At 38.2% G+C, this 253,201-nt stretch overlaps 8 protein-coding genes, 3 long non-coding RNA genes, 1 other non-coding gene and 2 pseudogenes across 15 annotated transcripts in view; 4 read left to right on the top strand and 10 right to left on the bottom strand.

The window, feature by feature from the left end:
- Positions 1-3,646, bottom strand: part of LOC139984366 (uncharacterized) — a 15,777-nt gene extending 12,131 nt beyond the window's left edge. The window contains exons 1-2 of the mRNA XM_071998255.1: positions 3,625-3,646; positions 542-865 (exon numbers count right to left, since the gene is read on the bottom strand). Of these exons, the coding sequence (XP_071854356.1) occupies positions 542-865; position 3,625 (325 nt within the window). The 5' untranslated portion in view covers positions 3,626-3,646. The remainder of the gene's footprint in view (positions 1-541; positions 866-3,624) is intronic.
- Positions 3,647-9,615: 5,969 nt separating this feature from the next.
- LOC139984266 (NXPE family member 3-like) lies at positions 9,616-50,141 on the bottom strand. The gene is made up of 4 exons (XM_071998100.1): positions 49,793-50,141; positions 29,592-30,122; positions 22,846-23,015; positions 9,616-11,954 (listed from the first exon to the last, which is right to left on the bottom strand). The coding sequence occupies exons 1-4, from the start codon at positions 49,946-49,948 to the stop codon at positions 11,147-11,149; spliced, it is 1,665 nt and encodes a 554-aa protein (XP_071854201.1). The 5' UTR covers positions 49,949-50,141; the 3' UTR covers positions 9,616-11,146.
- Positions 13,074-21,879, bottom strand: LOC139984267 (uncharacterized). Its single transcript, XR_011798994.1, has 3 exons — positions 17,867-21,879; positions 16,202-16,416; positions 13,074-14,926 (listed from the first exon to the last, which is right to left on the bottom strand). It is a non-coding gene; the product is annotated as an uncharacterized lncRNA (long non-coding RNA).
- On the bottom strand, positions 22,260-22,331 carry Trnan-auu (transfer RNA asparagine (anticodon AUU)). Its single transcript has one exon. It is a non-coding gene; the product is annotated as a tRNA-Asn (tRNA).
- On the top strand, positions 23,512-28,310 carry LOC139984268 (uncharacterized). The gene is made up of 3 exons (XR_011798995.1): positions 23,512-24,597; positions 25,400-25,616; positions 27,533-28,310. It is a non-coding gene; the product is annotated as an uncharacterized lncRNA (long non-coding RNA).
- Positions 50,142-56,066: 5,925 nt separating the features above from the next.
- On the bottom strand, positions 56,067-85,395 carry LOC139984264 (O-acyltransferase like protein-like). The gene is made up of 14 exons (XM_071998098.1): positions 83,090-85,395; positions 77,614-77,771; positions 76,297-76,369; positions 75,703-75,787; positions 73,233-73,540; positions 71,947-72,117; positions 70,323-70,419; positions 68,987-69,257; positions 68,250-68,329; positions 66,701-66,814; positions 65,290-65,437; positions 63,038-63,221; positions 60,721-60,863; positions 56,067-59,905 (listed from the first exon to the last, which is right to left on the bottom strand). The coding sequence occupies exons 1-14, from the start codon at positions 83,388-83,390 to the stop codon at positions 59,783-59,785; spliced, it is 2,256 nt and encodes a 751-aa protein (XP_071854199.1). The 5' UTR covers positions 83,391-85,395; the 3' UTR covers positions 56,067-59,782.
- Positions 85,396-90,162: 4,767 nt separating this feature from the next.
- On the bottom strand, positions 90,163-108,380 carry LOC139984265 (uncharacterized). The gene is made up of 12 exons (XM_071998099.1): positions 108,165-108,380; positions 107,257-107,459; positions 104,854-104,930; positions 104,471-104,532; positions 102,800-102,830; positions 101,446-101,769; positions 101,000-101,223; positions 99,459-99,599; positions 97,470-97,622; positions 94,431-94,580; positions 91,522-91,759; positions 90,163-90,987 (listed from the first exon to the last, which is right to left on the bottom strand). Exons 1-11 carry the CDS (start codon positions 108,378-108,380, stop codon positions 91,526-91,528), a joined length of 1,815 nt encoding a protein of 604 aa, XP_071854200.1. The 3' UTR covers positions 90,163-90,987; positions 91,522-91,525.
- A 33-nt stretch (positions 108,381-108,413) lies between these two features.
- On the bottom strand, positions 108,414-136,770 carry LOC139984262 (uncharacterized). 2 transcript variants are annotated; one of them, XM_071998094.1, is made up of 6 exons: positions 136,423-136,770; positions 135,893-135,989; positions 122,035-125,678; positions 121,513-121,650; positions 111,352-111,436; positions 108,414-109,954 (listed from the first exon to the last, which is right to left on the bottom strand). In XM_071998094.1, exons 3-6 carry the CDS (start codon positions 125,551-125,553, stop codon positions 108,414-108,416), a joined length of 5,283 nt encoding a protein of 1,760 aa, XP_071854195.1. In that variant the 5' UTR covers positions 125,554-125,678; positions 135,893-135,989; positions 136,423-136,770. The 2 variants fall into 2 exon arrangements, with proteins under 2 accessions (XP_071854195.1, XP_071854198.1); XM_071998097.1 differs by lacking the exon at positions 136,423-136,770 and adding an exon at positions 136,360-136,378.
- Positions 136,771-160,888: 24,118 nt separating this feature from the next.
- Positions 160,889-178,062, top strand: LOC139984744 (NXPE family member 3-like). Its single transcript, XM_071998770.1, has 4 exons — positions 160,889-161,294; positions 168,097-168,621; positions 175,326-175,495; positions 177,141-178,062. The coding sequence occupies exons 1-4, from the start codon at positions 161,049-161,051 to the stop codon at positions 177,955-177,957; spliced, it is 1,758 nt and encodes a 585-aa protein (XP_071854871.1). The 5' UTR covers positions 160,889-161,048; the 3' UTR covers positions 177,958-178,062.
- Positions 174,346-174,444, top strand: LOC139957838 (U2 spliceosomal RNA; annotated as a pseudogene).
- Positions 178,063-194,048: 15,986 nt separating the features above from the next.
- Positions 194,049-194,270, bottom strand: LOC139957875 (U2 spliceosomal RNA; annotated as a pseudogene).
- A 10,503-nt stretch (positions 194,271-204,773) lies between these two features.
- On the bottom strand, positions 204,774-232,490 carry LOC139984270 (tetratricopeptide repeat protein 39C-like). 3 transcript variants are annotated; one of them, XM_071998110.1, is made up of 13 exons: positions 232,356-232,490; positions 224,375-224,556; positions 222,307-222,355; positions 219,488-220,158; positions 218,544-218,712; positions 216,058-216,206; positions 215,770-215,822; positions 214,579-214,688; positions 213,102-213,225; positions 212,069-212,169; positions 211,095-211,208; positions 208,227-208,265; positions 204,774-206,494 (listed from the first exon to the last, which is right to left on the bottom strand). In XM_071998110.1, exons 2-13 carry the CDS (start codon positions 224,521-224,523, stop codon positions 206,414-206,416), a joined length of 1,809 nt encoding a protein of 602 aa, XP_071854211.1. In that variant the 5' UTR covers positions 224,524-224,556; positions 232,356-232,490; the 3' UTR covers positions 204,774-206,413. The 3 variants fall into 3 exon arrangements, with proteins under 3 accessions (XP_071854211.1, XP_071854209.1, XP_071854208.1); XM_071998108.1 differs by lacking the exon at positions 232,356-232,490 and adding an exon at positions 225,409-225,541; XM_071998107.1 differs by lacking the exon at positions 232,356-232,490 and adding an exon at positions 225,119-225,402.
- LOC139984271 (uncharacterized) lies at positions 225,579-228,871 on the top strand. The gene is made up of 2 exons (XR_011798996.1): positions 225,579-225,803; positions 227,696-228,871. It is a non-coding gene; the product is annotated as an uncharacterized lncRNA (long non-coding RNA).
- An 11,567-nt stretch (positions 232,491-244,057) lies between the features above and the next one.
- The window catches only part of LOC139984157 (uncharacterized), a 16,998-nt gene continuing 7,854 nt past the window's right edge, over positions 244,058-253,201 (bottom strand). The window contains exon 2 of the mRNA XM_071997912.1: positions 244,058-248,585. Coding sequence (XP_071854013.1) covers positions 247,104-248,585 — 1,482 coding nt within the window. The 3' untranslated portion in view covers positions 244,058-247,103. The remainder of the gene's footprint in view (positions 248,586-253,201) is intronic.

Raw genomic sequence — 253,201 nt, 5'->3', positions numbered from 1 at the left:
GTTTTTTCTGTAACATGAACAGTGGAAGAATTTTTACGGGGAAACCATTGCACTATATACCAACCTTTTGTTTTGATTTCGTAGTTTTGATTATTTTAATAATAATGATATTTTCAACTAGTTATAGAGTTCAATCGAAAATTTCAGTCTATTGTACTATAAAATAAATTTCCTACGTATTCTTCTGTGATCAGCAAACTTTTTAAATATAGCAATTTAAAGACTGTAAACCATTTCGCTCTATGAGTTAATTCCTGGTTAATTTAAATGGTTAGGTTAATTAGACTTTTCAATCTATTACATTATAATTGTGCATTTTTCTATGGCACCTATAAACCTAACTTATTCAATATTAATATCTAACACGCGATCTAACTGAGGAAACATCGCTATATAACAAAGTTTGTCAGACCAAATAACTTTATCAAAAATTTGTTTATAATTAAACATATCCTGCATCAGGTATGTATCAATAATTCGATGTATCATATCTTTTTTTATAAATATCCTGCAAATGAATTTCATAAGAATTTCCTATTACCATATGAATGGATAGATGCCGTCATTGAATAAACATGAGATGTCAGACCAATAGCAAGACAGGTAATGTTTTCCAACTCAAAGGTGTTTGGCCTTCGAGTCAATTTCGACGTTGTTGTATAACTTGACTGTCCATCTGAAGTTACGAGGAAAGGCCAATTGTCCACGGTTTGGTTATTGACTCTCCAAGATACGTTCACAGATGGTCGCGAGTCTGATGCAGTGCAAACGATGTCCAGAGATTCATCATGGCCGATCCAAAATGGCGCCGGGTCAGATTGGTTAAGTTCAACATCATTGATCTTCAAAGACATCGTAGGAGGCACTGTGAAGGATAGGATTTGGAGTGTTTACAAAAATCAGAACGAGTCCATAACATATGCTTTAATGACCGTGTTTATAGTATATAAAGGTGTTGCAGTGACGTCATATTTTGGGACATAGCGTGAATCATGCTCAGTGGTGACTGGAGGGAAAGAGAGCCTCTCTATATCATTACGTTCAATGGGCTAGTTTTCTTTATTTTGCTGGTGTTTCTTCATTTGCGAAAAAGATTCAAATTATATATATTTTTTGCGTTTGTTTGATTTTTGTAGAATAACATATGGCAAGGTTTACTCAAAATATTCACCAGTCATTTAGAAATCATCGTTTGAATTTAGGGCTACATAGTAAGTCAATGTGAGAAGGAGCGATTTTTCACGCCAGCAAAATTGATCACGTGGTGTGAAAACCAGTGAATGACATCAAGTGCAAGACCTCTATAGGCATAAACAGCTTCCTTGACAATAGGTATTTGGTCTTTGAAATTGTACAAGCAATTAATGTGTCACAGAGACTGACAGACTGTAAGACTGAAATATCTGCCCTTCTTCTTGTATATAGATAGCTCTTCCTCTACTTATCTGCTCCCCCTCCCTCCCACTCCTTCCTCCACCCACCCTTCAACCCCCCCCCCCTTCTTAGTTGAACTTTACAGATTGATTTAATTCATTTTTGCTCCTCTTACTGTTTTTCTATACTGTCTGTGTCATTTTTATTTGCGCAGATTTGAAAGATGTTAATGCATGCTGGCAAGAAAGAAACCAACAGCTGCATATTCATATTATTATAGATTTGCTATTCAACGTTACGCTGCAATCGATGTTTTTAATTTGTGGCATTTATAAGCTACCGTACCCTAAAATTTTAGTTATTGGAGCAACCTATTCATGAAGTTATAAGAATCAAGTCACCCACGCAGAGCGATGGCAATATCGAACATTGACATATTGTGTACTCTAATGATGGATGCCCTACCCCCTCCCACCCCACCCAGTCCCTTCACCTCCCCCCCCCCCCGTCTCTCTCATTCCACTGCCCCTGACCTTAAATGACATTAAATGGAAATGTTACAGTTTGTTGATGGTCTCTATTTCTGTCTTTTGTTGTTCGGCTTTACCTAACACTTTAAATAAAAAAAACTATAATTCGGGCCTATTTTTCGTTTTTTTTTTTATAAAACTATCTCTCGGAAGAGAACTGAAAGCTACTAATGAAGTTTAGTTTCATCAGAAAGGAAAAACCACACAGCCGTTGGAAATTGACAACGAAATCATAAAGGTTTTTTTTGTCAACGGATTCGACCATTGTCGGATCATGCTGATATTTTCATATGTCGAAAATCCCATCGACATGTCGAATATTAATATCCGACATATCAATATCGTGTACTCGACGAACATAGCTAGACATAAGAGGCAAAACAAAATGAGGGTTTGAATTGACGAAAGGTTGAGAACCTTGTGAAAGACATTTAACATAACAGCGGGAGGGGTCCACGATTTTGCAAAGGAGGGTTGTGGAACTGAGGTTGGTTGAAACCGGCCGCTGCTTATGTTTAGCTTTCGCAATGAAGACTTTTTGGTTAAGTTATGAATTTGCTCGTAATTTTATAAGCAGTGAGGAGAAAATGGAGATAATTTACGTATGAATTTTTACTTGAAATTGTTGGCTGTTTTGCCCTTTATTATAAGTGTAGTTTATTCCAGGTGATTCACAAGCCATATGCTGTCGAGAGGCGATGTTGTTTATCAAGGACTTGCAATGAGTCAGTTGTGTTAGTGTGAGGTCTTTGCAATGCAAATGTGATAGTGATTAATGTATTACAACTTTGTGTATGGCACGTTTGACTTTTAGGGAAGGTATCAGGTTACAATTAATTTTAATTATGATGTTTATATGTTTTCAGGGTAATTAGGCGTTGCTATTGTATTTTTTATTATCTTTTCCTTCCTTTGTTAAGGTTAAGAAATATATTAGTTTCGTTTATCTTTCAGTTAATCGTTGTCACCAGAGTGTCAGCGCATTATAAAGAGCAAAAACCAAACATTTCGTATCGATGCCTCTAATTCAAATGCAAGTACCCCTACAATGGCCTATACTCGTTAGGTTCTATGCAAATTGTATACCAAACATAAACAGTTGTATAAATACAATATCCTATTTGATGTCAATACATTTCCGGCAAATGCAAAGAATGTCATTGATTCCTCCCGGGATCCACCACGTGCAGTAACGACTAAAACAGTCACAACAAAAAACAAAACATCAAAGTAAGAAATGCGAACTATGCGGCTTTTATCAAAGAAAGTTTGAACTTGCATTTTCGACACCACCTGAATACTTTTGTGTAAATTTGTTTACAGTTTGGGGCGCAAAAATTTCAAGGAAAAATAAATGTTGAAGGCTTTCCGACTTACATATCCAACACACAGGAACTCTGTGACGAAGATTGTATTATATTTATCATGAATTCATCATTAAAAAAAATGAAAACATTTTTTGGAAAGTGCAATGACACTCCATGTCGAATTAAACCAAGGGCATGTCGAATTTAGTCCTACTATGTCGAATATAACTAATAACAGTCGAATATGGGTAAGATCGGGGTTGTCGAAACTTACACAATATGACGAATATAAGGTTTCAAAGACGCGGTGCTAGTACCCTCAGTGGGAGAGATAAAAGTGGTTTAACAAATGCTAAAATATTATAAAAAGATGTATGGTATGCATTTTTTCTGAGATAAAACTTTCGAATTACTTTTGTGAAGGAATTTGACCGATTCATAGGAAATAGTTTAAGAGTTCGTAAACCGCATTGGCGACCCTGCTGGATAAATTCGTCACTTGAACATGAAGAGAGAACTTGCTTGTTTTTGGTTTAAAAGTTTCTCGCAATTCTGTTAAATGATGAACATCACTAGAAAATGTTTTCTCGTAACTGTTAAAAGTGTGTCGTATATGTTTTCAGTTTTTCTGTTTTATTTCTCTTTATATCCTCAAATAGGTGTTTAGAGACTGGTAGCATATATTTACATCATTAACAAAAACAATATGATGGCGCTCTTTATGATAATGTTAAGTAAAATTGCCCCATTATACAGCTTAATGGATTACACTATATAATATGGATATGTCAAGCGTTTCACATGGTAAGCTGATTTCATCGCCTCACATTTGACGATTTATCAATTTTCCTTCTAAGCGAGCAGACATTGCGTTTAAGGTACCACCCCAAAGTGACGCCTGCATACCATTAATTGTGACCCTTATACGATACTCCAAACATGAACCAAACATACATTGCGCGAAAAACGTCTCGAATCTGGTACAATATTTAGCAAAAAGGGTGAACGTTTTCGTCAGCAAAATGGCTTAATTGTGCAACGATAAGCCACGCCTATAAACGCCGTATAAAGGCCACGTCGGGTTGCCTCAGTACTGCACAATACGTGTGAAACTTTCCGGATTACTGCCCGACCAGTGTGCGAACGATATATATATATATAGATATTTATACAATACAGTGCAAGATCTATAGTACTATACGAACGTTATAAAATGAGCTTGCATACCGTGTTGAAAATCTCATTATTAAGTAACACCTACCGGCTTCCCCATTAGAAACTTAAACCCTTTAAAATGTAATATGAACAACGAAACCATCATTAGTTTACGGGAAACTCAAGCTCAAAGTCAGCGATGACTGACGATGCTATGACCTATTTTCAATCACGAATCGGACAGAGACAGACAATGTGACAGAGAATACCCGCACACTGATTGGTCAATTTGAACAGCAAGTTAAATTGACATTTTGAGAATAGGTAGCGAAGTTTCCGGAAAGTCAAAACTAGAGTACTTTTTGTTGCACTAAAATCTGATATATCATATTATAATTTAGTAATGTACAAAAGTCGTACCTATCGACAAACTCTTTTCACGTTCCATACGCATATGTTGCCATATTAGTACCGTACCATGCATGCAGGGACGTCGCTAGAGGGGGGTGTGGGGGGTGTCTCACCCCCCAATCTTGGTAAAAATGACGATAGTTGGAAAATTTTAGTGCGACAGTCGGAATTTCCGACTGTCGGAATTTCCGACTATCGCCAGCTTCAATTCGGAATTTCCGACTGTCGCACTCTAATTTTTCTGACTGTCGCACTCTTAGTTTCATATGTTCTTGTAATTTGTGAGTGACATAAAATTTTCGATCAAAATTGAACTTTAATCAGTCATATTAACCACGTTTTCCTCGTCATTGAGAAATTGTATCTCGCGATCTTTATACTCCACCATACAAAACTTCGTATGATTTTGAATACTTTAAAAAAATATAAAAAGTTCACCAGCTTCAATTCGGATAATTAATGTATTAATTTTGCTAGTGGGTGGGTCGACCCTGTCCGCTAGCTTCAAGTAAGTTCAGGACATACCAGGGACGTAGCCAGGGGGAGCAGGGGCGACTGCTCCTCCCCCCTTTGAGTGTCGTTAAAAAATGTTTAAAAACTGTTGTTTTCTTAGCATGGTATTTTGTCAGTGCTCTCTTGATCTTAAATACTCGTCAGCTCCGTTAACTCGATTATAATCGTAATAACATTCAGGCCTACTGATTCAACTACTTACTTAGTTTGGCAGATGCAATTAGCTAAATTTAGCCTATAGCCTTTTTCAAACCTATACAGTTGGCCACTGCGTAATAAAATACATATTGCCTAGTGCCTACCTAACCTCACTCGATCGAATGTCACGAACCGTATGCACAACGACGACGACAACGTGCGTTCTCATCCCTTCTATGATTCTTCCTAAGTTGTTGCACGAACAGCATGTCATGAAGCTAAGCTAGCAATCGTACGTGATACGCACTTCCTATAAATAATTATTACACTGCTAATACACGGCGATAACGATATTTTTTTAGGCCACTGCAAATCTGGCTGTCTTACAAATTATGAAAGTTTATAATGTCCATCAGTTAAGTTCGTCAAATGTATTAAAGTCCAGACATTGGACAATAAACAAGAATCATCCTACTGGAAAAATTGTAAAAGAGCACTATGTTTGTCTTTCTGATATATTATGAAAAAGAACATGTAAAAGAATTCAAACAGGAAACAAAATCTGCTGATAATATGATATCATAGGATAATGATGAAACTGGCAACAAATTGCACCAGATCGCATATAAGGACCTTCAAAAATATCTCAAAGAGGAGGGGGACACCCGTCCCCTTAGACCCCTCCCCCATATCAATCGCAAAAAGTGCTCCCCTTTCAAGTTCCTGGCTACGCAGTTGGGATATACATTGTCTCTATGGTATACAATTAAAACACTCAATGCTAATCTACGGAAGTTTAAAAGTGCCATCAACATAAGCAAAAACTTTGCCCCAATAGGTACAAATGTATCGAAAAAAGTTCGGAACAAAAGTGCAGTCGCGAAAGATGGGATGTCTGACTGACACTGACCGTATCGTTGACGATAAGTGCGGGGGGGGGGGGGGGTACAAGGCAGCAGTCGGAATTTTCTGGCTCCAAAACCCATCCAGTTGGAATTTCAGCCACTACACCCCCAATCATCAGGCCTTAGCTACGTCCCTGCGTGCATGTGATAAATATATATCTGAATTATGAAACAGACACAGGCCGCATGACTTTGGTGAAGTTGGTGTGCGCATGACAGTACGTCGTGGAAGATAAAGAGATGAGAAGACATCTGAAAAGTTGGCCAAAGTAATTATTATTATTTGGAAATTTCAGATGACCTCCATTTTGGCCGACACAAAGCAAAGTTAGCATAAATTCATGCGTGAAAATTATAGTATAATAATGACTCAGATCGTGTCTCGAAAAGTTAGGGGTTCGTGGACATCTCTGACATCCACGGGGGTTCTTGGGTGGATAAAGTTAGGGAAACACTGCCTTATGTCTAAAGTGTAATTCTAATCTATTTATTTATTGTATTTATACGCCTTGTGTAAACAAATCACTAAACTTCAGAATGTCCAACGCACCTCTGCTCGCATCATTGTCAAGCGTAAGAAGTATGACTCTATCACATCGGAACTCATTGCTCTTCACTGGCTCCCTATACAACAGCGCATTAAATTCAAAGTTCTTCTTCTTGTGTACAAAGCTCACCATAAACAGTCGCCATCCTACATATCTGACTTACTACAGCTGCAAGCACCACGCAGACAGCTTAGATCATATATCTTCTCCTCACTTTATCGTGCCCAGAACCCGTGCTGTGTCATTTGCAGATCGCTCATTCTCCTGCTATGGACCAAAAGAGTGGAACACTCTTCCAAATCACATCAAGGATGCTCAGACTATTCATATTTTCAAGAAACTGCTCAAATGTTATCTTTTTCAAGAAGTGTATTGTAATTAATTTCATGTAACTGTCTTGAGCGCCTTTGAACAACTTTTGTTGATTTTGGCGCTATATAAATGTCTTCTGATTAATTGATTGATTGATTGCATTTGCCATAATTGATTCGTTTCACGAACGTGTAACACACCAACTAACATTACTCGTTACTAATACTCTAATATTATGTATAGGCTGCTAATAATATACTTATGATTTGCCCGCGTTAGGCTAGATAACGAAACTTTTATTTTTTGTTTTTATACGCCTTGCATTTGCCATAATTGATTCGTTTCACGAACGTGTACCACACCAACTAACATTACTCGTTACTAATACACTAATATTATGTATAGGCTGCTAATAATATACTTATGATTTGCCCGCGTTAGGCTAGATAACGAAAACCTTTATTTTTTGTTTTTATACGCCTTGCATTTGCTATGATTGATTCGTTTCATGAACGTCTAACACACCAACTAACATTACTCTTTACTGATACTATTAATATTATGTACAGGCTGCTAATAATATACTTATGTTTTGCCCGCGTTAGGCTAGCTAAACGAAAACTTTTTGGAGGTTTTGATTGGCAGTAATCGTTAAGTGTAAAGGAAATTGCTAAAACACATGGCTCATTTACATCAAATAGTATATAGGCAGAGTAAATCAATGTACGTATAAAATGAGTGAAACAGGTGGTTCGTTATTGTCTTACTTCACGTGATAGAGACGATTTGATTGGTTGATTTAATATATATAAAAGAAAGGTATGGTGTGCATGCAGGATTTTTTGGGGGGCCAACAAAATTGTCCATTCTTACAAAAAGGTTAATTACTCGTTAATTAGGGTTCGCCGTATAAACATTGTATCACAGTTATCGCTCTTCCATCAATCGCAAGTTGCTGATATGTACATTAATGTAATTAAGTGACATCGGAATGTTAAAAACAATCCAGATAAACGCAATATAGATGTTTAAGCTGCGGCGGCGTTTTTCAAATATGTTTTGTTCTGTGGTATTCAAAATGGGGTCGTCGTAACCCTTTTGTAATGTTCGCGAAAATATTTTAGAAGGTCGCCAAAATATCAGAAAGAAACGGAAACGGAGATTCCCAAAGCAGTCTTCCCATGTACAAAGGACGCTTGGTTTATACCTAACCGGGAGAGTGGCACTTTCTCCACTTCTACCAAAACTGGATTTTTTTTTTCATCAGGACCAAACAACTTCTTTCGTTCCACTGAGAGGTGTCAAAAACTAGTCGTACAAAGGTGGTGATCAGTACTAACTCTATTTTTGCTGTACAGTTATAGATGATATTTACCCTGATCTTTTAGTTTTTATTGATTGGTACCCACCCCCCCCCCAACCCACCCCTCCTTTAAATGGGGTAAATGACAACATATAACTAGACAACACTTTTCACCAGTTCAACAGAAAACAATGTCATCCCAAATATCGGGCATTTATACTAATCTCAAAAGAGGGAAAGTCTTGAACAAAGTTCGCTGGAAACGTTGTAAAGAGATAGGACCATATTGTTAGAAATATATACCATTAACGTGTACTATTTATATTACCATGCATCGTAACTTATTGTCCCTTTTGGCGTTCCATAGCAGTAGAGCGATCTTGTTAGAATTAAAACGCAAGAGAAAAATAGTAATTTCAATCGTGGGGGTATACAGTTTTGATGATTGAACTATTAAGTTGGATATATATATATATATATATATATATATATATATATATATATATATATATACATATATATATACATATATATATATATATACGATTTCCAAGTCTTTTTTATCTTGTTGATTCTACTGGGATATTCTGGTGACTGAAGTTGATGACTTAAAGGCATTGAAGACTCGCCCCAACTGCGTGCCGCCCTCTGAAAAAAGTTAACTTTCCGTTGTTTCAAGTTTTTTTTTCTTGTCGCTACAAAATGCCGACAGTAATGAAACGTGATACCTTGTTATCTTTAGCTGGACCTGAGATGTCCATCGCTGTATCGTTTGTACACTGTGCTGTAGGTATCGACCGCAGCTGTATGTACTGACTGTACACTAGTGTCTAATTACCGACGGTAGCGAGCTGTGTGTGTATTTTCGGAGATCGATGGTGGTGTCTAACACTTTTGTTACACCTCATTCGAAACTAGTTCAGATTACCGGCATCAGACGTTTATTTGTGCATGAGTCTTCGCTCCCTTTTCATGCTGATAATTTTGTTGCATCTTAAGGTCAACAAAACATCCTCATAGCAGTTTCTATCGCAAAGATTTGACTTGTTTTTGGTCTTCAAAATTGCTGGTAATTTGAGAATGTATGTCTGACAACAATAAAGGGACTAACGTCATCACGGCATTGTTATTCTTCATCATATTTAAATAACTCATCCACAGAGCAAAAAAAAAAAAAAAAGAGAAAAAAAAGAAGAATTCTACAAAAAAGGATAGTTAAATCAACAAGGAGAGATTATATTTAGATAAGTAAAGCTGTTGAAGACCATTTGTCGTTATGACGTCACATACCACATGCTTTGTTCCGGGAAATAACAATTGAAGGATTAGCCAATCAAAAACAGGTTACATCCAATCAGCCATATCTCAAAGTGCCCCATTGCGTCATATCGGAATATCCCTTTTAAAATAAATATTGCGTTTCTTAAGCTCATATTATGTGTTCATATTATATATATATATATATATATATATATATATATATATATATATATATATATATATATATATATATATATATATATATATATATATATATATATATATATATATATATATATATATATATATATATATATATATATATATATATACGACGTTTATCATCTCTCACCTCTTAAACTATTGAATTTAAACAGCAATTTTACAATATATTTCATATAAGTATAGGTGATATTCCAATCACGAACAATTTGTGTTAAACAAACATAAGCTTGTTTTTTGGCTGTCAGTCATACACTGATTCAATACAATTTCTGAATGATTAAAATATTCACGAACTTTTGTATTCAAACATATGCCATTGACAATAACTTGACAGAAACACTAGACGAGCCATTGAGTACACGGATGCTGTTTATACTAAATATTTGTATAATACCAAGATAAATATACTAAAGACATTAATTCATAGAGTTATTAATGTACATGCTGTACAACTGTTGTTTTCAAATGTTCTATCGAAGTGATTAATGTGGTCACGTGATTTTGGTTACTGCTCAACTTGTCACAATGGCTGACCAATTAATTTTTTTAGATGGTTCGGTAAATAAATATTGATGTTTTGAATAGTTTGTTGAAAATGACCTATAAAACTGAAGGCTTCATGATATATATATATATATATATATATATATATATATATATATATATATATATATATATATATATTTATACTGTGAACAGGTAACTTCATTTACAGGTAACTTCATTCTTTATTCCTGAATATCTATATTATTATTATGCCTATGTCTTATTTTCCTGATTTGCAATTTAGGCAAGGAAAAGATATGTAGGCCATTGAATCTGCCCGTATTTGTTAGGACATTTCATATATTTAATGTCCCAGTCTACACCAGACCATTTTGGTAATCTCATTCTTGCTTTAGTTGTAATTATTTTAAGATGCAAACTTTCCTCATGGTAGAATATATTTCATGTTTTTATAAAACTATACATTCAACGACAAAAAACTGTAGTGAAAGGAAAGTGATAATAAGGTATTTGTCCCATCCGAACAGTAACACATTCAAATAAGGTATTTATGAATTAATAAACTCTTTTATTGTTACTGTAGGAAGTGTAAATAATCTGAGAGATTTTAAAATATTGAAAACATATCATAGTAAAATGAGATAAAAAGTAATACATTTTAAAGACATATCATTGTGAGTAAATAATCCATTACTTGTACAATTGTTGGTTTCAGTGGATGAATAGCGTCCTTTGATTGCTGTACGAGAGTCATGTCCCACACGTCTAAGAATGAAAACCTTTTATCCTGGCTGAAAACATCTCTTAATGTCTTCTCTCCTTGTAAAGCTATCCAATCACTAGATATAAGGATAAACCCACCGATGGAATGTTCCCTGGTGTTAGCACTTCTGACTATCACCTTAGTCTCTGGACTTCTCTGCCAAAGTCTTCCAACAGCACCTTTAATAGCTTGTAGTCGGTCCCTGTAGAAGGTACCGTCTGGAACCCCAAAGTGGGCCCAGATAGAAAATATAATAATGACCTCAGGTCCACCTTCTAAGTCATCGATCTGTTCGGCTACGTAACGGAGCGTTTTGACCGGAATGACCTGTCGACCTCTAACAGGAGGTCCGTGGAATCGGAATTGCATGGATAGGTTATCCTTCTCGCAAGACTTCATATAAGGGTGATTCTGTGAAGATACACAACGGCTGCTGGCTTGCAAGTAATCATACATCTGCCGGCCAGTGGAATCTCCATAAATGTGAATAGATTTTCCTTGTAAGCAAGTTCCAATATCATCATCTTCGAAGTGATTGACTCGACAGTTGAGAGGTCGCCACGAGTTGTTATAAAAGTAGCCATTGGTTTGAATGGTCGGAGGTACCGCAGGAAGATTACAGTTGGGTAAATTGGTTTCATTAGGAGGGGTGCCTCGTACTTCGATGGACGGTAGCAGGGTCGTATTCAGATGGACCTTGGTCCTATACAGGAATGGACAAGATAGAAATACTTTGAATTAAAACTTTACGCAGTATCATTTATGAAGAGTATATAGGTTTGCATTATCAGGGTCGGATCCATGATTGTGAGTGGATATCACTCTGAGGTTATTGAAGCCGATTCCCAGGTAGGGGGGGGGGGAGGGGGCGTCTAGAACCCCGTGGTACACCCCAGAAAGAACTAAGACTGCCCTCAGTAAGTTGGTGCATTGTAAGGCATTTTAAAGCTATAAATAAGCGTAAACACGAAAGTTGTATATAGGCCTAACTATAGGCCTAACTTATAGGCCTAACTATACTTTTAGAATGATTATTTGGTGGTGGGTAGTGCGGGATTGTGTGGGATCATGAGGGGTTGTATCGATCAGCGCCTGATTATGTCGATGTTGTGTCACATTTGACTTATTACGAGGTATACTCTTATCAAAACGATTGTGTACAATTAGTTTGAGTATTGTTTTGCCTGCAGAAACTTCTTTAATATTCTGTGGCACCAATCAATATGAAGGAATGAAGATAGATTTTTGAATTAAACTGCGATACCGTACGTCTTGAGCACTGCGAAAACAGAGTACTGTATTGCATGTTAGTCTGTGACTATACTACACAGTACTACACAGTACTACACAGAACTACACAGTACTACACAGTACTTTATTACAAAGTACTATACAGAACTGTGATACTAAACAATACTATATTACACAGTACTACACAGTACTACACATACTATACTACACAGTACGACACATTACTATGCTACACAGTACTACACATTACTATACTACACAGTATATTAAACATGACTATACTACACAGTACTATATTACAAAGAACTATACAGAACTGCGATACTAAACAATACTATATTACACAGTACTACACAGTACTACACAATACTATACTACACAGTACGACACATTACTATACTACACAGTACTACACATTACTATACTACACAGTTCTAAACATTGCTATACTACACAGTACTATGTTAAAAAGTACTATACAGTACTGTGATACTAAACATACTATATTACACAGTACTACACATACTATACTACACAGTACGACAAATTACTATACTACACAGTACTACACATTAGTATACTACACAGTTCTAAACATGGCTATACTACACAGTACTATATTACAAAGTACTATTCAGTACTGTGATACAAAACAATACTATATTACACAGGACTACACATACTATACTACATAGTGCTATATTACACAGTATTACACAGTACTGTGATACTAAACAGTACTATACTACACAGTACTATTACACAGTACTACATACTGCTACACAGTAATACACAATACTACACATTAATATACTACACAGTACTATTACACAGTACTACACTGTACTGTGATACTACAAATTTACTATACTACACAGTACTGTGATACTAATCAACTGAATTCAAGAAAACGAAGGCCTATAGCGTTCTTGATTTGCTACATTAAACACTATCGCCTATACTTTCAAAGAGAGTAAGCCTTAAATGTTAACTAGGGCGCAACCACGTATAATTATCAGGAGGGTTAGTATTCGTCCCACCAGCCCCCCCCCCCCACCCCCATCCCCACTTGCAGACAATAAACATTACAGAAATTCTAGTGAACTGTGCACTGCTACGGTATATACTTTGTATGTGCGGTTCAACGTAAACATTCGAAAAAGTTTCAAGACCGTTTCAAATGTTGCACGTTATAGCACCAATTTTGCATCTAACCCCCCCCCCCAAAAAAAAAAATTCTCGAAGGGGAGGGACGCCCCAATAGACACCTCAATGGACGACTTAACATCTTATAAGCCTCAGCCACCCCTCCTACAAAAAAAAATGGTTGCGCCCCTGTTGTTAACATGTTCTTGTTACACACGACATCATCTCACAGCTGACATCTTGGTACGTATTTACCCGCATAGCAACGCCTATTATCATGGTACTTGTAGAAAGAAGGGGGTTACTAATTAGGCTATAATTTGGCAGAAACACGATCGTGGACATGGTCGATCTACGGCAACAGCCGATACTCATAGCTGGTACAGCAACTAGTGTTCAACTGTGTTAATATTGTTTATAGGTACGGTACTGCTTGATTCCAGTTAACACCTCTCTTTAAATTACGCCAATCCGTCGTGCCGAGAACGAGGAAAGGCATGTTCGGGTATATCCATACACTGAAAACTTAAATTGGTTCACCGACTAACATAACGTTAGTCCATCTGGTGCCTCTCCCGACTAACATAGCCTTAGTCAGTTGCTATACCGACTAATTTATTCCTTAGTCAGTTGGATTTCTTAGTGGGTCATCTTAGTCCGTCAAGTTAGTCGATCAACAATTTCTTAGTCGGTAAATGTATATTAGTCAGTTACATTAGTTGGTGACATTAGTCGGTCTTTACCGACTAATTTATATGAGCCACCGACTAGTTTATAGCAGGTTTTACATTAGTCAGGATGGTGCCTCTCCCGACTAACCTTTCTTAGTCGGTATCGACTGACTAGTTGCACTGACTAGAATCACTGAAAGAATTAAACCCGACTAGTTTCACTGACTAGCATCACTGAAAGAAAAGAGAGCAGAAGAAACACAAATAATGTGTACTTTGGCAGTATTTATTTCTGATAAAACTTCTGATGTCTACAAAGGCTGACTTTCGACAGATAGGGAAGAAATCACTGTAAACAAAAATTTGAAAATATGATTTTATTCCAACAAAGTTAAGACAAGTTAATGGATCAAACATGAATCGCAAAAGTATAGCACTGCACAATAATGCAAAGTTGAATCTTGGGCAAGGGTTCCTCATGACTTTCGTTTTAAAGTGGTACCCCAAATCGACGCCAGTTAAGTCTTCACGAACAAAGAGTGTTTCTCCTAACTACAAATGGCCTCCCACTTGTCTTCAGGAAGCCAAAATCTGCACCATAATTGACCTGTGAACAGAAAATATGATATACGTGTAAGCACAGATACAGATATAGCACATGATAACTCACATTATCATAAACATACATTTACATTAAAATTTTATAACATATTGGGAAGTATACATTTAAATCTAGGTCCCTCAAATTATAAGCCAGGAATAGCAGCTTTACCAAATAATTATTAGCTTTGCACAGCATAACACCAAGTTATTTTTCAAAGCTTAATAATTATGTTAATCATGTTAATAATGATCCCAATAGACCGGGAGTCCAGAGGGTTTGGTTAGCTGGGAAGGTAACCAATTGCCTTGTACATCACAATGTTCACAGTGCATTCCTGTATATGAAACCAGACGAATGGCAAACCGACTGTGGTGGGTGTGGCTGGGAGAGCAATTTTAAAGTCACCTGATAGCTAACCTAGATCAGTTTTCATGGTAACACATCAAAGTAAGTACAATGTGTCAGGTATGGCCCCAAGAGCAACAAATGGCCATCGCCAGTAATTATTGGTGGTGGGGTACCCCTGCCAGTGATCTATAATTGACCCCTCAAGGCTGACCTAGGTCAGCTCATGAGGAAACCACTTGAAACCTACTGGAAAATGTTGGTTAGGACTTCAGATACAACTGATGGGCATTGCCAGTAATTTTTATTGGTGGGGGGGTACCCCTGCCAGTAGACCCCCAAAATGCCCATCCCCCATTGACCTAGATGAGCTCATGATGTAACCAGTTGAAAACTACTGGAAAATGGTATCACTTCATATGTAAGGGATGGGCATTTCCAGTATTTTATATTAGTGGGGTACCCCTGCCAGTAGACCCCCAAAATGCCCCCCCCCCCTCATTGATCTAGGTCAGCTCATGATTTAACCAGTTGAAAACTACTGGAAAATGATTGACAGGATTCTATATGTAAGGGATTTGCGGACTCTGGCAGTGGTGGCCCACCAATATAAAATACTGGAAATGCCCATCCTTACATATGAAGTGATATCTATCATTTTCCTGTAGGTTTCAACTGGTCAAATCATGAGCTCACCTAGGTCAATGAGGGGATGGGCATATTGGGGGTCTACTGGCAGGGGTACCCCACCAATAAAAATTACCTTCCCAGCTAACCAAACCCTCTGGACTCCCGCTCTACAGATCTGTGAAAATTTGACCAAACTTATGAAGCTTGCACGTAAATGATATACTAGACTGTTTTTTTTTTAAAACAGGTTATGAAAAGTATCTTTAATATCATTAAACAGTTGGGTACAATAGTTAAACTCACTCTTCCATCTTTTTTCTCTATGGTACTTGTTCCTTTGCTTTTTGGACTCTTGGATAAACTCTTTTGTTCTGCGAAGGGTACCAATATATCATCTTAAAACATGTCTTTAAGCCATATATAAGACAGTTCTCCTCTTCTGTTGTTGCCTCCACACTGGTGTCGTACATCACAGGAAACCTCACCCTTGACTTAGATATTTGGCTTTTCAATTCCTGCTGGAAAAAAGAAACAGCAAAGTATTCATCATTTGAAAAAATAAATAAATAAAGTTGTCACCACAAAGTTATGTGAGAATTGCTTCCACTATAGTCTCAAAAAACAATCCCAAAGTTTGAAGCAGACTGTATAAAGCTGAAAATTTGAACGAGAGTGTCATCACCATTGCAACCAGAATCAAATGCCCAGAATACAGAGATAATAAAACATGGGCTAAATCTTTGTTTGTTTTTATGATCTTTAAAAATATAAAATTTTAGAAACAGAAATGCACTGAGCCAACTTATTTATAGGCATAATCGTTTTTAGTTGTTATTTTGCTTGCTCACATAACAAGCCTGTTTAGACCTAGGCTAGAGGAGAATCAATACTTTGTTACACTAAGTTTGTCTTTCGGTCGTTTTGATTTAGTCTTAGTAGTAGTACTAAAGTATATAATGGACCGGCGAAGACTAGAGAATACCCAGAGTTTTAGCAACTGCGTTAAACTGTATCATCTGATCTATTATTTACGTCAATGAGTTTCATTCAATCTAGGATCAAAAAGAGAAAACTAATTAATCTTAACCTTTAAACTTTGCTACTAAACAGATATGCTTGAATTACAAATAAATGTCAAAAAACATAATCTACGAATCGATGCATAAACATATACATAAACAGAATAATTTGAATTCGCGCAAGTGAACCCTGCACTACATTGGACAGAAAAAAAACGTGCAATTATAGACCAAACTAAACATACTAAATTTTCCGTTACTTCTACATAAAATATCAATACAAATACAACAACTTACTCTTTTGGCAGTATACTAAAAGCACATGTTATAATAACTTCAGACTATCAAGCTTTCCTGAGAAAAAACGGTTAATACTTCTTACAGTAAACAAGTCGACCGTGAAGGAATGTCGCAATTGTTTCCTGAGCGTGACCGGAAATTAAATACTAAAAAATGATAAATGAAAAGGTTAAATAGAACTGAAGCGTGCATCCTGACTGCTCGCAACATATAATACCGTTGACTAGCCAACATAATTTGTTCAGCCTACTATGACTGTACGTTTGAAGGTCTAGCCTTGCTTATTCAATATCACAAAGCCTACCCATTTAGATTCACATGGGATATTACAGGAAATCTTTACCAAATGAGTGTAGACTTCAAATAAACTATTGAGACTTATAGTTCCAGCATTTGTTTGGGAATAAATTAGAAGATTATGTGCCACTGTTCAGTCTAGCCCAATACACACATAACACATTTTTAATTGGTGTTTAGAATGCACACTTTAGTGTTGAGAATGCACTGCAGTACCCAGTAGAAGCCTATAGGCTACTCACTGTCATTGCACTTGTGTATTGCGAAACGCCAGCGTGACAACGGTAGCGTTACACTAACCATAATACATGAGTACTAGTGCCAGTGGCCTAACAATTAACTTTAATTTTACCTTCAAGTTAAAGGAATAACAGGTAGGCCGATGATGGCAGTTAATACCTCCATTCTTCTAAAGACCATCTTGGGTGATTTACGGTTGAAAGTTGCTTAGAGTGATCGTATGAAACTATGCCAAGTCCAGCAAGCTGCCGTTGCCTCTCGGTTTCCAAATTGAAGTGAATCGAATTGGGTTAAAATACATTAGTCCGTCGACACCGACTAAGCTACGATTATGGCGTAAATCGGGTGTCCGTATCGTTCTTAGTCCATGGGTTAAAATACCTTAGTCCGTCGCCACCGACTAAGCTGCGATTATATTTTCCTTAGTCAGTGTAAACTGACTAAGAAGAAGCGATGAAACGAAGATTTTTGCTAGTTCGTGTGCATTGACTAACGTTACAAACTAATTTAACGTTAGTCCGTGGCAATATTGACTAGTTTATTTTTTCAGTGTAGGCCTACTCGGAGCATAAAACGACTAGACACGACTTCATTTTAGAATCGCATATTGATGAACTCGTACTCAATGGTTGGTACAACAACTAGTGTTCATGCCCCACAACCGAGCATCAGTAATTATTACTTTGTGTTCGCAACACGTGTAACACGTGTTACAGGACATGAACAGTAGTTACTGTTCCAGATATGAGTATCGGGTGACAGTATGTGATCGAAGTTACCAGTGCAGTACATGCTTATGTAATATGTATATGCCAAACAATCCGAACTTTCTGTATACGTCATCCAATGTATTAATATAAGAAATATTTACATACTAGCGTACATAACCTCATTCTATTAGACCTTGCCAAACTTTTATAGTTCATTAAGGATAACCAGGTATTTGATTAACAAAGGATGGCCAGCTAATTCAAACTAAAAATAAATACTAAAATGTAGGTTTAGGATTTAACTGCCAATTTGGCACGCACTATATTCAAGTTATAACACATAAAAACAAACTCCATCTCGACCCAGCTGTGCAATCGTTACTGTTATTGATCAAATAGAATGTTGACGTTTAAGTTGGAAAGATCGTGAATCCAATTCGAAAAGTGGACATGCATTTGTGAGTCCTACTTACAGATGTACTAAAAAAAAACCAGTGGCGAACTAGAACAACTGTATTTGCATACAAAATACGTGTCATTATAGTACGCGGTGAAGGTGAAATTTAGTTAGTTGTTGATATTCAATTCGAAAAAGGTGTTTGTAACTGCAACCCTTTTGAATTTATTTCGGTCACTAATAAGGAAGTTCCGCGTTTGGTTCTTTAACGTGGACCAAAACTAGGCTTTATTTATGAACAGTACTCTAGCTAGCATGCGCCTGTAATATAAACGAAGAAATTTAGGCTAAAAGCGACACAGATTCACCGGTTGTCAATCACAACTCACGTCTGTTCCGGACGTGACAGAGAATACCCATAGTCCTGGACACTGATTGGTCAAAATGAACAACGAGTTTTTTTTTTAACGAATAAACGGTGGTTTACGAAGGTCTATTGCACGCTTAATCTAGCAAATACAAATGTAGGTCTATCATTGCACAAATGTAACACTCTCCTGTCCAGGCGCGGCGGAACGGAAAAATTATTGGGGGGGGGGGGCTAATGTGTGGAGACTATCTAAGCGGAGCGCCACCATCGGTTGGCGCGGAGCGTACAAGTAAATTTTGGGTTTTTTTCAAACCCCCAGATGGCCGGAAACGGCACTTCCCGAGTGTTTTATGCTGCGAATACCTGGCCCTAAAATATGGGTCTCAAGCCTGCAATTTCTCAGATTGCACGTAAAGTCTGTAAAAACATTGTAATTTGTATATTCGATGGTGTTTTAAGAGAATAGCTATTACTCGTAGCCTACTCGCAAAGACGTTTTTGAGTATAGTAAGGGCAGTGGCGGGGCTAGGGGTATTGGTCGGGGGGGGGCAAGAATGGTCTGTAGGGCGCTTTCGACACTATCTAAGCGGAGCGCCACCACAGGTCGGCGCGGAGCGTACAGAAAATTTTTGAGTAAAGATACTCCCGAGATTGCAGGAAATGACCCTTTCCGGGGCCTTGCTAATTTGCAGATAAACGGAGAATAAATAGGTGTCGTCGCCATTTTGTCGGAAAATACACCGACAGAATATGACAAATGTCAATAGGTATATGAGAGCGCAATAAAATAGTCCAAAATCGCGAATAAGTAAAAAGTAGTGAAAAGCTGAAAAGGGCGCCAGCAGTCCATTTGAGTCCGTCAGGGGGGGGGGGGCATCCGCCCCTGACTGTATATATGGACGCTCGATCCGCCACTAAGTAAGGGGATGTTGGAGAACTGGCTGAAATGAGGCAAGTCATTGGCCTAAGACGAAGTCGTGTTACGCTTACCGGTACTCACACTCACTGCTTCCACTTTTCACGGGGCGTGAAGACGCGGTTGGGATGACAATGTGGTCTATAGCCAAGGGACGGGCCGAGGGTCCCCCAGCAATTACTAAAATTATTACACCTATAGAGTATACGTGTGCATCGGACAGATCGACAAGTATGCATTGAAAAATGGGCAGATGTACGTTTCGGAGCCTTGGTAAATATTGGGGGGCTAATCAAGCATTTGCCCCCTCAACTTTTTTATTGGGGGGCTGAGCCCCCCCCAAGCCCCCCCGGTTCCGCCGCCACTGCTCCTGTCTATTAAAAACTGCTTGTTCGATTTCCTGGCCCTGGTGTATCTACATCCAAAACACATAATATACGCCATATAGGCTACCCACGGAGCTGCTAGCTTTGGAAACTAACTATGAATGTGTAGTATATAATGCCATGCCATTACGGGCTAGCTATTCTTGCCCGAGATCACCAAATAACACCGAGTCATTGCGGATAAATACGATTAACATTTGTTGCTTGCAACTATTTTGCAGGATGTTTTTAACTCAAATGCGTTCAAATGTTAACTGTCTTGTTTAATTGGAGAAGAACGAACCAAAGTAGAGAAAGTTACGTATTGTTTTGAAGAAGTTTGTTACACAAGGCGATTAATGCTCACGCGCACTACAATAATAAAAGCCGGCAGTGCTTTCGGCTTTCGACCAGTAATGAAATATGTTTTCCACCTTTTTGGTCACCGAATTCAAACGATTGTTTCAGATGTTACCATGGCCTTTCAGAGGATCAAGCTATGACCAAAGCAAAGAGGAGTTTTCATACCTATTAAATCGAATGAAATACATTTAGAAACTTTTTGAAATGACGAAGACTGGAAAAGAAAAGGTTGAATTGGTGGGCGGTTGGGAGGAGGTGGGGGGGGGAGGGGGAGTAGCAACTTTGAGGGGCAGTGGGACGTATGCCAAAAAGAGCCCCGTCAATTATCTGAAATTTCACTTTTGAAAGTATTTTGTCAGAATTGGGGTCGCATACAGCTTATGCCCCTGTCTCTTGTTGTCAGCAAATGGCCACTTGCAATTACCAAATGGAGAAAGTATCATACTTATAATTTACGAGAGAAAAAAAAAACACTTGTTAGTATTACAAAAATGAAAAGAGCTTACTTTTCATGAATAAAATAAATATTACTTTTTCAATCATAGAAAAGGACCCCTTCATTTTTTTCACGAAAATGTGAGCGGACAGTTTAAAATTTCAAAGAAAGGGGCGTGCACGTTTCAGATTTTAATCACAAATATGCAATATTTTAATTTATATTCCATTTTAGTATTAGCTTTAAATTGTATGTCTTTCTGTGCTACAAGTGTGCAAAACCACCATTGACGGTGACGGTGGTGTGAATATTTTCACTCACATCAGTTTGAACATGAAAGATATACCACATGGAGGTGACCAGACGCGAAGCCAACCTTCCTGCCATGGTCTGAGGTGGCAACGACAAATATTTATCCCTATTTTAATACTCAAATTGAACTTAAATTAATTAACGCTTGTGGTTGATATGCCATTTCATGACACCATGTAGACTCTATCCTCTGTTACGCTGATGAAGATAAAACCGGAAATGTACAATCACACACATCCCACACCCCTAGATATCAACTCGAAAAACCTTTCTATTATTTACAAAGGGCGATCGACTTTCTGTCTACAAATATTACATGTTAGCTTAACCAACATTCCAATTGTGTATACCACAGAAATTATAAATCACTTCTATTGGGTATCAACAGTACAAAACTACGGTAAAGCCTATAATCAGGAACGTAGGGAGGCACACATTTGGCTGACATCCGTCGCGGGGGGGGGGGGGGAGGGGGTTATCCTTCCTTTGTCCAATATACTATGTCTTATGAGACTGTTTGTACCGGTAAGGGAGCTTCGGTGGAAAATACCTCATTAACTTCATTTGTTTAATGAGAGTGTATGTGACTCTTCATGTGTGTGTTATACGGAAATCCAGAACAGTGAAAAAACTTCCAGCCTCCACCGGGATTCGAACCCGGGCCTCCCGCTTAATATGCGGACACCCTAACCACTAGGCTATGGACGCTGATTGTATGTCCAGAGGTTCGAAACCGGTAAGATAGGTCGTAACTCCACTGTAGGCACCTGCCACCCGTATCGAACAATGCCAGTTCTGTTTTGGTGACATATTTTTGCCTTACTCTAGAGATCAAAGATGATGGTAACCAACTCGAAATAATTTGATAGACCGAACATGTTTTTTTCAGACCGAAGTCCGTACTACTCGACCACAGTGGTTCTACTGGTATGTGAATGCGTATAAATTGGCTTTGTATAACGGTCATTGAGGGCGTATTACCTAAGTGTTATGATTGTACAGAGTGCACACCTGGTGCTTTGAATCTGACAATTCACACAGAATAACCACTCTTAATATATATATATATATATATATATATATCTGTCATATCACTTGCTACACATTCATTTAATTTTGACCTTCCCCGTTTCAACCCCAAAATTTATGTGGGGACTTTCCCCTGTCTCCCTCCGACATCTGCCTTCGCCACTGAAGGTGACGATAATCAATTCAATTTTACCTTCTAAACACTGCAAGCTCCTGTGTGCTTAAAGTACCTTGCAGCTGCTTCCCTGAATTTGGGTTCATAGAGATGGTCGTCCAGTCTTTACAGGAGAGCTTCTTATTTTTTGGATACATACAGAACCAAGGTCCGTGGGTTTGCGAAGCACTCACGTTACACATAGGTGGCTGAAAAGCAAATAACAATAAAAATGATACCACATTACAATAATGTACCCTCTGTTTGTAATAACTGTATGTACTTATATGTACCCATATATTTACCTATTCTGAAACAACACTTACGATCGTCGTTTTCTTTTGACAAGGTCTTTCGAGAGTCAGATCTAGCCAGGAGGAGTTTCTTGTTTTCATTCTTCCATAAGTATCATGAAAATGAGAAATATCCTTTATATCCATGTTCCCCTTAGCCAGGGCCGCAAGGCTGTACCCCCTGCCCTCCACCCCATCCCTCTCACCAGGCTTGTGTATCGCTACTTAATATCACCACATGAAGATGCATCGTGTGCTATGCCATTGCGTGTCTGGTTAGTTGCAATGTTTTTTTTTTTTTAAAGTTGATGTCTGTAAGTAACGAAGCTGCTATATGGATGAAAAAATCTTAAGAGTCCCCGTTTGGCCAGAAGAAGGACCGAAGACACCCCACCCACCCAAGTCAGCACACTGAAAAAATAAACTAGTCAATATTGCCACGGACTAACGTTAAATTAGTTTGTAACGTTAGTCAATGCACACGAACTAGCAAAAATCTTCGTTTCATCGCTTCTTCTTAGTCAGTTTACACTGACTAAGGAAAATATAATCGCAGCTTAGTCGGTGGCGACGGACTAAGGTATTTTAACCCATGGACTAAGAACGACACGGACACCCGATTTACGCCATAATCGTAGCTTAGTCGGTGTCGACGGACTAATGTATTTTAACCCAATTCGATTCACTTTAATTTGGAAACCGAGAGGCAACGGCAGCTTGCTGGACTTGGCATAGTTTCATACGATCACTCTAAGCAACTTTCAACCGTAAATCACCCAAGAAGGTCTTTAGAAGAATGGAGGTATTAACTGCATCATCGGCCTACCTGTTATTCCTTTAACTTGAAGGTAAAATTAAAGTTAATTGTTAGGCCACTGGCACTAGTACTGTATTATGGTTAGTGTAACGCTACCGTTGTCACGTTGGCGTTTCGCAATACACAAGTGCAATGACAGTGAGTAGCCTATAGGCTTCTACTGGGTACTGCAGTGCATTCTCAACACTAAAGTGTGCATTCTAAACACCAATTAACAATGTGTTATGTGTGTATTGGGCTAGATTGAACAGAGGCACATAATCTTCTAATTTATTCCCAAACAAATGCTGGAACTATAAGGCTCAATAGTTTATTTGAAGTCTACACTCATTTGGTAAAGATTTCCTGTAATTTCCCATGTGAATCTAAATGGGTAGGCTTTGTGATATTGAATAAGCAAGGCTAGACCTTCAAACGTACAGTCACAGTAGGCTGAACAAATTATGTTGGATAGTCAACGGTATTATATGTTGCGAGCAGTCAGGATGCACGCTTCAGTTGTATTTAACCTTTTCATTTATCATTTTTTAGTATTTAATTTCCGGTCACACGCAGGAAACAATTGCGACATTCCTTCACGGTCGACTTGCTTACTGTAAGAAGTATTAACCGTTTTTTTCTCAGGAAAGCTTGATAGTCTGAAGTTATTATAACATGTGCTTTTAGTATACTGCCAAAAGAGTAAGTTGTTGTACTTGTATGGATATTTTGTTATGTAGAAGTAACGGAAAATTTAGTATGTTTAGTTTGGTCTAATTGCACGTTTTTTTTTCTGTCCAATGTAGTGCAGGGTTCACTTGCGCGAATTCAAATTATTCTGTTTATGTATATGTATATGCATCGATTCTTAGATTATGATGTTTTTTCGACATTTATTTGTAATTCAAGCATATCTGTTTAGTAGCAAAGTTTAAAGGTTAAGATTAATTAGTTTTCTCTTTTTGATCCTAGATTGAATGAAACTCATTGACGTAAATAATAGATCAGATGATACAGTTTAACGCAGTTGCTAAACTCTGGGTATTCTCTAGTCTTCGCCGGTCCATTATATACTTTAGTACTACTAGTAAGACTAAATCAAAACGACCGAAAGACAAACTTAGTGTAACAAAGTACTGATTCTCCTCTAGCCTAGGTCTAAACAGGCTTGTTATGTGAGCAAGCAAAATAACAACTAAAAACGATTAGGCCTATAAATAAGTTGGCTCAGTGCATTTCTGTTTCTAAAATTTTATATTTTTAAAGATCATAAAACAAACAAAGATTTAGCCCATGTTTTATTATCTCTGTATTCTGGGCATTTGATTCTGGTTGCAATGGTGATGACACTCTCGTTCAAATTTTCAGCTTTATACAGTCTGCTTCAAACTTTGGGATTGTTTTTTGAGACTATAGTGGAAGCAAATCTCACATAACTTTGTGGTGACAACTTTATTTAATTTTTTTTTCAAATGATGAATACTTTGCTGTTTCTTGTTTCCAGCAGGAATTGAAAAGCCAAATATCTAAGTCAAGGGTGAGGTTTCCTGTGATGTACGACACCAGTGTGGAGGCAACAACAGAAGAGGAGAACTGTGTTATATATATGGCTTAAAGACATGTTTCAAGATGATATATTGGTACCCTTCGCAGAACAAAAGAGTTTATCCAAGAGTCCAAAAAGCAAAGGAACAAGTAGCATAGAGAAAAAAGATGGAAGAGTGAGTTTAACTATTGTACCCAACTTTTAATGATATTAAAGATACTTTTCATAACCTGTTTTACAAAAAAAACAGTCTAGTATATCATTTACGTGCAAGCTTCATAAGTTTGGTCAAATTTTCACTGATCTGTAGAGCGGGAGTCCAGAGGGTTTGGTTAGCTGGGAAGGTAACCAATTGCCTGGTACATCACAATGTTCACAATGCATTCCTGTATATGAAACCTGACGACTGGCAAACCGACTGTGGTGGGTGTGGCTGGGAGAGCAATTTTAAAGTCACCTAATAGCTAACCTAGATCAGCTTTCTTGGTAACCACATCAAAGTAAGAACAATGTGTCAGGTATAGCCCCAAGAGCAACAAATGGCCATCGCCAGTAATTATTGGTGGTGGGATACCCCTGCCAGTGATCTATAATTGACCCCTCATGGCTGACCTAGGTCAGCTCATGAGGTAACCACTTGAAACCTACTGGAAAATGTTGGTTAGGACTTCAGATACAAGGGATGGGCATTGCCAGTAATTTTTATTGGTGGGGTACCCCTGCCAGTAGACCCCCAATATGCCCATCCCCTCATTGACCTAGGTGCGCTCATGATTTGACCAGTTGAAACCTACAGGAAAATGATAGGTATCACTTCATATGTAAGGATGGGCATTTCCAGTATTTTATATTGGTGGGCCACCACTGCCAGAGTCCGCCCATCCCTTACATATAGAATCCTGTCAATAATTTTGCAGTAGTTTTCAACTGGTTGAATCATGAGCTGACCTAGATCAATGAGGGGGGGGGGGGCATTTTGGGGGTCTACTGGCAGGGGTACTCCACTAATATAAATTACTGGAAATGCCCATCCCTTACATATAGAGTCCTGCCAATCATTTTACAGTAGTTTTCAACTGGTTACCTCATGAGCTAATCTAGGTCAATGGGGGATGGGCATTTTGGGGGTCTACTGGCAGGGTTACCCCACCAATGTAAATGACTGGAAATGCCCATCCCTTACATATGAAGTGATACCTATCATTTTCCAGTAATTTTTCAACTAGTTATCTCATGAGCTGACCTAGGTCAATGAGGGAATGGGCATTTTGGGGGTCTACTGGCAGGGGTACCCCCCCTCAATATAAATTACTGGAAATGCCCATCCCTTACATATGAAGTGATACCATTTTCCAGTAGTTTTCAACTGGTTACATCATGAGCTCATCTAGGTCAATGGGGATGGGCATTTTGGGGGTCTACTGGCAGGGGTACCCCACCAATAAAAATTACTGGCAATGCCCATCAGTTGTATCTGAAGTCCTAACCAACATTTTCCAGTAGGTTTCAAGTGGTTACCTCATGAGCTGACCTAGGTCAGCCTTGAGGGGTCAATTATAGATCACTGGCAGGGGTACCCCACCACCAATAATTACTGGCAATGGCCATTTGTTGCTCGTGGGGCCATACCTGACACATTGTACTTACTTTGATGTGTTACCATGAAAACTGATCTAGGTTAGCTATCAGGTGACTTTAAAATTGCTCTCCCAGCCACACCCACCACAGTCGGTTTGCCAGTCGTCAGGTTTCATATACAGGAATGCACTGTGAACATTGTGATGTACAAGGCAATTGGTTACCTTCCCAGCTAACCAAACCCTCTGGGATCCCGGTCTATTGGGATCATTATTAACATGATTAACATAATTATTAAGCTTTGAGAAATAACTTGGTGTTATGCTGTGCAAAGCTAATAATTATTTGGTAAAGCTGCTATTCCTGGCTTATAATTTGAGGGACCTAGATTTAAATGTATACCTCCCAATATGTTATAAAATTTTAATGTAAATGTATGTTTATGATAATGTGAGTTATCATGTGCTATATCTGTATCTGTGCTTACACGTATATCATATTTTCTGTTCACAGGTCAATTATGGTGCAGATTTTGGCTTCCTGAAGACAAGTGGGAGGCCATTTGTAGTTAAGAGAAACACTCTTTGTTCGTGAAGACTTAACTGGTGTCGATTTGGGGTACCACTTTAAAACGAAAGTCATGAGGAACCCTTGCCCAAGATTCAACTTTGCATTATTGTGCAGTGCTATACTTTTGCGATTCATGTTTGATCCATTAACTTGTCTTAACTTTGTTGGAAAAAAAACAGATTTTCAGATTTTATTTACAGTGATTTCTTCTCTATCTGTCGAAAGTCAGCCTTTGTAGACATCAGAAGTTTTATCAGAAATAAATACTGCCAACGTACACATTATTTGTGTTTCTTCTGCTTTCTTTTCTTTCAGTGATGCTAGTCAGTAAAACTAGTCGGGTTTAATTCTTTCAGTGATTCTAGTCAGTGCAACTAGTCAGTCGATACCGACTCAGAAAGGTTAGTCGGGAGAGGCACCATCCTGACTAATGTAAAACCTGCTATAAACTAGTCGGTGGCTCATATAAATTAGTCGGTAAAGACCGACTAATGTCACCAACTAATGTAACTGACTAATATACATTTACCGACTACCAAATTGTTGATCGACTAAGCTGACGGACTAAGATGACCGACTAAGAAATCCAACTGACTAAGGAATGAATTAGTCGGTATAGCAACTGACTAAGGCTATGTTAGTCGGGAGAGGCACCAGATGGACTAACGTTATGTTAGTCGGTGAACCAATTTAAGTTTTCAGTGCAGGAATTGTCGAGCAGCTCAAATAAGTCCTAAGTTAGGTAACTAATATACGAGACGTAACGCTGTATGCTGGTACTATACAAAATGGCTTGGAAGCTCTTGATTGAGAAAGCACTCTGGCAGGAAAATACTCTTGGAAAGCAACTGCAATACGACGCCTAAGAGACACATGAGAACGTGCATGGGAGACGCCGGTAGGCTATCACTTAATCTTCACTACAACAACAAAGATGTACAATTTCAGATGGGAAAACGTCCGATCTCTTCTGGATGAAACCCCATCTTACGTTAGCCGGGAATTGCTTAAGTACGACCTCCCAGATGTAACATTGTATTGTTTGCAATGCCACAATCTCCATCTGCAAGTGAGTCATGAGATTAGGACATTGCTATACTACGTTTGTCAATGATTATCAACTTTTGTCAAGTCAAGTGAATCCAACATTTACGCCATCTATATTCATCCCACTTATGTCATCACTACCATCGCGTTGTTACGCACTGAAGAAACATAAACCACACAGTAACCAAAATAGTCAGGTGTGACGAAAGGGGATTATGGAGCTATATATCCCTGGGGACCGGGGTCAATTAGAGGGCCCTGGAATATATGGTGGGCCATGGTTTACAAGCAAAGTGTATTCTCATTTTCTTTTGTCGTATACTTAATGCAAAACTTTGGCCAAATCAGGTCCTACCTGACAATCGTCTCTTTTGTATGCGGTGACCGGGTAACACGTATCTATACATATAGAATACATTAAAAACAAGTACATCAAATAATTTTCCTGTTGTAAGACAATAGAATTTCAAGATACCATTGTCTTTGATTCATTTTATATTGTATTGTATTATATTATATTGTATTGTATTGAATTGTATTGTATTGTATTGTATTGTATTGTATTGTTTTGTATTGTATTATATTGTTTTGTTTTGAATTGCATTGTACTGTTCTGTGAATATTCGCCATTTGTCCTTTTGTATCCACTAAGTTCTTCTGTTGAGGTAAGCATTGCACTGTAATAACACGTTAGAGCATCTTGCAGTAACAACCCCTTATTGATAATGTTTGAAACTATTAACAGTCAAAAAGTTATATTCATACATTTTCCATCAGTACAAATTTTACAAGTGTGAATTACTTTTTTCGTTTTTTGTGTGGATATCGTACATTTTGAAAACTGTATTCTTTTGTTAATTTTAATGTATTTTTGATATATTTTAACAACTAAGATACTTTTGTGACACATGAAATATGAAAGTTGCTATACAGCGAGTCGCTTTGATTAGCTTACCTCGAAAGGAGCCACTCCGCAAATAACAATCTCCGAGTGGTTTTTACCATCACTTGCTTGGGTTTTGAATTCGCCATAGAAAGTGAAGACCTTAGATGCACTTCCTTCAGTGGTTCTATTGAGTATCTCCACAGCTTCACTGGGATGTACTAGCTTCGCATAAACCCGAACAGTGCCCGTCCATCTTAATGTGAATAGTGCTACGTATGTTCCATTTTCGTAATCGAAGAAATAATCGGGTCCTACGGCAGAGTATCCAGGTTTCTCAGTAAAGAGTTTGATTCTGAAATAATCCCCTCCGTAGGCCTTCATAGAACCATTCGCTCCTCTCGCCTGAATCCTTATTGCGATATTATCACAAATATTGTAATATTTCTGTGGGTTAATGATCTCGACCACCGATTTTTTATAATCAGTTGGAAAAGAAAGATGTCGCTCCTTTCTGTTGGTTTTTCCTTCTTTAATGTTGTCAGGAAGGAGGCTTTTATCCGGCATTCTTACTGTGCAACCGTATAAGTTATTTTGAATCACCTGGGAAAAGAAAAAAGAATGAAAAAATGGGGGTAAAATGGCTAAATCAAGGCAAGTCGTCTGATAAGGTTGTACATGGTGTACAAGTCGAGTCCATTCTGAAACAACTTCAAGTCAAGTCAAACATCTCAAAAAATCTTTATCCACTTAATTGCGACCGATATTTTTCACATTTGGTTGGAAGGTGACCATGGAAATGAAATTTTGTGCATTGAAGACTTTCAGAATAAAATGCCAGAAGTCAAAGATCTTAATTGCTGTATAAACATGGAACGTTGACAAGTTATTAAATATTATCAAATTGTATAGTTGAGGTCAAAGCTCACAGGTCAAAAGGGTAAAGGAGCAAATGACGTTAATGACTGTGTGAATTCTGTAATGGCAAAAACCAAAGTGCAACATTCGTTTCCGGTTGTTGTTTTCAGGAAGGTCTTCCGGCATAGGCTAAACGTTCGGGTCGGCCTATATAAGTGAACCTATAGTGGCAACTCGAGTTTCAGAGATAAACATGTCAACGTGTGACATTCCGAGAGGCCGTGAGTTGCTTTCTACATATCCTATACCTGTTTATCATACGGAAAAGATAATTGGTAAAGGTTAATGATTAATGAGAATGAAAGAATACGTCTAGAATCGGTTCAAACCGGGAGGCAGAAGCTGAAAATGTTTCTTATCATCTTCATTTGATAAAAGTCTTGAAGTTTACCTCAAGTTTGGAGTGAGATTTGAGATTGGGTTTGTGTTCGTTAACCGTAAGCCTTTAAGAAGTTGTATTTTGTGAATCTTATAACGGAAGAATACATTCTGTGTTCTTCTATAAACCTATTTCATGCTCCATTACTGTCTGCGCACGCCTCGTGCATGCTGGGACAACCCCATATTCCTATTGACATCAACACTTGAAGAAGCGCAACAAAATGGAACAATTTTAAACAATATATTATGTAGCCATAACTGTTCATGGATACACGATACACTAAAGAACACAAACGCTAATTACTTTAAATCTGAAGTGTTTTTAAGACAGAAAGAACTGGATCATATGCGGATAAATGGGTCGTATGTGCTATTATGATTACAGTAAGAACTAAGGATATGCGTAATCCCAACCAATGCATCAAGTACTATTAGAAGGTCGCCTACGACTGGTGAGAGTCTATGGAAAATGAGAGCAGACGACATATACACATGTTGCTAGGCCACCGGCGTTAGGATTGCGAGGTAAATGTTCCATATTCCTGATATGCTTAGTTGCCTATTCACTATAAGATGCAACAGTATCATGAACATGTATATAATATGTCAATACTACTGTATCAATTCCTCAATCAACTGGACACAAATTGAAGGATGTGACTTTTCAAGGAGTGAAGAGGTGCCAAGTAGGTCTCCAACATGAGACACAATAAGGCCAGGGCATAGGCTATCACTGTAGTACAGTTAGCCTAGGCTCTAATTGGTCGTTTGCTAACATACTGTACTTTCGGGTATATAACTTAGGCAATAAGCTAACACTTCAAAGGTTCCGGAGGTTAGGCCTATAGGCAGCTATACTGCAGGTATGATGTGCTGTATATGGGCCATGATTGAGGGCTATAGTATGCATGCTGTGTATGCAGTTAGTCTAGCCTATAGGGCCTATACATAGGCCTAGGCTACGTACCGTTTTATGATGGCTAGGCCTATATTTGGCCCCTATGTCCAGGATAGACCTTCTGAGTACTGGCACAGACTAGTATGATAATGAAAGTAGCTCTTTAGCAATTTTCTGAAGTGATTATACGTGTAGTTTCATTTAATTTTTAAGCCTAGCTAGTACTTGTTTGAGATGCCTAGCTACATCAACCTAATCGGGGACACTGCCAGTATATAGTGGTACATATGCAATTACTACAAGGGGGAGATCAACCTATTTGAAAATTGTTGCAGCTTGAATGTCTGTACTGTGTCATACACAAAAGTAATCACTAATTTACATACAATATATTTTCAAAAGTAAGTACTCATTAATATGAACATCATCAAAGCCTGTCACTGACTGATCAGTCTGATCTGAACAACAAATCGTGAAGTATTTTGTTGTCAACATTCCTGTTTATTTGCCCATTCCAACTGTTGACATACTGTATATGCTATGTACAACATATAGAAACATTAGTTATCTTTTTCGTTCCGCCAAATGGCAATTCAGGAACATTGGCCTGCTATAGGGAAATATCTTGATGATAAAACATCTGAAATACTGGTTCATGCTTTTGTGACCTCAAGGGTTCACAGAAAACACAAGTACTCACAAATGCGAGTAAACTTAGATCCCTGATTTTACTATCCGTGGTAGTATTTATACTTGCCGGTATTGAGTAAAGATACTGATTCGGAGCAGTTGATTTACTAGTTTAAATGTTTACAATTACTAGGCAGATAGTGAAAGTACTGCTTTCAGTGTTGTCCCTGATTTCACTAACCAAAGTAGTAACATTACATGGTCAGGCATGTAAACTTACTAATACATATTTATAGTACTGATATGGTAGTTAGTAGATATACACAGATGAGCGATGATAACAAACAGAAATTTAGAGTTTATTTCTCTTTTTATTGAACTTGTAAAGAACACTTTCATATTCCAACATCTCAAAACACAAATACCATGTTTTTGATAATGAAGTTCTTAAGATACATATGATAATAAACTGATGCTGTACTTCCCCATGACATACTAAACCTCTGACAATAATCAAGCAGCAAAATGCATGAGAAATTACGATTAACTTCGATAGAAACACAACTGCTACTGTGGTAAAGTCAGTTGACAAAATCCATCTTCTTAGGTTCTTATAAATATTGCAATAGGTCTCTAAAGTTTTTTGGCAACTTTTACTTAAAAACAGCTACTTTATACACTTAAACTCAATGAGACCTCACGGACACATTTGCAAGGACAAACCCTATAAACTGAATTAGGTGAAATACAAGAAACACAGATAAATGACTAACACAGATAAATAAACAACCATGAACAAAACACAGAGCAAAATGTTTAAAACACTGATTTCTTTAAGTATGCACATCCTGCAATGTGATACTGTTAGCTTTTGATTTAAACAAATGCAATAACAGAAAACTTACATGTATTTTGGAACTGTTGAATCAGTAATGCTAATCATTTGGTAATCAATCAAGCTTAAAAAATCAATTAATTCTGGCCTTGAATTATCTTTACTTTTGCGATCAAATCAGGCAAGCTCAGACTGAAACACTAATGCTGGTTTCTATGTAAACCAGCCCTTGCTTTATTTTGATGGTATAATTTAACCACCATGACAAATCACACAAATACCGACCTCTTCCTTTGCAATGAATCTCTGAACATGCTTTGAGCTTTCCATCCTGTTATCCCACAAAGAGATTTCTTCTGATTATCCAAAATTCAGAAAAAGTCCCCATTCTACGTCAAAACAAATAGAAATGTCTTCTCTCGACAAGTACATAAGTGATCTAATTAAGGCAAGAAATATTGCAACAGTGTGCAACAAAAATGTAAAAGTAACGAACATAAAAAGATAAAAATCCTCAGGTAGCAAAGCTTTGCATCATATAAACATTAAAAGTCTTTATATTTTGTTACGAAAGTTGCAACAGATCTTGGGATCTTTTTGGATTTAAAGCCCAATCACAAATCCAGGAAAAATAAATTCTTGTTACTTTTCTTTGGGAAGCTGATGTTGAATGTATAAAAGGCGGCAATCGAGCATTCACACCCTTCCATGATTGAGTCTACTTCAGAACTTCGTTCTCCGCCTTAATCTGAATGTGTTTTGCACTTAGGTGATTCGGTCCTGATCCAATGAGACATGGCGCTGAGGACAGAGGCCCGACGTTGTCAATCTTTCTGAACCACAGGTGTGGAGATAGTTCTTGCAATGTTTCCTTCTTATATGTTTTTTTTTAGAGAATTGACAATACTATATGAGGCTTCACAATGATTAATTCCACAGAAAACTCTGAAGTTCTGTTCTCCTGAGTGGACCATTTGAAGATGGTTAAGAAGGTTAATTCGAGTTCTGCTCTCATATCTACAATGGCAGCATCTGAAGATGCCTGAATGCTGTGTGTACACATTTTCTGAATCAGTAAGACTGAAAGAAGAAGAAGCCATTCTTAGTTGAAGACTTGAGAAAGTATATCAGTATTGTCACAATGGACTCTTCCAGCTAAAATTTTCAATCAAAGCAGGGAGGCCAATTAAGAATGTACCAACTTTAATGTGAAGAAATCTTGCTTGCCTTTGAAGTACAGCACCTGTTTGAAAATGAGAGGCATAAAAAAGTTTTGCATTAAACAAAGCAAAGGCACTATTATGGAAAGTTAAACTCTAATTCAAGTGCTTTCATAATGTGCAATTTAACAGAAACAGTTCATTAGTGTTGAACAGGAGGCCAGGTTTAGTTAGCAAGGAAATCCTCCTAAAGGAGACTTCGAAGTCAGTGACTCTTTAGTGAAATATATTTATCATGACAAGATAAGGACACAAATGATTGTCTGGATTTGCAAGAAAAGGCAAGCAGGTTTTTTTAAATTCAAAGTGGCTGTCAAATTAGGCACCTTGATGTGTAGTACACCATGTGCACCACATGTCTATGCCAATAATATAAAACAGCCACAATAATCTAGAAACACAGGCCTGTACATAGTACATGTATCTTACAGTACTCAATTACCCTTGAACACTGACCTGTATGTGTAACCTTATTTACTAGGTAAGTCTATGGTTAAAGCTGTACACTCATCAATCCAGATGATTCATATTCTCCCAACATAGTTAAGTTTAGCTCTTCCTCGCACCCCCCCCCCCCCAGATTAGTCTCATTCCCCCACAGCTATCTTTCTAACACAACAAGTAGCTTGCCAAAAATTTTCAAAGAATACTGTATCCTGAGTACCTTGCAGTAATTTGAGAATGCTGTACAATGTTTTGTGCAGTTTAATCTAGTAGCCTTGTTCACATTAAAGAACGCAAGAGCGGTTATTAAGTCCGGGAGGAGGATTATATCAGTTAACTTAGAACAAGACGCCTTAACATTTTAGAACGATTTAGTTTCATAAGTCCGCTTGCACGATTAACATACTGCGCAGGCTTGAAAAGGTTATATCAGCTGTTCAAATTTCCATGTGGTTTGCTGTTGTTACATGTGCTAGCTGTACTAATTATACTACTCCGTACACCACTGCACATAAAAAGTTTACTGTATCAAACCAGTCCGTACCACTACCAGTACATGTGCAGCACGCGTGCATGAAGAAAATGTGAGGAGCGGAACTGTGGGCTATTGTGTGAGTTTATGTACACACTATACGTACACTGCCTTACCGCGGATTGAGACGATAATCGTTTCTTGCAGTTAAATTTCGTCTGAATTAGTTGTAATTTTGTTGATTCTACAGTTGTTTTGTTATGGTTCTGAGCAATTATGACTTGAAATTTGTTAAAATAATCATAAAACTGTCTATCATATGAATAAGTGCAACTTGTGATGGAAGGTAATAGGCTACATTATATATGTTCATGAAAATCTATATCTAGCGTTTTCTGGGGTTTTACTTTTGCAAATCTAGCGTTTTTTGGGCATAAGCCGCTGGTAACGCTGACTACATTGTTCAATTCACAGTAGCTACCACACCAATCACATCATAATAATGTGTCTAATACTTTCACATACTACTTTTATAACTTGGGCTTATTACAGTATCACTTATAATATGCACTTGGATCCTACATAGTGCATTGCTGCAGTGCAAAGAAAACGTCAAACTAAACGTAAATTGCTTAGGCCTATGGAGATTGCTTCCATAGCATACAGTATGCCAGTAGTCATGTGATGATCATGTTGTTAGTAATATTTTTCCGCCATTACCTTTGACTATTTGGAAAGGCGAAATTCGGTCGTTGCCGTGTTTTTCCGCAATAATACTAACTTTGCTAAACTCATTGGGCAGTTTGCTGTAATCTGACTTTGTTTGGACGAAATGACTGGTTCCAAAATCAGGCATATCAATGCAAAAGCTTTGTGTTGGGTTAACAACGTTGTAGTTGAACCATGACTCAATACGTTAGGCTAACCGCAGAGTTTAACACGAGGCCTCTCCCGCTAATGATCAGTAAGATGTTCAGAATAATGTGATATAATTGCATCAAAATTAGAAAATATTTATTTTAACTACTTAAAAATAACATACATCATAGTACTAAACAAAACACATGACAACTTACCTTGATTTTCCAAAATATCAACAAATATGTCCATAAATTAGAAGGAGCAGTTGTGTCTTATCGTGCATGTCTTGGTCGTTGCGTAGCTCTGATACTACATAGTACTAACTGAATGGCATGGGCAGTACTTCTACGAGAGGCAGTTCGCACAATTACGAGGCGTGTAGTTTAATCGCTATGATCGCTATGTAGAGTTGTAGAATCACTAGTTGATCACTCTTAATACTTGGAAACAATCTGTAAATGTGCGTGTCACGTATAGTATTTCGACCAACTACAACATTCTTAATCTACTCACGATGAGTAACTTCGTTCACATCGTTTATTGTAAGCATTAAGGAAGTATCGCAACTCAATGCATGAGTAAGTTTACGAATTAGATCAATGAGTTGACTACCTAAGAATTCGGCGTCTAGCATCTGTACACATTGCCCCATGTATTTTCAGTACTGATTAAAATTTGCAAGTACATGTATGCGCATATTTTGTGAAATAAGAGTCGCACTACGAGTTGAGGTGCATCCCTACTCATTAAAGGTATAACATCTTACTAACAGACGAGTAGGCAGATTTTCTGTGTTGACTTCCTCAATTCTTTACTTTTAACCTGTCAGAAATATCAACAAACTTTAGAAATATCAACATTCTGCAGCACGGTGTTGTGAAAAGGAAGAGGAGAGATTGACATACATCCCCACTCTAAAAGGAACTTCACAGGCTTCCTGTGAGCGACCGTATTAAATCATTTTGAACTGCTTGTATGCATCTCTGAACTATACTCTCTACATATGCTCCTGCCCATTGCCTTTTCTCTTCCGTTAAGGCCAACCATTGACTCATAATCTATGGTTATAAAGATACGTCTAGCAATTTTTTGCCTACTCTGCTCCTAATATGTGGAATCATTAACCAGAACATATTAGATTTTCGCTTAACCTTTACGTTTAAAAGCTACTTTAAGACTCATTTCTGTACTTGTTTTGTTACAGATGTTATGTCGTCTCATTGAAATCCAACAATATTATACACCGGATTTTGCGTGACGTCACAGCTTTCCCTTCTGAAGTTCGATCGAGAGCGGATGCGTATAAAGTGGCCCTTCTATAACCTTTGCGTACCGCGCGAATAGGCCTACTGAACTGTATGTAATGTACACAATATAAAATGCAAACATGAAGACACATTTTAAACTTATCGATTAGTCTTACAAATCAACTCCCAGACTAATCGATAAGTTGCGATAAGTGCAAACGAACTGTAAGGCAGAGAAATAGAAAGCATCCGAAAGTCAGTTGAAAACGTGCATTGGCTCCAGTCTCCCAACACTGTCATCTTTGTATCATGAACAAAATATGACAGATTTTTGGGCTTCACTGTTATTTTGTGTGTGGTTGTGTATTTGTATACCTGAGCTTTCATAGGAGTGTGTTTGCAATTGAGTGTGTGTGTGATACATATAGCATGTTGAACCCATATCTGGAGAGTGTATTGTAGGCCTACTAAACGTTTTGTACTTCGTATGTAATTTCCAATGCTTTTAGAAAAGATGTTATGTAAAACTTAAGAGTAAAATTTAATTAGTTTTCAGTCAGAATGATCCTGACTGAAAGTAATGTTGGCAATGTCACTTGACATTGTTAAGAAAAGTGTTTAAAAAACTTTCAAAATAATTTTGCATTTTGAAACATGGAAGTTGGTGTAGCTTCTTTCATTTGCATTATTACTTTGATGGTTTGACCACACACAGATTCATCGACTTGGCAAAGTGTGGCAGTTTGAAAAATCAAGACTCGGGTCATACTGTCTACACTATTGAGATGGAGGTTAAAAAGTGCTAATGGACACATGTACGAAATTTCAATTTTCAATTTCTTTATTCCAGTATAAATTACAAAATTTATAAATAGGATACAATATAATGAAACATAAAAGACGTAAAAATGTACAATCATGAAAGCATGATCGAATAAGACATTATATGGAGGATTAGAAGTTTGAAAGATTAAAATGATTATAACAGAGATTCCATGAACCCATTTTGCATATTAATGGCTGCTCTGTAGATAAATTAGTTTTTAAAAAGCATAATTCTAAAAGTTGGCAAGATAGTAGGATTTCGTAGATTGTACTTGGTAACAAATTGGTAACAAATGCAATTGGTAACAAAAGCAATTGGTTACAAATGCAATTGGTAACAAATGGAGAAGCGATGTTGAGATTTCAAAATTTGGCATTCACATGTGGATATATAATTTTTTTAAATTAAAGTGTATTGTATCTTTTCGTGCTGTTGTACCCCTGTTCAATCTTCTTTTTGACTCCACAACCAACTATACTAGTCACTCTGAGAACTACCTTTTTTCATAGATTCATTTCTACTCTCAGTAATAAATTCTGAATTTCTCAGGAATAATCTTGAATATCTCTTTTAGAATATCACCCCAATTTCTTCATTAACCTACAAACGTAAATGCTCTTAAGTAAAACTGCACTGAATTTCTACTACCGACTAATTCAGTTCAGTTCAAAATATTTGCTCACATGTCAACTAACATCTTTATATATGAAGATGTATAAGATATTACAACAGGTACAAATAACTAACTTTGAAACTTTGCCTTCGATAAGTTCCCTATAGCTTAGTGTGTGATCTGCCACTATTAGTAATATGGTATTAAATATCGTTATATTTGATGTAATCGTATCGGTGTACATATACAATGGAAGCACACAACGTATGGTGTGTGTAATATATGTTTATCTTTCGATTTGCAACGTATACGTGTAATAATTTGCTGTTTATAACACGCAAGTCTTGAACGATCTAGGCCGATGTACAATCTACCAAAACACCACGACTGAATGAATAATTACAACATGATTTCTATGCCATTGTCTGTTACCCTGGGCGATGAATACCATGCAGTGCTGGTTTGTTGATCTAACCGATTTAAAAGTAACACATAATAGAATTGTCCATTAAAAGTTCCATGTATCCCTTAGCATTCACTATTATAAAACATCTGTCAAAGAGCAGCAGCATCTGGAACAGCAAAATAAATCTCCTTCGTGCAATCACTCTCTTCTTCTGTCACATCATGAATTTAATTGGTTTGAGACCATCCACGACTCTGTCTGGATCAGAGTACTATAGGCAGTTGCTAGAGTGTGTTGTGCATTCTTTTCTGCAATTACTCATTGGTCAAAGGTGAAACCATGATTGAGACAGATGAAGATAGCACTACTTAGATGAAACGAAAGGATGATCTTTTTTTCAGTTATTTAAAGAGTATGGCACCAACATTTGCTAAATTGTTACCATACTGTAGAGTATGATCTTAGTGCATAACATCTTTTTTTTCAGATTGCAGGAAATATCATTTTTATGAATTTGTTTTAGAAGTTAAATTGCTGTAAGTTAGGAGGTCATTTGTTGTCAACTCCACTAATATTGAATGTTGTGAAGATGTATTTCCTCTTTAAATACTCTCCATATACAGTTGCTCAGAATGAAATTTGACCTCAGCAAAAAATGAAAGCAGCCATAAACTCACTTTTGTTTCCTATCCACTTCAGTTGCAATCTTGAGTTATCATGGTTACAAGGTTTAAGGATTTGCCATTTTAGGGAGCTCAACTGACCAATGACCTCTACCCAAAATTGTACATGCTTGTTACTGATTGTATATATGGCACTCATACTGGAATTACACTTTATGGCGCTCAACTGACCTTAAATGCCCTTTGACCACAGCTTAAAAAAGGTAACATCTAAAAACACATTGACTCTACCCAAATCTGTAGCAAGTGAGAGGTCACTGTACATCTCATAGTTAAGAATAAACCAATGTTTATTTCCTGAGTTAGCCTGTCTACAAGATTCTCGGTTTTTGACATTTGCTCACCTTGTATGACATTTGGCTAAGCCGTCATGTTTGAAGTCCATCCAAGTTGACAATATTGAGTTATTTTGTTTACAAACCTGAACACATACATACCTACATACATACATACATACATACACACCCACACATACACACTTATATACATACACAAACACACCAACGCCATCATGACTGCAAAGTATTTACTGTATAAGCCATTCACGAGTAAGTCACTTCAATTTACTTTCCAAAAGTGAGTTCTGATATTTAAACTTAAACTTATCCTAAATATTTGTAATGGAAGGTAAAGTTCAAGTACTTGTAAGATCTTATCATTGCATTTTGATGAGTGGTTGATTTCTAGAAAGTGCAAGTAATTGTAAGATCTAATTAAATTATGATGGGTGGTTGATTTCTAGTTTCAATACAACAACAAACTAGTCTTCCATTTGGAAGTGAACAACCACAGTACAGTAGCTTCTGCATGAATGCTCATTGACCACTTTTATTTCAAAGTGAAACCAGTGTGTTATCACTGATACATGCGACAAAAATACTGTACGGTTTTTTTTTTCGATGCTTTGTAGGTAGAGTTGCTAGCTTGCCCAGAAATGCATAGGTTTTGAAGTAGAAATTTGACTCAAATTAATAGGAAAACAGAACATATTCATGTGATTGTGCATCGAAGGAACCACTCGTGTGTACCATACTGTACAGTAACTTAACTGTTGGTGCACATTATAGCTTCAATGACAAAATCCTAATTCCAAACGGAACAGAAATTTCACCACAATCAATATTTAATATGTAACATTTTACTGGAAAGATCTGCATTTTTTGTGTGCATTTTTGTATTTCTACATATTGCTATTTTGATCTCGTTTAACCAAATAGTGTGGTGAAGGATAAATAATCTGTTGGCATGTGCTTTACATGTAAATTGCTATTTTTTGATATTGGTAGACTTAAACGCAGTTGTATAAGGACAAAACATTTACAGTAACTGAAAACATTGTGCACCCCAAATTTCATTGCTTAACTACAAACTGCTTCTTTTCCTGTGAAAGTATGTAATTATTGTAGTAAATCTTTACTGCAGTGATTCATATGCATGGTTGTTGTTAAATGAGATGGTAACAAATACATAATTAGTGAGTATTCATCAATATTTCACAAGAAGACTATTTTACACATGTATGTATGTGTTTTGGGTAAAAATACAAGTGATAGCTGATTGCATGTTCCTTGTCATTCTCTCTCCAATTTGATTCAATTCAATTGGAGGTGGTGGTGGTGGTGGTGGAGGTGATAGTGAGCTATTCATCTTCATGTTGAGAAATTGTACACATTACAGAGACGTCAAAACATTTCATTTATTCACCACTGCTTTAAAATGCCTTTTTTGTCTTGTGTATGATTTCATTTACTATTATGTGTAAAATGCAATGTCCATCAGTAACATGTTACTACCAAATGTTTTCCTTATAAAGATGCCACTGACAAAACAAAAACAAATATTACCAAATGCCATCAGATAGGTTCTTCATTAATCCATCTTATAAAAATATTCTTACTGCTTGCAATATGTTATCTCCATTGTCAAATTATGTTTTGGTAAGACAAGATTTTTATGGTCAGGGCAAGAAAATCTTTCCTTATTTTTTTTGTTGCCAAGTTTATATTCAACAGATTACTAAATGAAGGAAATTGTTGTTGCATTGGTTAGATCAGAACAGATGTAATGGTATGGAACCTATATAAGGTACTCTGATTAGCTACTCTGGAAAAACTTCAAAGATTTTTGCATGTGTCAATGGGAAGTATTTACCAGTCTTGCATTCATGTATATATGATGAATGTTTGAAGACATTTTCAATGGGATCCTAAATGAACACTTCCAGAGTTATAAAATTGTAAATGTCAGACGTTCTTTTCTTGCCGAGCCCAATGATGATGGAGACTATACTTCCAAAGTTCTCACCTTCATGAGATTGATTCTTTGGAGCAACTTAACTGTGGGACTATTCCTATGGCTTTTGCATTGCTTACACAAAAAGAAGCACTTAAAAGAAGCATCACTTAAAGCAGTTTTGATTTTGTAACCACTAGAGATTCAAGTCAGACCTGACATAGTCATAACTGTATTTATTTCAATTTCCTGGTTAGTAACTTTCACTTGTGATATGAATTTTCCACGAAGTCAAATAAGGAGGAAATAATTGCAAAGTACACATGAACTGTTATCATATTTCATGCAGTGCCTCTTTTATTTGTAACATACTATGAATACAACTTAAGGGCAAGCTCTACTATAGGGCAACACTACAGTTCTCACTCAGATGCAGGGATTATTCAATGACAAGCATAATTCTTACATTGGTAGAGGTTACCTATTGACATGTACTTAGCCTTTAAGTAATCATGTGTACAGGTTATCCAAAGGATTGGCATAGGATATATGTCATATGATGACTTGAAAGAGATGTTAAAGTGGTGGTGTGGTCTGCTAGCCATTTTTCATGTATTAGAAATGGAAGGGATATGATTATTCCGACTGTTTTAAGTCATCTTTCTTTAACAGACATCAGAATGCATAAATACAACCAATAACATCTACTTAATTTTTAGTCTTTCGTCTTAAATTTGAGATGCTGCTCCAATTCCTAAGGTAGGTAGGTAGGTGTTTGTCATATAGCACACATTCAAGTGGCTGAAATTGTTGACGGGCCTTGAAACTACCTAATATGGAAGAAAGTAACCCCAAGTATAATTGTAAGTGGTAATAGTATTCAGTGTGTGTGTGTATTTTCTCTGTCTCCCTTTTTGTACTTTCCACAACAGTACATTGAAAACATAACCTACATACTTTGAGAAAACGAATTGTACTTGATGCTGAGCAAGTGGCATGCTAAATGAGTGGTACTAAATTGGTGAAAGACTGTCTACAAGGGTGTTCTCAATGGGTTCCGACAGAAGGTAGTGATCATATTTCCCCCCTCTTGTATTGGCATAACGTACTACATGTGACACTTGATTGGTCTTTTCATCATTTGACTAGATATCCACCTGTTGCTATGGAAATAACGCTTCCCACCCACCCACATGTGAATGTGGTTCAACCCCTTACCACCCACACAACCAGAATAGACTCTACTTCCAAAGTAAGTTTTTAGAAAGGTTAACATTTGTCTGGCCTCCATTTTGTGTGACGTATCGCTCGAGAAAAGGGAACCCTGACGCACGGTACTCGACCTCGTATGTTTAACATACACTCTTTTATTTTATTTGTTGTCACATGTTAATTGAATTTCGGGAGGACTCTGATTATCTACTTTGACATCACTCCAATCGCAAAACAAAGTTAATGTTAATGATATAAGAGCACGCTGCATACGATATTCTGGACTGTGTAGCCGTACAGCCTATAAATGTTGACGAGGTAACTAATATCTGTCATTGGATCTGTCACTGATATATAGTAACAACATGCATTGAAATGAAAATGATGCATTTAAATGAAACTTCCATTATACCAAAAAACAGACGGTACGTACACAAAGATATATATATATATATATATATATATATATATATATATATAAATACATATATATAAATACATATATATAAATAAATAAATACATATATATAAATACATATCCACAGCTGGATATATATATATATATATATATATATATATATATATATATATATATATATATATATGTATAAAAATCTTTCATTCGGGTTTCAATTATTTTATAAACAAAAATTTGGTAATACACGTAAATTTGTACATTTGCCGTACATGAACATAAATTGTTTGAGTGTGAAAGGACAGAATGGTGCAGTAGCTCGTACTTTTGAAAAATACATGACTCTGCCTAATGACGTAACATTCAGTGATCTGTCTACAAGGTGCGGTTTAAAATTAAATAAACTTCCTTGGTGGTAAAGCATATTATATAATTCATAACATAAAATATGGTGATAATTCATAACTGGGAAAAACAGGGGGAAAATACACTCAGGTACAGTACCTTGAACATAGGCCATGAAACTGGCTTTTCTCAGTGTGTTAGTTCCACTGTGCACTGTGCGCGCATCACTGCTGTTGAGGTGCAGTCATAACAGACTACATGTGATGAAGACATGTATTAAAACTTTGGCAACTCTCTGAAGAGGGAATAACAGACTCTAAGAGGGCAGAGTGGAGGTTTTGGTGGATTTTCTGCCATGCTGTGATTTCATCCTCTTTTTTTTTTGTTCTGTCCGGCTTTTCCTCGTTTACTGCAGTTGTGTTCATAATGATCACTGCTGTTGCTGCTTGGCATGATGGGATCCCATTTCCTTGAGACATTGGCACTTCCGCCTACCTTTTAAACCAGAAAAATTAAAATAATATATTGGCTCCCTGGTGACTGAGCCATCTGGCTCCAAAGTTGTATGTGAAGAAATACTATTCTTTCTCTTCACTGCTCATGGCTTAGGAGGCGTGATCTGTTAAAGAAAGAAATACGTTGTGCCTGTTAGACGTACCTTAGACTATTTGGACTTGGAAATGAGTGGATCTATGTCACTACTGTATAGGCCTACCTATGGCGGAAGCCTTCACTGCAAAAACTGTGGAAGTTGGTCTACACAGGGTGTATTAGACGGTTGCGGTATTTGGGTGGGATTTATTAAAGAAAGACATTCTATTTAACGATTTTACGCTAAATTACTGTAATGTGCTTCTCCCCAATTTGGATATGTAGCGTACCTTGGAATATTATTATCGCTGCGCGTCTAGCCTAGGCCCTAAATTGTTGACCAAACTTTGGGCAGGAGTCTGTGTGAATTTATGGTTGATAATGTGTTATTCTCAGCATTACTCTATTGGAACCATCATTTTACAACTTTTTAAAATAGCCTAGGGCTGCCAGTACAATACTACAGTATATTAGGCCTACTAGTCATGGACCATATAGGCTAAAGGCTTGACCTAGGCTAACAATATTTTTGGTAACTAGTATATACTCTGACTTGCCAATAGAAATTGACAAAATATGCTATGGGATACAGACTGGGACGATCAGCATTGACTTAAGTCGAGGTCCTGCCTTAGGCCAACCCCTAGGCCACAACTATCCTACGTGTTACGGTCTACCTAACACAAGTTATATGCTAGGCCTCACGTTAGGCTGGGTTTGGCAATGTTTGGCTGTTAGGCCTAGCCTACTGTAAGTTCGGCCTAGTCTGGATCCATCATCACTTTTAATTCCTTGTTATACTATTGCAGTTTAAAATGAATAACAACTTGCCTTGTTGCAACCCTGGGGTGGAGGGGGGGCTATGCCTGCAACTCTATAGCATAGTATTGACAATACGACTCAAACTTATCTTCCATCAAAGTTCCAATGGAATGAATAAACCACAATCCAGGTCGCAGGGCAGGAGCCAACGACGACCCGACAAGCAATTGGTACAAAATATAGCAAATATAAGTTCATATTCTGCTCTATGGTATGAAGGTTTAGACTAATTCGCCCAGTCGTAACTTACATTTTAGCTGTCGTTGATGCAGTATTTATATTACAGTGTTCCATATAGTTCTTACTGTAATCCTGATAGCACATGCGATCGATTTATCTTTATGATTCAGTTCTTCAGTACGAAGAGATATGCAACTCCGTGGATTCCCTCTTGATCAAATCTTACTAACATTTTCAACCTTTTCAACCATTATTTGTTTTCTTACAGACGGCCTTTACTAATAACCTCTCATATTTGTTCTTCAATAATACATGTATTTATATATATTATTAATAAATTAGTATGTATTATTGAGATACAGTTTTTCATTTCCTAAGATTTTTCTATTCACAGAAAATTTATATTGGGTTTCAACTGAAATTGAATGTTTGGTTGCGTTGTGCTGAAACTCTACATAACATATATAATATTAAAACATTTCTTTCTTCATTTCGTCTTTTTTTTGTAACTTCCCAATGAAATGAGGCATTTTTTAAATACCCAAACGAGGGCTTAGTCACAAAAATGTAAAAAGGTCACCTTTTATTGACACAAATCACAGCGACTTTTCATTTATGAACGATGAGACACTTTTTTCTTTGTTCCTCAAAACTATATGTAGAGATGAAAGGCGTCCTCCTTTACCTACTCGTTTCCGCCGCTCCCGATGTGACCAATCATACCCATTCGAAATCATTCATTTTATCACTAATTTAAAGATGAACTAACTTACTTTAAGATTGCAAAATGATCGCAATTTGACATTAACATGTATTTGTACAGCTGATAGAACATTGATTAAAACAAACAAGTTGTAAACATGACCAATTTATGATGTCAGTGAGGAGGTGTACTTTAACAGGACAGAACAATTGTTTTAGTGGTACCATATTTGTTCTGTCGGAATGTTTACTGGGACGGGGGGGGGTGGGGTGGGGTGGGAGGAGTAGAAACTGTTTGGTTATATTTATGCCATGTCCCGTTTGATTTGATTTATATTTCTGACTTACTCATTGATGTGTGTTATTTTAATAAATACTTGATTTGTTTTTAATTTCAATTTTTATTTTGAAAACTAACCTACTGTGTAAATTCAATTTTTAATATTTCGTTCTTATTTCTGACTTACTCATTAATGGTGTTATTTTAACAAAAATACTTGAATTTCCTTTGGGTTTATATTTTTTAAATTTTAGTTTTGAAAAAAAATAACCTATTTCGTATCATAATGCTAAATATAAATTCAAATTGGTATAGTTCGTATTAATTTATGCACATATATTTATAATTTGATACGTTATACTGGAATCAATCAATGGAACGAGATGCCAAACGCAGTCAATATTAATATTGGTTTATCGAACGACAGCGACTGCTGTCTATAGTAATAATGTACCAATGTTTCTTTCCTTAGTTTTTACTTTCTTAAAAAGAGTGATTATATATAAGCACAACTGTACATTTATTCGGATATATTGTAGACCGCTAACAGACTATGCTTCCATTCCAGTGCCTGGACTGCTAATTATTCTAGCTACACAGGTCCGGTGTCGTCGAGAAATATAAAACATAAGTAACAATTATGTCACCGGGTCATTTTTTTCATTCCTTACCCATTTTCCTTAAATATCATATCAAGATAAGAATACATTATTTTTGACTTGTTGCCCCTAACCTTCCCCAATCTCCAGGCTTGCCGCATAGACCAATTAGTTCAATGGCTTATTGACAAATCAGTTCCAATTTATCAAGGGCAGATGTTGATCATATATGGAGATTAAAGAATATATTTTGTTGACCTTGACGATTTATGAAACATTTGATTAACATTTTCATTTAGGACTACTAGAAGTAGCAAAAGCATTGTAATGAAGTTGCGGTGGCGTCATGGAGCCGGGGCCATCGTCAAACCGGGGAGGGGGGGGGGTTCAGTCGGTGGAGTTTTGCACTCAGCTAGGAAAAGAAAAGGACCTTTACTACCTGTGTCCCATCTTCCCTCCCTTCCCTCCCATTCCTTTATTCAACTTCAAGCAACCTTGCGTTTAGGGCGACTCCTATAGAGAGCTAACTAAAAGTCTAAATATGCCTCAAATTGCACCATTGAACTATACATTTTATTTTTTTACAGGGGAGGACCCCCCCCCCCGGTCTCCTACATAGGGGGCGGCTTAAATGATCCCAAAAACAACACCACTCCATTATAAAATGCTTCATTCGCCTCTGGCCCTCCCACCAAATTTCAGGTCCCAATCAGTCGGGGAAATTATGAATTTATTATTATTTATTAGCACAACCACGCTCTCCTTTATCAAATATTTAAGTCATACCCCCCCCCCCCCCCCAACAGAGAGTTATGTCACTAACCTAAATCAGTCGGGCAAGTTTGTAGCATAAATCTTGAATTTAGAGCTATACTTGTATGGACCTATATCTATGCTCATGAATGCAGCAGTTGACCTTTTAAACTTGGGGTTGGGAGGGGGTGGAATACCCTCCCCCACCAACATAGGAGTCGGCTACGATAACCCATGTACGGTACCCTCCCTTATAAAATCCATTATTCGCCTCCGGCTATATCTCAAAATTTCTGCCATATACCTTAATCAGTGAGGAATTTAAAGTCTGCAGGCCCCCCCCCCCCACCCTCACGGCCAGCTTTGACATACTGGCACGGACACGCCACTGTGAAGTGGTAAATCGTGTTTTAGATATCATTAATGCTCATTCATGTACCATCTAGGCCATATATGATATAGGTGTTCTTTTCTTAAATGATCCAGTAAAATTAGTGTAAGAAATGTGTCTTCAATGTATTGCTTTCCCAATAGTAATCATAGCGTACAAAGCAGCCCCTCCTCCCTTACAACAACAATAAGATATTTCCGTGACAATTCTGCCAATATGCTGATATTGTTTCGGGCAATGCCTATATAAAAAACACTAAAGTGCAATAATCTTGTTTGATCAGAGTCAGTAGTTCCTTAAAAAAAAAACTTAGGCTAACATTCTAAGCTTGCCCAACCGATCTGACATTGATGTTGTGGAATTTTGACACAGAGCGAAATCCATGCTTCCCTTCGCTGTCCCAAGATGATGTTATGATATGTATCAATGTTGGCATTACTTATAAAGAATTCGAATTTCAAAGGTGAGGTGGATTTCACAAGTACGCCTTCCATATTGGTTAAATTTTTCTTTACACACCCCCCTCCTCTCAAATTGGGCTCGTACGCACATGATAGTAATAGTTGTACGGAAATACCTTTCACTGGGCGGCAACAGTGGTAGAGGTGACCGAGGCTGTCTGACCATTAGCAGGACAGCCAAGCTTATTTGAATGTATAGTCACTCTAATGTTGCCAAGGATGTTAGCATCTGATCTTGCTCACTGTATGTCCGTGCTGACATTTGAGTCACGGTAATGTTACTGTTAATACCGTAACTAGTACACTGCAATGGCATTTTGATGCATAGCAAGATAATATCACAAGCGAATGACCCAATAACAGCATAAATGAGAGAGTTATGTAGTACCATATAAAGATGTATGCCATCATAATATTGCTGATATTGGAAAAATATAGAGTTTATTATAATATTATTATTACGTTCCAACACGACAAAATATTGAGCATGTGTTTTTGTTTTTGTCTTCTGTTTTTATTTGTGTGTTTTCTCACAATTTATATTGTTGTTCATCCGATAGTCACATTACGCCAATATATATATATATATATATATATATACATATATATATATATACATATATATATATATTTATATATATATATATATATAAACATATATATATATATAAACATATATATATATATATATATATATATATATATATATATAATATTAATAAAAAGGCAGGCTTACTGACAAATCTTTTTTGACCACGAAAATAACCCCTTATTTATGTGAAATGCAGCGCTGCAAACTCACTTTCGTATTTCTTTCTCGCAAAAAAAGAAAGAAAAAAAGAATAAATAAACTTACCGACTGAGTAGAGTATTTGGCTGTCACTTGACGAATTGGGAGAAATCCCTTGATTTTCCGATTACTGACACAATTGTAACCATCTTGTAACACAAAAAAGAAATACACAGAAGTAGCAGTGGCTAGAACGATAACGAATCGTGTCCCGTGATCCATGTTAATCGAAAATGGTTTGGAAGTAACAGAACATTGTTACGTATAGACATGCCGTGTAAACCACACTCTTATCTGTTTAGGCTGCGCCTTATAACAAGATATGAGCGATTACATATATAACCATAACTTATCGATATATGGGAGGCTGAGATCAATGTATAGTCGGTTGTTCAATGGAGCATATCAAGGTTAATTGTGTCAGTAATCATAACAACGGTTGTAAAGGTGTAAGTTATTGTTCCTGAGTAGCGAGTGTCGGGGTGGCGGGTCACACGAGGTGGGTGACAGAGGGTGACCGGAATTGACCAGAAGTGACCGGAGGGTTAAAAAGCGGTCCGTATGCGGGTGTGTGTATGTATGTGCGTGTCCATTAATGACAATGTTTGTGTGAAAAATTCATTCCAAACGACCGGGCCGATTATCTTCAAACTTGGTGAGAAGGTGCTTCAATGATCCTCACAACGAAAGGTCATAGGTCAAACTAGGTGAAAAGGGAATTTTCTCCAAGGGAAGAACATTGCGTGGACATGAAAGTTTACTCCAATGTAACTTTAAGTGGTATAATAGAAATGCCAAGCACTATCAAACTATGTGGTAACAGGTCACAATGCAAAGCTCAAATGTATATATTTAGCGCAAGGTTTCGTAAAAAGAATTCCTCTCAAACGCCTCGACCGATTTCTATCAAAGTACGTAGAACCATGTCCCGTGATGACCCTAATGTGAAAGGTCAGAGGTCGAAAAGGAATTTTTGCCAGAACTCCAAGACCGGAAGCCTTGAATTGACTTTGAACCTTCACATGCATAATGTATGTGCCTACATGAATGTAATACCGTGGTAACTGAGGTGAGAAGGGATTCCCAAGTCCAACCATATAATTGACTTGCAACGTTAACATGGTATAATCAAAGATGTTGTATAGCGAAGAAGACGCTAGATTCTGGACTCCTATCCTTTTCACAAACAAAAACCTGATGCGCCTCTACAAACATATGTTTTATTTATCTTTCCTTTTTTTTACAAAATGATTTTTGCAGCATGTATAATATATAATATAAAATGCAGCCAAATAGTTTGTATATCAAGATGGCGCTGTCCATGAATACGTGATTGATTAGTTATAAGCAATATCCCAGTTCAAAATTCCTCGGAAGTCACTCGGAAGTCCACTAAGTATAGTATGATCCACCGATAAAATGCAATAAGGCTTTGGTGAATTACGAGCCGGATTAGATTCAGATATAAAGAGGTATATTATCGCGAAGTAGTTAGCTACAGCTTTATAGATACCGTGTCTGCAGCGACTGAGCCCTTAGTTAAGTAGTTCAACACACGAGTGCGAATAGGCTTGTGTTGATATTCCTCGCTGGAAGATATGGAGTTGAAGGTCCAAACTAAAGTAGATTTCATGAATCCGGTAAGTTTGATCTAGAAAAACAAAACGACGATGTCTTCCAGTTATCGATGATACACATAAATACATTAACTGATGAAAACTAGTGTGGATGCTAAGATAATTATGATAAAGATATAGCTAGCAACCTATCGCTCGTGAAACATACTTCGGAAGAGTTCTCGGAAACAAGGGCACTAAATATAATAAGTGAGAAAAACCATCCCATATGCTGATTTAAGAACTAATGTAAGTCTTTAATTAGATGATATAAATATGCAGCCCTGCCGTATAAATCAGTTTTAATCAGGTTAATTTACTTAAAAGAACATTTGTTTACAGTCAATTACCATTACGCGACTGAAGGCCCGTATAGTCTTTATATGTAGTAACATTAAGCTATAATGTAGTAACTATTAATTATACAGTAGTAACTAGTACTATAGCCTAGATATAGTAGTATAGCCTATAGTAGCTTATTAGTAGTATAGCCTATATCGCCTGTTGCAGCAGTTCTTTATGTTAGGTGGACCCGGTCATTTCACAGAATAAAGGTCACGGGGTTAATTATATGTGAAATGACACGTTTAAGATAGGCACTGCTAGAGTAGCAGGGTTGGTAACATTAGCTGGGAAATTTCACGGCTGTAAACCGGCAGCACAGCAAATCATTTAGCAGGTCTACAGTATTGGCCATGATATCTCCGTTGCGAAGCTACTATAGGGACATTATAATAATCCTATGTAATTTCTAAGAAGAATAAAGACAATAACTCTTTAACTTTACGTATATGTTAATGCTTCGTTCCTTTGAGTAACTGTACTCGGTAATGTAACACAGATATCCTACTATAGACATGTGTTGCGCTTGCGGTGTTTCAACGTCATCATGCCCAGTCAAAGGAAACGACAGGCTAGTTACTAGTATTTGAGGGCGTTGTGGTTGTGGGGACACGTGATTGTGGTGCACTGTGGTGCCCCAGGAGAGATTGATTGAATTGGGCACACTTTGGTGTGTGGGTGTGACAAGTTACCAATGACCAGGGGTTAAGTTGTAAAGTCGCGTGAGGAGGCATTAGCCTCATACAAGACTGTAGACCTTCAACTTTTTTTTGTTTTTTGGACACTTCCTAGGCCCATCCATCCATTTATTTCGGACCAAGTAACCGAGGTGGATTTCAGGCGGTTACATATATAGGCGGCCTATATATGTAGTAACATTAGGCTATATATGTAGTAAAATTAGGATATATATGTAGTAACTATTACATATAGTAACTAGTAGTAACGAGTAGTAACTTTATGTAGTAAGTAGTAACTATATATGAAGTATAACATATATATATATATATATATATATGTACAGTGACATTAGGCTTGTGTTAAAGTATATAGGCAGAGTAGGGTGTTAGGTAGAAAACCTAATGGATCAGTCCCATCCCTAATTCCCAACCTCCCCGCCCACCAGTCATCAAAACAACAACATAACATGGACCTTTTTTAATAATCACTCTCACGCCGGAAAGAAAAAAAAATAGGGAAGGATGATTTGGCCGATTTAACTCCACTACCTAAATGTTTTATTAATTCACACGATCCATACTGCAATTGGTGTATAATAAGATTTCCAGAATAGTGACTCGAGACAAACAGGCACAGATGAACATCTAACCGATTCACTTTGCCCATGGAAACATATGTTGCCTGTGTTCAAAATACGTCACCATTTTAAAATCCTTCTAACACTTATACGACCACGGGAACCGCATATCTACTGCCACCAACTATCGTAAATTTCATATCGGATTAAAAAAAGATCATAATTACCCTGTATGACCGACATAACTTCCTGAACAATTTCGACATTCCCATAACGACGTCACTAAGGGGCAATTTACAACTGATACGTGTATAACATAATTACTGGGCTTCGATGTACTTACCTGCAAGTTCAGTTATGTCTAGTTCAACGGTTGGCAGTGGCGGAGATTTCTTGTCAGAAGTGGGGGGGTTGCAGGCCATTGATGAAATAAAAAGTCATACCTGCTGGCTCACTATCTAAGTTGAGCGCCACCATAAGTTGGCGCGAAGTGCACAAGAATTTTTTGGCAAATATTGCCTCCCAGATTGCAGTAAATGGCACTGCCCAGGCCTTGAAAAGCTGCATTTAACCAGGGGCGTATGCAGGATTTTCTAACCCGGGGAGGGGGGGGGGCGTATTAATATTTAAGCGGAGCGCCACCATTGGTTGGCGCGCAGCGTACAAGCAAATTTCTGGTTTTGGTACCCCCCGATCACCGGAAATGGCACCTCTCGGGCTTGAAACTGACCAACCATATGTACACTTTTGCCTGAGAACCAAGTTTTTTCCAAATACTTTTTTTCTCATCTATAACCTTTTTGAAGATTGTCACCAGTCACACATCATGTTGGACTTCAACACATATCCTGTGGATCATTGCTTTTGTAGGTGATTCTTCATCGCGGCCCACAATATCCGTCAGCCCCACTGTTCAGAATTTGAAAATTCACAATTCTCGTGAATAAATTCACTTCAAAACATACCCATAATGTTACACAAAATATCATCTATGGACAACCGATATAGAAAAACCTCCTTCAAACCCTAACAGACGGGTCAAAATTGCACGAGTATGATGAAGTATGATGAAGAATGTTGGTTAGGGAATTTTCGAAAATTCAGACGGTTACTAAAAAATTTCGTTGAAGGAAATAAAAATATACCAGATATTTCCAAAACCGAACACTACACACATCGACAGTTTTGAGCATGGGCGCAGATCAGTCTTGGATAATGGTGGGGACGCGTGTCTGTTCTATGACACTATCTAAGCGGAGCGCGACCATGGGTTCGCGCGTAGCGTACGATTTTTTTGGGCAAATATACCTCCCAGATCGCCGGAAATAACACTTCCCAGACCTAATGATGCTCCTAAACCTCCCTAAGTTTTAGATCTCATGGCTTAGAAATTTAGTTAAGAGAAATACATGGGCGTCCGCAGAAAGAAAATCAGGGGACAAATAATCCAAGTAGACTTTTGTATATACGATGGGTCTGGGTTCCTCTCCCAGAAAACAAATATAGACTGCCGCAAATGCGATTTCCGTCCTATATTTAACAACTGGATAAAATACAATAAAATGAGAACTGCTGCATGTCATTTGCACAATGCTGGATCAAACTGCGCCAAAGTTCAATACAGGGGAACTTGAAATGCAGCTATTGGTCAGGACAAATTGGTGGGGACACGGTATATCATGTCCCCACTACTGAAAAAGTTGGTGGGGACGCGTCCCGCTGTCCTCACCAGGATCTGCGCCCATGGTTTGGAGGCTGTTTATCGTGGAACGCCATTTTCATGCTCACTGATATGATGTGATATCTGCTGTTTGCTTTACAAATTCGAATAATGTTGTCACTGTTCCTCTTTCTCTTCCCGTTTTCTTGCCGTATTTTCTATACCATCCTTTTCTCCTTTTCTCTCTTTCTTCTTTTTCTTTTCCTTCCTTCACCTCGTTGAAGTTGGCAAGTGTATACAGTTCCAAAGCTATTCAACAGCAACAAAACGTTATTTTGTGTATGTCTGTTGTGGGGTGAAGTTAGCGCTATGAGCTACAAGTTCCAATGCGCAATGTGGGGGAAAGGGGCTAGAAATAATGTGTGGGTCAATTCCAACTCGGTTTTCGGTCGTTAATTGTTGATGTAGCCTACCAGGTAAAAGGTTGAAATGACTTTAACATTTTCAAATTTAATAATTTGATTTATTATGCCATTTGGAGCACATAACATAGGCTATAACAGAACATTACTGGCAAAAACTAGGGGGGGTTGATTGTGTGGGCCAACCCCCCCTCTTCAAAAAGTGGGGGGGTTAAAACCCCCCCAACCCCCCCTGTTTCTCCGCCACTGACGGTTGGGTTTGCGAATTGATAGGAAAAACCAAGGGCGTAGGAACCGGGGGGCTGGGGGGCGCCAGCCCCCCCCCCAGTGAAAAATATGGGGGGGCGGAAGTATCGTTCCGCCCCCCCCCCCGCTCCGCAAGTCAGAAAACCCCTTTTTCATTTCCAAATGAGAAAAAAATCTCATTTGAAGCACCAAATTGCATCTAAGGCCAGGTGAAAATGCAAAATTCTTTACAAAATGGAGTGGGTGTTGAAGTGTGCTATATTGCACCAAATTGCATCTGAGGCCACCTGAAAATGCAAAAAAATTCCAAAGGGGAGGGGGAACCCCCTCCCCTTAGACCCCTCCCCCAGGCCGGCCATCAGACTTCAGCCCCCCCCCACTCAAAAGTACCTTCCTACGCCACTGGGAAAAACCTAACATGCTTTGCAACCTCAAATACAGCCCCAGTCCCATTCAAAGGGTATAGTAGCAAATCACCAGATTTCTCAAACATTGCCAAACCTATTTGCACCTACATTATAGCCAATATAAAAGGGTTTTGCCATAACGTCAAGTTCAAGCCGGAAATACCCCCAGTGCAACGGCCATTGTGAAGGATTCCCTTTCGAAAAATGTATTGCATTAGTGATGAGAAACCATATATCTAATATTATCTATCATTGTGATGTTATTTTTTGATATGCTCAAGCTTATGTTTTTTGGCAAGTTCTATTTCATTATCATGCACAGTGGACGTGACTTAATGTGCAAATACTTTGTATCGACAATATCTCATACACTAGAAGTATGCATGTGTGTATGTATTTATGTATGTATGGGTGTATGTATGTATGTATGTATGTAATTTAGATCCTCCTGCAAGCAGGAATTCGCGAAGAAGCCTCATTGGCTTATCAAAGCCGTAAGCTGACCGAAGTCAGTCACTTAGATTCATATTTAACGTCCATGATTATGAATTGTCAATTTTCAACAACTCTGTAACTGGACGACATACATTAATCTTGGAGTGACTCGAACCGGGGACCTTATGATTGAAAGGCACCGGCGTTAACCACTGAGATAACACTCCACAGTGTATAATATATTGGTTATGATTGATCCCAATTGACAGCTAACTATTCTCATGCTAATACCTTAGTGTCTATACTACCCTCTCATAATATCATGCTTTGAAGCACTCGTATATCGATTATGCATAGCTATACCTTCACGACGCCTTAGATTTCATGCATCAAAATAATGTCAAAAAAATGTCAATAATTAATTCATGAAACTGGTGTTGGATATATCTTTGACTGGACATATATTAATTACCAACCTAGTTTAATATAATAAAGCAATATATTACTTAATAACCATTGTAGGACAAATTATAAAACAGATAAAATGCTACTGGAATATATTCTGGACATATGTGTATTACAGTAAATCTATATATGGATGAATGATTTTAGCATGCAAAGGAATCACTTGAAAACTAATTTCTGAGTTAAACCTAACGTACAATTATTCTGTTTTAACATTGAAAGCACATAGTAAAGCATTGAATGTCTCTCATCTGTTTATCATAAATGCAGCCAAAACAGATAAAACCAAACAAACTTGTGTATAAACTAATAAGTGTTCACCTGAGAAATGAGAGCTGTTATTATTCTTGTTACACCTTAATGACCTCACAAACAATTATCCAATTCCAACACAAACTATATAGATTATCACATACTATGTATATACTATATATACCGTTCACAATGTGTGCTGACTATGATGTGATATTAATTAAGACAATCAATGACGACTCGCCCCGCGTCAGAGAAATTCCTACAAATAACTCGAATCATGGGACTAAAGGGATTATATTACAGATTTGAGGTTAACAATAACATTATCACAGTTTTGATGTATACTGTCCAATATCGCAAAACTGAAATGTCAATAAATCCAGTCCATGATCTCTTTCACCCTGACCTAATGTTGTAAATAAAATAAACTAGCTTTGAAGCTGAGTCATTTACAAGTAATAGGTTTCTCACGTTAGTATATGCATGGATACTGCCTAAGCAGGAGAAAATGCGTGCTATAGATATAAAAGATGCTGCAGGGCAGAGAGAAAAGTTCAGCGCATTCAACAAACATAAATTGCACAAGAACCACACTCCTAAACAGCATTCTTTCCCTAGCCAGGCGCGTAGCCAAATGGGGGAGGGGTAGGGGGCGAAGGGGGCGACCGAGCATATTTTGTTTTGTATATTTTTATGATATCGTTAGTAATTTCAAAATAGAAAATGCTTAGATGCAACTTACAAGGCCTGGGAAGTGCCATTTCCAGCGATCTGGGAGGCATTTTCGGCCAAAATTTTCCTGTGCGCTTCGTGCCGACTTATGGTGGCGCTACGCTTAGATAGTTTGCAGAGCCATATATACGGCTCTGATATATACTGCCTACAGGTTCGCCCCTCCCTTGGCAAATTCCAAGCTTCGCGCCTGCCACCAGCAGCATTGAAGAAGCCTGGTTGGCTATTGTTGAAAGCCACTCGGTATGCATTATTTATAATAAACATTGTTTACTTGTGAACTGAGTAGTCAATAAATGCAAATTGGAAGTTATAAATAAAAGCAAGAAATCAATTCTTTATGCAAAAGGAGCCTAAATTAAAGATGAAGATGTACATTGTGCCAACCCAACTTTAGTATGCACACACAAACGTCTAGATAGCCTTTTTGAAGGCCCAAATTGTTCATTATTTTGTGTTTTACATTTAAAATTATGTATGGTAATGAATATTGTGATATTTTTTACTTAAAGAGGCTTTCGACATAACGAATTAAAAACACAAAAGTATATATATATATATTTATATATATATAAATGAAAATCGTAATATATATATATATATAGGAATAACGGAAAAACTGTTAAACAACTATGTTGCATTTAGAGAAAGGCTGGATTTCGAGTGAGATACAAGAATTAAATTAGGTGATTGGAAGTAAACAGCCAATGTTTGGTTTTTGCAGAGCTTTCGAGCAAAACTAGCTCTTCTTCAGTGCATGATCACCGAAAGTGACAAGGAGTAGCAGGAATTGAAACTATTTTATAGAGAAGATTGTCGGCATGGTTGTAAATGCAAAGCGACTTACTGATTTCTGCTGAATTGAGCAGAAGTTTTAGAAATTCGAATTATTTTAATCCGCGTCGGATTATTTTAATCCGATTCCGTCGTAATTGCGAAGGAATTGTTTTGGTTTATCTGGGACGGCAAATCGTTGTTTAAATCGATGTTTAAACCGAATGGTGCCGTGGTATTTAGTTTTGTTCCCAGAAATTGTCTTTTCCTTTCCTAGATTTATCTGTCCAAGAATCGTTCTGGTCAATGGCAATAACACGCAAATTCTCAATTGAATGAGTTTGGAGATTGAAGTGATTTGCAACAGGTTGGTTGATCTGTTTTGTGTTGATCGCCGATCTATGTTGTGTCACTCTTATTCTAAGAGTGTTTTTTTGACTCTCCAATGTATTGTAAGTTACAAATATTGCAGTAGATGAGGTAAATGACATTTTTGGATAGGCAGTTAATTTTGTGCCGAATTTGGAACGTGCGTTTGGTTGGTTGCTCTGAAAGGCCCCGGTCGAATCGACATGTAAGCACGTTTTGCAGTTTTGTGTACAGGGCGATGATCCTGTAGTTTATGTTTTGCTTTCCCCTAATGGGGTGTCATCCCGAAAGGATGCCCGAACTAAGATATCCCGTAGGTTGCTGGGTCTTTTAAAAGCGATGATAGATAATTCTGGGAAAACTGATTTCAGGCGTTCGGTGCCTTGAAGTAGGTAGAAATTCTTCTGAATGATATTAGCCAGTGGTGGGAGACCAGGGTGGAATTCAGTAACCAATGGTACCCTTTTGAAACTGGTTTGACGAGTTTTGTACGTCGATGTTTCGGTACGGGGTTTTCTTTTTGATGGCATTTTAATAGTACCCCGAAAATACTGTCTGTTTAGGAGGTGTGGTGACAGTTCTTTAATGCGTGAATCAAAATCGACTTCAGAGGAGCAAATGCGTCGAATGCGCAACGCTTGACTGTACGGAATATTTCTGGTACAGTGACGTGGATGGCAACTGCTTGGTAAGAGGTAGTTGTGCTTGTTCGTGGGTTTATTGAACAAGTCTGTTTTGAGTGAACCGGAAGTCTGACGGATGCGATTTACATCTGACGTAACGCAGGTATTAACATATGAAATATCTACCAGACGAAAAGTTACATACTTATTGATAACATTTTTAATACTGCCTTGGTGAAGTTGGAACTAACTACTCTACGATCTATAGTTTCAGCTAACATACGAGAAAGAATATTGTGTAAACCAATATAAAAATATATCAATTCATTTGTGACGTTTTACACATTTCTACCCATAATAAAAATAACAACAATAATAAAGAAAAAACAACAATAACGAAAAAATACAGATTTATCGATTGATGACGTCACGGAAATGGCACCATCCGATAATTACTTCTTCGAAAATCTCCCAAGCAACGCTTTCTCAATACCAATCGTCGGAACTTCAACTAGCAACGAAATGAACAAGGACAACATATAGGTAGTAACCAAGGCACCCCAAAAGAAGAAAAACTGCTGGTCAGAATGAAATGAAGTCATTATTGGTTAATTAGCATATGAATACTGTTAACAAGTTGAAAGGTATAACGAAGTCCCCGAACCATGAAGGGTGACATAGTACATGGAATACGCAAATGGAAAATATAGTGTAAGAATAACTGTTTTTCTGTTACTGGGATACACCCACTTACTTATTAAATTTAGTCATTTTACTGGCAAAAGGGGTAAAAACTAAAAGACAGTTTTATGGGGGATCATATAGCACAGCTCCCCATTGATATAAATATATATATATATATATATATATATATATATATATATATATATATATATATATATATATATATATATATATATAATTATTATTTTGCAAAATATAAACAGCGTCATAGGACAATCATGTAATTAAAACATAAATTCAAAGTTTCAGTTTATAAAATGTCACAACCGCGGTCCCTTTATACTAAAACTGCCAGCAGTCGCTGATACTGAACCTACTCCCGACCCCCACCCCTACCCTATCCCCCCCCCTCCCTCTTAAGAACTGTTTTCGTCCCTAAGAGTAAGACAATTATTCCCTACTTGGACATTCATTCTCAATTCAAGGAGAATACATTTGACGGACATAACGCCAGTGAAAGTATTATTGTATGCGTTTATTATTTGAAGGGTTTTAATTTTGAGATGAGTTCTGATGAAGTATAATCATGACTTTGGCCATATGCGCGCATATGGCCAAAAGTAATAACCTTTAGAGTACAAATAGAGGGCGTATGCCTATAATGAGTTGTTAAAACTAAACGGCGAAAAACGAAACGAATCCTTACATGTTCATATGGTGTGTAATGAAACAACGTCTTTTTGGTCAACAGGAAATGGAAAATAACCACAGGATGAAGGAGATAAGCACAATAGTTGAGACGAGCCAAAGGTAACCAGAGATTCCATGATAAGAATGTGTCAATCGGCCCTGAAATACAAATAAATATATATGTGTATATACCATTTTGACTTCATTTCCGACTTCTGAGACTAATCATTCAATAACCAACTGTTTTATTACGTTTTCAATAATATGACTATGGTACATTGTAAATAAAATTATATTATTGTAATATTATTTTTCATTTTTTTAATCCTCAACACGTTTTGAGCATGTCAAGTCGTATGCTACTTGTTAACATTATGTACACTTACTTCGGGATCATCACTTAGCTCTATGCCATAGAGTTTCTTTAAAGAGACTCAAACTTCCTTATACATTTGTTTGTCATTATCCTTACACACGCCAAAACAGGGTGGATTGCTTTCTCTGTCAATGAAGAAACCCTATTTATTAGGACTGCTGCAGTACCGTGTGTGTCAACCATTAAATCCACAAATACAGAAATAATGCTCTCAATAATACTGTCATTTCATGCTTACATTTATTAATACTCATTCATACTCTCGTTTCATGCTTTCATTTATGCTAGTCAATAGCCCTCTTGTTTCAAGCTTTCATTTATGATACTCATTAATACTCCCATTAACGGCTTTCATTTATAATACTCATTAATATTCTCATTTCAAGCTTACATTTATTAATACTCATTCATACTCTCGTTTCATGCTTTCCTTTTTTTGCTAGTCAATAGCACTCTTGTTTCATGCTTCCATTTATGATACTCATTAATACTCCCATTAACGACTTTCATTTATACTACTCATTAATATTCTCATTTCATGCTTACATTTATTAATACTCATTCATACTCTCGTTTCATGCTTTCATTTATGCTAGTCAATAGCACTCTTGTTTCATGCTTCCATTTATGATACTCATTAATACTCCCATTAACGGCTTTCATTTATTATTCTTATTTCATGCTTACATTTATTAATAATCATTCATACTCTCGTTTCATGCTTTCATTTATGCTAGTCAAAAGCACTCTTGTTTCATGCTTCCATTTATGATACTCATTAATACTCCCATTAACGGCTTTCATTTATAATACTCATTAATATTCTAATTTCATGCTAACATTTATTAAACTTCATTCATACTCTCGTTTCATGCTTTCATTCATACTATTCAATAGCACTCTTGTTTCATGCTTCCATTTATGATACTCATTAATACTCTCATTAACGGCTTTCATTTATAATACTCATTAATATTCCCATTTCATGCTTACATTTATTAATACTCATTCATACTCTCGTTTCATGCTTTCATTTATGCTAGTCAATAGTACTCTTGTTTCATGCTAACATTTATGATACTCATTAATACTCCCATTAATGGCTTTCATTTATAATACTCATTAATATTCTCATTTCAAGCTTACATTTATTAATACTCATTCATACTCTCGTTTCATGCTTACATTTATAGTAGTCAATGGCACCCTTTTTTCATGCTTCCATTTTTGACACTCATTAGTACTCCCATTAATGGCTTTCATTTATAATACTCATTAATATTCTCGTTTCATGCTTCTATTTTGTTTTACTCATTTTAATACTCTCGTTCATGCTTTCAGTTAAAATACCTATTAAATACTCTCACATAATGCTTTCAGTTAAAATACCTATTAAATACTCTCACATAATGCTTTCATTTTTTATACCAATTAATACCCTCAGTAAATTCTTTGAATTGTAATACTAATTCATATTCTCATTTAATGCTTGCATTTATAATGCTCTTTCGTAACACCTATGATTGCTCTCATATTTTATGTTTTCATTTATACTACCAATTAATATTGTCATTTAATGCTTTCAACTGTAATACCAATTCAAAGTCTCATTTAATGCTTTCATCTATTATACTAATTCATACTACTCATTGCTCTTAAAAATACTATATTTTTAATTTATAATACTAATTAATACTCTCATTTATATTTTCATTTATATATGCTTATTAATACTCCCATGTAGTACTTTCATTATCAATACTCAATGCTTGCATAAAAGACTTAATATTATAAGTTTACGTATTTACCACAGTCTAACTTTCCTCTTAGCCAATCACATTTCGACTGTACATTGATGTCATGTAAATTCACAGTGCGAGGCTAGGGAACTATACCCATCTGATCTGATCACGCACTTAGTACGTGGTAGTGCCCTATTCATACGTCATAGACATACCTCCATTTCCAGTCACACAGGCGAAAGCCACCCATCCAACACCCGAGGCGAAAAGGAATCGTCGTGTTCCCAACCAAATTGCAGCAAACCATTGTGGCAGTGGTTTTGTGTTAGATCCCTCCATTGCTAAAACGATGGTTAGCATCACCCCCAAAGCAAAAACCCAGCAAATTAAATTCCAGACCTAGAAAGAAGGAGGAAAAATGGCATTTGAAGAATAAAGATTTTTACCAACAAGGCCTCAACACGCCCCATCCCTCCACCACGCCTCACTCTCTACTCGAAATCCTACCACTCCCCCACCCCACGACACTCAATCACATAACGACTCCCTCACCCTACCCCATCCCCACCACACGACACTCAATCAATTAACGACTCCCGCACCCTACCCCACCCTTGGTGTGTTAGTTCGTTTTAGAATTTTCCAGACGATTAATGATGTTTCTTTATAAAGAATTTACTTGAAACTTTGTATCAAAGAGTGACGTCTTGACAGTTTAGCAATACATCATAGCCGGTATTCTCTTCGGAAGAATGGTCACTCGGAAGTTAAGGGTAGTCAGTAGAGGCCCCAAATGATAGCATACTATAATTGCCTGAAGTTTTCAAAAATGACATTCCTAGAGGTACTTACTCTCCAAATTGTTCACAGACATTTGTACGGAACACATAAGATAACTAAATGTCCCAGTGAGGAAATTTTCCTCGAAGGTTGTAATAAAAAACAGTTTAATAATTTAACCAAAGGTGACCATATTTGAATATCTAGCATATTTGGGGCCAATACAGCATACCTTTAAAGCCTAATTATGGCATTCCATTATAGGCACGGCACGAACACTACAAATCTGTTTTGTACTTTTGTGTAGTAAAATATTCACACACAACCACGACGATGTACTTTTCTGGCAAACATTTCGGCCCATATGCAGAAAAAAAGAGCGAGATAACACTTCAGACAATAACACTGCGTGTCCCATGCTGGTCAACACAACGGTCAGTTCAAAAATATAAGTCGGACGCATGCGCGAGTGACCGTAGCATCTAATATATAAACAAGAACAAATTCAGGCTACACATGTAAACCCTTTTTAGGTGGGGCAAAGGACAGTCACGGATTCGACTGTCAGCTATATAAACCAATGACTAGAGTGGATATGTTAAATGCGTCTTCCGAACGACTCGCTCAGCTATGGAAACGTTATTTGAGAGAGAGAGACAGACATTATTACGTAATGGTATACTAGACATAGTGACAAGTCAAAATACGTACAACAGCATATAGCTTAACGTGTTCAGTTATGAAAGGAATGGTCGATCAATACATCTGTATGCGAATGCGTCCGATTAATGTTAATGACCTTTGACCTCCACCAAAAACAAACGGCTTTTTGCACTCAATGTGGTACTCCTACACACTAAATATGAGGTCTGCCCATGATTCCCTTCTTGAGATATTGTGTTTACGAGGTTTTCACAATTTGACCCCTGGTGACCCCAGATGACCTTTGACCTCCGCCAAAAACAGCAGACTGTTTGTCTTTAATGTGGTACTTCTACGCACTAACTACGAAGTTGGTCCAACCTTCCCTTCTTGAGATATCGTGCTTACAAGGTTTTCACAATTTCACACCTGGTGACCCCAAATGACCTTTGACCTCCACTAATACAAAAGGCTTCTTTTACTTAATGTGGTACTTTTATACATAAAATATAAAGTTGGTCCGAACTTCTCTTCTTGAGATATCGTGTTTACAAGGTTTTCACAATTTGACCCCTGGTGACCCCAAAGGACCTTTGACCTCCACCAAAAACAATAGGCATCTTGTACTCATTGTGGTACTTCTGCACCCTAATTATAAAATTTGTCTGACCTTTCCTTCTTGAGATATCGTGTTTACAAGCACTCACACACACACATACACCACACACATACGCCATCATGAATGGATAGGTTACGATTATCATCGAAACCAAAAAAGGTTGTTTGACTTGAAGGCGTTAGGTGGTGCATTCTGGGGGATATTTGAACTTATAATTATAATTAGCTCAGAATGGAAGGGTGTGGGTGATAAATACCTTCCCCTATTTGTGGTTTTAAAGGGATGTCTAACAGGAGGTGTGGTCCAATTCTTCTTTCCCCGCTGAATGTAAAAAAAACCCGAATGGCCATGAAGGGTAGAAGAGGAGGGGGGGGGCCCCTTTCCATCAAGTCCAACCACAATAAACAAGCATCGAATAAATCTTACCAGAGGAATTTTGATTTTCGTGGCTCTGTATTTGAATATAATGAAGCCCACAAAGATCCCTACAGTGTAGGCCTGTACCCGACACCAGGGTTTGGCATATATACGATCAGCGTCCCGGGGGAACGCCTCGCTCCTGTTGTTGTATTTGCTGTGAATGGGAAACAGATAAAAAAGCATCTTAAACTTGAAACTCTGTTCTAATGCATATTCTTCTGCTGTTTCTTTCTGTACATCCTTAACCACTCCTAATTGTCTGATTTTTATACTACTAGGACCACAGGGAAACGTTGGTTGGAGCTAACACACCTTTGATGATTGTAGCATGCAAGTTAAACTCTTGTGATGACCTGTAGCATGCAAGTCAAGATCTTATGTTGACCTGTAGCATGCAAGTCAAGCTCTTGTGTTGACCTGTAGCATGCAAGTCAAGATCTTATGATGACCTGTAGCATGCAAGTCAAGCTCTTGTGTTGACCTGTAGCATGCAAGTCAAGCTCTTATGAATATCTGTAGCATACAAGTCAAGCTCTTTTGATGATTGACTGTAGCATGCAAGTCAAGCACTTTTGATGACATAGAGCATGCAAGTGAAGCTCTTGTGATGACTTGTAGCATGCAAGTGAAGCTCTTGTGATGACCTGTAGCATACAAGTCAAGCACTTTTGATGACCTAGAGCATGCAAGTGAAGCCCTTGTGATGACCTGTAGCATGCAAGTCAAGCTCTTGTGATGACCTGTATCATGCAAGTCAAGCTCTTATGATGACCTAGAGCATGCAAGTGAAGCCCTTGTGATGACCTGTAGCATGCAAGTCAAGCTCTTGTGATGACCTGTATCATGCAAGTTAGGCTCTTCTGATGACTTGTAACATGCAAGTCAAGCTCTTATGGTGTCCATTAGCATGCAAGTCGAGCTATTGTGATGACCTGTAGCTTGCAAGTCAAGCTCTTATGATGAGCTTTAGAATTTTGAAAGTCAAGCTCTAATGATGACCTGTAGCATGCAAATCAAGTTGTTGTTAGTTCCCAATACATTTACATGTTACAGTATCTTCAGTACAACGGCAGTGTGAGGATGTATTCCTGGACACATCACTGTTAGCACAACGCACTGGTTAAACTGTGCAAACAATGTGGTTATTTAGAATTTTAACCTTAAAAGTTAAGTTGGCAACTTTGAATGAATCATGGTACGATTCTGGCGAGCAGACAGAAGTAGATCAACTCGAATTCAGCAAAAAGAATCAAAAAGCAAATTCAGTTTATAACGAAAAACCAACATCCACATATATAAGCTGTTCCTTATGGATATATTGTATGATAATACAGTGCCATATAGCTACCGTTTAATAGTGAGATGTTAATAACTTGTGTACCTAGCCTGGTTTATCATATATGCTTGTACTACTTACACGTCGTAATATCTAGCGGTGAAGCCCCAATAAACAGACACGCTCGATGTGATTATGATTGACGCAACAGTGACCGAAACCAAAGCGATGACACCATATCGTCTCCAATGTTTCCTTAGTAAAGGTTGACAAAATCCAATATCACATAAGAAAAGAAAAGAGGGTATAATGAGGATGTGTTAGGGGAAATGACGATGGGGGGGGGGGGGGGGACAGGGTGTAGTGTGAGGTGTAGTGGGGTTAGGGAGTGATGAGGGTGAAGGTGTGGTGTCAGATGGAGAGTGCGGTGTGGGGTGAGGGTGTGAGGTGAAGTGGGCTTAGGAAGTGATGAGGGTGAAGGTGTGGTGGGGTGAATGGTGTGGTGAGGTAGAGGCCGGTCGGAAGGGCAGAGGATGTGACTGGGTGGGATGGCAGATGTGGGTGTGGTGAGCAGGGCGGTAGGTGTGGTGTGTTAGCGGTTGAGATGGGCGTGATTGGCAGGTGGTTTGTTGGGGTTTATGGTGTATTGGATGGGAGGGTGTGAGCATGAGGTGGGAGCAAAGTGTCATTAGAATGCTGCCGTATCGAATTATTGACCCTACCCAGGGCATACGATTTTTAACTGACCTTGCACATACTAAAGTGTAACACATACTGTTTCATACTTTGGTAAAGTAGGCCTCCTACTGTTACAGCATTATATCCGGCAGCCCGTTATTGTTAATATATATATATATATATATATATATATATATATATATATATATATATATATATATATATACATATATATATATATATATATATAAATTGAAAACACCACAGACTTTAACTTATACATCTATGTACCAAAATTAATACAAAAAGAACGACATGTTTCGAAATTAGCGACTTTCATCATCAGGTTACAGACGCAAAATGAACAAGTAATAGCAGACAATTTGTACACTAGCAATAACACACAAGGACAAGTAGATTAACTCATCAAAGATAACACTAGACAGTCAAGCTGTTTGTTGAGATTAGGTTTATCCCAATTGATATGTATATATATATATATATACATATATATATATATATATATATATATATATATATATATATATATATATATATATATACATATATATATATATATATATATATATATATATATATATATATATATATATATATATATATATATATATATGCCTCTGTCTAAGGTTGTGTGCAGTCACGCGTCTCCAGCTAGTAAGACCCTGTTGTTGGTAATTACACAACAACTCCCTGCAGTTACTACAAGGTGATGTGAACGGTTATTGAACGGGGTCTGACTGGAATGTAGGTTTATTGTTTCTGAGGCACTTGACAGCCTATTTGAAGAAAAGACACAAACACTTTTGACATTTCGTATCGTTCTGTCTTATGTTTATTAGCATTTAGTCTGTATAGCTTTTGTGCGTACAATTGCTATAACAACCTGCCTTAACTGCATGTACCCTAAACAACTTGAGATATCTAATATGCAATGAATGCTTTAATTTACACTTAAAATATATCCACACAGAGAGAGTGAGAAAACACTTACTTGTAGAAGAGTATAATGAAGATTGGTGTAAAGATGAAGAACTGCATATCGTTGGCCAAATACCAAGTCCAACCCATACACTGTCGGATGAAAGAAAGAAAAAATGATCATAATAATATTAACAACTATACGACCGCATTTACTCAAGTTGGTCGATCGTTAAATTACTCTATGTCAAATTAATTATATTCGGAAAAGACTAAAGGTTTGATCAGACTCCAAATTCTGTCTGCTGCAGCTGTGTTTTTGTTCTCTTCAGTATTGAAATTGGGAATTGGAAATGTTGACTGATTCTACTGTGATATTTGTGACCAATAAAAAACGATTGTGGGCTTCTCCTGAAGTTCATACGTAATATAACACACTGTTATCATTGTTTAGCCGCACATTGAACACACACAGATACGCAGGTGTGTTTAACATTCAGACTGAGGACCCATTGTTTTTTTTTTCCATTGTTAAAATCCACGTAACCTAACCTTAACAATACCCCTGAACAATTAAATTTTTCCGAGGACGTGATAATTCTTTTGAAATGACGTGTGAGGACATGGAGTTTCTTTGTTTAAGTCCTCAGTCAGAATAAACAACAAGTGCACCATGATAGCAACATCATTCATTGTAAAAGATGTTGTTGTTCCTCACTAAAGCAATGACAGTGTGCCAGGCTATGTAGAAAGAGATATAACTCTACCCACTTCCCCAAGGCCACCCCTTCCCCCACATTAAGTACTCACCTGACTCACGTTGCCAGGGTAGGGTACCAAATTATTAATGTATAACAGATTAGCCCACCAATATTGTTGGCAGATAGCTCGACCTCCAGCAAATGTTTCATATTTTCTGCTCCCTTCTCCAATCTGGATGACAATCGAAGTCCATATACCGAGACAGACCATGTAGACAGGAGTAAGTCGAATGTATCGATGAACATAGAACATGACCCAGTTCATTTTACCATCTGACTTGTCTAATTGCTTGAGGGTCAGGTAGGTTACAAGTAGACCACTGGTGAGGGGTGTTGAATTTAGACAGCAGCCCCCAAAAAATATGGGTGGAAAAGTAAGAAGTGTAAAGTCAACATGATTATAAATTCACGTATAGAGTTACTATAGTAACATACTAACCTGAGATGATTTTAGACTTGTTTGATGATATTCTCATATACGATGATGTTTTTACCCTTTCATCTATGAATAGGGTTGGGGTCTTTGCAATTGTTACTAGCAGACTGGGCCGTCGAGAGTGAGGGTTGGGCAACTGATCAGTTTTCTCGAGAAAATTATGTCAAGGCTTTTTATTTTTTTTCAAGTCTTCATGTTTCCCCCAGTACGTTATGAAAATGGCAACATATTATTTTATATTCCATATTTCCACAGGCCCCCAAATTCACCATCAGTATTTGGAGTGTGTGCCATACCCGACTGAAGCCCAACAAGTTCTCTTCATCTCACTATTCAAGCCTGCTCACATACAGTATACTATTTCAACATTATCTACTTTATAAGCATAAATGACGGTTTCGTTTCCAGTCGCAGTCGTGGTTGAGAAAAAGGTTACGAAAGTATACACAGTATTGTAACAGAAAGGAACAAAACTACTTGCTAGTAAAGTATCATTGCAAGTGACATAATTATATATGCAGGTCTCTCACACATAAAACAATTACTTTGTTCTGGCGTCTGCATCTTGGAAACATAACTTTCGTCAGATACGTTCGTCAGATATGGTGATGATGTACAGGTATATATATATATATATGTTCATATGCACCCTTTAACATCTACCATTTGCTTCATATTGGCTACAACTTGGCGGTGGCCATAGTAAACTTGCCCTGCATACCGTTAGCTACTACAGATGACCCGCCCTACGAGTTAACACAAGCTATAGCTCAAAGACCAAAAGCAATGCTTCAATTACAGGAAACAGCCTGTGTGGACAAACGTTTGAAACGGCGGCAGCCGTCAGGCTACCCACTAATCACCGCACCCATCGGTCCCTTCACGCCCCCCTCTCACCGCCCCCCGTCCAGTCCATTACCCGCACAGTTTAATATAATCAACCGTATACCTCAGAACAAGAAATGTATCCACTCCATAAGTTGCCTGCCAGTTGAATGCAAACCACGGCTTTGATCCGATTTCTCTGAATACGTAATTCGCATTATCTGTCCACAAATCAAAAAATGAAGGTAAAAATATGTTATCCATCAAATGTGCTAGATCAAACATTAATGCCGAAATCTGTATCACATTGCTGTTTCAAACCGCAAATTTTAAAATTCAAATTTCGTACTGAATGACTTACACGAAATTGTTTGCTTTATATTATTACATTTATTTTTTAACATATTTTTCTTTTCAATAATACTTACAATTTAACCAGACAGCAAAACTGCTGTGTGGTTTCGATGACGCTACATGAATAATCTTGTATGAATGTGACACATTAGGCTCTAGCGTATAGCCAGGATGAGCAACACAATTCAATTTAAGTAGTACAGCAAAAAGCATTGAGATATGACAAACACTATTCACATTGGCAGGTGATGAACGAGATGGAAACTATTCAGCATGTATTCAGCATGCAGATTAATCTCTACCAAAGACAAAAGGCTTCTTCCACTCAATGTGGTACACCTACAAGCCGTACATTTAGCAGGCGCGGGGGGATTTTTACCCCCTGGTCTCCAAGATTTTGCGTCTGGTTTGCCTCTAAAAAATCTAACTAGGTGACAGTTAATTTTCGTGAACGGCGCCTGGTCATTTCCCAACGTTACTACATCCAAACCTGAAGTTTTTATTTGGCACTGAAACTCAACATTTGCGAAATACAACGGAAAACTGCAACAACAGAAACAAAGATATAATACCGATGATTCACAATGATATCATCCATTCCAATAGCAACGACGTATATGTACCAACAATACAACGTTCATTATATACCTTTTTGTACAGGGATGTATGCAGCGACGTACATAGCAACACCAAAAGTTACCGAAACACTTAAGTCAATGGAGATTTGGTCGAGACTTCTGATGCTTATCTACGGATGCCCTTAAGCTAATTTCCCTTTTGCCAACAGCCTCTCATGTTCTTATGAGGCGAAGCGCACATGTTATCTAATAGGCTGGTCGGTGGGAGATACGGTAGGTTATTAACTCACATTGCTTGCAAGGGCTGAGCGAGTGTTCGTCCGACATTGCACTTACACATGCAAAGAATAATTGGAAAGCTTAAGAAACCAACATAAAGCTTATAATTACAATGTGAGCATTGAATATTTCTTCTGCCGATCCCCAAGAGCTGACATATTGTACTAAATGAACAAAAGCACGAAACAAAGAGGGTATTGCAAGATGCACAGTTTGTCCAAGCTTCCCTTCTTAAGATCACGTTTAGGCTTCCACAATTGGACCCCTGGTGACCCCTAATGAATTTTGACCTCCACCAAAAACCACATGATTCTTTTACTTAATGTGGTACTTTTTCACACCAAATATGAGTTTTTTCCAAGATTCCCTTCTTGAAATATCGTGTTTAAATATCAAGGCGTCACAAATACACACGCACGCACACCTACTATCCGCCTACATGACTAAAAATGTTAAGATTATCATTGAAACCAAAAACTGCGCATTCAACCTCAAATTATTTCTTTCATGCAACTCTCTCTCTAAAAATCAACCTACCCAAGCGCGTGCCACGGAGCAGACGAAGGCAGTGGTACCATATAATCCACCACATGCTCAAACAACGGAGACCGTTGAGGGCACCAAGGTTCGCTGCAGGTTTCTTGGCGTTTAATACTTGAGATCCGTTTGTGACGAACGAGAGAGACATCAATACCTTGTGAAGAATTACTGATAAAAGAAAGACAAAAAACACATCATTCTTTGAATTATAAGTTTAGTGGCCGCAGATAATATACCGATATATATAAATATAGGAATATATTAAAGAAATTCTAGATAAAAATTTAGTGTATCCACACAAAAAAAATCCTTTTGATATGTTTTGTTTTTTAAACCTGCAACCCAAGTAGTAAAATTACTCGCACAGTGTGTTATTATTATTATTTTCTTCGAATTTTCGATTTTAGCAATACGTGATCCTTACAAGGGATCCAACACTGACATTAATGTACATGTTTTATATATATATATATAAATCGTAATGAGAACAGTGAAAAAACTTCCAGCCTCCACCGGGATTCGAACCCGGGCCTCCCGCTCTGTACGCGGACACCCTAACCACTAGGCTATGGACACTGGTTGTATGTCCAGAGGTTCGAAACCGGTAAGGAAGGTTGTAATTCCACTGTAGGCGTTTGTCATCTGTATCGAACAATACTAGTTCTGTTTTTGGTGACATATTTTGCCTTACTCAAATCGAAAGAGACACTATATATACCATATATATCGACGACCGACAACGGTTGTTTTTTTTTTTAGATAAAAAAATATTAGCCCAATATTTCGTAAGATATCCGATGGTATCATTTCTTTTCTCATAGTGTATTATTATTTCATAAATTGCCTGTGGTATAGAGTTTCTGGTTATATTGATTCAATAACGTGACCAAAGTGGTTTAAAACTTTTATACAACAACATAAAGCATGCGACATATTGAGAGCTAGGTTCCAAACGAAAAATAATACAACCAAAGTCAGTATATGTATACATATGTACATGAACTGACTGTACTGTCTAATGGTGAGGTGATATCATTAATGGTTTCAAAGTAGCCTATACCTGTCATAACATGTGGACGAAACTTCAATACACTCTAAAAACAAAAGAGTGAATTTTCACTCGTTTGGAGTGAATTTGTTCACTCCTTTGTAAAGAGTGAATATTAAGAACTTTAGCTTTGAAATACGAAGATTTCTGTTGTCTAATGGAGTGAATTTCCGCTCCTTTGGAGTTAAATTTTTTTCGTATGTATTTTTTTTTTCATAACAGAATTCGAAATTACCATTTCCCGACGAAACCGCCTGACTTGTAGTAACTTCACCCCTTTCGATGTTTTCAGCAATTCGATCGTGTTCATTTGCAGAAGGGACAGACCCTGGGGTGGGGACTTCACTACCAGTTTGAGGGGCGCCCTCTTTAAGCGGCAACCTCCCTGCCTCATCTTCTCTCTGTGCTTCATCAATATTAGTTTCCTCTTGTGTAGTCGATACGTTAACAATAACAGCTGTCTCCGTGTTTTTACGACGCCGGAAGACAAGGTCATAGCTCGTACCGACTATGGCAGCAACACCAAAGAGACACAAAATGATCCTGAAATGTGTGAAATGATTTTATTGATTTATCTTCGTTCTTAATAATAACTTTATCTACATTCAAGTTTCCATTGGTCAAGTGCATGTTTATACAAAACAAATGACGAAAATGGCAATGAAAAAGTCCATATGAGGTCGACAAAACTGTCCTGCAATAATCTAGAAGAAGAAGGGGAAAAATAGTCACCCATGTTTTATTTCAAAAAGCATATCCACCGTATTTAACCCACATATACAACAAATTGTAATATTGTAACATTTTCATTTGCAATCATTGTTTCAGATTTTTAGTAAATGAATGAAAGTTGACTAATGATTGACAAGTTAACGACCATACATTGTTATGTATCATTGCTGAGCATCGAAACCGCTGTCGAAATCAAAACACAAAGCTTGGTTTGTCGATTTGTGAATGAAGGGAGTATACAAAGATTCGTCGCATGACATGAGGTGAATGAACTTGTATGTAATCATGTTAAAATAAATTGAAAACCTGCACAGTGTACCATACAAACAGCAGCATGCACACACCTATGAAGTTGTGTGTACTCATTGAACTTCTAAAAGCCCGACCACGCACTGTCCGACGTGATCACGACGTCACGTGACTCTACCCGACCATTGTAGTTAGTCGTATTGATAATCTGCCAGTACGGGTGTCTGTACACGACTGATCTAGATTTCGCAACTGTTAGGTAACGTAGGGGTTCTTTTCCCGGCTAGCAGTCTGCCATGTACTACGTTGATGCACGATTAAAACTGCGCAGTTATAAGTAATGTAAAGCACACTGTACGACTGACCCCCCCCCCCCTGACCCGAGACTCAAATCAGGCCGTCGTTAACGTGGAAAATCTGTTTCCTCAAAAAGACATAGTCCTACGACTGACGCTCACTGACCAGCGCCCACAACGACTGTTGTTGTAAACGACTGCGTCGGCGCTGATCAGTCGGTCAGTGTACGAGGGGTGAGGGGGTGAGGGGGGTGGGGTGGGGGGGGGCTAGAGGGAGAGGGAGAGGGGAGGGAGAGTCAGTGTACGGGGGGTGAGGGGGAGGGAGGGTCAGTTGTAAGTGTAATAGAGTTGTGCCGGATCGTGATCAGACGGGAAGTGTGCGGTGGGCTAATTAGTGGTGATTGTGATCCACGCTTAATTCCTCTCTATGCTCACATTCACTTTGTCCATGTCTTTGCGTGTGTCCTGGTTTATCTCACTGTAGAATGCTTGAGCGTTCACTCTTATCAATGAGTTGTTACAAGAAGAACTAAAGCGAAATTGATTTCACTGTTTAAAGAGTGATATTAGGCAGAATCTAATTGGTCGTGATATTTTAGTCTAACCGGTTTATGCTATAATTCTGGAATTTAGATAGATGATGATGATGTTGTCGGCTCCTCTGTGCGGACATGGTTACTTTGGTAAAAAAAAATTGGCATCAAAACTCCTTCCTCATGCTGAATCGAAGCATAAAATAGCAACTTTAGAGCTGCACCACTTGCAAATATATATTGCAACTATTATTTTGTATTGTTTGTACTAGAAATATAACATCTGAAAGAATATACCCTTAAGCAATGGTTTCAGGCAGGAGCAATTAATCACTAAAAATAGCACATTTTTTAATGAAAAGTACAAAATCCGAATATTTTGACACTTTTAAATTGACCTAACTCCACAAGACAATGTTTTTGTAGCCTTATTTGTTATTTCCTGTTCTATCGGATAGACTCTATAGGCTGAGAAATGAGACCTCAAAAGTCAAGAAAAGGCCGAAATGCCACGGTGGTGACATATTGCGGAATTTCAAAGTGTGATAAATCAACCGATTGTGAAGCAATGCAACTGACATTTTCAGAATATATAATAATTTCATGATGATCCACGGATTTGACACGGAATGACCCATTATTAAAAGTAAATTTGGGTCCAAAGTCATCCTTTAAGACTAAATTTACTTCAAGCAGCCTGAGGAGAAGACAGATATCATACTCTCAACATAATATATGCTCCCATGCCCTTTGGAATTCAGCATGTACCGGTAAAGTGGTAATATAGGGTCAATGTCTGTACCTATCATAGTGTTGAGTATGAAGATTGTATACAAGGGTTGAGAACGTTTGATGTTTCTATCGTTACCATAGTAACTACATGATTAAAACTCACATGACGAATATTGAATCCCAGGTCCATGGCCTGTCGATTACACAGGTGAAGTAAACTTCACGGTTCATATTATATTTCGCAAGAACTATGAACAAGAGGAAAAAAGGTAACATATCAGGTGAAATATTATATTCGAAGAGAGATAAGACATTTGTTCCCAGATTATTTATCCTAACTTCGTAACTATACGTTGTTTTGTACTATTAGGTACTACCCCCCCCCCCTCTCCCAGCCCCACCACCAACCTCGCCGATGCGCAGCGTACGTGTTCGGCACGTTTTATGTATATATGTACATATTTGTATGGGTAACAGTTTCAACAATTAGGCCTAGTAATTTGGGGGTCATTGCGCAACGGAAGGTAAGCTCTATAAATAGTTTGATAAACACATCTGACGAACCCGTTATGTCAAGTTGCATAGGCCTAGTATATAGTAGTAAGTTGGATCTCGTCTATCCGACATGCTTAGTGATTAACCTCCGCCACGTCACGTATCACGATCGTGTGCAAGGTTTATTACTTCCTCGAAATTGTTAATGTTAACAATATGTCAAGTTGCATACAATAAGGCAAACACAGTAATGACGTCATACCTGCGTTAACGAACAAGTTGAGATCCACGTCGGAACACGACTCCGGCACACAAAGGCCAATTTCAAACGGATACTAAAATAAAGAATGTAAATGATACAAATATCTGATAATAAATATGACAATTATCAATTCTTATTATTTTTAAGAAGCAGCGATTTCACGGGTTGGTCAATGCAATAGCACTGAATTATGTTGATATACTATAAAGAATGTTAACCCAAGTAACTATAAAACGCGGTAAATGTAAGTTTCCTTTTCATATAAAAAATTGTTACTATGGATTTGGTTCAACGCCTTTGAATATAAATAGATTGAACATGATGGTATAGGTGTAAATAATACCACAACTACATTAATGTACGTATGTCACTCTATAAAAGAAACTATTTTAAAGTGGGCTAATGTGGTGGTGATTGGTGTGGCATATTTTCAGATATTATCATCGTCGTCGCTTTGGCTTTCCTTTTTCTTTCCTTTTTTTGTAAGAAAGAGAATAAGTTAAAAGATAGATGGTGTCAAAATAATTAAAAAATTTCAAAGTTAGTGATCTTCAAGGACTTTAGAATGAGTCAGTTGTTTATATTACTCCCATCGACCAATCGGAAGAGTTGGGGCTCATTATCCTGTAACATTCGAATAAGTTAAAAAAAACTGAACTATTGTAGTACGGAACTGTTTAAGTGCCATTAGCTACATATATCATGAAGGTGTAGCAGGAAATGTCCGCTGAAAGCTGATACATAGCTACTGTTTATATGCTCTAATGGCCTCGGAAGGTGACGAATTCTCAGTGTGTAAGTCTATGCAGGTACCACATACAGTCTGGCGTTAAGAATGTCTCCATGGCAACGCAACTCTCCTCTAGTAGTCGGACAGGAAACCGGAAATAGACGGAAGTTTCACAAACCCACGCAAAAATATCGTCCGGGTTAATGAATTATGTCTATTATGTCACCCCGGGCCACATTTTCAAGCCTTCCTTTTGCCCTAAGTATGTCATAGCAACGAGAATAGGCTACATTATGCTCTTTAATATTGCTCGCACAGAGACGGTAGGACTGTATCACCTCCACTCCCTACCCCACCCTGGCTCCGCTTATCAGACCTTTTTCCGAAAGATACAATTGCCCCACACATTTCCATTCACAATTCATGCGGAACGGATACAAGGTTGATTTAACTTGGCCCATGCAATACTCCTCCCCACGCCCCACGTCCCACGCCCCACACCCACCTTTTCACTCTTCCTGCCTCCTCAGATGAACTCTCACTAATATTTTACGATTTTATCTTCTTTTTCTTTCGTTTTGTCTTACCGGAGGCACATTCATGTCGCAAACTTTGGCTGTCATAGGTATTTCTCGCAAAGGGTTTTCCTTAACGGCAACACATAATTCGAAGTTGGCCAGGTACTGCACGTTCCCTGTAAATGCCATGGTGATTGGTGTAGGTGGATTGGCATTAGACGCCCTTACTGGGGTGAGAAAATAACAAGGAATGTACAAAGTAAGCTACATATATGAAAATCGAAGAATTAATGATGATAATAATAATCATAATAATAATAATAATAATAATAATAATAATAATAATAATAATAATAATAATAATAATAATAATAATAATAATAATAATAATAATAATAATAATAATAATAATAATAATAATAATAATAATAATTATAATTATAATAATAATAATAATAATAATTATAATAATAATAATAATAATAATAAAATTAATAAATAAATATAATTTAAAATAATGATTAAAAATATTAATGATAATAATACTACTTAGAAATCATAATAATAATGATAATCTGCAGCAGCAGTTATTTTTACGACGCTTAAGCGACCAAAATTTTGGGAGAAGCCTGCAAGGGCTTATGCATTACAACTTTCACGGCGGTTGGCTTCCAATTCAATATTTTAACAAAAAATGTGGAATCTTTTCAATTTAAAAAGTCATTTCAGATGGGAAAACCGTACATTGCTCTTGGATGAAAAACCCACCTTATTGTGGTACCCGGCCGGCCACAACACCGGTTTAGGGCAAGGCAAGTGACTATTTCGTCGTGTTGCCAGTGTGCTAGTCTATGACACCCCCTTAAGAAGTGGTTCCATTCGGGGGATATTCTAAACTAGTACAGAGATCCACCACCCCCACCCCTCACCACCCCTTCCCCTCCCAGTATATGACCAGCGATAAGTCACGTAGAGTGGAATTTCATCTCCGATTGACACAATACGTAGATCTGATGGTATATTGCACTACGTGAGCTACAGTGTGGTTCATAGTATAAGATTATACTAGTAATATGAGTCTATTTGACTCTTTTCGGCCTATTTCTAATTAATGTGACGGTGGAACACAGCGAAGTAGTATATATACGAAATATTGATTGAAGTTCCAAAGTTGTATAAATCTTGCTTGTTTACAAACAGTATGTGGACATTCGGTGATTCAAACGTTGTGAGAGTAATGTGCTCTGTTTCTCTTCGCTGTTATCATAGAACAACAATATAGGGAAAGCAACAATTGCAGGCTATCCCTCAGATAAGAGATGGGAGCAGTGAGTGACTGTGGAAACTGTTATTGTACCTTCAATACTTTTAAATGTTTCTCTGTAATTATCAGCAAATTATTGAGATGAAAGATGACTTTAATGATGCGAGCGTAATTGATAATACTTTTGCATGATGTTGAATCGACGAGATTTATTCAATGATCACTTTGTCGTTTGGTTGCAAGATGTTGAATGACTCATTTATTAAATTTAAGGAATGTGTCCCTTTCTTGCAAGATGTTAAATGATTATCTGCACAATTAATCATTTTGGTGAAATTCTCTACTATAGTAACAAAATGATCTTAACGTGTTGACGGCATTTTAACAATTCCATATCCTTAAGAGTATTTCCATTTAAGTGTGATGAATCTAGGCCAGCTCCCCCTTCCTTCCTCAGACCTTCATTTCTCCTAAAGACCAGCTACCCCCCCCTTTTTTTCCCTCTCCCACCCTCAGTTACTCTACTGAAAAACGTTTAATAACAGTGCAGTGGCATGATGAAATTGGATAAGATAAATTAGGATTATCCATGCCAGTGGTACCATCGGACACTCGGAGTGCCCATCAGGTGTAACCATAGTCTTGGCCAAGTCGTTTTAATACTATTTTTCTCGCGTGCGAAATGTACATGCCTCAGAGTCCGTTTCCGCCTATCACGAATGTGCTTGCTCATTGTATTTTACATGCCCGAGGATCTGTCCGATACCAACGTCTTGGACATCCTAGTATCAAAAGTGTGGCTGGGCGTTCTCTGGGCTGTACAACAAATAGATGATGGAAAATAGCTTTGTGAAAAGAAAGGTACACTAGGCTGTTCATACTAGGATATTAACAAGGCTAGTGAAACCATTGCGTGGTAGAGATCTCTCGCTGTAGTCTTAATAAGTACATCGGTCGTGGAACATTTGGTTAAAAAAGCAAAATTGAGCAATCAACGTCCGGTCCTTTGCCTACTTTTCATCCGTTACCAATTACCGGTTACGCCTAAAGAGTACATTCATATTGATAATAGCCTACTTGACCCCGTTAGTTTCAGGAAGTCATTGTCAGAGGAAGGCTCAAAGACAACAATATTTATATCGTACCAGCTGTCGATTAGAAAGCTGCAATGTTTCATTGCGGAAGTCTTTAACTTTGACTGCTTTGGTATCAGGAATACCCCTTTTGAGGCATAGGTTGATGAAACGATGACAATATGCCGTAACTCTCATCAGCTTTCCGATGTTCCGTATCGGCTGACAATCAAATGGGGCTGATACCTCTCCACTTGTACTCATCAGATGGGCTTCTTGCCCTCGATAGGATTTTTCTTCGTGTTTGTTACCCTTATTCAGTACTAATGGCAAGTGTTTTTTTTTTTTTTTTGACCTGGTGACCATTTGGGCCAATAGGTCTTCTTTCGGATGGTCCAGTTAGGACCGGTCAACCAGTTTGACTCTGGATTCTCCTTTGTGTCCAGTTAGGTGAATGTAATGTTACCTTTACCGACAATCTCTTGGGTCCTTTTTGGATATATGCTAGAAGCTCCTTCTCGGAATGAATCCAATGTAGGGTGATATGTGAATCACTCCACAAACTGTTTTCACTCACTGGGTAGTGCAGCTCTTTCTCTACAAATCTCATAGCCCTAGATCCAATCATTGCTGCAGTGAGCTCCAGCTAGAGAAGAGTCATTTTTCGTTCAATAGGAGCAAAACGGGCTTTGGCAAATATCATATGCACTTCACGGTAGATGCTACCTTCTGCCTAACATAGACACAGGCATAATAAGCTCCCATCTCACCACTTAGGATCCATCTTGGGATTCTAAGTTTCTTTGCTCCTACAAGCTCCCTTTTAAGCGCCTCCACTTGACCACATAGACTTCTGGCAAGGGATCATCCCAATCGACTTTCTCTTTCCACATTTCTTGGTGGAGTATCTTTCCTCTGATTGTTATAGGACTTAGAAACCCCAGTGGATCAAATGTCAATAAATAAAAAATAAAAAAAATACCTCAATAAATAAGAGAGGATCTGTTTGTAATCTGAAGATTATCTACAAGCAACTTAGTTTGTATCCACTTGGATGTCCCAAAGCATCCCAAGCACGCTGACTTCCGTGTTATTTGCTCTTTCTTTCTCTGGCAGCATTATGTTGAATTCTTCGCTGTTGGAGAACCATTCTCTAAGATACAATGAATCATTGTTAAAAGGTTGTTTTGCCTCTCGGTATAGCTTTACAGCTTCCTGAACGCTGTTTGAGCCGATGATCACATTTTCAACGTACACATTGCTCTTGTTTTGATTGCTGACATCACCAGGATTTTTATCCAGATGGAAGTTGATCGTGCCCTCAACTAGTAGGGTGAAGCGACAACTCCAAAGGGAATTCTGGAGAAACGGTACACTTGTATATTGCCATCGATGATAGGCATTGTATGGTCTTTCAGCCACAGAAATTGTCTCGCATCTCTATCTTCCAATCGTAGGCTTCTCAATGTATGATACCTATGTAATCTTTGGTAATCGAAAACGTATCGTATTTTCATTTGTTGTTTGTGCACTGGCATCGTACACCACTCTTAGTTTGGTAGTTGCCTTGTCTTCCCTATTTAATTCTAAATGGGTAATGTAATGTACGCTAGGACCTCTGGTTGTATACATGTCGATGCATCAACTATACAAGCCTGCATTTGATCCTTAATGATTTGATTGTATTTCTGAAACCTACAAGTTGGTTCCCCAGATGGGCACAGACTCTTTAGTGTGGATGAAATTCGCCCTTTGGCAGTACTGGAATTGCTTGGCAGAACGATCTTATCATCTTTCCAAGAGAAACCCATGGTATATCGACCATTTTCATCTTAGACGGTATCTGTGAATCGTTGTAGGATTTCCTCATCTTTTGGTGCCTGACTGAGATCATCGGATTGGATTCCAATAGTTTCTAGATCGCATAATTGCTGTATGGGGTCTTCCCTCCTACTCAGGCATAACATTTGATTTACTTTCAATTGTTGCTTGTTGATAAATGGATCAACTTCTCTTTTATCAGATATTGGATCTGTCATCTTTTTAGCCGCTCCACAAAGGATATTTCCCAGTGGTGGGTGGTGGACTACTACGCTTTCTTGAATAGCTGTTATAGGCAAACCAGCACCCATGAGATCATACCGGTAATCGATCCCGATTATGATGTCGATTGGCATTGATTTGCTCGAGTTAGGTGGCATGTTGAGAGAATTTAAAGCCTAAATTTTCTTCCAGGTAGCTTTATCGAAACAAATTGCCTCTAATCCTATTGGTGGGGCTATTTAAGGAATACTGTGGGCCTTGATATTAAGCCTAAAACTCTAGGCCCATTTAATTCTAATTCCTCCATTATTGCCACTACTGTTTAATCCTGAACTGTGTTAAATTTTGAGGTTTCCAATTTACCGGCTTCTGTGATCTCAAATATAGTCTTTCAGCAGCCTCTGCACTAATACAGGTTACTTTTGCCCCTGTATCTAGAAAAAAAATTGCATATGTTTCTCTCTTTGGTCACTGGATTGGTGATTGGATATTTAAAAGCTGCCATGATAGTCCCATTTTCTTTTCGACTAGCTGTTTGGTAGCTGTCAATCTGCACCTTTTGCACATTAATGTTTGCTGGCTGCTCAAGTTCTTGCGGGGTTTATGACGGGTGGGGTGAGATCAGTTTGAATTATCGCAAAGATTGATATGCCTTGTAAATAAGATATAATTGTTTTAAAAGGGATATTCCAGGAGGCGAACTAAATTACTTGTTCACAATGCTGGAGATTATCTGCACCTTCAGGTCAACACCACATCCTCATACCATTTTATATGGCGACGTAATGTCATATTTTGTGAAAGCATCTGGCAACAGCTGTACAGTTAATGATGTAACGACAGAAACTCAGATGAAATGCTTGTTTCTTCACAGTATTTAATCACTTTATCACCGGTGGACAAATACATGTTTCTACAAGAAAGTTACATTTTGATGAAAACTGATTCCAAACCTTTCACAGGTTAGCAAACACTTCAGATATAATCACCTGGGTTTCCATCGGAATTATTCTTCACCTTTATCACGACCCCCTGAACCCCTCAATGGGGGTGTGTGAGTGGCTCGTGACTGCCAGCAATTTGATGAATCTCTATCAATGTAGCAGACTACTATTTACATAAATGAAGCAGGAATAAGGAGATGTGAAATAAGCACAGTTCTTACCTTGTAAGGCGTATTCCTTGAAGGTCAAAACATCTGACACTAGGGTCCATCCATCTTTCAAACATTCATCCGAGACATTTGAACTCAATTCGGCGAAGACACCGCTTAACCCGGACACAGTCGGTTCACCAAGCATTGTGTACATCAGATCCAGCTCGGTTACATTATCAAACGCGATCTCCAGAAATTCAAAGTAAGCTTCGCTTGGCAGGAATAAATCGTTTTGGCTTTGACATATTGGTGCAAAAATACCCAGTAGAATTACCAATGCACTGGCAATAGACAACCTCGGGTGCACCATGATTAAAGAGTCATCAAGTGTAGCTGGCAACACTTTTACCCGAATTGTTCACAATATGTGTATCTTTTCAACGATGATCAGCGCACAATACTAATATAGTACATAAACAACGTCTTTTCGAATTGTTTTTCAGATCAGACTTCCCGCAGAGCAATGTTTGTTCTCAATTAAGGTAAAACGGGGCAGTCTGAGTAAACTTGACGGTTGGAGTTTCTATTAGCATATATCACTAGAAATGTAAACACGTTCGTAGACAGCGATGGGCTTACAGTCAAACCGTACAGTATTGTAAGTAATCCTGAACTCGAACGCCAATTGCAATATAAACGAGTATATATGTAAACACTAGCTATATTCATATGGACGAGGCTAGATTCAAGGTGTTTCGAAAACAGATATGTTGACCCGTGACGTACTTCCGTTTCCAAGAGCCCCTTCTATTATTCATATGGCAGTTGCGCGAAATGAAAAGTGTAAATTACTTGTACATGTTGTTGATGACGGCTACTCAGGCTGAAGATTAACCTGAAGATGACGGCAACTAGGCAGCATGGGCGTCACTACTGTACGTAGTACTTAGACTTAGATGTATTCTCTCGACTTGAGATTTTTACGTTTGCGAAAATGGTTTGAGCCAGGCTTTGTTGCAGGTTGTAGCTGACGCAGCTTAGGCCCCATGACGAAGCCTAAGGTAGGCCTAACGGCATAACCGTTAGCCTTGGTAATGGTTGGTCAATTACTCTGTTGAACAGCTATGTTTAAACTAAATTGGGGGTCGATGGGGCAGGAATAAACTTTTATAAGGATTATATTTCTAGTGGAGGTGCTTATAAGCATTTTGAAAGCAGGAAAAGTGATATTCGTAGTTCTAACATTATCAGGAGGCATGCTAAGGTACATAGTTTAAGGAATAAGCTGAAAATTGTCTTTACCAATGCTAGAAGTATTCGTAAACATTTTTCTGAATATACTGTTCTTCTTGAGAATCTGAAACCTGATGTGTTTGGTATCACAACATTTGGTTAAGGGAGGACATTGATAGTGCTGAGGTGTCTTACCCGGGGTATATGTTGTGTATCGTCAGGACAGAAGGGATACTCCAAATGGAATTGGTGGGGGAGTTTACTGTATGTCAGGGATGATATTGTAAGTGTTGAGAAATCTCAGTTGCAATGTTCTTTTTTAAATGTCCTGTTATGTTCTAACTATTAGTGTTGTTTACCTTTCTCCTAACAGCAGCGAAGATAACGATGTCTTGCTGTTTGATTCGATTAGAAAGGCTGCTAAACGTGATGTTGTTGTAATAGGCGTCTTTAATTTTCCTCACATTATTTCACGTAAGAGTAATCCATGGGTCAATAATGACATTAAGAAGCTTTTGAATAAGAAGCGTTAACTTCTTCGTAAGGCTCAGTCCTCAAAATCGTCCGAGTACTGAATCAGCTACAAGAAAGTTAGAAATGTTGCCAAATCAGAGCTTGACAAGGCCTACTGGGCTTAAGTTAATGACCTGCTTTCCATCCTTGACAATAACAAGCGGATCTGGGCCTTTGTCAGGAATAGAAAAAAGGGAACCTCTCCCATCAAGGTTTGTTATTGGTGCTGTTACAGTTTTGAAACCTTCTGATGTTTCCAATTGTTTTAATTCTTATTTTACTAGTGTTTTTAGTGATCAATGTGAGCCACCATTGGTACAGCCTTCTTGTGAATTAAGCATTCCTCCCATGCATGATGTAACATTCACAGTGTTCGATATAAATCATACTATTAATAAATTACCTCTGAATAAATCACTTGATCCTGACGGTATTACTACTTAGTTATTACAGGAGTCTTCTAGTTTAATCTCTCCAGTACTACACAGAATAGTCTAATGTTCCCTAAATTGTGGCTGTCAACCAACTTTGTGGACTAACTCTAATGTCATTCCTATATATACACCTGGGAATAGTTCTGACATGACCAATTATAGGCCAATATCACTTACATCACTGGTTTTTAAAATACTGGAGAAGCTTTTATCTAGATCTATTTTATCACATGTGCAATAAAATAATAATATTCGGAATGATAATCAACATGGATTTGTTCCTCAGCTTTCCTGCAACACGCAGCCATGCAATATGACTTATAATTGGGCTAAGATGATAGATCTGTCTAATACTCCTTTTATTGATGCTATTTATTTTTATTTTACTAAGGCATTTGACAAAGTTGCTCATCATATATTACTGCATAAACTTGCCTCTCAGTCTAACATTTGTGGGTACACTTCGTACTGGAAGCTTTTGAATAGGACGCCACCAGCGTGTCCAGCATCAGGGCGAGCTTTCTTCTTGGGAATCGGTTAGATCAGGGTTGCCACAAGGTAGTGTTTTGGGACCATTAATATTTATTTTATTTATTATTGATATACCTTATAAGCTGGTGAATGATTCATCTGTTTCACTCTTTGCTGATGACGTTCTATTATACCGTAGAATTTATAGTGATGCGTATTACCAGAAAAAAATATTATCAATCCTCCAAATTACGTGCTACATGATAGTCAGTTGCAGTCTGTCTCATGCTTTAAATATTTAGGGCTGATTATATCCTGTAATCTACCCTGGGACGAGCACATTGCTTCAGTGTGTTTCGCGTTCACTCAAACTAATGGGATCCTTGCGCTCTATCTTTGCTGGCTTAGGCCATAAGCTCAGGCTTAATCTTTCTAAGTCTCCTATCCTTCCAATCATTGAGTATGTTGTCCCATCATGGGGTCTCCAAAACAAGGGTCAGACGGATAGACTGAAAAGCATTCAGAGACATGCTACACGTTTTATTTTGGGGGTAAGGCGACGCGACGTGTCCTATACCCAGAGGCTTACATGTTTAGACTGGTATTCCATCTCTAATCGTTTCAATATTTTTATTATTTCCTTCATTGTTCAATTCCTGTATCATTTGCGTGCAAGTTTCTTCTTATATCATTGTTAATTCCAGACACACTGACTAACTTCTGTTTAAACATATTTTTGCTAAAACAGAACTCTTAAGATCTCACCCCATTAATGTGTTTCCCAGACTTTGGTCTGGCCTTAGAGAGGAAATTAGAGACACATTATTGTGTGCTTCTTTGCAATCATTCTTGCATGGCAATGAAAACCCACTACCTTGACCACTCTATCACTGAGCAATAAACTTTTTTACATATTGTATACTGGATATTTGTATATTTATATCTTTTGGTATTTTTATACTTTTTCATTCTATTCCTACTCTTTAAATTTTACTATTTGATTGAGCAATGCAGACGTTCGGGTTACAGGAAGTTAGTTTCCTTTTGCTTGTCCTGATCCTCTTTCTGTTTCTACTTTGTGTTTGTTGTTGTATATTTGATGTTATTGGATCAGAAATATAATGAAATGAAAATATTGGATAGATGGTTCCAGTAGTAGGAAGGGTAGTAACTTTCTAGATGTTGTGCAAGATTGCTTTTTACATCAGCGTGTTACTTTCCCTACTGGGGGGATAACATCTTGGATCTTGTTTTGAGTTCTGATCCAAGCAATGTTGTTGATTTGACGGGCCTATGAAACTAGGAACAAGCGATCATGATACACTAACTGTTGATGTTGTCCCTGATTTTTCGAGATCAGATACAGAGGCAATTGAAACTTTACTAAAGGGTTTAGATTGGATTAATTCTTTAGAGATATGATTGCTTCTCAATCTTGGACTTGTTTAGCCGATAAGTTAAATTTAGGTCATTATGGCAAAACATGTACTATGGAAGAATCGTCGTCGTAAAAGCAGTATGCCTTCCTGTTTGAATAAGAAAGTTAGATGTGCAATTAGGCAAAAACGTAGAATGTGGAAGTTTTTTAGGAGGACTAATTCTGAATCCCTTTTGGTCAAGTTTAAAATTCATCAGCTGAAGGTAGAACGCTTAGTCTCTGATGCAAAATTGAATTTCGAAAATAACATTGCCATAAATATTAAGGATAACCCAAAGGCCTTATACTCTAATGTCAGGTCAAAGCAGAATGTTAAAGATGCTGTTGTTTCTCTTTTGGCACCACAGGCTGATAATATAGTTACTGATAGTCAGTATTTTGCAGATCTTTTGAACAACTATTTGTGTGGGTTTTTACAAGGGAAGATATTAGTAGTATTCCAGATTTTCAGGGGGGGGGGGGAAGTGATAGTCCTAAACTGCTTACGGTCTTATTTTTGGATGAGGTTGTCTTAAAGGAGCTGCTTTATCTAAATGTTTCTAAAGCTTCTGGACCTGATGCAACCCATACGTATTTGTTGAAGCCTTTTGCACACCATTTCTGCGTTCCACTCTCATTGTGTTCTTAGTAAATTTATGAATAAAAGTTATGTTCCTAAGGACTGGAGATGTGCTAATATTAACCCAATTTTCAAAAAGTGTAATAATTTTAAACCCTGTTATTATAGGCCCGTTAGTATCACAAGTATTGATTGTAAGGTCATGGAGACTATTTTTAAAAGGTCTTTGGTCAGTCACTTCGGCAGCCAGTCTTTGATCAGAGGGTCTCACATGGCTTGGTCAAAAAAGGTCTTGTCTTATTAAAATTCTTGAGTTTATGTAAAATGTAACAAGCTCACTAAATAGGCAGAAGTATATAGATGTTGTGTTCCTGGACTTCCAGAAGGCCTTTGATAAAGGTCCCCACCAGCGTCTTTTAGTTAGGCTGAAGAGTATGGGTGTCAATGGGAATTTACTGTCTTGGATCGAGAATTGCCTTGGTAATAGGAAACAGAGGGTGGTATTTAAAGGCTGTGCTTCTTCTTGGCAGGACGTTACTGTAGTGGGGTTCCACAAGGGTCTGTTTGGGTCCCTATTGTTTGTTGCTTATATAAATGACATTGGCGGCGATATTTTGTGTAGCTAAGAAGTTTGCTGATGACACCAAATTGTATTCTGAGGTCTCTTCCAAAAGCGATTCTGGGAAGTTTCAAACGGATTTGGATAAGGTTTTCTCCTGCTCTCAGGAATAGCAAATGCTTTTTAACAGTGATAAATGCAAGGTGATGCATATTGGTAGTAGTAACAAAAGTATACCTACAATCTTAATGGTGTGGAGTTACAGGAAGTCTTTGTTGAAAGAGACCTAGGCATCTTCATTGATTCATCATTGAAGCCTTCATTAACTTGAAGCTGCTAAAAGAGTTTTTAGGGTTTTAGGTATGGTCAAGAGGAACTTCAGTTTTCTGTAAGGGGACATAGTAGTTAGGCTTTATAAGCAGTTGGTTAGGCCTCATCTGGAGTATGCTATGCAAGCTTGTAACCCATATTTTGCTAAGGATTAGGAAGTACTTTAAAAGGTCCAGAGAAGGGCTACTAGTTAGTATTAGTTCCTTAAAGGGTGTTCCTTAATATAGGCGGACAAAACTGTTGAATCTAACCACACTGCGGTGACTTGATTCAGGTTTTCAAGATTGTGTATGGTTTTGACAACTTATGTTTTACTGACTTTTTCATGTTTGCTGATAGTAGTTGTACCAGAGGTCATAAACTCCAAAAGTCGCAAAGTAGGATTAATATTAGGCATAACGTTTTTCAAATATGGTTGTGATTGAGTGGAACGGTTTGCCTGATAAATTTGTATTTGCAAGTAGTGTAAAAGTGTTTAAGAATGCTTTGGACAAGTGCTGTAAGCATTGTAATCGGGTCTGAGTGTTTGGGTCTTCAGTTGTTTACCTCTATAGGTTCCTTGACATCTGGGGACTTGGGTGTCCCTCCTGATCCTTTTTATTCTACTAACCTACGAAGCTTAACTAATAATAACAATACATACCTTCAGATAGGCGCTACGTTAGATATAGAGACCAAAGATTAAAAGTCTGGTAGAAGCTAATTTAAGTATTCAAGGTGACAGTGAGCTGTCGTCCAAGTAGCTTATCTCTTCTTGGTAATTTTTTTGGTCATAATTTATTCAGCAGGTGGTTAAAGTCCACCATCAGATAATATTAAGCCACTCAGTTTCCAAGAAGAATTTGACCATTTGTGCATGTAATGATAAGACTTAAATGCTATAGTAAAAAGGTTGATCACATGATAGAAATTTTGTTTGGCAAATTGGCAAAGCAATTAATGAATATCATGACAATTCTAACAGAAAAGTTCTGTCTTTGAATGTGTGATATACCTTTTTTGTTCATCTTGGGTTACCATTCACTTGAAATTCCAGTACAAATGGGTCTCTCAATTTCCAGTAAGCTTGATACAACAATGTAACAATATTTGTGTACATTTGGTCAACATTTGATGAATTTTAAACAATATATAAAATTTTAACAAGAAAACTGGGAGCTGATGTTATTAAAGCTCATTACCAGCTGCTATGATTGGCAAGAAAACCTTGGCGGAGTGTGTACAGTTATTCTAAAGAAAATAGCAGCAGCTATGAAGTGAATGAATATACTTCTCCTATGGGCGGCCACGATGATTGTCACAACTCGTTCTGGGATAACCCCCTCAAATATTTTATTGATTGCTTTACGTGTTGAGTTGATTGGATGCTAATTATTTAGCCATGGTTTTGTGCATCCTTAAGCATTACGTAATCGTGTATTGTTAACGAGTATAACGAGAATACCGTCGGCATGAGGGTTTTAGTAGAACCGTAAAGCCACGTGCTCTCTCTTTTCATAAACAAAACCATGGCAAAAGAGGCAGGGAAGGAGATAAATTAAAGCTGAACGAGGAAGAAAGAAAGAGAACGTGAAACTAAGAAAGGAAAAGGCCGACGCTAGTATATAGACATGCCATGGAAAGAAAGAACATTCATTGTTTGTACCATAAACGTTGACAAAACCATCAACGAAACGCTGTTAAGATTGTTAACCGAGGTAACCTAACCACATTCATTTAATCATACAATGAATTCACTTAAGTAAACTAGTAAAATATAATAGCTCTGGATATCTGAAAAATCTATGAATATATAACATATCATACGAGATGCTGATGAACAGTATTAATGGCATATGTTCTCTATCACTGTATCGTTTTGTTTTGGATCTCTGATTTGGTCATACTGCCTGTATAACTATATCATTATTAATGATATTCTGTTTACCACGAGAACCAGAAAGCAGCACGAGTAGCATTGGCTACAATGGTAGTTGATTATACATGCAAGTCTATCATTTTAAATTGATGTATGTTATTAATACTACTTTAAAAGCTAAAATTGACAAAATCCAAAAAGGAAAAACAAACTTCTCTGCAACTATAAACTGATTTCATTGCTTTAAGACAATTCTGAGTTCTGCTTATTACTTGATATAGTTCATTCAAATATAATTTATGTTCATATCAATTGAAGAGAGCCACTCTCAGCTCACATATAGCTTCAGCCATTAGTTATTATGTACAGTTACAATGTTCAAAAACATATTTTCCATTCCACAAGAATCTGTCAATTTGTTGTCAAGAACACTACAAGTTGCCTCACTGACAGTCACTGTCACATTCGTTCCCCCAAGAACAGTTTGGCTGGAGATTTGCATTTCTACCTCTGTTAGTTGGCAAAGCACCTGCCTGGATCTAAACAATCATCGGTTATCATTTCGATAGTGGCTACAAAGGAAGAAAATATTTTAGTAAAATCAAAGTTGATGGCCATAAAGGTTCTATATGCAAATGGCCAAAAAAAATTCTTAATACAGATATTTTTATTTGCTACATAACAAACCTGATGAAGAAAGCTTTCTGGCACTGAAATTTAACCAAAAAAGTATATCCTACACAGAAATGACAAATAAAAAATAGTCACAACAATGAGTGTTATTTTTTGTTGAGGATGCTACTCGGTGTCTTACATGAACATAAGTGGCAGCTTAGTAAATTTACTGTAATGAGATATTATGGATATTTTACATAGAATACTGAAATTTGATTCCATCTGTCCACTGGCATTAATGGGAAAATTGTGAAACGGAGATTCTGCATTATACAGTTTATATGCTGTTATAATGTCGCAGAAGGACATCAAGTTTACTTTAAAGGGTCAAGTCGATATATGTATCAGAAAATAGTTTTATATATCATACAGTTCTATATCAAATTGCTAAGTTCCTTTGAGATATTTATAATATTACATTAAGTACTTACCTTGCTAATACAGCTTCTCCCGCAGGTCTCTGCGGCCAGCTGCTTCTAAAGCCTCACCCAGTACTCTGTATGTGGCTTGACTTCCATTTCTCTGTTTCCAAGTCAACAAACTCTGATAAACAATTTCCTTGTGTCCATGGTTGGTATAATCTCTCTCGTGGTTACAAAGCTCTGAGTCATCTAGTCCAAGTTTTCTACCAACATTTTTCCATTCTTTTGGAATTTTTTCGGAGAGATCCTGTAATATGATCAGATTTTATGTATATTGAGTGTTATCTGAGTTGAACATATACAAACTATATTAGTTCTCTATCAGGTTCCCATGTTTAAAGTATTTCATATTTTTTGTTAAATCGATACAGAGTGAAGAAACATTCACATTGATGGTGTTGCATAATTTGTTAAAAATATTTACAACTGGTGCACATCCTCATTTGGCAAAAAAAGCACAATGAGACTTATGTCCCCTTACTTTGGGTGCTGAAGTACAGACTTGCATATGGAATCACCTGATTGATTGAGCAACTTGGAAAAATATGTCCTAGAGACAAGCACTAGAAGAACAGAAAGGAAGATTCAGATACATTGTACATGCAAAGTCATTTCCTTCTGAAAGTTCACAACAGCAGTGTCAATATAAGTTAAAATAATGATATGAGAGTCATTTTGGTAAGAAGGTATTAGATCTGTCATATTGTTGCTCCTAATATCATTTTGGCAATTTGAGACTTAATGTTGTCACCAGTCTGTCAGATATTATAAGTGATGAATGTTTTGTCATTCTGAAATACAGAACTGGGACCTTACAGCAGATTTCAGAAAAGGTGACCACTATGGTAAAATTATCAAGAAATTGTGAAATTGACTGTCCACAGCCCATGTAAAATATGAAATTTCATATAAAAGCTGCAATCCCACCCTTCCTCAAAACAGGTTTACAGACCAACTCTTGGAAAATTTATGTGTAACCTTCTGGAGAGAGGTATGAAATCTGTAATTATTCGTTTTGGCTAAATGCAGGTAGTATACATTATGCGGCAACAATCACCCAACTACAACTTTCACCTACTCTGTCGTTGGTCAAGTTATATGCTGTAATTTTTCCAACTAACTACCTTAAATAACCTTGGACCTCTGAACAAGAAAAGAGTTATTGGACTCAATAAGTATATTCAAGCATTCCATTTTGAGTAGAGAGCTTACACAAGTTATTAGACTTAACCTCTGTGGACCTCAAATGGCATTTGAACTAAAAACAAAATGTTTCCTCCACTCAATAACATGCATCCTTGTGCTACATATGGAGTTTATCCAACTTCTACTTTGTGAGTTGTTTACAAGGTTTTTGGACTTTGACTTCGGCAAGGGCTCAAAGAATGAAATAACAATTTAAGTCAAATGGTGCATTCTTAGGCATATTTAGACTAAAATCAAATTCCTCATAAAGAACTCAAAGTGGAAGGTTGGGGTAACAGAAAATGATAAATTCAGATTTTTCCACCAATGTTTGTGGTAGGGGCCTGAACCTTTATGGGAGGGGCTGAGTCGAATGAAGGAATTTAAAATGGAAGTGGGTGCTGCCCTGACATAGCATACAGAAATCACACAGCCTATTGTATATCAAGACAATGTAGACATAACATAAAATGCAGCAAATAACTGAGTCTTTGTTGCAGGATATATTACAGAATTCCGAAAGAAATTAACTTACCATGTTAGTGCAATACATATTTCATTCTTGCTCTAGTACAAGGTGGTATAGATTAGACAGTAGGAGACCAATACTTGTGCAGTGTACACTTGTCAGAGTACAATAACACATTTTTAAATATATAGTTCAAGGTGTTATCCAATTAGAGACTAGTTTACGTGCATACACGTTAAGTTAGTAGCCCATAGTTTCTTACATGTTGAATTGCTAGATGCAAATTCAAAGCAAAAGAAAGTTTATTACTATTGTTAAGAGTGTGAACTTGGGTAGAGGTGATTATAGAAATCAGCAGAGTGTAAAAGAACTTGTATTGTAGGACAGGACAATGCCATAACCAGAATAGCAGATAGCAAGGGGAAAGGAAACTCCCGGGGTGGGGGATACATGCATGGCAATCGTTTGCATTGTGCATTTCCAATGAATGAAGTCTCTGAGGGAACAAAGGATCCAATGAACATGTTAATATCAATTAAGTACTTTATTTGATGAACATTAACACTTCATGAGGGAAAGAAATTTAATCATACAGCTGAACCCCCAAAACTTGTCAGTACAAATTGCGTGCTGCTACTCAGTTTGCACACTAACAGACCACTATAAGTCATTTTAACGTGATTGCATTGTAGTTGTACACTCACTTCCACAGTCCAAGAAACTGATGGTTGAAACTGTGAAAAGTTGTACTTAGCATAATTTTCAAACGTTGACTTGTGAACCAACATTGTGCTAGTTGTACCCTACTCGTGCACTAGTTGCAAACATGTGTGTCAGCTGTGAAATTGAATTTTTTGGCAAGAGGTGCAAAGTCATCATTTAATTGACGCACTCTAAATGGTTAAAGCTCATTTGCAAAACATGGCACGGTTTGTTATGGGCTTGGTTGTATGCTCTGTCAAAAATCGTTATACGTTCCTGCATTCACTATTGAAACATTTCAGTCTCATAAATCTAACTGCAGCAAGCACATACCTCATTAATATCAGTTATCATAAAACAGTATCAGTACTAGGTGGCAAGTATTTTAGTAGAAATAAATCATTATGTAATATAAATATACAAGCAAACCATAGAGTTTGAACCTCAAAGTTGGTATACGTTAAAGGCCAGTATGGAAAAACCTTTAAAACACTAATTTGTGTTATATGCTCTTAAAAGACTGTTTCCAGGACAACAAAATCTTGTATATGTAAATTATTACCCTGAGACTTTCTGTTCTGACTTCTAGATCAATGTTTTCTAGGGGTTGTTTGATAGTTAGACTTTCACCACAAGTCCTCTTCTGTGACTGAAATAGTCCTGCATCTACTATTTTTTCATAACTGATAGCTGCAGAATCTTCCCCTCCATCCTAATATCAGAAAACAAGAAAAATATAAATAAATGTTAAACTTGGACTTTAACTTTAAAGGGGAAATAACTCTAGACATTTCTACTTAGAGAACACTGTTTTGCAGTATGGTCTTTTCGACAGAAGCAACACGAATGCTTGAAAACATTTCTTTCAAGCTTACAAATTGATTTAATTGTCACCCATGGCATTCACCAGTTTGTTTGAATTCCAACGGTTTCCGCTTGTTTGGTAAGCGAGCCACGATAACTAAGGCAATATGTAGTAAAGTGTTTCTTCCCAACACTTTCAGGGCTCGGCAATTCTTTCAAACATGAGGTCATGGATGCATTTGGACTTGACTGCTATCAAATCCAGCCTGAATACACAGTGGAGGAATCGAGACGTGACCCAGAGCTTGTTGAGCAGATTGGAACTGTGGCCCACATTGGCAGTTACTATGATGCTATTACTGCTAACACTAGTAACAGTTCTGCGATGGAGGGGCCAGCCTGGTACTTTCCCTTTTCTCTGGAAACCGTTTCTCGTCAGAAATAACATAATATCGTTTCCCTTCCCTGCTCCTTCTTCAGCTCTCCTTTTTACACAACCAAATGCTCGGTACTCCAGCATTTTCGACCAGCTTCCAAACAATCTCTGAGATCAAGTGTTCAGTTCATATGCAGAGAGGAGTATTGTTTAACTTATGATGTGGCTGAAAGAAGTCATTTTTGAAGCGACCTCTTTAAATAATGCCCACAAACAGTAGGTTATTCGGGGAAAGGTAGTTTTGACTAGTTATTTTACAGAGGGTGTAAAAATAATAGTCTGTAATATGAGGTCACTGAAAAAAAACCTATGGTTTATTTCTCCTTTGAATCTTGTGATTTAGTGTTTTAACCAAGTAATTTTTTGGTCACATCAATACATCAGTCAATGTTTCTCAAATCAAGTCAAGTCAAAGGTAAAGTTTATTTCATCAGGTCAAGACTATAACAGGTCATTTGATTTTATCACAAGTCTAATCAAGTCAAAAATGTTTCTTAATTCAAGCCAAGTCACAAGTAAATTTGATTTCATCAGGTCAAATCTATCACAAGTCATTTGACTTGATTTAAATCAAACCAAGTCACAAGTAAATGTTTCTCAGTTCAAGGCACGTTAAAAGTCATGTATAAAAGCAACTTATATAGTCATACTATAGGTATAAGCATTACAACGCATCAATGGTTAGTTTTGTGAAGTGATGCAGCATCAATGAACTCCAGCTGCATTGGTTTTTTAACAAAGTGATAATCTTGCCATTAACTAAACAGGAACTGACCTTTATAGTAAAACAGGTACTTTACTACTGCCTTTTGTAGACGCTGGAGCAAGCCTGTCGTCTGCTATCGGGAGGGCGTTCCCCGTATGAAATTTGGAGTGAGTTAGTTGTTAGGTGTGGGCCGGGGTTTGTGTGGTCGTTACATAATATTGGTTGATGGGGGGTTTTTCTGTTTGTGGTTTGAAGTTTGATTTTTGGGGCTGGTTTGTAGTAATTTATTGTTTTGGTTCTGTTGGCCTTTGGGTCCGTGTCATTTTCACGTCACGTTAAACGCTGCGTTATATACATGTGTGGGTTAGTGAGAGATTTCTGTTTGTGGGTTGCAGTTGGGTTTGCTGGGATTGTTTTTGGTTCTGTTGACCTTTGGTCCGTGTCCGTTTTCTTTGCACGTAAAAAGCACTTCCCCCTCCCAATTATATAGACATATAATATATATATATATATATATATATATATATATATATATATATTTATATATATATATATATATTATATGTCTATGTAATTGGGAGGGGGAAGTGCTTTTTACGTGCAAAGAAAACGGACACGGACCAATATATATATATATATTATAGTGCTACTCTGAGATTCACGGGTACGGCTCGCGCACCGATCATCAGGCAACTGAACTGATCAACACAGACTGTCTCGGCTGCAGGCGTGTGTGTTAACCGTTGCCATGGCGACAGCGCGATAACAGCTCTGATCTTTTGTTAATGCGTCTGTCTTTCGACTGTATTATGGCCTGCTTCTCTTCCATGCATAGATTAGATGCTCCTGATTCGCGTTGGTGTGTCGGATTGCTTCAATATGTTCCATTCAATTGTTTAATCGATCTCCTTACTTTTCAGATATGCGCAGATATGCTTGGATAGTTCTGTCTCCCTTTTCATATTTCCTGTTGCGAAACGACTTCGTTTGGTCCGGTAGCTAGATTTAAAATCGCCCCCGGTGAGCCCAACGTATGACCTTGGATCGGAACCGGAAGTGACGGTGGCTTCGTACACAATTGAGTTGGCTAAGCACTCTCCATGCAGAGGGCAGGCTCCTTTATCTCTACAGATGCAAGTTTTGGTGGCATTTGCTGTCGGGTAGTTTTCCCGCATTATTTTAGCATTGTGGGACTTACTGATAGAATCCATGTTTTTCATACAGCTATAACTCACTTTGATTGTGTTTCTGTTGAAGATTTTCCTCAGCTTGCTCCCACGTGGGAAGTGCCTATCTATGGGATCTCACATCAAGTTTTTATCCAACCACATATTAAGGACAATAATGAAAACTATGGCACAACTGTAAATTAAAGTTAATGTCAACAAAGAGTTTTCTGTAAATACATTCAGTAATTTATTGTTAATTTAACAGATTTGTTAACTAATAGCCTTACTGCCTTCACCAAAAGGACCTCGCTTTCTTCTTACAGGCATATCACATATTCAATACAAATCAAGAGACTAGTTCCTTCTGGAAATCAAGGTCTGAGATATGAAATGAGTAGAAACATCTTTTATTATAGGAAGCAACTTTGGCCAGGAATGTTACAATTAACGTAACAGTTACTGTAAAATATACCCAACATTCTATACCTTTAGAATAAAGAATAATTCCACAAACGCTGATCCCTGCCCAGCCTTAAAGTGGCATGTACATTCGCGCCTCTCCTGTGTACCTTCCTTGATATTAAACACAAATATGCAGAATTGTCCCATGGTAATAGCAACCGTATTGAAAGGTATTTTCTGAAATGAGAAAGGTGATAGTTTTTAACATTTTGGTGTAATTACTTACAAGAATGATCACTATCCTATGATATAGTGCTTGATACACCAACCTAACGGTAGGGTAATGTTTCATGGGCAATTAGTACTAACGAGAATACCAAATCCTCCCAGTGGATATACACTTGCCATTTTAGGGAAACTGAAACCCAATGCTGCAAGCAGACGATTTGGAAGGGAATTGTACACAGTATACATATTGACATATATGTATGTATGTATGTATGTATGTATATTAGATCCTCCTGCAAGCAGGAACTCGCGAAAAAGCCTCATTGGCTTATCAAAACAGCAAACTGACAGAAGTCAGTCTCTTACATTCATATTTAACGTCCAAATGATTATGAATTGTCAAAAACTCTGTGACTGGACGACATACATTAATCTTGAAGTGACTCAAACTGGGGACCTTATGATTGGAAGCTGAAGAGAGCTGTTTAAAATCCTTTTGACATTGTATGTCAGATCTGCAGTTGCAGATAATTTCTTGACACTTTTCTTGGGGACTATATGCACTGAAACTAAGCAATAGTTGGTTTCACTTTGTCCGTTGTATTCAGAGAAATCAAAATTTGGCGGTGAAGAGGTGAAATAATTTTGGACTTCTTTTGCTAAAAAGAAACCAGCAGTGAGTGTAAAAATGATATTGAAAAGAATCGATCATCTCTGAAGAAATATTCATCAGAACCAGGTCTCAGTAGCTGTGTTCACAATCTGATATATGTCAGCTTAGATTTTAGAAGGCGGCTGGACTGATTATCTTTGGCCATTTATATGTAAAGATGTTACATGCAGAAACTATTCCATGTCTGTTCCAGCTGGCAAGATAAAATCCATGTGTGTAATGGTGAAGGGGTTGACTTGTTTTTGACTAAATGTAATAGCAAAGGAACCTCCAAATTGTTGTTGTGAAAGAACTATTAGACTTACGCTGAAGGATATAGCTTCTACTATGCACACTAACTGCATTCACCAATGTAAGCAATTTTAAATATTTACACATATTAATACAGCTTTCGGCACCTATTTTAGCTAACTGCAGACCTGTCAAACATCATCAAAGCAATCCACAATGCAAATAAAAAGTTGCCAAACTTCTAAATTTCTTAAAAGGACATTTGACTTCCACTAAATATTTAAAAATAATTGTTCTCACTGCTATGCTCAAACTGCATAGGTGGTATGATATTTACCATGATTTCCTTACTTGCAGATATTGCAGTTAAAAAGTTTTCAGGTTTGAAAATCTGTTCACCTTAGATAACCTTTAACCTACCGTAGAAACTTTATGTTTTGTTTTTTTTAAATTTAGTTGAAGTTAATTTTCTTGGTATACCAGGTGTTCAAGGTTGTTACATTTTGACCTCTGCTGATCTGTGGCCCTTTAAACCATTAAAAATCTCACAGTCTGAATGCGCAAGTCACATACCAATGGCCGTGAGAATGATATTTGCCACCAATCTCCATTCTGCAACATCATGTTTTACAAGATTTGTGGGTTTTGACCCCTAAGTACCTTTCAAACAATCAAAAGCTAAATACGCTTGATACACCTATTCTGCCAGATATAAATAACATTTTGCACACAAACAATACTTTTTTGGTAATATGTAAAGATGACTTAACATTACTTATTTTTAGTATTACCTTTTGCACTATTTCGAATGTTAAGAGCAGTTCACACTCGCACGACAGTTCTCATGGAACTGTCTAAATGATGTTAAGTTTTATAGTTTCCAATTCATGAATATTGTTGACAAAGTATTAACTTTTTTGTTAGATTAGAGTCCACCATACCTTTAGGTTTCCTCCTTCAGAGCCATAGGTCCAAGCTGGTGGATCTATTTTCACAAAATGACATTCCAGGGGCAATTGTCCTTTTTTTAAAAATACTGAAGACTGTTTAACCAACACAGAGACTTCATTTATGCTGACAATCTTCAAACATAGAAGGGAGAAAACAAGCAAAAATGATGTAAAGAAACCTTAAATGAACTCTGACCTACACCAAATTGTGTAAAATCTTAACACTGCATAAGGCTATCATACCATGCATATATGAGCTCATTTGATGTTCGAGTTCTGCAGATATATTGTTTTTGAGATTTCCGAATTTTGCATTCCCCTTACTCAAAAGGACCTTTGATCGCCACCAAAAACAAAAAAGGTTCTTGTATTAAATTATGGGGAACCCACATGCGAAATACGAGAATTGCAGAGGTTACTTAGCTTGAGATATCGTGTATACAAGCAAGGGCGTTACATACAAATGCCAAACTTGACTGCGCAAATTAATTGCCAGACTAAGGCAAGAAACCAACCAGAATGCAAAATTGCTTTGTGGTTTCGATAATGTAACAGGAACAGTTTTCTTCATGAATCTGACGTCATGTTTAGTGAGGGTGTACAACATACTTGATCTTAATAATGCAGTGACAAGCAGTGTGGTGTGACGAGCAATAAATTCACAATGACACAGGCTGTCCTGAAATGACCGTTGACCTCAACTAAAGGGTTCTTGTACCAGATGCGATACAGCAACATTCTAAATATGAGAGCAGTCCTTGTTCAAATATTAATGTAAGACAGTTTTCACACTGGTGAACTAAAACGACCATTGACCTCTGCCAACAACATTAGGCTTACTGTACTCAATGTGGTACAATAACATACCAAATATGCTTTCTGTCGAAGCTTCCCTTGCGATATAATGTTTAAGAAGGTGCGTTAGCGGAGTGAATGTTTGGCATGTGTTGACTTCATAGCTCTTTGACCTCCACAGAAAGCAATGATAGGCTATCCTTAAATGTGATATGGTACATCTATAAACCAAATATGAGATCTGTCCAAGGTTCCCTTCTTGCAAATATCATGTTTACAAGTTTTTCACAATTTGACCTTGGATGATTCCAAATGACATTTGACCTCCACCAATAACTATGGGCTTCTTGTACTTAATGTGGTTCTTCTACACACCTAAATATGAGGTCTGCCCAAGCTTCCCTTCTTGATATATCGTGTTTGCAGGGTTTTCAATATTTGACCCTGGTGACCCCAAATAACCTTCGACCTCCACATAAACAATAGGCTTCTTGCACTCAATATGTTACTTCTACACACCAAATATGAATTCGGACCGACTTTCCCTTCTCCAGATATCATGTTTACAAGCTGGGCGTCACAAACGCACACACACACACTTGAATCACTACAAAGGTTACGATTATCATCGAATCCAATCACATCTTAACTTCTTGATACAAATAATAGTAAATATCAACACAACCCCACCATCTTATCTCCTGAAAATCCAAATGACAACAAGTGAAGATTCTCACTTTTTCACACCCTGGCTTATCCCAGTAATAGCCAACATGAATATGTGTTACACTTTCAGAGGATGACAGAACTTTAGCTGCATATAACACGATACGTTTGCCTTTAACTTTTTTATCGTCGACTTCAAATTTCTTCCAGCTGAAACTTTTTAAATTGATCTCACAATTTCGCTCGGTTAGTACATGAGAAGTGTCCGGCTGTGGTCTCCACACAGGGTGGTTGCCTGCGGAATCCAGATGCAAGGAAAGGTATTTAACATTTCTTAATAATAAAAGTAAGTATTAACAGGTTGCATTTATATGACAGATAGATTGTATTATGCAGGAAATAGTCAATAACATGCAATGACGGAACACTGTAAGAGACTGTCTTCTATCATAACTAAACGTACCTATTAGTATAGGTGAAATAAATTTAGAAGCGATACACATGCATTTAAATATACCTTCTTCATGATGACTGCTATATATTTTTGCTTTCCATTCACACCCTTTCTTGAGAACCAAGCAGTGAGGCAATGTCAGTTTTGCTAGTTTCAGTAGCTTCAGGTAACTAGGCAGGAGCTCAACCACAACTGATGAATTACTACTGAATGAAAGATCAGAATCACTCTGGAAATTATATGGAATAATTCTCATCTGAATCAACTGATCCTTCTCCAGAGCACCAGGAGGTATTTCTAATCTGACACCGGTATCTGGAATCTCTAGCACTCCTCCATCCTTGTTGATCCAAAGCTCTATCTGTAGTTGGCTGGAAGGTAAGTTGCCTATAATATAAATAAACAGACAAGTTCAGTGACATTCAGCAGGAATATTTTACAATATCGTTTTCAGTGGAAAGTGGTCTCCTTAATGATCTTTTTCTTCGCTAGTATTTGTTGTATATGAGTACACAGGCATTGATTCATTATGCTAAACAAACGTAGAAAAAGCTAATATCTCATATTTGCTTATTTGTCAGAAGCTATTATTTCCTCCATTTATACAATTCTAATTTTTATATACATATATTTCCTCATATTTATTAAATTTTGATCTTCTTTCATTTATCAGTTTACAAGTTTATTTTGTTGTTACTAAAATAACCAAACACAGAAGTCTAAAAGCTAAACTATTACACAGAATTGATATTTTTCAAATACTCAAATTAAACTTGATCACAGAGGATTGATTTTTGTTGATAATGTTGTTCAAAGTGAGATTGTTGGAAGTATAACATAATGCTACCAAAATTGAGAATGTAATACTCAGCACTAATGTGAGAAAACCACAGTATTTGGAAAATAACTGTGAATGGCAAAGTTGACATGAAAATAAAGACACACCCTCCCACTTTCCGTTGAGTGACTAAGAGTAAGTAAAGTACATCATGCATGTTAGAAAGCCTTATGACAACGATATGGATATCATCATACATGCAGTATATAAAATATCATACACCAGCGCATCCACAAAACTCTCTAAAGTTTTTTTCTAACGTTTTCAAGAGATGACTGAAACTAAATAGTAAGTATCGTTTGTTCCAAGGCTGGTCAATAAGGACACAGGTAAATTATTGTGCAGTTGGTAACATTTAATGAAAGGACAGGGCTAGTAGGGTCATCAGAGCAAAGAACGTCAACAACAATACTTAAGATTAAGACCTTCACTTATCAGCTGAACTCCAGCTATGAGTGAACAACTACATATGTATGCCTGCTTTAACTGTGGTTACAGACGATTGTATGTACTTCAGCATTATTTTAGGTTACAGGGATTTCTTTTAAATGATTTTTCATATTAACACCAGAAACTCACCAGAGATTGTTGTCAGTGATGATGATTCCAGCTAAATGAAGATTACATCCAGTCAAGAAAAGAAAACAAGCAAAAAACATATGATGAAAAATCATACAAACCTGATAGAAACTACATCATGTGCCATAAATCCCAGAGGATTTACGATGCCTTGTCATAAACTTTTTATTTAGCAACCTTGCTGATGTAGGGCAGCTCAATCACATTTAATCAGAACTAGAAGACCACAAAAGCCAGGCTCAATTAGCCATTACATCAAAAAAAATTATAATCACTTATCACCAAAGGATCAAACAATATACACCAAAATTACCCCAAATCCAGACCAAACAGTTTTCCGATGTTGGCTAAAAAGTCAGATGGATGTTTTATACAATAAGGGATATTTTCCTGTTGGGCTTTAGAATATATTAGATCCATCATTAGCCCTTTAACAACTGTTATTAAGGAAGGAAGCTCATGGCATTATATTATCCATTGTGAAATATTTTGATAGTTTACTACCAAACCACTTTCCTTTAAAAAAACTTCTAGCACATATTTCAGAGAATTAGGTAAAATTCTGCAGACCAGCAAAGACAACATGTGTGACAAGATATAGGTTGTGAAAGTCCACCAGTACAAGAGCATCAATTCTCTGATATATATTTTATATTCTGACAACTGTATACAGTGTTCCAAAATATTTGAGACGTTTGTACAATATTGTGCTTCATCACAAAAGAAATGGCAACCAAAAAGTCACTATAAAGGAGTATCAGCATACTAAGTATGACACTCATCAAAGGTGAATTTCCTGAGTAAGGTTGTTACACAGTTTTCGAATTTAGCCCTTTGCTGACATTAAAATTTCATATGATCCCTGCCAAAACTACTACAAGGATAGTATTCATTAAGGGGTACCTACCTACTGAACCAAGCCAATATTGACCTTAAATTATCTTTATCTAGTTGGTTAGTTAACATGTTTACAATCAGGCATATCACACACACACAAGATTCACAATCACATATATACTTGTTTGTAATATGTTAAGAAATAAACCAGAAAGCCAAGAGGTTAAGGAATTCCTTGCCACATTTACAGTTTATCAGAACATATACTGACTTCAGTGTACAAACCGTTTTTATATTTAATAGGCTGCATATACATACCAAGTGTGAAGTTCATCCATGTTTTACTTTTGGAGCTAATATTGTCACCATGATTGACATTTGAGTACTCAATATGGTTGAGCCACATACCATGTGTAAAGTTCATCAAAGCTCTCATTTGACTTTCGGAGTTATCAAAATTACAACACTTTGAGATTTGACATCTACTGACCTGGACAACGGATTGTCCCCTATTGCTTTACAACTAGTGACAGGAATTTAATTTTCCATGTCACCACTTCTGAGGCTGAGACATGTACATACACGCCATCACCATGGCGTAGGTTCATTTAGCCTTGACGAAGGAATCAAAAACAACGCTAAACTCAGAAAGGAGTTTTTGCTGGTTAGGCAAAGGAATGTTAAAGATGGCCATATGTCAGACAAATCTTAAATATATGACATAAAATTAAGAAAGGAAAAAAAGATAATAAATCTCACCATCCATTCTGCAGTTGCCACATTTACCGTGTGACTAACTATTTAAAAAATATATATATATAAAATGCATCTCACCATCCATTCTCCAGTTGTCACATTTAACGAGTGAATTAAGTTTGCGTCAATGATCCATGCAACTGAAATGAGGAGACGTAGATGATATCAAAAGCCTCAGCCACTTCACATGGATTATATTTCTGATTTGAGGATAAAAATAACACTACAATGTTACTTAACTGTTGATACAATTAGTACTATTTTGCTGGGCAAAATCCCTTAAGTTACATTTTTGTCAACATTGTGGACAGAGCTATATCTCTTACCACTATGCAGAAGCCGGACTAGAATAAAACAGCTTAACAAAAATGTCAGGCTAAGATCTTGTATCCCATACAGAGGAATATATGTTGTATCTAATCATGAAGCTCTTGTTATTAATGACATAGAATGTATGTTACCTAAAATGTTTCGGGATTGTAAGTTATTCAGAACTTTTTCATCTTTCACAGCCACCGGTGGACTTGGAAATAGTAAGCTGAGAAAATAAAAGTAAAATGTATGATATATTATCTCCCACTGTACAGATTTCTATTGAGAAAATAAATAAATCTAATTGTTTAGATAACTTTACATGGAAAGCATCATGAAGAGGGCATAGGCCTATCATTTTCAGGAAAATGCTTAGTTTTCTACAATAACACATTACGATATTTACTGTATTTTGTTAAAGGAGAATTGAGACCAGCCATGTCCACCCACTCATCCAAGATACATACATATCAACTATTGGACTCACCAAAACTGATTTTTGTTTTGGAGTAAGCTCATTACACAAGGTTTTCCTATTCTGACCATTGCAGACCTCAAATCACATTAGATATAGAAGCCTCATGTTAACTAAGGGTGCCTATCAACCAAGTGTGCAATTTACAGATGCTATAACTGTTGAGTAGGCTTATAGTTTAGTTTAGTTAGTAGAAAATAGGTATCGGGAGGGACACTCAATTCCCCATTAAGGACCCTATGTGAGAGAAAACAACCCAAAGACACCAAAATATCAGACCCGATTACAATCTTACATACAACACTAATTAGACTAACAGGCCTGTAATTACATGGCTTAGACTTATCACCCTCCTTGAAAATTGGGGTAATATTAGCACATCTCCAGTCCTGATGAACAAAAGGTTGTTCCTTCATTCATTCTTAAATGTACTAAAAACCGATGACAGTGGAAAACAAAAGTAAAGAAGGCCTTTGGGTTATCCTAAATATGTACAGCAATGTCATTTTGAAATTCAATTTTACTTCAGAGACTAAGCGTTCTCCCTTCAGTCGATGAATCTTGAACTTTGCCAAAAGTGATTCAGAATTAGTCCTCCTAAACAACTTCCCATTCTGTTTTTGTCTAACTGCACATCTAACTTCCCTTAGTCATCCAATAATGCATACTGCTTTTACGACGACGCCTCTTCCAGGGAACATGATTTTCCATAATGACCTTGAACTTATCAGCTGAACTGATCCGAGACTGAGAGGCACTCATGTCTCTAAACAAATTAATCCAATCTGTTACCCTTAGGAAAGTTTCAATTGCCACTGTATCTGATTTCCAAAAATCAGGGACCTCTTTCTTGCTAACAGAATTTAAGACCTTGCAAACAACATCGAAAGCTAGTATATCATGATGGCTAGTTCGTAGTTTTCCTAAACCCATCAAATTAACAACAGAAATTGGATCAGAACTCAAGACAAGATCCAGGATGTTATCCCCCTAATAGGGAAAAGTAACATTCTGATGTAAAAATCAATCTTGCACAACATCTAGAAAGTTATTACCCTTCCTACCAGCTTACCCCTGTATTAGACTCTGTACCATAGCATTATTCCTAGAACTAATACTCTCATATTCCCTGTGATCAAAACACCCATAAGAACCTCCAATACACACACAATTCCAATCAGAATTATTGCTTGTCCCCCATTGACCCCAATTTAGATTAAACATAGCTGTTTAACAGTACAAGAAATGTGAAGGAGATTTCAGATCACAGTCTAGTCAAGGACTATTCAAACTTACCAACTTACGTGACAGACATTGTTGTCAAACGTAGGCAATTGACCACAGATAACAACTTAAGTAAGAGTTAAAGCTAAGCCAAATTCCCGATACCTGGCCCGAATTATGTCAAGTGACTCGTGCTGTATGTTATCGTCCACCTGGACTGCAACCACCTCCTAATATGACACAATTTTGTTAACCCTTTCACTAACATCCTAGATTTTGGCCCTTGGCTTGTTAAATTGTTTTCAGTTTTGGAACTGGTGAACCCAGATGACCAATAAACTCTCCTGCTCACCATTGAAGTGTAGAGTTTCAAGACAAAAAAAATACTGATATCATAATACTTTATCCTTAATAATACACAGATCAAAAAGAAAAATGATTCTTCTTCCACCTTAACACTTCTTAGGCATTATGTGTGGAAGAATGAGAAGGGTGGACTTTGACCAATGCCACTTGGTTATAGAGGGCATCCAGCGCTAAAATGGCTACCAGATGACCCTAGACATGGTCTTATAAGAGAGCTAAGGTTGTGGGTCATGTCAGCAAGGAGTGGAGTCAATTATGACTAAGCAATCTTGATGAAGCAGACTGACAGAAAAAGTAATGATGCATAGAGAAAGCAAAATTGTTTACATGCTTACCCGTTGTTCAAAGATATCAAATTCTTGGAGATATTTCTGCTGAATGTTCTTCTATTAGCTCTGTAAATCTCACATTCCAATATAACCTTATTTTCAATATCACATAGAAAGAAAGCTTTAGTTTGGTTTGCCAACTTTGAATTAGTCCTCACCGTGCTACTTCAACCTTTTCATTGTTGATACTGAATTTAATGAGATCTTCATAATCTTGTTCAATCAGCTTCTGGTCCCACCGATTCACTTCAATAGCCATCAGGGTATTCAGAACTCCCAGCGAGACATCAGCCTTCAAGATCAGGGCTTTCTCTGTAACTTTTTCCACAACATCCGAAAGCTTCAGACATTTGATTGGAATCTGGAATATAATCCACATATATTGTTTATGTCAACCTGAAAATCAGTACCCAACTATAACAAATGGAAACCACAAAACTGGAAACCTGAAGAGAGTCATTAAGATTAAATTTGTTTTCTAAAATTTTTTAATATGTCCAATGTCGTGAATAAAAATCAACTAAAGTTGTCTCATGCATTACAATATCCTAAAGCAACACTAAGGATTGATTAATAGCTAAACTTTATTAATACCATTGACGAAATGTGTACTTTACGATACACTGATCTTGTAAATTAAATAGATGGTTCAGCATATGATAATGTTGTATTGAAAATGATTCACACATCCCAGAATGATCTGCCACTGTATACTACCTGTAGATCAATTCATACTTTAGTCTGATATCCGTAGAATGAGTACATTAGGTCGATCCTGTACCAAAGATCAAATTTGTCTCTGGATTGAAACCTACATTTCAAGAAATAACATATTTAAAATAAACTCACACCATTAATATCTAAACATACTAGATTTACTGAATTTTTAGCACAAATTGGTGAAGTATAGACCTTGAATTTTGTATCCTATGGATTGATGCTGTACTCGACACTTGAAAATTGAGTGTAGTATTCATGCACACTTCAGATTATTTATTCCAGATATCGGGATATAAGCAGAGGTTTGCTGTGTATTTGAGCTAAGAAATTTGTATTTACACTTTACCTGTGATTTTGAAGCGAAGGTGAGCATAGAAAGCTTTGACCTCAGCAGCAGTCGACTATCTTCAGAGCTGAAGTTGACGGATTCTCTTCTACAGATCTCTGTGACAATGTCCTTGACCTTATGTCCTTTGTAACCATCATACTCAGCAAAACAAAGACTGATGCAGTTCATGATGTAATCAGGAATCTCACCATCTCCTGTTTTAAAGTCTCTCATTAGAAAACTGGCAATGAAATGAAAGCTGGGAGGTCAGATGTGACAAGTGAAGCGCAAGACATAATGGAGATCAGCTGGTTCTATTTTAGCCAAGTGTTCTCTGACCAATTGACACTTGTAATGGTGTTCAGTTGATTTGTGACCCCAGAAGAGGCGGGCTAAATACTTTGCTGCAAACCACTCTTGGATTAACTTATCAAAGAATCTAACCTGTAGCGAGACATATTTCACAGCTTTTCCTTTCTGTAAAGGTTCTGATTTCTTCTTTTTTGATTCCAATATTGGTTTATTTTTTGATTGATTGATAGATTCCAAGAAATCAGGATAAAGGGATACCCCTCTCTTCATCGCTGAAGTAACATTAGATGTGTTCAATGACTCATTACTGATGGAATCAGTCTGGGGACTTTCCCTGCCTAAGTCAGTCTGAAGATCTCTACTAGGGGAATTAAATGGAGTTCCTTCCTCAACAAGTATCCCAGCATCTATCCATGTTTTGCTATTACTGACACTTCTATCCACAAAGTCTTTCTCCCAAAACAATTGTTGGTTTCCTTTACAGAGGCCGTTAAAGGCAAGTTCCTCCAATGTAATATGGGGTAATATTGATACTTCACCCTCTGATCTGCTCTCATCCTCTTCAAAAATTGATTCCTGCTGCTGGTATGACAGATGACCCGAGGTTTCTTCCTCATCCTGCACAGAACACAGAATGTCTACAATGGCCTTCACAAAAGGAGTAACCCTGTCAAGCTGAGTCTTTTGTAACTTTCCTAATCTATCAATGTTATGTACTAAAAGCACAAAGAGTAGTGGAACATTACAAATATCAAGAATAAATGGAACATTATCAATCAATTCCTTGACTTCTTCTTTCTTTTTGAGATCTTCAGAGTAGACTTTTTCAATGTATTCATTCCTTTCGTCCTCACCGAAGCTTCCTATCTTCAACATTGGACCTCGAGGTAGATCCTTCGCATAGTCTGTCCTAGCTGTGATCATAACAATGCAGTTGGATAGTTTCTCCTTTGTCATTACTCTCATTACCTCTGAGGGAATCCCATCTTTGGTTCCACCATTGTATTCTTCTAACCCATCCAATATGAGTAATACTTCCTTCTCTGAACTGGTAAGCATAGACTCAATATCCTCTTCTGTAATGGGAATGCCTTTACTGATGTAGAACATCTTGACAGTTTGAATAATTGTCATGTTATCAACAATTTTCAAGGGCAGATAGATGACCATGGGGATATCCAGCTTCCCACAACACCAGTCATAGGCCAACTGAGAGGAGAGCATTGTCTTGCCGGAGCCTGGCTGTCCTTCCAGAATGATTCGAGTCTCTGCTTTTAGTCTTTCATCAGTAAAGATATCTAGGTAGTGTAGCTTACAATTTCGATCAACCTCTCTGCTAGATATTTTTGAACCAGAAGTTTTTAAGACTAGTTCGCTGGCAATAAAGAGATCATTTGATTTCCATTGACAAGACTTTTTCCAGGGGACAGGAGTCATGGTTTCAAACCAACTCTTCATCTTATGTCGCAGGCATTTGATGAATAAGTTCTCTTTACCTTTAAAACAAGAAATACAGAAACACAATTACCATTATGAGAAGGTGACATGTTTTCACAAGTCATGCTAGAAATGTAAAAAAAGTGTTAGGGAAATGTAATTTTATATTATAGTGTAGATAATCTAGTAACACTGTATCTTTGATAACATCTTTGATAATCTTCCAATGTAAAGGAAGCTCACTACAACACAAACTAAGATACTGACATCACTCAAACATGGTTAGTCAGTTTAACAACTACTGAAATGTTATTGACTTGGCTGGATTTATAAAACCAGAAAACAAAAATGCATTGTGGTTTCGATGATGTACCATGAGCAGTTTTCTCCATGAATCTGATGTAATGTATAGTGAGGGTGTACATGTTTACAAGGGTTTCACGGTTTGACCTCTGATAAACCCAAATGACCTTTGGCTTCGACCAAAAGCAATAGTCTTCGTTTACACAATGTGGTACTCCTACCATTAAATATGAGGTCCTTCCAAGCTTCCCTTCTTGAGATATCTGGTTTACGAGGTTTTAATAATTTGACCCCTGGTGACCTCAAATGACCTTTGACCTCCACTAAAATATAATAGGCTTCTTGAACTCAATGTGGTACTTCAACACACAAGATATGAAACTGGTCTGATCTTCCCTTCTTGAGATATCGTGTTTACAAGCTGGGCGTCACAAACGCACTCACACACACACGCTCTTACACACGCACGCATACACATGCCAACACCATAGTGTAGACGCTGGCCGGAGTTAAATTAAAGTTAGTATCGCGCACCTGCCACTGTCAGTCACACTTGGAAAACTATAAAGTAAACGAAATAATATAATAAAGACGACACGGTCCGTGCGTTACTTTAACAAAATATATATATATATATCAGTATGCTCTCGTGGTCTACAAAGAAGTCCTCACCTCAGTCTACAGAAGCAAGACTTTCACATAGTTCATTGCACATTGTGAATTGGGTATAAATAGTTGGCAAGCTTTTAAAGAAGTTAATCAAATTAGCTAGTTGCCTTTAACCCAGTCGTTTATAATTAAATGCAGTTTTCAGTCGTTATTTTACTTTCTACAATAGCATAAATTCCTTCTGCCTTCGGCAAGGACTAAACAAGATTTAACCTCTTTCCATGATACTCCTGGCTTTATCCACACCTCTGCAGAGTTCATTTGACTTTTAATATCTTAACATAATCGACAGTTTGACAATTCATCATACACTACTTAAATTCACTGAAGTTACCCCCCCCCCCCCCCTCTTCTACATCTCTGACAGCTTTCGAAAGCTTCGGGTAGGACTATTTAAGGATAAGCAGACTTTACATAAGGAAACATTATACTGTCTAGAAATTTACAACAAGCAGCAGCAATGATATTTTCATTGTGATCCTACCTGCCAAAGTTGATTCCTGTGATATGTCTAGAGTGTCACGTTCTTCAAGCAGGATTTCTTCATCCATAGCAGAAGCGGAGTTAGCCTGCAGCATAAACACAGTTGGAAAGATATCTTATTTGGTGTACTGACACATTTAAAAGAGAACTGTCACCTGTAAAGTTACAACAATTAAAGAGGTCATGAGACGGTCATATGTCGATCATTGAAATGAAATATTTGGACAATTTGATAGACAAATATAAAATTTTTGTTTGTTAAAAAACCGTTATTTTCGTGTAGAAAATATCAAATGAATAAATAACGTCCCACCGTTGCTCGAAAAATAAGCAGTTTAACCTTCAGACTCAATGACGTCATTGCATGAACGATGTTTAGTATGAAATGCACTGTCTGTACACGGCGTCGGGACGCGGTACATAAGCCTATACGTTCCGAGGTAAACAAGTGCTAGTCTTAACGAAACTGAATTTTGTTAAGTTATTCCAATTTTTCGAGCAAAACTGCCGGTTCGGTGTGTTGTTGGTGGTTGCAGCAACACCAAATCGGAAGGAATCAGTCTTCATAGATATCCGAAAGATTCGAAAATCAGTAGAATATGGACTCAGTTTGTGAACAACACTCGGTTTGATTTTGCGTGTTCAGGCTATAGCTATGTATGTAGTGACCGTTTTGAACCACTAAGAAGTAAGATTGTTTCGATTCAACGCATGAATTAAAGTCACGATTTGGACTTGGCGGGAGTAGGGGAAGGGTACTCCTGCCCGGAAAGTACCCCACAATCAAACGAATAAAAAAAACGACCGATCTCGGGGAGCCATCCGTAAGCACTACAAGTACAAGTACTATAGTAAGTATTGCGAAGTTCGGATACCCCTAAGAAATACACGATTTCACCATGACAACCTACTGCAAGAGCCAGTTTCACGAAAAAATACAAAGCTACAGTTATTTTCTCTTCAAAATCCTATTAGCAGTAGTACTAGGCCTAAACATGACGTTAGGCATATCCCTACAGCATGTAAAGTCGGTGTCAGCAAATCAACCAAGCAAGATGCTCTACAGAGGCAGAAGTCCAGGCTCAAGAAAACCAGTGAACAGTAGGGAAGGGTTGTTGATATGCATTTTTTCTACTTTTAATGTAAAATTTAAGTATGCCGTTGTATATAAATTTTGGTAACTGAGGTCACAATACTTTACAAGCAAGATACTGCATGTGTAACCATAGCAAAGCCTAGTTAATGATTTGTTGTTGTTTATGTTTATCACTTTCCTATTTTTGGATGTACTCTTTTAATTATGGGATGTATTTTAGGAATTATGGGATGGAATTAATAGGGTATCATAGTAGGGGACAAAGTTAAGGGAAGATACTATAAGCCAAGTTTGCATAGTAAGAGGAGAACAGAGGAAGGATAAGTTGAGATGGTTGTGCACAAGATCAACATAATTTCTTATAATAACAACAGTGTTAGAGGAGAGGACCCGTATTTTCCTATAAGTTCAGTGGATTTCTTATAAGACGTATAACAGCTCTTGTTTAAGTGACCTCATTGCTTTTAATGCACGATTCATGTGCATAGTAAACCCATTATTTTGCCTTAATATGTTTATTTTTGTGTGAGCATTCCGCCTTTTCAAGTTGTCCCCACGATCTCAGAGTAAACCGACCCTACCCTCATGGGAAGGTGCCACTTGAAATTTTCCAAACCTAAAAATATAGTTTTGCCTGGTCACTGTGTTTTTGGCCAGCTACACCTGCATATAGGTTTTTCAGCATCTAGTCTCAGGATGAATGGCTGTTTGGGATGTATTATGAAAATCACTTCAAACAACTCTTGTTGAAGATTGGAATGCGTGCTTTAGAAAGAGACTATTACCATCACCAGAAATGTAACAAAGTTTGAAAAAAAATGGATGTTTAATGTGTATGACTTTTATCAATCAAATAAGAAACATATGACAAAGAAATAATTCATTTTCTTCATTATTTTTAATTCATTCACTTTTTATGTAGTTTTTTGTATAATATACAGACATGGGGTTTCACCGATCAAGTTTTATACAAATGAAATACATCAATATTCCTTTTCATGGGAACATTGCAAACTTGAAGCCATCAAATCTGAATGCCATTTAAGCGATGCTTCATGCAGACGATATTTGTCCCTGTGTCGGCAAGCGGTAATTAGTCCAGTTCTGGGTACAGGAACCCCACATACTCAGCTGAAGGGAAGCACTCCCTAATCTTTGTAACTGCACAAGCAGGAATGGTCACTCTGTGTTTTTTTGCCAAGATACCCCCAACACCACCTGACTAGTTGCCTGTAAGCTACATATCTGTAACGCCTGTCAGAAAGAAAAAAAAGGAAATAATAAAATATAAGAAAATGCATCATAACAAAACACTGAATCAAGCCCATTGAATTGAATGTTTCCAATAGGCAACGAACCGAAATCTGCATATAAGATTTGGAAGCAAAACAATACATTGTGAAAAAAATTATCCACTAACTCAAAAAGGAGTGTTTCACTTTTTTACAGGATTTATTTCTAACTTCTTTGAAGAGTTTTTCAAACACTCCCCCACAAAGGTGCAGACACTGAAGAATGGGGAAATGAACCATTTTCTCTGCACTTACATGTATGCAAATGCTATTCCCTTTTCCAGGTACTGGTAGGAACTGTATTCAGTTGATGAGCCGGTCTTGCAAGCAAGAGGCTATGAGTTTTCTTCATTGTCTGAGTCATCTGTGTTCTGTCGTTGCACAAACAACATTATATCACTTGCGTCATTGAAACCAGGGAATAGCACCGGCTTTATGGGCCTAATAGTTTGATGGTATTCACCCTTTTTTTCATATTACATTACAAATTTGAAATAAATATGAAACAAATTATTTCCAATCTGATTTACAAACATATCTGGCAATTGTAGATTCTGTAAATCCTGCTAAAATGTTGTCTTGACATATTTTTTTCACCAAATCATTTAGTACCCTACTTTACTTAAAGGTTTTCTAATTATGTAGGTACACTACCTTATACTTACATGTGTAAATCTTATTCTTGCAGCTGTCCATATTGTTGCTGGTAGTCATAATATGCTGTTTCAATAACATAAATGTCCAGACATACACTTTGAAAGCCTGGGTGTTGGACTATGCACCGCAAACTATCATCTTCTACGCTGTCCACTTTGTTTTTCACTTCTTTAATTTCCCTGCAAAACTTGCATTCTATTGCTGATGGCATTGCAGTACAATTCTCACAGGTGCACCTGCAAATTGAAGTTGTAAACATAAATGGCATAGAAAAAATGGCTTTCATGTAGTTCACACGACACCAAATATGAGACCATTTTGTAACTGCATCAACAAGTTTTGAAAGACTGGTCAGGGATAGACAATAATTGACACTATGTAATATGTTTTTATTGGTTTGTACCACAATCCCATACCAAATGTAGGCCTTAGATTGGGAAAGAACTGAAAGTCATTATTTCAAAAAGACGTAATAAATTCAGTATTCCTATTTTCTGCTGGGAATGGTAAGCGCAACGTAAATAGATGATGTAGAAAATATTGAGTGCAGAAATTTCCAGTATGGGCCTAGCCTAGGCCTACTGTTAGATTAAATAATTTTGCATTGTCAAATTACTTGTTATATTTTACCTGAACTAATTTTCGTATCCGTTTATTTCCTACCACAATGATACTGCTTTGTCCTATGATAATTTCATTGAATATGCACTAAGCTACATCAAACAGAACTTGTACGGTAGTTGCATTACTAGATGTAGTACTAGTAGTAGTAGCCTCTAGTAGTTGCGCGAAATGAACGTAACGACTCGATAATAGGTTATCTTTTTTTATAAGAAACATATAAATGTGGAACATTTAAACAAAATACATTAATTCATGTACTGACCCTTCATTTACGTCAATTTGGAGTCTATCAACGTCAGGAACTGAAGGAGCTTAGTCTCCCAAATCTCCTGCACCAGCTCTCGCAACTGCCACTGGCTCGAATTGGTATGGTTGCAAACCAAATGCTTCTTCTTCTTCATCATCGCTATTTTCGCTTTCATCAAAACTCTACGAAGAGCAAGACAAGCGCAATTCTATTTCCTCTGAATTATCGTCGGAACTTTGAGACATTTCTGATCAATTTTGTGCTTCATTATGTAATTTATTTCAAGTTGATGAAAACGCGTTAACACACACTACACAGTGAAACACACAGTACACAATGATATCAGCGTAGCGTCGTTCATGCAATGACGTCACGAGGCTTATCGCTGCAAAATTTGTTTTTCTCACTTCCGGGTTCCGAATGCGTCATAGTTCGTTAATTTCATTTGATATTTTCTACACGAAAATAACGTTTTTCTAACAAAAAAGTTATATATTTGTCTAATCAAATTGTCCAAATATTTCATTTCAATGCGTGACATATGACCGTGTCATGACCTCTTTAAGTCTTTAGCATAATAAAGCAACTGATTTTAGCATAGGTGAATGTACTCATTACTTACTTCACACTTCTTGTAATCAAATGTAGCATGACTTTGAACATCAGTCTTTAAATCATTGGACTATGTCTGTACAGCTCAAAATTATGTTGATACCTTGTAACATCTTTAGCAGTGGAAGGTTTGATCATAAATTCAACACAGTAATGGTCTCGTCACAAAATTTTGGCTAACTTTATAAACACACACTTCGTTTGCTACTGATGGTAAACTGGCTACAGATACTAACTGTTTTGTATTCACAATTCACTTACTATACTTAAAAGCACACTCTCAGCTAGGAAATTTTTAGAGGGCGGGCCAATTTCATATGTTTCGATGGTTCACCGTTAATCACGTGACACGGTATTTGTAATATACTGCCAGTGTACAGTGTACCCTGTATGTAAATATACGTAATATATAGCACAGTTTCATGCAGTGGTAGCATAAAACACGTAACGTGTATATTGCGGCCGCGTCGCCGCGCTGTTGAGGTGGAAGGCACAGGTTGCTTTACTGTGGGTCCCAATGCAAAAAGCAGTGAGCGACGAAACGGACATGAAATGAAAAGTGTACTTGAGCTGGTGCTACGTACGTGGACTGGGTCTCCAAAAACGATCTACTGGAACAGAGATCGGGGATCGACAAAATGACCAATGCTACCTTCGCGGAGCATTTACTGGCATGGCAGATCATACGAGAAGGTAGGCAGCAAATTATTCTAACGACTAACGTTATATATTTACTATTTAGGCTACTGCATACTGTTTTCCGGTCGAAGTGTTTGGTCTGCCGTAGGCTTCATTGTTATATTGTTCAATAGATCATGCTAGCTACTGTAGGCCTTCTACTACGAGTACTACAAACTAAGGCAACTAATACACCGAGAGACATAGGCTAGTACAGTAGTAGTATAGTCAGTTTTGCGAAGTTTGGAACACTGCGAAGTTCGGACACCCCTAAGAAATACGCGATTTCACGATGAGACAACCTGCAGCAAGAGCCAATTGCACGAAAAACTACGAAGCTACAGTTATTTTCTCTCCAAAATGACCCAACCATATCAAGTATAGTTTCAGGTGATTTATACCATGAGATATAGTTTTGGGGTGTTTTAAAGCTTAGGTGTCCGAACTCCGCAGTGTCCATGCTACTGCAGTGCAGGCTGCTGTACAAACTGTAGCCTAGCCTAGGCCGAACATTTCATGAAGTGTTATTTATGCTTTTCTACTTATATTCGCCTAAGCATGATCAGTATGGAAGTGTGCGGTATCATGTGTTTGGTTTATGATTCGGTAGCTTTGCAAATATGAATAGGACTTAGCCTACATAAGTGTAATATGGATTTGGTAGGGAGATCTCCCCACAAGAAAATTAAACTCGAAAGAAATGCAACTTCTCATGAGCGGAGCAATAGCAAAAGTAGGACTACTGTAGCCTAGCTCCAGGCCCAGATTTGTAAAATTATGCACCATGGAGGGCCTGCCTCAATTTGATGGTTATTCCTGTCAGGAGCATTTTTGATATGGGCATATTTATTTTGTAACTGTAAGTCTAGTATGCAATGAGATACGTGAGGGACGGGCCTATACGCAATAAAGTAACTGTTTTCATTTCATACTCTACTTTACCAGCACAATTATAGAGTTCCTAGCAACAAATAAATTAGTCTGACAACTTGAAAATTTACTGCATATTTGCATGCATGGTCATTCTCAGTTATAGACTACTAATTTGTGTAGCCATTTCAGTTTTGTCTTTTTTTGTCTGAGAATGGGTTCTTAAGTGGTGAAATAACCTTGAATCTGCTGAGCAACTCCAAGATGAATTAAGTTACTAAGGCATTGGGTTCTTTTACTTTTTTAAGTCTAATATGCATAGGCTAGAATATTTACTTTGCTTCACTTGTTTGTCAATCCGCATAGCCACTTTAGCTGTGGATGATTCTCCACTTGCAAAGAAAAAATGTACGCATTAATTTAAAGGCCGTGGCTATGCTTATGACTAGTCGTAACAATTATTTATAAACTATTCTTACGACATCGGCGAATTCATGCGCAGTAAAGTAAATAAAGCAACTGCGCATGTAGTAGCCCGGGTAAACCTAACCCCTTACCCTAACCCAACCCTTAACCGGAAAATATTGTTACTCCTAGTCGTAAAAAGAGTACTCCTAGTCGTAAAAATAGCCACGTAAAAGCAACTGTGCATGCGTAAAAGGGAATTATTGTTACGACTAGTCGTAAGAATAGCCACTTTGTAATTTAAACTCTTTCACCCAAATTAGAGTTTGCCTATAATACTCCCAACTTGGTATAGTAACTTTAAAAAAACGGTAGCGGCTTTTCCTGTAACTGTAGTGTAAAGTGATAACTGATATTACTAAGTTTTCCAAATTAATTCAAAACTCAAAAGCCTTCTCAGAAAGAAGCTACACTAGCTCTACAGGCTCCTTTGTTGAATTAGTGAAGGATAGTAGATATTGTTCACATGTTTATGCATTCATAACATGATAGTTTGCTATCATCGTTGTTTAATCATACAATCAAGGACAACATAAACAAATCAATGTCACCAATAATTATGAATGCCACCATTTTATGTTCGACAAAATTTATCACATTTAATTTAAAGGATACACCATGCATGGCACATTGAGGGACACTGACGCACATATTGTAGTTGTAATAACGCACCAAATATGCGCTTCATCGGACATGACACACCATTCCGGGGATCGTTGAGTCCGTCTTACAATAATTGATAATTTCATCATGATATAGAAATTAAAGACATTTGCCAAAATATAACAACATCAAAGGCTTCATAGCTCTACACATAATCTGATCATGCAGCTCTAAAAATTATACAAAATGAAAATGATACAACTGATTTGTGAGAGAACTAGAATGGTCACCCATTATATACCATATCATGTTTCTATAGTATATATCTTTTAAACACTTCATTGTTTAGGGCACACCTGTAGAATATTCCGTAATTTTTAGTCTTGTAAATAAGCAAAGCCTAGCTATATTTTTGAAAGCAATTATGCATCCCTGAACATGATGAAATTTGGTGACATATTAGTGTATGAGCAAGCCTACTGGGACATTGCCATTGTAACATCAAACGTTATGATATTTAGTGTATGTAAGGTATTAGTAGATGAGTTATAATACTGCAGGTGTATACTACTAACATAGAAATAAGAAATATAATAGAAATTGTTGCACATCACTAGTTTAGGTTTGCACTATATTAGTAAATGGACCATTCTTGAATACTTGCAGAGTTGACACCATACGTACTGTAAATCATAAAGCAGATGTGATGAATTTATGCTGCCAATAGTAAAGTTCTGTATTAACTAGTAGTGTTATTACTGTTCTGTGTTTGCAAAATTGATTTGAATTTTTGACTATTTAGTGAAGGGCAAAACGTGGTATTCAGTAATTTATGTTGGAAGTTATATAATTCACTATGTCAGGGATTTGCTCACACTGGGCAGCTACTGTACGCCCAGCAGTTCTGAATGCCGCCCCGCACAAACAGTATTTAGCCTTTTTCGCCCAGCACTTTTTGATGATAATTTAATAAGTTTTACCATAACCAAAATCTGGGAGAATATATGGCACAGAATAGGAATATAGCACCACCTAAGCATACTTCATGTGCAAAATTTGTCCATTTGGGGGGGGTACCCCACCCATGAAATCCCTCTCCCAGGGTGTGGATCACACTACCGCCCAATCTGCCTGGCACTCAAATATTCATGAGCACTTCCCTGCTTTGCGTACAGTATGCATTCTGATATATTATTAACTTTGCACATCCCGGTATTATTTGTCTTTTTCAGTTGAAGGTGTGTGCCCAATTAAGAAACTCGAGAGGTTGGTATCCAAACTGATCAACCAGAAAAGATAACACCAGTTCCTCAATGAAAGGCCATGCCCAACAGAAGCTGATGCAGCAATGCACTCCAGCAGCTATACCCCAGTGGAGACTGGTAATTTTTTTATGTACATACTGTAACCATTCCATGCTGTAAATAAGTCTACATTTTAACTAGGTCTGCAGTCTACTACTGTAGGACTGTATATGACTAACCAGATTTAGGACATTGGACACATTTATTCATTTATTGTATTATGTTATATTAATGACATAGACATGTAGTGCTAAATATTGTGCTAATACAGCCACTGGAGGTCTGTAAATGTGAGGGACCCAAAAATGTTCAAACCCCACAAGTTAATGATAACAGTACCTGTAGTATTTGTCCTTATCTCTGAAAAATAAAGACATTTACCAATCTTGTAGAATGTGCTACCTACCTGTCTGAAGCAGTTTGTGTTCAAAAATTGCACATTTATTCTTTTCTCTTTATGTTTTCTTTTTATGTTTCATGATGATGTGGCATCATTCGTACATACAGTACAGTACTTGCACTGCTTAAAGATAGTTACTCTTAACTGCCTATACTGTAGTTGTCATCTGATCAGGTTGTCATGTGCATATAGTTTCATATCAGCAAAGACATTGACATTTTTGGCAAATTTTGAGTGTGAGCTATATTTCTAGTTTAACGTGTTAGGGGCATCATTAAGGGGTCTACTTTCACCCAGATTTGAACAATAATTTTTAGTTATTACAATGAGTGCAAGTTACAATCTCAGTGAATAAACAAACATAACATTTATCAGCAGAAAGAGGTTGTGGATGCTACGCCTTCGCACCATTCAACCTCATGGGCTCAACATTCAGGAAGGACATGACTAACTTTTCTTCATTCCCCCTCCTTCCCCACTTGCCCCCCTCCCCCATTACTCCTCTTCTCATAGCTTTTTCCACCCCTTTTTTCTCCACACTTTTCTGTCGTTGTCCTTCTCCAGTTTATTCCCTACCCCTTCCCTTAATCCTCTCTTTGTTCTTCCACTGTTTATCTCCTACCTATCCTCTTCCCCTGTTGGTTTTTATCTTTCTTTCTTCTCTCCATCCCTTGTCTACTAATCCCCTTACATCTATCTCTTTGTGTTCACCATGCTCATTAACCTGTCTGTATTATGTGCGTGTTTTTTTTCTACACAGGCTCTCTAGTAGATAAGCTGTTTGCTCACTGTTTTATTTTATTTTGAACTCAAGTATTGAAGAAGTCGTTTCGTCAAATAACAGTACATAAGCAGCACACATTCAGTCACATGTTTATAGAGAATTACACGACGAAACTATTCGCATTTTATTTCTTCAGCAATTTCTCCAACAAAAATCGGCAGCACGAGATCATACGGGCCCATATGACTTTCCATTACAACTACCTGCTGCTACGAGCTGGTATAGCGTTTCCCAGCAGTACAATATGCACTGTTCGATATAGCAAATCGAAAAATTGCGTAACTCGAATAGCACACAGTACAATTACACAGTGTGCCTATAGGTTACGCAACACTGAGAGGCAGATTAGAATCTCGGAAATCTGATACCTTCGCGGTAACGGTACCCATTTGCATATTAAAGAAATGAATATGTTGCCGCTGTGAGAAGAGGGCAGCATTGTTTTTATTTTTTAATCGGGGAATACGTTGAGACAAGATTTTTGATTTTAGCAATTTCCTAGCTGAGAGTGTGCCTTTAATCATACTTACCAATTCTTGCCGATTCAAGGCTTCCCTAGTCTGCTTCAGGACCTCTTGTAAGGCCATGGATTCTTTGGCATATTCCAGTTGAGACTTCACAAGTTCATCTTTTGTAGCTCTTAGACTTGATTTAGCCTCTTCATGCTCCTGTCATGTAAACAACACAATGAATGAGTCAAGAAGAATGCACCTTCCCAGTGGTTACTTGCCACAAATTAAAATGTATACCAACATTGAAGTAGCCTGTGTCTGAAGGGAAAACATTATTTAAGTTGATAAATTTCTTTACACTTATTTTTAGGCAGGCTGCAATGATAACCTTTTGACCTTTACTTGAGGGTGTGACTATCGCAAAGTTACTACTTTGCTCAGAGAAAATCACATGTTCACAATTATTTAGTGCTTAAAATTGTGACCCAACCTTCAAAGGAACTCCCAGGAACTGTGGAACTACTGTTCTAGAAGAAGGAATGTGGGCGTTTAACATTGAAGGACAGACGATCAATCATATCAATTAGATTTTTTAATTACATTTTTCAATGTCTTCAGCTTGTTTTCACTTGTATCCAATCTATCTCTGAAATGAAATCTTTCTTCCTCTGTTGTATTTAGTCTTCCAGTTAGCTGTTGTCTTTCTTCCTCTGTTGTCTTTAGTCTTCCAGTCAGTTGTTGTCTTTCTTCCTCTGCTGCCTTCAATGTAACTTTGAATTGTTGTCTTTCCTCCTCTGTTGACTTTAGTCTTCCTGTCAGCTGTTGTCTTTCTTCCTCTGTTGTTTTCAATGCATCTTTGAATTGTTGTCTTTCCTCCTCTGTTGTCTGTAGTCTTCCAGTCAGCTGTTGTCGTTCTTTCTCTGTTGCCTTCAATGTATCTCTGAATTGCTGTCTTTCCTCCTCTGTTGCCTTCAATGTATCTCTGAATTGCTGTCTTTCCTCCTCTGTTGTCTTAAGTCTTCCAGTCAGCTGTTGTCGTTCTTTCTCTGTTGCCATCAATATATCTCTGAAGTGTAATCTTTCTTCTTCTGTTGAATTTAGTCTTGAAGTCAGCTGTTGTGTTTCTTCCCTTATATTCGTCAATGCATCTCTGAAGTGAAATATTTCTTGCTCTGATAACATTAGTATTCGACTCAGCTGTTTTCTTACTTCTTCTGTTGCATTCAACGTATCTTTTAACTGCTGTCTTTCCTCCTTAGTTGTCTTTAGTCTTGAAGTCAGCTGTTGTGTTTCTTTCTCTCTAATCGTCAATGCATCTCTGAAGTGAAATATTTCTTCCTCTCTTGACATTAGTCTTCCAGTCAGCTCTTGTCTTTTTTCCTCTGTTGCCATCAATGTATCTTTGAATTGTTGTCTTTCCACCTCTCTTGAAGTTAGTCTTCCAGTCAACTCTTGTCTTTCTTCCTCTGTTGCCTTCAATGTATCTTTGATTTGTTGTCTTTCCTCCTCTGTTGACTTTAGTCTTCTAGTCAGCCGTTGTCTTTCTTCCTCTGTTGCCTTCAATGTATCTTTAAATTGTTGTCTTTCCTCCTCTGTTGTCTTTAGTCTTCTAGTCAGCTGTTGTCTTTCTTCCTCTGTTGCCTTCAATGTATCTTTAAATTGTTGTCTTTCCAACTCTGTTGTCTTTAGTCTTCCAGTCAGCTGTAGTCTTTCTTCCTCTGTGGCCTTCAATGTAACTTTGAATTGCTTTCTTTCCTCCTCTGTTGACTTTAGTCTTTCAGTCAGCTCTTGTATTTCTTCCTCTGTTGCCTTCAATGTATCTTTGAATTGTTGTCTTTCCTCCTCTGTTGACTTTAGTCTTTCAGTCAGCTCTTGTCTTTCTTCCTCTGTTGCCTTCAATGTATCTTTGATTTGTTGTCTTTCCTCCTCTGTTGACTTTAGTCTTCTAGTCAGCTGTTGTCTTTCTTCCTCTGTTGCCTTCAATGTATCTTTGAGTTGTTGTCTTTCCTCCTCTGTTGTCTTTAGTCTTCCAGTCAGCTGTTGTCTTTCTTCCTCTGCTGCCTTCAATGTAACTTTGAATTGTTGTCTTTCCTCCTCTGTTGACTTTAGTCTTCCTGTCAGCTGTTGTCTTTCTTCCTCTGTTGTTTTCAATGCATCTTTGAATTGTTGTCTTTCCTCCTCTGTTGTCTGTAGTCTTCCAGTCAGCTGTTGTCGTTCTTTCTCTGTTGCCTTCAATGTATCTCTGAATTGCTGTCTTTCCTCCTCTGTTGCCTTCAATGTATCTCTGAATTGCTGTCTTTCCTCCTCTGTTGTCTTAAGTCTTCCAGTCAGCTGTTGTCGTTCTTTCTCTGTTGCCATCAATATATCTCTGAAGTGTAATCTTTCTTCTTCTGTTGAATTTAGTCTTGAAGTCAGCTGTTGTGTTTCTTCCCTTATATTCGTCAATGCATCTCTGAAGTGAAATATTTCTTGCTCTGATAACATTAGTATTCGACTCAGCTGTTTTCTTACTTCTTCTGTTGCATTCAACGTATCTTTTAACTGCTGTCTTTCCTCCTTAGTTGTCTTTAGTCTTGAAGTCAGCTGTTGTGTTTCTTTCTCTCTAATCGTCAATGCATCTCTGAAGTGAAATATTTCTTCCTCTCTTGACATTAGTCTTCCAGTCAGCTCTTGTCTTTTTTCCTCTGTTGCCATCAATGTATCTTTGAATTGTTGTCTTTCCACCTCTCTTGAAGTTAGTCTTCCAGTCAACTCTTGTCTTTCTTCCTCTGTTGCCTTCAATGTATCTTTGATTTGTTGTCTTTCCTCCTCTGTTGACTTTAGTCTTCTAGTCAGCCGTTGTCTTTCTTCCTCTGTTGCCTTCAATGTATCTTTAAATTGTTGTCTTTCCTCCTCTGTTGTCTTTAGTCTTCTAGTCAACTGTTGTCTTTCTTCCTCTGTTGCCTTCAATGTATCTTTAAATTGTTGTCTTTCCTCCTCTGTTGTCTTTAGTCTTCCAGTCAGCTGTAGTCTTTCTTCCTCTGTTGCCTTCAATGTAACTTTGAATTGCTGTCTTTCCTCCTCTGTTGACTTTAGTCTTTCAGTCAGCTCTTGTCTTTCTTCCTCTGTTGCCTTCAATGTATCTTTGAATTGTTGTCTTTCCTCCTCTGTTGACTTTAGTCTTCTAGTCAGCTGTTGTCTTTCTTCCTCTGTTGCCTTCAATGTATCTTTGAGTTGTTGTCTTTCCTCCTCTGTTGTCTTTAGTCTTCCAGTCAGCTGTTGTCTTTCTTCCTCTGCTGCCTTCAATGTAACTTTGAATTGTTGTCTTTCCTCCTCTGTTGACTTTAGTCTTTCAGTCAGCTCTTGTCTTTCTTCCTCTGTTGCCTTCAATGTATCTTTGAATTGTTGTCTTTCCTCCTCTGTTGACTTTAGTCTTTCAGTCAGCTGTTGTCTTTCTTCCTCTGTTGTTTTCAATGCATCTTTGAATTGTTGTCTTTCCTCCTCTGTTGTCTGTAGTCTTCCAGTCAGCTGTTGTCGTTCTTTCTCTGTTGCCTTCAATGTATCTCTGAATTGCTGTCTTTCCTCCTCTGTTGCCTTCAATGTATCTCTGAATTGCTGTCTTTCCTCCTCTGTTGTCTGTAGTCTTCCAGTCAGTCGTTGCTTTTCTTCCTCTCTTGCCTTCAATGCATCTTTGAATTGCTGTCTTTCCTCCTCTGACTTAAGTCTTCCAGTCAGCTGTTGTCTTTCTTCCTCTGATGTCTTTAGTCTTCCAGTCAGCTGTTGTCTTTCCTCCTCTGATGTCTTTAGCCTTTCAGCCAGCTCTTGTCTTTCCTCCTCTGTTGACCATAGTCTTTCAGTCAGCTGTTGTCTTTTTTCCTCTGTTGACCATAGTCTTTCAGTCAGCTGTTGTCTTTCTTCCTCTGTTGCCTTCAATGCATCTTTGAATTGTTGTCTTTCTTCCCCTAACGTCTTTAGTCGTCTTATAAATTGTTGTCTCTCATTTTCTAATTCTGTTAGTTCATCATAGAGTAGTTGTCTCTCTTCCTCTGCAGCTTTAAGTCTTCCAGTAATTTGATGCTTTTCATCTTCTGATATTGTTAGTTTATCAGTGAATTGTTGTCTTTCCTTCTCTGATGCCATTCTAGTCTTCCAGTGAGATGTTGTTTTTTTATCTTCTGATTCACTCAGTTTGTGAGAGAGTTCCTGCCTTTTGTCTTCTAATGGCTTTAGTTGAACATTTAATACTTTCTTGGTGCACACTGAATCTGAAACAGAAATGTAAGATGCAAACATGGTTAAAGATTGTCTTCTATCCAAGCGATTTATTTATGTAAAGGAACAAAGTTCATATATCTTCCAGGAAAATATTGTGACAAACTTGCCAAAACTTAGTGGGTTCCCATTTTGGTCCAACTTTTGCATGTTTTTTTTTTTTGAGGTGACCATGCAAATTTTTCAGTAGGTGTTGATTTTGGCCCTGCTTCTGAGCAATTCCACATAGTCAAGCCCCTTCTATGAATCCAATATATCAACAATATGACATTACAAAATTTCAAAAAGGACATTCAGAATGGATGTTCGAAATTTTACCAGTCTTGTCTGAATATATCTCAAAGGACACTTTTCAGAATATTCCATAAGTTACAGACTCATGTAAATATTAGACTTTAATGCAAGATCTTGACATTGAATAAACAAGTTTTCTTGCCAACATATTTTTCAGATAATTTTTAATCAAAAATTGGTATTAATGGAGTATCCTTCTTCTATCAACCATGGATTAATTTTCTAGTGTAATACATTTGTATATTTCCTCATATCGCATTTATTTATTTTGAGGGCAACTCATTTCCATGTTTTGGGTCAACAAAAGTCAATTAGGGGTCGAAAACTAGTATTTTTGCAATAACTTGAAAACAAAATGTCCGTCAAGGTTGGGAGTAAAGATATTTTAATCCAGTAGTCGACCCGCATCTAGGTGACTTTTGACCCCAGGTTGACCTCCAGTGACCTGCATTAGTTGTTGGGTTATTTGAAGTTTCGTGGCCATAATCGGATCTGAAAGGTACCTTCCGATCAAAATTGTCCATGGTTGACTCCTCTGCGACCTTCGTGTGCGGAATTTATCAGAGGTCAAGGTTTACACAGTTAGGATGGTCGTACAGACTTGTCATGTTGCTTTTTGAAATACTTTGAAAAATATGCTCACTTTAGGAGATAAGGAGCAAGAAAAAATGTTTGTCGATATTTTGATATATGATAGAGCTCTTTGTGCTCCATAGAGGACGCCAACTCCCGCTGCAAACGGACACCCGGTTTTCAAGCTATGAGGGGCAAAAAGTTGGTTTTGATACCTTATTAGCAATAACATGTGTGTGTACATTGGGGCACATGGCAATTTTAGGAGAGGTTTCACATCATTGATGGGAATATTTTTGATTAAATCCATCACGTTATCCAAGGTCATTCAACGTTGCTTATATATGCAAAAACAATTCAAACTTATGCTTATTGTTGCAACAACTTCTTTGTCACAAAGTCTGACATGGCTGAAGTATTAGGACAATTTTTTAATGAAGTAGGGGAACATTTTCCAAAGTAATCGTGATGTGATCCAAGGTCACCAAACGTCAATGTTTGGTCAAAATGTGTTATTTTTGGCAATACATTGTGAAACTCCCACTGACAGTGTCAGACATGGTTGATATTTTGGGGCTTGTTGTGAGTGACGCTATTGAAATCTAGTAATCGACCCGCATCTAGGTGACCTTTGACCTCAGGTAGACCTCCGCTGACCTGTAATGGTTTCTTTGGTTATTTAAAGTTTCGTTGCCATAATCGGATCTCAAAGAAACCTTCTGATCAAAATTGTCCATGGTTGACCCCTGTGCAATCTTCGTCTGCGGTGTTATCATATGTCGTTTTTTTTACATGAGTACATTAAGGATGGTCGTACAGACTTTTCATGTTGCTTTTTGACATCAGTGTGTCAAATTACATCTGACTGTGAGGTCAAAAGGTTAAATATCAAAACTTGAAGAAAATGCTCATTTTAGGAGATACAGGGCGAAACAAAAAGGTGGACAATATTTCGATATATGATAGAGCTCGTTGTGCTCTATAGAGGAAACCAACTTCCGTTTCAGTGGACACCCAGTTCTCAAGTTAAAAGGGGCCAAAAGTTGATTTTACCTTTTTAGCAAAAACATCATGTGTGAACATTGTAGCAAATAAAATTTTAAAACATATTTCAAATCATCGAGGGGATCATGTTTGATAAAAACCGTGAGGTCATCTAAGGTCATTCAAGGTTGCCTATGTGCAAAAAACTGCCAACTTATGCTAATTGTTGCAACAACTTCTAGTCACTAACATGGCTGATATATTGGGACAAGTTGTAACTGAAGAAGTGGCACGTTTTGTAAAATTACCGTTATGTTATCCAAGGTCACCAAAGGTCAATTATGGGTCAAAATATGTTTTCTTTTGTGCGATAAGTTTTGAAACTACCACTTGCAAGTTTTGATTTTTGAGCATCAGGGGGAGTGGGCATTTGTCCCCTTAGATTATTTTCCTTTCCCCCTCAACCCCTCCCCCCCCCTCCTAACTTATATCTGGTACACATTCCAAAATTATTTTCCACTTAATAACATATAAAGGCATTATTATATAACAACCACGATGTAGCACCTAAACACGCTAAACACACAGGGTACTGCTGACATAACTCAACTTCTTTATCCATGGAAATAGCGAGATACAGTGGTGGCACTACAGGGAGGGGTCATTTGTCCCTTCAGATTGTTTCCTCTTTTGTACTTGAGAGGTCAAGCAACAGTCTCCACTTCAGATTATTATCAGCAGTGATGACTGATAGAATGTATGCATGGATGGACATTAAGGTTGGGATTTAAGCTATTGTAATTCAATAGTCGACCTGCATCTGGGTGACTTTTGACTTGCATTATTTGAATGGTTATTTGAATGTTTGTATCAATTTTTGTGCTCGTCAGATCACCTATAGTAAATATATGAACATTCATTTTATGCTGAAATTATGACTTTGATAAATGTTATCAATCTGCAAATAATCACAGACAAGGTAAACATGACCAAATACTAAGCTCCAATAAAACATTATATCCTTTCCATTTTCCACTTAATAATATATAAAGGAAATATTATATAACTCTTCCACTGGTGAGATACTTCATGCTTTATCCAAGCATTGAACTTAGCTTTTAGACAATTTGCCAACATTTTGTACTTAAGAGGTCAAGCAGCAGTTTTCACTTCAGATTATTGTCAGCAGTGATGAATGATAGAATGCATGCATGGTTTTAATGGCACAGAGGATATTTAGTATAAATTGTATCTCTGATATTAGGGATTGGATGGCTGCTCATAAATTGAAGCTGAACGACAGTAAAACTGAGTTCATTTTTCTCGGCACTCCAGTCCAGCTTATAAAGGTCGTCAATAAGTCTATCAAAGTTGGTGGTGCTTCCATTGCTTCTTGTGATCAAGTCCGCAACCTCGGGGTTATTTTCGACAAACACATGAAAATGGATAAGCATATTAGTAAAGTTTGCAAGACTGGCTTCTCTTATATTTTTAATCTAAAGAAGATAAGGAAACATATGTCTCGAAAACTATGAGCACCTTGGTTCATTCATTCATTCATAGCCATTTGGATTATTGCAATAGTTTGCTCCATGGTATTCCAGGGTATCTGATTCAGAGACTGCAACGTCTGCAGAACAGCGCAGCCAGGCTTGCTTAGACTGCTATGACTTCAACACACCATCTCTGAGTATCCTCCATTCTTTGCACTGGTTTCCTGTTTAATTCAGAATTAAGTTCAAAGTACTGCTCCTGGTGAATAAGTGCATTCATGGAATGGCACCCGCCTATTTGTCAGATGATCTGTCCTTCCAAGTCAATACTCGTTATACCTTGCGTTATAGCAATACACTCACTCTCACTGTTCCCAGGACTAAACTGAAAACCTATGGCGACAGTGCCTTTCCATCAGCCGGGCCCAAGCTCTGGAATGGTCTGCCCATATCTGTTCTCCCACTCTCAGTCAGTTCAAGTCTTGCTTGGAGACTCATTTTTTTCAAGTTGGCGTTCTACTAGGGTTGTACAGCGCTATTGAATACTTCATAAATTTTAGCGCTTTATAAGTTCATTTTTTGGGGGGGTTCAACTTGACACTGAGTTCAGAATCAGATAATATAAATGACAGCCGATTTTGCGATTTCTTCTCCGATAAAATATCAGCTATTCGACAGTCTCTGGGTTCACAGGTTATAAGCTCCGATTTCAGCTATGCAAAGACAATGGCTACCTCATCGCTGGATTCATTCCTAACAGTCAACGAAGACCTAATTGAGTCAATCATCAAGACCACACCCAACAAATCCAGCTGTTTAGACCCTTTGCCCACTTTTATCATCAAGTTATGCTTGGGCAAGCTACTAGCATTAATAACTACGATAGTTAACTTATCTGTGGAGTCTGGTGTTGTCATTGAATCACTTAAATCTGCTGTTGTTACACCACTACTAAACAAGCCAACACTTGATCCTGAAGACCTCAAAAACTTCCGCCCAGTCTCGAATCTACCTTTCATTTCCAAAATCACTGAAAAGGTTGTGGCTGCCCAGCTGAACACCTATTTATCACAGAATTCACTCCTTGAACCATTACAATCAGCCTACAGGAAGTTCCATAGTACCGAGACAGCACTTTTGTCTGTGCATAATGATATTCTACAAGCACTTGACTCAGGGCAACATATTCTCCTTGCTCTCCTTGACATATCTGCCGCCTTTGATACTATTGATCACAACATTCTATTGAAACGAATAGCTCATTTAGGTATCACCGGAATTGCTCATGACTGGCTACGCTCATATCTCTCAGATAGACGACAATCAGTATCTATTGGTGGAAGTCATTCTGCACCTCAACATCTACGCTTCGGGGTTCCACAAGGGTCCGTTTTAGGCCATCTCCTCTTCACGTTGTACATGCCTCCATTGGGTCAAATCATCCGTCACCATAACTAAAATTTCACCAGTACGCTGACGACAACCAGCTGTACCTCTCGTTTACCAAGTCTACTCATATGGATGCGATAACGTCTATTTAGTGGGGGCCGTGCATGTGTAATTATCTCTTTTCATTTCAAATTGATGCAAAAGTTTCGTTTTAAGTACCAATTTGTAGGTAAGGCTCTGTAGACCAATATTTTTTTCGAGTGTCAAGCACTCACATCAAAGTTTGGGGCTTTTGGGGGGTGATTTGATTGGAATATCCGATCTGAACATTTGAGGTATGTATGGATACAGGATCAAGAGTATCAAATTGTCCTTTAGGCATATTGCCCATAGAAGCAATAACTTTGCCAGTATAAGCGCATAACCTAAAAAATACACCAAGGGTCACAGGTCCAATAAGCTGAAACAAATAATTGTTTCGTAATAACCTGACAATTATACTTGTACCCAATAATATAGTGATTTTTTCATCCATCTTTAACTGTTCTACAATATGGTGGTGAGTAACTGCTTGATAATTTCTTGAATAACTTCTTGAACAATAGTTTTAATAAAAAAGTGTCAAACAATTTGACCATATACAGTAGGCCTATACATGCCAGTATTGGAAATTGTTCTGGTACAGCTACTTCTCGCATTTGCACTTGCACAGACGAGTGCACCTCAACTTTTTCTTCATGCATGTGCACCGGGAGCAGGCGCTTGTGCAAGTGCACTTCACATCCAGGTGGAACACATCCCTGGCGAGGGGCAGCGAGATCCAAATGGGAAGCAGCTTAATTGCCATCCTCTTCTTTCCATCCATGATTAATGGGGTTGTTGACCGGCATCATGGACCCTTGGACTGTTGTCCAGATACTCGCTTGGAAGACACTCTCTTTGAAGTGTTGATCCAAAGCATCACTTGTTGGAGGAATTCTCTCCACGTCTCTGGTCTTCTGTGAGAACAACCTCATTTGGACGAGTTCAACGTCACTTTCCTCGTTTGACTCATTGGAGTACAGTCTACAGACAAAGTTACTTGTCACTTCTTTCAGCTTTGGCGATGTTTGGAATGGAGTATCGACGATAACTGCAAATTCCTCCATGAGGATTAGTACTTCCTGCAATAACTTGCAGCAATATCGCTTACCCTTAAACTTGAAGGAAGACGTGCTGTCTGATCCAGTGAATGCGTGGAAGAGGGCCATTGCTTTGTAAGTTTTCGTGCCCAGGCTTGTAGCAATTGTTTTCAAGGAGATCATTCTTGTTGTCTTTCCCGCTTTGAAGGAGATCCAGATTTCTGCGGCCGGATTCATAGCCATGATGTGATGGAAATTACTCAGAAGAATTACGACAACATCTGTGTCTCCACTATGAACCATCCCAAGTGAAGATGGTTGGAGGGCGTGGAGAAGATGTACAAGGACACGAGTGTCAGCTTCCTCGTGGTTGCATTGATCCATCGGTAGACTGTTTCCAACATGGTGAACTTGATCACCTGCAGTAACGTAGACATTCTTGTCATCTGGGAACTGTCCTTGTGTTATCTTCTTTGACAGGAATGAGAACAAATTCCTTCTTGTTATCAGCGTTCGCCAGAAACTTCTGCCAATTTCCGGGGATTTTGGCAGTACCATTTAGGCATTGTCGGGTGCCTGTTCCTTGTTTTTCCCTTGTGCCTCTTTTGTTTGTCAGTGCCCGATACTGGTCCCAGACAATGTCTACTCTTGTCGATCGTTTCAAGTCGTGGCGAACTCTTGGGCAGAATGCATTGTCGAAATATGTATCAAAGGTCTTGCCTTGAAATGTTGTACCAGGAAGGGAGTGTATCAGTACTCCACCGTCAATAACAATGAAGTCGTAAAGATCTGGCGCAATCAGCTCCACGTCGACAGAAATGGTGCTACTTGCACTGGTTTCCTTGATGTATACCAACTAATCTGATTTGGTACAAGAGTTGAGAGACCCTTTGGATGACAACGCAGGTGGGTATGGGGAAGATTCGTGACGAAAAAACTTCTCCAAATCACCCCAAGGGCTGTCGGGCACAACAAAGGCTTGCCCATAGAGTTCTACATGACGTTTGAAGTGCTGCATTCTCAGCTTAGTTGCTGTCTTCTTCTTTGTTTTCTTTTCATGGAACAACAGTCAGTTATTCCGCTTGATCGGTGCTGTCAGAAGTGTAACAATCGAATCAAGCATACTCTCCCTGAAGTTCTTGTACTGCACTTGTCCCATAGATTCGAATTTATGGACAGATTCGGTAGCAGCCACAGACTCACACACCTTGTTATTCAATGTAACCAGGTCCTTACTTTCCTCCTCGAAAGGACTCCCCTTGCTCAGCAACACCTCTGTCAGATCTTTGACATGGCGTTAAAGTCGGTGCTGAGATGCATATCCTTCCTCATGATGAGGGAGTTCTTCATCATCCTCGTTGTCGTTTACTCCAGTGAACTCCTCAACGACGCGGCTGATTTCCGGGCCAGTCACGATCCAGCACTTAAGCATGGCAGGGTTCTCTGTGAGACCAATCATGCCACCAACTCCTTTCACCCTTTTGTTTGCTTGCTCATGTGCATGATCAATTGGTAGAAGAAAAAAAGCCGATTGCTTTGAGTTATCGTCCAGTTTCCCCTCTCAAACTCTACCTGGATGCTATCTGGGAGACTTTCCAGGTCTCGGATAAAAATAGGAATCCACCTGGCATAATTCTGGTGATCGAAAGCAAAAAACAGAGGCACAAGCTTCCGCAGGGTAGTGACCATGTGTTCAAACTTCCGTTCCCGATGTGCCCGAATGAACATAAATATGATCTGTTGGTACTTGTGTACGAGTAGCCATTTGAACGTTGGGCTATCTTGAGAAGCTACCATGACCCAATCCTCAAAGGAGATCTGTTCCACTGTCTTCGTAGGCTTGTTTCTGAAGGCTGTCGAGTACAACAACAATAACTTGATGGGCATATCTTGTTCTCATTACATTGGACACTTTCAAAAATGATGTGGCTGCTGCTTCTGTCTTTACTAGCCCAGCTTCTTTCAGGGCTTCTGGCCATCCAGACCCATGCAAAATATCTCCCATGGTGCTCCAAAAAGCCATTTCAAATTGGCGCCCACCTAGCATCAACACAAACTTGTCTTCTCCGAAGATGTCAGGGAAGGTCCACTGATTTTTTTTGCAAGGTCATAGAGTGGTTGGTCCACTACCAAAACAGGGACTTGGTGTGAGTTGAGGTGCTCAGTTGTCTTTTTTACAAGTGCCATGCCATGTCTAATCATTCCCGGAGTGGCTGCTTTCTCATGGATTTCTTTTAAGGATTTTGACCTTTTCCCCCCTATGGAGCCAATTTAATTTGATTATAGGTCCATAGGCATACTACAAAGGTATATGGAGTATTATGGTCCGATTTTTTCTGGAATTATAAGCTTTTTCCAGGAAAAATTGTAATTCATGATTTTCGATGGCGGCCATTTTTGATAATGGGCCCAAAGCACAAAAAACAAAAATCTGAGTGCTTGACACTCGAACCAAAATTGTTTTATAGACCCTGACCTTCAAATTAGTAGTGAAAACGAAACTTTTGCATCAAGTTGAAATGACTGAGTGTCAGGGCCCCCCACTAATTGAAGGTTGCGTTAAAGACATAGAGGAATGGTTTACCATTAAAAAACTGAAACTCAATGACTCGAAAACAGAGGTGCTCCTAATTCGTTCTCGCTTTGATACGTCTCGTACGTTATTTACCAACCTCCACATCGGATCCGCATCTGTTAAATTATCTGATTCAGCTAAGAACATCGGAGTCACTTTTGATAGTTCATACTCATCCAAGCAACATATTTCTAGTACTTGTATGTCAATCAACTTCTTCCTCCGCAAAATGACTAACATTCGGAAATATCTAACTATGGTCACTGTTAGTGGCATTATTGAGGCTCAACGTCTTTGGTGACATGATATGTTCAAATGATACATATCAATATGTTGATTGCACGTTAGTAATTATTATGATGTCATATTGGACCCAAAGCCAATGGCCACTTTCAATTGGAAATGTACAGTGACTACATGGCTTTTAGTGATACAACATATCTCAAACAATATATTGTAGACAGTACATCCAGATCTCTTGATTGCACTTAAAAACTAATTTGGTCAAACTGAGCAGTATTGTTCTATGTGGGTCAGTGAAATCAGAACAAACTCTGCAATTGTGAATCTTTACTTAAGGAGTCTGGGATTTTACCTTTTCGTGTGGCTTCTTTGTACACGGCGAGCGACTGCACTGTATGCATTGCATTTGCTGGTGCACTAACGGGCCAAGGCAGTGCAGGACGCATGAGCAGAAAAAGCTAGACAAACAATTTTAATTTACTGTGCTAGTGACTTGTTAATAAGCTCCAGGATCGATAGTAAATGTTTGGGCTGGCATTATGAAATTTATATTCCGAGGAGGAGATTGCTAATATTAGAAATTTAATCTTGCGGATTGCCGAGGGACGACTGAAACTCGCGGGAACAGAGAGACAGAGGGAATCGTCAGTATTTCACCTTGTTGGATTTGATTCTTCTACGTTTATAACCAATCAGTATTTAACTTAAAAGTGAATTTAAGAGGACTCTAAAATACTATAGTAATTGGCCAAATTATTGGTTTCATATGGACCACTCAATACTGAATTGGCTCAAAAGTTAGGCTACTATCTTTAAAACCTGGGCAACTGATATTTATTCTTTCAAATTTCTTAGTGCCTTTTCTTCTTATTGTCCTTACTAAGCCTAAACAAACCGATTATAACACAAACTAATACATCTAGTCCTACCCACCATTTGATACAAAAAAGGTGTACATACTCCTGGATTTTTTGTTTGGCCAAACACAGTAATTTTAACTATTCCGAACATTTACTACACCAGACAGGTTCGCCTTTCAACTGGAAAAAATACTCCTTATTCCACAAATTGGTACATGATATAAAACCTGGCTACAGTAGCTGAGGAGCTAAACTGTATGTTGAAATCAAGCAGTGCGGTACGTTTCCCAAAACCACTTACCAGTTTTGAGAATTTGTCAAGCAACCCACGTACCTCATATATACATATGCGCAATATCCTCCAATGCTGTCCTCAAATTGGTCAAGTCTCTAAACATGGGGTGGGGATACCATCCATCGGCCCTGACTACGCCTGCCTCTTGTACCATTCGTTTTGAGGGTAGTATTAGAGGATAATGCATATATGCATATGAGGTAAGTGCATGTGTGTTATTAAAAACAAGGTTTGTCAGCAAAAAGACACCTGATACAGTCGACGCTTTTTTGCCAGCGAACGGTAAAAATCAAACATTTCCATAAACGCACTCCCTGTTAAGCTGACTACAGTATGTGCCAAAACCGACTTAGAACAAGAGTTAAATGATTAAGTCTCACCTTGATACAAACACAGAGGGAAAAGGGAAGGTGCAGCAAACCAGCAAATAAGAAAAGAGCACCAGCAGATAGACGCAACATCCTAAGCTCTCTACATCTGCAGAAATGAATGGTATAAAAAAAAAAACAATTAAATAAATAACCTATACAACATTAGGAATGATGTCAAATGAAAATGATAAAGATGTGTCATGCTGCATATGCTTCATGAATTCAATTACAAATATTCACAAACATCTCTTTCAACACTTGGCAGGTAACCTGCATTTCACACAATCACAACAAGGTTTTTTAGCCCCTTAAGTGCTAGTCATTTTGCAGAGAACTTCTTAAAATAACTAGGAAAAACACAAACAAAAGTGTTTTCTTTTATAACAAACATCAGTCAAATTATCTGATTCCAACATATTATTCAAAGTTACCCATATTGCAATCATGGTCAATTTTTCTACAGTTTGTAACATTACCTGCACTGAAGCTACGGTATACCGTGTACTGTATACATTTTCCTGATTCATTAGCATGTATACCTTTTACATAAGCCAGGTGTGTCGCCTTTGGGTTCTAAAGAATTTTTGCTTTCCAGTTTTGTCAGGAGATTTCGGCAAAAGGTGAAGCAGAGGCCTATAACTAACAAATTCGTTGTGTTAAACACTGGTTGAGTCTTCTACACAGACGGTTTCTCTCTTCAAACCCAGTTCACCACTTCAACCGTACTGCAGATGGAGAACTCACTAAACTATAACACTAGACAATGTCCAGTATTGTATTTCAAAAGCACCAGACAACTCAACCAACTGATGATCATGTGGACAAGGAAACCAAATAGTTTATATTGTCATGTGACCGTAACAACTCAATCGCCAGAGCATAAGTTTTGTGATAGTGTGTGGTTATTTATATCTATGACATACACTCAAACACACGCTGCCATACTACAGTGTTAGTTCTACACAGAGTACTACCGTACATACAGGCCAGTCAAAGTGTAAGCTCTTTGATCCGTGAATCGTCAACCTTTGAGATGTGTACTGACTGTTATTTGAGACTAGTCAATATTTGACAAGATTATATCACCACCAACCCACCAAAGAGTGTAAGACTAAAACTGTCCTGTAAAGCCAACACAGTTTTACACTCAGTTTAATTGGCAGTGAGAATAAAATTGGTTTTCCTGACCAAAGTTTATATTAGTTTATACTGGTCATTGTTGTATACATATCAGGCGCGTATCCAGGGGGGGCGTTGGGGGCGCGCGCCCCCGGGTAAGAAAAAGAGAGAGAAAAAAAAAGAGAAGAAAAGAGGAAAAAAGAGGGGAAAAAAAGAGGAGGAGGAGAGGAAGGGAGGGAAAAGAAAAAGAAGAAAGAGAGGAAAAGGAGAAAAGGAGGGAGTAAAATAAAAACGCCAAGACACCTGGAAGAGAAAGAGGAGCAGTGCCATCATTACAGCGCTGGTCCTTATTATATACACAGGGTAGCCAGTGACGGATCAAGGATTTCGGAAGGGGCGTGTGCCTCACCCTACCCCGTACACCTACAACTCCATTTTTGACGTTTCCATTTTTCCTCTCTCACTCATGATCTATATACATACTATATATGGTCTACCATAACGCGTGTGTGTGTATATACGCCTTAAACAATTGTAGAATTGTGCTATGAAACCAACTGTGGCTGGTCTCGAACTCGACCGCGTCTTCGGGGAAAATGATGCATTTCGGGAAGGGGGCGACCGCCCCCGGGGGGCCCCCCTTCAGCATATTTTTTTTATAATATTGCTAGTAATTTGAAAATGGAAAGTACTAAGATGCAACTTATAAGGCCTGGGAAGTGCCATTTCCAGCGATCTGGGAGGCATTTTCGGCCAAAATTTTCTTGTACGCTTCGCGCCAACTTATAGTGGCGCTACGCTTAGATAATTTGCCTACAGGCTTCCCCATCCCTTGGCAAATTCCTCGCTAGGCGCCTGTTCGAATTTGTAAAGCTAACAGCAGATATCACATCATATCAGTGAGCATGAAAATGGCGTCCCAAGGTGAACAGACTCAAAACTGTCCGACTTGCCCGAAAAAAATAACCCAAAATTTTCGCGCGCTCCGCGCGCGTTCAGCACGTTAATGTCAATATCATATAAGCAAGCATCGCATGCCATCGTTTACCGTACGATCCGTGAGAGTTGCGCAGTATACAACGGGATGCTAATGTAAACAATGAAATGTCTTATGTAGATAGAGAAAAAGCATGGAGGTCCAATTATGTCAAAACTCTCTTTTACATTAGTAATGGCGAATTAGGGCCCCCTCCCCCCCCCCCCGCCTTCTACGCCTATGTGTGTAGTATTCGGTTACGGAAATATCTGCTTTTTTTTCATTTCCTTCAACCAAGTTTTATAATAGCCGTTATAAGAGGTTGCAATATTTCTAAACCAATAAATTAACTCTGTCTGAATTTTAGAAAATTTCTGACTATCATTCTTCATCACACTTCCCTCTACTCGTGCAATTTTTACCGGTCTGTTAGGCTTGAGGGAGGTTTTTCTGTATTGGCTGTCCATAGATGAAATTTTGTGCAACATTATGGGTATGTTTTCAAGTGAGTTAATGCACGAGAATGTGAATTTTCAAATTCTCAACAAATAATGGGCTTAAAACCTTCAAAAGTGGGGCTGACGGATATTGTGGGCCGCGACGTAGAATCACCTACAAAAGCAATGATCCATAGGACATGCGATGAGGTCGAACATGATTTGTGACTGGTGACAATCTTCAAAAAGTTTATGGATGGGGAAAAAACTATTGTGAAATACTTGCTTCTCAGGCAAAAGTGTACATCTGGTTGCTCATTTTCAAGCCCGAGAAGTGCCATTTCCGGTGATCTGGGGGGTATCAAAACCAGAAATGTTCTTGTACGCTGAGCGTCAACTGATGGTGGCGCTCCGCTTAGATAGTAATTCGCGCCCCCCGGGTTAGAAAATCCTGGATACGCGCCTGCATATATGCGTTTGACTTCATATATACACATGTGTGTATATATGTATACAGTAGAATGACAATGTAAAATACATATGACTAGAGGACTTACCACTGCATGGATTCATTAAAGGTTGGGAAATCAAACACAGCATACTCCAGATGAGGCCTAACCAACTGCTTATAAAGCCTAACTACTATATCCTCTTTCAGAAAACTGAAGTTCCTCTTGATCATATCTAAAACCCTATTACCACTTTTAGCAGCTTCAAAATACACGATTGAAAGAATGCTTCAAAATACACGATGGTCAGACTAATAATTTAGCAATGCTGTATGTGATAGGCTACAGCAAGAAGGGTAACATTTAGTCACATTCCATTCTGAATTTTGAGGTTCTTTGTTTATTGTCGTGGATCCCGGGAGATGGGAGATGTATCCTCCATATGAGTTAACTATAATCAACATTGCCGAGTACTCCAATATTTACTTTCCATATTTAACTGAGCACAAATAACGACCTTTGAACACAGATTCAGTTTTATTAGAATACAAAATCATATTTGTAGGCTCTCCCCGTCACAGCTATATATTCGTGGACACGTTGTAACCGAGAAATGGATGGAAATTACCCGAATTAATTGAGGAACCACTTCACACCCCATGTCATCCACATCTCCCTCATCGCCTTCTCCATCTTTTGCTGTAAGCTAGAAACAGGATCCTCAAATATATATATATATATTACATACAACTATTTTTATCATTTTTATCATTCTTGGTAACGTTCATGGACTGTTAGACTCGACGTGTTTGTTAAAGCAACCAGCTCAAGCTAAAACGAAACTATGTTAGTGCATGGCTAGTTCAAAGTGCTAGATAACGCCAGTGTTGCCAAGGAACTCTTGAAATTAAGTATTAAAGCAGTACAATACATATATTTTTCAGGTTTCTCTTAAAAACCGGTATTCTCTGAACAAGGCTTACCATGTTAATTTTATTTAGAAGCCAAAATTGCGTTCAAATGGGAATGGAAGTTAAGGCTGACTCATAGAATATCGAAGCTCATACATGAAGCTCAGCATCTTTCGCCTGCATATGCACTGACACACACACAATGAACATCCAATAGGTTCAACATATTCTGATGTAAAACACTGCATCTCCTTATTTTGTCAGGTTCTATTTTGAATAGTAACGGAAAATAGTACAGAATTTTCCAATATTCCGCTATTAAATAAGACAATATAGGACCGTTGACCACACAAGTCGGTCGTAACTATTTGAAGGACGATATGACGTTATCAGCCTTTTGCAGACTATGTTGGACCAGTAAGAGAGACAAATATGGTGGCCCACTTACTCAATGCAAGGGACAATTTCACGAAAAACTACGAAGCTATACAATTACTTTCTCCCCGAAATAACATGTATGCTAGCAAGGTACTTACATAGGTGAAGAAAGTTTGAAGAAAGAAAGTTATAGTTTTGGGGTGATTAAATCTAAGGTGTCCGAACTTCGAAGTGTCCATGCTTCAGAGAGCACCACATAAACGTAGAGTAGAAAACACAGGTTAGATAACGACAAGTACCATTCCTTGCATCAAAGACACACTTTAGCCCACAGAATTACAACGTGCTTAACACTTTTTAAGGTGATTATACCTTCTTTATTCTCAATTCTCTCGCATCTAAGACAATCACCTCTTTGGATCATAAACCGACATAGACTAAACCATCTTTGGTTTTTGTCATGAATATTAATAAGCCTGATCTCTGAGGCCAAATCGATAAATCTTAAAATATGGCGTCCTGAATAACATATCACATGGTGTCAGAAGTCGTGGGAAATCCATGGTAAAATGGATAAATTCAACCCACCAGCTCCGCTAAAGCTGGGAGGCAACGTCGCTGACATTAGGAAGAGGTGAAAACAACGACTTGAGCCTTATTTAGAGGCCTTCGAGCTCGACAATGAAGATGATAAAGTCAAGTGTTCAGTGTTGTTACACGTGATAGGCGACGACGGCCTAGAGTTGTACAATACGTTCAATTTTGAAGGTCAACAACGGAAATACGATGTTCTCATGAAAAAATTAAAGAATATTGCATTCCAAAAAAGAATGTCACCTATGAAAGACATTTGTTTAATACCAGAGCATAGCTGTAAGACGAAACCATCGATCAGTATGTCACTGAACTGAAACGGAGAGCCAAAACATGTGAATTCGGAGAGTTAAACGATGGGCTTATTAGAGACCGTACAGTGTATGGGATTGCCAATATTGGGTTACGCGAGAAATTATTACGTACACAAAACCTAACTTTGGACAGGGCCTTGCAACTCTGTCGGGCTAGTGAAGCATCACGTACTCAAATGAAAACTTTGACAGACAACCAAGAAGCTGTTAATGTGATTGATAAAGGTACATACAAGCAAAGAAAATATAGAAGTAGTACTAGTAGACCTAGAAGCAATTTCAATCACAATAGTCAAAGCGTATTCACATGTGGGAGATGTGGCCATGACTCTAGTCATAGTATTTGTCCAGCACAAGGAAAACAGTGCAGGAAGTGTAACCGAACCATTTTGCAACAATGTGTCACACAATGCAAACTGACCGAGGGAGACATAAGGGTGGAACGAATAGCAACTCGGCAAGTCGTCAGCAGACCAGATAAACATTGTAATGCACTCGACCAAAATCACGATTCTGAGGATGAACTGTTTGTGGGAGAGTAAAACAGTGAAACAACTGAACAGCACAGAGTTGAGTGTAAAAGTGACTGGAAAGTCGGCCTCTAGATCAATGGTAAACCTGTAAAATTGAAGATTGACACTGGTGCTGAAGCAAATGTCATCTCGTACCAGCTGTACCGAAACCTGAGAAGAAATAAAGCTCGACTGAAACCAACTAACACCAAACTCACAACATATAGTGGTGAACCGCTACCAATCAAAGGAATGTGTGTATTTCCCTGCTCGTATAAAGGAAATCAACATTCAGTGAAATTCTTGGTGGTTATTGGGGGTCAACACTTGCATGGAGATGAGCTTAGTTCAAAGAGTGTATATGGTCCACAAAACAGATCATTCTGTAGCCAGTCAACTGACAGATGAATTCAAAGATGTATTTGAGGGACTAGGCTGTCTTCCAGGTCAACAAAATATCTCGATTGATCCTGAAGTAACTCCTGTTGTACATGCGGCCAGAAAGGTTCCAGCTATGTTGCATACAAAACACTCAAAACTGAACTAAATAGAATGGAACAACTTAATGTTATTGTTAAGGTAAACAAGCCAACATCATGGGTCAATTCAGTGGTGGTAGCAGAGAAATCAGATGGGAAAATCAGAGTAAGTTTGGATCCTAAAGATTTGAACAAGGCTGTTAAAGGGTCACATTATCAGCTACCTACCACCGAAGAGATATCAAATAGACTAACAGGTGCACAATATTTTAGTTGCTTGGATGCATCTTCTAGGTTTTGGCAATGTTGTCTCGATGAGGACAGTTCAGAGTTATGTACTTTTAATACCCCTTTCGGTCGTTACAAGTATCTCCGTATGCCATTTGGTATTTCAAGTGCCCCTGAAGTGTTTCACACAGTTGTAAAAGAAATATTTGAAGGGATTGATGTGGTAGAATCGTATATGGATGATATATTTTACTGTGTGGTCGTACAAAAGACGAACATGATAGTAGATTAAGGAATGTTCTCTAAAGAGCTAGAGAGAATAATTTTAAGCTTAATGGAAAGAAATGCAAATTTGCACAGACAGAAATTAAGTACTTAGGGCATATCCTATATAGAGATGGCTTGAAACCTGATGATTCCAAAGTAGAAGCCGTTCTAGGTATGCCAACACCACAATGCAATAAAAAAAGATGTGGAAAGATTCTTAGGAATGATCCATTACCTAGCAAACTTTGTACAAGTCTTGCGTATCTGATATTAGTGCCTCTTTAAGAGAGTTAACAAAGAAAGAAACTTTGTGGGAATGGAATGAAAACCACAATCTGGCATTCCAAGAGCTTAAAAGACTCATCACACAAACTCCAGTACTTAAGTACTATGATGTGACGAAGAAAGTAACACTTTCAGTAGACGCATCACAAACCGGCCTAGGAGCTGTATTAATACAGGATGGGTCTCCTATTGGCTATGCTTCCAAGGCTTTAACTGAAACTGAGAAAGGCTATGCTTATATAGAGAAAGAGTTGTTAGCCATTGTTTTCGGATGTAAACGGCATAATCAGTTTGTTTATGGTAAAGTAATAGAGGTTGAATCAGATCACAAACCTTTAGAAGTGATAATAAGAAAACCGCTTTTCCAAGCACCACCAAGGTTGCAACGGCAATTGTTGAGGTTACAAAAGTACAATGTTAGTATTAAGTACAAACAAGGGAAGGATATGTTTGTCCCAGATACATTTTCCAGAGCTTATCTAAATAATGCATATGAAGATTTAGAGCTAGAGAAAGAGCTAGAATCTCAAGCTCATTTATTTATTGCTGACTTACCTGTATCTAAGGAAAAATGGGTTAAATTTCAGGATGAAACTAAAATAGACCCAGTACTACAACAAGTATCTTACTGTATCCAACAGGGATGGCCTGAGTCAAAAGATCAAGCTGACAAAAGCTTGAATCCATTTGGGGGTTTTCAAGAGGAACTTCATGTTTCAGATGGTGTTGTATTTAAAAGACAAGACCCGACTTACAATGGTTTCCAATTAACAAGAACTTTCTCGCGCATTAACGTGAAGAAGAAAATGGCTGAATTGATATATTGCGAACGGGGTAAGATTTATTTATCCTCAATGCTCGTCGTTATCATATGTTTGACCTGATGTAACTTTCTGATTCAACTTGTGTTTGTCGACAACACGCATGCAGTGCATTAAAATACATTTGCATCCAGCGCCAAAAAGGAGATGGAGATGCCAACAAGTTGTGTAAAAGTGGTGGAGCCATTCAAGAAAGCTAACTTTGTGAAAGGCTCCGGTAATCATAAAATGGTGGCGCTATTCAAGAAAGCCAACTTTGGTCTAAAGTTTTCTTGGGGTTACTTCAGACAGAAATTTAGTCTAGAGTTCTTTGACATATTAAGTCCTGAATAAAAAGGACAAATTTGACTGCTAGTAATAATGTTGTTCATAGCTACACAGTTTTCCACTTATATTTACCTTCTTACCTTATAGTTACCTTCAAAATATGCTTAAACTATCGATGACGTCGGCGCCTCAGTGCAATGCTAAGTCTTAAATTTAATCCATTGTTTTTAAATTCTAATAACTCCACATAACATATTCCCTTTATCTCCATTAAAGCAACAACAAAAAAAGCCCTTGTATGACGTTTTACACCTTTTGTACGTGAAACATTTGCAACGCATTTGAGGCCATAAAAGACTTCACACTGAATGTTGTGTTGTATCAGAGAAACTGACCTAATGGTATTTGTATAAGACTAAATACGGTCCAGTCACTTCAAAGGGATGAACCTAATTTGTACAAAGAGTCATTTACTTAAAATGAAAAGTGTAATGGAATCTAACATGGGCTGATAGCTTAGTGTTTTAATGGTCTACAAAATATGAAGTTGAATTTTATATCTTGTCTACGAGGCTAAGCTTTGACTTAACCATTTGTGTTATATCCATGGGCGATTAACCCGATGAGGGGAATCCGAGGGGACGCGTTCCTCCTGTTTTGTAACAGAAACGTTAAGAAGTGCACCGCTTCATAGATTAGAAGTGTCCATTTTTGACAAGTACCGTTCTTTGTCTTTCTTTGTTATTTAAAAAGTGTCCTTTTGTTGAGACATTTAGGAAAAGTGTAATCAAGAAGTGCCAATCTTTGCTGATAAATTAAACTAACCAATCGAAAGGTCCTTCATCGTTGAAAATAATGGAAATAATGGAATTCGTGGCCATGAATGCAGAAAGGATCCATTTAATTGGCGATTTGAGATGGCTTTGTACTTTACCTTCTCAATTCAACGACACCGTGTTGTCCTGCCACCCCTAGGAGTTTTAGGAAAGGTTCCCTGGATATACTCTTTAATTTATCCCCGATTCTAAAAACACACTAAATCACAGATTTAACGTTTCAGCTATCTTTAGTTCATGCTGGATTGCGAAAAAAAGACGACGAAATCGTGACAAAATAGTTTAAATTTCGTAAAATTAATAAATTTATATATACGATGGTGAAAAGCGGAAATTTTCTTTAAAGAAATTGATATTTTGATTAAAACTGTCCCGTGTAAGCATGTACAATTTAGCTATACTTCCCTATACTGGAGTGCTGTAAATAAACATTCATAAATGTTTTCTTTTTACTTACAATAATAGACGTCTCTGTAAGACAGGTTCAGGTGAGGTACAGCTAATATTCTTCGATAGGTCTGGAACATCACCTTGTTATTGATATAATTCTATAGGTTTTCTTATACTGAGTTGTTGGCAGGTCAACGATGTGTGACGTGATAACACAAATTTCAAACAGATGGCCCTTTGAGATAATTGAAAAGACAACAAATTGTTATGGCTTTGATCAGAAGATGAAAGAAATTCTCAACTGAATATTAGATAATAAACACTGAAGCGTGGAGCGCGAAAGAGGTGATGGAGGATTGACTGCTATAGTAAGAGAGGAGCATGGGCGTCAATCCGGGGGGGGGGGATGGCGGGGGACACGTCCCCCCACATTTCGATGGGTGGGGGACACACTATCAAATGCCCCCCCCCCACACACACACACACACACACAAACACATACACATTTAGAACAAGAGTAGTGTCGTGGCTCTATTTGGTTAGGGCTTACACATCTCAGGATTCAAATCATCGAATATCAATCAATGTTGGTGAATGGAGAATTCCACCCAGATCTCGTGAGTTGGTACCCTGAGCTCTCCGACAATATTAAGCTTAGTCTGCCTTTCTTTCGAGGCCGGTTCCAGTTGTCGTCGGTTGAAGGGTATAGACAAATATTCAAGTCGATGAATCCAGCGGTACGGGCTATGTTTGGTGAAGTCGAAGCTCTCTTGCGGTTGCTCCTCGTCTCTTCCGCCAGTTCGACGGAAGCCGAGAGATCTTTTATGCTTTGAGGCGTTTGAAGACATGGCTACGGAGCACCATGACTCAATAGAGGCTGAACCATGTGATGGTGTGCCATATTCACCGCGAACGTCTAGCCCAGTTGAAGCCTGAGGAGTTAGCAGAGAAGGTCGTTGGTTCCTCGGATTACAGACGCCGCATCTTCGGGCAATTCCGGTAGAAAACTAGTGCGCTCCGTCATTATCATGAGAGACAGCACTTCATGGCTAGAACCAAAGCCTGTACATATTTGTTGTTTGGTTGTAGATGGTGTTTCAAAGACGGTGCCCGTTCCCTAATATTGGGGAAATGAAATAGGGAGTATATTACGAGGCAGCGCATCCCATGTTACCTTGTGTTAAGTGATACCGGAGTTTACTCCACAGTGAGAACACTGGGTACACGCAGGGACGTCGTTAGAAGGGGGGTGTCTCACCACCCAAACTTGGTAAAACTGACGATTGTTGAAAAATTGGAGTGCGACAGTCGGAATTTCAGACTGTCGCACTCTAGTTTATCTATGCCTATTCATTTATTCCTGTGATTGTGCATGACCTAAAAATTGAAAAATTTCCTTGCCACTTTGAGAAATTGTAGCTCGCGATTCTTATACTCCACCGTACAAAACTTCGTATGATTTTAATCAGTCATATTTACCACATTTACCTTGCCATTTTGAGAAATTGTATCTCGCGATTCTTATACTCCACCGTACAAAACTTCGTATGATTTTGAATACTCAAAAAAAATGCCTAATAGAAATACCGTCATAGGCGTAGGAGCCCAATTTAATTTGGGGGGGGGGGGGCTGTAACGACTTGCCCGAAAAATATAACCAAAATTTATGTTAATGTGCATATCATATAGGCATGCGTCGGTTTTTAGATCGCATGCCAATAACATACAATCATTTTCAGTGTTATTACCCTTCCATATTGGTTATAATTATTGGGGAAGTCGTTACAATATTAATGGTAATAATAATATAAGTTTAACCACTGAAAAACACATTGCAAATTATTTCTCTTTCAGTAGTGCCCGAAAATTTATCAGCATATTGCCCGAATTTTCGAATGGTTGGGGTTGGGGTGGGGGGGGTAATAAGTTTGTGAAATGAGTGCCAGTGGGTACAAATGTATCGAAAGAAGTTCGGAACAAAAGTGCAGTGACTGACACTGACCGTATTGTCGGTGGGGGGGGGGGGGGTACAAGGCAGCAGTCGGAATTTTCTGGCTTCAAAACCCATCCAGTTGGATTTTCAGCCACTACACCCACCCAATCATCAAACCTTAGCTACCTCCCTGGGTACACGGTGGTTACGACCAGAATTCACCCGATTACCAGTTGCAGATCCACCTAGCAACCGAGGTAACTTGCGTGAGGACTCCAAACCACTGATTTATTTTGATGCCTTCATCACTTTAGCCACCACTCGCATGGGACCTATTCTAAGTCTGACAATACATGCGCATGTGAGAGGTCCTGAAAATATAAGTGGTTTGTCTTGCCATCCTTGTTTCAAATTTCATAGAAATGTATTCTCATAGACCTAGCAAAACATTTAAACTGACACAGTCCCATTGGAAGTGTGTCACGGGTGGCATTAAAAGTCATTGGTGGTTTAGCATACTGGCGTATGACGACTTTTGGCCAAATTTGCGCTCAGCTCACTATACGAACTCGGATCTGGACTGTGCCTAATTAGTTAGTTATTTATTTAAATTATTAATAATGGCGTATGAGGAAATGCACCATTTTGTGGTATGACTCCCAGGACGGCAAGTCGAGAAACGCACATGCAGTCGCTGCGGATAGCTTCCTTCGCCTATATGTCCGGGGACATTTTGGGATATCGTTCCTATAGGCGTATATCTGAGGCCCTGGGGTCATTCCTTGATCGACTTGGTGCAATATAATGTGCCCATTTCGAAGTAAATTTATTAACAGATTGTTAGTTGTCATGGGTTCGAACAAACGAGGGGTATTCTATCCTGAAACATAGGGCAAAATAGGGCTGGGGTTCCAGTTCACCGCATCATTTGTCAACTTGAATTGGGTTCTAATGTTCATGTCAATTTGAAATTTGGAATCACTAAAAGAAATAATCCACCAAAACTGAAGGTCGCCTGAACTTTATTGCAGATTTCCTGAGTGACGAATTTATAATTTTCTCTCGAAATCACGCTACTAGATGGCTGCTATCCAGCCTGGCAAGTGCCATCTCCAGCGATCTGGCAGGTATTGAAATCTGAAATTTTCTTGGTACGCTAAGCGCCAACCGATGGTGGTGCTCCGCTTAGATAGTACTTACGGCGGGAAAACTCGAATCGATTACGCCCCCCCCCCCCCCACACGTTTCAAATCGGATTGACGCCTCTGGCCACACAGGCTGTTATCGCGAAACCATTCATTGGAATTGAATGCAAAAGTCACCAATATGTTTTTCTTTCATCCGCCATATAAAATAAAATTATCTGTCATCCCGACAAAATTCTTTTTATTTAAACACTCTGCTTATACAATACCAGAAGTAATAATAAATGCCAGTATTTAGAATGTTTCCAACTAAAGTCCTTTTCTAAACATGCATTTTATTTGTCAACAACAAGCGAACACTAGTTAAAAAATCACCGTAAAAAAGAGTTTTTTTTTTTTAAAGATTTGGGCCTCATGTATATACTTCTCCGGCTCCACTGCGGCTGATATATATCTAGTTGCAAATATTTCATAACTGAGCCAGACGGCATTTGTTTGAAAATCACGTTAACACATTCGATCGATTCATTTTACCTGCTGACATGCATGAAAACGTGCATGCTTTCTCTTAGAGAATATCATGAATATTAATTAGTTAGTTATCGATACATTGGCTGCTAGAGGTCAACTAATTAGATCAATAGGATTGCTTGTCTAATGATTGTTCACTCTCAAGATTGTGCATAGGCCTCTATTCGGAACAAAGTATACTTGGATCGAGCAAAAACAAAACAACTATTACGTCATAATAGTATAGTAAAAGACTCCCCTCATACATATACAGGCCAAATTATAGCATTCTGACTGTTCTGCAAGTCTGCTATCGGACGATAACCTCTCCGTTTTGACCAGGGATTCAGGGAATAATCGCCACCTCTGCTTCAATCAGGGAATTGTTTTACTCCCATCATGCTTGAAACCAAGGAAGCGCTAGCTGTTAATTTCCAGCTCAACGGTTGACATTTTCAACACGCATATTCGAAATTTGACACCTGCATATTTTTCATCCTTCGATGATTTAGTTCCATTGCAACGCTTAAACAGAGTTCATAACTAATTTTGTCATTTTCAAGGGGTTATCTATCGTATATCGACATAGATGTGTATTTTATAACTATAGCACATTTCAGGGCAAATTTTATTTTTCGTCAGAGAATTTCAGATTTCGATAGATGAGTTGTCACAACAGAATGTTTTTTTTTTATCGCAAATAGCATAGGAATTGATCGATCTTAATCGATTGGGCAATTTTGTTCCCGTTACAAAAAACAAAACAAAAACAATGTTAATAACTGTGTAACTAACTTATTGTACTGAGATTACGCGACAGTGTGTTGACTTGAATGGGTGCCATTGCCCACAGTAGTCTCCATTGAAATGTAATATTAAGTAAACATTTGCACCTTTGACCTGTGCAGCTAATTAATTAACTAATTGAATAGTTCGGTGTCGGACTGATTAGTAACCGTGTGGTAGCCTACTCGAAGCGAGAAAGTGGCTTTCATATTGGGTCTAACTTAGGAATTGAAGGAATTGAATTGGATTTGAAGGAAATGAAGGAATTGAAGGAATAAATCGCACGGAATGGAAATAAAGAAGCTCTTTGTTTTTATTCTGTTAATTGGAGTCCTAACCTGTTTGGTCTTAATAACATTACACAAATCGAGATATTGTTACACTGCGAAATACAGTAATGGTCTGAAATATCAAACTCGTTATTTCATGGACAACATTTCTCCAACGACAAGTACATATATTATTTACATAACGTATGTATAGGCTGTTTATTTTCATGCTATCCATCAGGGGCGTATCCAGGATTTTCCAATAGGGGGGGGGGGCGTCAGGCATGATTGATCGCCGTCCTGGGGGATGGGTCTTAGGGGAGGGGTGGACAATTTTTGCTTTCGAAGAAGGGCTGAAATGCAAAATGGTGCCATATGTGATCCATTTTTCGACCTTAATAATAAGCAACAGCCGCGGCGGAACGGAAAAATTATTGGGGGGGGGCTAATGTGTGGAGACTATCTAAGCGGAGCGCCACCATCGGTTGGCGCGGAGCGTACAAGAAAATTTTCGTTTTTTCAAACCCCCAGATGGCCGGAAACGGCACTTCCCGAGTGTTTTATGCTGCGAATACCTAGCCCTAAAATATGGGTCTCAAGCCTGCAATTTCTCAGATTGCACGTAAAAGTCTGTAAAAACATTGTAATTTGTATGGTGTTTTAAGAGAGTAGCTATTACTCATAGTGTACTCGCAAAGACGTTTTTGAGTGTAGTAAGGGCAGTGGCGGAGCTAGGGGTATTGGGCAGGGGGGGCAAGAATGGTCTGTAGGGGCGCTTTCGACACTATCTAAGCGGAGCGCCACCACAGGTTGGCGCGGAGCGTACAGACAATTTTTGAGTAAAGTTACTCCCTAGATTGCAGGAAATGACCCTTTCCGGGCCTTGCTAATTTGCAGATAAACGGAGAACAAATAGGTGTCGTCGCCATTTTGTCGGAAAATTACACCAACAGAATATGACAAATGTCAATAGGTATATGAGAGCGCAATAAAATAGTCAATAATTGCGAATAAGTTAAAAGTAGTGAAAAGCTGAAAAGGGCGCCAGCAGTCAAATTGAGTCCGTCAGGAGGGGGGGGGGGGATCCGCCCCCTGACTGTATATATGGACGCTCCGCCACTAAGTAAGGGGATGTTGGAGAACTGGCTGAAATGAGGCAAGTCATTGGCCTAAGACGAAGTTGTGTTACGCTTACCGGTACTCACACTAACTGCTTCCACTTTTCGGGGCGTGAAGACGCGGTTGGGGTGACAGTGTGGTCTATAGCCAGAGGACGGGCCGAGGGACCAGGGTCCCCCAGCAATTACTAAAATTATTACACCTATATAGTATACGTGTGCATCGGACAGATCGACAAGTATGCATTGAAAAATGGGCAGATGCACGTTTCGGAGCCTTGGTAAATATTGGGGGGCTTATCATGCATTTGCCCCCTCAATTTTTTCATTGGGGGCTGAGCCCCCCCCAAGCCCCCCCCCCCGGTTCCGCCGCCACTGATAAGCAACATTTCCAGTTAAAATGGACACAAAATGCACAATTTAGTATGGCTGGCATGTCACTTAGTGTTTATAGTGATAATACAAACACAAATACTATCTATGTTTCTAAAACTATTATGCCGCCGAACTTCGCCAGAACCTTTTTTTGGCAAACAAAAAATAAAGCATACGGGAGGGGGGGGGGTTGAGCGATCACCGACATCTCACTTAAAGGTCGTCATCAATTTTTTTTTTTTGCTAAACTTTTTTTGTTTTGGTGACGGCCAATAGGGGGGCGCGCCTGTTGCGCCCACCCCCTGGATACGCCCCTGTCCATGAAGATTAATTATGTTCATGTTAGTGTGCCTTCATGTCGTATCTTAATCAGAATATATATGTTTCTAGACTATATTTAGCATCCAAACCTGAAGTTTTTATTACTCACTGAATCACAAACAAAAACTTTATCTGACTCAATTAAAAACATAAATATCGGACAACCTAAGCCCGAAGTATTATAGAACATAAAGTTACTTCAAGTTGCAAAATATAGCTCCAGATTGCTTCCCAGGACCGTTAATTAATCACCCCCTCCACACAGACCCCTATAACTACCTACGGCATTAACAAATAAACATTGTGCCCCCTAGTTAAGTGCTGTGCCCCTGTGCCCCCAAGATTGAAATGTCTGGCGACGCCACTGTATACACACACACACACATATATATATATATATATATATATATATATATATATATATATATATATATATATATATATATATATATATATATATATTATTTTACCGTCCATCGTAATATCCTTATCCCAACAAAATGCTCTTTTGCTACTAAAAACAATATACTTAGTCTTATCAATATTAATACTTAATTTGTTTGCTGCGAACCAATCACAGAACTTATCCAGTTCACAAGAGACAGTACTTTGGAGTGAAGTTACGTTCTTCGACTGGAAGAAAAGATTGGTTTCATCGGCAAATAAGACTGTATGAGCGATGTTGGAGACATGGCAGATATCATTGATGATATATTAAACAACAAATGACCTAATACAGATCCATGAGGCACACCACATGCGATTTCACCAAGTCCAGAATTTGAATTCTTGTATGTAGTGTATTGTAACCTATTTGTGACATAACTGTCTAGCCAATTTAGGGTAGTTCCTCTGATTCCGTAGAAAGATAGTTTGGATAATAAAATGGAGTCAGGGTTAATTGTGTCGAATGCTTTGGACAGGTCTAGGAAGACGCCGATGCAAGTGTTGTCATTATCGAGATTAGTGTAAAGTCTGTCAATAGCATCTGCCAGAGCAAGTTCAGTAGAATGACCAGGGCGGAAACCATACTGTTAGATACAAAGAATGTTGTACTTGCACATAAAATCGTAGATACGATTGAACATTAACCGTTCAATCAGTTTTGAAAAACATGATAACAGTGATATAGGGCGATAATTTTGATAAGAACTCGTGTCACCTTTTTTGAAGATAGGCACTACTTTTGCGACTTTGAGTTTGTCAGGAAATATGCCAGTATTTAAAAGAGATATTACAGATGTGAGTCATGGGTTTTGCAATAAAATGAATAACATGTTTAATAATACCTGGCTTAAAACCATCGTAACCCGCTGCCTTATTTGATTTTAAGTTGGAGCTTGCTATTTTAATGAACTCAGCTTCAGTAACAGGATAACTGAAAAGAGAGTGGCTGTTTATGCTGTCATTCATGTGAATGAGTTTTTCAGCAGTGTTCTTACTTTTAATCTTACTGGCAAGTTCCTGGCCCAAGTTGAGAAAATCATTATTAAAATGATTTGCTACTTCTTTATCATCACTAGCTAGTTGATTATTTTCATTAAAGGCAGTGGGATAATTGGAATGCTTATTTTGTCCGAGAATTTTCTTTACAGTTGTCCATGTTTGGCCAATATTGTTTCTGCTATTGTTTATCTTATTACAATAGTATAATTTCTTTGACAAACGAATAATCTGGTTAAGTTTGTTCCGGTATATAGTATAGGTTGACCTACTGTCATTAGTATTGTTCTTAAGGTAGCGTCTATAGAGCTGGCTTTTCCTCTTAATGGATTTTAAGATTCCATTAGTTATCCAAGGGTGTTTCTTTTTCCTCCTTTTTGTTTTGCTGATGGTATGCAATGGAAAACAGGTATTGTACGTTGAATTAAATAAATCAAAGAAAGTAGTATTATAAGAAGTGTTAGCGTCAGGCTTAGTAAGCACTTCATCCCATGTTTTACTTTTAATTTCAGAAATAAACTTATGGATGTTCTTATTGCTATAGTTACGGACTTGCAATGGGTTGTACCTGACTGTACTCTGATTTACACTGTAATCTGTACTCTGTACTTGTTTCTTTGTTTTTGTCCTATAATATATAACACGTACGTGACCAGGGAGATGTTCCATAGCAACTCCCTGCTGTTGTAACTTGAAACCACCTGCATATAACCTTATATGCTATATCAGGTAATGGTACATGAGCAGTCTGCAAAACCTATCACCGTTGAACAACGTTAGCCGCGTAACGTATTTTCCCTACCGACATGTGCACTTTGTAGGTTCAATAACTGGGAGTGGAAGCGAGACAACCTTGTCGATTTCCGACTGCAATCATTCCATTTTTAATTCCGTCTCGTTCCGCTCAGCAACACCAAGAAAACTAACGATCTGTTTGAGGATGTTGTGCTTCAGCCATAGAAAATTGAACTATACTTGAATTTATATGACCTTAACATAATAAGGGTCAGATTCTGCGTTCTTCAGATTGGCAACTGATCATACCACAGTGTCATAAGCATTCTTTGACTGAACTGGACTGAACCTGGCAGGCAGAGCTAGCAAACAGCAAATTTATACTCAAAAGTAGGTATAAAACGGTCACCCTGACAAGTAAGTAACTCGACTAACCAAGGTGAATTGATTAAGGCAAAGTGGGTAATATAAGGTGGTGTTGCAATGTACTTAGAAGAGTCCGCGTTAACGTGTCTGCTATTTTAACTTATGCCTTGATTTGTCCAAACAAGTGAAATTACCATTCTCAACAGTTGCGTAGACAGGATTGCTAGGGTGGGGAAGAGAGAGGGGAGTTCCCCTCCCCTGCCCCCCAATTGATATAATATATTGTGTTTAGAACATACTTATTATGTAACATTTTGCATGTCAATAAATCTAAATTAACTGATGTTTAATGTTTACATTATGTTTACTTCATTACAAAACTTTATTTTCTGTATATTATCTGGCATTCGAGTTTGTCGTACGCCATGATTGTTTCGAGTATCATGAATCATTGATATATTTGCATACAGACTACTACTAAAGTCTGGATAGTTTTACTTGATATACATTTTAATATAATGGTCCGTTTGTTGTTGTTTAATATTCTCCTTACTTATTTCTTACACAATGTAAACGTGTGTACTTATTCATTTTCATTAACTGATCAAAATTGGGGGGGGGGGGGAATTATAAACAAATACATAAGCAATTTTGTTGCATTTGTATTGTTTCTGGCATTGTTAACTATAAGACCCGTACGCGTAATTTTTTTTCCTAGGAGGGTTAGGGGTAATTATCATATATAGGCGTATCCAAACCCTCGCGATTGCGTGTTACTCGTATAAAGTTTATAACTAGTAGTAGTAGTCGTACATACAGTGTGTGCGACGCGATTCACGTTCTGCACAAATGTATACGTATATGCGTTCGTGCAACAATGGAGACCTGTTCGACTTACAATCCTTGCGCCAATCTTCAGCTGGAATCTCGCCCTAGATGTAAAGTTACTCGATACAATTGCATTAACTAAAGTAATTCTCTCACCCAAATTTTAGACACAATGTACGGATTTCATCTGTCGTCATCATTGTGCGCGACTGACATTAATTTAATGATTTGGTTAATGTTAATCTGCTAGCCTACGTTACATGTATTTCTAGTTTCACGGTAAACTTTAATGTTACGGTAAAGTGTAACATGTACATGGTACTAATTTAGTAGGCCTACATACAAACTTAAGCTGCTTTTATGAACTATCAGTCAGTCGGTACTTTATCTGCTTTGCATCATTGTTTAATTGTACAAATGAAAAATAATTATGTGATGATATTGAGGGTGACGATTTGATCGCGCTTTAATTTGTACTTCTTTCACTTATTTTCTTCAATTCTCACTTGGTAATCCTTGGCCAAAAAGGCAAACTGCATTGTAAAACTGTACAGCGGAGATCTATTGCATTGTACAGCGTACATACTGCCCACGTACACCCGGCCCACACATGTGTATTACAGCGAGCGATGAGTAACGCGTGTCTATGAGTAACACGCATGCGCGAGGGTTTGGATACGCCTATATATGATAATTACCCCTAACCCTCCTAGGAAAAAAAATTACGCGACCCGTACTGGTATTGTTGACGTGACGAACGCATCCTTGTAGCATATCGAGCTGCAAACTTCATGCTTGCGTATATCTTGTTACTTGGAAACATATCGGTTAAGTTGTCTTGTTACTTGGATATGCAGAGAAGAAGGTTGACGTAAGTACCAGATTATTTCCATTTTAGCCCAGGCTGTATTCTTGGTGAAGTTTTAGGCCATTTACTGTAATTGACAGTAGCCGACTGATCACACGTTTTTAATATTATACCAGGTCCATAACGATAATGTGTGTAATAGGGGTTAGAGTACAGCACAGCAACATTGAACGGTAGCGATTATTGACACAGTGCATGTAGCGTGGACTCCACATTCTACACTAGTGGCTTGTGGGCGGAGCTTACTCTGCAAACTTCGCCCAATGTGTTACAAATTCCGATACCTGTACATGCATTGTGTACTTTCGTCTGCTATGAACAAGCGAATGCCATTGATATTATAACGCCCAGTGAAAGTGCAGAACACGGTATTTCGCTGTGGCACCGTTGAATGTTGTCAATTTTCTGAATTTTGTCGTCTTGTCGAGATGGTAGTAACTGTGCAACTCGTCAATTTGCAGAAAATTGTTGCATTGACTAGATCCGTTATCTCGTCAAAACGTCAATTTTCTGAATTTTGTCGTTTTGTCGAGATGGTAGTAAGTGTGCAACTCGTCAATTTGCAGAAAATTGCTGCATTGACGAGATCCGTTATCTCGTCAAAATGTCAATTTTCTGAATTTTGTCACGTTACCATCTCGGCAACTCGTCAATTTGCAGAAAATTGTCGTTTTGTCAAGTTGGTATCTCGTCAATGCAATGTCCCTTCTACGCTTCCGTAGATATGTCAGACATGTTTGTTATCTCACATATGTTCAAGAACTTTCTGTTCGCATTTTATGGATTGTGTAAAATAAAGGCTGTACTTATTCATTGAAATTGCGAGGTAATAAGTTTCATAAAAGTTTCAACATAATAGCGTCGTTCATTGATAGTGTTTATTTGTTCTGTGTAAAAGACTGGTTGTAGTGTACAATGATACTGTTATATTATCACCTACTGCACCATTGGTGCTCTTGTCATAGTAATGATTATACACATTTTATCCACTTCTTCTTAGTTTCAACCATTTGTATTCAGCTTTCCAAAATGTTCCAAAAATCTTTAACAAACTTCAAGAAAGAAATAAACATGTTAACCAGGTATCCCTTGAATTGATTTGTTTGTATTATGTGTGTATACATGTTAATAATGATTACAGTATGTGGACAATCCGGTTAAATAGTTTAAAGGACGGAAGAAAGGAATACAATGGTTACCAAGCAATTACCTGGATCTATAGACCAAGACTTATGGGCAGAGTGGTTATGAATTTTCGTAACCGCATTTCTAGTTACATGCTGCGATGCTTGTCGATGTGGGTCTAGATACCAGAAGATAGGCGTTTTCCTGCAGCGCCCTCATAAATTTAATGCAAAAAATACTTTTACAGAAATTTAAAGTCCCAGTTGCTTAATTGTAACCCAGTAAAACAAAATGACTATTATCAAATGTAACAGACTTTGTTCTTTCGTTTTAAATACAGTTTTCATACTGTTTTAATTTGATGAAAACGACCACCATAATATTACAAAATGTTATGAAAATCGAACGAATTCTGTACCTTACATTCGTTTATAATTTTTCATCTTCGAGATAACAAAATAAGAACATAGTCAGACAACAATACTGCAGTGTGGTTTCGATGATACTACATGAATAATCTTACGTGAATGTGACTCATTAATCTGTAACGTATAGTCAGCATGAACAACATACTTCAAAGTCCAGCAAAAAGCATTAAGATATGTCGAACAATTATATTCACATTGGCAGCTGATAGCCGAGATGGACACTTGTCTTGTATTCAGCATACAGATTGATCTCTAACAAAATTAACAGGCTTCTTTTCAAGCCTACACAAATATTTTGAGTACTCGCTATTTGGGGACCGTGACTAAAAATATATTCGCGAAAACGCAAAATCCACTCGGCACTATGATTGCTGTTCAAGTATCCATATCCCAGATCTACAACATCAATACTTTATGTGAACAAAGGTTAGGCACTAAGTCGTCATACACGCACACATACATATACACACATTTATCCGCCTGCGTGACTACAAAGGTTACGATTTCATCGAAACCAAAACCAAAGCTGATTTTGGGTTAACTTGTAACTTATTAAGTCTTTAATAATGAGGTGCAGTTTGCGCCATAAGTTAATTTCCCAATGTAAACATAACTTGAACACCGAAAACTTGAATGCAGCTTTTACTCCTTTTATTCGGTAGTGTTGTGTCACCTAATGAGAAAACAATAACGAGTAGTTATGTGAGGTTATTTATACGCAGCATAATCTGAGCAAGGCTTGAATTTTTATTGGGCAAGTCTGTCAGCTGTCACGGAAAGGTCGCCATTTCGAACAAAATTCATATTGTCAAAATCATATTTGTATGCAGTTTTTACTGCCGCATAATGACTTCACGAAAAATCGTAGTCTTTATGTGGCAATATTTACAGTCACATAATCATGACCAAGAAAAAAATAAATAATAATTATGCGTCAATGTTATTGTCAAATAAGGACTAACGTTAATGCTACTCGTATATGCGGCAGTTTTTGCTGCAACGGAACGACTTGTTATTCGGCAACATTTACCGCAGCAATGCCGGAAAGCTTAAAGGGTGTGAAGACTCGCGCAAAGAGAAACGTCTAATGCCGGTAATCTGACCTAGTTTCGAATGAGGTGTAACAGAAGTGTTAAACACCACCATCGATACCAGAAAATACACACACAGCTTGCTAACGTCTGTAATTAGACACTAGTGTACAGTTGCTGTCCAATTACCCACAGCACAGTATACAGACCAGGGCTCGAAATAAGCGGCGGCCAGTGCGGCCATGGCCGCGGGTGCCCTCGCCACTGGCCGCGATGCCAAGGGAAAATTACTACTATCAAGGCCAGTACTGGCCTTGCCCTTTTTACCCATTGGCCTCCGTGCCTTTTGCAGGAATAGGCATTGGACAAATGCGACTTTGAGAATGACAAAAAACGAATCATATGTTACGAAAAAGCGTGGCTATTATTCTCGGAAAATGATGAAGAGCATGCTAGCGTATCGCGGTCACAGGACGTGAATAACGAACTGTGATCGAAAATTGAACATCATCACAGTACTGACCTTGGTAGTTGGTTTGAAAACGTACCGCATTCTAACGGTACACAAATGTGAGCCTATCCAACTGATTAATATACGACCGCTCCGCGGGCTATCATTGCATTTTCGTAATGTAGTTCAGTGGGAAATTCAGTCGTAATGCAATACAGTGTTTCTAGAATCGCGAAGAAATTATTCCAGGGACAACAATGTGAACAAAATCATCATATTCCGAGAGAGAACACGTTTAGCTTCCTGACCATATCAATCACGTATATGTATGTATAACATACCTGTATTTATCGTAAATTGAAAGAAAGTTCGAAAAAGTTTACAACCAGTAGCAGCTGAGGTCAAACCACACCTGCACACAGTAGTACCATTAAACAGCTTTGGCCGATTGACGTCACAGAATCGTGCTCGCTTATTGGCTTAACAACTACATGAATGCGAGGTGATTGGTAGAATCTGGGAAATTCCCAGTAGAGTCAAGTTACACAGGATTATATCGGGAGGGTGTGTCACTATTGGCAATTACAAGTACACCCAATTTCAGGCGGGAGTCGGAAGACCGAATAATTTTGTAGTGGAGAGTTGTACACTGGAAGCATATGCAGTTCTCTGCAATAAGTAATTTTTGCTGAGGAAAATAAAACAGGTTACAAATTGAGACATTCTTCGCATCATTTTTCAAAGTGGCCTTGGTGCCCTGCTCACAATTTCAGCGTTGGCCTTGCTGCCCTCCCCACTGGCCTTGGTGCCCCCCCCCCAAAAAAACATGTATTCCAAGGCCAGTTGGCCTGCCCTAGAAATTACGATATTCGAGCCCTGATACAGACGATACAGCGATGGACATCTCAGGTCCAGCTAAAGATAACAAGGTATCACGTTTCATTACTGTCTGCATTTTGTGTAGCGACACGAACAAAACGTCACTTGCAAGCAACAGAAAGTTAACTTTTTCAGATGGCCGCACGCGGTTTGAGGCGAGTCTTCAATGCTATTAAAGCACTCGCCAAAACGGACATAATTTTATTTGGCGAGGGCGATGTTCAATACAACACTCAGTTGTGTTTTAGTTTGAAGAATATCTTAGAGATCAGCGCTGGAATTCTATAATCTCTGTCTACTTATCGACCTGACAATACAGCGATTGATGATGAAGAGCTCCACCAAGGTCGTGGCGGGGGTCCTGTTAGTTAGTGAATAATGTTCGTTTTGGCGTTCCATAGCGGCGGTCAGCCTTTGACCGAATCAACGAACCTCCGCGGCTATACATGTAGCATAGGCCAATTGAAAACCCCATTGATTTTACACACTCATTCACAAAAGTAATGTGGTCTCTAAGTCTAGATAGAAATTCTCACTAGTTCAACGCTACCCATCACTGGATGGCTGACAAGTTGGGCTTTGATGGGACCACCAATTTTCCGTATCTTTATAATGCAGGGTTTTTTTGCTATCAGAGCCTGAAGTATTCGTCTCTTTAAAACAAACATCTTCACTCAGTAGTAGATTATTTTTGTACGTTGCTCCTGGGAGGCCTAAAGGGGTCTTAAATTGCCTCAACTGACCCAATGTTTGCACGACATGTTTTTCCATTCATGCTCTTCAAATCAACATGCACGCCAAAACAAAAACTAGATCATGATTGATAACAGGTCAAAAAAGATGTTCTCCTGTTGCTTATTTTTTGGCACTTTTCCTGAGCCAGGGGAACAATCGGGTGGATGGGTATAGACTCTAATAGGATTATGCCACCTACAGTATTAAACTGTAGCAACACCAGGTTTTTTCGAGTTACCTTTCTTTGCTTCGGTTGCTTTTCCAACTGCATAATGACCTTTCCTTATCCTAGTCGAGATAGACGCTGTAAAGTTTTCAGCCATATGACAGTGCGAGTAATAAAATAGCACGCAGCGTCGAGCCCCATGTGCAAGTGTGAAGACATATATTCTTCACTGGCTTCAAAGAACCCAGTGAGATGATAAGCGTTTAATGTTGCCCTTACACTACACCGTAGGAATTCTCTGCTTTTTGTTTCTGTTATTGTGCGCTCTTACCGTCCGCTACTTATGATCCGCGGTATTTAACGGCTAGCTTCTACTGAGTGTAATTCATTATGGCGAGTTCGGTGGCGGAATCGAAGCCAGAAAGCGACTCACGGTCGGCTAATATCAGCATTGAAGGAATTTGTACGACAAACGGAATGGAAAACGCGAAACTCTTTGTGTTTATTCTGTTAATTTCAGTCCTAGCCTGTTCGCTCTTTACAACATTACACAAATCGAGATATCGTTACACTGCGGAATACAGTAATGGCCTGAATTATCAAACTCATTATTTCATGGACAACCTTTCTCCAACGGCAAGTACATAGTTTTTCTTTACATAACGTATGTATCGGCTATCTAATTCACGCTGTATCTTAACACACATGTTATTATATGTAGGTTGGGCTTTTTGTTATTACCCATGAAGATTAGTTATATTCATGTTGTGCCGTCCATATTCACGTCTGTGTGTGTTCGATTCCTTTACTAACTCCCAGCTGATGCAATTGTGGCTATATTCCCCTCTGTTCGGGTTCCATACGTACTCCATAGAACCGAGACGTTTTCAATACTGCTGTTCGCGTGTTCGACGAAGCACTGAAATCTAGTGGATACATAGAATCCAGAATTTACCCCTAGGCCTACCTAAATAAGGTAGCGAACGCCCAAAAAAACACAAAAAAAGAACCCGCGTTAATATTATCTGAGTCACGAAACATTTATTTCGTCGGTGTAATGATAAGTTAATAACAAATAAAAATTGAATACACAGCTTATTACTAATTCATTACATATATAATAATAATAATAATAATACGTATTATAATAATAAGATATAATATATATATATATATATATATATATATATATATATATATGCGCTCACATTCTCGAATCACACTGCATGTTCCTTGTATCAATCATAATACATTAGGCAATAGGGCTTTTGCCTACAAAGGACCTCGGTTGTGGAATTCACTTCCGGTGGAATTGATGCGTATCGACTCCTTGACCCTGGATGCTTTCAAGATAAAGTTAAAAACATATCTGTTTAAGCTTGCTTATTCTGATTGACCCGACTGGTTGGCTTTTTCCTTGTTAAGGGTTTTTGAATGTTTTGTACAAAATTAGCGCTATATAAATGCATTTATTATTATTACTATTATTATATATATATATATATATATATATATATATATATATATATATATATATATATATATATATATATATATTATAATAATAATAATAAATATATATATATATATATTAATATATATATTAACATATATATATATATATATATATATATATATATATATATATATATATATATATAAATATATATATATATATATGACCAAAACAGAACTATAGTATTGTTCAATACAGGTGGCAAACGCCTACAGTGGAATTACGACCTTCCTTACCAGTTTCGAACCTCTGGACATACAATCAGCGTCCATAGCCTAGTGGTTAGGGTGTCCGCGTACAGAGCGGAAGGCCCGGGTTCGAATCCCGGTGAAGGCTGGAAGTTTTTTCACTGTTCTTGATTTCCCAACTCATTACGATTTTCATTTATATATATTCATTTGCCTTTGTCGTTTACCTCCATTTCATTAACATAAAGTCTGTTCAAAGTATCTCTTTCGAGATCCGGCATTAGGATTCACAAATGATTTTCGAGTTGGTTAGCATCATGTTTGATCTCTAGAGTAAGGCAAAAATATGTCACCAAAAACAGAACTAGTATTGTTCGATACAGGTGACAAACGCCTACAGTGGAATTACGACCTTCCTTACCGGTTTCGAACCTCTGGACATACAATCAGCGTCCATGGCCTAGTGGTTAGGGTGTCCGCGTACAGAGCGGAAGGCCCGTGGTTCGAATCCCGGTGGAGGCTGGGAGCTTTTTCACTGTTCTTGATTTTCCAACTCATTACGATTTTCATTTATATATATATATATATATATATATATATATATATATATATATATATATATATATATATATATATATATATTATTATTATTATTGTCGCGTTCCGGGGAAGGCGATAGGAAAAGAAAATGTCGGAAGAGTTGTCGAGGGGTATTGCTAAATTTATTCACAACGAATCTTATATGAAAGAAAAATTGTGTGATAAAATACGAATATAATGTTAATCAGTAAATTGGTTGCTACAAAAGCAATGCCTCCTATACTGCCTGTCAGTGCCGGTACAAATGCCTAATCAGGCTACGGTAACTCTTATTGACTTACAGTGTACTACTACTTGCAAATACTGTCTATCGGATTGACTCTAGCTACTGTATAGTCGAGTCTGTGAACCTCGAATTCAAAAGAAAAAGTGATCTTCTTAGCAGAATTTTACCCACTGTTATACATTTTCGATACTACCGTCATACAATGAAATAGTTAAACAATTGGCCAATTTTGGCCGATGCAGGGAATAGTTAGACCCTGTTTTTACCTCCATGGTTAGACAAGTAGCCAATTTTGGCCGATGTAGGAAATAGTTAAAGAATTAGCCAAATATGACCCTCTGCCGATTTTGTATCTTCAAGGGCAGCTCACGACAGATACGCCGTTGTTTTGAATCGGCAGGTCTGACCTCCAAATCGTCAGCAAGTTTGATGACCTTCCTGACCTCCAAATTTGCAAAAACTAAAGAAGGAAAACATCACCCTCCCAACCGCTGCATTCCCAGACTTAATATAAACAAAGTAACAAATTAGTAGCCACGCTACACGCATACTAGGTCTATTTTATAAGATAAATCTGAGGGCGCTTCGACCGTTGCAAAGAACACATTACTTGTTGTGGACCACAACAATATATATATATATATATATATATATTTATTTATTTAATGTAAGTGACTCTAGATCAATCATTCACTCCATAATGAATAGCTTTCCACTCACTCTCCAACAAATCACTACATAATCCAACCCAACCCCTCTCACCCCTTTCACAATTAAATTGATTTTATTTAAATCATAATGCAACTGTGGTGCTAAACCTACCTTGAACATTTACATTCAATACGCCACTATGTTAATTATAAATTACATAAGAGTGAACCAATATGTAAGAAAACCGACCTCATTATCAGTAGGCATGTCGCCAAGTCACCCAACATGTGAAAAAGAAGAAGTAATTGTAATATGCATGGTCGTAGAACAGTTGCGCTGATGATCGCCGTACTATACATTCGTGCGTGTACTATATGACATAATATTATGTGTACCATGTACTTAATTTTATGCGTGTATCATTCACCATCAACGTCTGGATTCTCGCGTCTGTATTGCTTCATAAACCTTCACTCGATTTATAATTTATATTGCAGGAATGTATGCGTTTTCGGTTTCGATGATAATCGTAACCTATGCACGTATGCAGGCGGAGAGTGTGTATGAGTTTGTTTTTCTATCTGACCGAGGACTTGAACAAAAGAATTCCAGGTCCTCGGTTGTGATTTCTGAAGTATCACCACGTCCTCGGAAGAATTCTATTGTATGGGGTATTGTTAAGGTTAGGGTACGTGGATTTGAACAATGGAAAATACAATGGGGTCCTCGGTTGGAATGTAATACAAACATGCGTGTGTGTGTATGTGACGCCTCGCTTGTAAACACGATAGCTCAAGAAGGGAAGCTTGGACCTACCATTTGATGTATATGAGAACCACATTGAGTAGAAGAACCCTATTGTTTTGTGGGGAGGTCAACGGTCATTTGGGGTCACCAGGGGCCAAATAGTGAAATCTTTGTAAACATGATATCTCAAGAAGGTAAACTTAAACCAATCTCATATTTCGTGAGTGGGAGGACCACATTTAGGAGCAACAGCCTACACTTTTTTGGGGTGTGGAGGTCAAAGGTCATTTGGGGTCACCAGGGGTCATATTGAGTGAACTTTGTAAACACGATATCTCAAGAAGAACAGCTTGGATCGATCTCGCATTTTTGTGTGAAGAAGTACCACATTGAGTTCAAGATTCCTATTGTTTTTGGTGGATGTCCAAGTCCATTTGGAGTCACTAGAGGTCAAATTGTGAAAACTTTATAAACACGATAACCGTCTGAATGCAGTGCAGCTTCAGGGCTACCTCAGGGCTTGGAATACCTTCCACATTTACCTTTAAATATCTCTCACACATGTAGGTTGTGCTTTGAACTCGCTACGAAAGAACAACTTGAATATCCGAGAAAGCTTTAGCCTCTGGTGGCGTACATCATGCGTGTTTCAAATTGCGAAATGCTTACAGTCAATGGTACTCATGTTAAACTCTCTTAATTCAGTTTCTTTCCGCGTTACAAATTCAGGATTAATTAAGGTTATGGAACACATCAAACATCGGTGTTATAATAATGTTCTTCTTATAGTCTTATGTATTCGGTACACAGATGGCAAGTCCGTATTCCCAGAATACCAAATAGGCATATTTGATGAATTTGATTTTACATATTTATGCGGTGCACCTGTCAGCGACGTAGCCAGGAATTTGAAAGGGGGGGGGAGCACTTTTTGCGATTGATATGGATTTTCAAAGTTGTAGGCACGACTATCTGAGCGGAGCGCCACCATCGGTTGGCGCGGAGCGTACAAGAAAATTTTTGGTTTTACAAACCCCCCAGATGGCAGGAAACAGCCCTTCCCGAATGTTCATTCTGGTTCCCTGGCCTCTTGCTAACTTGAGAAACCTCATTCAATATCACTTTTAAACCAAAAAAACAAACAAGTTAAAATAGTACGTAATTCAATAATACATCTTGTATTAAAATTAGCAAGGTACACAAGGGCGGCGGAAGCACTTTTAATCTGGGGGGGGGGGGGGCACCGACGTCAAAGGGCACTTTGCAGAAATTCGATTGCACTGATGCAGCCTGATATTTAGCACCCTTTATAAATCTTATTGTATTATCTTATTTGCGTATACACATCACTCCATCAACGCTCCCCCCCCCCCCCCCCGTCTTAGTAGTCTTACTTTTCAACTTCTGATACTTGTAGATACAAAGATAGGCCAGAAATGTCTTTGGTACAACCATAGCCAGTAATTGTCTTTGATGAAACTGTAGCTAGTAAATGTTTATCGAAAAGGCTGTTTTGGAACTTGGAACGCCGATCGTGACAACAACAGGCAACAAAGTGTTGCAGCTCTATATATAAAGTCTGTTAATCAACGATAGGCTTACTTGACTGTGGAATGTTCTCAACTGAAATATTATCTGCCTAAACGGGTTCTAAACTACATGTTAAAGGCGGGTAGAGTGTTGAATGAAACTATCGTGCTACATACTGGCTACGCCCTGATCATATGATATCATTATCAGCAGATTTTGTTTCCTGTTTAAATTCTTTTACATGTTCTTTTACATAATATATCAGAAAGACAAACATAGTGCTCTTTTACAAGTTTTCCAGTAGGATGATTCTTGTTTATTGTCCAATGTCTGGACTTTAATACATTTGACGAACTTAACTGATGGACAATATAAACTTTCATATTTTGTAATACAGCCAGAAATGCAGAGGCCTAAAAACAAATATCGTTATCGCAGTGTATTAGCAGTGTAATAATTATTTATAGGAAGTGCGTATCACGTACGATTGCTAGCTTAGCTTTATAACATGCTGTTCGTGCAACAACTTAGGACGACTCATTGAACGAACGCTGTCGACGTTGTTGTGCATACAGTTCGTGACATTCCATAGAGTGCGGTTAGGTAGGCAATATGTATTTTATTACGCAGTGGCCAACTGTAGGCTTGTAATTGGCTATAAGCTCAATTTAGCTAATTGCATCTGCCAAACTAAGTAAGTAGTTGAATCAGTAGGCGTGAATGTTACTACGATTACAATCGAGTTAACGGAGCTGACGAGTATTCAAGATCAAAAGAGCACTGACAAAATCCCATGCTACAAAAACGACAGTTTAAAAAAAAAAAAATAGACACTGAAAGGGGGGAGCGGTCGCTCCCCCTGCTCCCCCCCCCCCCCCTGGCTACGTCCCTGGCACCTGTCATTTTTCATCATTCGAGACTTAAATTATACAAACGATATATTGAATTTAGTTCACCGTAAGTTTACAGCTGGTGTCTTTAAACAAATAACGTTACCATCATAATTGAGTAGTAATTAACATCACAAGTCTCTTCAAGCTTACGCAACCAAAGAAAAAAGTGAGGAAATTCCGTGCGTTCATTCCTCGACTGCGACAGACTTCACGCCTGCTTGGACATCCAATCACAACTATACACAGCAGAGCATGCACGATGTTATATGTATCTGTTCGCGTTGCGTGCTGCTTGGAGATAAACTGATAGTACAGTAATACACGCACTGTACCGTATAGCGCAACCAAATATTTTCGGCGCCATATGATGTTTGACTCATACACTTCTTGATACACACAAGTACGTGGAGCAAGTACACTCCCGCATCTGCCGACGAACAGACTTCTACGTGTCCGTTTTGGCCCAACGCAAAATCTCCCCATATTTTTTGTATATATTCCTTGAAGAAGACAGGCCTCTATGCGATGCTGATGGCATAGTTTAGTTTAGTATAGGGCCCTTGATGGGGACTTGAGTGTCCCTCCTGATCCTTTTTTTCTACTAAACTATTATAGTTTAGTAGAAAAAAGGATCGGGAGGGACACTCAAGTCCCCATCAAGGACCCTATAGGAGAGATAAAAAATTGAAGACAAAAACACTCGACCCGATTACAATGCTTATAGTGCTTGTCCAAAGCATTCTTAAACCCATTCACACTACTTGCGTCGAAAAAGATACTTTGCACAGACTTTTGTTAATGAAATGGAGGTAAACGGAAAGGCAAATGAATATAAATAATTGAAATCGTAATGAGTTTTAAAATCCAGAACAGTGAAAAAGCTTCCAGCCTCCACCATGATTCGAACCCGGGCCTCCCGCTTTATATGCGGACACCCTAACAACTAGGCTTATGTATATATATATATATATATATATATATATATATATATATATATATATATATATGTATAAACGTATATTACTTCCATTCATTTTAAATACATATATTTAATTGTCACATACCTCTTTTTCTTCTATTTCTATAGGACAGCTACAGCGTGGTCGACTATAATTGCCCGGCCATAACACCTGACACAAACTTATTCCCGGTTAAACGGAAAACAGAAAGAAGCAAGAGGTCTCTTTCTTTTCCGACCGATTATAGAACATCGGTGGTGGAGATCATAAACCCACAGAGTTATTACAATATTTGTGATAATATCGCAATAAGGATTCAGGCGAAAGGAGCGAATGGTTCTATGAAGGCCTACGGAGGGGATTATTTCAGAATAAAACTCTTTACTGAGAAACCTGGATACTATGCCGTAGGACCCGATTATTTCTTCGATTACGAAAATGGAACATACGTAGCACTATTCACATTAAGATGGACGGGCACTGTTCGGGTTAATGCGAAGCTAGTACATCCCAGTGAAGCTGTGGAGATACTCAATAGAACCACTGAAGGAAGTGCATCTACGGTCTTCACTTTCTATGGCGAATTCAAAACCCAAGCAAGTGATGGTAAAATCTACTCTGAAAATGTCACATGTGGGGTAGCTCCTTTCAAGGTACGTTTGTTATTCCTGGCCGGGGAAGACGGAATCTATGCTATGGTGATAATGTGTGTGTGTGTATGTGCGTTTGTTTTTCTATCTGACCGAGGACTTGAACAAAAGAATTCCAGGTCCTCGGTTGTGATTTCTGAAGTATCACCACGTCCTCGGAAGAATTCTATTGTATGGGGTATTGTTAAGGTTAGGATACGTGGATTTGAACAATGGAAAATACAATGGGGTCCTCGGTCGGAATGTATTACAAACATTGTGTGTGTGTGAGTGTGTATGTAGTATGTGATACTTGTAAACACCGTATAACTCAAAGGTTCGTTGTGGATTAACTGCATAGTTTGTATGTTATGTTATGTTATTGAGTACAAGAATCCTATTGTTTTATGTGAAGTCCAATAAGTCTGAAAACTGTAAACACGATAACGCAAAGAGTGCATCTTTGTTGAACTTCATACGTGGTATGCAGCACCCAGTACTGCACAGTCTTGTCCCGCTTCAGAGCACTCGTAGTGTCAGTACGAGCAGTATGAATATCATGTGTCTATGAAAGGTTTGGAACTGTATGTACTGTCAATACGAGTGCTTTGAAGCATGATATGGGATGACACTGTCATGTTTAGAGAGGTATTAGCGTTAGGAAATTGTCCCAACGGACTGTATGCAGATCTACCTTGCATTGTAAATACCCATACCAGTTTATGAAATGGTTTATGTTCCCACAAGCTGGGAATGCTATATATAAGGGCTGGAAATCTGTGATATTTTCGTCTTCGATCTCACCTAACTTTTGGACAAAATATAGCTCACTTGCTCACTCAGGTAATTATTTTGAATTGAATAAGCACATTGTATGCGGCAAGGAATCACAGAGCCAAGTGGCTTTCTGGCTTAAAACATTCGTCTTTTACTTCCTTAATGAATCTTTCTAAAATCTAAGTGGTACTGCCACATATACGCTGTGTTTGAAGTTCTGTCCTTCCGTCTGTTGTTGTAACCCACGAACCAGGGATTATCTCTTACAGCCTTCAGAGCCTATTGTTCCATGTTATTGAAAGCCACTTACTACTCTCCTGTAGAGATGGCCAACATACAAGGAACGGAAAATATATTGTTAATAATAATAATATTGTGAAATACTAACATTAACTGAACCTAAAACTGAGTACAACCAAATGACACACTGTATTGTCATAGCCATGTGAGCACACGTATTACCTTCTCTGACCTATGACATGACCCATCATCCTTAGCGGCGAGAAGATTGCGAGAAGGCGTATTGAAAAGATGTATGATTTCATAAAATGTTTCAATTGATCGCGGGGTCAACCGTTTTTTGTTTTTCCAACTTAGGCGGTACCATCTGTAAACAGTTACAAAATGTTGCATTGAAAAGCACGGAAATATGTTACCAACTAACTTTATAATGAGCAACCTGATGTTAAAAGCTACCAGGTGGTTTCCCCACAAGAGACTTTTAATGCATACTTAAGCTGTTTCAATTGTTCTTAATCTGGGATGCACGTAACTCCGCCCCCCCCCCCCGCACCCTATATATAGGTAGGCAAATCCAGATGTGTGATAGGCATAGACAAATACTTTCTTGAAAGCGCAAGTTCAATAGTTTTGGTAGTAATGTACGACCTTGATCACCCCGCCCCCCCCCCCTCAACAGTCTCCTTTCATGAATCCCATGCATCCCTGTTTGGAATCGCCTATAAGAAAGAGGTCTATAAGAAGGAGGTCCTGCATTCCAGAACCACCCTCGAAACGGCCTCTATAAGATGGACTGTCCTGTAATGTCTCTAAAGGTTGTTAGGAACTGTATTGATATGAACCACTCTCGAAACTCTCTGCATGGTCTGCATGTACTTTCATAAACTGTACTCATATCCTTCCATGAACCACCCAACTCTGCACTGTGATATATACATATATTAAGTATACACGGCTTTCATTTGACTGAATCAATGGCTGTAATAATCTATACTACCACTCGCACTCGTTTATAAGTGAAATTTAAATAGCTCCTATCCAATTTACCCCCCGTGTTTATCGATCCCCTTTCTGATAAGGATGATATTATAAAGTCTTTCGGAAAATACTCTTGTGCAGGGCGTAGAGGCCGTAATTCAGATACAAGGGGGATAGATGGTGGTGAGTGGTGTAAGAAACTTAATCTGCTTGTCCTTTTCCGTTTGTATATTTCCGACCACGGAATAAAACCAGCACATTTACTGTATAATAGGAGTGATGATATTATAATGTAGTAATTGGCTATTTACATAAACCAAATAGTATAATTCGCGTTTATGGTTGCGGATATTGCTGTAAAATTACATCACACACACACACACCATTCAAAGCATTCAAAGCACACACATATTATTACTGAGTTATTACTTCGTTATCGAGAAAGAACCTTAAAGGTAGTCAGTATAGGCCCCAAATTAAAGCACGCTATAATTGCTAGGAACTGTCAAAAAAATACGTTCCCATGGAGGTCTTTACCCTCCAAATTGTTCTCAGACGTTTTTAAGGAACACACAATATGACTGAATGTCCCAGTGAGGAAAATTTCCTCGAACGTTGTAATAAAAACAGTCCGAAGGTGACCATCTAGCATATTTGGGGCCAATACAGCATACCTTTAATCTTTCTTATTCGTGAAATAACAAACTGTTCTTGTAGGAATAGCAAGCGAAGTGATGTTCTAATCCGTAGAAGCAGAAAATGTCTGAAAATATTAGCAATGGTAGAGTCGAAATCAGTTATTACAAAATCTCTACATTCCCATTGAAGTAATTCTTCCAAAATGGAACGTAAACATCGATGAATCTCTTTAAACTTGGCTCATCGTCGGAACTTCCTTTGTCCGCTTTCACGTTCATGTGCGCTTGAGGGATCAGTCCAATTGGCTATATATACTTTGCTATTAACTTCCCGGATGCGTTTTTTTTTTCCTAGGACGAATAAAGGCATCGGTCAATCAAATCCCTGGGTTCCAAACATGTGACGCTTTTTAAAAAAACATGTTCTGAATCTTTTTACCTAGTTTTGACTCCAGATTATGAACGACAATCCTTCATTTTCTAAGGAACGGAATCCCTAACTAACTCTCTTAACCCTAACTCTCATTTCAAACGAATTTGTAAATTCCTGAAAAACCTGAAACCCTTATCCGTCCTGGGATTAAAAATTAGGCTTCCCGGATTCTTACGTAACAAGTTCACCCAGACCTCAGGTCAAAATCTGCTTGTTACTTTTCTTCCTTGATACGATTCACAGATGTATGTCTTGTTATTATTTACCTGTTAATTTTAATTACCAACAAAATCATCTATTTACACAAGATTTATATGCATTCATGTATAGGTTCTTAGAATACATTTGTTACACTACATCACATTCAGTGAATCTGGATGGTGCAAAGTCGACTATATGGAAATAAGAGAAATGTAACAAACCATATTATTACATACTATTTATCGTTCGAGGTATCAACATGTATACTCGCTAATCGCAATAGTATAAAAGTATAAGACTATTTACTTTCGACAATATACGGTAGCTCTTAAGACGCATCATTTTCATTAGGACACTCGATTATAACCAAATTTAGATTTTAGTATATCAATTAATATCAATATTTGTATCAGTATCAAATCTGGGTCATAAAGTTGTAAAATTAGGCAAAGCCTCTTGATGAAATCAAACTTTTGTTCTACGGTGACGCAATAATATAATACAGTATGGGGTGCTTTTACACTAGATCCGGATCAGATCCCCTGATGTTATCAGATGATCATCTCTCCATGGGGTATACTTATGCATTGATCCAGACACATTTACACTTGAGTCGTACTCTGATCCTACCCTGCTATTCACCGGATGTTGGTAAAAAAATCAGATTGGAAATGTGTCATGCGCAGCCGCGGATCGCGTAGTACGTATACTTCAAAATGTTTGTTGTCGCGGTGTATAGCCTTAGGGTGACAATACTACGCTATGTATACGGCCCACACGAACTCAAACCATGGAGCTATAATGAGTCTGTATCTCAAACCAAGAATAAAGGCGTATCTAATGAATTGTGAATATTTACATGGTTTTTGGCGACACGAAGGTACAGTTATTGTAACAATGTGAATATGTTTTTTCCCACGATTCAGTGTTTTCGTATTGAAGTTGATTATTATCTTATATGTGTTTATCTTTCGTTTTCAATTTGTTTGTTTTTTATCGTTTCGACTGCAGCATTGACATAGTCCAATATTTCCATTCCAAACATGGTTAGACAACGCCATGCACACTAAATTATATTATACTCAAACAGGGATGTGCCCAGGATTTCCTGAGTGCCGGGTATACTGATCGCCGTCCTGGGGAGGGGTCTAAGGGGGAGTGGGTGTCCTATTTTTGAAGGTGCTCATATGCCAATTGCTTGCACTTGTGTAACTTTTTAAGCACATACACAAGTACTAGTTTTGCTAACAATTTACATTTGTAATTTTTTTTTAGTGTAATATATTACGCACCTGGTGAAAGTTATTAGTTTGTTTCAAAGACATTTTACAAGGGACCGATTGAGAATCGTAATGTTTTTCGCATGCGTTACTAATGTATTATTAGTCTGTGTGATTTTGGCATAGGCTAGGCTCAATTTATGTTGAATATATTGTTAGGAATGTCGGTACTTAAGATGAAAATAGTGCTGGGCGGGATTCACGATTTTTAAGACAGTGCTGGGCGGTAAATTTTAGTGCAGGGCGGGGCCGCCCAGTGCCGCCCAGCGTGGGCACATCCCTGCACAAAATTCAAAGGCTATACTATTAATGATAATGAGCGCAAGTTTCCCTTTTCGGTCTTTATGGCTAACAACATACTGTAAGTAGGATCTGTTCCCTTTTTCTAGAGACTGGCGATACGTCCTCTGACATACTACCGTCATGGTGCGGAAGAGGAGGTGTAACTAAGTGAGGGGAGGGCAGGGGGAGGGAGGGGAGGGGGGCAGAGAATAGATTAGTTCTGTGAAACTATTTTATTTGGGTCTCACGCTCTATCTTCGGTGATCTCTCTTATGAATAATACATTTTTGTTTGCTTGTAATTAGAATTTCATCGAAATGGAATTATTTGGTAGAAATATAGGTTTTGGGTTTAAGTTCCGAGGTTAATGACTGTCATACATTTACAGCTTGGTTGCCCATGCTAGCATCATTTAACTGCGCTGTTTTGCAGAGCGTCAACGAATTTGAAAGAAAAAGTTCTTATCTTTGTGATTCAAAATGATATGAAGAGAATGGTAACGTGAATGGTGTGTATGCTCTTCTGTAGTAAGCTGTGCACATAGCCATGTTATGAATATTCATGTTTATTGGGCTTGTCTGTAATTTTGGTGGGTTAAATGTTAATTAATGGGTTTTACAGTCTAGTTAAGAGAGATTTAGTTTAAGTAAATCAATATTATCATTGAGTTAAATGTATAAGACATAATTATATCTGCATGTTTGGGGGAATAATAATGTTGTTGTTTAGTTTAAAGGGATTGTACCTCACATGTTGAATTTTACTGTTGAGTAGTGTGAAAACATTAGTGACCCAATAGATCGAACGTATTCGGCTTTCCAAAGAAAGATTAGCATTCACAATAAAGTATCGCTTCTCGTTTTGTAGTTTGGTTTTCGTGCCCAGGTTCTTTCCTGTGCGACTTTTCCTTAAAAAAAGTATCGCTTCTCGGCCTTTTGGCTAAGATCATGTGTAGTATCTGTTCCCTTTCGAGGGGAATGGTGATGCACACCTGGCGATGATCACAAAGTCACAGTCTCGATGCAAGGGGACTGGGGTTGAGAGAGGATCAGTCGTTCGGTAGTTTCGTTTTCGTGCCCAGGTTCCTTCGTGGGTTACTTTTCTTTAAAAAACAAAGTACTTTATTTCTACCGTAACCTGGCTTGGGTCTCTAGCTACCTTGGTAACGATTCCCAGGCTATATGTATATTTCGCTCCGGGAATTCTAAAATCATACTTTAGAAAGTGAGTTAATAACTATTCATCCCTGCCCTCCCCCCCCCCCAGAAAGGTTCAAACGCCCACCTACATTTGTCGGGGAAAATGTTTAACCTCCCCCCCCCCCCCCCACCGCAACTTTGTAATCCTGTGCACGTCACTTTTGCCATTACAATATATGTCATAATAATGTAAATTAGGTTATTATAATGGAGGAATACTGTCCTGGGTCATTTACGCTGACTCTCATATAGGAGGGTCTGTGAGAACCCTTACTATAGGAAAAAAGGTGAATTCATTTCTTTTAAATTCTCATAACTAAACCAAAATGTGTTTTTTTTTTAAAAGTTCATATAAACAATAAAACTCACTTGGATGGCATTTGACACCATTTTACAATATATATATATATATATATATATATATATATATATATATATATATATATATATATATATATATATATATAAAGACCCAATCCCCAGCCATAATTAATGATACAGCAACACCATCTGCACTGATATATAGCATTGGACTTTAACAGTCTACAACATACTACGATAAAAAAAAAACATAAGAAAAACATACTAAAATTAATATTTTGTCTAAAGTCATAACTTTACCCATTGATGTCATCTATAGACTACCAAAGATGCCTTCACTTGACTCCTTCCTCTGCATCGTTTTTTTTTTCTTCTCCAGCCTCCCATGTGTAACGAGAGTGCCAAACATACCCATGGACCATGGTTCTGTAAAAAACCAACACATAAACATCTCTCCTGTGCGGATTGGACCACGATCTCGATCAACCCAGATTCTAGGAAAAAATTGCAAAGCACCTTAAACAAGCAAGAACTGGAAGTTTTTAAAAGGTATATGTAACATGACTCCCGAAATTATTATGGTCGTTATATCCGTTTATAGTTAGTTAAGGCAAATTTGAAACCCTTGCTTGGAGCTATTTGTGAGCATGCTAACTTAAAAAAGGTTATTCTGAGTGATCGGCAGTGGCGCAACAAATTAATTCGGGTGCTTAATCCCCGTACCCTACCCTCCCCTCCCCTCCCCTCCCATCCCATCCCCTCCCACATACAGACACTGACAGACAGAATATTAAACTTATGTACAGCTGAAAATTCTTCAACATTTTCCTTACAGGTAGAAAATATTGCACCAGTTTGCATCTAAGCACCCTCCATATTTTACCAAACATTCTCAAAGGGTATCAATTGGTGACCCTTCCTGTGACCGACATCATATCCCCCCCCCCTTCCGACTTCCACCCCTCCACCCGTACTTAAATGGTTGTTACATCCTGGTGATCAGTAATCAATATAAAGGTGAAAATTGATTGTTCAGTAACAAAATGTACACCCTTAAAGTGTAGCTCCCCTACTATGAATGGTTGTTACACCCTTAAAGATTGTGTTATTGCTCCCCTACATAAATGGTTTTTACACCCTTAGAGCATAATGTTGTAGCTCCCCTACGTAAATGGTTGTTATACCCTTAAAGAATGTGTTCTAGCTCCCCTACATTAATGGGTGTTACATCCTTAGAGCATAATGTTGTAGCTCTTCTTCATAAATGGTTGTTACACCCTTAAAGAATGTGTTCTAGCTCACCTACATAAATGGTTGTCACGCCCTGAAAGCATGTGTTCTAGCTCCCCTACATAAATGGTTGTTACACCCTTTAATCGTGTGTTCTAGCTCCCGTACATAAATGGTTGTTTCACCCTTAAAGCATGTGTTGTAGATCCCGTACATAAATGGTTGTTACACCCTTCAAGCATGTGTTCTAGCTCCCGGCTTAAAGGCCACCAATACGGTACCAAAGTTTAAAGCAAGCTAAAAGCTGTCGGAAGTTTTCAAAAGTACAATTTTATTAGCTAGTTTTTCCCAGATATTGAAGTGTGTTGTATATACAGACTTATATCTCTGCGAAGAAACGTTCCTCGGGGGTATAGTAAAATGATTCTTCATTGGGACTTAAATTGATCACTATTGGACTGTCAAGCAGATGATTTTTTGGGAGGGGTGGGGGGGGGTTGAGGCCGCGGAAGTTACATTACGGAACAGATCCCCCTCCCCCCCCCCCAAAAAAAAGAATATATATGAAATAGAATGCAACAAATATGAAATTCTATTTGGGATATTTGAAATTGAATTCGGGAGGTCTGAGATGTATATTTCTGACATTCTAATTCAGATGTCTGAATTCCTCCCGAATCCGATCCCTCCCTCCCTCATCCTCTAACTACGCTAATGTTACACATATTCTAATCCATCAATCATTAAATCACGACTTCAGTGGCTTTCCTTCTAAATTTATTTATAATATCGTCAATTTTCCCATCAGTATATTCCTCTGTGTTATTTAGATCTTTCCATTACCGGGATACCTACGATTTTAGTGCGCGATATATACGGTTATCAAGTTACTAGTTCTTTTCATGTGCAATCGATCATAACTATATACATATATATTTTATTATTTCTATTATTATTTCCAAAGTACCAAGGTACAGCTCAACACGTCATCTCTGCCTTTAATAGAAGTGCAGGTTGGAGGTGGTAGTCTCAACCACCGAACCGCTTTACCATTCTGTACTCTAAGCCCTGTCCCATCAACTATCAAACCAAGTGGTTATTTTGCAAACAACTCTTGGCAACCGTTGACCTGTGGAGTCAAACACTGTGATAAACATCAATTTGAAACTTGCTTAAAAGGGAAATCAGTTCACATTTACGGAGATTCGACTGGCAGACAGATGTATGAATATTTGGAAGACAATGAGAATTGTGATTCCGTAATGAGCCACGAGTACCTGAAATATTGTGTGAAGAAAAACCAATCGATACATTTTGGATTTCACGGACCACCTGTAAGGGGCAGTCAAATTATTTCGGTGGATAAACTCCGTTACGTAGCCGAACAAATCGATGACCTAGAAGGTGGACCTGAGGTCATTATTATATTGTCTATCTGGGCCCACTTTGGGGTTCCAGACGGTACCTTCTACAGGGACCGACTACAAGCTATTAAAGGTGCTGTTGGTAGACTTTGGCAGAGGAGTCCAGAGACTAAGGTGATAGTCAGAAGTGCTAACACCAGGGAACATGCCATCGGTGGGTTTATCCTTATATCCAGTGATTGGATAGCTTTACAAGGAGAGAAGACATTAAGAGGTGTTTTTAGCCAGGATAAAAGGTTTTCATTCTTAGACGTGTGGGACATGACTCTCGTACAGCAATCAAAGGACGCTATTCATCCACTGAAAACAACACTTGTACAAATAATGGATTATTTACTCACAATGATATGTCTTTAAATGTTTTAAGTTTACTGCAGATCTTTCATAAAATTAAAAATTCACTTCCAAACTACCTAATTTTCACATTATGTTTGTATAATAAAACATTGTATTCCAAATTTATTACCATCATTTATACTGTCCATTTCAGTGTTCAGCTTTTGTGATTGGTTCGTAATGACGTAAACATGCCTTTCTTCAACTTCACGAAACTCATTAACTAAACCAAACATGTTATTCTTTTCTGGATGGAATTAAGCAAAGTTAAGGCAACATTTGGCTTATTGAAGCAGAGAATTGTGAGTGTTTTCCTTGAAATAATTTATTTGCTGGATGTTTTTTAAGCGTTCCGTTATGTCTCGGTTCTTCAAATATATATATATATATATATATATATATATATATAGGAATAACGGAAAAACTGTTAAACAACTATGCTGCATTTAGAGAAAGGCTGGATCTCGAGTGAGATACAATAATTGAATTAGGTAAGTGATTGGAAGTAAAACAGCCAATGTTAGGTTTTTGCAGAGCTTTCGAGCAAAACTAGCTCTTCTTCAGTGCATGATCACCGAAAGTGACAAGGAGTAGCAGGAATTGAAACTGTTTTATAGAGGAGATGTCGGCATGGTTGTAAGGGCAAAGCGACTTACTGATTTCTGCTGAATTGAGCAGAAGTTTTAGAAATTCGGATTATTTTAATCCGCGTCGGATTATTTTAATCCGATTCCGTCGTAATTGTAAAGGAATTGTTTTGGTTTATCTGGGACGGCAAATCGTTTCTGATGTTTAAACCGAATGGTGCCGTGGTCTTTAGGTTTAGTTCCCAGAAATTTTCTTTCGCTTTCCTAGATTTATCTGTCCAAGAATTGTTCTGGTCAATGGCAATAACACGCAAATTCTCAATTGAATGATTTTGGAGATTGAAGTGATTTGCAACAGGTTGGTAGATCTTTTTAGTTTTGATCGCCGATCTATGTTGTGTCATTCTCATTCTAAGAGTGTTTTTTGACTCTCCAATGTATTGTAAGTTACAAATATTGCAGTAGATGAGGTAAATGACATTTTTGGATAGGCAATTAATTTTGTGCCGAATTTGGAACGTGCGTTTGGTTTGGTTGCTCTGAAAGGCCCCGGTCGAATCGACAAGTAAGCACGTTTTGCAATTTTGTGTACAGGGCGATGATCCTGTAGTTTCTGTTTTGCTTTCCCCTAATGGGGTGTCATCCCGAAAGGATGCCCGAACTAAGATGTCCCGTAGGTTGCTGGGTCTTTTAAAAGCGATGACAGGTAATTCTGGGAATACTGATTTCAGGCGTTCGGTGCCTTGAAGTAGGTGAAAATTCTTCTGAATGATATTAGCCAGTGGTGGAAGACCAGGGTGGAATTCAGTAACCAATGGTACCCTTTTGGAATTGGTTTGACGAGTTTTGTACGTCAATGTTTCGGTACGGGGTTTGCTTTTAGCCTTTTTGATGGCATTTTCAATAGTACCCCGAAAATACTGTCTGTTTAGGAGGTGTTGTGACAGTTCTTTAGTGCGTGAATCAAAATCGACTTCAGAGGAGCAAATGCGTCGAATGCGCAACGCTTGACTGTACGGAATATTTCTGGTACAGTGACGTGGATGGCAACTGCTTGGTAAGAGGTAGTTGTGCTTGTTCGTGGGTTTATTGAACAAGTCTGTTTTGAGTGAACCATTTTGTAGGGTCACGGTAGTGTCCAGAAAGTGAACGCCAAGTCCAGAAAAATCAGCAGTGAATTTGATGGTATGATGAAACGAGTTTATGTCATCAATGAAGAGTTTTAGATTTGCCTCACCATGGGTCCATATCATAAAGATATCGTCAATGTAACGTAACCACGTGTGTGGTTTCAAGTTTTGTCGAGATAAAAATTCTTTCTCGAGGTTTCCCATAAAGATGTTGGCAAAGGACGGTGCCATTTTGGTACCCATTGCGGTGCCATGGATTTGGAGGTAGTGTTTGTTGCCAAATACCAGATTATTGTTGGTCAAGATAAGTTGCATTAATTCGGCCAATTCTTTCTTCGTGGGGGTTTTGCCACGTTTCGGTTTGAATGCTTTTGTGCAGGCCGAAATGCCCTCTTCGTTAGGGATATTTGTGTATAACGAAGACACATCCAAGGTAACTAACAGAGAAGATAAGGGAAGATTTTTTATTTCCCCAATTTTCCGGATGAAATCCGTAGTGTCCTGCACATAGGACGGTAGGGCCGAAACGAGAGGTTGGATGAGGAGATCCACGAATTTGGAAATTTTTTCAGTCGCTGTGCCATTACCCGATATTATGGGCCTCCCGGGATTGCCTTCTTTGTGAATTTTAGGCAGAAAATAAAAGCGACCAGGTTTTGGGTCGTTTTCCAGGAGGTTTTGGCCTAACTTGCGGTCAATGGAACCGTTAGAGACAATCTTTTGGATGACTCTTTTCACGTTTTGTGTGATTTCTTGAGTAGTAAGTCGCTTTGCCCTTACAACCATGCCGACATCTCCTCTATAAAACAGTTTCAATTCCTGCTACTCCTTGTCACTTTCGGTGATCATGCACTGAAGAAGAGCTAGTTTTGCTCGAAAGCTCTGCAAAAACCTAACATTGGCTGTTTTACTTCCAATCACTTATTTATATATATATATATATATATATATATATATATATATATATATATATATATATATATATATAGGGGTATAGGCCTAGATCATGGTTGTCCAACCTTTTGATAAGGAGGGCCACCTCGAATGATTATGATAAAGGAGGGGCCGCGTGAGCCTATATCCTGTGGCATATCCAGGTTTTCGTGCCAGAGCGGCAAATTTCAGTGGCCCGGCCAGGGGTCTGTTAGGGGGTATGGGAAATTAAGTTACTATACAAGCGGAGGAAAAGAATCGCCAAAAAGACCCCCATATTGCAGGAAATGAAACTTCACAAGCCTTTTGATCTGTATCAAAACAATCTTCATATTGAGATATACTGATCTCTGAAATTTATCAAGAAAGAATACCTGGGTAAAAGTACATTGTAAATAAATGAGGTTGGCGGGCCGGACGGGACCTTGCGGCGGGCCGCACTGTGGCCCGCGGGCCGTAGGCTGGACAACCCTGGCCTAGATGTACACCATGATACGCCGCGCGAGCCACACTCAGACAATAACGGAGCACGAAATTATATCTATGCTTTGGGCAGAAACAGGTTTTATTCTTCTTTTTCTATTCATTTAACCAGCTACAAACTACTTCTTCGATGCTTAAAGGTAAGGACGACCACCAACCCAAATAGCAATCGATCACCGGGTATGGTAGGCCATACGGGAAATAATTGCTGCTTAAATGTCCCCGTACCGGTAATAATTTAAATCGTATGGACAATAAATCAGCAATTACTTCCCGTATGGCCTACCATACACGAGGCGGCAAGAGGGATTAACACTAGCTCAGAGCATAACAGCTTCAAAATTCGCTATAATGTGATTGGTCTATTTGATGCCGGTATTAATTCTATTTAATACCGCTTGATTCAATTTAATACCGGCTGAGAATTATTGCCGGTATTGTAAACAAAATTTCGTACGCTGCTCCTGGGAGGCCTGAAGTGGTCTTAAATTGCCTCAGTTGACCCAATTTTTCCACCATTTGTACTTCCATTCTTGCTCTCCAACACCCAAGCCACAAAGCACAAGATCCCGATTGATAATGTATCAATCAAGATGTTCTCCTGCTGCTCTAACACTAGCATGCCACCATAACTCAAGTGAACCTATATATAGGTCATAGCCTATATACTGAATTGTCAATGGTGTTTAATGCGTAAAACATAGACCATTTCACACGGGCCCCAAAACTTCAGTTTTTGAAAAAAGGAAATAAAATACTTTCTGTGAATGTACTACTACCAGGGGCGGCTCCAGGATTTTGAGAAAGGGGGGGGGGCCGACATCCCGATGGTAGCACTTTAGTGATCTGCAACCTGGGGAGGGGTCTAGGGGAGGGGTTCTCCCCCTCCCCCTTGGAAATTTTTGGTTAATTGTGAGTGCTTAGATGCAAAATGGTGAAACATTTCGCCAAAAACTAGAAAAACCAGAAACGTTGCAGACACGCTTTTTTTGTGCACATATTTTTTCTCGATAGACACATATTTAACAACGCTCAACAGTGCATGTACAATGGATACACTATTATTGCGTCGATTCGTTTTTTCTTTTGCGCGAAATTATGACACCAGATTCACCCCAAGGAAAAAACATAAAACAAGATATATTCAATGAGATAATTATGATATACTTATTAATGAAAGAAGGGGTGTAGTCGGTTTTACACTATCTAACGCAACGTAGTCGCCAAGAACCTGAAGTATTTTTAAGGGAGGGCCCGATAATAAGCGGAAACGGATCACCGACCGAAAAAATATCGCAATTTGTGGACTATTTCGTGCTTCCTATTGTATTAAAACAAAGCACCTATGTGAAAGACACAAATTACATTCTGTAAATTGTGGAAGCCACCCCATTACCATTAGCAGTAGTAGCCTACTTGCTACACTCGATGTCGTCGCCACGTATACCAATACTCCCCAAGAGGAGGCATTAGATATATGTCAAGAAGTCTATGAAAAGGCGGACAAAAGCGAATATGGAATAAATAAAATATCTTCCATATCCATGCGCAAACTAATTGAACTCATCTTAACAAGAAACTGTTTCGAGTTCAATAACCAATTCTATCTACAAAAGATCGGTTGCGCCATGGGTAGCCAAGCCTCTCCGGAAATCTGCGATATCGTCATGCATAGACTTGAAAACCAGATTTTACCGACAGATAATAAAATCTTAAAATGGCTCCGCTATAGAGATGACATTCTATTGCTCTACGACGGTACATATCAGGAACTTGAACACCTAGTAAAAAGGTTGAATGAAATTCACCGCTTCTTAAAGCTTACGGTAGAAATATCAAACACCGAGGTAACATACCTAGATTTGAAAATCTTCAAAGGTACAAGGTTCGAAACCAATGGGTTATTAGACACCAAAGTCTACACCAAACCCACGGAAACCTTCCAATACCTCGACAGAAACTCTGCACACCCACTTGCCACATTTAAAGGCTTCATTAAAGGGGAAGTCTTACGATACGCACGTCTATGTAACAATGAGACTGATTTCTTACAGAAAAAGAATGCGTTCACAGAGAAACTGTTACTCCGTAACGAAAGGCATAAAATTTTAAAACCGCGGGCAATACCTCACTACCAAACCTAAATAAAAGGAACCACCAATGGTGTTCAAGCTTACCTATACACCCCATATCAAAACCACGCATTTAAAAAATGTACTTTTGAAACATTGGCACTTAATCTCGCAACACGTGGACAGGGGCGTAGCGAAGTTTTTTTTGTTAGGGGGTGGAGGATTTGATTTGCCGACGGATCTGGAAGTGGTGACTGAAATGGGGGAGGGGTCTAAGGGGAGGGAGTGTCCCCCTCCCCTTTGGACAATTTTTAGTTTTGAAACGTCCTTAGATGCAATCTGGTGCATATTTTAAGTCAAATTTAGCACCGTAGAATTTCCATTTCGATATTATTTTTATGGCAGTCGGCAGAAGAAGAATTAATTGGGACCAATTATCGAACTATGTTTTCTCTTTCACCGATCGTTGAAATAGTGAAACTTCGTGATGAAAATGTTCAGAAAACTTTCCGGTAACGAGAAACAACAACATTCAATCAGCTGATTCTCAAGGTTCACACGAAGCTCTTTTAGATGCTCTTATAGCTGCACAATGAGTCCATAAAATCTCGTGCACAGAAAATAGATGCATTTTGAAAACGAGACGCCCAGGCCGAATATAAAATATTCAAAGGCTACTACTGATGAAGCTCCTCCTATAAAGTTTGAGAGCAGAAACCGGTCTAGTTGGTCATAAGAACCTACACTAGTCTCTCCTACTATTAACAGTACACTCAATTCACCTAATAGGTGCAATTATGTTTCACCACGAGGAGCATGCTATAAGTTCATGTTCCTCGGGCCCTCCCTTAAAAATACTTCAGGTTCTTGGCGACTACGTTGCGTTAGATAGTGTAAAACCGCCTACACCCCCTTTCATTCAGATAATTATGATATACTTGCTAACTGTGCATTGATTTTCCCTGACAGTAATAGTCAGCACTATAGTACTGAGCCGTATCTAATTAATACGTGATGTCGCGTAGGCCTGATAATTGCCTTAGTTTCAAATTTGGAATAAAAACGATCGCGTTTCAGGTAAGAGCAGCTGGATATATATTAGGCTTTTCTATCACCAAGTTATGCCTATTAGGATTTGAAGTACTCCCACATAAAAAAAAACGCAACTGATTTCCAAAAAGGGGGGCCGGGCCGGGTCGGCCCCCCCCCCTGGATCCGCCCCTGACTACCATATTTGAAAGGAGTTGAGAACAGACTTCGATAATAATAATACCTGTCAAAAAAATATTAGTAAAATTGCAGAAAATGTTGTTGTATGACTTTGTTGAAAATCGGCTATTTCAAGAAATCTACCACAATGTTCGTGTGTGTATAGTATACTGCAGGATATTAGAGCAGTGGATGTGACCACTATACAGGCTACAATGTTGCCAACTTTATGCATAGCTAGGCAAAGCTACACAGTCCTAACGTTAGGTATAACCTGGTAGTAGTCTACTAGTATAGTAGCATCAATAAGTGTTCTTATGCAGCACATTATATTGCGCACAAGAGTTTTATATAGATGTAGCTATACACACATGCCAACAATATTTTATCTGGTTTACCATCCTTATAAGTGTATTCAAGTTGTGACTTCGCTCAGTTTGTTCAAAATGTATTGACTTTCAGTTAAAAGTTATTACCAGGCCTATTTCAATCCTGTTCCTGTAATCCACACTGGTTATTGACTTGGCAGATGGCATATTTGGATGCATTTCTTCTCTCCTACAGTCTATTTGAAACTCTATCCTATGGCAACAGCCTTTTCAAGTTCTGTTTGCCCGCATGCTGTTATAAAGTTACCACTGCAGAAATTTTACTAGCGTAGGCTAGAAATAACTGTCAATGCTCATTTTATTTCCACCTCATGTGGCTGTTAGGACACAACGTTAGGTTACGTACGCCGGCCATGACGTGTTTCCCTTTGGCCGCAGTGTACATTGTATGTTTTACATGGGGGTATTCGTTTCCACCACTGGTTTGTTTCCGCCATTGTACAACCAAACTTATTACTTTGGCCTTGGCCTGCATTATTTCATTACACTTACGACCTGCAGTAGTGGCACACTGGCAGTCGCAGCTGTGAAAGGGAAACCACCAATAACCTACAGGGTACAGTGCTGGTCAACTGGGACACTGTGTCAATGCATACCCACAGTGAATTGAAAAGCAATGTGTCACCAGGGAGCTGCTACTCTAACGTTAGAGTAGCAGCTCCCTGGTGTCACAGTAACATGGCTCCCATTTCACGTGACTATATGTTTTGATGTGGCGGTGCAACTGCACTTACAGTAGACCTATAGTTAGTATGCCTACTATAACTTGGCTAACATAACATTACAGATCTGGCCAACATGCAGTTATGTAGGTCCAAATCTCAATATATCTTTTCACACGAGACCAAACCTTGAAACTATCAGAACTGATTTAGTCGTCCCCATTCTGGCGTAGTGACGAATGTGCAAAATGTGAGTTTCGAGAAAAACGCGCTCTAAAGATTTTCACATTTTGACTTGAGTATATCGTAATTAAAGAAGGATTTGTTTGTACCGAAAGTTGTCAATATATTGAAATATAACAAATAGAACTTTGAATTCTCATAATTTGTTGCTCATCGAAACCAGTGGCGTAGGAAGGTTCTTTTGAGTGGGGGGGGGGGGGGCTAAAGGCTGATGGCCCGCCTGGGGGAGGGGTCTAAGGGGAGGTTGTTTTTTTTTTGCATTTCCAGGTGGCCTCAGATGCAATTTGGTGCAATATAGCACACTTCAACCCACCCACTCCATTTTGTATATCATTTTGCATTTTCACCTGGCCTTAGATGCAATTTGGTTCTCCAAATGAGAATTTTTTCTCATTTGGAAATGAAAAAGGGGTTTTCTGACTTGCGAAGCGGGGGGCGGAATGGTACTTCCGCCCCTCCCCTGGCGCCCCCAGCCCCCCCGGTTCCTACGCCCTTGATCGAAACATTTCTTACAAAGTAGTAATTTTCGTCGTTATGTCATGCCATTTTTCAGTTAATTTTAGACATTCGTCATACATTCGTCACTATGCTCGAACTAAATTTTGAAGTTTCTTCCTGTCACAGACTATAGTATGATTCGTCACTTTTGTGTGTAGTAGCCATAGGGTTCACCGTGAATGTTCACTGTCACATGAGGAGAAGCGGGGGGGGGGGGTAGGTGGAATAACCTTATAGGATAGAAGAAAATAATCGAAGGGTTGGTATTGGTCTACTTGAGTTTAAGAAGAACGTCCATGGATGGGGTCGGATATGATGAGGGGTGGGGGTATAGGGCAAGGAGAGCCGGTTGTTGAAGGGGTGGTATATTGGTCTTATTAATTTTTAAAAAGAACGCCCCCGTTTTGTTGCAATCTATGAAATAGACAGGGAATTTGTATGGGTTATGGGCGGATATAAGTGTTTTATTATGTTTTTCTGCGGTGACATGGATGGTGTCGAATAGGGGGATGTTGGGGGTAGGGTGGGCAAGGTAAGCCGGCTGCTGAAAGGGTGGTACATTGGTCTTATTTATTTTAAAAAGAACCCCCACCATTTTCTAAAATGTTTAAAATAGACAAAGGTTGATGAAATGTGAACACATGCAGTTGCAAAATAATAGTTCCAGTGGTGTAATCTTATGAAGCACGGGCATTTCATAAAGCACACAGACTACGGAAAATTGTGTGCAATTCTTCATTTTCAAGTTAGTGTATTACGTGAAATGTCTCTGACAATAGTTTCTAAGTATCCTTCAAACGCTTTGGAAGCTTTTCCACTATACGATCCCCTTTAACGGAATGTGAAAATTTTCTTACGCTCATAGGCACATTCATAATATCCAACCCAACAACTGTGCCATTGTTAAAGTGTTTCCACGTTGTACTATAGTATGTTGTTCCTTTTTTTATTTCCTTCCTGTATACATATAAACAAAAATATATAGAGAGGAGTCATATAATACCTCAACAGGAAGAATAACTAATATAAAAGGGGGAAATGTTAAGATTATTGGATATCATATCGAATACATTTACAAATACAAAAGTTAATACATAAAACGATATAACAAACAGACTACAACAAACAGTCCAAGAATAACAAATATAAAAGGGGGAAATGTTAAGATTATTGGATATCATATCAAATACATTTACAAATACAAAAGTTAATACATAAAACGATATAACAAACAGACTACAACAAACAGTCCAAGAATAACAAATATAAAAGGGGGAAATGTTAAGATTATTGGATATCATATCAAATACATTTACAAATACAAAAGTTAAAACATAAAACGATATAACAAACAGACTACAACAAACAGTCCAAGAATAACTAATATAAAAGGGGAAAACATGTTAAGATGATTGGATATCATATCAAATACATTTACACATACAAAAGTTAAAACATAAAACGATATAATAAACAGACTACAACAAACAGTCCAAGAATAACTAATATAAAGGGGGGGGGGGGGAATGTTAAGATGATTGGATATCATATCAAATACATTTACACATACAAAAGTTAAAACATAAAACGATATAATAAACAGACTACAACAAACAGTCCAAGAATAACTAATATAAAGGGGGGGGGGGGAATGTTAAGATGGTTGGATATCATATCAAATACATTTACACATACAAAAGTTAATACATAAAACGATATAACAAACAGACTACAACAAACAGTCCAAGAATAACTAAGATAAAGGGGAAAAAATGTTGAGATGATTGGATATCATATCAAATACATTTACACATACAAAAGTTAATACATAAAACGATATAACAAACAGACTACAACAAACAGTCCAAGAATAACTAATATAAAGGGGGGGGGGGGAATGTTAAGATGATTGGATATCATATCAAATACATTTACACATACAAAAGTTAATACATAAAACGATATAACAAACAGACTACAACAAACATTCTAAGAATAACTAATATAAAGGGGGGGGGGGGAATGTTAAGATGATTGGATATCATATCAAATACATTTACACATACAAAAGTTAATACATAAAACGATATAACAAACAGACTACAACAAACAGTCCAAGAATAACTAATATAAAGGGGGGGGGGGAATGTTAAGATGATTGGATATCATATCAAATACATTTACACATACAAAATTTAATACATAAAACGATATAACAAACAGACTACAACAAACAGTCCAAGAATAACTAATATAAAGGGGGTGGGGGGGGGATGTTAAGATGATTGGATATCATATCAAATACATTTACACATACAAAAGTTAATACATAAAACGATATAACAAACAGACTACAACAAACAGTCCAAGAATAACTATGATAAAGGGGAAAAAATGTTAAGATGATTGGATATCATATCAAATACATTTACACATACAAAAGTTAATACATAAAACGATATAACAAACAGACTACAACAAACAGTCCAAGAATAACTATGATAAAGGGGAAAAAATGTTAAGATGATTGGATATCATATCAAATACATTTACACATACAAAAGTTAATACATAAAACGATATAACAAACAGACTACAACAAACATTCTAAGTGCTCGGATGGAATGCATGCAGCACGGTCAATAAATGAGTTTCTGTAAACTTATTGTTTTGTATTTTGTGGGGAATTTTTAGATTTCTGTTCGATTTGTTCGGGAGACTTTATAGTACAGTATACAAGGGTGATTCTGATCACAGTAAATCTTATTAGCCATTCTTGTAAACTCAGTTCTTGCAGCAGCATTTGCTTTATCTACAAGTATATTGTAATCTAAAAGTAAATATAGCTGATCTGTATTTAAGCAACTTCATTCTTCTTTCTTTGCTTTCTTGCAATATAAAATGGTACCATACAGGCACTGTATAGATCACATGTGCCAGGGTAGAATAATACTTAATAGTATTGGAAACTTTTTCCTTAGCATTTTGGTAAAAGAAAGACACAACGTAAGCCACACTAGATAATTTGTAACATACTTTTTTAATACCTTGATACATTGCAAGACAAGGTCAAACTGTCGACGCTGTATACTCCCAGTACTCAGTTTTGGAGGTTCTAGCCACCTCAGATCCCTCAATAATAATACGTTGCGATAGATAGAATGCGACCTTCATGTTTTATGTTTTTATTTTCAAAACAAATTTGCTTTATTTTGGTGGGCTAAGCAATAAAGTCTTGCGGTCACTTGTCGGAACCATGTGATTTAAAAAACACTGAAAATTTCATTGGTCAGTTTCAACAGAGCTCTTAGAAATTGTGCATGATAAAGTATTATAATCGGCATATTTTGTAACAGAAATGTGCGAGTTAGACGTTATTTCATAAGTATATATAGTAAATAATGTAGCAGACAGGGGCGGGATTTGAGTTGTGAAAGTGGGGGGGGGGGGGCAAACCTGCCAGCAAGACTATCTAAGCGGAGCGCCACCATCGGTTGGCGCGTAACGTACACGATTTTTTCTTGGCTTTACAAACCCTCCAGATGGCACTTCCCGAGTGCTCTAAGCTGCATGTGCCCATCCTTGAAATATGGATCTCATGTCTGCAATTGTATCTAGATAGTTAATTATCGTTTAAAAATTTGAAGAGGATTGATAGTAGAACATATGGTCAGATGGTGATGTACAACTTTTGTTATACGTCACTATCTAAGCGGAGCGCCATCATCGGTTGGCAAGGAGCGTCGAAATTTTCGATGAAAGGTACCCTTAGATCGGTAAAATTAACACCCATATAGGCTTTAAATTGCATCTAAACAATTAATGAACGTGTGTAAATTTAGGGAGAATGGATAGAAGAACTTATATGGTGATGTACAACTGAAGCTTATACGTCACTATTTAGGCGGTGCACCACCATCAGTTGGCGCGGCGCGTCGAAATTTTAGCAAAAAGGAAATCCTAGATCAGCAAAAATGACACCTCTGGTAACAATAAATCGCATCTAGACAGTTCTTTCCCCCTAAATTTATTAGTATATTGTGCACTGGACCGATCAAGAATATGTTCAGCACCCACTTCGAAATTCTCCCCGCGGTCCCCACTTCTTGGAGCACTTGGCAAATATTGGGGGTTGAACATACCTTTACCCCCCCCCCCCCTACCGAAACTGCCGAGTGCTGTATACTGTAACAATGGTACTGTGTTAGTGCCAATTTGTAATTTACATTATTCGATTTGCATGCATCATTCCAGGATTTCGAGCAGTAAAGAAATTACATCGGCAGTGCCATTGCATATGTTGAATGACACGGGGGGGGGGGTGTCAGGTGACAGCTCCAGGATTCGTAACCTGTGCTGCGAACCATGTGCTAGCTCCAGCTCCAGTTATTCTGCATGCTTCATGTTACGATGTTAAACACAATTTCGACTTAGATTCGAAACAAATAGGCCTATTTGATAGAGCTGTTGTAGGGGAATAATTTCGGTTAGGGTTGTGCACATTTGTCTGCAAAAACGACAAAAAAAGTGAACTAAGGTCTGGGAAAAAGTGGGGGCAAATGCCCCCTCTCCCCTCCGTAATCCCGCCCATGGTAGCAGATAATGGTCCCCCTCCCCCCCCCCCCCTCCTGAGGCACACCAACCTTTATTTCCGATATTTCTGATAACCATGTATCCAACTTATCTTGTCTGGTATGGAACGCGAAGGGGCAACCATATTTCGTTGTCTAAACTAAGTTTGTTGCTGTCTAAACTAAAGTTGTTGCTGATATTTTACCATGTTGCTGTTGTTTGTTGATGTCTAAACTTAAGTTGATGTATAAAGTCACGTTGGTGAGTAAACGCTCCTTAATGTCTAAACTCACGTTGATGTCTAAACTCACGTTGATGTCTAAACTCACGTTGATGTCTAAACTCACGTTGATGTCTACACTTTCGTTGCTATGTAAATTTATGTTGTTGTAACACATTGTGAACGAACATCATTCTTTCTTTTCAAAAAAATTATAACAATCAACCGCAAGTTGCTTCCGTGCAGAGCTAACAACATGTCTATTACAGAGATTTTCATGCTAAATACAGCCAATGATGTTTTCTCGAATTTCCCGCGATTTGTTTGGCTAATAGTCCCTTACTTTACTCATTGTCTGCAAACATGCTTGCATCTTCAGTGCTCAATGAACGCAAAGTACTATGATGGTTTAACTATGGAACGCGAAAAGGGGAAAAAATCGTTAACGTCCTGATTTGTAGCAACAGCAATGTAAATATCGTTAGCAACCGGATTTGTCGAACAAAATCACGTTGTCAACGATATTTACATGATATAGTTGCTACAACTCCGAGGACGTTGTTAACGATGATGTTAATATTTGAATAGTTGTTTTATCACAGAAAGTTATGAGTTGAGGCAATCTATGAATTTTGCGGGAAGCTACCACAACATCTCTGATACTGAAGAGGACTTTTCATCTCACAGTATGTTTTGTTCACTCCGTATTGAGAGTTAATAATGTAAAATGTGCATTCATACCACAGTAATTTCTTCGTTGCAAACTTGCGTAAATTTTCGCGGTCCCTTGACCACGTGCTTCAAGCCATGATTCTGGTGCAACATTCGTGTGTATAAACTACTGTATCCATCGTCAAAAGTAGTCATTGAAGTTTGAGATATTAATCGACATTGCGTAAAAATTTAATTTAAATATTATAATTTTCGTGGAGTTGGTTGTTTCCAAATACTGCAAAGCATCCATGGTAAATGTTGGATCAGTTGCTCTATGGTTGGATGTAGTCTGCGCTTCGTGAGTAACACGAAGGACACAATATTGAAGTACGTAGCAATACACTCACTGAACTAGTTTACTAAACCCGCCAAGCAAGTTCATTCGTAACACCAATCCAGTTCGGAGAGTTTCGATTTGCGAAAGGGATTGCGGGGTAAATGGAATATACACAAACCCCGCTCAGCATTGTTAAGAATTTTAAGACCAAAAAGAACGCTAACATGTTATGCAAGAAACTAATCATCCAAGATACACTCGAGTTTTGACTAAGGCTATGTGTTGTAGGTAAGGTGATATGATCTTTTCTCCACAAATTTTCAGGATATGCGCATGTGCAGTTGAAACTCCGAAGTTCGAACAGGCCTAATACAAATTGCGTGGAATTTAGCGAGATATGCACACTAAATGTACTAAATGCACACTAATGTATTTGAAGAGTTGGGGTTGCTGGTGAAATCGTTGCAGGTAAAAGCATGGTTCGAGGTACTATATACGAAGTTGGCGAGGAGGAAAGAGTGGCAGGGCGGGCGAAATGAAGGTCGGACGGCCGCCCCCGTTAAACAGCGAAGAGTGTAGAGCATTCACAAAGTACAGGCAGTGATAAGATCGCATCTTTACAACTACACAAGTAAAAGTATATGTCATATAATCAACGCAATTGGTGTTCGATCGGGACGAAAACTTTTGTCTCTAGTAATATTACTTTCACTCGTTTTACTTGATTGCCGATATTCACAACATATCCAGACATCATAAAGCAGAGTATTTATGCTGGCAGTTTGTCTCTACACTTGTTTTACTGGAGTTCTGACATTCCCGGATCATCTCTACACATTGTTGAAGGGGCTCAATGATATCATATTAAAAGTGCAGTATTTTTATGCTGGTATACTTTGTCTAGACACTCGTACTTGATTTCCGACATTCACAGCGTATATGCATAACCTATAACATTTTATAAGTTTTTCATAAGTTGCTTACCGTGCAGCTCCTATATTCGTATGAGCTGTAACGCACATGTTATCTGATAGGCTGGCGGTTGGAGATACGGTAGCTTATAAAACAAGGTTTCCACAATTTTGCGTCTGGTGAATCCAAATGGACTTTTTTTTATTTTGTTTTTTTATAAAATGCTAAAGTGAACAATAGCCCATGCAGATTGACAGAAGTCAAGACCAAATATAGACAACAGGGTACTATAAAGGAAATCCACATGAGCCAATCAGTGGTCCACAGCAACTTAGAACAAGGGAGGGGCTTACTACAGCATCAGGCACAGGAAATAAGATGCTGATGCACCCTGCACTTAAAGGACTGAGCACCGTTGTCAGAAATGTCAACAACTACGCTATCTGGTAGGCTATTCCATACTTGTACCGCAGAGTGAATGAAGGTCCTGCCAGTGGAGACTGTCCTCGAAACTGGTACTGTGAAAGCATGGCCAGGCATCGACAAGCTAGAGCGTGTAGCTCGTCTAGCTACAAAGGGTTGTGGTAGCATTGCCTTTAGGTCCGGTGGGTACGAGTTGGTGTGCATCTTATAGAGAACAGTCGCTGTTGCCACCTGACTCTTTGGTGAAGAGATGAGATGTTCAACTCAGTTCGTGCTTTCTCCTCACTTGTGCCAATGATGCGAAGGGCCTTCTTCTGAATCGAGTCAAGTAGTCTTAAGGTGGTGGGCGAGGCACTCATCCATGAAAGAGAGGCATACTCCATCACGCTACGGACCTGAGCCTTGTAGACTGTTGCTCGTCCCCTGATGTCCAATTTGTTGGCAACTTTCCTCAGGGCACCCAGTCTCTGTCCAGCTCTGGATGATACCTTGGAGATGTGTTTTGCCTAGGTCAGCTTGCTGTCAATTGTGACTCCCAGAATTTCCAGCTCCTCTTTTTCGGCCAGTTTGGTGTTGCCAAACATGAGATCCAGCTTGGTAGGGTTCCTCTTTCTTATGATTGTCAGTGCCTTGCATTTCGATGGCTCAAAGGTCACCTTCCATTTGTCTGCCCAGATCCTCAGACTTGGCCGACCTCCAAGACCCCTATTGTGTGTATAGCCACGTACAACAGACCATGGAGGTCTGTTTTTACCTCCATGAACAGACTGACCTGTGTTTATCATGCCATAGTGTTATTGTATCAAAATGGTGGTACTTTTTTAAGAAAAAGTCACCCAGGAAAGAACCTGGGCACGAAAACCAAACTACCAAACGACTGATCCGCTCTCAGCCCCAGTCCCTTTGCATCGGGACTGTGACTGTGTGATCATCGTCGGCTGTGCATCACAATTCCCCTCGAAAGGGAACAGATACTACACATGATCTTAGCCAAAAGGCCGAGAAGGCCAAAATGGTGGTTCGGACCATTTCTATAGTAACAGCTAGTTCTGCTATACTAACAAGCAGAACTTTCTAGTGTAGGCCTACTGAAGTCATCGAAACCTCAATGCAATGCATTCTGGTTTACATGCTTTCTAGTCACTTCGCCCAACAACCATTTCGCCCAATTGCCATTTCGCCCAACCAGCCTGGTCATTTCGCCCAACCAACCTGGTCAAATGACCAGGCTGGTTGTAAACGTAAGTTTAGACAACGACGTATGTTTAGACCACGGAATTTTAAGACATCAACGTGAGTTTGAGCAACGTGGTAAAACAGCAGCAACAACTTTAGTTTACACAGCAACAAACTTAGTTTAGACAACGAAAAATGTTTTTGGCCTTTTCGCGTTCCATACGAAATAGGTAAGAACAATATTTAACTCAATTTCACCAAAAGTGCATATTCGTCACTACGCGAAAACGGGGACGAATTGTGTTCGTCACTGTTAATCTTAAAATGTGTTTAAATTGAAAAGAGCAAAAAGGAATAGGATTTGAAGCAAGCCTCAGCATTGCAAATCCTGTGCCTTACCAACTGACTTCTCCAGTTTTTGGTTGGTAGTCATCACTGTATTAATTATTTGCCATGTGCTGCGCTAAAGAAAATAACACTAGGCGAGAGACTTCAGTGATTCATATCAGTGGCGTAGCCAGAGGGGGCCGGGGGGGGGGGGGGCAACGCCCCCAAAATTTGCTTTGTGCTACAGTCTTGCCCTCCCCCCCCCCAATGAAATCCAGTGATGTATTCAAAATACATCTTTTTTACATTTTTTCGAGTTCTAATCACAAGTATTCATACCTCAGGGCTCATGTTCATACTTCATGTAAAGCCGGAACTTGGTAATCAGACCGAGATATTAAACATTTTGGGCCTTCATCATACCCACATACGGAGACCGTTGATCAATATCGTCCTACAGAAAAAGCGCCAATAATTTGGCCCAAGGGCGCAGGAACCGGGGGGCTGGGGGGCGCCAGCCCCCCAGTGAAAAATATGGGGGCGGAAGTATCGTTCCGCCCCCCCCCCCCCCCCGCTCCGCAAGTCAGAAAACCCCATTTTCATTTCCAAATGAGAAAAAAATCTCATTTGAAGCACCAAATTGCATCTAAGGCCAGGTGAAAATGCAAAATTCTTTACAAAATGGAGTGAGTGTTGAAGTGTGCTATATTGCACCAAATTGCATCTGAGGCCACCTGGAAATGCAAAAAAAAATCCAAAGGGGAGGGGAACCCCCTCCCCTTAGACCCCTCCCCCAGGCCGGCCACCAGTCTTCAGCCCCCCCCCCCCCCCACTCAAAAGTACCTTCCTACGCCACTGATTTGCCCGGTTGTATAACCATTACAAGCTACCAACCCATGTGCATTTCCAGCGACCATATATATATATTTCTTGGTAATTCCTACCATCAACCATCACGGGGTTGCCCCCTTAAGAAAAATCTTGCCCACCTAACAATTGAATGCTGGCTATACGCCACTGATTCATATTATACATGGTATATATCAACAACAGTATCAACAAGCATCAATATCAACAACAGTATACTGCAGTTGTCTAGACTAACATTCTAAGATGGTTATCTTTTACATACTAACAAAGAAATATCTCATGTAAGAACGCAGATTTAAAACTTAATTTATTCATCTCATTAATTTAAAAAAAAAACATGAAATTAAATAACGAAAGTTAGACATAATATCATTCGTAAACAATTTAAACCAGAACTGTGTTCCATGCTTTACAATTAAAAATACGGAATAATTGATTGATTTCACTCAAAAACTTAAAAAGAAAAAAAAAGAAGAAATTCAAGGACTGAAAACTTGACGAATATTACGATGACATCATGAATACAAAACAATGTCAATGATTAACTCTTCTCTGTTCTTTCCAATCTTTCTTCCCTTCTTTTGATATCAAATAAAGTTTTAAACAATATTTTAATTATAAGTTATCATAAAATCTAATATGTCGAATAATATGATATGATGATGACCTGCAATTAATTAAATAGAACCAATCACAACTGAGAATATCGTGTTAAATTATGATCTTAAATTCATTGATTTTATACCTATATGCCAGTGTCTATGATATTATTAATATACAATTGATTTGTATATTGTGCTGCGTACGTTTCTCTCTCTGGTTTTGAAATGAGCCAAGATGATTTCACCTCCCACCCCTCCTCCTGCACCAACACCTCATCTTTCATCCCCCACCCTGACGTGACCGTTGTGCTATACTCGTGCTATCAATATAACCTTCATATTAACCGTAGGATGGTACGGTAGGATAATATTAAATCTAACTATCCAATAAGATATCACGTGGTATTATGACGACATGCTATTATGAGATATAACCAACCAATCACAGTTGATAAGATCTCGTTATCTTAACTACAATGAATCTATACCTAAATTAGTCTTCCTTATGTATTTATTATGAATACTTTTTTGTAAATGACACTAGATAATCCACATCCACCCTCAACCACCCACCCCCTCCCCTATCGGCCACCCTGACTTGATTGATATGTCATTAAACTGAGGTGCTACTCTACCGTAACCTTCTCAAAGGTATGACGGTACACGGTAATCAGGCGACACTAAGAGCATGAATGGTCTTTAAATTGTTAGCAGTCATGACAATCCCCACCCCAGATTGCCCTAAAGTTGTTTGTACAATTATCCTTCCAACTATATGATATCGTCAAGTTTGATCAGATATACGACAGACTAAGACACATTTCGTACTTGTAAAGACTTCTCCCCCCCCCCACCCCACCCCCCTCGAGTCAGAATCGTGATGTTACTATGCAAACCTATTATAGAATCAAAATGTCGTTGTAAAATAAATGAAATTATTTCATAGTTTGAACATATCTAAATTGCATGTATTACAATACTAAATCAAGGCAAATCATTGCATGTAATTAAACTTCATTCAAGAGGAGGTAAGAGACCATTGCTATTATTGTTAAATATGCTAGAAAGAAAACAAATGTGGTCAGCTATTGCAACTGGGTGTGGATAGATAGTTGTATCTTCTACTTCTTGAAACAAACTGACAATGCAAACTCAAATATATAATTGTTTTCTCATCAAATATGAATTGATTCTTTTTGGAGGCAGTGAGGAGTTAATGATATATCAGGCTCAGATAGGGACCATATTTTATTTATTCATTCACATTTTGTTTTGCTGTTCTAGCATATTTGCAGGCGGAAATATGTAAGCATTAATATATAAACCAACTGCATAATTTATGTTACCGTCTGGTGGTTCATGTCAATAAGTTAAAACGTTACACACACAAAAATAAATCTTCTAAAACAGAAAAAGCAAAAAAAAACAAAGATTATTTTTTGGTTCAGGTAAAATTTGATCAATTCAATATTAAAATACGCATGGTATTCTTTTAATTATATCTGAATGAAAACGAGTGTAACTCCCTACTAAGGTTCAATTGGAAACAAAATCACATCTTATTGTGAAAAGCGCTCCCCATGGGTTACCAAAAACTAACACTTTATTTTTCTTGGTTAAGGCATTAGTAGGTGAGAGGTCCCTTTTGTTTTGATTTAGGTGGGGGGGGGGGGGAGTTCTGGCGAGAAGACATTTTTGCACAAATAAACAAACATTAGTTTGACAGTGTTTTTCATACACCTGTTACCACACATGGCATTTAATCCACGATGGGGAACTTTGCTCCTCTACATGACTTGTATAAAAGAAGCATTTATCATCGTGACAAAAAGAAAACATTTTTTAAGGGGTATACAGTAACAGTAAAGTAGCAGTAAATAATATGTTTTCGAGTATCCTCGTCCATAAACTTTGTCAATTTTCGTTTAAAAAATCCGAAAAAAATGTCCACGTTTGATCGTTTGCTCGTCCACGTTTGATCAAGCTTGGTCGTGACTTCTTGACCTCAAAATTTGCATATGTCTAACATGCCAGGCCAAAAGGAAAACAAAACCAAGACAACTGTCTTAACAAAACATCACCTTGGACTTGTTTTCAAAGGGGAGGCTGCATCGATAATATTACTGCAATTAATAAGATAATTGTTTTAACGTTATTTTTTTAACCAGTCCAGCACTAACGTTTACTACGTAAATACAAATATAAACACAAAAACAATAAATAAATAATATCAGTTATCGTAAAGGCTATAGATGAACTCTAGTTGGAATGTACTAAAGCGTAGAGTGCAAATATACGGGTCTCGACAACCACACGTTATACTTTTTTTTTTACAAGCATTGGTGAATTTCAGCGTGGGGGGGGGGGCGGTGATCAAAGGAAAACGACACCATTTAAATAGAAAGGAAAAATATGAATATAGGAACAAATTGTAGGACAACACGTGGGATACGTCAAACTAAAGAAAAGCGGATATTATATAATACGAATAAACATAAAAATATGAATTAAACTTACAACCCAAATAACTCCCAAAACTGACCCAAAATGTCATATATCCAACACCACCACTACCAAGTTATATCGAAAGTAAGTAAACAAATGTGATTAAAATTTTAAAAAAAAATGATTCGATTTTCATAGTTATAGTAAAAGTGAGAAAAATTAAACGATGTTTGGGAATTAAGATTTCAGTTTTAGCACTATATACTAGGAAAAATGTCAATCTTCAACTGATTACCGTGAAATGGTATAAATTCTAGGAAGGAAGCACAGTGTCTTTTATTGAGTGGATTATTCCAGTTTATAACTTCTTAATTAATCGTCACAAAATGACTGGGATAAATGCAGCCATGTTTAATTACTATTAGTGTCGATGCTAAAGAGGGGATATCATCCAGCAAAACAAAACACTGTGTTAAAGGAGACACACACAAACTAACCATAATTATTAATCTATGTGATAGAGAATAACTGTCATATACAAATCCCCTCCCCCCTTCCCCCACTCCTCCCTCCCTCCCCACCTCCACAGACAGAAGTCACTAACCCAACCAACATTATTAATCTATGTGATAGAGAATAATGTCATGAACAACTTCCCCCAAACAGCTGTGATGAAATCTTATTACATTTGGATGATATCACAGATTTAATGTTACTTCACACACTGGGACTGAAGACTTGATCAAGTCTAAACATGATATCATTGAGCAATATATGTGATTCAACTATTCTCAATGTGTTGGGTTTTTTTTCTTTTTATAAATTACAATAACAATATTTAACTTTCTGTTATGGAGATGACTTTTTTTTTGCAAATGCTTGAATGTAACGTATAGGTCATTGGTTTCATTGCTAAAACTATTAACAATTCCATCTTGAAAATGATTAGAAACAAAAACGATAAGTCAAACGTTTCAGATCCTCTAGTCGCTGTATGACATCACAGATTTAACAAATTGATAGCTCCTATAGACACAACATTAAACTATGCTAGCTCCCACACGGAGCAAGATCAGCTATTTGAGGGAGTTGTTCTTCAGTCTCTCTTCATCCTCTCTATAATCATTTAAGGTCAGGACGATGGTTGCTGGATTTGAGTCGATTTTAAAACTCAAATTAGGATATTTTTTCTAGTATTTGTAAAGGGGTGTTAGCTCAGTGGTTAACGCCGGTGCCTTTCAATCATAAGGTCCCGAGTTCGAGTCACTCCAAGATTAATGCATGTCGTCCAGTTACAGAGTTTGTGAACAATTGACAATTCATAATCATGGACCTTTAATATGAATCTAAGAGACTGACTTCGGTCAGCTTGCGGCTTTGATAAGCCAATGAGGCTTCTTCGCGAGTTCCTACATATTTTATTTCTTTATATCTCAAGATTAATGTAGGGCATTAGTAACAAAGACCATTACTGGCCTCAAAACTGGCCTTAAAACCCCATGTGAATACTTTATAATATAATCTTTGTTCTATGGCATTTAATTCAGGCAGATTATTTCTTGATATAATAATTCTTTGTTTATGAAATAACTGCTGACCAACCTCAAGTTCCTGTTAGATGCAGATACGAACAGAAACCATTCACAACTGCTGTGTAGTCGGTTCACCGAGAAAGGAAATGGTGTTTAACGACTACATCGTGTATGCACTATGCATATGTCTCTGCGTACTCATGCCATCCACATGCAGGATACAAACGTTAACTTGTATTGAAAGAACATCATGAAAGGAAAATATTGAAACAAAATGAAAGAATTTTCTTGAAAACAAATTTCAATGAATTGAAGCAAAGATGTTTTCAATTTCTTTGGAACCGAATTCTCCTCACCACTCAAGTACAAGCGGAAAGTAAACGGGTTATGTTTTTCTTACTCTACCGTCACAACCGGTATCTCAAATATTGATGAGCTGGTTACTATATCCTAACACATATCACCTATTATCATTAGCCTTCCACGTTGTTGTATCAGATACAAACAAACTTATCCAAGATGGTCAAATTCCGACACAATTCCAAAGATATTTACACACAGGAACCCTAGTCGTTTAAAAGAGACCAACTTTTGGAGGTTTCAAACGCTCCTTCACAACAAAAAATTACACACTATATTATTCCATGCCTGCATGTCTTGTTAAACTGTTGTAGTGACAATACGTTGAGAAGACACATTACTTTGCTTACCAAATTTTTTCCATTTTGTTTAAGGTTTTGATCTTGCCTCGCTCTGACCCAACTATGTGATATTCACAACTACCTTGGTATATATTATTATAGGAATAAAAATGGATTATATAAAACAAACAAACCCCCCCCCCCCGGACACTCACCAGAAAAATGTCACAACACACGTTTTTACCGCGTCACATAGTTTGATGACTGACGTGTGATGTGACGTGTTTCCTTGCTCAACATGTTTCTACATGAGATCATAAATTATATCAAATTATATATTTTACGACAGAAGAAGATAATAGAATGACTGCAATGAAAGAAATCGGGGCTAGGGCTCCCCTACCCCCCCCCACCCCCATGTTACAATAAAGAATAAAACTGGGAATCCATTTACTTGACAATTCTTAAAGGAAAACTCGGCATATATAACCTTGGAGCAAAAAGTATACATTTTGATAGTATCCACTGAATTTTGTGGGAGATCATAGAATTGTGATTTCAAAATCACTAAAATTTATCTTTAAAAATCTTGAAAAAGCTACATGAAGAAGAAAAAAAAGAAAAAAAAATGACATTGCACAAAATTGATCTGAATTGACACCTTTCCTTATAATATTATCAAATAATGTTATCTAGATAAAATGATTGTATGCTAATTCTTTCTTTCTTGCTGTCTTTTCTTCAAACTTAATGAAAGTAAATCAAGATGGCAGTTTGAAAAACCAATAAAGTTGATTTATAAGAAATAAGAAAAACACTCTTGAAATATCATATAAAAACCAAAGTTCTCAGGTTAGAACAATCTCCATGGATGATAAAACATCCCACTGTCATCCAAACCCCTCACCCTCCCCTCCCTTCCCGACCCCCCCCCCCTCACCACCCATCATTTCCTCATCATCCACATAAAACAGCTGTATTTTATTACTAAATTAACACCAAAGTAATGCTGCAAACTGAAGAATATGAATGCCAGCATCACATATGAGCTCACCCTAGTATTCTTGGTGAAGCATGCACATGATGCTGACATGCCATTTGACAGAAATTGTCACATTTCGTACCGAAAGGGAACTAGATTCAAGCAGATGTGATGTCATTGATGCTTATTAACAAGCACTGCTTTCCACATTTATTCTGGATTTGGTTTTCCTTTTTAAAGTATTTACTGTATTTAAGTGGGTTCTGTTCCGACATTCTTTACAGGGCTTGTGAAGCTTATACGATACCAATTATACGATACCAATAGACATTGCTTGCTTGTTGAACACCTTAAAAGGATTGTCTGGTGGCCCAAAGAAGTTACCTTAAAAAATAGTAAATAATTTTCCAAATATGTTGTCAAAGTATGAGAACGCTAATGTTGCGTTTGACAGAGAAACGATTTTTTAATCGTTATGGATAGACATTTCAAATATGATTTGAACAGTACAATACGTGACGTCAGCTCTGCCATAGCAGATTGCGTCATAACCCACCCTCCGCACAGTACCTATACGGTAATCACAACAAAAACAGCGTGTGTATACAGATAAATTTCTTCCTTAATTTCCGGTGAAATTTCTTAAAAATTTGATATGTTTTCAAAAACTCCTTAAGCCACCATGTACTTGAGCGGTGGTTCCGTGGTCTTTGTGTAACACAAGGTAAATTTTAACAGCAGACTCTGAGTTGTTCAGGCTATACATCGCGCTATCCAGCTCCAACGCGAAAAATGTTCGCATGTAGGCTGTACTCAAACGTTGACAATCGGACAGTTCTGCGAAGCCTAAGCTTTTCAGCGCTATATTCTGCTCTGACAACGATTCGATCAATTTCTTCAATAATTTCCGGTGAAATTTCTTATAAATTAGATATAATTTAAAAAACTCCTTAAGCCGCAATATATTTAGTAGATCGGTGGTTTCGTGGTCTTTGTGTAACACAAGATAAGTTTTAACAGCAGGCTCTTCGTTGTTTATACATCGCGGTATCCAGCTCCAGCGCGAAGAATGTTCGCGTGTATAGGCTACTATAACGTTTACAATCGGACAGTTCTGCGATGACATCGATCCCGCCAAGTTTCATCTTTCGGTTTAACGAATACTTTATAAGTTTCCTTTTACTGTTAATTTGATCCGTGAATTTTATTTCAGCGAGTTCGAAGAACAGTTAATGAACTGTGGTTTGAGTGTGAGTGTACTATGTGTAACGCTATACAAGTACACCAACTGAGCATCGTAGTATATACGTTCGCGAGTATGTACGTTATATATATGAGGCAATTCAATGTGCTTACACGTGAGTTAATTTGCTGCGGAATTGGGAGTGCTAACTTCAAGTCGCCTGTTTTGCCTATCTGCAAGCACTACGTCAAACACCATATTGAAGCGTTCGAACAAACGGTACTTTTGGTGAGAAACTGATGAATTTGAAAACCAGATTTCTACAAGAAGAAAATGTCGAATGGGGTCAATTTTTACATGGTTAGAAAGAGAAAAATAATAACTACAAGGACAATGTATCAAAATCTTCCACCAGACAATTCCTTTAAACTATCCAACTTTCCAGAGACCTCAGTTTCATAAAAGCAAATAATAAAAAAAAGAAACATATTCATTCCAAATAAAATTACTTGATGTCTCTATTTTCTCCTACGTGTTGTGATAGGCTGTGTTCATGCTACCTATTGACTACAGGAATAATAACCCATATGGTCTTTTGCCAAAATAAATAGTAAGGTATCCAAAATTATGCATATATCGGACTATATTGCATAGACAACATTGTGAGAGTGGAGGGATGAAACGCAGCACTTTGCAAAAAAATCTTACAACTACGAGTGTTTAGTTTTGCTTGCTAACTAAGATTGACATTTAAATAATGTCACATAATCACTAATTAACCTGATCATGATGATTCATGCCACACAGGATTTCAGCCACAGTTAATGTCTGTTTTTGCATTCTGTAGCATAAACTTAACAGTGATAAAATGTAAAAACAGAAACTAGACGTAGGGGCTGATCTACAAGAAGTTAGAATTGTTGGTGGGTAGGACCTCGAACACGTAATCAGAAATTGCAAACTCGGCGTGTGATTGGACGAATGACAACTGTGGGACAAGAATCACTGAGGATTCGTTGACATTACGGATCAGACTTGGTATTCCGTGTGTAGCAGTTAAACAATTGACCTTTAACCTTTGTTGATATTTACGTTAGACACTAAGCTCGGTATCCGAGCCCGCGTCGCGATCACCAGACTGGATGTCAAGGTTTGCTTGCTAGAAGAAAAGCTGCAAAAAATCATTTAACCTGGTTTGGTTATGCATTGCTATTCCTGCCTACTAGGCTACTTGTAGTTCGTTAATTTACGTTCGTTACAAAATATGACGGAAGTCAAGGGTCGCTAATGCAAACCCGAGCTGCATTTGCATTACAAATTTAAGACTGAGTGCTGGTTTCAACTTCCCTGCTTGATCCTAGTATTAACAGTTCTGATCCATTTACACATTAAAGCATAGCTGGATTGCAAGTGTACACTTAACACTGCCCATTCAATGGATTTAAGAGAAGCAATTTCCTTGTTTGAGCATAGCGTGATAGAGGAATGCATGTCACGGCTGTCACTCAATGCCACTGACAACAATTCCCATTAGCAAATTGATGAGCTGTGACTCAGTCACAATGATATGCACCATCATTAATGCTATGGTAAGAATGCATGCTGGACATAAGGAATAATCATGCATAATGAATGATCATTCATAACCAACAGCCAATGACCAACAGACACTTCTTGTTAAATACTAACCTACTCAGACTAACTGAATAATTGAATTGGAATATATATATATATATATATATATATATATATATATATATATATATATATATATATATATATATATATATATGCATATATATGTACACATACCCTTAACAGTCTTACAATGATCGCCCACCTCAAGTAAAAAATGTTACCACTGAAATGGTCACTGTACAGCTAACGGCAAACATCATGCCTAACCCGAGTGGCTCTATACTGTGATTGGGATTCACATGTAAGGATGCATGGCCCATGGAAGAATGGCAGCATAGCAATATCACAAAAACAAGATTTCAGTCTGATTCAGCAACATTTGCCCACATGTAAACAACCTTCACTGAACCAGTTTTAGCTTCCAAGCAGACATTTCTACATCCCCATTTACTGTTTGTGAAATTTCTATATATAAGTTATATACTGTTTTGTCATTGTGTTTTACCATCCATACCAGAAGGTGGTGGTATTGATAGCTGAAATCACTCTGTAACCATCCCCCACCCCATCCCCCCCCTTCCCACCTCTTGTTTTCCTTAAAAACTAACACTAACTACATCATATCGCTACAACTATATCGCTTCAGTGCATCAAAAATTAAACTCATACATTGATGAAAAAAGTCTTCAAAAAAATGTATGGAATAAGTTATCAAACTTACACTAGAAACAACACCCACCTCACAATAACAACAATGTAACTAACGCTAAAACTGCGACAGTTGTTACCCATAGAAAATTATGATAGGATCATTTTAACTAGCTAACTATCTACACGTTCATTCAGGAATCCTCTTCATGTGATGCCTTCATATGCAGCGGTCACTTCCCTCTGGTAAGTAATTTCAGTCTGCTGTTGCTTGACCGATGGAACTTGCAAGAGTTGATGACATGCTGTAACGGTAGTGTGAACCCTCACTTAAATCCACAGGAATGTCCTGATTCGCTGTAAGGGTAATGTGAGCCCTCATTCCCTGATCCGCTGTAACTATAATGTGAACACTCACACAGTCTCCAGGGTTGATCACCTGCTGTAACGGTAGTGTGAACACTCACTCAAATCCTCAAGAATCCCTGATCCGCTGTAAGGGTAATGTCAGCCCTCATTCCCTGATCCGCTGTAAGTATAGTGTGAACACTCACACACAGTGTCCAGGGTTGATGACCTGCAATAACATGAGTGTGAACCTTCACTCAAATCCTCAAGAATCCTTGATTCACTGTAAGGGTAATGTCAGCCCTCATTCCCTGATCAGCTGTAAGTATAGTGCGAACACTCACACAGTATCCAGAGTTGATGACCTGCTAGAAAGGTAGTGTGAACCCTCACTTAAATCCTGAAGAGTCCCTGATCCGCTGTAAAGGTAATGTCAGCCCTCATTCCCTGATCCGCTTGCTCAAATCCCGATCTGCTGTACGAAGACATGAAATCTCTCAAGAACTCCCAAACAGCCCTTCCACTGATACTAAAGTTGCTTTAAGGCAGAGTGAACACTCATGTGAAGTCCGAATTGTTCCGGTCTGCTGTTTATACTGTGAAACCCCTTACTCAGTTTCCAGTTTCTAATCTACTGTCTAGTGTGAAACCATTCGTAAAACCTAAAGTGTTTCAGATCTGGTACGAGATCGAGTGTGAACTCGCCCGCAGAGTCTGAAGTCTAACCTACTGTGAAGTAGTTTGAACCCTTACGGTAAGTCTCAAGTGTTCCTAATCTGCTGTAAGGTAGCGTGAACCCTCACGTGAAGTCTCTGCTCAAAGTCAAAATCTTTGTACTCTTCCTGTAATGTGAAGAAGAAAAAATAACACGTTGTTTATAATACAAAACAAAGCTTAATGAAGCCCAAATTATCATTTTGTAATAAACATCAAAATCTGACATTTTCTTGTTTTTCGGGGAGCTACCATCTGAAGCGGTTTCAAATACTTATAACGAACAGATGAAACATCATACATAATTAAACCTCTAGGGCAGAGGTTCTCAGGTTAACTTTCAAAGATGGCAGGAGAATAAAATAGCTGTTTGGAGCAAAGCGCCCAGACGGACATCAAAACCTCACTGTAGCTAGATTGGGTAATGTGCAAAGGTAGACTAATAGGGTTATTCAGGCCTAAGACCTTAAACAATGACCCCAGAACATGTTCTATATTCATCTCAAATAATGTAAACCAGAAAGCCAGTTGGCTTATTGTGATTCCTTGCCAATTGAGATTATAATCCCAAGCTTTCGTCATTGTTGATTAAATTGATTAGCAAGGTTCTTTCACTGACTGTGGACCTACCATCTATATATGTTATTAAACTTACCATGTTTTACAAGCTATTTTTAGCAAAAATCAACTCAAGCCTTGCCCCCTAATAAATGTGCATAATATCACATTGAACATACATTATCATGTACCAGCTATCTACCAACACTTTCACATAAAGTATGATTCAATTCTGAAAATGTGTACATTTGACCCTGTGACCTCATAAATATTCTTGAGATGAGCACCAAAATCAATCAGGCTCTTCTACTCAATATGGGGCATATATGTACCAAGTATGACTTCAATCCAACTTGTCATTGTTCAGTTACCGTGTTTACAAGCTATTTTAGTGAGAAAAAAACTTAAGCACTGCCCCCTAATAAATGTGCATAATATTAACTTGAACATATGTTACCATGTACCCACTATCTACCAACACATTAATACCAAGTATGAATAAATTCTGACTATCAGTTGCAGAGTTATAAGCATTTGGATATTTTCACGTTTGACCCTGTGACCTCATTAATATTCTTGAGATGAGCACCAAAATCAATCAGGCTCTTCTACTCAATATGGCGCATATATGTACCAAGTATGACTTCAATCCAACTTGTCGTTGTTCAGTTACCGTGTTTACAAGCTATTTTAGTGAGAAAAAAACTTAAGCCTCGCCCCCTAATAAATATGCATAATATTAACTTGAACATAGGTTACCATGTACCCACTATCTACCAACACATTAAAACCAAGTATGAATAAATTCTGACTCTCGGTTGCAGAGTTATAAGCATTTGGAGATTTTCACGTTTGACCCTGTGACCTCATAATTATTCATGACATGAGCACCAAAATCAATAGGGGGTTCATCATCATAGAATGGGATTTGAATCTCCTACCTCAGTTGTTGTTGTCCTGTGCTCCACCAAGTGAACTTTTCAACCCTTAGTTGATGACAATCCCGACAAACCATCCTTGTCATCTCTCACCCAGTGCCCTTATCAATTGATTTCCTTATTGGTGGAAACCTGGTTTTGAAAAACAACAGCCCATCTTCTAGACCCAGAGCATAGAGCCTTATGACATTACAGTAATAAACCAGCCAGAGAGGAACAGCCAGGACAAACAGAACTTAAAACCATCAGTGGGTTTCTCTTGCATGCTATATTCACAATTAGTGGTAACCCATATTAATACCACCCACTTGTCGACAGTTTTCCTGCTGCCAGAAATATCATTGAAATAATATCATAAATTTACCTTTGCTTTGAGGATATACATCTTACCCGCCGCAGCAGTCTGAAATTTAAAAAAAAAAAAAAGATGGGATTAAAAGTTATTCACTGCTTAATATAATATTAATAATAATAATAATAATAAAAAATAATACAGGCAAATAATACCAGGAGGACATGTTGCTAATAACCTAGTTTGTGATACAGGGGTCACGGGGGGGGGGGGGGGGGGTGTTGGAGGTGGGGTCAGCCACATCGCTAAAACAGTCACCAAATTGGTTGGGTTGAGTTAGATCGGAGACAGGGTATGAGGGAGGAGTGAAGCAGGGATGAGTCTGGGGTAAAAAAAAAAATCACAGAACTTTGCAAAATTGCGGTATAAGCTCCAGTTTGCGTATGCTACAACTCTTCTTTATCTTCAAAATTACCAGTTTGACTAAATCACTCCCAATTCATGAGCTATATGGGGGGGGGGGGGGTTAGAAAAGAGCATTAGAGTCATCTATATCTGATCACTTGATGAAAAATAATAATAATACACAATTAAACTTAAGCCAGTAATCAAAGATGAGTTATGAAACAGAGAACAATATCATATTTTGTTGCCCAGTTTTTTGGTGGCTCTGGATTTTCCCTCTTATAAAATACAATGGTTCAGTATGTGTAGAAAAACTGTTATGTAATTCATATTCGCATTTTTGGGGCAACAAGTTTTATCATTTTGGGAAGCAGTTTGGGATGGGATATCGAATAAAGTATTCGCTAAGGATGAGCAAACCCCTGTTGTTTTCTAGATGTGCAGTATCTGTGGGATCAAATTTGACCTATAGCACTAGCACCTCTGACTCACACATACACAACTGGACCCACAAACATTCACTACTGGACACACAAACATTCACTACTGGACACACAAACTTTCACTACTGGACACACAAACATTCACTACTGGACACATAAACATTCACTACTGGACACATAAACATTCACTACTGGACACACAAACATTCACTACTGGACACACAAACATACACAACTGGACACACAAACATTCACTACTGGACACACAAACTTTCACTACTGGACACGCAAACATTCACTACTGGACACACAAACATTCACTACTGGACACAAACATTCACTACTGGACACACAAACATTCACTACTGGACACACAAACATTCACTACTGGACACACAAACATTCACTACTGGGCACACAAACATTCACTACTGGACACACAAACATTCACTACTGGACACAGAAACATTCACTACTGGACACACAAACATTCACTACTGGACACACAAACATTCACTACTGGACACACAAACATACACTACTGGACACACAAACATTCACTACTGGACACACAAACATTCACTACTGGACACAGAAACATTCACTACTGGACACACAAACATTCACTACTGGACACACAAACATTCACTACTGGACACACAAACATTCACTACTGGACACACAAACATTCACTACTGGACACACAAACATTCACTACTGGACACACAAACATACACTACTGGACACACAAACATTCACTACTGGACACACAAACATTCACTACTGGACACACAAACATTCACTACTGGACACACAAACATTCACTACTGGACACACAAACATTCACTACTGGACACACAAACATTCACTACTGGACACACAAACATTCACTACTGGACACGCAAACATTCACTACTGGACACACAAACATTCACTACTGGACACACAAACATTCACTACTGGACACAGAAACATTCACTACTGGACACACAAACATTCACTACTGGACACACAAACATTCACTACTGGACACACAAACATTCACTACTGGACACACAAACATTCACTACTGGACACACAAACATACATAATTGGACACACAAACATTGATAATTGGAAACACCAACATACACACCTATGACACTCAAACATACATAATTGGACACACAAAAGGGATTATTACTATCACCACAACCACTAGGAATAAAAATCCTGTAACAACTAAATTTGGAGAGGTATTTCAAACATCTCTTTGGCTCAGAGAAATGACTTCCACAAATCATTTGGGACAGGACTTCAGAGCAGTAACATTAAGATTGTAACTAGAGTATCCCAATATCTGCTAACATTGTTCATTCCGGGAAGCATACCTAACACCATAACCACTGAATATCACTCCCGGCAAAATTCCAAAATCCTGGGAATGCAAACAGACGGGATTGACGCAATGAAATCTAGAGTCTTGGAGAACGAAGGTTCAAACCCTAGTCAGCTAAAAGTAGCATGAGGTTGAGGCAATGAAATCTAGAATCTGGGAGAACGAAGGTTCAAACCCTAGTCAGCTAAACGTAACATCAGTTTGAGGCAATGAAATCTAGAGTCTCAGAGAATGTAGGTTCAGCCCTTGTAGGCTTAAGGTAACATGAAGTTGAGGCAATGAAATTTATTGTCTCTGAGAGTGTAGCTTCAAGCTATAGTTGGCTAAACGTAACCTGAGGTTGAGGCAATGAAATCTAGAGTCTCCGAGAATGTCTGTTCAAGTCCTAGTTGGCTAAACATAAGATTTGATGAGGCTTAATCCTCTGGAAGCAATCCACACTTTTCTCATCAGCAGTGATCTTCCAAAGAAAATTCAATTAAAAAGTTGACAGTGGGTTGAACACAGAAAGAGCAACATGGCATGGCAGGGTAAACCCTGACTACATTCATGTAAAGACTTACTGTAATTTAAACTGATAACCATCCAAGTAACTAAGAGCTTTTTCAGAGCAGTCATTTTGTGAGAGGCTAGTGCATGCAACAGGAAAATCATTCAGTAAACTATTTGTGACAGCAGACCACGCCCACCCCGTGAATAATTCATGTTACTTACGGCTTCATCGTCTAACATCAGCGAACCAAGCTCAAAGCAGGCGTATGGAAACGCATGCATGTCCTGGGTCTTGGAGGGTTTAGAAGGTTGGAGTTTCAGGACACCTTCGAAGAACTGACAGCGAAAAAGGAAAGAAAATACTCTTCAGCATTGATATGTTTATAAGAAGCACAGACAACGATGACAATTTGATTCAAGGATCGCTGGAATACGGAAGGTAACCTTGTCTGATACAGTCTTCATTGTCCGATACAGTCGATATTGTGTAGCTAACGATAAATAAATGATCTACCAGGGACTTTTAATGATGAGTTCTTCAAGTTTTTGGGAACGATGCTTTGCTGGGATATGTTAACATTGCTGACAAAGTCTTGATTTGTGTAAAAGTAAGAGGGCCTGACGTTTCGATCGTAGCAGGATTTTCTTCAGAGGCTGAAGAAGAGCCTCTAAAGTAGATCCTGCTAGGATCGAAACATCAGGCCCACCTACTTTTACACATTCACTTACACAGGCTCTCTAGTGGACAAGCAGTTTGCTAACAGTTTTTGTTTCATTTTTTGGAAAACTTTATTTGTAAGATAACTCCAAATCAAAAGTTAGACGACTTTCACGGCAACCTGTCTAACTCGAAGAGTTTTAAAGAAATCCCCGTCCATTACACAAGAGCTTGATTGGTATGTGTGTGTGTTTTAAGAATGATATATTATATACACTTCTCACCAGTACCTTCTTCGGTAACTTAGCCACCCCTTCCCCCAAACTTACAGAGACTCACACCCACCTCCCGAACATCCCTCACCTCAAAGTAAATGTTGCTTTTCTTCTCATGAGCAATCCAAAAACTGAATTTCATAGATGAATTATGCTTCAAAGTTTTGAGCATTAAACGGCTCACTACAAACACTTTTTTAATAGTATTATATTATATATTTTTTTAATAGCAATGTTCATGTTTTCATAAGGCTTTCTCCTACCTGCTTGGCTACATTTTTGTTTCCGAGGTCCCTGTGGATTGCTCCTTTCAGTAACGTTACGATAGGCTTCTTATCTTTGTCACTTTCTGCCTTTTCGCATTCTGCAAAATGAATGGTTTTAATAATTGAGATGAACATTTTATAATAATTCACAGCATCATCAACAACAATGTCTTAACAGAAAAGTGACACATTGAGATATTCCCCCCCCCCCAAATAAAAAAAACTACAAAATATGACATTAATATTCACTTTTATCAAATGTCATATCAAACAGAATATTTAATCACTTAACTTAATTGAAGACTATAATTATTGAACCCAATTTTTAGCTTTTTTTACCTTACAAAAAAGGAAAAAAGTGCTAACATGGAAAGGTAGAGCATTGATAATGCACAACTCACGCAAACCCAAACAAAATTAGCACATAAGGTAATTGCCTTTTTTACAGGAACATCATCTAAATGAGAAAATAGTCTATTACACATTGTGTGCATGTTATTTTTTGGTTGAGTAATGTTCAATATTTACATAAAGCCATTATGGAAGTGGATGTGGAAACAGGGAGGAGGGGGTAAGAGGTGGGGGAGGGGGAGAGGGGTAAAGCAACCAGGGGGTTGTCATCATCTTAAGGGGTGCATGAAGATTTACTTTCAACTGTTTATTAACCAATATTCAGAGATTTGGAGAAGATCAGTTAACAGGACCTGCAACAGAATAAGTCAAACTTTCTTCACATAATATTACATTGTGACTCTCAAAGTCAGTTCTGTCCTTTTCAGACATATCTGTGATCTTTAACCATGCTCGGTGGGTTTTTCCTTTTCCTTGTAACTCAGGGATGAGCCTGGGTTAAAAAAAAAAATCACAGAACTTTGCAAAAATTGCGGTATAGGCTCCAGTTTGCGTATGCTATAGTGTGTTAGGATAATATTTTTTGTCCCCGAGGTAGAAAAGAAATCATGGATATTCCGCCAATTCGCGGAAAAAGCTCTTGCATGCTTGTTTTAAATTTGACATTCCCATGTGTTACCTTTCAGCATGCTGATCAGTGTCTCCTCGCTGCATTCGGGCAGAGCCTTCCACAGGTAAAGTACTTCGATTGCAATGAGAACAGACTCTGTTTGTGTTGGTGGCTTTTTCTTGAACCTTAAGGCCTAAAAAATGAATAATATAAAATGCACCAAAATAAAACTGACTGAATTTCAATGAAACCATGATAAGGTGTCTGAGATATGCAATTTCTGTTAAACTTCCACTGACAAAAAACAAATTACCATTCCAACTAGATTCTGCTCTGAAATTCTTAGAAGGAGAATGGTTTCATAACCATATATTTTTTTTGGGTGGTCCATATACAATAAAACTTTACATGATATATACAGTATATTATATAAGATATATTATATAAGATTTATACACAAAAACAGTCGACAGGGCAAATTATTAACCGTAGTCCATGACGACCAAATATCTGTTCGGATAACCAAATCATTCTTGACAGAAGACAGGTTGTTAACATCAAGTACAGACTGCATTGTAACAAAAACACCCCAAAATAGATAAAATGATAACTTGGTCTAGACCTTGCTCCCCTTTGGAGATGTAATACTGAAATAAAACAACAAATGGAAATTTTCCAGGCTCAAAGTTGGTCATCTATTCACCAAACCTACACATCTGTTGTTCATTGTACAAGTTGGTCATTCTTTGTTATTTTGTGTCATTCTCCTGGACAACCCAAAACAAATGTGATGTTCGGTAACCAGACAGCAAGACCTGCTTGTCCGAGGGACCCCCCCCCCCCAAAGAAAAAATGCTCTGCTTTGAAGATGTATAATGGCAATAGATCTTTAAAGAAACATTGAAACTTTAGAAGACAACCAGATTGAAAAAAAATGTTACCATTATTAGATATTGAAATAGAAAGGGTTTGCTGCCAACCAACGCTAAGCTTGTAACCCTTAGATCACTGGTACGGACCCCATTGTCACCAATCAGCCTCTGGAGAAGATCCGGCTAGGATCGAAACCTCAGACACCATAACTTTGATATATTTACCTACACAGCATTTTCCACGGGTAAATAAGCACTTTTTTAACAATGTTTTCCTCTCTTTTAATTTATAGGTAGACAATGCATAAAAATTCAATCATATTGTAACTTAGCAACAGAAAACTTGAGAAGGGATTGGAATTGGACTTTACAGTGACATCTTAAAATTTTATTTCACATCTTTTTTTTAAAATCTTTAGCCTTCAGTAACAAGCCCTGTTTAGCAGGCATGAGCCTGGGGTAACAACAAAAAAAACGGAATTTTGCAAAAATTGCGGTATAGGCTCCAGTTTGCCTTTGCTACAGTGTGTTAGGATAATAGTTTTTGTCCCCGAGTTAGAAAAGAAATCACAGATATTCCGCGAATTCACGAAAAAAGCTCATGCCTGGTATAGGCAAACTGATCACAGACCTGTTACACGTTAATGAGAAAATTGAATCATAATTACAAATACCTTCTTTGTGACATATTGTTCCAGTTGATTGGTCCTCTTTTTGGCTAATGTCGGGACTTCGAGAAATATTTCCTGAGAAGTTTCCACTTGACCGAGGGCACCCTGAGTCACTGTATGGGAAATGACAGTCATTTTTTAAAGATTGAATTTAAGAGAATGACTTTTGATTTAACAAAAACAATATATAATTGAGTGCTAGCTGTGCTACTGGACCTTATAGACTTTTTTAAGTTGTAGGTTAACAGTCTCGAGGCCAAGGCCCTCTCACACGACTTTACAACTTAACCCCTGGTCATTGGTAACTTGTCACACCCACACACTAAAATGTGCATGATTCAAACAATCCCTCCTGGGGCACTACAAGCACACCACATCTACATGTCCCCTGGGGGGACTTCCCATTGGGTGCAGCCACAAACCGACACACTCAACTATATTTACAAGTTACCTCACAGGTCCCCATTTATACACCTGTGTGAAGAGAGGCAATGGAGATAAAGTGCCTTGCCCAAGGACACAACGTAATGATCTGGCCAGGACTCGAACCAGCAATACTTAGATCACAAGTCCACTTGACCACAACAATCCCACATTATATTCATCTCTAAAATAAGCTAAAAATCTGGACTGCTCCTTCAAGGCTAAATTGATGATGATGACATCTGCTCATCAGTTGTAGCCTAAATGTTACTTTTGGTCCAATGTTATGTTACTTCTAATAACTCAACCAAAACAACATAAAAATCTAGCTTAATAGCTATGTATTAATAGCTCGATGTAGTATTTATAAACAAAGGACCAAAGAGTTAGATGGTAAAATAGTGCATTACTTCCGGCTATTGTAAGTTTGATACACCCGATGGATTAATGTCCCTGATATCAAGCCTTCTCTTATTGATGCATGTTCAAGTAATTACTAAGTGGACATGAATAAGAGGAGTCAAGGGGGGAAGGGGGGAGGAGGGAGGGGGTAGGGATGATGACCTAGAATAACGAGTTCCCTGGGTAGGGGTGTTAGAAGTTAACCAGTTTTATGGGCTTGGTAGATAGGATAGAAACAGGTAACATAGAGGGGTGAATTGAATACCGGAATCATTAGGACTTTTTCTCCACTTGGTTACTACGGTAACTGTTAATTGATAAATAGTACAAGATACAAACAAAAGAAGGAACTCTATACGAACGACTCACTTGCTGTTAGGAAGGTATAGTAACTCTGTGACCACTTGGATTCTTCCTTGAGTCTGGAAGAAGAAAGGGTAAGGTAAGATAATTGCCATAATGAGGAGCACTACTTTAATTTATCAATTTATTAGAAATAATTATCATAATTATTGAAACACAGAGACCTGCTTTACATATAAACAAAACATACTTAACATATTAACATGGTAACAGTTGACCCAATGCAAGTAACCATGGCAACTTACAGAAACTTAAAAAAGAAAATACCACAAAAAAGAAGTAGAAGAACGATACCTAGCGAATGCAAGCAGCGATTCCTCCCAGTTCATTTTCATGAGGTTTCCCCAGCCGATCTCGTAAAGGCATATCAGCTGGATCTCTCTCTGTTGCGAACACTCCTCCAGGGCAATGTTGTACCTATCCAGGGCCTCGTCAAGCTTCCCCTGCCAGGAGCAAAAAACAAATTGCATCTGGGTTTTAGATTCCAAAAGAAATATTTGTCCATCTCCTTATTCAATGTCAGATCGATTCAGTTCTATATTATCCAACCAATTACTGTTATAAAATATGGAATAATCTCCCAACTGGTATTAGATATTCTAAGTCATGTGCTTCATTTATGTATCAACTAAAGAGTTATCTAACTTCCAAGTACCGTGATTGATATTATTGTCAATTTTGTTTTGCACATTTTGTTTTTCTTTCTTACTTTGTTCTGTTATTTTCTTTCTTTTTCTTTAGGGTTACTAGCTTTGATCAACATTTTACGTTTTTTCTAGTATCCTGTATATACCATTACTGCACTGTTTTGTATGTCTATTTATATGCAAAATATTTTACCTGAACTGAACTACTGTACTGTAACTGAACTTTCTTCTTCAGAAATTTACTTTTGATCATTAAGGTGGCACATTATTCACAGTAAGTACCCATCCCCTATTCACATGGGCTCTCTTATGCTTCTCGTACATGTCAACAGTAACACAGAACTGTAACTTGTTTGCAGACTATTAGGGAAGTAATATTTCAATTAGAAACAGCCATAGTCATGACCTTTCTTTGATAGCCTAGCCTTGCTCATGAATAAACGTTTTTTTTACCTGAACTCAAAAAAGTACAAATGTATCTTTTCATATCACTCCCATTTAATACAATTTAAGCTAGTGTAGGGTAGTTAGAAAACTTTAAGCCACGATAAACAAATTTAAACACCCACCCTTTCCTACTTTCCATTTCTAAATTATTATTTTCGGTTTCAGTGGTTTGTAAGTTATAACACGATTCTTCAAACCACAGACAATCTCTATAGATAACAACTATTTTTTTACTATTAAGTTTGTAATTCAAACCCAGTTGTCAACTCTTGATGTTATACAGCAGTTTGATGCATATTATAACATGTATATCAGAACACAAGAGAAATAAAGAAGAGAATTTCCTGGAAAAGGAATTATATGGACGCAATCACCATCTTATACGGTGCTCCCCAACTGCATACAAAATCAATAAAGTGTACTCTTATATAGACCCTACCTAGTTCTACGAACCTTGAATTAAATTAAATTACATAATTAGTCTTATGTGGCGCAGAATCGAACAAAAGTTGCTAAACACGCTTTTGAAGAAAAAACATAGATACAGAGAGAGAAGAAAACATCTTATAACAATGTATGTATATATGTGTGTATGTATGTATGTACTTGTGTGTGCATGTATGTATTTAGATCCTCCAGTAAGCAGGCACTCGCGAAGAAGCCACCATTGGCTTATCAAAACCGCAAGCTGACCGAAGTCAGTCTCTTAGATTCATATTTAACATCAATGATCATGAATTGTCAACAACTCTGTAACTAGACGACATACATTAATCTTGGAGTGACTCGAACCGGGGACCTTATGTTTGAAAGGCACCGGCGTTGACCACTGAGCTAACACTCCTTTATAAATATTATAATAAAAAATATCCTCTTTTGAGTTTTAACCACTGAGCTAACACTCCTTAATGTGAAAAAAAGATGAGTTTTAAGACAATGTTAAAATTGATCAAGTGAGTCCAGAGACCTAATATCTACTGGACTGAGTTCCGCAAATGGGAGGGTGGGGGGTGGGGGGAGGCAGCATGTTGAAAGCTGTGATCCCCTATCGTTTCTAAACTAGACACCTGTACAATAAGCTTGTGAAGATATTGTGATCTAGATGACCTGTTGTTAGTGTGTTCACATCAGTAACTTGGGGTATTAAATGTGATGGCACGGAAAGCCAAAAATTGAGGATTCTATAATCTATGCGTAGATTTACAGTTAACCAATGCACTGGACAAGATGTAGAACTGTCAGTTTTAGTATGACCAGTTCAAACTGACTCACCAACAGTAGCATGGTGACACCATGATTTAATCACTAGAAATATATAATAATTCCTTCATACTTATTGAAGACGAAATCTTTTGAAATGTGTCACAACTTCGAAGCCAGAAAGTATATAGTATAAGCACATCAACTGGTGTTATCTCACACATTTATTGTTTTGTTGATTATTCTCTCTCACACAACTGGATTTCTGAATCAATCCAGCATTTCTGCTAACAACTTCACACCGCACATTTGCCAGCTTTGTGAGTGCTACCATGCCATTGCGTTACTTTGATTCAAAACGACTGTTAATGTTACAGATCACACACATACTCTAAGAATTATGTAGCAGCACCCTCGGTTAAACCGCTAGGGAGGCCCATTGATTTTTACTTCCAAGGACCTTAACAGTTGGTCTATAAGACTTACCTGAAGTTTCAGCACACGCCCTCTATAAAATGACATCAAAGCAGAGTTTGGGTACTTTGGCTTGTTCTCTTCGAGGATGATCAGAGCTTCTCTGACGCAGTCCTCCTTAGTGCTGACTTGCAGGCCGAAGAAAGGCCGAACCACGGTATGGTACCACAGAAGTGTTAATCTGTCACAAAGAAATCAAAAATAGTTGATGATGTAATGTAAAATTATGTCATGCAGTCCTCCTTAGTGCTGACTTGTAGGCCGAAGAAAGGCCGAACCACGGTATGGTACCACAGAAGTGTTAATCTGTCACAAAGAAATCAAAAATAGTTGATGATGTAATGTAAAATTATGTCATGCAGTCCTCCTTAGTGCTGACTTGTAGGCCGAAGAAAGGCCGAACCACGGTATGGTACCACAGAAGTGTTAATCTGTCACAAAGAAATCAAAAATAGTTGATGATGTAATGTAAAATTATGTCATGCAGTCCTCCTTAGTGCTGACTTGTAGGCCGAAGAAAGGCCGAACCACGGTATGGTACCACAGAAGTGTTAATCTGTCACAAAGAAATCAAAAATAGTTGATGATGTAATGTAAAATTATGTCATGCAGTCCTCCTTAGTGCTGACTTGTAGGCCGAAGAAAGGCCGAACCACGGTATGGTACCACAGAAGTGTTAATCTGTCATAAAACAAATCAAAAGGAAGGAAAACAGACTCAGTGGATGATATAATGTAAAATTATGTCATGTGGTTTTAAAATTGGAGGAGCACAGAGTCTCGTGAGTGTATTTCACAGCAGCTTTCTGTTTTTAAATCCTGTCCAAATGTCCAAATACCATGATAATGTGTTTTAGTATTTGAATCATATATATCTGGAAACTTAAACTTACATTTATTGAAGGATTTTAAATTCCCTACATATACACATACATGTACTGAAGGATTGTTACTTACATGGCCAGAGGTGCCTTCATGTCTTTGCTGTGACTGGCCTGTTTGATACAAGTCAGACCAAACTGCCGGTCACCACAGAAGCCCAGCAGATTCACCACCTTCAGGACACTGGGCGGCATCAGGGAGATGACCAGCTGCAGGAGGCCGTACCCGAAAGAGACTCCGCCCCTCAGACGACCGAGTGCGTCGTCTGATAGGTCGCTGAAATCTCTGGAAGACGAATCAAGGCCCTCCTCCTCGTCTAGCTCCGCCTCGTTACCCATCCCGTCGGGGGGTTCCATCGAGGCCGCTTCTCCATTCTTATCCACCATTCCCGGATTAGCCAGCATCGGGTGGCCCCTGGATTCGTAAATCTTTGAGATCTCTTCGTAGGTCTTCTCGTAGATCTTGTAGCCCTTCCTGACCAGCCAACCGCCCCTCAGAATCCCCGTCATTTCCTGCCTGGAGAATATCAACATGGCCATGTAGAGCTGGCAGTCCGCTAGGAGGATCCGCCTCTGGATGCGGTCTTCCGAACTCATCTTGCCCGACCCAGAACCCGCCCCTCTGATCATCTTAGTTCTTAACGATTTCATGAAACCGCCAGACTTTGGTAGACAGAGCTTTTCTGTCTCTCTGAGAGCCTCCATGGCCGCATCCAGTTTGTCTTCTTCGTAGGTCATCAGAGCATTCTGAAATATGGAAAAAAAGAAACCGAGTTTGTCACTCGTTACTTTATCGAACTGTGTTCAGTCTGCGCTTCCCCAGAACAATGGGTCGCCAAGCCTTTATGGTGGGTCCCCCATTTACCAATTCTGGGCAGAAGAAATATTAATCTGATCGGTGCACGATGTTTTCCGATGGAATCTCAACACTAAACTTCCACCCTGTCAAAGGGTGATTTGTGAAATTGTTTTTCCCAAGTTTTGATATCAATGTACCCGTAAGCACTGTTGTCTTCTGACTTTCAATCGATGCGAATCCATATTCAATCAAATCAGGCAATATGAAGAACTTGCAGAGTTGTAACCAGCTTAAGTGAATCGAAATGTGGGTTGCCAAGTAGATAAAAACTTTGGAAAGGAGGGCTTTAAGTTTTGATGGTAATAGCAGCAACAATATCCGATCACCGACAAGTTTTGAGTAATCTGGACAATATGAGTGTGTGGCCACTGGCTCATTCGTTTTTATTTTGAGCTGGTTGTGATACCATTGGTAAACAATTGAGCAGAGATACGTAGAATAATACCTTGCTAAATTTCCCGTAAACGGGTCTGCTATTAAGGTTGGTTTTCTGCAATTAATGGCAAAGTCAACAACGAAACTGATACATAAGAGTATTTAACAGTGAACAGGAACCACAAGGATTGATAATTTTTTGAGAGGGGGGTGGGGGGGGGCTTTTTTGCCTTTACAATTCCTTTTCAATTTTATTATTTTTTATTCAATTTCCCACAAACCTGGTTGGAAGGATTTGCAAGGTTTTCCAACCCTTAAAATGAGATCCGTAGAATTCATGAAAAAAAACGATTGCGGGAGGCCAAAAATGTCGTTACCGAAGTTTTGGCTTTAATGTCACATATATACAGTACTATTGGCTTCATTATTAAGACAGCAACACAGTGGGTGTAAACAAAGCTGGAAGCAAAAGTACAGGACACACCTAAACAATCACCTATTGTTTACCATCATACACAAAGACAGCAGATTTAATGGGGTTTTTTATGTCAACCAGCACATCTGAACAATCATGCAAAGTTTTGTAACATCATTGGTATTGCAGTAACTTTTGTTCACTGTATGGCAACTCTTATCATTAACTTTAAACTTTAGACCACCTTTACTGGCGCTGTAGTGCAGTTGGAGATATTTGGAACAAAATATATCTTGAAATCTTTAATTTTTGTTTTGTTTTGGTTATGGTTATGAGAACAAAATGAAATGGTATAGCCTGACAATTTTTTATGCCAAATATTATATTTACCTTTGCAGAATTAACAAAAGCATTCCAAGTTATGATATTTTCAAGCATAAACTTTCTTTTTTCTTGAGTGTTGAATTGCATATACTTATCAATAACAAAAAGCACAAAGAAATTAAACTGCTAAGAGATTCTTTGCATTATTGATAAAGGAAATGTCCTTTTTGGTGTCATGAAACAAACTTTTCTTGCTTTTTAACTTGTAATGTGCAGAAGAGATGTGCACATGCAGAAGAGATGTGCACATGCAGAAGAGATGTGCACATGTGCACAACATGTGTTGTACAAAAGAGATGAATGCAAATAAAAAAAAAATATAAAAAAAACTGTTATCATAAATTAATGTTTTACAAATTGACAAAAATGGCTACAGAAAAGTACAGAAATGTTCTGCAAAAGCTGAATACTCAGCAGGCCTAGTTTTGTACCCTACCGTAGTACCCAAATGCATAACCTTTAAAAATGGCTCCATGTGTAAAGTGTAATTTCCAAGTTTCTTGCTAATAAGAGGAGAATCATTTCTACCTAGAATTATTCCAAAGTTTCTACACTTTTAAAATAATATAATATAATATAATGTAATGTAATGTAATGTAATGTAATGGAATGGAATGGAGTGGAATGGAATGGAATGTAATGTAATGTTATATAATATAATGTAATATAATATAATTTTAAATAAGCACTGAAGAGACACCAAATGACTTTACAACGTTATCCTGTTTTCTGTCTGTTTGTTTACTTTCTTCTCAAGAAGTTGGACACTTACTACAAAAATGTTTTAAAACTGAAAAACAGTTCTGAATAAATGTCTACAGCGCATGAAGACTGTAGGAACACTTTACATGCCATCTCTCACCATGAAGGTTACAAAACTCCATCCCGAGCTCATCAATGGACTGTATCTCCTACAGAAGAGGGGGAGGAATAATAAGAGAGAGGTAGATAATAATTCATGAAACAGTAATATTAGAGATGTTATGTAAATAACTCATGACTTGCATTAAATCTACATTTCGCATTCAAAATGCTGTCAATATCCTGCAATCCTAAAGGAAATGTAACGTACAGTATAGGATAATACAATCTGCTCACAGTATACTTTTTCAGTCCGTTTACAAAACATTAAATATAATTCAAGTAAATTGTGCCAAAATGGAGAAGTAATATTTTATGTTAGATCTGTGGGACACAAAATTTGCTGCCTCAAATTGAATAGCTAATTTAAACTGGCAAATTTTTGGCAGGCAAGAAGTAATTAAGTAAAAGAACTCTTCTGGAAATTTGGGAGAATATTGTCACAGTATTGGTCTGATGTAAGTAGAGTTGGTATGTTACCATTGAACCAATTACTGTAGGCAAAAGGTAACTGTACTAAAGGTACAGTAATTTAATTCGTAGGGCAGGGAAGTACACTTATTGAACTGGACGCAACTACAGATTCTACGCTGAGTATAATTTCCATGGCAACAGCTCAGTTCACACTTCTACACATTCTTCTTGGTTTGGCCATGTAAACCAATCTAATCTCGTTAAATTATCCTCTACTAAATTAACATCTAATATGGTCTGCGGAAAAAATCATAGGTACTAGCCTGCCGTCGCTGTACACGATCTATATCAGAGGACCACTAAGAGTTTGGACAAAATTATGAGTGATTCCAATAACCTTGGTAATGGTTATTTTACTTTTTTACAATCAAATTGTTGTCTCCATGTGTTACAATGTGTTGTTTGAATTAATGTGCGCGTCAACTGTGCATGTGCGAGGGTGTTAAGATTGTTTATGCGTGTGTCAGTTGTGGGTGTTTCTTGAGATGCGTGATTTGTTTGAACGATGCCTGTTGCGTGTGTCCTCTTCAAATAGGGTTTGGCACGGATTGGAAGGCAGTTTTTACTTAGAGTTCATAAAGGCTAGACGTGTTTTAATATCTTAGTGTTCCTTAGAGAGTTTTCTAAAGACAAGATGTGTTATAAAAAAATACACTTCGACGACGTAGTGACAAATATAACACCTGTGACTGGACTCTTTATTTATTTGTTACGTGTACAGTACTTTTAGGGGAAATAAGCGTCTAACAGATATTTTTACTTCCATCTCCGTCATAACGGGTATCTGTATTTTCTTTTTAGTCTTCAATTGGTCCTATTTTTAGTTTTGCACACTTTTCAGCCTGTTCTTACATATTTTTGATATTAATATTTTTTCACTTTTCAGATTTCTTACATTTTGTTGCATATCTTTACATACTTTTTTTTATAAATTTCTTACTCATATTTATTACGGAGCAGGAGGAACGCTATGATTTTCTATGTGTAATATGTATGGAAGAATAAACACATTCATGAAATGAATTGAAGAAGGCTAAACATACAAAACCCAGTGATTCCATCTTAGGAAAGGCTGATTTCTTACTTTTAAATGACATGTCATTCCTGGAAAGCTCATCATATCATGTCAAAACCCTAACTGTGTTTGCTGTTATGCTACTGTAGTGTTAATGCATATACCAGAATTTTGGTAAGTGCATGTGTTAGCTTCGGAAGGCAGTGACTAAAACGAGATAGACAAGATGGCGAAATGTGTTCCATATGAGCCCTCAGTGAGGGTATATAAATATATTTAGGTGTCATATGACTATATTAAACACACTATATAGGTGCCAGTACTGGCAGTTTACAAGATTAACACATAAAGAAAGTGAATATTTGAAGACTTCACTGCTCTGAACGTTAGTTTTTGAGTGCTACCTATCCAATATGGAATGACTAACTTTTCCATTTAGTGACATGAGCATGTATGAAATTGAATTGTTCCTTTAGTTAAAATGATCTAATATGACTTGAAGTGTTTGTTATGACTATTGAGAATTTTGTTTTTACAGAAACAAACTGGTGCTGTTTGATTTATAACTTTTATCACTCACTTGAATTTGTCAAAGATTTCCTGGGATTCCCTGAATCCATTATTCAGCATCAGGTTAATTCCTTCTAAGGAAAGCTTCACATCGTCAATCTGTACCGCGGAATCGTCAGTAGCAGCAAAACGAGGATCCATGCCATTGTTTTTGGCCATTTTGATGGGTAAATCAGCAATCAACAGATGAGCCTTTGGTTAAAAAAATAATGCAAATGGCAAAGTTCTGAAAGTAAGGTATATAATTCAAGAATGTCTCCAAGAGTGAGTGAGTTCTAATTCCCTTCAAAGATTACTTGAACTTGGAAGCAAAATTGAAGTCTTGAGTTATATGGTATATAGTAGTCAAAGGGAAAACATTATTTGAGTGTATATGGCTATGTATGTATTACTAGTCTATAACATAGCCTAGGCCAAGTTGGGTTTAGGTTGAATAGGTAGGGAACAGGTACCCAGGGTACCAACAGAAATTTGCAAACAGGTAGGCCTAAGCTACAAATGTTTAGGCCATTCCCATCATTATAATTTAGATAGAACTTAGAATTATATTTTAGGTCTAGGCTTTGGCCCTTAGCCTAGATCAATCACTTATTCTGTCAAAATCTCAGCGATTAGAATGTTTAATAGCCTAGGTTAGCCTAATTATTTACATTCCGAATAAAATGTTGCTATGGTAACATTATGAAATTTCCCTAAGGGTGTTATAACAGGTAAAGCGGCATAATGTATCACCTAATCGGTCCTTCTACTTTACCTTATTTACTGTCTTGTTGACTAGATACCAATCGTAATGTTAGTACTTGTAAGTTGTAGCCTAACATTAGCTAGGCCCTAAATTGAAGCTAGGTTACACTTTTCGATAGCTTTCTGATCAGGCTTTCGTCTTCATCTTGCCCTCAAGATAAATGTCCGGGAGGAACTTCGATACTGATCTCAGAAATCGTAAAATGTAAGAATTCGACTGGTAAAATAATACTAACTGTGAAAACATGAAACACAATAACAGTGACATAAACAACTTCTGCAGTGCTAACGTTAACTTACAGTAGTAACTCAATGAGCAGTACGTACAGTGCTAGTGTACTGGGCTACCCATCAGTGTGCATAACGCCAGTTGCGCCAACCAACAGTTACATGTTGACAGTACGGTCAATTATAAGATCAATGTAAATAATAGTTCTTGTCTGCGCCCTCTTAAAATTAAATACATGGCTGAGGTTAGTTCCAAGGTGTTTCGACAACACAGCTAGTTGACCTCTAGCGTCACTTCCGTTTCAGATTCGCTGATCGTATTGTGGAGTTTTGGGATGCGTTGGGGATAGAGATGAAGATGCTAGTTACTTTTAGAGCATTTTTAAAACGAAATGCATAAAATCAAGTCAACAAATGATGGAAAACGAAACACTCAGTGTGCGGTACTAACTGTTTGCATCACTAAGGTAAGCGAAACCCTCAGATCTAGGCCCTAGGTAAGATGGTACACGAAACACTCAGTGCGCTGTACCAGGTGTCTGAATCACTGTGTCTGTGATGTGGTGTCGAAACACCCTGCATGGAATTCCAAGTGTTTGAATCACTGTGTCCTGGTAAGTGAAACCCTCAGAATGCAATACCAAGTTTTGTTGTCGAAACACCCTGAAACTAGCCTCAACTCGCTGTGTTGTCGAAATACCTGGAGACTAACCTCAGTGAAACCCCTCAGAATGCAACACCAAGTTTTGTTGTCAAAACACCTTCAAACTAGCCTCAACTAGCTGCGTTGTCGAAACACCTTGACACTAATCTCTTTGTTTTCGAAACACCTTGAACCTACAGTCTCAACTAGCTGCGTTGTCGAAACACCTTGACCAAATAGCTGCGTTGTCGAAACACCCTGAAACTAGCTGCGTTGTCGAAACACCTTGACACTAATCTCTTTGGTTTCGGAACACCCTAAAACTAGCCTAAACTAGCTGCGTTGTCGAAACACCTTGACACCAATCTCAGTGAAACCCATAGAATGCAATACCAAGTTTTTTTTTCGAAACACCTTGAACCTAGCCTGAGCTAGCTCTGTTGTCGAAACACCTTGACACTAATCTCAGTGAAACCCTCAGAATGCAATACCAAGTTTTGTTGTCGAAACACCTTGAACCTAGCCTGAGCTAGCTCTGTTGTCGAAACACCTTGACACTAACCTCAATTAAACCCTCAGAATGCATTACTAAGTATTGTTGTCGAAACACCTTGACACTAGCCTCAACTAGCTGTGTTGTCGAAACACCTTGACACTAACCTCAGTGAAACCCCTCAGAATGCAACACCAAGTTTTGTTGTCAAACACCTTCAAACTAACCTCAACTAGCTGCGTTGTCGAAACACCTTCACACTAATATCTTTGTTTTCGAAACACCTTGAACCTAGTCTCAACTAGCTGCGTTATCGAAACACCTTGACCAACTAGCTGCGTTGTCGAAACACCCTGAAACTAGATGCGCTGTCGAAACACCTTGACACTAATCTCTTTGTTGTCGGAACACCCTAAAACTAGCCTAAACTAGCTGCGTTGTCGAAACACCTTGACACTAATCTCAGTGAAACCCTCAGAATGCAATACCAAGTTTTGTTGTCGAAACACCTTGAACCTAGCCTGAGCTAGCTCTGTTGTCGAAACACCTTGACACTAACCTCAATTAAACCCTCAGAATGCATTACTAAGTATTGTTGTCGAAACACCTTGACACTAGCCTCAACTAGCTGTGTTGTCGAAACACCTTGACACTAACCTCAATTAAACCCTCAGAATGCATTACCAAGTATTGTTGTCGAAACACCTTGAAACTAGCCTCAACAAGCTGTGTTGTCGAAACACCTTGAAACTAGCCTCAACAAGCTGTGTTGTCGAAACACCTTGACACTAATCTCAGAGAAACCCTCAGAATGCAACACCAAGTCATCATTCATTCACTTCCCATGCTCCATTAATCCCCATGCTTTATTCCTCACCGTGCCCCATTAATCTACCATACGCAATTCATATAACACCATTCACATACCTACATTCATTCACCTACTAACCCCACCCACCTTTTGCCATCCACTGATCTACCAAATATACTTCTAACCATTTAGTCAGTCCAACCTTAATTACAACCTTTACTCACTCTATTGCAATTCAACACACCTAGCCTTTATTTTAGTCTGACATAAGTTTCTAAAAGAAACATGCTCAACTTTTTTCCCATAGACACCAAATAGGGCTTACCTATTAACCAAATCAAATGTTATAAAAGTCTATTATATTTCCACTCTATTCTATTGACACTATTGTTTTTCTCTACTTCTTTTCCAGACGCTTTGTGGAGGTTGATCTGACAGATTTACATACAGAAGGACGGCTAACGTGTGAACATACAGAGAGACAAATGGACCAACAGACAAATAAACAGATGAACAGTAACGGTGTTATGTCCCCTCTTCACCAACTTTGTCGGCAGAGAGATAATAAGTGCTTTGCATAAGGACATAACACAGGTGCATTGACCAGGAATCAAACTAGGAACCTCTTGCTGTGCGGCTTTGCTAAAAACTTTTAAAAAGAAAAGTACTAATAACTTTGTGTAGATTTGAGTTAACTTACTTTCCTTGCTCCAATGCAACCATGCCTGTTCCATGTGAAAGGCATATAAAAACTTCTGTGTACCTGGAAACACTGCATGCAGTGCTTGGTATTCTTGTTCGGAATAGTCAAGCATGAAGAACTTGGGGTTCCAATCAAGGTTCCATCTTTGATGATGTCAAGGGCCTCTGTTATCGCAACAGTCGTTTCATTCTCTGTGATGAATTCAGCCACAGGACTATAACCAACCTTGGTCCTCACAAATACCAAGAACAGGCAGAGCATATTTTGTGGTCGTGTAGGTGGCGTCAATGAGTACCATGTCTCCATAACGCTTTAAAAGCAGTTGTTGCTGGCTGGTCTGATGGATGAACAGGAAAGTAGTGCTTTCTCTGGTGTCATAGCTGTCATCTTCCATGTCATCCCTACCATCTGTTTCTTGGACAATACCGTGTGTTTTGGGCTTTCTATGTGTAAATGAGCGATTGTAACGATAGGCGTATTCTTGTGTGGGCGTACATGTATATAGTGTAGCGTTAGGCTATGGTGCGCTTGTAAGCGACGCATCGCTGTTTAATTACGTAACAGAAGTTTCAAACGTATCGGGCGCGGCGCGCTGTTTGTGGTGCGTGCGTGCATCTGGTGTGAGTGTGTGCGTGTGGTGTGATAGAACTTTCTTGTGTATGAAAAGGTTTGGCAGAGCTTATGAATGAGGCGGTGAGTACGGATGGTTGACCGGCCAAGACTTGTGAGCGAGTGAGTATGTTTGATTCATATGTAGTGAGCTTGTGACTTGTAAGTAAATTATGCTTTATATTTTATATTTAGTTTGCTCCAGTTGAGTTGTTAATTTATTCAAGTAAACTGTTGCTCCAGTTGAGTTATTGAATTATCCAAGTAAACCGTTAATCTTTTGTTTCTGCGTTATCTTTGCAACTTCTCTCCCCTGAGTCATCATACTTTTGGGAGGGCACGCCAGTACAGAAAACCACTAAATTTACATATGTATCCGCACATCTGAGATAGCTGTTTGTTTTGGCTTGTCTGAGCACTTGCGAAGAAAAAAAACAATCTCGGTTGTCTTCACTTTGCCATGCCTTCACTTTTTCTTCTAGATTGAGTTGGTCAAATTGTGAAAACCTGCCTTTACATAGTGCCAGCTGTATGTAGTTTCTTATTGTTCTGTTTGTGGGAAAATATCACCTGTCATGTTTCAGAGGATTGGAGTCAGGACAAAGCTCATTATAGACAAAATGCTCAAGTGTCTTTCCATAATTCCTTATATAATCTTGTTCCTAACTTCACGATGAATATAGCAAAAACTGCTATTTTTTTTACAAATGTCACAATGTGACTTGATCCTATACAACACTTCTACCAGCCTAAATCAGTTTCTTGAATATGTGGCCTGATGCTTGTTCATCTGGGCTATATATACAGAGCCTCTTCTTCCTTCACAATTAGATATTATGCAGCTATACAAGTGAAAGCATGATGTTGGGTCTGAAGTGGGTACCAGTGAGAATAAAATAAGGGAGGTGCCTCTGTCCATTAGAGAAAATTGTGGTTTCATTAAGCCCCTATACATAATATGGTGAAGCTTTAGTAAGCTATTTCCAAGTAATGGTTTTTGAGGAAAACCTGGGAGAGGGAACAAGGGCTTCCCCCCACCCATCCCCTTTGGGAAAGTTGTATTTCTAGTTGTGTATTTGAAAATTTGCTCAAGGTCTGGGAAACTGTGGGACAAGACCTTATAGAGTGCACCTGCCCCCACCCCCAGATTCCTGTCAGTGGGTTTGTTTGTACCTCTTGTGTACCAGATAAAAACTTCACATTGTTAAGTATGTTATGATTCTTGCATTGTATGTGTAACAAAGAAATATAAAATAAATAAGTTTTATCTGCTTGTTAGTTCCTACACTCTTTGTCCTACCTGAAGCAGGCAATGTTTTTGATCCTTCCAAGTTTGCTGGACTGAGCTGCTGCAATTTTCTTTAGACCTAACGTACACACTCCGCCAAGGTTTCCTTGCCAATCAAAAGCAGCTGGTAGTGAGCTTTAACAACATCAGCTCCCAGTTTTCTTGTTTCAAAAGGCGGGCACTGTCTTATGTGTTGTTGAAGAATTTTACACAATTTTTTTTACATTGTTGTATCAAGTTAACTGTAAATTAAGAGACCTTTTTGTACTGGAATTGCACTTCCAAGTGTATGGTTCCCCAAGATGAACAAAAAAATTGTATCACACATTCACAGACAAAACTCCTCTGTAAGGAATGTCAGAATATTCATTGATTGATTTGCCAAATTGCCAAACAAATTTCTATCATGGGATTAGCATTTTTTTCTATAGCAATTAAGTCACATGCACTAATGATCAAATTCTTCTTGGAAACTGAGTGGCTTAATCTTATCTGTTGGTGGACTTGAACCACCTGCTGAATAAATTCTGCATCACCTGAACAGACTTTTATTATGGCCAAACAAATTACCAAGAAGAAATAAGTTACTTAGATTGACAGTTCACTGGCACCTTGAATACTGAAATTACTGTAGCTAGGTCTACCAGACTTCTGTAGACCTAACGTAGTGCCTATCTGAACGTATTTATTGTTATTATTAGTTTAGTTTGGTAGAAAAATAAGGATCAGGAGGGGCACTCAATTCCCAAGGACCCTATAGGAGAGAAAAATCTGAAGACATAAACACTCAGACCCGATTACAATGCTTAAAGTGCTTGTCCAAAGCATTCTTAACCCATTCACACTTCTTGCAAGTACAACTTTCTCAGGCAAACCATTGTAAGTTTTCACACAACCGTGCAAGCTTACCCACCAATTCCATTACGAGTATCCCTCCTGTCCTGACAATACACAACATACCCCGTCCAGGGGAATTCCACGAGACCGAAGGTCTGCAGGACCGAATTTCCGAGAACCGATGGTCCGTGAGACCAATGGTCTACGGAGCATGCCCCCTACTGTAAATTCTTCACTGGTGGACGTCCCTGCCCCCCCCCCTTAAAATCTGAAGAGGTAAGGGAAAACGGGCGATTTAATCCAGTTTAAAACACTTTTTTACATTGTCACATTACAAAAATATTATTTGAAATTCGAGTAGTCTAAAGAATTTTGACTCCTTACAGAAGTAGAACCGAAAACTGCAACATGTTCCCTTGTTATAGCGGATACTGTCATTATTATCCCACATTACTATGAATCAGGATTAATTAGGGGTCAACTTTTAACCTCTAGCCTGTAACAGTTGACACAATTTCCTCATAATAAACCAAACGTCTAATTTACTTCCTAAAATTTGTACACTTTGTAGCACAAACACACAGCAGGGGGGTTAGACATTTGAGAGCGGTGGCTTTTTCCCCCTGCAACCCCCTCTGGTTACGCCACTGGTGGAGGCCTAGTATCAATGCAAGCCGCCCCAGCCCCCTTGCGCAACTCACTGGTATCCATTATGAAAAGAAATGGCTGTAAATTCTTTTAAATTACGCGCTTTATCAAGGTAATATTACCGGTAGTAACATTTGTCTTACCAAGTGCTATTATTGGCCTAGTAGTTTAGGTCTCGCGGGGCCTAGTATTTAGTAATAGTTTCGGTCTTGCGGACCTCGGTCTCGAAGATCTTCGGTGTTGCGGACCTTTTTACTTTTGGTCTCGCGGACCTTCGGTCTCGCGGACCTCGCAGATCCTCAAGAAGAACAGTAAATTCAGCAAAAATTTTACAAATACTTCTAGCATTGGTAAAGACAATCTTCAGCTTATCCCTGTAGTGTAAGTGTAACTAGGCCTAGGTGTACCTTACTCCTTAGCATGCCTCCTGATATTATTAGAAATGACTTTCCTTCCTTTCAAAACACCTATAAGCACCTCCACTAGAAATATAATCCTTATCAAAATTTATGCCTGCCCCCATTGACCCCCAATTTCGTTTAAACATAGCTGTTCAACAGAGTAATCCACCAACCATTACTAGGCTAACGGTTATGCCGTTAGGGCTACAGTACGTCTTGGGGCCTAAGCTGTGGCAGCTACAACCTGCAACAAAGCCTGGCTCATATAATTTTCTCAAACGTTAAAAGTTCAAGTCAAAAGCATACATTTAGGTCTAATCTTTACGTCCAGGCTTCAAACCCATGCTGCCCAGTTGCCGTCATCTTCAGGTTAATCTTCAGCCTGAGTAGCCGTCATCAACAACTTGTACAAGTAATTTACACTTTCCATTTCGCGCCATTGCCATAGCAATACTAGAGAGGGCTCTTGAAAACGGAAGTACGTCACAGGTCAACTTCTCTGTTGTCGAAACACCTTGGAACTAACCTCAGCCTTAAATACATAGACATGGAACCAAATGCTAGTAGAAGCCTATTTCCAAATTACATGAATCGGTACAGAAGGATACGGTTGTGCTCAAGGAAGTAATAAATACTTCTTTGGTAGTAGCGCGGAGAAGCAAGTCACATGGTACTTCATAGTTCGTACGTTTTCTAGCTGCATTGCGATGTCCAGAAATATATGTAGGTACATCAACTAACCGAGCGAGAAGTAAAAATTGTCAAACTCATTTCTAAATTATCATGGTTATTTTTCAACAGTTATATTTTATAAAATAATTTGAAAATGATAGTTTTTCTATACATTCATACATGTTCATGAAAGTTCAGTCATTAAAATGAAACACAATGTACTTGAAAGAACTACTGATGTGCACGGTCCCCAGTATGTTTTAAGTCTGCATGCAACCACAAAATGTATGAATTTATGTGATCTGCGCACACCATAGTTCTTTGGCGCACACAACTTACAAACAATCTCTAACGTGTTCAGGCACCACTTCTGCGAATTGTTATAACTAAGAAAAATCTGCTCCACTTTATGCAAAGCCACCATCTGGCATATTGTAACTATTGTGAGAAAACTTACGGAAAGCTTTCAGTATTTATGTTAGCAGCAAGTTCAGGCCAGTGGTGAGTCGTGTCACTGATGTGAAGGAGAGGCCGGTAGCCTACAGTACTATTTAAGAATAAGACTAAGTTAGGGTGTAGGGGAGCAGTGGCCATTGCTTACTTTCCTAACACTACAGTTAGGTCTGACTATAACAGTTCCAAGAATCCAAGTTAGCCTACAGGCGCGCCCAATGACTATGTAATTACTAATTAGAAAAGACAATAGGCCTAGCTAGGCAACCTCCATCTTGTGTGAAAATCATGTAGCCTGGCCTAGGAATATTGAAAAGAGTAGGACTAGCCTACAACTAGTAAAAGCTATACATAACTACAGTAGTCTTGGGTGTGTTCTTAATTTATGTAGGATGTTTTGAAAAGCCGAATCTGACCATTTCTTAAATATTCAAATGTTGTGTAAAAAATTAGTTTGCTAGAGATATTGCACATTGATACCAGCTCAGTGGATCTTTTAACTGTGAACAAACATTTACACAGATTGCTATCCTTGACATTTTTCCTCAACTTGCAATAAGGTTGGCTTGGATTTTACATTGACATGCTGCTTGCCTTCCTACAGAGTTAGAACTGTTTGATCTCCTTTGTTTAGTCTTTATTTACTGTATTCATTGGTCCAATTTAATTGTCTATCCGTGTGTCTAGTTTTTAATGTGTTCTTAATCAGTTTCCATTTCAATTTGCCGTTGAAGAAGATTCAATCTGCTGGGATAGAAACCTCAGCCCCCCCCCCCCCCCTCTAACTTTTTATTTTACCTACACAGGATGTCTGCATTGGATGTTTAAGCAGATTATTAATGGTTTATTTTGGTTCTCTTGTCTCTCTCTTTGATTTACAGAGTTATTAAGCAATGAATCCTAATGTGAATAATACCGATCAGGAAGACAGGGCTTTCCTCAGACGACGGTTTCTCCAGTGTCTAGTGGCCCAGCGAAATGAGGCTGCAGTCTTCAGGATGCACAATGGTCTGGTTGTCAATGCAAAGTTTGGAACAATGGATATCGATTTCCTCCGAATACATGTCTCAGCTCTGGAAACACCGATGGGCATCGTGCCAGAAGCGATTATAAGAACCAGAGATATTATTTCCTTTGCATTCCCAAGCACTCCATGAGGAGGTTTTGCAATCTGAAAGAAATTATTATTCGATAATATTTCAGGACGTTGACAGAGGTACAGCTTGACGGTCTTTGTATCAAGACCACCAGTAGGATGAATTGCATGGCAATTGGCAAGCTAGGAATGATGGTTCATGGATGATAACATACATACCTGAAGATTTTGTGAAAGTTGGATCTAGCAGACAGAGGTGCTGAAAGGAATTGAGCCTGGTCGTAAGGAAACACTGGAACTATTTGGCTGCTTGTTTGAGACTGATCTTGATTGATGTAAACATATTGAGTACATACATATACTGTACATGAAGGTACCGTGACAATGTGGCTGTGAGTAGTTATAGTGTAATCTCCACAAGTTACATTTATCCTAATACAAGACAAGGATAAGGTCTCTTTACCAGTACCATCTATTCCATGATATTGTCAGTCAAAGCTGTGATGTATAATGGTTGATGAAATGTTAGCGGGTGTCATGTGTATAGGGCCAGTATATACTGTTTGCTCTGAACTGACAAGCAACCTCTCAGTTCATTTTCAGATTCATATTTATGCTAAAATCTTGCTAAAATCCTTTAACAGAGTGGATATGTATGCGTTATAAATCCTTTTTGAATATTATTTTAAGTTAGATGTTTGAAATGTATCTTCATACGGTAGCATGACTAGCCACTGTTTCATTGCATGTTTACATGTGATGAGAACTGAAGTGACTGTGTGTTGTAAGAAGTGAAACACATTAAACAACAGCTGCTGTAATGAGCACCTTGTAAAAGTCAAATGAGGCCAGTCTCAACTTACAATATCATGGGATACTACATACAGTATGAATGAGTGTTTACACAGGTACCAAAAATTGGGAACCGGGTACCCAAGGCTGTTACCCGTCAGGTATCAGGGTACTCAGAAATTTGTCTATTAACCTTCTGGTATAGCTATTATCAATAAATTGCAAATTGAATGCTATAATATATCAAGTGTATTTTTCTCTGACAATGTTTCCATGTTCATACATGTTCGTTAATTTCAATTTGCATTTGTTTCTCTCAATTAACCTGTTATATTAAACATTTGTAGCTTTTGAAACATTTTCAAACTTCTTAAAAAGTAAAAGAAAGGAATATACACATTCAATAAACAAATTTAAAGGATTCAGGTAACAAATTAGGAACCGGGTAGATAACCTGTGTAAACACTGGTATGAATGCAAAGGAGATCATTATTTTGGTCATGTGACACATAAATATGCTATAACATGTACATCTTCTTGACCAAGACAGTAACATTGCCATCTGTTCCAAAACTCTTATCAAAACTGAGGGTACAAAACTGAGGGTACCAACAATTGACACGTTTACAGGAAAGGTAGCAAGATACAAGACTTTTGACCTGTTATACAGACAGTTCAGTGTACTAAGTTGATGTTTTCACTTGCTGCATAAAATTACTGAACTGATGAAGGTTTGTATAACAAATTACTACAAAACAGCATAAAACCATAGTTTGATTTGTGCTCAAGACGTGGGTGAAGAATTCCTACAAGTACTCATAAGTTATGTTGTACTGTTTTAAATTTACAACTTCATCGTTATATATGTGATGTTGATAGTATTAAACAAACGTTTTCTTGTTTGTTGTTCTTTTGCAAGAAAATATCAATTATTCTGCATTTTGTCTGCCATTTCTTTCTCCTGACCCTACACTTTGTAACTTGGTAACAATGTGAGCCCTTTAAGAACGTTAGTGTTATACTGTACGTCACAGGGTGATAAATATGCATAGTTTAAGTTTAGCCATGAAAGTAAGTTCAGCTCTTTAACTGGTATGGAGTATTGCATATCATGTACGTTGCAACTGTACACTAGTCATCTGCAGTATGGGGCCCTACACTTTTATGGTACACAAGGCCTATGGTAAGGGATTTGGGACTGGATCCCATCTGAGGGGATGTGTACCCACCACTTTCCAGCCTCACACAATGTTATTACTGGGTGAACTTCGGAATCCAGCATAAACGACTCCAGGGTCTAGCCCTAACAGTATAAAATCCTGGATTCAAGCCTGGGATTAACCAGGACTGGAGCTAAGGATGTATTGATTCGCACCACAAATCATTTATTTTAATTGAGGCTTATCAATAAACTGTAATGCATCTTATGACCAAATCTCCTCCAAACTAGTGTGAAAACTTGCCAGACCTTTCCAAATATAGCACGCGCACACGATATTCATTTTACACCTAGCTCTTACTATTATGGGCTTGCGCAACTTTTCCCAGGGCAGCTGCAGTGCAGCAAGCCTGAACAGCATTCATGTACGCTATGTGGTATCCTTAAAGGGTGTGAAGACTCGCGAACAAAGAAACGTCTCGTGCCGGTTAATCTGACCAAGTTTCGAATGAGGTGTAACAGAAGTGTTAGACCCCACCATCGATTCCAGAAAAATACACACACAGCTTGCTACCGTCGGTAATTAGACACTAGTGTACAGTCAATATATATGTGCGCGAGTCTTCACACCCTTTAAGGCCTACTCAGTCAAAATCAGGCACAAATAATGTAGATATATATTTAGCAAGCTTTTATCTTGCGCGTCAATTTCTACTATTTATCGGGGTCTTCCTATGCACCGCCATTTCGGTGTCTACTGGAAAAGTATATGTTGTTGTATAGCTATTGGTAAAATTCATCTTGTGACCTAATATTATAGTAATTTGATTGGCTGGAAGTATAGGCACGTTCTCCACGTCTTGTTGATCGATGAATCTTGCTGCACTACTAAACACTGGCGGATCCAATGGGGGCCATGCCCCCCCCCCCCCCCAAGGTGAGCCAAAAAGTGTTTCCGAACATCCGCTAAATCATATGATTGGAAATTTAAAAAATCGAGAGGAATAGCAGTGGTAGACTAGTCTAAACCATTTCGTTTTCTGGTTTAAAATTAAATGCAGAGCTCCCAACTGACCCGCAATTCGCGGGAATTAGACCCGCATTCTAACACCCAAACCCGCTGACCCGCACAAGCGTCCGAAAAAACCGCATTGTAATTGTCAAGTATACATAAAAAAAATTTGCATCAAATTTTGACTTAGCAACCATCATTTCTTTAGCATTTAGCATAATAGAGTATTAAACCTCCTTTACAGCATCATTTGAACCTCAAATTAGCCTATATATCTTTTCATTGGGGCGAGCAGCGAACATTTTCATGCCACGGGAAAGAATGAATTATCACCTACTATTCAATTTATTGATGTTACACACAAAAAATGGATATTTCTCAGAAAATTTTGGGTGACAAAAGCCTTTCTAAGTGCCACCATTTTACATGTAGGCATCACCAGGATTCCAAAAAAAATCAAAAGGGGAGGGGGACACCCCCTCCCCTTATACCCCTCCCCCAGGACGGCGATTCGTGGCATGGACCAGCATTTGCCTTCTCAAGAGTTGGGAGCTATGTAAATGTATGAGCATGAGGATTTACAGTGGTTAACACCATTTTGCAGTTACAGGCTGGTTGTAAGAAATTTATAACCTATGAGAAATAAAATTTCTTGAGAAAGATGATCCCAACTTTGTTTTATAAATATTTTACAAAATTACACCTGGGAAACATTTTTTTTAGAAGTAAATTAACATCACCATTGTACACTTTTGTCGCACCAAATTGCATCTGAGGGCATTCAGCAATAGAAAATTTTCCAAAGGGGAGGGGGCACCCCCTCCCCTTAGACCCCTCCCGCATATCACTCTAATGCCACTTTGGCCCCTCCCAAACAAAGGCCCTGGATCCGCCAGTGCTACTAAAGGACGTAAGGTCTCCATGCTTTTACACGTAAACTAATATTAAGTTTGTCTATTTTCATACAATCAAGTCACCGAATAAACGCAACAAATCCAATGTCATGCTTTCCGAGGAGAAAATCATAATCCGCGATTTATACGTAAACAGATCATTTACCTGTGTACATAAAGAGGAATAGTGACCTCTATTTGGAATCGTGCGTCATAAATGTACGGTGGCTTTTATGGACATTGTAATATCGAACAAATGATAATCGAATAATTTGAATGCTAATCTCGAAATTTCGATTTAAAATCTTGAAATTTGATTGAAAATGACGAAACTTCGACGTTACATCACGAAATTTAGGAATTTAATCTCATGAATTTTCGATAATTACATCAAAATTTCGCGATGAAAAAATTACTTTCGGAAGCTTTGTTTGTTGTTGTAGTATTACCATGTCTGTATTTAACCAGCGTGCAAATACCTTTGCTACCTCTCTAAATAATTACATATTGAAGAAAATTTTATGTAGTACGATAGCCATGACTAATTCGCCATAACTAATGAAAAAGTCTATTTGATATGTACATTAACATGTTGGACGCGCGCGGAGCGCGCAATATATGTTGTTTATATTTTTCGGGCAAGTCGTTACAGCCCCCCCCCCCCATCCCCATCAAATTAGGCGCCTATGCCGACACCCCCTTGTTATGTAGCTGCTTTCTTTTAATTGTTTTTTTTTTTTTTTTTGGCAGTAGGGCATGGATAGCAGATCTGGCAGGGGTTGGTCATACACTGATCCTTAATCCCTACCTTCGATTCCTATTCCCAGTTGAAAAAGCTACCACTGTTTACACCAAGCTCCTCGCGGTTTCCGGCGCCGTTTCTATAGTCAAAGAATTCATCTCAGCAGGGAAAAGGTTGATCAACGTAGCTGCTGTTCTTTCTTTTTTTTTTTGCGAAGATAAGCTGTTCGTGATCTTAAGTATTAAATACTGCAACGCTATCAAACTAGAATATTTGTTTAAAGTTTTTTTTTTATAGTTTTTATTTTATATTATTTGTTTATAGTTTATAGTAAAAGGGAGTGTTAGCTCAGTGGTTGACGCCGGTGCCTTTCCCGAGTTCGAGTCACTCCAAAATTAATGTATGTCGTCCAGTTACAAAGTTGTTGACAATTGACAATTCCCAATCAGCGTTAAAAGATGAATCTAAGGGACTGACTTTGGTCAGCTTGCGGCTTTGATAAACCAATGATGGCTTCTTTGCGAGTTCCTGCTTGCAGGAGGGTCTTACAAACATAAATACATACATACATAGTTACAGTATGTAGGATGTAATGTGCATTTCTGTAGGAAAAAAGCATGAATACACCGGTGATAATCTGTAATAAACTGGTCCTGCTGCAGAGTAAGTAATCACATAGCAGTATGAACACATGTCGTACATAGTAAGTAATCACATTATTATCACATTCTGTATGAACACATGTCGTATATTTGTCCAAGTATGGAAGCTCTTAGTTGCCATCATGTAAGTTTCACTTGGAATAATATTTCCGCTGATCAAATAGACTCTTTCAAAAAAGAAATTTTGTCTTCGTATTGTAAACTTGTTAACAGGATGTGGTTTTATCCTACTAATTCAGAAAAGTGTTAAACATATTTTATTAAACAATTAAATTTGACCACATGAATGTACCTTTAAAATTCTTCAGCGCTAGTCATGGTGGCCAGTTTGGCGTTTTTATGTGTGTGTAAAGTTTCCTTGACCGAAGGAAAATGAAAATTCCCGCTAAACAGCCTTTTTGGCCGTTTTGAGGCGTCTGATAATGGCCTACCAGTTTAGAACAAAATAGTAGCTAAACCATTGTTAAATTCTCTTCGAGCACATTGACTCCATTTATTCATATCGTCCAGTCCGTCGCAAAGTGGCATACGCGTCGGTAAAATCATAGGCAATAATTTAAATTTTACTCCATAACAGTTCAGCAAGAGGCCCCCTGTTCCAAGAAATCGCAACCCTACACAATTTTAACTCACAAACAGGGTCAATTTTAATAAAAGAACAGCAAATTCGTATTTTTTTAGCCTCCAAATTTGGACGGTTGCGTGACAGAAAAACTAAGAATCATCTATTTGCAAGTTGCGGACGGAAATGTATGATGTGTTGAAGCGCCGGACATGAAAGGCCACTACTTGATTTCCAGGATATTTAAGGGTTATTTTAAAGCTTCAAACTACTTCTATGCCATAAACTGTAGCACAACAGCTACATAGTGGCATCGTTGTGCATTAGTAGAGGTAATTGTGGGGTTTGTATATGCAGTTGGAAGTCAAATCTGTAGTAACAGTCACAGGTGACACCAAGAACAAGGTCTGGCCCCTGAGTCAATTACATCACTCCCTCCTTCTTTGAAGTCTGCAGATTACCTTATGAGTATTACCGAAATAAGAACGAATTACGTTTTATCCTATATTTCCCGGCAGGCCCCTCTAATTGACACCAAGCTGTGGGTCTGCAGCCCTTTGAGTCCCCTCCCATCTCCCCCTCCCATCTCCCCCTCCCATCTCCCATCTCCCCCTCCCATCTTCCCCCCCCCATCTCCCCGTCCCCCACCTTTCAGTTTATCACCTGTAACTCTACTAGACACAGGAACACAAGAAGCTATAGAGGTCATCTCCTTTTCATATTTCAAGGGTCATTTTTGTATTTGAAGCTTATCATAAAAAGTTGGAATATTTCGGCTTTGTAATGAAAACAGACCTCAAAATAAATTATCACAAAAAGAAAATCTTTCTATATTACTTTATCGGTAAACTCATAATATATTAACTTAGAAGATCACATGACAATGAAAACATAGCCAATTGAACTTTTAAACTATATTTCATATTCCAGTGATGGAAGTTATGGCAGTCAGTACGTTGAATGACTGAGCTACTAGTTTTACTTAGCACACTTTTATACTTTCACTACCCTTCTCTTCATAATCATTTAGCCAGTACATCTAAACAACCCCCCCCCCCTCTCAAAAAAAACAAAAAAACAGGCAAATATGTGTAGAAAGATTCTAAAAAACATTTTTTATGACTATTTAAATGCTGGGATACATAACCTTTTTTTTTAACCAAAAATTTGTCTGACCAAGATATAGCTGTTTTTTTGAATAAATTACAACAACAAAACTAATACTATAAATATGGATTTCATTTAACATTATCAGAATACATTGCAATCATTCGATTTCGTCACCTAAAAATAAAAGGTCAATTCATAAGGTAAGTTTATCTCTAAATTAAATGCATTTTTGTGTGTCGTAATAATATCAGGTTTAAAAATGATATAATTTCCAAAGTCTTCCTTCAAATTTTAAAACATTATTCTTTTCTTGAAGCTATTAACTGACCTGCAATAACAGCTATCTGATCACACCTTGAAAAACTTATAAAACATATATAACTTCCAAATTCCTTAATTGAATACTAAGAAATAAAAAAAAAAATAATGATAAACAAAAAAATAATGATAAACAAAATTGAAAAATGAGATGAAATTGACATCTTACATGTTAAGTAACATTGCATGTCTTTTTTGGCACATTTCTGACATTTTGGAGGAAGAGTGATCTCCTAACATCACAATTTTACTCATCGTAGGAACAAGATGGACAAACTTACCAGATAATACCACACCCTCCCCCCCCCCCCGCACATGCTTCATCTTCCGCTTTCCTCCCCAAGCCTTCCTTCCAACTTCCATTTCTTCTAACATTCCCTTCCTTCCCTGCTGCCTTGGAACTAAGAATGTCATCAACCCCCCCACCCCATCCCTTTCCCACAATCAGAAATAACAGATTAAAGATAACAGAGACCCCTCTCCCCCACAATCAGAAAAACAGTACAACTCCCTCCCCCCACCCCACAATTGCAGCAAACAGTATCACCCAAACATCATAGATAACGCTATGACCCCCCCCCCACCCCTTCCACCTCCCGCTCCCCCACAATCACATAAAACAGTGTTACCCCAAAACCAAAGATAACAGTGTAACCATCTCTCCCACAATAACCGAAAACAATCTTATCCCAAACCAAAGAAAGTGTGCAACAGTGTGAGCCCTCCCCCACCCTGCCCTCCTTCACAATGGAAGATAACAGCATTATCACCCCCACCCCCCCCATAAAAACAGCATCACTCACAAACCATAGAAGTTATCCCAGTATTTCTTGTGTCCTTCTCCTCCCCCCCCCCCCCCACCTTACACCTGAAACATAGGTGCACTGTAGTTAACATTGAAGAACATCTATAGTGGTTCTCAAACATCACAATATTAGCACGCACTAAGCCCAGGAATAAATACACCAAAAATTATGATGCCCCAAAAAAAAAACAGAAATAAAAAAAAATTAAAAAAAATTACCAAAAGGAATCTACAAACCCAGCGACCAGTTCCTTGGCAACCTACTGTAATATGAGATGGAATGATACACCACTGTGTGAAAAACCAAACCTAGCCGTGTGGGTGACAAAAGGAATCTCTTTCGATCATAAATATGACACCAACATACCAAACATTCCTTACAATGGGCTGCTACGCGGTGCTTCTGGAAACGTAACAGGGGCCGTGTATTTATACTAAGGACAGATATTTCCGGTGAGAGGCTATAACCGTATAAAATATCACGGGGATGTATTAACGAACAGCCCTGTCTTGTATTTATGTTTATGAGCTTGCACATAAAACCAATGGAAAAGACAACATAAAAATGGTTAAGGGACATTTTGATGTGACAGTTGACCAGAAACAGGACAAACTTTGTGAACATGTCGCAAACCGACCTTCATTAAGCGCACTCTTTCGATAATTCTCTTAACAGCATCGGGGTGGGGGTGGTGAGGGGAAAGGGGCTTAACAATAATTTTGAATTTTGGTTGTGTCCCTTTTTAGTATCCTTGTTTTTTTGCTACTTATTAGGCCACATATCTTCATTTGTATCATGGATGCTTATAATCAACATGGTTATTACAACTTTATATTACATGATTTGCATCTTTATGATTTTTTTCAAGGAACCCTGCATCAGGATGAAGATAAAAGATTACAGCAAATTTGACAAGTTCTTTCCTGGTGGTTCTACATACTCTAAATATTCTATTTCCCTGACATCAAATACTGTTACAAATTAAACAATTCACATTCTTCAGTGAAGAAAAATTAAAAAATGACTTTTGAGTAAATGAGTAAATTAGAATATGAGTGACCATTATTTGAAATTCTAGATATAATTTGGCGGAGTGTATAGCCTAGTGGTTAACGCCGGCGTCTCCCAGTCATGAGATCCCCGGTTCGATTCCCCGCCGACAGCAATGTGTGTCGTCTGGCAAGGGTGTTGTTCAATAACAACTTCCTGACATGGACGTTAAATGAATGTGTGCCGAGAGATTGGCTTCGGTCAGCTTGCGAGTCTATAAGCCTCCATGGCTTCTTTCGCGAGTTCCTGCTTGCGGGAAGATCACATATACATACAATTTGGAGGTGTATAAATTTTTGGTTCTCCTAATTTAAAATGTTGGCTAATACTCTATATGTACAAAACTGCTATATATCTATGCACTTGTGCATAGCAAACTGCTATGTGATACCAAAAATAACTTATTCTCTGATATTATGTTTCAGTATTTGTGACAGAAGGGTGTTAGACCAGAAGGAGGAATCAGGATTTTAAGAGGAGGAAGGTGTGACCCTGAGGTCGTGAATATGACCCCCATATAGGCAGGAGAAGGGGGACTGGGGGGGGGGGTCGCTCCCAGAAAAAAAAAAATCAAATTTTAGATGTGAAATTGTGAGGCATATTGGGGTATTGTAGGATATAAATTAGGTCTACTGTACACAGGTTAGCCTGGTTATGCTAATAATTACTATACTTCTTTGTAAGTGGTTCAAAAAACAGGGGGGGGGGAGGAGGGTAAACAACTCCCTAACATCCCTGTTGATCCCTGCCTGAACACTATCAATCATAAAACAAATATATCCGATCTGCAGCAAAATGTTTGAGAAAGGCAAGTTCACATAGATGGCTTTTGTCAAACAGCTGCATGCATATACATGTAGTAGAAAAATTTAATGTGCACATATATGGCTTATAGGAGGCCTTCAGAATTGGTCACGTGACTACACAGTTTGTATCGAGAAAAGATTAAAGACTCGAATAGTTTTAGAGATAAGAATAGTTTATTAAGACTAAGACACTGTGGATGAATAGTTGACTCTATTAATGTTATTGCATCTGACATACTAGTGGAATACATTAGTGCTGTGCTCATCTTTGAGCAATGAATCTCCCCCTGTGAGTGCCCCCTCGAGATATGTGAGCGATGCCACGCTCACCGAGCCAACCCAGCACATGGCGACTGCTGTCTTTATCAGAGCTGGCATGTACCAGAGATAGTTGCATGTTTGCTCGTCCAAACAACTCTTGTTTGCTTGTTGCTAATTTCTCCGTCCGAGCTACATACTTATGACAGGTATACACTAACTGCTCTAAAACATATTCCAAATTGCATAACTTAGGAAGCACGACTGGCAATCAGGCTATACTACTGGCAACAGCCAATGACTATTGCAACAGGAGACGGACGACCAACCATGGAGGCTGGTCTTCCTGTATCAACAATATATTGATAATTAGTGATAAATCACATGTGGAAAATAGGCTAGGCTGGCTATCCTATAACAGTAACTGACAACTAACAATTCACAACAGAATACAGATTACCATGGTGATTATATATCATTCATACTGAGGATTGCATGTTTTATCTAAGAGAGCAACACATGCTACAGTCAACTGATGAAAGTGATAGGAGCAGAAAGGAGGAACCTGAAGGAGGTTCAAGGGAACCTAACTTTCACATTCACAAGCTCTCCCCTCCTCCCTTCTCCCTCCCCGCCCCTCCCCCTTTGATGCCTCCAATATCCCATCTGTAGTTATAACCAGCAACAATAGAATAAAATAATCACTTTTATGTACCTTACATACACTTACTTATAACATGTATATCAACACAGTTTAGTTAGCAGATTGAAAAAACAGTTATACAAAACATAGGATTACTTGGAAGTTTGGAATTCGTCTGGCTTTGGAGAGCATTACTAATTTCATTAGTCTCTACATAGCACATAAGTACATACCCTTCTTTCTGTGATCTAGCACACAAACTAAATAGATCTCTTATATACTTAAATATTCTGTATAGAGCTGTCACCAAATTTTAGCTTGCTTACTGTAAGAATTACCCTACATCTTTTTCGACAGAACTTTTCCTGAAGATCTTTAACTTCACGACATAACGTTTGCTGTTAGCTATAAAATATTTCTCAATGAGGCAAGAAAACTGTCAGGGCTAATAGCAAATTATCGTTGTGATAATTTGAGCATGGGTGACCATTCTGTAACCCTCTAGAAACATTGTGGGGGGCTTAACTGATGGTCCTTCAGTTGATTGATATCAACATGATTGTTAAGTGAGCAGTTAATTAATTAGAAATTCCCCCTTCATATTGGACAAAGCCATAGTATAATGAGGTTTAATTTGAAGTTCTCTATTGTAATTTTCAATATTGTTATATTTGTTAATTGCTCTTATCCGAATTTTAAAAAAAAGGTTCCCTCTGAAAAAAATTGAAAAAGAACTAGCTACTGTATTCAGATAAGTTGACTGTTATACAGTAGTTTTTGCTTGCTATTATTCATGAATATTTCATCAAAAAAAAATGACAGTTTTACAAGTAGCTGGTTTTTATCCAAAAAATGTACGTTTGTTCATGTTAAGTACTGCAAGGCATTCAATAAATTAATCATATTCCTGATATCAATGAATAATTTATTGTTTAAAATTTTCGTAATTTTTACCATGATTATGCCCCCAAAAATATTGCTTATCTTTTCCTTATCAACATGTAACAAAGCTAACAATGTAATTGTACACTAGTGATTGCGTGAGATCAATTTATTCAAGAGCCTTGCAGTCGAACGTCCGTAAATTTTACTGGCAAGATGCTGCATCTAAAGCTAACTACTTTACACTCTAAGATCACCGTATGTGTATTAAAAATTCATGTATTCGTTATGTGACCAGTATTGATGGTACATAATACACTAGTTGAATTATAGACCCCATTTTTCCTAAACATTTGGGAAAACTTTTCAAAGATGATGTTGTGATTTGTTCTACCCAAAGAGCAGAGAAAAAGAAAACTAGAGAATTTTTCCACTCTCTTTCCAAAATCTGCATGGCTTCCTATGAAGTATTCCCCAGAAACAAGCAACTTCATATATAACAAATTACTGAAATTAGACAACAAACTCAGAAAATATATCCAGCAAAGTATTTTTTAGCAAATTTGTTTGAGTCATTGCATTTCCTTGCCCCACCCCCCCCCCCCTTAAAAGCTTGTCTAAAAGTAATATTAGCATTTGTGAAGAAGTTGTAAATTTGTACAAAGTTTGAATCCTCCACTCTTGCAGGAATCTACTGTGCTTTGATGGTTTGTGAATTTTGTGTGTTTTTTTTTTTCATTTTCTTCTTTGCCTACATTTATTTCTGAAAAGTTAAACATAATTTGTTATTCTTTTATTTCAAACAATGTCGGCATTAGATTTTCCTAAAACTCTCAACTGTCATTTCAGAAGGTCTATTTCATTTCATCACTTATCAATTTACAGAAATAACTAATTAACTTTATCCTGTCATATTTTGGCAGGTTAATACCACACACATGACAAGGCTTATGTCAAAATAATTTGCACTTTTTTGTAATAAATACAACATATCTATACAGTTTTTAATAATTCTTTTCTTCCAGCACCCTCTTCAGCTGGCACAGAGCTCGATCACTTCCTACACGAGCACGAAAAATATCTGGCCGTCACGAGGACTGTCACATAATCTAAACACAACCCTGTTCAAAATCTTTACTTGTTCAGAAAAGCCAGCTCAACAATGTTTTCAAAACCCATTCCAATAACTTGTGCGTATCGACGGAATCTCACGGACTTTAACGTTGGCAATGTTGGCTCATCATCGGTATCTGTACTGTATTACCATCCTAACAGATCCTATCCGATTGGCTCATGGCCCATTAAAATACCACGAGGGTGATGCATGTATATATCCAAGGCCTCGGTTCGTCTGCTGCGACGATGCCGTCAAGATACACAAAATGAAAGTACCGAGAGAGGGAGCTCGGCAACACGTTTCATTTCTTGACCTGCTTCTCCAACTGGCTGAGGTAGGTCTGAGCGCTCTGAACAGCCTTCTTCCTCTCCGTACGAATGGTCACATCTCCCTGTGTGTCTATCTTGTCCAACGATAAGAGGGCTCTCATTAAGTACTCTTCGATTCGGCGGTATTCTTTCGTCTTCTCCCGGCCTTCGAATCTCTGCACGTCCCTGCCCAGTTCCGCAATGGAGGACGCTATCTTGGCGATCTTCTCAAGAGGTGTGACTTGCGGAGCTGACTGGCTGTCGGTTTCGGAATCGCTACTCTTGGCGCTCTCCTTCTCTGATCCAGATGGGTTGCTGTCCTCTCTGTCGGGCGCTGGGGGCGCCGGCATCGGTATGGGAGTTCTCTCGTCCTTTTCCTTTTCGCTCGGCGAGGTCGTCCTCTCTTTCTCGGGGGTCGAGCTGACGGACTGTGCATCTCTTTTTTTCTCATCCTTACGATCCGTCGGCATGGAAACTTCAGGAAATGGGTAGTCCGCTTCTGGCAACTGTTTGAATTTCTCGTGATCGATCTGCCCACTCTTTTTACTTTCACCCTTATCCTCGTTATTGACGAAGTTCACGATGCCGTCTGAATTAACATTCTTCCTCCTCTCCTCCTCTTCCCTTCTCAACGTCGGGAAGTGAGCCTCACTGACGAACCTTGGCATATTTTTCACATTCTTATAGTTGTCCTTGATGATGGCGGCGGTTTCCTTGGGATCCGTGATGTTTCTGTTTTCGTCTTCCGTCTGAGAGGAACAGTCGTCTTGGCTGTAACCCTCGTCCTCCGACGGAGGCTCGTCCTTGACGAAGCATTCCCGACCCTGTCCTTCGATTTGGATGGGAATATTAAATGTCTTTGGCTTGATTTCCTCCGAGTCGTTTACCACCCTGTTATTAAATCCTCCTCTCTGTTGCCTCTGGTGGCTCATCCTCTGAGGAGGAGACCAGGTACTGTCTCTTGAGGTTTGCCTGTCAAGGTGATGAGGCTGCTGATACGAGGATGACGATGACGTGTCCATCTGCTGAGGTTGTCTGTTGTACAAGGACTGTCTCTCGAACATTGGCTCTCCTTGGTGTCTGGACGGGGAAGACGGACTATTCCTCTCTTCGGCTAAATTCCTGTCCTTCTCCAGCGTTCGGAAACCGCCCTGTCCGTCCGCCACCATGATGGGGATCCTACGGGACTGTCCTGGACTGCCTGGGGCTCGGTCCGAGTTATCGCCTCTCGGTTCACCGTACTGTTGCTGTTGGAGATTGTGCCTTCTGATCTGGCTTGGACTCACGCTTCCACCACCTCGCCGGAACCATTCTTCGGTCATGGGGGTCTGGGCTCTTCGGTTGATCGTTGGAAACCTCTGTCGGTTCAAGGTTTGATTCTGATTGAAGAATGGATGCTGAGAGTCAAAGAAATCCATGCCTTGTCTCATGCGTTCTTCCGTGGGTGGGGTGTGAAAAATCTTTTCTCGGAAAACCTGAGGAAAACAAAAACGAAAGAGCAAACTGGTCATTAAGTTGGCTACGAAAGTTCAAAATTTGGTAAATTGTTGTTCCATTGCCTTATTCATGACAACAGTAAGGAAGACAATTTTAGAGCCAATGCAATACAGTATGCATACTGCTAAGATGTTCACCAAAGCTCAACATTTTCTGTGATCTAATACCTTTGAAGGGGTAAGTGCATACTGTATTCCAGTGGCAGAAGAAAACATTTCACACTGCTAGTCGAAAACCCATCTCAATATTGTCCCCATCGATTCATAACGGAACATAGCGCTCACGGCACTCCGAGAGGGTCCTTAACTGTGTAGCGCAAGAGCCATTTTGTGTGTGTTTTGACCTGTATCTTCATGTGTATTTAGTCAATCATTTTGGACCATCCACATTTTGAAAGCTTAAACTGTTAGCTTTCTGGTGGTGTATGCCTTAATCCATATATATTTTGGTAACCTTACGCCAATTTTTAATTAAAAAAGTGATTTTAGGATATTTTCAATGAGAGTACACTTGAAAACCCTAGTTTTTCCGCACTGTGTGGGCTATTTTTGCCCCGTAACTTTTGTTTGCGAAGTCCTAAAATCCCAGTTCAAACGGTAAATTAAACTATGAATATTCATCACGTTTTCTACCGATTCTTAACTAAATTGACCAATGAGAACCTAACGCCAAATTGCAAACTATAAAGAAATCAGGGATATTCCTTCTGTTTCCCTTTGTTCTCAATCGACATGACGTCACAATACTGTACTCAGCACACGTTGGTGAATGTGCATTCAAGAAGTGTTGTCGTTTGATTGTGATATCTTGAGTTATTGTTAGATTTAACTCAAAATGCTTCTCACTAACTTTCAGAAGACTTTATTTATTCATTTAATTGTAATTTCGGTTGAAAATAATACCTCCAAAGTGACATTTTCTGTATCCTTTTGAACCTGTTTCTGACCACGCGATGAAACGACTAAGTTGGAGCGTACCAAACCACAGTTTGTGGGGTACGTAGTTGTTCTAAAGACTATAGTTCTGTACTGTTTAGCACGCAATATAGCCTTACAGTGTAATGTCTATACTAGCTGCGTATAAAACAGTATTAGTCATACTGTAGCCTATAGACTAATTCAAGTACAAGTCGTAGTGGGGTTCGGCCTAGTATCACATTGGTATTAACCCCCTAATGTATAATGGAACAGTCCCTGACGCTCTCCGCCGTCGCGTGATTGTCCACAGAGCAGCGGGGAAAAAGTAGGTCAGCAGAAAAACCGCAAAGAGGTGCTTGCTGCAAAGGCAATTCTTAGTTTTCGCTGTGAGCGTTTTGGTCTAAAACTTTCCGTTATGTGAGATATGGCTGATTGATTGTAGCCTTTTTTGGCTGGTTAAACACTGGATTCTTTCTTGGAGTAGATCACAGTACTAGGAGCAGGGATGTAAGTGCAGCCCAAAAAAAAAACCGGAAAAATATTCGGAGACCCCAGGTGAATGCCGTCCTAACACATCCTGCTCCTAGCTCTGACTACTTACACACTATCGTTATGTTAGGCTAGCTCAGAAGTATTAGCGCTAACACATCCTACCCCTAGTTCTTACTACTTACACACTATCGTTATGTTAGGCTAGCTCAAAGTTACGAATACGTCGCAGCGAACTACGGAATAAAAAACAGTCTCACATTCGAATGCGATCACAAATATCGACTTTCATATGCGTATCCCGTAGATTTTCGCCGCTCACAAATATCACAAGCGTTAATTCCAAAACTTATGTCGAGCACCAGCAGTTACGAAGATATTAATTAGCAGTCCAATCAACATGAATTAGGCAACGTTTTTCAACGACAGAAATGAGCTATAGCGATTTGAAGTTCGCACGTACGCAACGATATTCACATGGCACAATGTTGTACAGTGCAATGCGATGATGCGAAACTGGAAATGGTATTTTGAGTGATCGATGAGTGAAAATTGAAGTTAGCTTGCTGCAACGGGCCAGGCATTTTTGCCGCGTTGTGTCTTTGATATTTGTACAATTTTGTGGAACTTTATTGGAATTAAAAAAAAAAACGGATTTCCGTAAAAATACGGAAGACTTATTGGAATTAAAAAAAAAACCGGATTTCCGTAAAAATACGGAAGACTTACATCCCTGTAGGAGTTCTATGATGTCATAATGGCAAATGTGCGGTATTTCAACAGCTTGAATTTTCTAATATAATGTCCTTGTTGAAATGAGTGGGTTAAATATTAAAGAGAAACGCAAAAAGAGCCAGCCTTCAAGTGAAAATTGCTACGATGACATCATTCACTCTGTTGTGGCCAGATGCATAATTTCACAAAATACTGTACTGGTCAGCAAACTTGAAAAATTACATTTCTTTGCAAAACAAAATACAATTCATGAGAATGTGATTTGACCTGAAGATGCAGAAAATTGCATCTATGTACAGCCATTGAAATATTCCTTTAAATGTGTTACATGTAGGTTGTTTGTAAATTGTATACTCTTTACCCTATGACCAACTACTGTACAGTACTGTACATACTGTCCTTAACCTTCTAGTCAAATAACCGTCTTGAATAAAGGTTTGTCTACAGTACTTCTTGTCAGAGTGTTACAAATCGATCCCATACGAAAAATTTTGTGTCCCACAAAATTTTCATGCAACATTTTAAATTTCTTTCACTTGCAACATTTTTATGTTTTTCTAATTTCATCACTGATCATGCTGGGATTTTGCTGGAATAAATAAACTGAAATAATCACAAGTTCAGCCAATATCACTCACAAGCCACGTACAGTAGATGGGAAAAGGATATGATGTACATATATGGTAAACTTAACAGAAAACTATGTCCTGTAAGAAAAAGATCAAAAACTTTAGAAAGTTCACCTCTGGCACTCAGATCCAGTGAAAGTATAGACAAAGATTAGCTGTGTACACCGTTTAAGAGCTCTGTACAAATAACAGATATTTTGTAGCCTAGTGCACTTACAGCAGGCACTAGGACACTACAGTGTGTGAGCAGTCGAATACAAAAATTAACTTTAAACCTGAAATCCTCTGATCAAAAATCAGACAAATTAAATCTAGATAGTAACCACTGACGCCAAAATAACTTGTGTGCGAATCTGAAATGCGTACGTAATATTTATATTATAACTACGTGCCGTAACCAAGTCTGAGGAATTTTTCTTCACATACATACACTGTTGACTCATATTATTCTATAGCAGCGGGCCTTGGTGAATCAGCACCAACTTGAAATAATTCTTTTGAGAAAAAGCTTGGGAGACAAAAACAGTTGACCTTTCCAAGACACATGTATGCATGGTGGCATGTCCCACACGTTCTGTTTCAGAGGCCTCTTGATTGAATGGGCATTGTTTTTATTCAGCCAGCTAAATCCATTTACACGCAAGCCATGCTAGATGCCTAACAGCAAAGGAAGCCACGTGTCACCTGACCAGGTTACAAAGGAATGCAATAGTGGGGGAGATATCTGAGATAATGAAACACACAGACAGACAGATAGACAGACAGGATGTTATGAAATTACTGTAATGCATATATTATGTTACCATGACAACTACTGACTACCGCCTTAAACTACAGTACATGGCCGCATAGGCCTACTGTACACACTTTGTATGATCTACCCTCGATTTGCTTGTGACAAGGGGGAAGGTAATGTTATGTTTGTGTGTGAAACACAGATCTGTAACAAGTGACAACACTATATAACATTCACACTAATTAGGATCAACATCTGGAGCGTAATATTGTTACTGAACCATGGAGGTATTTTACTTTGAGATAATCATGATGCATACATGTTGTATTGTATCGGTTCCCTGTAAAGGTATCCAGTAGTCATAAAATTTGATTTCACCCTGGAAACATGTTTAGAACTGTAGTACACAGTGCTACAGTACTACCCACTGTGCCACAGTTTGTATATTAATACACCCTAGCCAGTAATACATACTGTTCTGTAGGAATAACTAGTGTATAATACTGTTACTGCTCTAAACAGTTGCTTCATAGAGGGGTGGGGGGGGGGGGATAGTTGACCTTGTTACCATGGATATATGTTACAATAAATTCCCACAGCTACCATATATTCAACAAACTCACAATACAGGTGTTACAGTGGTGAGTTCAAATTTTGTGTAGCAGGGTAAAAGAACAGAACAGAACAGTTACACTATTGTATGAAAGGAAGAATCTACCTTTAATTCGTCTGGCTGCACCTTCAATTTAAAATTGGTTTCTCTGTTAACAGTTTACAAAGAGGGCATAGTAATACTTATTATGCCTGTGGCATGCATACATGCATGCAACCAAAATGTGGGCAGAACAATTGATTGTTTGATGTGTACTGTAACAAGTTTGTGTCACATCACTAGTATTATCAATTGATTGAAACACAGTTACAGTGTCAATGTTACCATGGGAACACTTTCATTACTGATGTCACAATGCAATTTTTTGATACATGTAAACTTGTACAGTACGCTCAAGGTTTCACTGTACACATGTAATGGGCAGGTCACAATTCAATTTCACTGATGTCAAAATGCAATTTGTTTATACATTAAG

Source organism: Apostichopus japonicus, chromosome 17 (genome assembly GCF_037975245.1).
Source record: "Apostichopus japonicus isolate 1M-3 chromosome 17, ASM3797524v1, whole genome shotgun sequence".
Lineage (NCBI taxonomy): Eukaryota > Metazoa > Echinodermata > Holothuroidea > Aspidochirotida > Stichopodidae > Apostichopus > Apostichopus japonicus.
This window is presented reverse-complemented; position numbering and strand designations above follow the sequence as displayed.

Bases quoted from the DNA above. Each gene is read 5' to 3' on its own strand.
- LOC139984266 (XM_071998100.1), bottom strand. From the start codon at position 49,948: ATGGATCACGGGACACGATTCGTTATCGTTCTAGCCACTGCTACTTCT. The intron at 30,123-49,792 runs GTAAGTTTATTT...TTCTTTTCCCAG, and splicing joins CCAAATACTCTACTCAGTCG to GTGATTCAAAATAACTTATA. The intron at 11,955-22,845 runs GTAAAATTGAAT...ATTCCTGTATAG, and splicing joins GAGCTTGCAGTGTTTAGAAG to GACCAAGGTCCATCTGAATA.
- LOC139984264 (XM_071998098.1), bottom strand. From the start codon at position 83,390: ATGGTGCACCCGAGGTTGTCTATTGCCAGTGCATTGGTAATTCTACTG. The intron at 68,330-68,986 runs GTGAGTACTTAA...TTCATCCGACAG, and splicing joins ACCCTGGCAACGTGAGTCAG to TGTATGGGTTGGACTTGGTA. The intron at 66,815-68,249 runs GTAAGTGTTTTC...ACCTTTACTAAG, and splicing joins TTCATTATACTCTTCTACAA to GAAACATTGGAGACGATATG.
- LOC139984265 (XM_071998099.1), bottom strand. From the start codon at position 108,380: ATGAGAGACTTTAAAACAGGAGATGGTGAGATTCCTGATTACATCATG. The intron at 104,931-107,256 runs GTGAGGACTAAT...TTATTTTCTCAG, and splicing joins GAAAAGGTTGAAGTAGCACG to CTTACTATTTCCAAGTCCAC. The intron at 97,623-99,458 runs GTATGGTGGACT...TTCTCATTTCAG, and splicing joins CTGAAGGAGGAAACCTAAAG to AAAATACCTTTCAATACGGT.
- LOC139984262 (XM_071998094.1), bottom strand. From the start codon at position 125,553: ATGGCATCAGAGAAGGAAAGACAACAATTCACTGATAAACTAACAATA. The intron at 111,437-121,512 runs GTAAGTATGATT...TTTATGCTGCAG, and splicing joins CCTTGAATCGGCAAGAATTG to GCTAACTCCGCTTCTGCTAT. The intron at 109,955-111,351 runs GTAGGATCACAA...CTTGTTTTAAAG, and splicing joins ACAGGAATCAACTTTGGCAG to GTAAAGAGAACTTATTCATC.
- LOC139984744 (XM_071998770.1), top strand. From the start codon at position 161,049: ATGGCGAGTTCGGTGGCGGAATCGAAGCCAGAAAGCGACTCACGGTCG. The intron at 161,295-168,096 runs GCAAGTACATAG...CTATTTCTATAG, and splicing joins TGGACAACCTTTCTCCAACG to GACAGCTACAGCGTGGTCGA. The intron at 168,622-175,325 runs GTACGTTTGTTA...TTTCTTCTCCAG, and splicing joins GTGGGGTAGCTCCTTTCAAG to CCTCCCATGTGTAACGAGAG.
- LOC139984270 (XM_071998110.1), bottom strand. From the start codon at position 224,523: ATGGCCAAAAACAATGGCATGGATCCTCGTTTTGCTGCTACTGACGAT. The intron at 215,823-216,057 runs GTATCGTTCTTC...TTCTTCTTCCAG, and splicing joins TCGCTGCTTGCATTCGCTAG to ACTCAAGGAAGAATCCAAGT. The intron at 208,266-211,094 runs GTAAGTAACATG...TTTAAATTTCAG, and splicing joins TGATGTTAGACGATGAAGCC to ACTGCTGCGGCGGGTAAGAT.